The sequence below is a fragment of the Phyllopteryx taeniolatus genome, chromosome 3, assembly GCF_024500385.1.
Source record: "Phyllopteryx taeniolatus isolate TA_2022b chromosome 3, UOR_Ptae_1.2, whole genome shotgun sequence".
In the NCBI taxonomy this organism is placed as follows: domain Eukaryota; kingdom Metazoa; phylum Chordata; class Actinopteri; order Syngnathiformes; family Syngnathidae; genus Phyllopteryx; species Phyllopteryx taeniolatus.
This window is the reverse complement of record NC_084504.1, coordinates 31,171,794-31,416,968: the sequence shown is the minus strand read 5'-3', so window position 1 is coordinate 31,416,968 and position 245,175 is coordinate 31,171,794. Positions and strand designations below refer to the sequence as shown.

At 43.4% G+C, this 245,175-nt stretch overlaps 19 protein-coding genes and 2 long non-coding RNA genes across 67 annotated transcripts in view; 9 read left to right on the top strand and 12 right to left on the bottom strand.

Moving 5' to 3' along the window:
• Positions 1-3,253: 3,253 nt before the first annotated feature.
• On the bottom strand, positions 3,254-4,916 carry nono (non-POU domain containing, octamer-binding). Its single transcript, XM_061768646.1, has one exon. The coding sequence runs from the start codon at positions 4,776-4,778 to the stop codon at positions 3,507-3,509; it is 1,272 nt and encodes a 423-aa protein (XP_061624630.1). The 5' UTR covers positions 4,779-4,916; the 3' UTR covers positions 3,254-3,506.
• Positions 4,917-5,196: 280 nt separating this feature from the next.
• pold2 (polymerase (DNA directed), delta 2, regulatory subunit) lies at positions 5,197-14,087 on the top strand. Of its 3 annotated transcripts, XM_061768644.1 has the most exons (11): positions 5,197-5,532; positions 5,694-5,923; positions 6,869-6,990; positions 7,339-7,462; positions 7,541-7,655; positions 8,394-8,592; positions 10,474-10,554; positions 10,707-10,864; positions 12,876-13,003; positions 13,096-13,197; positions 13,434-14,087. In XM_061768644.1, the coding sequence occupies exons 2-11, from the start codon at positions 5,701-5,703 to the stop codon at positions 13,592-13,594; spliced, it is 1,413 nt and encodes a 470-aa protein (XP_061624628.1). In that variant the 5' UTR covers positions 5,197-5,532; positions 5,694-5,700; the 3' UTR covers positions 13,595-14,087. The 3 variants fall into 3 exon arrangements, with proteins under 3 accessions (XP_061624628.1, XP_061624627.1, XP_061624629.1); XM_061768643.1 differs by having other exon boundaries at positions 5,197-5,923; XM_061768645.1 differs by lacking the exon at positions 10,474-10,554 and having other exon boundaries at positions 5,197-5,923.
• Positions 13,667-26,851, bottom strand: aebp1b (AE binding protein 1b). The gene is made up of 23 exons (XM_061768647.1): positions 26,171-26,851; positions 23,877-24,059; positions 23,731-23,796; positions 22,472-23,104; positions 22,252-22,326; positions 21,685-21,750; positions 21,381-21,464; positions 20,587-20,658; positions 20,401-20,510; positions 19,850-19,989; positions 19,677-19,761; positions 19,440-19,584; positions 19,261-19,349; positions 18,474-18,597; positions 18,090-18,286; positions 17,798-17,974; positions 16,970-17,130; positions 16,751-16,898; positions 16,326-16,683; positions 16,110-16,249; positions 15,113-15,212; positions 14,866-15,032; positions 13,667-14,766 (listed from the first exon to the last, which is right to left on the bottom strand). Exons 1-23 carry the CDS (start codon positions 26,373-26,375, stop codon positions 14,386-14,388), a joined length of 3,906 nt encoding a protein of 1,301 aa, XP_061624631.1. The 5' UTR covers positions 26,376-26,851; the 3' UTR covers positions 13,667-14,385.
• Positions 26,852-32,023: 5,172 nt separating this feature from the next.
• On the bottom strand, positions 32,024-42,680 carry elmod3 (ELMO/CED-12 domain containing 3). 3 transcript variants are annotated; one of them, XR_009787880.1, is made up of 15 exons: positions 42,546-42,680; positions 40,260-40,966; positions 39,719-39,790; positions 39,545-39,622; positions 38,691-38,763; positions 38,406-38,468; positions 38,178-38,266; positions 37,675-37,798; positions 37,470-37,592; positions 37,240-37,370; positions 36,615-36,691; positions 36,381-36,508; positions 34,597-35,320; positions 34,434-34,518; positions 32,024-33,793 (listed from the first exon to the last, which is right to left on the bottom strand). XR_009787880.1 is itself a non-coding variant. In XM_061768642.1 (14 exons), exons 2-13 carry the CDS (start codon positions 40,293-40,295, stop codon positions 35,082-35,084), a joined length of 1,233 nt encoding a protein of 410 aa, XP_061624626.1. In that variant the 5' UTR covers positions 40,296-40,966; positions 42,546-42,680; the 3' UTR covers positions 32,024-33,793; positions 35,072-35,081. The 3 variants fall into 3 exon arrangements, 1 of the variants encoding a protein (XP_061624626.1); XR_009787879.1 differs by having other exon boundaries at positions 34,434-35,320; XM_061768642.1 differs by lacking the exon at positions 34,434-34,518 and having other exon boundaries at positions 35,072-35,320.
• A 472-nt stretch (positions 42,681-43,152) lies between these two features.
• Positions 43,153-51,919, bottom strand: star (steroidogenic acute regulatory protein). Of its 3 annotated transcripts, none has more exons than XM_061768638.1 (8): positions 51,294-51,919; positions 46,086-46,507; positions 45,867-45,963; positions 45,581-45,711; positions 44,894-45,052; positions 44,624-44,808; positions 44,457-44,550; positions 43,153-44,354 (listed from the first exon to the last, which is right to left on the bottom strand). In XM_061768638.1, the coding sequence occupies exons 4-8, from the start codon at positions 45,668-45,670 to the stop codon at positions 44,235-44,237; spliced, it is 648 nt and encodes a 215-aa protein (XP_061624622.1). In that variant the 5' UTR covers positions 45,671-45,711; positions 45,867-45,963; positions 46,086-46,507; positions 51,294-51,919; the 3' UTR covers positions 43,153-44,234. The 3 variants fall into 3 exon arrangements, with proteins under 3 accessions (XP_061624622.1, XP_061624620.1, XP_061624621.1); XM_061768636.1 differs by having other exon boundaries at positions 45,867-45,920; XM_061768637.1 differs by lacking the exon at positions 51,294-51,919 and having other exon boundaries at positions 45,867-45,920; positions 46,086-47,478.
• Positions 51,920-52,064: 145 nt separating this feature from the next.
• On the bottom strand, positions 52,065-81,086 carry grk5l (G protein-coupled receptor kinase 5 like). 6 transcript variants are annotated; one of them, XM_061768625.1, is made up of 16 exons: positions 79,866-81,086; positions 62,678-62,773; positions 62,440-62,552; positions 58,478-58,555; positions 58,271-58,368; positions 58,061-58,153; positions 56,596-56,659; positions 55,977-56,117; positions 55,699-55,889; positions 55,259-55,296; positions 54,802-54,891; positions 54,517-54,725; positions 54,292-54,429; positions 53,748-53,885; positions 53,446-53,622; positions 52,065-53,347 (listed from the first exon to the last, which is right to left on the bottom strand). In XM_061768625.1, exons 1-16 carry the CDS (start codon positions 79,957-79,959, stop codon positions 53,264-53,266), a joined length of 1,842 nt encoding a protein of 613 aa, XP_061624609.1. In that variant the 5' UTR covers positions 79,960-81,086; the 3' UTR covers positions 52,065-53,263. The 6 variants fall into 6 exon arrangements, with proteins under 6 accessions (XP_061624609.1, XP_061624610.1, XP_061624612.1 ...); XM_061768626.1 differs by having other exon boundaries at positions 53,450-53,622; XM_061768628.1 differs by having other exon boundaries at positions 53,446-53,577.
• A 149-nt stretch (positions 81,087-81,235) lies between these two features.
• lsm1 (LSM1, U6 small nuclear RNA associated) lies at positions 81,236-82,804 on the bottom strand. The gene is made up of 4 exons (XM_061768641.1): positions 82,643-82,804; positions 82,448-82,516; positions 82,244-82,359; positions 81,236-81,779 (listed from the first exon to the last, which is right to left on the bottom strand). Exons 1-4 carry the CDS (start codon positions 82,686-82,688, stop codon positions 81,609-81,611), a joined length of 402 nt encoding a protein of 133 aa, XP_061624625.1. The 5' UTR covers positions 82,689-82,804; the 3' UTR covers positions 81,236-81,608.
• A 390-nt stretch (positions 82,805-83,194) lies between these two features.
• On the top strand, positions 83,195-89,272 carry bag4 (BCL2 associated athanogene 4). The gene is made up of 5 exons (XM_061768635.1): positions 83,195-83,474; positions 83,936-84,055; positions 84,883-85,110; positions 85,268-85,537; positions 87,580-89,272. Exons 1-5 carry the CDS (start codon positions 83,472-83,474, stop codon positions 88,042-88,044), a joined length of 1,086 nt encoding a protein of 361 aa, XP_061624619.1. The 5' UTR covers positions 83,195-83,471; the 3' UTR covers positions 88,045-89,272.
• Positions 89,273-89,405: 133 nt separating this feature from the next.
• LOC133475584 (dual specificity protein phosphatase 26-like) lies at positions 89,406-90,946 on the top strand. Its single transcript, XM_061768639.1, has 3 exons — positions 89,406-89,822; positions 90,237-90,448; positions 90,524-90,946. Exons 1-3 carry the CDS (start codon positions 89,644-89,646, stop codon positions 90,718-90,720), a joined length of 588 nt encoding a protein of 195 aa, XP_061624623.1. The 5' UTR covers positions 89,406-89,643; the 3' UTR covers positions 90,721-90,946.
• A 2,378-nt stretch (positions 90,947-93,324) lies between these two features.
• Positions 93,325-94,260, top strand: LOC133475585 (dual specificity protein phosphatase 26-like). The gene is made up of 3 exons (XM_061768640.1): positions 93,325-93,484; positions 93,591-93,802; positions 93,878-94,260. The coding sequence occupies exons 1-3, from the start codon at positions 93,426-93,428 to the stop codon at positions 94,072-94,074; spliced, it is 468 nt and encodes a 155-aa protein (XP_061624624.1). The 5' UTR covers positions 93,325-93,425; the 3' UTR covers positions 94,075-94,260.
• Positions 94,261-94,382: 122 nt separating this feature from the next.
• On the bottom strand, positions 94,383-97,501 carry LOC133475588 (uncharacterized). 2 transcript variants are annotated; one of them, XR_009787877.1, is made up of 3 exons: positions 97,362-97,501; positions 95,179-95,270; positions 94,383-94,976 (listed from the first exon to the last, which is right to left on the bottom strand). It is a non-coding gene; the product is annotated as an uncharacterized LOC133475588 (long non-coding RNA). The 2 variants fall into 2 exon arrangements; XR_009787878.1 differs by having other exon boundaries at positions 95,179-95,331; positions 97,362-97,492.
• On the top strand, positions 97,116-100,003 carry LOC133475581 (serine protease inhibitor A3M-like). 3 transcript variants are annotated; one of them, XM_061768632.1, is made up of 6 exons: positions 97,116-97,237; positions 98,266-98,866; positions 98,979-99,049; positions 99,135-99,328; positions 99,415-99,562; positions 99,654-100,003. In XM_061768632.1, exons 2-6 carry the CDS (start codon positions 98,275-98,277, stop codon positions 99,846-99,848), a joined length of 1,200 nt encoding a protein of 399 aa, XP_061624616.1. In that variant the 5' UTR covers positions 97,116-97,237; positions 98,266-98,274; the 3' UTR covers positions 99,849-100,003. The 3 variants fall into 3 exon arrangements, with proteins under 3 accessions (XP_061624616.1, XP_061624615.1, XP_061624617.1); XM_061768631.1 differs by lacking the exon at positions 97,116-97,237 and adding an exon at positions 97,637-97,777; XM_061768633.1 differs by lacking the exon at positions 97,116-97,237 and adding an exon at positions 97,833-97,855.
• A 665-nt stretch (positions 100,004-100,668) lies between these two features.
• carnmt1 (carnosine N-methyltransferase 1) lies at positions 100,669-105,479 on the top strand. The gene is made up of 9 exons (XM_061768622.1): positions 100,669-100,875; positions 101,289-101,484; positions 101,709-101,875; positions 102,106-102,246; positions 102,334-102,512; positions 103,183-103,296; positions 103,633-103,736; positions 103,828-104,018; positions 105,216-105,479. Exons 1-9 carry the CDS (start codon positions 100,739-100,741, stop codon positions 105,229-105,231), a joined length of 1,245 nt encoding a protein of 414 aa, XP_061624606.1. The 5' UTR covers positions 100,669-100,738; the 3' UTR covers positions 105,232-105,479.
• A 791-nt stretch (positions 105,480-106,270) lies between these two features.
• wu:fa19b12 (uncharacterized protein LOC560551 homolog) lies at positions 106,271-107,943 on the top strand. Its single transcript, XM_061768623.1, has 2 exons — positions 106,271-106,759; positions 106,966-107,943. The coding sequence occupies exons 1-2, from the start codon at positions 106,385-106,387 to the stop codon at positions 107,122-107,124; spliced, it is 534 nt and encodes a 177-aa protein (XP_061624607.1). The 5' UTR covers positions 106,271-106,384; the 3' UTR covers positions 107,125-107,943.
• Positions 107,944-108,067: 124 nt separating this feature from the next.
• trpm6 (transient receptor potential cation channel, subfamily M, member 6) lies at positions 108,068-125,459 on the top strand. Of its 20 annotated transcripts, XM_061768604.1 has the most exons (41): positions 108,068-108,338; positions 109,717-109,796; positions 110,282-110,320; positions 110,558-110,747; positions 110,980-111,193; positions 111,484-111,608; positions 111,689-111,860; positions 112,598-112,772; positions 112,892-113,015; positions 113,100-113,172; positions 113,358-113,458; positions 113,860-113,994; positions 114,577-114,630; positions 114,731-114,865; positions 114,953-115,057; positions 115,415-115,686; positions 115,873-116,101; positions 116,412-116,564; positions 116,637-116,792; positions 116,929-117,057; positions 117,181-117,432; positions 117,518-117,692; positions 117,956-118,070; positions 118,175-118,371; positions 118,488-118,620; positions 119,058-119,466; positions 119,579-120,245; positions 120,491-120,585; positions 120,724-120,826; positions 120,985-121,028; positions 121,128-121,192; positions 121,297-121,322; positions 121,399-121,446; positions 121,618-121,683; positions 121,792-122,090; positions 122,323-122,405; positions 122,485-122,690; positions 123,107-123,158; positions 123,276-123,388; positions 123,928-123,988; positions 124,065-125,459. In XM_061768604.1, exons 1-41 carry the CDS (start codon positions 108,336-108,338, stop codon positions 124,141-124,143), a joined length of 5,952 nt encoding a protein of 1,983 aa, XP_061624588.1. In that variant the 5' UTR covers positions 108,068-108,335; the 3' UTR covers positions 124,144-125,459. The 20 variants fall into 20 exon arrangements, 16 of the variants coding, with proteins under 16 accessions (XP_061624588.1, XP_061624593.1, XP_061624592.1 ...); XM_061768609.1 differs by lacking the exon at positions 109,717-109,796; XM_061768608.1 differs by lacking the exon at positions 113,860-113,994.
• Positions 124,501-148,954, bottom strand: rorb (RAR-related orphan receptor B). Of its 2 annotated transcripts, none has more exons than XM_061768621.1 (10): positions 148,620-148,954; positions 134,983-135,068; positions 134,733-134,874; positions 133,883-134,314; positions 133,436-133,557; positions 133,034-133,166; positions 132,190-132,297; positions 131,897-132,007; positions 130,983-131,095; positions 124,501-128,907 (listed from the first exon to the last, which is right to left on the bottom strand). In XM_061768621.1, the coding sequence occupies exons 1-10, from the start codon at positions 148,624-148,626 to the stop codon at positions 128,743-128,745; spliced, it is 1,419 nt and encodes a 472-aa protein (XP_061624605.1). In that variant the 5' UTR covers positions 148,627-148,954; the 3' UTR covers positions 124,501-128,742. The 2 variants fall into 2 exon arrangements, with proteins under 2 accessions (XP_061624605.1, XP_061624604.1); XM_061768620.1 differs by lacking the exon at positions 148,620-148,954 and adding an exon at positions 135,695-136,040.
• Positions 133,448-151,511, top strand: LOC133475579 (uncharacterized). 2 transcript variants are annotated; one of them, XR_009787875.1, is made up of 5 exons: positions 133,448-133,571; positions 134,699-134,915; positions 135,354-135,488; positions 136,775-136,956; positions 139,323-139,432. It is a non-coding gene; the product is annotated as an uncharacterized LOC133475579 (long non-coding RNA). The 2 variants fall into 2 exon arrangements; XR_009787876.1 differs by lacking the exons at positions 136,775-136,956; positions 139,323-139,432 and adding an exon at positions 151,388-151,511 and having other exon boundaries at positions 133,449-133,571.
• A 46,970-nt stretch (positions 151,512-198,481) lies between these two features.
• On the bottom strand, positions 198,482-216,416 carry mfsd3 (major facilitator superfamily domain containing 3). 3 transcript variants are annotated; one of them, XM_061768601.1, is made up of 7 exons: positions 216,089-216,416; positions 214,936-215,709; positions 206,641-206,788; positions 204,208-204,308; positions 202,797-202,952; positions 202,547-202,656; positions 198,482-200,717 (listed from the first exon to the last, which is right to left on the bottom strand). In XM_061768601.1, the coding sequence occupies exons 2-7, from the start codon at positions 215,633-215,635 to the stop codon at positions 200,511-200,513; spliced, it is 1,422 nt and encodes a 473-aa protein (XP_061624585.1). In that variant the 5' UTR covers positions 215,636-215,709; positions 216,089-216,416; the 3' UTR covers positions 198,482-200,510. The 3 variants fall into 3 exon arrangements, with proteins under 3 accessions (XP_061624585.1, XP_061624586.1, XP_061624587.1); XM_061768602.1 differs by having other exon boundaries at positions 216,199-216,416; XM_061768603.1 differs by lacking the exon at positions 202,797-202,952 and having other exon boundaries at positions 216,089-216,411.
• A 616-nt stretch (positions 216,417-217,032) lies between these two features.
• Positions 217,033-221,959, bottom strand: anxa1a (annexin A1a). Of its 2 annotated transcripts, XM_061768600.1 has the most exons (12): positions 221,829-221,959; positions 221,224-221,308; positions 220,502-220,592; positions 220,055-220,149; positions 219,511-219,624; positions 219,189-219,279; positions 218,842-218,921; positions 218,068-218,212; positions 217,905-218,000; positions 217,767-217,825; positions 217,573-217,695; positions 217,033-217,459 (listed from the first exon to the last, which is right to left on the bottom strand). In XM_061768600.1, exons 2-12 carry the CDS (start codon positions 221,281-221,283, stop codon positions 217,400-217,402), a joined length of 1,014 nt encoding a protein of 337 aa, XP_061624584.1. In that variant the 5' UTR covers positions 221,284-221,308; positions 221,829-221,959; the 3' UTR covers positions 217,033-217,399. The 2 variants fall into 2 exon arrangements, with proteins under 2 accessions (XP_061624584.1, XP_061624582.1); XM_061768598.1 differs by lacking the exon at positions 221,224-221,308 and having other exon boundaries at positions 221,829-221,921.
• A 6,260-nt stretch (positions 221,960-228,219) lies between these two features.
• Positions 228,220-235,995, bottom strand: tmc2b (transmembrane channel-like 2b). The gene is made up of 20 exons (XM_061768584.1): positions 235,856-235,995; positions 235,720-235,761; positions 234,876-235,254; positions 234,205-234,360; positions 233,874-233,964; positions 233,707-233,788; positions 233,515-233,621; positions 233,324-233,422; positions 232,676-232,818; positions 232,418-232,565; positions 232,013-232,207; positions 231,732-231,911; positions 230,854-231,012; positions 230,632-230,760; positions 230,170-230,237; positions 229,854-230,093; positions 229,649-229,774; positions 229,240-229,318; positions 229,034-229,148; positions 228,220-228,924 (listed from the first exon to the last, which is right to left on the bottom strand). Exons 1-20 carry the CDS (start codon positions 235,899-235,901, stop codon positions 228,701-228,703), a joined length of 2,808 nt encoding a protein of 935 aa, XP_061624568.1. The 5' UTR covers positions 235,902-235,995; the 3' UTR covers positions 228,220-228,700.
• tmc1 (transmembrane channel-like 1) overlaps positions 235,886-245,175 on the bottom strand; it is a 19,914-nt gene continuing 10,624 nt past the window's right edge. For 2 of the 9 annotated variants that reach the window (XM_061768590.1, XM_061768591.1), the window contains 18 exons: positions 243,788-244,193; positions 243,549-243,719; positions 243,399-243,489; positions 242,615-242,696; positions 242,414-242,520; positions 242,233-242,331; positions 242,019-242,161; positions 241,806-241,950; positions 241,523-241,717; positions 240,841-241,020; positions 240,638-240,769; positions 240,347-240,475; positions 240,156-240,223; positions 239,430-239,669; positions 239,224-239,349; positions 238,868-238,946; positions 238,267-238,378; positions 237,811-238,138 (listed from right to left, as the gene is read on the bottom strand). In XM_061768590.1, the coding sequence (XP_061624574.1) occupies positions 237,918-238,138; positions 238,267-238,378; positions 238,868-238,946; positions 239,224-239,349; positions 239,430-239,669; positions 240,156-240,223; positions 240,347-240,475; positions 240,638-240,769; positions 240,841-241,020; positions 241,523-241,717; positions 241,806-241,950; positions 242,019-242,161; positions 242,233-242,331; positions 242,414-242,520; positions 242,615-242,696; positions 243,399-243,489; positions 243,549-243,719; positions 243,788-244,193 (2,726 nt within the window). In that variant the 3' untranslated portion in view covers positions 237,811-237,917. The other 7 variants (XM_061768586.1, XM_061768588.1, XM_061768587.1 and 4 more) reach the window with 7 other exon arrangements.

The window sequence follows — 245,175 nt, the reverse complement described above, 5'->3', positions numbered from 1 at the left end:
CACACAGGCGCGGCCGGATTTAACCCGCAACCTCAGAAATGTGAGGCAGATGTGCTAAGCAGACGTCACCGTGCCGCCCTGTCTGAAAATGATTCATTAATTACAAAAATAGTCTGTGTATCCACCTGTTGCCATACATACAACAGAATTAGTCATGGCTTCCTGCGAGTCCACTATAAGCAAGACCAGGAGAAGCTCATCCATGCTTTGATCTCAAGTAGACTTGGCTATTGTAATGGTCTTCTGACTGGACTCCCTAAAAAGAGCATTAAACAGCTGCAGCTCATTCAGAATGCTGTGGTTCGGGTTCTGACCAGAACAAAGAGGTCAGAGCATATTACTCCAATTCTAAAGTCTTTACACTGGCTTCCAGTCAGCTTTAGAATAGATTTTAAAGTTCTGCTACTGGTCTATAAATCACTAAATGGTTTAGGTCCTGAATACATGAAAGAAATGCTAATGGGTTAGGGTTCTGAGATCGACAGACTCGGGTCAAATAGTGTAGCACAGAGTCCAAAGCAAACATGGTGAAGCGGCCTTTAGCTATTATGCTGCACACAAATGGAATAAGTGAGAATGTTTTTTAGTCCAGGTTAAAAACTCTTCGTTTTTTTTCTCATGCTTTTTAGAGCATTTGCACTTTTCAATGATATTTCTTGCACTGTACACTGTTTAAATTGTTAATTATTTTTTTCTCTTTGTTTTAAATGTTTATACGCAGTTTTGTTTTTAAATGCTTTTAATCATGTAAAGCACATTGAGTTACCTTGTGTATGAAATGCGCTATTTAAATCAATTTGCTTTGCTTATAACAGAATTGATCAGGCCCAGATTTCACTCGGACTACGTCATTATTTTAGTGTTCATACTTTTTGAGACATTTTTGTCTGGTGGTGTGCCTTGAGATTTTTCTGATGTAAAATAGGTGCCTTGGCTCAATAAAAGTGAGGAAACTGCTTGAGACCATCTTTCGTGATTCCGACGGGTGCAGCATTTTGTTGTTCACAACGCAATATCGACGCCGCGCTGGACGAAAGTGACGGTAGCGAGCAGCCGTGGCAAGGCAGAATTCTAACTCCCTCGGTCAAAACCTCCACGCAAAGATTAAATGTGTAATTGATATTGTTATCGCATGTCAAGGTCAAAGCTGTGATAAAAGTGACAAGCCGAGCTGCGCCGTCGCATGCGTGTGAAGAGCAAAGGTGCTCAACCTTTTGGAAGGATGATAAAAATTGATGGCAGAAAAAGACAAGAAGTAATGGGCCAGATAAGGACTTCTTTGCTTACCCATTCACCCTACACAATGTACACCTTCGCAGCAAAAGATTCAAGTTCTTTATATTACTTTGAGGTGATGATAACGTGACGAAGTGTCCCAAGTGCGAGGGCCTAATTCATCATTTGTACATCTTCTTCTTCTATTCCTTTGGGCTTGTCCCGTTAAGGGTCGACACAGCGCGTCATCATTTTCCCATGAGAGCCTATCTCCTGCATCCTCCTCTCGAACACCAACTTCCCTCACGGCATCCATCAACCTTCTCTTTGGTCTTCTACCAGCTCTCTTGCCTGGCAGCTCCATCCTCATAACACCCTCAATTTCAACTTTCAGCCTCATCACTCGATCTGATACTCTTTTCACCTCCAAGACATTCTTAGCTAGCCAACTCTTCTTTTAAAATAACCCCGACTCCATTTCTCTTCCCATCTACACCAGGGTCAAATAATTTCAACCCTGCCCCTGAACTTCTAGCCTTGCTGCCTTTCCACCTGGTCTCCTGGACACACAATATATCAACCTTTCTCCTAATCATCATGTCAACCAAGTCTCGGATAACACCTTTTTTTTTCTTTTCTTTTTTTAACGATTCATTAATCATTCTTTACATTAAGCTCCAGGCTGGACTTGGATACAGAAAGGTGGAGGGCCACGTCCTCAGCAAGGTTTTTTCCCTATCACCTGCTGATCTGTCTGAGAAGATACAGTGAAGATAGATAAGAGGCGAGGGCTCTCAACAGTCTGCAATTGGCATCATTCGACTTTAGCCGGCTCGAGCTCGTCGCGCACGTCGTACATGCGAAGATATGCAAATCTCACTTGATTTGAGCACGACTCCCCCGCTTTGAGTTCCATCATTTGTGGGTCCCGGCTGGACAATTTGAGCTTCACGTGACATGAGAGATGCACATCAGTCATCTGACTGAGCGCAGCATCAGCCAAAATATCAACAGGCTTCACCTTTGACCTTATGATGTGTGAAAAGCTCATTTTTGCTGTTTTTTTCCCCCCAGATATATGCTTTATGACTGGAAGGTGATTATATACGGCCTCTACCCAAAAGCTTTTTTTTTTTTTCTACAAATAGAACGTTTGAGAATAAATGAACACACCCCGTAGGTTATTTGCAGGCTCAAAATGAATAGATGGAGAACACTTCAACAGATTTGCTAAAAAACAAACAAAAAAACGAGAATTTTCTTTCAGAATCAATATTTTCGATGGTATGACACTACAACATTATATATTGCCACACATGTGGAGGTTCGATTGCAAATGACCTTTGTCAACGAGCGTATGCAAAAATGTTTTCAACGGCTCCATTTAACATTGCAATTTGCAAAGCACACGCCAATGGAAAAACAACAAAAAAACTACAGGTTAAGTGTAATGTTTATGAAAATGGTCTTGTGGTCACGGAGAAATGTATAAAAAGCTTAAGATAAAAAAAACAAAAACAAGGGGGGGGCAAGCTCATTTAGGACGAGCACTGCGGGGTTTGTCTGCCTAAATAGCTCATAGCAGGAAATTAAATTGGAATGACTCGTATATGCCGCAGACTGTGAAACACCTTGGGAAATACAGTCAAGGATTTCCTGCAACAATCATTTGTGATAACAAGTTGACACATTCTGATTCGTGATACCTTTACTCAATAACGTGACCCTCGCAGAGTGAACAGAAACCAATAGCGGAAGAAAATTCCCCGTCGATGGTCTCATTTCGTGGCTGAAACTGCCCTCAAAAGATGACTTAAGTACATCTATAACACACATTGGTGGTTTTGTTGACATATTGTTCCGGCGCCATTTTGTGACTCATCACAGGACTTGGCAATGATTAATGAGTTCCTCCTCAATTACAGCGATAGTCAGGACTGCATTGCTAATCTCGTTCGCTGCAGGACTGCATTGACTTATTTGGCAAAGGGTAATGGTCTTTTGAAAAGAAACAAGACAAAAAGCCTGGAGTCTCACAGATGTTTTTGCAGAATTTATTAAAGAAAACAACACATTTCAGACAAACATCTTTTAGTATCCATATGAAAAAGTGAGAAGTAAAACACATGGCTCAATGGAGAAGTTTGGAGTAATGACTTCTTTAACGATGCTAATTCAACAGAAGAAGATAAGGAAAAATGAAGACACGTGCCACTTTTTCAAGAACAAAGGTAACGCTCGCTCTCCGTGAACTCCGAAAACCAATCCGGCCGAGTACGCAAATGTAGCATTTAAAATCTGCGCTGCTTGTTTGGTACGTAGTCCCCGGGTCCGGGGAGGCCCCTGGGGAAGCCGCCCTGGCCTCCCGGCAAGCCGGCGCCGCCCGGGCCCGCCATGAGAGCGGCGTTGTCGGCCGCCATGCCGGAGGAGGCCAAGTGCATCCTCATGTCTTGCTCCCTGCTCTCGGGCTGGAAGCCGCCCCTGAAGCCCTCCTGCTGGCGCTTCATCATCTCCTCGTTACGCATGCGCATCTCCTCCTCCCTCCGCCGGCGTTCCTCCTCTTGCCGGAGCTCGGCCTGCTTGCGCTTCTGCACCTCCTGGCTGTGGAGCTCCTCCATCCTGCGCAGCTCCTCCTGCCGCCTCAGCAGGTCTTGCCTCATCAGCATCACCTGATGCTCGTGACGGGCCGCCTCCATCTCGGCCTCCAGCTTCTCCTGGGCCTCCTTCATGTTGCGGTCCACCATCTCGTACTGCTGCTTCTCCATCTCCATGAGGGCCTTCCAGCGCATGGCGTACTCGTACTCGAAGGAGCCCGGCTGAGCGAAGCGCGGCGGCTGCTCGCGCTCTTTGTGGTACTGCTGGTTTTTGGTGATGAGCTTTTCCGACAGCCCCTCCTCGTCGTCCAGCTGCTCCATGGGCTCCACGATGATGGGGCGAGGGAAGGCGGTGAGCAGATAGGCGCCGTCGTTGCATTTGTCCAGAGCCTTTCTGGCCGCCGGCTTGGAGGTGAATTCCACGATCCCCTTCCCGGTGGGCCTCCCTCGGTCGTCCACGATGATGACGGCTCGCTCGATCTGCCCGAACACGGAGAAGGCCTCCTCCAGCAGCTCGTTGGACACAAACTCCGGCAGATTCTTGATCGCCAGAGCGGCGCCGTGAGTTGCGAAGCGAACGCGGATGGGTCTACCTCTGAACGGGGTATCGTCGAGCTCGGCTCTGGCGATCTCGGCGATGATTCTGGTCTCCAGGCGGATGAAGCCGAAGCCTCTGTCCTTGTTGACAAAAATCTCGGTGGCCTTGCCGTATTTTGCGAACAGCTTTTCAATGTCGTCCTCCATGACTCCGGTAGGCAGGTTTCCTACGAAGAGCCTGCTGCGCTGGGTGAAGGTTTTCTCACCGGGCTTCCTGAAGCTTTGCAAGTCCAGCGTTAAGGCCTCGTTCGGGCGGCTAGTAGAGTCGCTCGGCTCCTCGCCGTTCGTATTGCCTCCATGTTTCTTCTGGTCTCCCTGGCCAGATTGACGGTTGGGACCGTGGTTCTGGTGAGGACCCCTGTTTCCTTGCATTGTTTTGTTATATATACAAAAAAAAAAAAAAAAAAAAAAAAAAACCCGTGCAAGGCGAGTCAGTAAATCGCCCCGAATCTCTTTGCAGAGAGCGGTGTACAAAGACAAGCGCAAGCAAAAATGGCGAGCCTGCGTGATGCGGGGCGACCCTATTGTGACGTCAGAAAAAAGGCGACGAAAATATTTGAATCAATGACGTAAAAATTGCGGCTGAGGGAAAAAAAACAACAACGACAATTTTATTTGGGGGAAAGACTAATTTACCTTTAGACCATGCTTCCGTCAAACCATCATGTTGTTTGTTCCGTTTGTAGCATTCGCAGTCTTCCTAAAATGTGTTGTGTAGAGGGGTTTTTTTCTCGATCAGTACAGTTTCTCGCGAGAATACACAACAGCCCGGAAAGACGTCACAGCAGAGATATTCTATAAACGAAGATGAAATAGTCGCGTTTTATTGTCGTATTACGACAAAAAAAAAAAGAAAGAAAAAAAAGAACACCATTGAAAATATTTTTTTTTTGCGCTGCAATTTGAAGTAGTGTAGAAATGAACCGAATCGTACCGAGGTGTGTTACGCTTTCCAGTAGCAGACATTACAACGTCATCAGTTAGCCGTCAGTAGTTCATCTGCACGCTTTGAAAACATCTCTGGTAGAGCGGGCATTTCGCGGGAAGACAAGTCGTAGCAATAACAAACGTTGCACCGAATTCAAGACATTTGCTTTTAGAGTCCCATTATAATAAGACGACCAAGGTAAGCGCTTCAGCTTCCAACGTTATACACGTTTTCAAAACAACACATGACGTTCGGAAGCGGCCACTTGCTAACTTCATTGCCTTGCTAGCAATCTCAACGGGCGTCATGCTTATGAACGACATGGCCACTTCACTCGAACTTTTGGAATGCGTCAATAGGGCCAGCATGTTCTCCGATCTGAGCGCGCCGAGAGACGGCTCCTCTCTTCTGCGCCGCCCGGCCGAGGACGCGGCGCCCGTGTTTGAGAGGGCTTCCCCGGCCTACACTCCCTGCTCGGAGCGCTTCGGAGTCGGCGAGCGGAGTTTCAATCGTCAGTATGCTCATATTTATGCAGCGCGACTCATGCAGATGAGACCTCTACTCACGGAGAAAGCCCAACAGAAGTGGGGTACGTGTTCTATGCGGGAATGCAGCGTGTCCCAACCTTTATCGAGACAAAGCATTTATTTGACATTCATCTCACGGTATACACCAAACAATAGTGTCACAAAAACTGAATCAGAATCATCGTTATTTGCCAAGTATGTCCAAAAAACACACAAGGAATTTGTCCCCGGTTATGTAACTTCTGGCATCTAGTTGAAAGGTGTTTAATAGTTAGTCCTGTGGCTAACGGAAATAGACGACCTAAGGCCTGGTACACACAAGGAGTTTTTTTTCAAATCTTACAAGATTGTTTCTCTGTGACAGACCCCACACAGGAAACTCAAATATCAGACATATAACAGTTTTGGTGGTATTGTGTGTCGTGTGCTCTGATCATCTCAACACAGAGCACCGCACACATACAGATTCTGCTCAACCAACAAGTCACCGAGGCAGAACTCTCATCTCTCACAAAATCCAAGACGAGCAGTCACTTCCTGTCATGCGCCGATATTTGCTGAGTGTTTCCCATGATAGACGGAGGCGGGAGTGTTGTACAATGGCAATGTTGTCAGAAAAGACTTGCTTTTGGAAAATGTTTTCATTGTTCCTCCGACAGGCTGCTTCTGTGATCGCCTGCGTTCCATTTCGTGTCAGAATTTACCACGTCGTGACTCGAGAAGTAGCCGACTTTCCTCACACACGTGAAGATTTTTGGTCGTAAATATATTAAGTATTTCAATTTGTTGGCCCGACGCGTTTCGGACCCATTCAGGCGTCTTTTGTCGGGACGGAGCATAATCGAGACCAAAAGAAAAACAGCCCGGTTGTCTTTTTGTCTGTACCGGGCCTAAGATACTGTACGTCACTTGTAGTAAATAATGTTTGGATAATCTCTCACTGCACATTGGTTGGGAATCGCAGCATGCAGGACAATTGCTCTAATAAGGATCCATTTTTTGTGTAGGGTCCGATGTGCTTGTCCGGACACTGTGTGATCTTCAGACCGGGGAGCAGTGTTGCATTGTGGGAACTCTGTTCAAGCGTATGGACTTGCAGCCATCCATTCTAAAAGAGATCAGTCAGGAGGTTTGCATTACGTCAGATCCACAACATCTGGAAAGAATTCGTAGCGCTTCACTTTTTTCCACAGTTTTCATTTTACAGCCAAATTTTCTGTGTAATCATTTAGTCAGCGAGGTGGCCAAGGATTCAGTAAAACTTTGTCATGTGGTCATTATGCCGTGTTGTGTGTAATATTTTTGAGGACAAATGAAATGATTCCATTTTTGAATAAGGCTGTAACATAAAATGTAGAAAAATTGAAGTGCTGTGAATACTTTCAGGGTGCACTGTATAAACCGGTTGCGGGTGTAACGAGCTTCTGGCCAGTGTTGTGTGTCATGACTTGTTTTTCGCCATCTGGTTGCCCCCCAGCACAACCTGCTGCCCCAGCCTCCACGCGTCAAGTACATCAGCGACAATGATGAGCTGATTCTGGAGGATGAGCTGCAGAGGATCAAACTGGAAGGCAAAATTGACAGGGATAGGTGTGTCACAGGTGAGAGGGGTTTTCCATTGTGCTGTTTGTCACACAAATGGACTGGGAGCCTCATTCATTGACTGCTATTTTCTACAGGTAGTGTTATTGCTGTATATGGAGCTGAGAGGAATGATGGGAAGTTCACAGTGGAGGACCTCTGCACAGCTGATCTCCCCGCACAGACCGTAAGACCTGCACTCAACGCTGACAGGTAAACGCACACAAAACTCTTCATACATATTCAGCCATCTGCACGCAGAGCAACGTGAGTAGACACCTGAAAAATTCAGTCGCGTTGAGCGGTGTGCGTGGTTCTGGATCATTGTATTATTGCGACACACATCCAATTTTGAGCTATGACTGTTGGACAGATGGCCTCCAGTTCTACTGCAAAATATCTTGATGATGAATTGTGAATTCATTTTTCCATTGATGATGGTTAGCAGTCCAGGCCCTGAGGTAGCAAAGCCTCTCGAATATCTCCAGGTGCATCCTGGAGATATTTGCAAAGGATGTGTGATCACCATCTTGAAATGTTTGTTGACAAGATTGAAAAATGCCCCTTTTATCATCATGAAAACATATGTAGGGCTTTAGCCACAGTTTGTCCTTTCTTCTCACCCGTTTCCTGTCTTTGTATTCCTCGGCCATGGAGAAATTTAGCCACAGTGTCCTAGGCAATCTGCATTTTGCTTGACAATCGCCTGATGTTCTTTGTTGATTAATGAAATTTCAGTGACCCTTTAAAACACTGCTCCCGATAAGAATGTCAGAGTTTTTTTTTTTTTTTTTTGTCGCAACTCATTTGCAGGTGTGCCACGGTCAGTCGGCAACTGTAATTTGTTTGCATTTGTCCAGTTCCGTCGGGGTCCGTCATTTCGTTTGGTGTGCGGCTGGCGTCAGATGATCCCGTTTTGTAATGTCTATTGTTGTTTTCTTTCTTGTGCAGATTTGTTCTGCTCGTCTCAGGGCTGGGTCTCGGTAGCAGTCAAGCAGACAGCATGCTGGGCCTACAGCTGCTGGTCGACATGGTAACGGGTCAACTCGGCGACCAGGGGGAGCAGAGCGGAGCGGCGACGATTTCGAGGGTCTTGATGGTGGGAAACCTCCTAAGCCAAAGCACGCACGACAAGGACGTCTCGAGCAAGGTGAGCCACACGTGGGTCACGGCTGCACGTCGTGTAGACCGCATGTGGTGATGCATAGACTAGGATGGCAGCTGGGGTTGCCTCATAAGATGATAAGGGATCAGCAGTTGAATAGAGAGCACTTCACTGTGAGATGTCCATAAGCAAACAAAAAAGAAAGCAATCAACAATTAAAGGGGAGTTAATATTCTAAAAAAAAACCAACACTTTTGGTCGTTTTTGTTAAAGCAGTCTGTCAGTATACATCTTGGACAACCTCAATTCCAATGAAGTTAGGACGTTGTGTTAAACATTCCATTCTTGCTCGATGTACAGCTTCAGCTGTTCAACAGTCCGGGGTCTCCCTTGTCGTAGTTTACGCTTCATAATGCGCCACACATTTTCAATGGGAGACAGGTCTGGACTGCAGGCAGGCCAGTCTAGTACCCGCACTCTTTTACTCCGAAGCCACGCTGTTGTAACACATGCAGAATGTGGTTTGGCATTGTCTTGTTGAAATAAGCAGGGGCGTCCTTGAAAAAGATGTTACTTGGATGGCAGCATGTGTTTCTCCAAAACCTGTATGTACCTTTGAATGGTGCCTTCACAGATGTGTAAGTTACCCATGCCATTGGCACTAACAGAGCCCCATACCATCACAGATGCTGGCTTTTGAACTTTGTGTCCATAACAATCCGGATGGTTCTTTTCCTCTTTGGCCCAGAGGACACAGTGTCCACAATTTCCCCCCAAAATTTGAAATGCGGACTCGTCGGACCACAGAACACTTTTCCACTTTGCATCGGTCCATCTTAGATGAGCTCTGGTCCAGAGCGTTTCTGGGTGTTGTTGATAAATGGCTTTCGCTTTGCATAGTAGAGTTTCAAGTTGCACTTACGGATGTTGCGGCGAACTGTATTTACTGACGTGTTCCTGAGCCCATGTGGTGATATCCTTTACACCTCGATGTCGGTTTTTGATGCAGTGAGGGATCGAAGGTCACAGGCATTCAATGTTGGTTTTCGGCCTTGCCACTTCCATGCAGTGAGTTCTCCAGATTCTCTGAACCTTTTGATGATATTATGGACCGTAGACAATGAAATCTCTCAATTCCTTGCAATTGTACGTTGAGGAATATTACCCTTAAACTGTTTGACTATTTTCTCACGCACTTGTTCACAAAGAGGTGAACCTCGCCCCATCTTTGCTTGTGAATGACTGAGCAATTCAGGGAAGCTCCTTTTCTACCCAATCATGGCACCCACCTGTTCCCAATGAGCCTGCTCACCTGTGGGATGTTCCAAACAGGTGAGCATTCCTCAACTTTTTGGCCACCCGTCCCAGCTTTTTTGGAACGTGTTGCAGCCACAAAATTCTAAGTTGATTATTTGCTAAAAACAATCAAGTTTATCAGTTTGATCGTTAAATATCTTGTCTTTGCAGTGTATTCAATTAAATACAGGTTGAACGTGATTTGCAAATCATTGTATTCTGTTTTCATTTATGTTTAACACAACGTCCCAACTTCATTGGAATTGGGGTTGTAACTCGACAGTAGTATAGTTCGATAAAAGCTTTATGATGGTGGAAGAGTTTTACTTCCAGCAGTCCATCCCAACTGATATTTGTAATGGGGAAAATGAATGCCCATTATAAATAAATGCAAGGTTTAGGACAAGAATGTAACAGGTCCACTGTGATATATGACCTTTGACCTCTGGCAACACCTTTGTCCTGTAAGTGGTGGTGATTTTTCACACAAATCATTAAATGTTAAATAATGAAAAAGATATCTATGTCCGCGTTAAAATGTATCGATTTCCTCGGTAATAGGTAACAGTGTCAACAACAGTAAAAGTCAAATAATTGCTGCTTGAAATGTAACTTTGGGTTGGTGTCTAGGCCAAGTACCTGACCAAAAAGACTCAGGCTGGCAGCGTGGAGGCCATTCGCTTGTTGGACGAGCTGCTGCTCCAGCTGGTGGTGAGCCCGCGTGCGCCCCCTGACCTCACCGCTCTCTTTTACTTCCAGTTGCTTGTGGTGCACTCTGACCGCTGTGAAATGTTACTCATAACTTTCAGAGGGAGTTGATTGTTTGTCACCAAAGTTTGCAAACATACGTCCTCCCCTGCTAGGCCTCGGTCCCAGTGGATGTGATGCCTGGCCAGTATGACCCCACCAACTACACGCTGCCTCAGCAGCCTCTGCACCGCTGTATGTTCCCTTTGTCCTCGGTCTACCCCACACTGCAACTGGCGTCTAACCCGTATCAGGCCACTGTGGACGGAGTGAGGTGAGGAACAACAACAACAACAACACACACACACACCTTATTAATGTGACCAAACAACAAATCAAAAGTAAAAAATGAATAAGTCAAATAACTCACCATCTGTGGATGTATTCCAATTTCATCTGAGTTCTGGCTTTCAAATGTGGCTAATCTTCCTTGTTTGAGCGCCATCAAGACTTGGCTGATGTTGGCAAGCTGCATGGTCTTTTCGGGGAGTCGATGAAACTCACGATGGACTCTTTTGTCACGTCCAAGAAATTTGGCCAGCTGGTCCATCTCGGTGTCTGTGATGTCGAGCACAGTCTACAAGATGACTGCGTGCTCCCGCCACCTGGTGGATGTAAAGTGAAAACGGGAGACTTTCGACAACAATTTGTTAATAAGCGCACAGCATTTTTGGGCTTCGGGGAATCAGAACTGGCCGACTGCGTTTCCGTCGACGATAATCCTTGATGCGCCTGCGCGGTTTTTTCCTCCATTTCCGATAGCTCGATCAGTGGTGTCTCTTGCTCAAAATGCAGATAAGGGCATCGTTTAAAGAGAATCATCTGGCTGACACACAACTTTGCCAGATCCATGTAGGTAGCTGTGTTGGTATTTTGTGAAAATGTTCATTAAAAGGCATAAGAGTGGCCACGTTCCATCGAGACTCCCCGATGCTCCTCAGTCCTGCAGCCGACAGCAAGTCAGTCCACTTTTCCTCATGGACTTCTTGGAACTTGGTGGCTTTATTACAAGGTCTTCATTGGCTGTGATTAAATTCTGTGTTTGTATGTTTGCTTGCTTCAACCAGGGCATGCCCAAGTTTGTTGGCTTGTGTTGGAATAATGAACTTGCTTGCCTCACTGTCATACCCGCATGTCGCCTTCACAGCTTCAGGCATCTCCATGTTCGTTTGTGGATCTATGAGGTCTTCCATTTTTTTTCCCCTCACATTTGAAATGAGCATCCCCATTTCTCTCATCTTGGTTCACACATACCGCTGTTTCTTTGGCCGAGGTTCTGCCTTTGTTTAACAAGCGCTGACCAATATCAATAATGACGTTGTCTTTTTTTTTTTTTTTTTTTTTTACACAATATTTGCGATTCATTGCACCGTTGACGCCACGAAATTACCTACTCACGTGGAAAGACATTGTGTGTGTACACAGTGACTGCACCCAGTTCTTTTCTGGCTTGTGAGAGACTGATAAAAGATGAAGGTCACAAGACCTTCCTTTAAAAAAATAAAAAATAATAAAATTTAAAAAAAAAAAAGCCTTGACAGTAGGGCACAGTTACTTCCCTGCACTTTTTTTTTTTTAGGAGTTTGCTTAAATGGAACTAGTTCGCCCTTTCCTGACTCCATGACGGCAGCGTTGTAAGCAAAATTTCCCCCTGTTGCGAATGTGATCGAGCTGCTTTTTTTTTTTTTGTCCCTCTCCTTTGACCACTTTGGAAAGCTTAGGGCTTTGACGCGGTCCGATTTAGCTTGATGTGCACGTTCTCGGTGTCGAGCCAGCTTTGCATAAAGCGAAGAGCAATACAAGCAATAATGTCTTTTGCTGTACTTTCTTTTTCTGCATCTTTTAAGGTATGCACTGTCGTACTGAATTAGAATACGATTGCAGGAATAATAATGGGTGCTGACCTCTCATATTACTATTTACTCTTTCCAAAAGTTTGTGTATCCTTAGCTGGCACAGTGAGCGTACCTCTGCTCAGCGTCTTTGAAGTGGTCCAGGTCTTTCTTAATCAACACTGATAATAAATCACATTTGAAAGGGCGTGATCGATTACCTTATGCGGGCAGAGCGCACATTTCATAAGGCTTGTTCAGAATAGTTCCTAAATAAATTTAAAACAGTTTCCTGGTTTTTGGTCCCCATACAGTAAGAAGTCCCCATGACATGATGATGGAAACAGATCTATATCCCCAAAATGTGAAGAATACACACACAAACACTCATGTGTAAATGTCTGGATGGACATTCGTCTCAAAGTTTCGTTTGTTTTGTTTTCTTCCATTCAGGTTCCTGGGCACCTCAGGCCAGAATGTCAGTGATATCGAGCGGTACAGCAGCATGAACGGTCATCTCGAGATTCTGGAAGAAACGCTGCGATTGCGCCACCTCGCTCCGACAGCCCCGGATACCCTTGGTGCGTCAGGCTCTTTGTTGTTTGTAGAATCGTCTAGATGATCAGTTCCAAGCCATTCATACAATATCTGTGGATTTTCTTTTTTTTTGCAGGTTGTTATCCATTTTACATGAAAGATCCGTTCATCTTGGAAGAGTGCCCGCATGTTTACTTCAGCGGGAACGCCCCAGCGTTTGAGTCAAAGCGCCTTACAGGTCCGTCTGTGTGTGTACACGTGCTCATTTGCTTAACGAGAAGAATTTAACTACAGTATGTAATATACAGTCGACCCTCGCAATTAAGGTACTGTAATGAACTCGCTTTTGGGCAAGGAAAGGCATGCTGGGAGATGGAACGGATTAATGGCATTTGAATACATTTTGATTGGGATTAAGCTTTGCATTCTGCTCGAAATGTGGTATGTGACTCACTCGTCCTTTCACTTCACCAGGTGCTGATGGCCAGGAAATCCTTTTGGTCACCGTGCCAAAGTTCCACAGCACCCAAACGGCATGTCTTGTCAACTTGCGCACTCTCGATTGCGAGCCAATCAGCTTCTCGGCCTTTTCTGCGGGCGACGACGACGAGAGCGAGATGAACATCAGCCACTGAGGGGAGCGTAGTCCCGTCACAGTACTCGAGTATTGTGAGGTTTGCCTGAATTATATCTGCCTTCTTTTCAAGTTGGTCTGTGAAAGCCTTTATTGATTTGAAACAACTTCCACATGAGATCTGCCGGCCATCTTAAACTTTCAGTGACATACTGTAAAATGTATATTTCATGGAGAACGACAGTGTCAATAATTACATCTTGAATTAAAAAAAAAAAAAAAAAAGTTGCTTTTAATGTGCATCTGCAATTAAAAAAAAAAATTCACGTATAAAAAGACTGAATATTGTGTCAGAAAGACGCAGCATGAACACACGGAAAAGATGATTAATTTTCTAGTGTTATACAATATACAATTGTTAAAGATTTAAAGTTGAAGATGTGAACATTGTTTATTCAAAAGCCCTGTTACCACCAAGCAGTACAGTTTGTGTCAGTTGCAGTTCCTTTGTAAATATTTGTTAAGGGTACCGAAAATAAATTATCCACACAATACCATTTGGTGTGGTGCATTATGGTAGTGGTTGGGAGCCGCTACATACATTTAACCATCGCTTTTTTTTTTTTTTTTTTAAATGCGCCATTGTTTTTCTAGTTTATGGTTATGAATTGACTGACGATTGCACTGTGCTGCTGTGATGTCACACTATTAACGTAACTTGACAGTATTTCCTTTCTGCCGTATGATTTACCCGCAGTCAAGTACACTGAACTGTACGGCTAAGTTGAGTGAAAGATTTCTGGATTGTTGTAGCTCAGAGAACATCACGGGTACGAACGCGGTGCGTTTTCTTTAATAGTCATCAATCTTGTACTCGTAATTGTAGTCCAGGATGGAGTCTGTGAAGCCACCAGGAGTGGATGATTGTCCCTCTTCTATTAGCCATGAGTCGTACCAGGATGTGGTGATCTCCGGCGTTGTGGGAATTGTGGTGGTCGTCGGTGGTAGCGTAGTGGTCGTCGTCGATTTCAAGCGCATTAACTTCTGCTGTCGCAGACGGCGAATGCGAGCTATTTTCAGTCTCCTCAACCGTTCCTTGCTTAGTTGGGCGTTTTGTGTGATCCCACTGTTGCCGTTAACCACACGGCCATTGCTGGTGACAATTGGGGGCTGGACAATCGTGTTGCCATGGCTGACCAGCCGGATTGGCTTGTTGCCATGAAGAGCCAAAATCTGTGGGCAAATGACAGAAGAATGAATGCCTCTTCATTTAATGCCCAAGCACGACTCTTACAGTACTTTTGTTGTCACGTGACGGCTTCATTGACGTACTTGTTTAATGCGGTCCCAGTTGGATTTGGCCAAGTTGAAGCTGCAGGTGGTCGCCCCTGCCTGGTAACCCACCACACAAAGTTTGGTCAAGGAGGCGAAGCCGTCAGCTTTGGCCGTTACGCGGTACTCGCCAGGGTTTAGTAGGCGCCAGTAGTCTCCGGTTGAAGCTACGGGGAGTTAGAGGGGACAAATGTCAGCTTTAAGTACAAATTCCACCTTCACGTGCAACTTGCGCATTTGAGCTGACTTGTGGCGACGTCGTGGTTTATCCCCTCGACAGACACGGTGGCGTTTGCAAGCGGGTTGCCCTGCTCATCCTTCACAATGCCTCGAATGCCACGGTGAACCTACGCACAAAAACTATTGAATTAGTCACACAAGGGTACACACACAATTAGTCACACTTTTTTTTTTTCAGGGCAACCTACAAAAACTAACTACACATTTTCACACCTCTTGATCAGTCAATCAATCAATTAAAGCGTTTTCCCTGAAACTTAATTATGCAGCTTACCAAGATATCACCACCAAACACCTTTAAGGAGGGTGATTGTGAGCAAGGATAGGTAGCACGTTTTCGTCCATTTTCACTTCCTGTAAGTGTTTTCCAGTTACAGGCCGTGCATTTGGTAAGGATTTACCCAACTTAATCCACCCATCATGTCGCAATTATAGTAATCAGCAATACTATACAAAGACGCAACAGCACACAACTATTTATCCAATCACATGCCAAAAACACAAGAAATTTAAATAAAACATACTACAGATGCTGTTTATTAAATGTATTTGTATGTTTGAAACGCTACAGATGTGTTTTGCGAGTCGAATTTTGCGTTCTCTGACCAACTAAAGGATGGAAAAAGTGCTTACGTTATTGTGAGCAAGCTAGCTGGCTCCCAAAGAATACTATGATATGATGAAATCTGTCCTATGGCTAATGTAGTGTAAGTTACGTTGGCCAGCACTGCTGATTCGGAAGGGCCTGTGCAGATCACATTGACATGGCAACACATAGAGGCTGAAATCTGGACAAAAGATGTAACATCCACATACGCAAACTGGAGGCAGTGCAGCCAAGAGAAACATTCCAAAATTGAGAGAATGAACGGTTGGGAATAAATTCATACAAATACATTAGGTTGTAAATGTGGGTCAGTGGTTCTGATAGCGTTTGGCCTGATGTGTACTTTTGAGAGTTCATGACTTCCAGGTAGTTTGTTGTCAGTGCGTGTGGGTCCAACCTGCTCCATGAAGATGAGCATGGCCTCTCGGTTCTTCTGCCACTCTCGCCGCAGCTCGCTCTCATGAGGGAACTTGTCACAGCCCAGGAAAATGGATAGCTCCAAGCAATTGGTGTGCAGGTAGCTAAAGTCATTCATGCCTGGGGAAAGAGACACAATTAAAGCTAACATCGTGTGTGCTCTCAGCGGCAAATGAACCTACTGGTCTCGACTTACTCCCGGTGATTGGCTTCCACTTGGCTCGGTTGATGATGCCGTGGGCTCCCGCAGTGACGTCCCCGTGACAGGACCCGTGGTAGTTGTGCGTCATGGTCAGATGTGTGGACGCGTAGGATACAGCTAACCACCTGAAGAGCGATTCGTCTGCAATCTCTCGGACCTCTTCCTCGGGTTCACCGTAATGGTAGCCGCCGCTTCTCTCCCTGTCGTCGTCTTCCTCTCTGTTGTCGTAACCCTGGTGGTAGCTGGGATCATAGCCGTGGTCGTGGCCTTGGCCTTGGCCGTGGTCGTAGCCTTGGCCGTGGTCGTAGCCTTGGCCGTGGTCGTAGCCTTGGCCGTGGTCGTAGCCGTGTCCCGTGGTCGTAGCCGTGTCCCTGGTCGTAGCCGTGTCCCTGGTCGTAGCCGTGTCCCTGGTCGTAGCCGTGTCCCTGGTCGTAGCCGTGACCCTGTTCGTAGCCGTGCCCCCTCCGCCCCTCACGGTCTAGATAGCCTCTGTCCCTCCACTCGTGATCCGGCTCAACCCGGTATCCGTGTCCCCACTCCGTCACATCGTAGCCCTCTTCTTCATACCTGTGTGAAAGTATTTTAGTGAGGAGGATGCACAAAAAAATGATGCACAGTCAAGAGGCGTGAGGTCATACTGTCTCTTCTTGCGGCTGTGGGGCTTGTCCTCAGCAGGCTTGTTGGCACGTACATTGTCGTATGGGTAGGCCACAAATGACTCGCCACCCTGAAAGTTTGCGCCCAACACAAACGGGTGGCTTTCCATCCAAGAGATGATGGCCCTGGTTTCTACTGCAATCTGAGATGAAACAGGAGGATCAGGTCCACACGAGTGAAGTGGAAGCCTCCATATACATTACAGCGGTGGGCGGTTCATCTGGTACGTGGGCCTTCAAAGGGGACTTGCCTGAATGAAGTCACCTATTAATAGTCAACTTTATTTCCCATTTCTAGAAAGCAATATAACAGCACACACTGCACGTCATCTGGAGCAGTTCAAAAGCAATCAAATGATCCCAAAAATGTAATTTCATCTTACCCACCAGTGACAGCAAAATTGCTGACGTCAATGAGGGCCAGCTTGCTGGCTTTGTGAGAAGGAATTTCAAGTCTGATCGCTTAAAGACACAGTCCCATTGCTAATACTGCTTAAATTACTCAATCCAGCGCTACTGATTCAGATTAGATTGACACGGCAACACATTGAGACCAAAAAAAAATAAATAATAATAATAATAATCTTAACATCCGCATATCGTGCTGGAAGCAGTGCAGCCAAGAGAAACACAACGAAAAGAAGAGCATAAACTGTTGGGAATATACATATAATATCTCTGAGCAAATATTAAAATTTAGACTGTGAATCAGGTCAGTACTTGTGATATTTTGCACTCGACTCTTGCTGGACCTGACGGACCAACCACTCGACACATTACTTCCATCTCGAAGAAAACCGTGACACTTACAGAGCTGTTTTGCAAGAAGTGGTCAGGTACGGCAACGTGGTGGTTGGGGAATAGTTTGGGCACCATGCCCCTTTCTTCTGCATCCCACAGGATGCTGCCTAGATCTGGAAAGTTCTGGAAAATGTCAAATCCATCGTTGGTAAAGTGGCCGGTGGTCCATCCACTCAGCTCTGAGCCCTTGAACGGGGAGAAAGCAACAGGACACAGGCAACCAAGTTAGCCATCATTCACCACCATCCCTACGCATTTTTAGTTCCGTTTTTTTTTTTTTTTTTTTTTAATATAAACTTACTGCTTGAAAGGCTTCTTCATGTCCATCAGGGTTGAGCGATGGCACCAAGTGGATGCGTATTCCATCCACCAGCTGCTGAGCTCGGGGGTTTCGGTCCCCGTATTCCTTGCACAGGTACTGCATGAGAAGCAGGATCATTTCCCGGCCCACCGCCTCGTTACCGTGGAGACCGCCTGTGTAGCGTAATTCCGGCTCACCTGCACAAAAGGCCAAAGAGGACGGTTGTCGTCTGTCAACGATAAGCCAATGACACAATCTGGTGTTGGTCAGTACAAACAAGAAAGAAAACGGGCGCCTTCCTTTTGACCTGCTGAATCGATTCTATTCAAACTGCTGGTTTTAACTTTAGAGAGTAAAATGCTGTTTTCTCCCAGCCTCGCTCACCTATTTCATGCTCCGTGGGGTTGCCAGAAATCACCATGGCCATGATGTCCAGTCCCTTGGAGCTGCGGCCGAGGCTGTAGACGCTGGTGATTTTGGGACACTCTTCATGCACTGACTTCATAAGCTGGACAACAGATTGAAAGTCAGGCTCAGCGTCACGATTGCTTGTTTTTACGGTCTTCCGTTTGAACGCACATGCGGCTCATTCAACCATCCGTAGGGATTTCTACACGGCTCGTCCCGTTCATCCAGCACCCCCCCCCCCCCAGCGGATTTTGGGGCCAAAGGTGGACTACATCCTCAGGATCAGGTGATCAGTTGCAGGAAAGTCTGCTATGTGACCCAAGACACTACCAATGGGTCATTTGCAGCTCGTTAGAAAACTGCACTGTATTCAATTTGAACTTTCTTGAGTTTGGAAGATCAAGTTGCCCTCTGGTGCCTGAGAGCTAGATCTCTTGATATATCAAGTTGCATGAGATTTGAAGGGGACATTACGGAACGTTGGCTTTTGAACAGCTTGTGTACAGATTGTTGGGTCTCTGGAGGTGGGGTATTCTTGTTTGGTCGATGTTACTGTCGCATGCGCACGGATAAGAAGACTTAATTGAGAGTTGTTAGTGTATGAGGTGCTGCTTGTTGGGATAGGCTCCAGCGCTCCCGCGACCCTTGTGAGGAGAAGCGGCTCAGAAAATGGATGGATTCTTCACAGACTGGGAACTGTTTGACTTCGAGGGGAAAATTCATCGCATGTCTTCAAGTTACTTTGATTTGACAGGATACTCACTGCCACCATTTCTGAGTAGCTGTGATGCTTGAACTTCAGATAATCTACTGGAGTCACTTCATTTTGCCTGTACTGGACAACATCTGGATCTGTGTGAGGGGGAGAGATTGGAATAAATAAATACAATGTAGTGTATGCGCGTGCTTGTGTTTGTACGCATGATTGTGTGTTACACTCACCAGGCAACGGGCAGCCCAGAATCTCCAGTCTCATACACAGTGTGCCGTTCCAGCTTTGTGGGATGATTCGGATGTAGCGGGCCACTGCCGGCTCCGCCAGCTGGTTCAAGACCGGAGTGTCTTTATCACTATTTGCAAAAAACAGCTGGACAGAAAAAAAGGAAATGGGACTAAATAAGAAGACGAGTACTGACTGGTAGGGTTTGGGGAGCGCCACACCCTTTTACGTGAGCTCACCCAGTCAGCGTATCCATCATGGATGGTTGTCCACTCCCTGCTGTCATTGCTGAAAGCCAGGAAGTATGACGTCACAAAGTCGCTCCTGCAATGACACAAGGGACGTCCGCGTATTCGAGGAGGCGCAATGGGCCAGAACGGGAAGTGTTTTCACATGTGTGCTTCTGTCTCACTCATTCTGCGAGTCTCGACCCTGAGTTAGGACTCCCGTGAACTCGGTCTCCCTGCGAGCGTCAATTTCAAACCAGTGGACTCTGTCCTCTGAGTTAGCGCACCATGCTCCGCCTCGGGGGTTGTCTTCGTCGTCCGAGCCCTGGAAGCCAGCGAGACAAGGGCCAAGTTGCTACAAAGTCTTTGCTGAGTTATTGATGGGTTCTTTCTTATTTCGTCACACAAAACAGGGATTCCACCAGCTGTCGTGCTTTTGCTATCATTTTGACCTGCAAGTTTTCTCTTTCTCATCATTTTCATCTCATGACATTGTGTTGGTATACCTAATGTAATGCCTCCTGTCTTTATGGTAGTCAAAAAGGGGAAAACATTTCAAATGGACACCGCAGCTCCCCCTCAGTTGGTCCGCTACAAAACGGAGCCTCGTGGAGTCTGCAGTTATTTTGCAGTGTGTGTCTGCTAGCTAGTGTTTTTTTTTTTTTTTTTTTTTCCCAGACATGAGTGGAAGTTAAAATGATGCCTGTGCTGCGTGTTCACCCTGACTGATGTGTACCTGCATGTTGAGGCGTGCCCTCTGAGGTGCAAAATCATACTGAGACATCGAGGAGGCGGATAGCTGATCGGGCTCGATCCTGTGGGACTCCATCCCCAGGGGAGGACATTCTGGCCATGCGGAATGTGGGGGAAAAAAAGAAAGCTCACACCATCGTTTCCAGACTGCGGACGCCATTTGACTTACTTTTTGGCTCTTTGTAGACACGTGGTCTGTTCCTGGCACGCTCCTCGGCCTCCTTCAGTTTCTGTGCTCTCTCTAGCAGAGGTCAGAAAAACAAAAAACACGTCTTCAAAAAAAAAAAATCAATTCCAAAGCTTTGGTCACAGATGGCTCCTCTCTTACTCAACCAAGAACTCATCAGGGGAATCATCACTGTTTTAGCGCAGTCGCCTGCTTAGGCCAAAAGTCCTCGTGAGGAGAAGAGAGCAGTACAAAAAAAAACAAACACAGACTCCCAAGTAAGTGTGCTCTGGTCAAACGTACACCTTTACTCATTTTGTTAAGTTTCTTACAATTAGAATTCTATTATGCACTGGGAATTGCAGGTTTTTGTAGCTCTTTTCATTTCGTAAATCAAACGTGACGCTATCTGTTAGAGTGTAAGAATGTATTTAGAGCTCACGTTCCATTCTGCTGGCCCAATATCTAAATTCATTTAACATGCTTTTATCACTAAATGAGCAATAGTTCGGCAATGCCGGCCCACCAAACTCGATCCAATCCACTCAAGTCATGTGGCAAAGAATTGAAGAGAACCTGTGGTGTTAAAAACAAAAGTCCAAATCACATCTGTGTTCCCTTATGAGCGTAATGTGATGCAATGGGAGGGAACATGTTGTTATCTGCTATTACTTTTGCACTTGGGTCACAGGCCGTGTTCACTCTGGCGAGCACAGGATCGTGTGTCATGTCGTCTGGCGTCTTGCTGATAAATAAGCAAAAAAAAAAAGAACAAAGTTCCTAGCTCGCTGTCCTACCTCTCTGTTCCCTCTCCCTTTCTTTTTGTGCTCGCTCTCTTTCCTTCTCCATCCATTTGTCATCGGTTTCGCCTTCCTTTTTCCCTGCGAACATTCAAAAAGGGGAGATAATTGGACTTGAGAACCATTGACGCTTTTTGCTTGTTCCATTAGGAGTCACGACGCGTCGGAAAAGGTCACACCATTTCAAGCCAGAGTTATTTGGAAAGTTACTGTCCAGACGGTGCTAAACATTTGGTCATGGAAAGAGCGGTTGTGTGTGTGTGTGTGTGTGTGTGTGTGCGTGTGCGTGTGTGGCACATACTCATCCCGTATTCGTCGTAGTCATCGTACCAAGTGTCCTCATAGGGTGGCGTGTTTGTCGTCTCTTCTACATGCAAAAGATAAACAAATGTTGTTGTTTTCACATTGCATGGGATGACTTATTTTGCGTGTTTTTTTTTTTTTTGTTTTTTTTTAAGAATGTCTCAAGCCCTCAACCGCAACAACTGTTCGCTATCTGGATGAACGCAGAACATTTGATACATCTCATTTGATACATAACTCTTATGTTTAATTTGACAGGAACGATAACCAAATTCCGATCAGACCTCAGGCTTGAAAACAAAAAACACCAGCATGGAAAGTTTGGTCTGTGGCGTGCGCACACCCCCCCCCCCAACCCCAAGCCCCCCTCTTGTCTGAAAAGTAGGACAGACTGACTTTAATGTTATTCCCATGTGCTGAATTAGTCATTATTTCTCACAAGCTCTTTTTCCTTGCAACACAGATGGAGGCGACACGGAATCTAGAGGGCCTCCTCCTCGAGTGCCCGTCACGTCGTCGGCGTGTGCCGCTCTCACCTCGGGCGTGTTTGAGTGGCGGCGGTTACCTGTGAGAGTTTCTACTTTTATTTCGGGGCTGACTTCCTCGCCATCCGGGACTGGAAGTTTCTCTGGCACCGCAACTGCAGCAGCAAAAGTTCCAATCAGGAATCAATCAATGAAAACAAAAAAAAAAGCTGCCCAATGACAAAGCTGTTTTTTCCCCCCCCCCCCAAGTTTCATTCTTTGGAAGTAAGAAAACGAGAAGAAGGAAAGCAACAGACTTACATGCGGTATCCCAGTAATCACCGTCATCTGTCTCGGTCTTCTCATCAAGCTTTGGGCCAGCGGGTGTCGGGTCCAGCTCTTTCCAGTGGACTTCATAGTCATCGGTCTCTGTTGGAGACGGATCTTTTTCGTCTGGTTTCCAGTAGTCTTCGTCTGTGTCTGTGACTGGAGTATATGGGTCTTTCTCTTCTGGTTCCCAGTATTCTTCTTCAGCGTCCGTCACTGGGGGTGAGGGATCTTTTTCCTCTGGTTTCCAGTATTCTTCTTCAGCGTCCGTTATTGGAGTGTATGGGTCTTTCTCTTCTGGTTCCCAGTATTCTTCTTCAGGGGCTGTCACTGGAGGTGATGGGTCTTCCTCTTCTGGTTTCCAGTACTTCTCATCGGTGTCCGTCACTGGAGGTGATGGGTCTTTTTCTTCTGCTTTCCAGTGTTCATCTTCGGTTTCCGTCACTGGGGGTTTTGGGTCTTTCTTCACTGGATCCCACTCAAAATCACCCTCTGCCACCGGAGCGAGTGGGTCTTCCTCCTCCGGCTTCCAGTCGTCGTACGGAAGATCTGTGACCGCCGACGCTGGACTGGCTGGAGTGGGATCGGCCTCCCAGTAGTCGTCATCGGGCTTCCAGTAGTCATCGTCTGACAGGGAAACACACAGAGCAGCGACGTTCTCATCTTAGCGATACCTTCGTTTCCTGTAACTTTTGTTTTCGACAATTCCGCTGGATTTGATTCATTTCAGCGGGTAAAATTCCGACTCAAAAGCAAATCGATTTTGGGCTGGGCTACTGTGTATACATACTTGTGACTTTTCATATTTTCTAGCGCAAAATTTGTACAATATTGTACAAATAAGGGCCACGGTGGTTTGTGTCGTTGGAGCAGTAGCCTCAAATGTACGGACGGTCTCTGTCGTCGTGACACTTGACCTTCAAAGCTTGAGCACACACTGCACCTTTCTGCTCCCGGAGAGGTGCAAATTGTTATCTTGGAGTCCTATAATTAACCCTACACTTAGAAATAGACTTCTTCAAATCTTCAATACCTCTACAGCTGAGATTCGAAACCAACAGAATGTTCAGTTGCATGATATAAGTAATTCCTTTTCTTTGAAGTCAACATTGTAGCTTTTTTTTACTTTTGGCTAGCAATGATATTCGTTGAACTTCTCACATCCTTTTTGTGCGTCTGCCTCCACAGAAGGAGTCCATTTCAAGTAAGGATAATGTTGGAGCGCGCCACTGCCGGTGAAATGAGCAACTTACCGATGTCGGGGTAGGCGTAGTCTGTGTAATAGGGGTCAGATAGTATGGCCGGATCGGTCGGGATAGCTGAAGGCAGCGCAGAGACGCAAAGTCAGCAACTTTGCCATTGACGCACTTCAAAGTGCAAACTTGGCTCGCAGCGTCACCTGTTGTGGTGGGTGGAAGAGTTGTCGTCGTCGTCGTCGTCCTTTGCCTGTCCTTCTTCCTCCCCTTCTTGTCACTTTTGGGTTTCTTGGTGGCATTGGGGTCTTTAGGCTCTTTGTTCTTTTTCTTGTCCTTTTTCTTCTTTTTGCCCTCCTGTGGCGCTCTCTTCGCTCGGCCTAAATTACCTGCACGCATAAAAATCTTAGAGACTTAAAAATGATCTGTTATTGCCAAACAATGAATGTATGAGTTTTATTGAAGCACTTTTTTTTTTGTTTTTTTTTCCCCCCTTTATTTCTATCCCTGAGCAAATTACTTCAGCATTCAATAATTACATTTTTTTTCATTGTCAAAACACTTTTGTGACGGGGACTGCTGCTTTTAACATTGGAAATAATCTCGCGGCACACGCCCCAAAAAATGTCGCAAAAAGTGGATACTTTGGTTGTTTGCCATCTAATGGAAGAACACGGAATTGTTCTGCATGTCACTAAACGTCGTTGGCATAGAGAGAGACGAACAAAGACGCGTTATTTGTGATAGGTCAATCATTTTCCAAACAATTAAGTGAAATTGGATAACGCACGATGCGCTCTTATTTACTGCAAATAATGTATCGTGTTCATCTAATTATGGCATCAACATAAAGTGGATATAAAAAGTGTACACACCCCGGATCAAATGCCAGTTTTGTGACCATGATTATATCATTAAAAAAAACTTTTTCTACTATAAATGTGGCCGCCAACGACTCATTTTCTTTTCCTTTTTGAGAGGGGAAAGTACAAATAAAAAAACTGAAATAACATGTTTAGAATAAGTTTGAATTTGATTGTGCAACCACCACATTATTTCAGTTTAGTTTTACTAACCTTTCTTGAAAGGATTTAAAAAAAAAAAAAAAAAATCTTTCTAACTGCGTTGTACAGGATGTAGTTCCCATTGATGGTAGAAAAAGTTTTGAAGTTATTTATCTTGTTCTAATTTTTCTTTTTTTTTTGTATCACAAAAACCCTGCCATTCAAACAGGGGTGTGTAAACTTTTTCTATCCACTACCTATCTAGTGACAGCCAGGACAATTCAATTCACGAGCTCATCAGTATTTCAGAATCTATTTATGTCATTTTTGTGACATTTTTCGAATATACCGGGCGATTGCAAAGTAACTCCCTGTTTTTAAGTACTTGTAATTTATTAATTTAACAAGAAATGAACATGAGAAGAAAGTGTATTGCATGGAGTTTGATTTCAAACGTGATATGGGCGCCAGCAGTTTCTCAAGCCACCTGGGAACCACATGAACATAACTTTTCGTATTCGCCCTTCAAGTTCTTCCAAACTTGCTACTTTAATCATGGAGCATACATACACCATTTTTTTTTTTTTTTTCAATTCCTCCTGCGTATATATACACACACACACACACACACAGTGTGTGCATGTGGCGGAACGAAGGTCGTGAAAACGTGGTCTAGCCTGCTAAACTAATTGAGAGCTCAGCAGAGGTTCATCAGTATTTCCGTCAGGGGCTGCGTGCTGTTCTCAGACGCTTCCATGGAAAAACTCTCTGTAGTTTCCATGAGCCACGCCGTCTCAATCACACAAATCCCTCCGCTTTTACAATAACAACCTCAGCGACATCTCGCCCTGCGCTGAAAGGTACGGACGGCCATTAGTGGGAGGCATTCACGGCCGCTCCTTGGGACTGATGTGTATTACATGTGTGGCTCGTCTCTTCTGCTACTCATGCACGCTGAGTGTTTAAACACTCGAGGTTGAAGCAGCAGACGCCTCGGAATTCGTCGCTCTTAGTCGTCGTCGCTGTGTGTGTGTTATTCATATTCACGAAACGAAGATCATTGTTGAAAACTGCCGAATGGTGATGAACTCTGTGGCATTTTTGAATGACAACATAACACACTCTCATTTTCATCTGGTTTCACTTTCGCTGTGCAATATGACAAACGTAATAATTCAATCAGTGGAACTGCTCAGGATACTTACACAGATATTAATCCAGGTAAGGTCAAACTTTTGAATTGCCACTTGTTGCTAGGCAGAAATTCTAGGGTTCACTTTTCAAGGAATGGAAAAAAAAAATGGTCATATGCCAGCCACGCCCACAAAATGTGTTTGCTAAGAAAAACTGGAGGAAAGTCACTGACGCACACCACAAAATGACAAAGCAATTTGGAAATGAAGAAATAATGGAAACCAATGCCATCTGCTGGATGCGGTAAGGGCACAGTCCTCACTGCCCCGAATGCAGAGTCATCACTTTTCCTCGTCACTGACCTGCTTCCGCTGTGGCCTCGCCGTTGATGCCCTCCACTTGGTCTGCCTTGCTTCCAGGCTCATCCCGGAGCGAAACCCCTTCTGGCTCGTCTCCTTCCCTCCGCGACCAGGACACGATCCCCCCGGCGCTCTCCCCGCGTTTGGGGATCAGCAGGCAGCAGAGAGCCAGCAGAGCCGCAGACACGAGCGCAGTCTGGCTTCTCATGCCTGCAGCTCTTCCGCTTGCAGAATCCTTTGAATTGGCTTTGGAGCTCCTTTTATCAAAAGCTTTCCAACCAGACGCTTTATCCAGCAGAACTTTTCAATTTGAGCCCTCTCTTCCTGTGTGGAGTCCCGGAGTCGACCAGAGTCAGACCGGAGTGGGATGGGGGTAGGGATCGAGGGGAGGGAAGGGGGTGGCTTCAACAGAGACACCGGAGAGATAGGCAGCAAAGCAGACGTTCAGTCAAATGAAAGGCTTCTGTTTCTAACGGCCCTGCAGCGCCGGTCGGCTAAAAAACAAACAAACGCGAGAGGCCACCGGATCGCTGTCACCTGTCGGACGAGTCACAACAGGTGCAGGCCGCACACGGGAGTGATTTGCGAGGGAGGATGAGGGAGGGCGGCTAAACCGCACGCTGCTGCGTTTTGCACAGAAAGAAGCAGGACGAGCTCTTCTCGTTGCCCGCCGCGACGCATTGGAGCGCTGGCACCCTGCAGAGACGAGTGACTCCCGGGTCAGTGAATTCCACCGGAGGAAGGGGCGGGGGGGGGGGGGAGAGAAACATTAGTGGGTCCATAGGGATTGTGCGTGTGTTTCACAAAACCATAAAGTGCCAAACATCCGGGTCAATGAAAACAGTCACAACGGACATCTGCCCTCTGCCTTCTCCTTTCTGCCGAGAGGCCACGTCGAGCGTTGGCGGTGGCCAAAACGGGAACGGAACATTTGAAAAGGTCTTGCTTTCTTTGCCCGCATTCTCCAGCTCATCGCCCTGCTCAAATTCTGGCGTCTGCCATATCCCCCCCCCCCCCCCGCAATAGTTGAGACTTGGCTGAGCTCCTGTTCTTCCGCACCAAATTCATCCAACCAAACCTTTATGGACCTCGCTTTGCGTCACCGATCGGTTAGGATGTCTGTGCCAAAACGTTCACCTCGACTCTAGGAAAACCTTTTTTGGAATTGAGATCTACTCCTACTTCTTCTTCTACTACTACTACTTGATACACATGTCGGAAATAACACATTGGCTCAAATTATTTGGAGCTATCGTCGTCGTTGCGCCCGCTACCTTGTCTCCGCGAATCTCATGGTCACGTGCTACAATACTGACTTTTGAACTATATATATTTTGGGATATTTATTTTTAAACATTGTCATTTCCAAATTTACACCAATGCAAATCCCCTACTTTGAAACACCTTCCCTAGTTTTGAAACCCTAACCCTTTTTTGAAACCCTACTTTGAAACCCTTACCTTGTTTTAAAACCCTACTTTGAAACTCTTAACCCCGTTCTGAAACCCTAACCCTATTTATTTTTTTAAACATTGTCATTTCCAAATTTACACCAATGCAATTAAAAAATGTAAAAAAAATAAATAAAAAATTAGATGCAGCTCACTGGTACATGAAGCTTTTTTTTTTTTTTTTTTTTGTATTTATTTTTTTGTAAAATAGCAACACAAAAATGAGACACGTCCAACTGGTGAGCTATTTTTAGAACAGGCCCTCCAGCTACTCATGTGGTACTAAAACCTAAAAACTCAAGTTACAAAGACAAGAGATTAGTTATAAGATTTAGGGACCATGTTCTTACATATGCTCTGTGACAAGAAAAGTGGAAAAAAAAAAAACTAGATGTGTCAGCCAATGAGTGTTCTCTCCGAAGGTATTTCTTAAAAATACAGCTGAGCTTGATTAAACAACTGCGACACGAACACAGCCAAATGCAGGAAAAGAATCGGTTTCTACTATGCAGGGTTGCTATGACAGCGGAACAAAAGAGAAATGAAGTATTTTGGGGTTATGACTCTGGCTGAGAAGAATGTTGCAGATAGTACGTGCTACAGGAAGGTCGAGCCGAGGCTTTTCAAACGGACAGATTACACACACACTCACTTTTTTCCCACTTAAGCCATTCGTATGGCTGATAGTAAAGTAACAAGGCACAATTAAACACATCATTTATATTGCTTAAGAGAGGAAGGCCTTATGTAAATATTGCGCAATTTAACTTAACTAGATTCAATCTGCGTCAAATGTGAGTAAGTTTAAAATAAATATTATAGTAAACTCTTTAGTAAAGACATTCAAAACGTTCTGTCCATTGTGATTTGATCTCCCTCAGCTCCAATTCGGTTGTTCCGCCAAACTGTAGCAACCCTCTTGTGTAAGTCGATACTTGACTTTTCAGAATGTGCAAAGAGCGTGTAGCCGAGCTAAACGATATGAGTGATAATCAAAGCAGCTGCAGCCGGGCGATGGGAGGAAAACGACCGCGTTTCACGTCGCAAAAAGGGGCTGTAAGTGTTTACGCTGCTCCAATTACACCTGTCGTTACCTGGAGAGCATGCACGCATCAAACAATGTATGTTCATTTAAAGACCATAATTAGAATATTGTAATTCATCCTTTTTTTTATTTATTTTTTTTTATTCCTGGGCTGTATGAAGATCTGAATAGAATGTGAATAGCTCCACCAATATCCAGATGTTCCAGTTACGGGGTCAAGTTTACGATGCTGTTAAGAATCATTTTTCTGCGCTTGCTCTCCCCCGAAAAACAAATGCGGACACAAATCTACCAAAAGTGGCGCGAGCAAAACACCGCATGAGTTGTGATGTCCGTTTGCTGCGTTCAGGGCGGCGGATCTTAAGTGCTGCGGGGGCCTGCTTGCCTTGAGTGGCGTGTCAGGAAACAATGACATCAGGGGGCAGAGGGGGAGGAGGAAGAGGAGGATGAGGAGGGAGGACGGAGGAGGGGAGGAAAAAAAAGAAGAAGCTGCAATCCAGCAGGCTCACTAGGTGCGAATGGAAACAGGTTTACAAATCCCCCAGCCCGTAATATTCTGCTCATTCCCTCTCGAGAAAAAGATTCACTCCAGCATTCATACTCGTCATTGGATTGTTCGATTTGATTCAGCTCCTTTGCAAAACTTGAGTCTGCCGTGCATCTGAAATCGCATAGAGTATGTACCCGAGGTTGGAAATCATAGACGCGCGAGTGCAGAAATCAGAGCGAACAAATAACAGTTTATGGATCTGACTTTGACTCAGATGAGTGATAAACGCCTGCCATCTTTTTTTTCCCCCTTCCGTGCAATAAGTGTGCGTGCGCGCGCATTGATTCAGCACAGATGTAGAAGCGCGCAGCACCAAGATTCCTCGGGAGGCACACCAACTTCGTGACCCAGCACCAAAATACCCCCCCCCCCCCCCCCCTTTGCCTTAGATTGCAAAACATGTATTGTTGGAATTGAACAGTCGTGACCAAAAGTTTGGTTTCACTCATTTCGCTGCTGTGTTTGAATTACTTTGAACCACGTGTGTGGGGGAAATGATCACATTGCTATGAAAATGAACATGAAAATGGATAAACAGATCGAGACCCAAACTGAATCGCAAAGATGAATACTGAAGGAGAAAATCAAGTTAATGACCAAATTGGAGTCCCAAACAGCATTTAAGTGTTGTAATGAATCACTGCCTTGCTCGCCTGCTCGCCTGCTCGGCTGCTTGCAGAATTGCACTGCTTTTGAATTTGCACAACCCATTTGAGTGGCGCTTGTATGAAATAGTGCACTCTGCTGGTGAAACCAGTGAACGCGGAGGAATTGAACAGATTACGTTCCAGTTTGGGATGCGCGTCACATTGCATGGGAATGGAAGTGCAGGAGCGTCATCTCCTCTTCGCGTCTTTGTCGTCTGACCTTTGGGAAGAAGAAAGTGTTCCGAGAATTGTTCAAGGATCGGGATGGACTTTTCCTTCCTTCCCAACTTGCTCACTTTCTCGATAAATGTGCATCGGTCACAACTGTTGGAACACAAAGAGGTCCTACACGTTTCAGATTTCAAAATTCATTCATGGTTTTGAAACCCCAACCCCGTTTTTAAACCGTACTTTGAATCCCTGACCTTGATTTGAAATCCGACTTTGAAACCCTCGGCCCGTTTTTAAACCCTACTTTGAAACCCTAATGCTGTTTTTAAACCCTACTTTGAAACCCGAACCGTCTTTCGAAACCCTAATTTGAACCCCTACTTAGAAACCCTAACCCTGTTTTGAAACCCTACTGTGTAACCCTAAACCCCTTTTAAAACCCTACTTTGGAACCCTAACCCCGTTTTTAACCCCTACTTTGAAACCCTTCCCTAGTTTTCAAACCCTACTTTGAAACCGTAACCCCATTTTTAAACCCTACTTTGAAATCCTAACCTTGTTTTAAAACCCCATTTTGAAACCGTACTTTGAAACTCTAAACCCTGTTTTGAAACCCTACTTTGGAATCCTTACCTGGTTTTGAAACCCTACCCCGTATTTAAACCTTCCTTTGAAACCCTAACCCCGTGTTGAAACCCTCACCTGGTTATCACAACTTATTTTGAAACCCTAACGCTCTTTTGAAACCTGACTTAGAAACCCTAATCCTTTTTTAAACCCTACTTTGAAACCCAAACTCCATTTTGAAACTGTACTTTGAAACTCTAAACCCTACTTTGAAACCCTAACCCTGTTTTGAAACCCTAACCCCGTTTTTAAAACCTACTTTGAAACACTAACCCTGTTTTAAAACCCTACTTTGGAACCCTAACCTCGTTTTAAAACCCTACTTTGGAACCCTAACCTCGTTTTAAAACCCTACTTTGGGACCCTAACCTTGTTTGCAAACCCAACTTTGAAACCCTCACCCCATTTTTCAAACCCTACTTTGAAACCCTAACCTTGTTTTGAAACCTCAATCCCATTTTCAAACCAGAAAACTCTCTTGAAACTCTTATTTGTAAATCCTACCCTGTGAATTCCACTTCTATTGTGAATGTTATTTCTATGTGCCAGTGGATGCCAGCTCTTAGGCCTGCATCGTTCTCTCTGTCGTCTTTGCGGCCTGGACGACGGCATCAAATCGTCGCAGGGTTTCATTCCAACATCACCGGCGAAGTGTTGACTTCGTATTTGTCCGTTTTTGTGTCTCGGCATCTTACTCGCCTATCTGGTCGTTTTCCTCCTCCTGGTCTGCAAGTTGATTTCAATTGTACGGAGTTTTCTCTGTGTCGCTTCTGTGTCTTCATTTTTTCCTCAGCGGCATCTCATCAAAGGTGTTGGAACCCACAAATGAAAAAAATGATTAAATCACACATTATTTGTTGTAAAGCTGCTCATTTCTGTCTTCAGAGTACGTCACGTTTACCAATCAGAAAATCTGACCGTTGTCAGGTTGTTGTGTTTGCTCGTACAACGCTGCGCATTCATTTGCAACCATTAATGATGTTTTGACAGGAACTACTTGAGATGTTCGCCAGAATCGAGTATTCATCAAGACCTCTTGGTATAAAACTGTGTGCTCTCTCACGCAAACATTGTAGCTCTGCTTCCAAGTACCTTAAAAAGAAAAAAATGTAGAGAATTTATTATTATTATTATTTTTTTTTAGAAATCTTAGAAAGTCTTAGAAACTAAGACGAATATTTTTGAATAAAATAGTTTCCATTTCCCTTTCTTTTGGAGGAACCCTGGTAACATTTATTTGTATGCCGAGTTCTGAGAAAATTAGATTTCTTGAGGGGGTCATTTTCCCCACAAAACATTGTTGTTAAAATGAAAGTGCAACTGAAATGAAATATGTTCAAAAAGTACACAGGATGCCAACAGACCTTCGTTTTAAACAGCATTTATTTAGCTTTCTCCAGACAATACATTTAATGTACAACCACACAAACTGTATTCTGAAATAACTCTCAGTATAAAATAGGGCGTCTACAATCAAGGTACAGTCATAAAATGCTCTGAGGGACATGACAAAGACAGCGAAAGCAAAAAACAAAAAACAAAAACAAAACAAAAAAAAAACCTTCAAAGAGTAGACAGCGTGGCGTGGCGTGGCGTCGAGAGATGCGATTGCGTTCGCCGAGCCGCCGCAGGATAGCGAGCAGAACTTCAGACTTCATCTGACATCCTGACAAAACCCGTTTGTTTCTCTTTTCTCTCTTGGTAAAAGTCATGCAACTGAGGAGAATTCTAAAGCAAAAATATATTGCGAGGACAATAATAATCCACGGTCACCGAATGCCACAAGAAAACCAGCGCGTTCCAACATGGCCGATAGAAACCAATTCAAAGCTTAGTAGTAGAAAGTGCTTTTAATTTGCCGAGGTGAATGGGCCAATGTAGTGACGACACGTCTCTTTAAATAGTACGCACATAAGATGGACCCGCTTCGGTTATAGGTGGCCATTAGTATGTCGTGCTTGAGCGGTTTAATATTCTGCACATTACATAACGAGTCCAGTTGGTGAAAGAGAAGGTCAAAGTACAAGCAAACATAGAAAGATGTACTGAGAGACCAAACAATTATCAGGAAAGAGAGAAAGGAGAGATTTGTCTTAAGTCTTGAGGTAAGCAATGTGTTTTAGTATAATGCCCTACAGACAATCATACATCTTACAATCATTAATTCTCTATGTACAAACTTCCTGATTTACATACACTGTACTGCTCCTCAGCTTCAAAAAGAAGAAAACCAAGCGCGGGATCAGTGTGGTGCAATGTTTGGCGCGAGGTGGGGGGGGGGAGCGGCAAGGGGACACGACTTGATGAGGTGGCCGCAAATGAACATTATGGCTCCCGAAGGTGGCTCTTTTGCATACGTCACACACACAGTCGGATCTACAACGATGTAAAGTTGCTCGCCAGTCAGTCGCACGGCGCCTGCAAACAACTGGCCAAATTGTGTCGTCTCATTTGTGCGGCGAGGACGAACGGCGACGGCTTGGGGAGCAATAACGCGACAAGGTCAGCAGATCAGACCCGCCCGAGGTCGGCTGGCCGTCTACTACCTCGCAAGAACGCAGGTCTACTTGGCACTGAGGCTAAAAGCAGAAAAGACAGGGAGAGCACATGACCTTCCGTGATTCTGTGACGAAGGCACCGTTTTTGCTGTTACCTTCTCAGAAGACAAAGTTGAGCTCATTTACATGTCAAGCCCATCTCCACAAGCTTCGCTGCCTAACGAGTGTCTACCGAGGGAAAACGAAACAATGTGCTATGGTAGTAAAGGTCCACGCACGCATCGACACTAGAGACCAACGTCAACGTGACATCAACGAGCTTCACGAAGGAGGAGGAGGAGGCTATAGGATGCTACAGTACTAGTGCTACCTGAACATGCTACAGATTGAGACTACAAAAACGGGAGACAGTTTCGCACAAGCAGAAAGCACGAACCAGCTTTGCCCAGGAGCCTTAACCCATTCTTGGCCAGCCACGTTTTTTGTTTCTACTTTTTCTAATTTGTCTTTTGTTCTCGTTCCTTCGTAGTACCATCTTCAAATGACAAAAGTACCATGTTTGCAGCTGGATGGATCAAGTACGTAGTAAAGCTGGCTTATTGTGTGCAGAGGAAAGCACCCCATCCGTCGGCAGTTCCTGTCAAACGAGACACACAATCGCACTTTGAATCTTAGTGACGACATTCCGATTAACCTTAAGAACCCGACCGTAAAGAAGAGCTAAACCAGACCACTCAAACTGCCGGTGAAACTGACAGCGGAAAAAAAGGTCATCACTTTTTTTTTTTTTTTATTATTATTATTTTTTTTTGGAAATGTCTTCACTAAGACGTGTTTCCACTCTCGCAGGGAAAGAAAAGTCACACAAAGATGTTCACTTGCACAAACACACAAACCCTGAAGTTCGGAACGATGTCTATCGTCACACTTTTGATTATCATTGAGTGCGAGCTGGAATTGCATACTGTACCATACGGAGGGGATGCACCCGTCAACGTCAGCTCAATCATTTCACCACACTCAAACACACACAAATTTACCATACAAAACAAATACAATCACATGCTTACTAACGGAATGTCCACAAAGCTTATATTAGACCTTCAGCTTAAGCCTTATCAAACTTTAATGATGAAAGGCTGAGAATGTATGTTCTGTTAAATCTTTCTTAAGGTTATCTTCTTTTATATAAAAAAAAAAAAAAAAAAAAACATTTTCAACTGAAGCAACTAAAATATACATTTTATTTTTGGTCAATCATATATATTTATACATACCAAACGAATGGACCTTTGTCTAACACCAGGAGTGTCACTGCAGTCGGACTCCCATTCTACATTTTTGAGTTTGATCTTCAACCTACTGACAAGAGGATGTAAAGCGGTCAAAAGCTGCAGGCAAGCTACCATGAAGCCTGCTCCCTGCCCAAAGGTTACTTACTGCATGTGACCTGATCAGGGTGTGGTGCTGCTGGTTATGACCCCCGCATTGATAAACGGTCTGATCCGCTGCATTACAGTTGGGTAGTCGAACAAGAGTGAGCCTCGTGCCACCTCTGATGCCAACATAAGCAGGCCGAGAGGGACAAACTCGACACGGGTGGAGTTGTGACCACAATATATATGTATATATATATATATTTTTTTAAATTTGATTTCACTACTAAATTTGAAGAAAAGTGCAAACGTTCACTTTCTTGTTTTGTGACATCCTGTAAGAGCTCCATTTGTTTGACTGTTCTGTGTTCAAATAAATAATTCAAACAATATAGCTCTGACCAACCACACAAAAAAAAAATCTTAGCAAAGTGCAGCACCCCAACATCAGAGGATGGGGGGGGGGGGGGGGGGGGGGGGGGGACATATTGGATAGATTCAGATAGCAGGCTATAGTGTGTTCTTCATCAGACACGCACACATGCACGCTTAGATGAGTCTGGCGTCACCCTCTGTGTCAGATGGTAGCTCGCACACCCCCGTGAAGTGCAGCTCCTTCGCCTTGCTCCCCGCTCTGGCCGCTCGTTCTTCCTGGCTGGGCGAAGGCTGCTGAGCCGGCGGCTCTGGCGACGTCCCGCGGGGGACTCCGCCTGCCCGTCTCTCTTTCAGGAAGACCTCTAGTCGGCGAAGCATCTGCTTTGGGTTCTTTTTAGCGAACAGCTCCACTTCTGAAGGGTTAGGAAGCACACAGTGAGTATATCTGTAGTCTGAGGCCAGGTCTTACTACAAGGATGCTGTTTTTGTTTGTTTGTTTTTTTAAGATATACATTTTATGTGGAGTCAATGAAAAATGTTGAGGTGTGCATGTCGTGCCACTAGCTGGCAATGTAATGTAATACAAAATTAAACACTGCAGGATCTCAGCAAGCACCAGTGAGCAAAAGCTGCTTTGCTTGAAAACTCAAATTCAGGTCAATATCGCGATAATGTTCCTTTGGTGTCCGCATCAGAATCGTCATGGAAATGTAGCAGAATCATGAAACTCTGAGGTCACAAGGTGGAGTTTCCTCGGCATTTTTTGAGCCATTTTCGGAAGCCGTTTTTACTTTTCTTTCCGTAACAAGGAACAACGCAACGACAATGGCGACCGTGGAACAGTGTCTGCTAGAACAAACGGACCTAGATGACCAGATGATACGAGACGGCGGCGGCGTAGAACCGAGGGGCGCGCCGAGTACGTCATCACAGCATGTGACTAAAACGGACCAATCGCGAGAGATGATCTCCGCGGTGCAGCAACAATTTTTGGCGTGGGCGCGGCTAGCTACGCAGACGGGTCGCGCGGGACAATTCGTCGGTCACGTGATGCGGGCGTCGTCGGCCGCGCGAGTATAAAGAGGCCTTTATTCTCATACTTTGCTGTTAGCATGTGCATTGTCTCCTTGCAGTTAATGTATATAAATGTCATAATGCTTAATTCATACAATGAATATGAAGTTCAATAGAAAATCTCAAGACTTAATGGGGGTGAAATGGAGAAAGTGCCTTAATGTGATATTGACTCGTATTAAAAAAGTTGCTGCTGTCTAGACCAGTGTTTGCTCAGCAACCTGTGAGGCAAGGCAACTGTTTTACATTAGCAAATGTAAAACAGCTCACCAAACAAAAGCGTCACAAAAGAAATATAGGTGATCTTGTCTGAATATAATCACAAATCATCACTCTCATTTGCCCCTTTCACATAGCTATAAACAGTAAGTATTTACCGGTAGTTATCTTCATCTTTACCTTTAATCACAAAGCCAGAGTCAGCGATGGTTTTCTGTTGGGTCTTCCACACTTGGTATAGGTGCAGGTATGTGGCCACGTAAAACTCATTCAACACGCCGACCACTTGCTGCCGACGATTGCACTCCCTAGTGAGGCCAAAAGGCGGAGAAGAGGCGTTTGCATGACTCACGCATTGTGCATGGATGCGATGGGAGGAAAAAAAGAAAAAAAATCAGATACAAAAAAACTGACTTGGACAAAGCCTCCTCTCTGAGCACCTGGAGAGCGATGCGGGTCATGTTGATTGACATCACACTGAAAGGAAAGTTCTGAGAAATACACAGTCACAACATTACAATACATAGCACACAGGTAAAACTGAATGAGATCCATTAAAACAGCTGTATCAAATAATACCCAACTAGAAATGCATGGTCTTAAATGACCACAAAGTATCCCACCCACAGATGTTCGAAACATTCGAAAAATGATTTAATCCAATTTAGACAGCAGTTAATTGAAAATTAGTTGGGGTTTTTTTCACACCTTTTGGCAAACGTGTTATACATTTGTCAAAATAAAATGTAATATACTGTCATTTTCAACCCATCTCAAGTATGGTAATAAACACAAAGTGTAAGGATGCGAATGCCCAAAACAGAATTGCGACCTGTTTTTCACTAGAGACACCAAAAATCCATAATCAACCATAAATGCACAAAAAAAAAAAAAAAAAAAATGCAGATTTTTGAGAGCCACAGAGTATTAGGACACCTTTAAGTACGTTAATACCTCTTTAACAGTGTCCATCACAACATACAGTAGCTCGAAAACAACGTATACGCATTGGGAGTATCTTGCTATGCGCTAATGATACCTGTGTAGGGTGTTGGGATAACTTGTAGATGTCTCGAGCCAACGGCAGAGTCTCTGGGTCCATCACAAAGTACAAAGTGTGCATGAGTCCCAGGAAACCAGTGCCACGCAGGTCCGTGGCTGGGTCCGCACCTAAAATGCAAAATAGAATTGACCTTAAATAAAAGTCTCTTTGAAAAGCCGCTTCAGGTATTGGATGTTAGATGAAATGCAGTGTTGGGAGTATTTTACCCTGAAAGCCAATGTTTTCCCAGTGTGTCCCATAACGAGGACAGTCCAGCCTGCAGCCAATCAGCCTTTTATAAATGGTCTGGAGAACACGCATGTGGACCGGCTGGCTGTTGTCCACGTGGCCTATAGAAAATATATTCATAAGCCAGCATTTAAACAACCCCACGGATGATTGCACAAGCAGGCACGGCGAACACATGCTGACATTGCGCGATGGCAAAGACGAGATCCCGCTCCTCCGTGAGTTCCCTGTGCAGTCGGGGGGGCCCAAAAAGGAAGTGTGTGACCGCAGCCAGACCTGTCCTGCGAATCGTCGGCTGGATGTTCTTCTGTAAATGATCGCGGAGACAAAACACAACCAAGATCACAAACAAGATTATACTCTCTTCCAATTTGATGTACTATATATAATCTAGATACTCAAACTTTGTACTCGCTCTCTTTTTTTAAGCTCTATTCTTTCCACCTGTCCCCACGCCAACCTCCTTCTGTCCAACTGCAGTTTCCAATAAACATCCATCACGATATCAATAACCACACAAGGAGTTTCCCAAACTCTCCTGTTGTTCATAAAAATCTGTTCTGGCATAAAAAGGCATACAGATCCTCCATTCCATCCTCATTCTCTTCATACGTTAACAATGAGATGGAGACAGAATATATATATATATATATATATTAAAAAAATAAAAAATATGAACTGCTTACAAGCAAGTCCCCGAGATCTGTAGTCTGAAAGTACTGAAGGGCTTCATTGAAAGAGATGAGCGGTGATGGGTTTGAGTCTTCCGTCAGAGCTGGGAGATTTAATAAAAAAAAAAAAAAGAAAGAAAGAAAGAAAAAAAGAAGAAACTCTAATTTGGCTCAGCACACTCCTGACAACAATGACCAACGATGTGTTGATGCAAATTGGTGAAATTGCTTGACAACTCTGACCTGGTTGGATGCTCTCCAAAGCTTCCCATTCCCGTCTGGCCTTTTCCAACTCCACATTTTCTTCTGTGGAGACACAGGTAAGAAAATACTGTCACTCACTGGATAGTCAAATTCACATTTATGCTCGCTATCTGGAGTACTGCACATCGTTCAGATAGCCTAAGCACCAAGCTGACAACCTGTATCCCAGAGGGACGCGCCATCCGCACAGCAGCCCGCTGTCTTGGATACGTTACCACATTCCAGTGGGAAAAGGATGCGAGACCAAAAGCGAGTTTGTGTTACCTGCAGGTTTAGTCTGGTCCCCTCCTGCTGCTGCCAGAGTCTGCAGGAGACCATTCTGCTTCAGCGTGGAAATCTGGACACAAGTTTAACACAATCACTTTATTTTGTCATTTACTGAAGCTGAACAAAATATTTTGTTTAATCTAATTTGGATCAGCGCCAAACTGTATAGAACTACTTGCTACATAATATCGAACTTTAGCAATGATTACTTGATCACAAACTGAGAAATTAAAGAAAAAAATTAAAACAAAATACAAAAGGTGTGTTCCTAAATCCTTATTAAAATATTTAGTTCATCCTGTGAATTTAAAGTCACACACGTCATACAATTTGGACTTCAAGCAGTTAATAGTCGTCGTTCCCACAGAGAGAATCGACGCCTGTGAGTAATGTTGTATGTCGTTTGTAAAAGTCTTGCTAGTCAGTGTGTGTTGACGTCTCAGTTGTCAGTTTATAATTATAATTAGTAACAGCTATGCAAATTTCTGCCTGTCTATGGTTTCGGCAATATATGTTAGCATTAAGCTAGCAGCCTTTCGTTGGATGAAATTATATGGCTTGGTTGAACACTTTTGTGGTTAAAGATATGTTAAATGATCTTGTTTTGTGTGTCAGTTTTAGAGAACTCGAACTCAAGCGTGACAAATAAAAAGCTTGAAGCGTCGCCTCTTATTTGGAGAACTGTGTGAGTGAGTCTTTTCCACACCCACAAATCAGTATTACTTGCATTGTACTGCGAGCACAATTTATTATTATTTTTTTATATAAATTAAAAAATAAATAAATAAATAAAACAAAAGCATCATCATCATTGATGGGGAAAAAATAAACTCCTTAGCGGAGATAATTACCGGCAGGGACGTGAGCGGGGCACAACCATTGGTGGTGTGGTCTTTGACATTATGACTGATAATCAATCCATTCATAACCTGGAAAGTAAAAGTTTCAGCAATTTTCAAGGAAGCAGGAAGTGTTGAATCGAAGGGAGTGAATACAAGGGGAAGGAATTATTTAACAGTACTCACAGGCTTTTGGTTGGAGTGTCCGTTGGTGGTCTCCTCTGATGATTTACATTCAGGAGACAAACCATTTTGGCCCTGAGAGAGGAGGCCGTCACATGGAGCAGATGGTTATGTGATGGACACACAATAAAAATACAGAAAAACCAAAGTTACGTTGAACTCATTGAGATGAGAAAGTGATTCGTCTGATCAAAAAATAACGGCCACAAGAAAAAGAAGGACCCTTACGGAGAGGAACCAAGCTGAAGATAAGAGAAGTGCTCTGTCAGCTGCCGCCATGGTAACACGGCAAGCGAGCCAGAGCAGAGATTACAGCGAAAGCAGTGGAGCGAGCTGTTGACCTTAGGTCTTAAATTAAACATGTGTGGGTGAACTGCTAAAAACAAACGAGCTCTTAATTGTTTTAACAGTGCGGTGCAGGAAGAGAAGAACGCCTCCATATAAACGGCTACATGAGAAAGCGCTAAGACAGACACAACAGCCTCGACTTTGTATTAATAGTCCAAATAAAATGATGAGATATCTGCAAGGCCAACTGTATTACCTCAAGGTGTAAAGTGACATCAATGTCTTCTTCCATTGCATATGAGTGTGTTGGCTGGCAAGGGTCTTCCCGATTGTGGCCTCTAAAGGCTTCTGAAATCCTGGACTGAGATGGGCTGACAAGCTGCTACAAGGACTACCATGGTTTCTTGGGCGCACGTGTGTAGTGACTGAGAGTATTTATGCTTCATATAGATGAAAATGTCCACGGTCACAAGTTAGACTTCACCAAGCTGGTAACAGACATCCAGGTAGTGCACATCTCTGGTTTCCCCTTGGAACAGCAATGACTGTTGGTTTTAGTGGCAGCCTCCTCCTATATTCTCCTAACCTTGAGTGTGCACACGGAGAGGAATGTGCAGATATCAGTCTAGCGCCCAGAGGAAATGGCACATTTCCCGGAGCCCTCCCTCCTTCCTCCCCTCCACAGATCTGCTTGGCCAGTTGCTTTGCTCCTCATCGCCATCAGAGGTGCCCAGAAGCTGGATAATGACATCGCTTGTCAGGCTTGAGCTCTCCTCATAGCAGACACTTCATTACGTTGGCTCTCAACACAAATCCAATGAGCACTCCAAGATAGCAGCACACTTTAATTGGCTGTGTTATCTTTAGCCACAAGTGAAACAATATGAAGGGCAGGTGTCCAGATGCGGATCATGGGTGGTCTTCTTTTTGGCAACAATCTTTTTTTTCATATGCATTCAAAATCTGCAATGTAAAGGAAAACAAAAATCAATCACAAAGCTCTCTTTGAAATACATAAAGCTTCAGAAACAAAGCATACTAAGGGTAAAATAAAAACAAAAACTGACAAGCATGCACCCTGGAAAATTAAATGAAAACATAATTAATCACATCCCCAATACATGTTGCGGCACAGCTAAGTGTTCACTGAGGACTTGGGGCAACGGGAAAAAAAATATCACTTTACCACTCTGCGCCCGCCACTTCAATGCTGCAAATTGACAAAACCAATTTTTCAAGGGGCCTCTGTCACTCACAGGTGCTTCTCCTCCTGTGGGCACGCCTGCCCAAGTGCTCACCAACAGAAAAAAAAGCATACAGACGCTACTTACCCAAACAAATCTGCTCTAGTTAGAAGATATTAATGAACAGTTTCAATGGTGTCAAATCAATTTCAGTGTTTATTATTGTTGTACGTGCTGTTTTTTTGTTACATTTTTTACTTGCTGTCTTTCTGAAATTGCTGAGCATATTTGTAAAGGCCACATCTTATTAGAGCAGGGGTGGGCAAAGTGTGGCCCACACATTTATTTACATTGTCATATTTTTTTTGCATTATTTTTTTTAAATCGTTCAAATTCATTTATGTATTCATCTATCTCATTAAATAATGTGTTATTGCAATACAAAATAGTAAATAATTTATATGTACAATAATATTTAATTAAATACTTGGTTTATTACAATTAATTATCAACAAATTAATAAGAAAAAAAAAACTGTTTTTTTTACCTCATCTACGAATGTCCTGCCCCATCTGTCCATTTAAAAAATCAAATCTGCTGCATTGAATAGCATATATTTATTATTTAGTAATGTGACCAGTGAGCGTCTCAAAATATGTATACCTGTGTGGCATCAATGGCGCATTATGGGAACGCACAAAGCAAACAAATGATGCAGACATGTAAAACGGTATATTTTAATGTACTTAAATTTCAGGTACGTTGAATTTCCAGTACAACTGTAATACTGAACACAGTACTTCCAGCACAACTGCTAAAGTAAAGCTTACAATGGAGAATATAGGGCAAAGCAACAGTCTGTTTGACAGTAAAACATTTAAATTGACAAAGCAAATGGAATGCGTTGTTTTTTGTTTGTTTGTTTGTTTGAATCCTAAATTGACAGTTGTAACGTCGACCCAGTACAGTTGCTGTCAGCTAGCTAGCGACCAGCAAGCTAGCAACCCCGCAGGCACGGCGGCTTCATCTCAAGCACCGAAACGCAACCAATCGCAATGCTTGGCAAAAGAGCACTCCGGTTTGGCAGTGCACGGCAGAGGGGAAGCGCGACATGGGACATTGTGTGCGGTCGAGCGCCTGAACGCGCACAAGTCAATCGCAAGCTAAGCCAGCTGTCAGGCTAACGAACGGGCGAAATGGAGCTCTGTTCAACTGTCACCGGGATGGAGTCTGCCGAGTCCAAATCGGAAATGCACGTAAATCGCATTTTGTCATGGAGTCACTTGAAACAACACCACGAATTAACTCCACGCACTGCTGCCTGAGCGTATTATGTGAAAAGAAGAATTTCAAAGTACCTCAGTTTCTGATTGTTTCTTCCTCCAATCTCAGCTTCCCTTCCCCCGTCCGGCGGCCACGCTAGCGCAATGCATCATGGGAATTGTCGTTTCCTGTCGCCAGCTGGATTCATTACGTCATTGTTCTCTGGATCAGAGGAAATGATGGCGTGTTTTTTAGCACACACGCTTCACGACACACATCACAGTTACGTTATTGTCATTTATCGTGCCCCCTGGCTGTTTGTCAAAATGATGCAAATATGAACGTTACCATATATCTATTCTGTCTAATAAATAAAAGGTACTTTAATTACAGAAATTGCATATACCATATAGAAAAGCAGAAATATTTTTCAAATTTAACAAAAGCTCAATGGAATTGTTTCAAGGAATGTTAAATTTATTAGCATAGCATATCAACTGTAACCAATTCATTTAAATTATTGCAAAATTACAAAAGGCCTTTAAACAAAGTGAAACATCTGAACAGATCCTGATATTTCCAGGATAAAATGAGTCAAATTTGGGTGACAAAAGATAAGAATAATAATTGTAAATATATGTACATATAAAGCAGATTAAAAAATCCAGTGCAAATAGTAAAATAAGACTCAGCACCGCTCAATGATGATAAACATGTCAAGCTTTATTTGTAGTTGCTGTACTTCCAAATGCCAAATAATAGCGCAAAAATGGAGCAATACTATCCAGCATTTTCAACTCTGCTTTCTATTCACAGGAGACCAATGGGGATTTTCGCGTCTTCAATTAAGCTCACCTGGAATGTGGGGGGAAGCCAGACCACGCAGAGAAAACCAACGCAAGCACGGGGAGCACATGCAAATTCCACACATGATGGCCAGAGCCGAGATTTGAATCCCAAACCTCCAAACTATGAGGCAGTTGCGCTAACCACTAGGGCAGAACTATTTGAATGGGAGGATGCTCACATTGATGGCTTCGCTGGTGCTGTAGCCTGCAACTTTAGTCAGTTTGCGCTACAGTGAAGAAAAGTCTCTCCTCAGTGAAGACATTTTGGATGAATTGGCTCCATACAAAAAGCGGAAAGGTTACTTACACAAGCGCCCACGAACCGATTTCCTTTCAGAGATAAAATCCATTGTTACTTGTGAGGAAATGTGCTGCTGGCATCTGCGCGAGCGTAAGACGGACTTAATGCCTGTGCTCTGTGGCAAGCTATCACGGATCTGGAAGACACTTGGATCCGTCCTCTTCCACACGAAGAATGCTGGTATGTATGTCTGACTGTGCTTGGCTATGTTCCCCACAATGCTGATGACCACATTAGCTCTACTGTAGTCAGGCAAGACTACGAACTGTTCTTGTAGCATTTGTTTGAGTTGTAGTGCATCAGGAGAAAATCAGAGTATCACCTTGGTGCCTTTTGACAACAATCATAAATAGGAATAGCATAGAAATCGTTTATTCACATGGCAGCTCATTTAATGCAACGGCACAAAATCAATAAATAAAGTACTGCAATAAAATGCGCATTTTCACAGTACAGCGATGGACGATACCCATGCCTATTAAGAGGTGTAAGATTGCTCCGATTTCCTGATTTAAGTCAAGCAATATATTCGTCTAATTTCCCTAATAATTGTTTCTTTCTTTTTCTTCGCTGATCATAGCGTGTTTGTGATGTTTGATGGCGCATGAGTTTGAAAGCACGGGAGCCATGTTGTGTCAGCACGTGTGAGCCATCTCCACGGAAACCTGACTGGCCATCCTTTGCCTGAGGTGGTTGGCGAAGTCCACCTGTGTCTGGGAAAGCACTTTGTTGATGATGGTCTTTGGGATCCAGCCCTGCGCGCAACAAAGATAAAGCCAGAGTTAGGTGTTGAATACTCTCACTGGAATGGAATCCATCGCTATGGAAAACGAAGAGCAGAGAAGACTCGAGTGTACCTTTAAATCTATATTTAGTAACCAGGTGAACTTGGTCTTATTCGGGTCTTCATTGCTGGGCTTCAGAACTATACAGGTGGGCCCATTCTCTGCCCTGTCAAACATAGTTAGCACTTTTAACGTTGCCTAATCGTGGGGATCATTTATTCATCGGAGTCGTCCCTCACCGGACCACGCCCCTCTGCTCGGGCATCTTCGGGTGCTGAGTGGCCGTTCCGGCCAGGAAGCAGGCGGAGCCGCGGCGCTTGGCGCAGCGGACGCTGACAAAGTCCCGAGGCCCCACTACATTGCCAGGTGTGTCTCCTGAGACCTCATGGGTCACCATTGTGTCCTTGCCGATCTTTTGAAGAATCTGTAGGTTGTGACATTTGAGCAAACTCTCTTTGCCTGTCAGGAGCAGCAAACTAAGTCATTGCATGCACATGATGCTGCCGCACCTTGACTTGCTTCACGTTCGGGTTCCACTCCCCCATCTGCTCCATGTTTCCCACCAGCTCTCCATAAAGACTGTCTGGATGTTGGTCCAACAGCACTTCTAGCCGGAACACCTTTCCGATGCTAGGCAACATCTTACTCAGGACTTTGTCACCATTTGCCTGAGGAACATTACAAACATGACTCCTCCTTCTATTCAGCCTCGCCAGGCTGACTCCACCCGAGGCTGGTGGTCAGTCAGTCTGACCGTTGGGCATTGAGTGATCCCACACCTGCTGCACAAAAGTCAGCTATATGAACAACTACAACACCACGAGCTGGTCCAATGGTGTAATTTCTTTTTAAAAAACAACAACATTGTAATGATGATGATGAAAAAGTTGGAATTCAATACACTGAAAGATATTTTAGGTATTGTAAAGGAATATCAGTATTGTAATTGAGATGAGAAAAAAAACATTTTGACAAAGTCAAGTCTACAATTGTTTTGTGGTATTTAATGAGAGTTTTACTGTCACACCCCTCAATATAAAGTGGCAGCATGCTGTGAGTACTTCCCGTGATCACTGAAGAAAAACCCAAAAAAAAACAGTGATGACAATTAAAAAGTAAAAAAAAAAAAATAATAAAAAAAAAAAAAGATGAAATCAACCCTCATCCTGCTGAGTGGTTGTTGTGATGGTACTTACGGCGACCGTTTCGACAATCCAGCCCTCCCGCTCGCTGAGTATTCCGATAGCTCGCTGCAGTGCATCTTCACCTTGTTTCACATAGGACATTTCCTCCTCACTGTATCCATTCTCCTCCCTAATTGGACAACCTTCCAGCGAACAGGTGGGGAAAATATTTCAAATTTGAGGTTAACATTTTGAATTTTTTGACCTCAAAAACTTACCTGTGGAGCCTCTCAACCCAAATACAGTATATTAGGTTTCTCCTAGGTTCGCATTCGAGTGATAAACATGAATAACTCACCGAGGAGGGAACTTCGTCTCCGGACTTGGCTGATCCAGTTACTGGGGCCCGGACCTGCAAGTCGGTCCAGCTCATGGTGAATAGCCACAATTGCATTCTTTCTTAAACATTAGTGATGGAGACAAAAGGCACAAAATTACAACAATCTACCAGATTTTGCACAATAAATAGACCACAAGCCATTTGAAGCACTACTGCAAGAGTCGTGATTGCACTCACCTCTCATGTTCCTCATATGGCGGTAGGAGATGCCAGCACACAGTTTGAAAGTTGCCGGCAGCATTTTGTTTTTACAGGAATACTTTGCTTGAAGAGAACAAAAACTTGATCGCGGTATTAAGAAACAGTTTGGATGTCAGTGCTGTCGCGTTGACTTTGAATTCTGGCTGTGGATGTCTGAGCGGGCCTGTGTATATATACACGATGTGCCCACAAGGCCACGTTGCTATCTCCACGTAGATAAACACACATCACCTTCCTCTTCCGAGGACCATGTCGCCAAGGTTGCTTCATGTACACGACAAGCTTTTCTCTGACTTTCACATGTTGTCAGATAACGTCCAGTGCCTGAAGCCCACTGTATTGCTCCGAGAGGTCAGTGGGAGAGTGACTCGAAAGATCCATCCCTTCATGGTCTGAAACTGTTCAAACATTTGGGTTTAAAAAAAATAAAATAAAAAAGAAGTCCCTGCTTGGTTTGGCTCCTTTCTAGCTAACCTTCATTATAACTGATATGTTGCCACAGGCGCATGTGGGCTGCATGACATTTGTAATTGATGGTGGGCCATCAACCCTGATGTTCTGTTTGGGTGGTCTGGAGACTCTGCGTTATCTAACATCTGATTGCCTTGAAAAAGTGTATGGACAAAAGTCTTGGGACACACCTCGAAATGATTTAAATAACCAATAAATCAGAAGTGAGGCCACACTCATTTGTTTGGAGTGGAACAGTGAGGAACAGTGAGGCCAATTCATGTATTTTTTTTTTTTAATGTAGAGAGATGTAAAGACCAAAAGATAAATATGTACTGAAACATGTGACTAACAGGTATGTTTTGTATTGGAATGAGACATTGTGGGGCTGCTCGGAAAGGCCCTGAGACAAATATGAGTGACATCAGCAACAACCACCAAAGCGCTAGAGTGAATGTTGTGAGCATGAACAGAAACACTACAAGATGCCAACGACTCAGTAGCGAGAAGAACGGGAAGGCCAGCCTGGAATTCGCCGAACGTGGACTAATGCCTGATAGGACCAATATTCACCTTCGGCAAAGCAATGGAAAGGCTAAAACTTCCATCCATCCATTTTCTGAGCCGCTTCTCCTCACTAGGGTCGCGGGCGTGCTGGAGCCTATCCCAGCTGTCATCGGGCAGGAGGCGGGGTACACCCTGAACTGGTTGCCAGCCAATCGCAGGGCACATAGAAACTAACAACCATTCGCACTCACAGTCATGCCTACGGGCAATTTAGAGTCTCCAATTAATGCATGTTTTTGGGATGTGGGAGGAAACCGGAGTGCCCGGAGAAAACCCATGCAGGCACGGGGAGAACATGCAAACTCCACACAGGCGGGGACGGGGATTGAACCCCGCACCTCAGAACTGTGAGGCTAACGCTCTAACCAGTCGGCCACCGTGCCGCAGGCTAAAACTTTGAGAAAAAAAAAAAAAAAAAAAAAATAATCAGCATATGATCCCAAACATAGAAGCTCATCTATAAAACACAGTAGAGGTAATAAATGTCAAGGCTTGGGCTTGTATGCGACCAAATATGCGTTGATGATGTAACGTGACGGCAGCAGCTAAAAGAATTCAGCAGTCAACAGAAACATTTTGTATCCAACCGAAAGAAAGATGAAACACAGCAGTTGGTAGAGCTGTGATTGTGCAGCAAGGTAATGACCCCCCCCCCCAAAAAAAAACAAAAAAAAACAAAAACAACAACAACAAAAATGCCAAAGTAACAAAGAAATTTATCATGGGCAAGAAGAGACCAAGTCATTCTCCAGATTCAAATCCTATGGCGCAACAGCTGGGGACCGGTACCCATCTGTGGGATATTTTTTTTCTTGGTCACGGGCCAGACAGTGAGATTGAACAAAAAATATTTTATTGATCATCAAACTGGAAGAAGTAATATCTTTAAAAGGTCTTTGGAGAGCTTCTTTGGAAAGGGCAAAAGGGCAAATGATGAGACAGAATAGGAGCCGACAACATGGGAGCGGCTCGTTGAAGAGAAACAAGCGCAGGGATCCCACTAATAACAACAACTACAACCCCAATTCCAATGAAATTGGGACGTTGTGTTAAACATAAATAAAAATAGAATACAATGAAATCATCTTCAACCTCTATTTAATTGAATAAGCTAAAAAGACAAGATATTTAATGTTCAAACTGATCAACTTGATTGTTTTTAGCAAATAATCATGAACTTGGAATTTTATGGCTGTAACACGTTCCAATAAAGCTGGGACAGGTGGCAAAAAAAGAGTGAGAAAGTTGGGGAATGCTCATCAAACACCTGTTTGGTACATCCCACAGGTGAACAGGCTAATCGGGAACAGGTGGGTGCCATGATTGGTTAGAAAAGGAGCTTCCCTGAATCGCTCAGTCATTCACAAGCAAAGATGGGGCGAGGTTCACCTCTTTGTGAACAAGTGCGTGAGAAAATAGTCCAACAGTTTAAGGACAATGTTCCTCAACGGACAATTGCAAGGAATTTAGGGATTTCATCATCTACGGTCCATAATATCATCAAAAGGTTCAGAGAATCTGGAGAAATCACTGCATGTAATTGGCTAGGCTGAAAACCAACTTTGAATGCCCGTGACCATCGATCCCTCGGGTGGCACTGCATCAAAAACCGACATCAATGTGTAAAGGATAATACCACATGGGCTCAGGAACACGTCAGAAAACCAATGTCAGTAAATACAGTTCGGCGCTACATCAGTAAGTGCAAACTCTACAATGCAAAGCGAAAGCCATTTATCAACAACACCCAGAAACGCCGCCGGCTTCTCTGGGCCCGAGCTCATCTAAGATGGACCGATGCAAAGTGGAAAAGTGTTCTGTGGTCCAACGAGTCCGCATTTCAAATTGTTTTTGGAAATTGTGGACGTCGTGTCCTCTGGGCCAAAGAGGAAAAGAACCATCCGGACTGTTATGGACGCAAAGTTCAAAAGCCAGCATCTGTGATGGTATGGGGCTGTGTTAGTGCCAATGGCATGGGTAACATACACATCTGTGAAGGCACTATTCATGCTGAAAGGTACATACAGGTTTTGGAGAAACATATGCTGCCATCCAAGCAATGTCTTTTTCATGGACGCCCCTGCTCATTTCAGCAAGACAATGCCAAACCACATTCTGCACGTGTTACAACAGCGTGGCGTCGTAGTAAAAGAGTGCGGGTACTAGACTGGCCTGCCTGCAGACCAGACCTGTCTCCCATTGAAAATGTGTGGCGCATTATGAGGCGTAAAATACGACAACGAAGACCCCGGACTGTTGAACAGCTGAAGCTGTACATCAAGTGAGAATGGGAAAGAATTCCACCTACAAAGCTTCAACAATCAGTGTCCTCAGTTCCCAAACGTTTATTGAATGTTGCTAAAAGAAAAGGTGATGTAACACAGTGGTAAACATGGAATGTGTTGCAGCCATCAAATTCTAAGTTCATGATTATTTGCTAAAAACAATGTTTATTAGTTTAAACATTAAATATCTTGTCTTTGTAGAGTATTCAATTAAATATAGGTTGAACATGATTTGCAAATCATTGTATTCTGTTTTTATTTATGTTTAACACAACGTCCCAACTTCATTGGAATTGGGGTTGTACGTTCAGCGTAATCTTTTTGCTATATTTAGATGTTATTTATTTCTTTGTCGGTCTTTAAAAATATTTTTTTGCACGTGAAACCGGTCAATGGTGCAAAAAGGTCGGACCGCTGCTGTAGCGCAGACATTTGACCGAAAGAGAGACTGAATGGGGTAACAGCTGAAAGAGGCTGCGGTGAAAGAAGAATGCAAAAGTGTGGATGCAATTAATGCAAGCACAGGAAGCACAAGTCTTAGTCACTTTAAACTGTTTTAAGTCTGTGTTCCAATACCTTTTGCTCACTTAAAAAAGATTTTTTTTTCCCTTACAAACAATGTCATCTTCTTCGCTGCGCCTGGAAAATAAAAGTAATACAAATCTGAATGGGTTTTGCAGTAGGCCGGCATAGGAATCCTCGTCAACTAGCCAGGCCATCTTAAAAATGTTGAGTCGCTTGTCTTGTCACTTCACGTCAGCAACATCATCTTTACGATTGCGCTTTGGCCTCCACATCACTGAGACTGAATCCCACTGTGGAAAAAAGGATGTCCTACGGCACTCTGTGTTTTGTCAAGCACCTCACATGTTTTGACAACCTTGTTCAGCCCTCCAAGCAAACGCAAAACTATCTAACAGTAATATTGCCTCAACGCTCCGCTTGTCAAGCTAACACTCAAGTGTCAACATTGCATGGAAAGTGGTCAAAAGTCAAGTCATCTGATGAGTGTACTATGATGTGCGTAATAAAACAGGAATCTAGTACAAAATCCCGTTGAAATACTGGAATCCCCATGACCTGAAACTTGGCGTCCCTCCAACTGGATTGTAGGGATTACCCATCAGTCTCCGTGGCCTTGCGCAGGCTGAGCTGAAAACTCTTTTCCAAAGACATTATTCAGTCAAAATGCTCGACTCATAAATGGAGTACGTGCACCGAGTCTGTGACGTACTTCCAAACTCGCTAGTGATTGGTAAACTCATCATCATAAGGCAGGAATATCTGGAACACACTAGTTTACACTAAAAATCAAAGCCATTAAAATGAACAGATATTGTATCATAACAAACAGTACAACTAATGTACAAGGCCAAGAACAACAAGCTACCATCAAGAATCCTCGCATCCGTCACATTTGTATTCGTGGTTTCAGAATTACCATTTAGATTTAAAACATTAAAGACCCAGTGAAGCCATTTTCGCCCTTTAAATACATTAAATGTGTTTGATGGTAAGTGGATTTGAACCCCGGTCCCCAGAACTGTGAGGCAGATGTGCTAACCAGTCCGTAACCGTGCCAGCCTGTAATGATTTGTTATATCACAAAAATCTGGCATTTGAACAGGGGTGTGTTGACTTTTTATATCTGGTATAAGTGTATAGGTATTTTTCGGGAAATACCTTGGTTGAAATACTGTAAGGAGGTGAACATATTTTGACCTCTAAACTTTCTAATGCACCTGTCCAAGTAATGTTTCAGTCCAACTGCTGAACGACTTTTAAAATCATGAATGACTAATATATGTCCTGGTTTAATTGGAATTGGTCCTCTGAATCATGCTGTTCCCATTTTGACATCACGAGGTCAGTTGATCAGTACCTCAAATTGCTCGCCTTCATACAGGACGTTCCGAGCGCCGCGGTGTCACTGGCAGGTTGCAACAGACATACGGCGAGACTGGGAGAGTCACAGAAAGGCGCAGAAGTGGACGCCCTTGGAAATCGTCAAGGATAAAACACCTGTCGAGAATTTTTAAGAGCACGCATCGAATGAAGAGACGAGCATACTGCGGCGTACTCAAACTAAAGCACAAAGTTTATTGGGACTTGAAAGACACCGTTGGGTTCCGCTTTCACATGCATCCAGCGCACCTCCAACTGCGACGGCCTCTCGTCTCGTGCATTTTTGTGTTGATGCGCACGGCAGACGGTCAGAGGACTCACAAGTGCTGATGTCTACGTGGGGATCGTCTGGGTGCTCGCGCAAGCAAGGAGGCACTTCAGTCTGATTCGGACTTTTTGGGAGTTGGGCAGACTTGCGAGACGGGTGAATGAAATTAGTCAACAGATCTTCCCGAAATAGCAAAAGAACGTTATTAAAAACAGGAAGACGCGGTGATGCTCGTCCTTTTTAATTGGCTGTGCTGCTGCAGGAAGGCCACTTGAGCTTTGTGTTATATTTCGGTTTCTTCCGGCGTCTTCCTCTTCCAGGCATAAATGAAGTGGACCAGATCAATAAAATGAGGATAAGAGCAACCGTTCATAGTTCACATCGTCATTGAGTCTCAGAAATATAACAAGATGCAGAGCCTTTAGACAAGATGAGGCATTTTCATCACGGAAAGGAGAAAAAGACAAAAACCGGTACATGTAATAGTGAGGCAGTAATATTATTGAAATGTAAAAGGCATGAAGGAAACAAGAACACTTAACATTTCAGATGCTGTAACTAAACTGTAGAAAAGACGCATTGCACGGAATTACCAATGCAATCATGTGCCTTCAGAGGTAAAACATTTTCATTTTGGTGAAAACAAACAAACAAAAAAAAAAACAGCATGACATTTTTGTAAAATGTGCAACTTCTAAGTCAGGCTGAGTGCATGTGTTCCTCTCCGTTTCACCGGGACTGTGCAGAAAAATCCCTCAACAAAACAAAATATTTCTGCTCCTGTGCAGTATAGTCATTATTCTTTATAATGTCACATAATGTCAACTATAAAGTGACACTGTAAACTGAGGGAGATGCCTGTGTGGTATACATTAACATCAGTGGAATGAGGTATGCAGAAGCAAAAGGGATACAGCTGTCCATACGTACGCTTGTCCATGCAACCGCGATTCTCACACCGCTGTTTACACAACGCGTCTGTATGCAAGCCGTATGATATGCCTGCAGGCTCACATATGAAGAATGCGTGTATTATACTAATCAAACAGCCCACAAACTGATCTCACATGATTCTAAAAGACAACTTCAGACCACTAAATCAACATCACACAGCTGATCCGTCATCTTTGGCCTGAGCGGACACGAGGCGATGCCTATTACGAGCCGAGGTCGCGGACTGTTCTGAATGTTAAGGAGTGCTGCGAGGTAAGACAGGTGGGAAATACACAGAAGGTAATATCAGTGATATACAGATGGTGACACTATAAATAGATGGATAGCTATTGGTACAGGCCCGGAAGTAAAAGACTATTTCTGGAAAAAGAAACATCACCAAGGACCCACTTTTCTATTCCTTGTAGTGGGTCTTCGTAATACAATGGATCCCCCTGAAAAAGAATATTAGCTTAGTTTCTCTCGTTTTAACTCTTTCAGCAACACAAGTGGCGCTGCGCCGTAGTCCAACGATCCTGAGGGTACGAGGGTTTGTCCAAATATTTCAAAATGTCTCTGACCATCTCACTAAAAAAAAAAAATGGCCCGGTCAACCTCCTTTATGGGCTGACCCGTGAGACTTTAGACAGGCTGTCTCAGGACCCAGCTCTGAACTAATTAGCAGCGGGTAAACCCTCAGAGCTTCTTCCCTTTGTGTGGATGGCTCCCATGCTGTCACTGCACCACTAGGGGGCAGAGTTGGACATTGAGTCCACAGAGTTCACGCTGGAAGACTGCACACGGCTGTGGGAAATAGACACCTCTGGGTGCTGAAAAAAAAACAAAACAAAAAAAAAAAGCCAAGAAAGGTTTTGCGTTAGAATTGCAATTTGTGTCACCAAACGCACGAACGATTGTGTCTACGTACGTGCCTCCTGAAGATCCTGTCCAGCAGGCTGCGTCTGGGAGGCTCCGGAGGTTGACTCCAGTCAAGGTCCGGAGGTCTCATCCCTTGAGGGGCGAACACATTCAGATCTCTGAAACACTCCGTTTCTATCATCTGGAGAAGAGAGGAGACCTTTGGCCTTTTACAAACATTGCAGTGCTCCATTGTTGATGGAACGAGTCAGTCAAAGCAGGCAGAGCAAAAGACAAAATAAATTCAACTTTACTGAAAGAATTCAAATACGTACTGCACAGTTGTTGTTTTTTGTTGTTGTTTTTGGTTACCTCATTCTGCCATGGGATGGAAACACTGCCTGTAGCAAATTTGGAGTAGAAGTCGTTGTCAGTTTGGTCCAAATTGACTCCCTTGACTGTGGAGAACTGCTCGATGTCCAACACATCCTTACAGTAGACTGCCCGAGGCTGCAAAAGCGTGAGAGGAAATGCATTTTTTTGTTTTCTTTTGTTTGTTTTCCTGAGCTCAAAAAGAATCTTGAAAATTACAACTTGTTCTTAATGTACATACACTCACCAGACACAACATTAGGTACACATTCATTAAATCTGCTTTCAATAATAATAATAATACCGTTTGCAGAGTAATATAGAGTGAACAGTTTTTTTGTGAGGATCGATGAAAATCCGCAAAATAGAGAGAACCTATAAAAATCCATCCTTTTATCCCTCTGACACTAATTTTTTTTTAAAAAGCATTTAAACTTTGTTAAAAGCTCGCTTTAAAAAAAAAAAAAAAAAAAAAAAAACAGATCAGCCGAGACACGAACGATGAAGTGCGTTACAGCACCAGGAACACCGTATCACTACTCACGTCAGGCACAAAAGGAGGCTCCACTATTCCAGCTTCCAGCCTCTTGAAGTTGATGTTTTTGAAGAAGGCGTGGGCCTTGACGCCTGCCGCTCTGTCCCCCTGGCAGCCCAGCCTCTGCTTCGGGTCTTTGGTGAGCAGCTAGGTGAGTATGAAGGAGCGAAGAATCGCTACATTATTTCCCGTCCATCCAGTCCGCATGGAAACCTCTTTGAGTAAAGCCCTCACCCTTCTGCAGATTTCCTTGGTGTCCTCCGTAAACTTGTCGTTGTACTCTTCCTCTTCCCCCTGCACCCTCCTCTCCACCTCCTCCCGCTTCACTCGCTCTTTGCGGGCACGGAAGGGCGATCGCCCTACGGTCATCTCGTACACGAGGCAGCCCAGCCCCCACCAATCAGGACTCATCCCGTACTTTTCATTGTTGATGACTTCCGGAGCTAAACGGGAACAAAGAGGTGGTCAGATGAGCGACTTGCACGTGCGACCAGAGATGTCGGTCAGCTTGAGACTTACCCATGTAGCCCACTGTGCCCACTCTTCCTCTGATCATCTCCCCTGCAGGCACTTTAATGGCAAGGCCCAGGTCAGAAATACGGATGTGTCCTGAAGTACAACAAAAGCAAAGCTAATGCTCTAATTATACAACTGACACGGTCGCAGCAACACAAAACAAAACAAAACAAAACAAAACAAAACGACAGCACTGTCCAAAAGTCTTACATCATCATTGGAGATTGTGATAATTCTTTCTCTCCTGATATCAGAATACAAACATCCATCTTTTGTTCTGTGCCACGTGTCCTCATTAAGGTCGCAGGTGAGCTGACTTTGGACGAGGCTGGAGAGCGGCTAAACCGACCCCAGACTGGTTGCCAATCAATCACAGGAAACGCAGACAAACGAGCGGAATACAAAAACTAAAATCAACTACACCGAACACTCGAAACTGAAATCTGAGCTTAAAACCCACCGTTGTCATCAAGTAGGATGTTCTCTGGTTTCAAATCTCTGCAAAAAAACAAAAAACATTTGACTTCAATGAAACATCTTCTGCTCATTTCAACCCGTTCGAGTTGTGATCAGCAGTTTACATACAAGTATAGTCATCACAGGCATGAATGCCAATTATTATTATTTTTCTTATGATTATTTGAACTTGATTGTAATTCTTTTTCCACGGCGGAATGATTATGCAAGTATGGAAGCATGTTTTGGATTTTCTAATCCGAACATGGTCAAAAATGAACCTACGGGATAAAACACAGTATCTGCAGACGTAGACCTACTTATATTTGGTTAAATGTCTTTCAGCAAGTTTCATTAGGACCAGCTGCTTCTGGCTTAAATTGTAGATGGATATTTCTGATAAACTTCTGAACACAACATCAAATGCATTCTTTAGATTGATACCTGTAGACAATGGATTCCCTATGAAGATGCTTGAGACCGCAACAGATCTGAGCAGCATAGAACTGGACCCTGTCTTTGTCAAAGCCTGGCGTGCCCATGTTGTAGATGTGAAACTTTAGGTCACCACCATTCATGATGGTCAGCACCAGACAGAGAGCGTCTTTGGTCTCGTACGCATACGCCAAACTCACCTGGAGACCAGGGAACGTGTTCAGTGGGTTGAAAGTTGGTGCACAGGAGCCAAAGCAGACAGCACTGGCTTTGGAACGTTTACTCACAACAAATCTACTGTTAACTTTCTCCAAGATCTGCTTCTCGTTGAGGGCCATCGACTCTCCTTTCCTCTTCTTTATCCTCTTCTTCTCCAGCTTCTTGCAGGCATACATCTTTCCTGTAGCTCGAACTTGACAGGCGCACACCTGAGTGAGACAAACCAAAAGTACATCGCACAACATGATTCACATTGCAATCCATAAACAATAAATGCATCATCAGCTTATTTTATGTACTGAGACACACCTACGAACTAAATTTGGGCTCGTTTTTCCCGGAATCTCACCAAGACATCTTGAGCAATTCTATGCTTTCAACTTTGTAGGAAGAGTGTTGTGGAAAGCCTAGCAAGGTCCATTAAAGTTTGGAGTGGAACGATCCATCAGTACTCTCAAACATTCTTTGGGATTTCTACAGCAAAGACTGCCAGGCAGGCCTTCTCGTCCCGCATCAGTGACATCCGACCTCGCATTCATTTCCCACAAATCTTCCGGAAAGTATCTCCAGAATAGTTGAAGTTTGTATATTTTGGATTTTGGATTTTTTTTTTTTTTTTTTTTTTTTACCTTTGTGGAGTCTCATTAGTGTTGCCCGTACAGCGTATGACCAACCGGTTTCTCTCACCTCTCCAAATCCTCCCTTCCCCAGCACTCGGTACTGTCTAAACGTGTCTTTCGTGATTGGTTGCCTGACAAAACACAGACACAGGAAAACCCATTAATACATGCTCATATAGCGTATTATTGATTGGGGCAGAGATATGATCTGCACAACTCAATTCCATCCTGAGTCTGTTTCCTATGCACGGGGTGGGGCCTCTCGCGTGCAATTTGACTTCCCAGACAACGGATATGATCAAGGATGCTCTGAGAGCCTGCTGTTTACTCGGAGCTGCATCTGATACGCTGCTCGCTCTGCATCAGAGATGTTCCTGCCAAGAGTGATCAACTCCTATTAGGAGCTTCCACAAGTCAGCTGTTGCCTTGCAAAACCTGCTTGTCGCATCTGGCACTTTCCTCTTTACAGGTAGCCACATGTTGTGGCCCTGTTCTCTTTTTGGATGTCCATCTGTTTATTAGTTAGCAGGCCAATTCCTGATTTAGGGAGAAAGATGTCCAGATGTCCAATTTGATTCTGTGGGGTGGATTGTACCATTGACTCTGTGGTGACTCAAACAGACTTCGAATTCTAGATCCACACCAAACTCGGTATTCTATTTTTGTGAGCTCCTACTAACCGTATTTGAGCAACTATTTCGTTTTGCCTTGTTAGAATGACTGGAAAGTAGAGAATAGGTTTTCTTCTGAGAAAAAGCACGTGTTGCGTTCTTGCCACTCCAAACCGAAGTGATTCTGACGCTCAATCAACAGTCTGCTGTGTGTTTCGCTTTGGGTACTATTCCACTGCACCCAGAAGGAGGCTGCCAAAAACTGTTACACATCATGTTGGTCCGCTTCATAACATCGGACTATTCAAGCAAACTGGAACTGGGGCTGAATTGTTCTGTATGCTTGTTTTTATTTTATTTTATTCATTGAAGCTGTTGCGTTTTGATGCGGAATAGAGGAACGGTTTGAGGCTAACTTAAGTAGCTCCCACTTCACTTTCAAAACAATTTGACAGTTGAGCAAATGGATAAAGACACACAACATCATGAATAATAGACTGACATAAGAGAACAATTCGGAGTGGATAGTGTGGGGAAAAAAAACAAAAAACTATTACACTAAGGAGACAGGTGGGAATTTGAATTGTTTTGTTTTATGGAGAACAAATCTAAAACGAATGGAATCGGTGCACAGTGGACCTCATTCGCAATTTCACAAATTTGCAGATTTTTGGGGCAACCTATCCCGCTATGTGTGGGGGGGGAAAGAAAAAAAAATCACCTATTCACAATGATCTGTAATATGGAAAAATAAGTCTGAAAATGACGGTATTTGTGAAATTCTGCATGATATTTTATTGTATTGTCGCCTCGCTTTAAATGAGACAACTAATGGTTACTGTTGGCCATAACCAGAGCAAAAACAAACAAATAAACAAAATAAACAACAGCATAAAACTAGCTGTCCGCTTAACCACTGACCTCTCCAGGATCTTCCACTGCAGGAAGCGGTCAAAGTACATGCTGTTCTCAAAATCTGCGAACGGCGCCCCGCTCAGGTAGTCGTGGACGGCTCTGCGTCCAAACACAACGGGTAAAATAAATACAACAAATAAGCCGGTTCTCGATACGCTGCACATGTAGAACGGTCAGGTGAGTCCAACGGGGAGGCAAGATGGAGAGGTGACTCACTTGCGGCAGTTGCTGAAGATCTCCTTACACGGACTGAGCTCGAGGTTCTCTCGGCACTGATCTGCGAAGACCTCTGCGATGTCCACACGCTCAGCTGACTACGTCAACGACATGCATAGAAAATACTTGTCATCACTCCTCCAACAGGACAATATTAGTCTCCACATTTATTGTGTACATGAAAAAAAATAGGGGAAATGAACTGACTTGTTTGGAAAGAAAGGTCTTGATAATCTGGTCCCCTCTGCTTTTTCTTTTTTCATCAGGCGTCACCTCGTAATCCTCCTGCACGAGCAAATAATTCGCATCATCGTCAACATCCAGAGGATGCGTTCTATCGTGCCGCAAGTTGTGAACAAGTCGGTTGCGTGGAAAATGTATATATTCATTAAATGAGGCAGCCTATCCCAGACTATCCCAAAGGCCTCTAAAAAAAACCTAAAATCCCAAAAGGCTTATTCATCCATTTTCTCTACTGCTTATCCTCAGCAGATGAGGCCAATGTCAGGGCACGTACAACCGAACAACCATTCGCGCTCACATTCACACTTACGGACAATTTAGTCTTCGTTCAACCTATCGTGCATGCTTTTGAAATGCGGAGGGGAAGCCGGGGTACCCGGAGAAAACCCACGCAAACACCACACAGGAATGTCGGAGCCCGGATTCAAACCCTCGACGACAGAGCTGTGGTAATTGTTATTTTTGAAGTTATTTTTTTGTTATGAGTTGGTAGAGGTTGGCACGGTGGGGCACGTTGCTCGAGCGTCTGCAAATCACAGATTCTGAGTTTGAATCTCTGCTCAGGCTTTTCTGCGTGTAGAAATAAAATGGACGGATGGCAGAAGCTCAGTTTGATCTGAACTTTTGTTAGGGACTCGGCTTCGGGACGTAAGGGTTGCAAGTCCAAGATCCGCTGTGAAAAAGCTAAGGACCCCCAAAACAACTGGGATGAGTTGCTACTGAGATACAGGTTCCAAAATGCCCTGGAGCAAGGCACCAAATCCCAAATTGCTCAGAGCACCAACACCATTCAAGTCCCATCTGGTTTGAAATATTTGTAAACTAGATTCTGTATGTTAATCTAACTTAAGTCCCCCCAAATCATTTCTTTGCAAAACGAGTGGAAGAAGAAATACACATTGTTCTTGAAAGGCTAACACAATGTCCTCGAGTGTCTCTTTTGGTCTCTTAACTCAACATTAACTGACACAGATGATTGGAGAAAGCATGTATTATTTATATTTAAGAAGCTGGAATAAGAGGGCTGTTTCCTCTCTGAAACGGATTATTCAAATAGCAATGCATTTGCAGCGACTGTTTTTCTCAATGTCTTCATGTCTCAAAAGTATTCTCTGTCAATTGATTGTCTGTTGTCGTACTCGAGCGGCTCCGACTCCCGGAGAAGCCCTCGTTGCATGGTGCAGTGCAATTCTACACGACCGCAAACTTGACAACGCCACACAAAACCACAATAAAGAGTATTGTTGTTGTTGAGAAACAAGCGCAGCGCTCCCACTAATTATAACGATTCAATTAACTGGAATCGTGTAAGGGTGAATTTATAGATTTTTAGCATTTGTTTTTATGACATTTTACAGTCGGACCGTCAACATATGTATATATGTCAATGTGAAACTGGTATGTGGTGGAGAAAAGGTTCAGACCGCTGATCAAAGACGCATTCGGTATTAAGCGCAGTATTCGGATGAAATGACTTTTATTGGATGTAATGAATGCAACCGCACTTTAAGTGCAGCCGGAGCGTTCCACACGTCCCGACTGGCTGTCTATACACCCTGCATCCACTACCTAAAGATTTTCAAATATAAAATGTGCTTTATCTTTTCAATGATTGATTTTCAATGACATTCACAAGTTTATAGAAAATTAACCAAGATTTCTATGCAGCCTACCATGTCAGTAAATCATGCCTTTTTGGTGATTCTGTGTTCATTTAAAGCTTACGCGCAGTGGGTGTGTCAGAAAGCTGGACGGGATATGAAAGGTGTGCAAGTCTAGGCACTTAAAAAAAAAAAAAAAAAAAAAAAACTAACGCACAAACAGGAAAATATGGCCCTAAATGCGTGTGTGCTGCTGTCACTCTCACCGCAACATATGGCCCAGTTGGCTTTGTGTCATTACATATGCTGTCATTCACGCAGACACGCACGTCTGCTAAAGGCTCCACATAGTGAGCCTCTCAGAGGCATGAAAAGCACTCTGACGCATTTCAGAGTGAGCACTTCTAACTTTCCACGAGGAAAAAGCAACAAGGCACCCAGTCCGCGCGCTGGCCCGACACCGTCTTTCAGTGGCTTTTTCCCCCCAACAAGGCCCTGTGTTGCCTGGCAACCACACAGAAAACACGGCAGGATTCCTCGAGGTCCTGGAGTGTCACACCAACGTCACCATCTTTCCACTATAAAGCACACGCACGCACACACACGTATACATACAGCGCATACGCACATAAGCCTGGAGATTTAGGCTTTAAAAAGCAGCAGCGTCACTGACACTTCGGAACACGGCACAAAGGACATACTACTCGTATACACTGTCCCCGGCCGAATTATTAGGTACATCTGTCCGCGAGATGAACAACATACGACACGATGACTAAAATGAAGGCACGTTTGTCGTAAAACGTTTATTGCATCATTTTCAATTAATACATTGTTAAATGAGTATGCTCAAGGCATACAACTTCATTCACTTGAGCAAATTGCACCTCCACCTGACCTCAACGTCACTCTAAAATGTAATCATTTACATTGTAAGAGCTCACCAAATGGTAAAGACGCCCCGTTAACCTTTTGGAAGCAAGGGGGGGGGGGGGGGATCCAGCACGCGTGCGCGCCCTTTCTCGTGGAACCCCTGAGCACAGTCCTTCCTCAGCCGCGCAAACTGGAAAAAGCTCGCTCGCTCGCTTCCAAATGGCCAAGCGCACTCTGTTTCACGGCGTTCCATATAACCACGTTTCACGTGTCGAACAAATTTTCCTCCTCAGATAAGAGCAACAAAGTGATTTTACTGAAGAAATACAAAGGGTGGTGATTAAGCTACATTAAAGCCTCCTGACTGCACCGGTGTGGCCTTGTTCATTGACTTGAGGCCAAGCACCTGCATGGTTATAATCGCTCAGGTCCGCTTCATTGTGAGGAGAGTGGGAATGTGCAGAATTAACTACCTGTGGGATGACTGCATTTACAGTGGGTTCCCCCACTTTTACGGCGGTTTGACAGTGACAGAAGGAGGGGGGGGGGGGGGGGGGGGGGGATTTGTGTGCCTGTGCGGGCGGTGTAATGGGGGCAGATGCTGGAATTGGACAGTGGTGTGAGAAACCATGCTGCCTTTTTTGGAGTACAGTACAGTGTTTTTTTCCCAGCTCTTTTGCAGTAATTGAAGTCTTCAACACCAAAAACTAGTTTGTGGTCGTACCGATGCAAGGGGCGTTGCGTTATCGCTCTTCTGGTTGTCAGGCAACCTCACCATGACGACATGACTCCAAGAAGTTGCCGCATCACAAAAAGGGAAAGTCTGGCATGGCAACAAAAGTGATGCCATTGGTCGCCGTGTTTCCACTCTCAACTTACGCAACGGCTGGGTTTAACTTTTTTTAAAAAAAAATTATTCTACACGCTAAAAGTCTTAAAGGTCCCCTTCCATTTGATGGCAGGGGATATTTATACTTACTGAAGATTCGCTTCAGTTGTGCCACATTGATATGCTCCTCCCACTTCGGGGGTCGTAGGCACCCTCGTGTCCGGGCGAAGGTTTGCTGTGAAGCGGCCACAGCCAGCACGACAAGTCACCCCTGCTGATTCCTTTGGTTTTTTCTTTCTCTCTTCCTAATTTTTAACACCCGTTTTCCTGCCCCTGCACCCCACGAACCCTTGCGGCCGGCGACGAGCGGTCACGGCGGCCACCGCAACGCCCGTCTCCCGTTACGATCATCGCGAAACACAAAGTTGAAAGGATGTGGATGAAAATAAAAAGAGATGGCTGATATTTTGAGCTTGTCATTCCCTCTCTTTCATTGGACTTGGAACCCGTTCAGATGATCATCGCTGGCGACAATGAATCAAGCGTCACTATTTCATCCACCACTCTTACATCATATGTGTGTGCGTGTGTCTGTGTGTGTGTGTGTGTGTGCGTGCGCCTACCATTGCATCCAGTAGTTGAATGCAGCGTTGCAGTTTTGGTCTGGTCTCGCAGTAAACTCGGAAGAGCTGCCTTCCGATAGGCTGTTTCTCACAGATGCTGACATAGTCCTTCTCTACAAAGACAGAGAAACACAATACTTTAAAACACTGCCAGACACACTTTTGTCCCACTCAAGCCAGCGAGCACGCGTGCGCACACACACACACACACACACACACACACACACACAAACCATACCAATGCTGTTGCCCAGCTCAGTGCACTGACTTATGTGGGGAAAACGAAGGATCGCCTTCCATTTTTTGCTCCTCCCTTTCCGCTTGCCTCCTCCACCTGTGGCGAGAGCAAAACGAGTAGTAGTAGTAAGTGGAGAAAAACTAAACTCCAAATTGACGATGACCTCTACAGACAAAGTCTTTGTCATTTTAACCAAGAGTTAGTCAGGGCTAGACAGCGAAACCTTCCTGAAATCATCAGTAAGAACTTCAACAATACTCGCACTCTGTTTGCTGTGGTTGACAAGCTTGCAACCCCCCCGGAATCAGATAGATCCAGAACACCTAACAGCAGATAAATGCAATGAATTTGCTTGTTGTTTTAGTGGGGAAAAAATACAATCCGTCAGGTTAAATATTTGCACAAATCAGCAAAATGCTAAAATGATACTACATCTGAAGCCACCCAGGAAAAACTCTGTTACCATGTCGGAATTTGATCCAATTGACCAAAAAAAAAAAACTGTCGAGAAAACGGTTCAGCAGCTGAAACCATCAACGAGTTGTCTTGACTCAATACCATCTGACTTTTTCGAAGCTATTACGAAGTCTGTGCTAGCTGATTTGCAGCAAATAATCAATTGCTCACTTCAGTCAGGCGAGTTTCCTAAAGCTCTTAAAGTAGCTGCCGTTAAGCCTCTGCTAAAAACAAAAAATAGATCGCTGGACGCTTCCATGTTAGCAAGCTATAGACCCATCTCAAATCTCCCTTTCATAGCCAAGATTGTTAAGAAAGTTATTTTTAATCAACTCAGCAATTTATTTAACTTAAATGGACTTTTTGACAAATGTCAATCAAAGGTCTGAATTCGTCACAGTACAGAATCTGCTCTTATCAAAGTGCTAAATGATATAAGGTTGAATACTGACTCGAGAAAGGTGTCAATTCTGGTCTTGTTGGACCTCAGTGCAGCTTTTGATACGGTAGATCATAATATACTGCTGAACAGGTTGGAAACGTGCGTAGGACTAAATGGAACAGTCCTTATATGGTTCAGGTCCGACCTGGAGGAAAGGAGTTATTTTGTAACCATTGGAAGTGTTCAATCTCATCGAAGGGCAATGACCTATGGGGTCCCTCGAGGGTCAGTTCTTGGACCCCTCCTGTTCAGCCTGTATATGCTACCCTTGGGTCAAGTTCTTCAGAACTTTAATTTTGCTGTCATAGCTATGCAGATGACACACAGTTCTATCTAGCAGTGTCTCCAGATGACTACAGTTCATCAGTTGAGGTATTGTGTCACTGTCTAAAACGTAAATAACTGGATGAGCCAAAATTTTCTTCAATGAACCCACAACAAAACTGAGAGAATTGTTTTGGGCAATAAAGAAAAGAGAATTGCTGTTAGTAAATACCTGGAGTCACTCTCTTTAAAAACCAAAGACCAAGTCCGAAACCTTGATGTTCTGATAGATTTCGACCTGACTTTCAACAGTCATGTCAAATCAATTACTAAAACTGCCTTCTACCATCTGAAGAACATATCCAGAGTGTGTCAAGCAGACGAGAAGTAGCTCATCAATGCTTTTATTTTTTATTAGACTTGACTATTGTAATGGTCTTCCTACTGGACTCCCTAAAAAGGGCATTAAACAGCTGCAGCTCATTCAGAATGCTGCAGCTCGGGTTCTGACCGGAACAAAGAGGTCAGAGCATATTACTCCAATTCTAAAGTCTTTAAACTGGCTTCCAGTCAGCTTTAGAATAGATGTAAAATTTTTGCTACTGGTCTATAAATCTGCGGCACGGTGGACGACTGGTTAGAGCGTCTGCCTCACAGTTCTGAGGACCGGGGTTCAATCCCCGGCTCCGCCTGTGTGGAGTTTGCATGTTCTCCCCGTGCCTGCGTGGGTTTTCTCCGGGCACTCCGCTTTCCTCCCACATGGTAGGTTAATTGAAGTCTCTAAATTGAATGTGAGTGCCAATGGTTGTTTGTTTATGTGTGCCCTGCGATTAGCTGGCAACCAGTTCAGGGTGTACCCCGCCTCCTGCCCGATGATAGCTGGGATAGGCTCCAGCACGCCCGCAACCCTTGTGAGGATAAGCGGCTCAGAAAACGGATGGATGGATGGTCTATAAATCACTAAATGGTTTAAGTCCTGAATACATGAAAGAAATGCTAATAGGATATATATACCCAGTAGGGCTCTGAGATCAACAGACTCGGGTCAAATAGTGGAGCACAGAGTCCAAAGCAAACATGGTGAAGCAGCATTTAGCCATTATGCTGCACACAAATGGAATAAGTTGCCAAATGAAGTGACGTCAGCCCCAAGTGTGCATGCTTTTAAGTCCAAGTTAAAAACTTGCTTTTTAGCGCATTTCCACTTTTCTTGACCTGTACGCTGTTTTAATTGTATTTTTTTTCTCTTTGTTTTAAATGTTTATAAGCTGTTCCCCCCCCCCCCCCCCCTTTGTTTTTAAATGCTTTTAATCGTGTAAAACACATTAAGTTACCGTCTCTATGAAATGCGCTATATAAATACATTTGCTTTGCTTTACTTTGCTTCTTAGTGGAGTGCAAACGAAGGCCTGCTGGCTGCCAGGAAAGGACGACAGTGAGCGAGAGACGGGGTGGGGTTGTTGCAGGCTCTCCATTGAATGAAATCATAGTCTCAGCTCGTATATATAATTTATTGATTACGTTGTACTTCCTCTCTCAGTCTCTCGGCTCGCTGACGACTTTTTTCTCAGCAGCTTTTCTGAGTGGAAGAGTGTGTGTGTGTGTGTGTGTGTCCCCACACAGATAGAAGCCTATTCTGACCCCCTTACTTCCCATCAGAGGCCATTACATGACTAAGAGACTGGATTCCACTGCTGTGAATAATCAAGCATCAGCTTCCTTCTGCATCACGAACTTAAATGATTTCCATCCACGTCGATTTAATCTTTAAAGACAACTTAGTCATTCATTACTGCAATATTTGTGATCAATCCGTGGATTAATCATGCCCTCACTTAACAGTTGTTCTTTTTTTTTTTCCTGCATTAACCTCATTCCCAGAAGGGATATAAGTACAATCATGACTACTTCTTATCAATTACAGCTGCTACGTCCAGTTTCTTGTTTGCCTTTTGATTGATACGTTGTCTCCCGAAGAAGCCGAGAATTCCTTCAACTGCGAAGCGCAGTGGAAAACGACTGCGAGCGGCTCGGCCGCAATATTGCGAGCATGAGAACAGGAAAAGCAATGACAAGCAAACATCTTTAAGTAATAAGGCTGGAATGTGAGCGGCACCACGTCATGCTGGAGCCTCCGAGGGAAAGCTTCAGCACTTTTGTCTACGCATTACCGCCTCATCCTCCCCTCCTCTGCTGTTCCACTTCATCAGTAATTCCTCTGTTACCTCCACCGAGGTGGTCATGTTTTCATTAGGTTCCTTTGTGTTGTTTGTGTGCAACTTCCCGTCTATAGATCTTGATAAATCCATCAATTTCTTGTTATACTGCTTGTCCTCGTTACACTGAAAACATGGTCGGTCTAAATAGAAGGAATATATATTTCTTTTGAGAGGATTCAGACTAGAAACAAGTGAAATTATTTCCCACGCAGTCAGAGAATTACAGATTTTTTTGAAATAAAAAAAATATGCTGGCTGTCCAGACGAGAGAAACACTGTACCTTAAAATAAGTGGAAAAATACTGATACCAAATAAACTCAAACCCAGCTCTGAATTCTTTTTTTGTCTTGTTTTTTTTTTTTTTTTTTTACTGAATATGAGGGAAAATATCTTAAAACAAGTCCAACTTAAGCTAAGAAAATATAGCGTCCATATGGTGTACTTTCACAACACAAAAATATTTTGAATACATGAGACAGTACTGTATTTCATTTTAGAAGAGGTGCTCTTTGAGGAGGAGTGTGAATTAGTAAAATGATTAGTTGATTTGCCACACATGATGACAATGAAGACGATGATTGTAGTTAGAGCAGACAAACAGTTTCACTTTCACAATTTCACTTTGATGACCAAAATTTGGAAACGCAGTTTTAATACAGCACGTGTCCAAGTAGAAATGTCGACGACGCAGCTTCATCGCATTCGAGAAGAGGTCATGTGTCCCCAGACAAACACCAAGCTTGCATGTATTAATAACTGAAATGAAAATATCCCCTAAGAGAATCATTAACTCGCAGCACCTGCTACTCATCAACATTGTTTCATGCGCCATCAGCTATAAGCAGCCACACTCACTGATTTAAGCTCCTGGAAAACAGTTAATAAAGGAAGTTATGTTCCACATCTGTGTGCCATACTGCGTTCCTGTGTGGTCAGATAATTTGATTTCCTTCAGTGAAACTGTGACGTCTGTGCAGTGAGAGTTAATCCCCACTGCTGCCACCGATCGACAACCCCAATTCCAATGACGTTAGGACGTTGTGTTAAACATAAATGAAATCGGAAACCATTCATTCGCAAATCATGTTTGACCTATATTTAATTGAATACACGACAAAGACAATATATTTAATGTTCAAACTGAAAAACTTTATTGTTTTTAGCAAATAATCATGAACTTAGAATTTGATGGCTGCAACACGTTCCAAAAAAGCTGGGACAGGCTCATGTTTACCACTGTGTTACATCAACTTTTCTTTTAACAACATTCAATAAACGTTTGGGAACTGAGGACACTCATTGTTGAAGCTTTGTAGGTGGAATTCTTTCCCCTTCTCGCTTGATGTACAGCTTCAGCTGTTCAACAGTCCGGGGTCTCCGTTGTCGTATTTTACGCTTCATAATGCGCCTCACATTTTCAATTGGAGACAGGTCTGGACTGCAGGCAGACCAGTCTAGTACCCGCACTCTTTTACTCCGAAGCCACGTTGTTGTAACACGTGCAGAATGTGGTTTGGCATAGTCTTGATGAAATAAGCAGGGAGGGCGTCCATCAAAAAGATGTCGCTTGGATGGCAGCATATGTTTCTCCAAAACCTGTATGTACCTTTCAGCATGAATGGTGCCTTCACAGATGTGTAAGTTACCCATGCCATTGGCACTAACACAGCCCCATACCATCACAGATGCTGGCTTTTGAACTTTGCGTCCATAACAGTCCGGATGGTTCTTTTCCTCTTTGGCCCCGAGGACAGGACTTCCACAATTTCCAAAAACTATTTGAAATGCGGACTCGTCGGACCACTGAACACTTTTCCACTTTGCATCGGTCCATCTTAGATGAGCTCGGGCCCAGAGAAGCCGGCGGCGTTTCTGGGTGTTGTTGATAAATGGCTTTTGCTTTGCATAGTCGAGTTTCAAGTTGCACTTACGGATGTAGCGCCGAACTGTATTTACTGACATTGGTTTTCTGAAGTGTTCCTGAGTCCCTGTGGTGATATCCTTTACACATTGATGTCGGTTTTTGATGCAAAGAGGTGAACCTCGCCCCATCAGTACTCGTCACTTTAAACCGCATACACTCCTTGAAGTCTCAGTGCCCTTTGCACAATGGTCATTGCACCGGACTATTGCGTTATTAGCCATTCGAACTGAGGACTCTGCATCTTTTTGCACAATTGTTGTTTGTTGTTGTTTTTTGTCAATGTCTTTATGTCTCCAAAGTGTTCTGTAAATTGACTGTCTGTTGTACTAGAGCGGCTCCAACTACCGGAGACAAATTCCTTGTGTGTTTTGGACATACTTGGCAAATAAAGATGATTCTGATTCTGATTCTGATTCTGATCTTTGCTTGTGAATGACTGAGCAATTCAGGGAAGCTCCTTTTCTAACCAATCATGGCACCCACCTGCTCCCAATGAGCCTGTTCACCTGTGGGATGTTCCAAACAGGTGTTTGATGAGCATTCCTCAACTTTCTCACTCTTTTTTGCCACCTGTCCCAGCTTTTTTGGAACGTGTTGCAGTCATAAAATTCCAAGTTCATGATTATTTGCTAAAAACAATCGAGTTGATCAGTTTGAACATTAAATATCTTGTCTTTCTAGTGTATTCAATTTAATATAGGTTGAACATGATTTGCAAATCATTGTATTCTCTTTTTATTTATGTTTAACACAATGTCCCGACTTCATTGGAATTGGGGTTGTAAAAATCAAGCTACTGGAGACCGTTTTGGGAATGGCTCTAAAACAAATGACTTCCTGTGGATGGTCACCATTATCTGAAATAATTGTAGTAAACATGGGTAACCCACACTGCCCTTCAACTTTTACACAATGGCGTTTTGGGGTCTATCCAAGTTGAAAAAAATCCGATCTCTGGTTTCAAAAAAGGAATTTATTTCCATTTTTTTTTGCACTCCTCAATGCCTCGCTTCATTGTGACCCGAAACTTGTAAACTTGAGGATGTTCCTTTTTTGGGTGTCAAATCAAGATTGCATGTCAGCATTGGGGCCTAATTAAGAGAAGATCGCCATGGATCAGTTGTTGTCTGGTCTTTTGGCTTTTGACCTCAGATGATGAAGTGACAAAATACTGCGAATGTTTCTCAACTAAGCCGGTTATTTATAATTGTCATGTCACTTAGTGAACTGCAGAGACAACTGTGCCACACACTGTTGTTTTTAAAACAACAATTTCCCAATTCCCATATACACACAAATAAGCGTGAATGATTAAAACTTATGTAACAGATTATTCTATCTGTGCGTGTTATGGTTTGCTATGAATGGAAAGAGTTCAAATTCCCCTTAACATTGTTTGTTGTGTTAATCTGATATACATCTGCTCCCTACAGGGGGAACTATTCAGGCAGGATGCAACAAATCAGGTCGAGAAAGCAATTTGTAAAACAATGGTTCATATCACTACATTGGGAAGGCCTTTTAAAAGTGATAAAAATGATTGAAATGCATTCATTCAATAAACTTGCTGGTATGGAAAGCCCATGTCCTCTGTGAACCATTTTCCCCTTGCTTCCAGGATTCATAGTGTATATTTATTTGTTTTATAAAACAGAGCTCATGCTCTCAGCATCCATCACTTACACAGCAGCAGAAATATACACTGCACTGAGGCTTTGCTGTGCGCAGGCCCATGTCAGTTTAATTTGTTCCATACGGCCTGTGTGGTCACTGCACTTTATTTATGTTTCCCCTTAACATCTCTGACATCATCAAGGCATGTCAAGTCGAGAAAAAAATAAGGTTCAAGAGGGAAAGGACATCCTCCTGGTGCAACACTTGGAGGTTACGGGTATCCGAAACATGTATGTGTGTGACTGTGGTGTGTTTTCTGCGTGTGCAGACAATTGTACTGTGAACTCTCTGGCGGCTTGACTTAACCAGTAGTCCTCCAGTTCCTCCAGTTCAAGACTGTCGACACACAAAAGAATCCACGCCGTTAACCAAATGTGGGGCAAGCACACACGCACACACAACATATACCTCATATACCTCATTCATCAGACACTTCATTAGGTAGGCTTGCACAATCTGATGATGTTCAAAAAGCAGAGCAAGCCCCCCCCCCCACCCAAAACAATATTGGTAGAGTGATTCCCAACCAGGGTGTGCCGTGAGAGATCTGTACCCATACGGTCTAGAAACCAAAAATCGGACAGAAAATCTAAAATCATGCATCTGTAAAGACACGTTATGGCAGAACCGCAACTCGTCCCTTCCAGTGTCCTGTTTGGGCCTCCAATCCAGATCCAGCCATATGAGCGCACAGTGTTGCCAAACTTTAAGGGGGAATTTGCAATTTAAAAAAAAAAAAAATAAATAAAATAAAATAAAAAAAAAAGTCCTTTTTTGTCATATTTGTTAAACCGGTCATTGTGACTTGACAGTGCTGTCGTACGTGATAAATATGATTTGTTCATCAATCCATCAGCCATCTCATCTTGTGCCTCGAATGTAATATATTGTATTTATTATTTTCTAAAGTTAATAAAACAAAAAAACATAAGCCTAGATTGAAGATACAGTCTTATCTTTTCAGCATACATTAGCACACGGCTCATAATGTCTGCATCAGAATGTGATGTGTGCTGTGTGTGGGTGCTGCACAGAGGTCACCAGAGAAGGTCAACCGTTCTGAGTCTTCAGCGCATCTGTACCAGCCTGATATTTTCTTCACAAAACACCTAATGAGCCAAGGCTTATTATCTAGTTCTCACACATTCTCACATCACCTCCTTTGCCTGAATTGCGAAATGTCGGTCTCACAGTTGAGTCACAGCCGGCTGGTCAGAAAGGTAGCAATACAGTGACGAAAAGCAGCATCGTGATACAAACGCCTTTGTTCTCGCAAAGTCTTCCGTTTCCTGCCCCTCCACCAAGTCCAACTGTTGGTGAGATGGAAACCTTTTGCATTAGAGCTGAAGGGCGTTGAGCAAAAAGATAAATAACAGAACCGGCCGATTTACAAATATTTAAGATTATTATATTAGGCTTTACACGATCAGGATTTTTGGGGCCGATCACTTGCTCAAAAAAATGACATTGACAATAAATAATGTATCTTTGTTCATCTATTTATGCCAGTGACGCATAGTGACAGACAGAACAATTGAATGGTCTTCTATTAGATGGCAGGAAGGACATACAGTAATTAATCTATCCACTTTTTGTGACATTTTTGTTTGTTGGTGTGCCGTGAGATTTTTCAATTGTAAAATATGTTCCTTGGCTCCATAAAGGTTGGAAATCACTGCTCTAGTCAGATCGCGTATTCTAATCAGTCAGGTCAAACGAACATTACAACATGACTGAAATAATGGGTGCTAACTTACTGTAATTAAATTACTTTATTTTTGATGAAATGACTTCACCCACACCGAAACTTTAGAGCATAATTCGTCTTGTCTGTCCCACACCGCCGATGTCTTTTTTTAAAATTTTATTTTTATTTTTTTTAAATAACTTTATTGGCCATCAGATGTATTTACCGGTCTACGTCAAAAGACACGTGACAATGCTAAAAATAAACTAGCTTTTGGATTCAAATATACTGTGCACGACGGTGACGCGGAGTAAATGTCTTTTGTGGAGCCGATCAATGACATCATTGATCGGATCGGCGAATTATGACATTAAAGCCGATCAGCCTGATAAAAATCGGTGTAAAGTCTAGTTTACATTGTCTTTAAATTGTCTTTTACCTAATGTAGCATTGTCATGAAAAAATGCATCTGGGCAAAGTGTAAAAGGTTTTCATTTGCAGGGAGAAGAGGCAATAACTGATACCAAAATGAACAATAGTTAAAAAAAAAAAAAAAAAAAAAAAGACAATCAACAGAAATCAATGCAATCCAGTACCTGCAATAAAACCCCTCCACAAGCCTCAAAGGTCTGTTAGTGAAAGAAGACATATTGGGGCTATTCCCGGGGCTTCCTGTAGTTTGCTTTAACTGTAGTTTGTGTTTGCGTGCCTCAGGAAGCGGAGGGAAACACTGCCCGGACCTGAGCGCAAGGGGAGGACTATAGGCGGAAGACGCTCTCGCCTGTTCCACAATGATGTCGTGTCGGTTGGTCCCGTTGCTCTGCAGCCTAATTGCAAAATCTGAACTTGCCACTCCCATCATGGAATTGAGCTCAATGAGCACATCTGCACTCACAGCAAACACTCTACATGCCAATTCACAATTAAAGACACATCTTATTTTCAGCAATAATAGCACAGTTGCATCCCGATAAAGAGCTGCATGTCGCACCATTCAAACCTTTGAATTCAGCGTGAAACTTGTTGCTGCATTGCAATAGAAGACATTGTGAGGATTTTCCTTCGTGTCCTTGTAATCACTGCTGCTAAAAATAGCAACCAACCCAAGGGCACGAACCAGTGAGTTAATACACACTGAGATGGTCAAACCCATCGGTGACCTCGCAGCAGTTGTTGCTGGAGTGACTTTGTGCCTGTGTATGTGTTCATAAGGGGGGGGGGGGGGACAGTTGCATGCCAGGACTGAATCCACACAAGAGCAGACGAGGCAGGGTACCTTTCCTGTCTGGGAAGAGTCAGGTGCAGCGGGCTTCCTGTTCTAATAATACAGTCGGTGTGGAATGCGGAAGGGAAAAAAGCAGAAGCGCAGTTCACGTATTAAAACATCAGTGTCAAACTCAAGACCAGGGGGCCAGACGTGGGCCGCCACATCATGTTATGTGGCCCGCCTAAGCTAATCATGTGCGTCTACTTCATGTTTCTTGCTAAAATCTGTTCCAATATTCCAAACTGTCTTCGCTTTTAATAACCTTGAGAGATTGCAAGCACTTTTTGTTACCAAACCCCTTTTTCAAATAAAAAAATAAATCAGTCAACAAAGTTGCGTATGCACACCGAACGCTTTGTGCGGGTGCTCGATTCCGGGTAACGAGTGGCCGAGTCACAGAGACAAAATTTCAACAAAAAAAAAAGGAATTGAAAATCAAATCGTATCAGAACTGACGATTCTTCGACAGGGAGCATAATCTCCATAAAGGCCACCATAATAAAACATTCCTCTCCATCGACACAACCTTAGTGTTGGCAGAATGCAATACATTTTTTTTTATAGTGTGACTTTTATGGCAGAGTATTCTATTCTGTACTCGTATGAGCAATGATTTCATTTCCTGTCATTGGGGTTGACGCTTTGTATTTACATCACAGGTGCGTAAATATGACGGGAAGTGCCAAACAACGAAGAATGGAGCCCACTTACCGTGGACAACTGAGCGCATGTGCCGCGGAACAGGGTTAACGTGACTACACTGGCCTTCTCTGGCTATCTCTTCCCTCATCTTCTCTCATGCGCACACATACATGCACTCACGCACACAGATACTAACACCAATGTGTTTGTTCCATATTTTACAGCTGTGTTGACATTCCACATGGTTTTATCCATGTTATGACAACATCTCTTTGTTGTGCTTCTGACACAAACCTGCTGTTGCTTGCTTGTCTTACCTTCAACATCGGAGTTTGTTCTATGCTTTAGACCTGCTAGTTTCTTTTTTTCTGTCAATCTATACTGCAGATAATGATCGATGGATTTACTGTACGCACATATATTATTATTATTATTTTTTTTAGCCCTTTGAAAAATATTTGGGTCGCATGTTCCGTCCGGTAAATAACCGTCAACAACTGTTACTGCAATGTAAATGGCAGTTTGGAGAAGAACTTCCACAATCTAACGCCATGGCAAAGTGCGATTGCGTGTCGTAAAGAAGCAAATGTTGCATGTGTCTGCTGACTAAGGGTGGGGGGCTTTAAAACACGCTGGCGATATTGAGTAGTCCGAGGTTAATGCACATGAAATATTCAAAGGATGGTCCGTTTAAAAATATGGCAACGATACAAACAGCAGATGCTCAAGACAGGGTGGAAAATTTCATAATAATAATATTTCATCCTTTTCATTCCGCCTATCTTTTCTACTCAAAATCATTCTTTACTCTTTTACCCGGAGTTCCATTCAGCAAGCCCTGAAGAACAGGCGTGAACTTGTTGCATCCAGAGTTACATATACTGCATGTGTGGGCAGAAGCAGCAATAACAATAGAGATGCAAGCGCCACGGAGATGAATATTTCCACTCAAGAAGAAAAAAAATAAATAATGAGTCACACTCCCACTCAAAACACAGAGCCAATGTAGAAATGTGCATCTTCGTGTCTTCTTTGCTTGGCGCCTTCACGTACTACTGCTCGTAGAACCGTCAAGTACTCTGGTCAGATTTGACTTTTAACACAGTAATATTACTGTCACTTAGCAACCCAGTACATATCTAAATATGAATGTGATTGCAATAAAACTGAGCTGTATTCTGCACACAAAAATCTCAGTCCAACTGAGTCCGTAGTATTTCTCGGGTTTCTCCCGCTGCGATACGATGAACCTTATTTTAGAGCCACCCACTTCCACCTCCACATCTCTCTGTGCGGACTCCAGTTGTCCCCCAGATCAAAGTCAACAGCGTGTCATGACAAGGTGACATCCTTTTAGACGGGAACACGGGAGGACCACACAGGTTAATGTGAGTGGCGAAAGGATGAATGAGGAAAGCGCTACTTTGCTTACTGGCCTAATGGCATGAATTCGCTCCCATGGCGGATTGAGCTGGACACAAAGGCAACATATTGTACGGATGAATTTGAGGAAAGTTGCACAGCTCTTATTTGGTTAGCACCGCCGACAGCAGCTGGCCTATCTTGCTGTGACTTGTGGCGGTATCGCAACAGCTTTCCCTCCAGCCCCCCCGATGAAGACGCTTGATTGACACTACTGTACGATTAAAGCGTGCACAAGACGTCACCGTTTGCTGTGACGTCTTTCCTCATTTCTTCTTTCGACACCTGCTGCTGCTGGTAGCCAAGTGGCGCACTCCATTTTGCACCAATTGCTCCAAGATGCAATTGATGCACAGTCCACATAATACGAAATGATCCATTCATCAATTACGGTGCCCATCTCGATACGCGGGATCCTTGGCTTGTTCCAGGCATGGTGGACGGAAACATTTTTGCTTTATTTGAAAGGGGCTAGGCTTTGCGTAACAAGAGTGCAGATTGGGCTTCACAAGTATTCATCAGTTAAGCATTTCATTTCATTCATTCCTAGTGCACATTCAGGGACGCACAGATATACTACAGGGACACAAGTAAAGAGACAACTATTCATGATTCAATCTGGGTTGGGATAGACCGCTTCGGCCCTGACCTTAAACTAGCTAATGTGACCTCGGGGCACAACCCATTTTAAGAGCTTCTATTCATTGTGGGAGAAATTCCCAAGTATTTCAGAACCAATTGTGCTCTGTTTGGCCCCATTTCGTCAAGGATGAGGATGGAGCTGGAAGTGCAAATCAAGTAAAGAAAAGCATACAAGTGTTGTTTACATTACTTAACTATATTTACAATTTAGAATGATAATAATAATCTGAGATGTGTCACTGATGGTGTAGTGGTCCACTCGCCTGACTTTGGTGCGGGCAGCGTGGGTTCGGTTCCCACTCAGTGACGTGAATGTGAGTGCGAACGGGTGTCCGTGTCTATGTTTGCCCTGCGACTGACTGGCGACCAGTTCAGGGTGTAGGCCGCCTTTCACCCGAAGTCGGCTGGGATAGGCTCCAGCGACCATCACCAGGATACGCGATGTTGAAAATGGATGGATGGAATATGAGATGTTGCCAAGGACCAATCAGAGTAACGCTGTTTTCTATATTTTAATTAGAGATAAACAATCCAATCAGAGTCAAACTTCAAATTTACATATTGAATATTAATGAGAAACCCGGCCGACTCGAATCTCAGGTGTAAAAGACCAACTAGAATAACTTCAAAAAGGACATTCTGGGCATTTCCAACCCAAATTATCTTGGAAACCTGATGAAATATTTTTTTTAAAGAAAAAAAGATTATGAAAACATAAAATAACAAATTGCTGCAAGGTGACCTTGAATTGTACACACAATGGATGGGCGGGCACTCAAAGAGTTCCAACAATTTGGATACATTTACAAATTAAAAAGTAACATTTCCATAATGTGTCGCCTTTAAGAATACACTGACTGCATAAGATGTTGTTGTTGGCCACTCATGCCAGAGTAGCATCTGCTCCATTTACACACTGACTGAGGAGTATCTGCAACATTTGCACAATCAACATTTTCCCCAGATTATCGCACTACTCGCTTGAAGTCTCGGCGCCCTTTGCACAACGGTGATTGCACCGGACTATTGCGATATTAGTCATTCGAACTGCTCTAAGTGCGAGAGGACTCTGCATCTTTTTGCACAACTGTCAAAACAAAACAAAAAAAGCTTCTGTACCGGCATTACCAGATAACGAGCAACCCTTTATTGCTCAGTCACTGTTTTTTTGTCAATGTCTTTATGTCCCAAAAGTATTCTCTGTCAATTGACTGTCTATTGTCGTACTAGAACGGCTGCAATTACCGGAGACAAATTCCTTGTGTGTTTTTTTTTTTTTTTTTTTTGGACATACTTGGCAAATAAAGATGATTCTGATAAGAGCAGGAAAACAACTAGTTGATGCGCCATTAAGTGTTTTTGCAGCGCCATGTGACCACGGAACATTTCCAAATGTTCTCATCTACGCACAGAACTTTGGAAAATCACAAAGGAACAAAAACTCTCATTTGCACTGGATCACTTTGTCGCGATATGGCCTAAACCATTTCCCATGAAGACACATATTTCTGGGAGGAAAGGAAGTGAACCTCCTTGTTGTTTTTCTCCACCAAGACTGACTATCTACTGTATTACTGAACTGGTCAGAAAGCAAACATCCAAAACAAGGAAACAGAAAGAGAACACCAGCAGGCAGCAGGAGAGTGGAATTCACTCCGTTGAGGCCCAAACGAAATACTACCGCTCTGTTAACATAATTTAGTGAGGCCATCTGGACGAAGCGCTGCAGTTTTTCCTCCCTGTACTCTCATTCATTTCAACAGCCGGTGACGTTTGCCAGTTTTGGAATCTACAACCGCTGCCGGGAGGAGTTGTGAATGGGGAGGCAATGCACACACACACACACACACACGCGCAGTCACTCCAGTGACACACTGGTGTGCGGTCACATTCAAACAAAGGAACTGACCCGAAGAAATATGCCATACAGGCCGCTATTAAATGTCAGCTACCGTTAAATAGGCATGTTCAAGCACATCACATGCTCGGCCGTGTCAGCCCTGAATACTTTTCATCGTGTTGATCAGCTGTCACTGCAGCGGTTTTCTCCGAGAACGCATGGCGTACGGACAGTGACGGCATTGTGAGAGCGTCGAGCGTGACAGTCAACTGATACACGGGTGACCGTGCAGTGAGATCGGGGTGTTTTGTTGCAAGCGCACGCACGCACTCATCATCCATAAAGTATCTTCCACGGAGAACGGAGCGTGAGCGATGGAGATCGGATGGCAGTTGCCCACTCACTTTGTTATGCAACAATCAATCTGATTAGATCGCTGATGGGCTGCATCTAACTGATGGAGCACAATGCCATTCTGGATTTTATGTAAGACAGTGGTCGTGATTGCTTTTTTTTTTTTTTTTTTTTTTTTTCCCCCCTGCTGGTGAGTGGGCCACTGGAAACAGAAGATGAGTCATATTTTCTTCATTGGGATTGACATGACACCGATCAAAAGTCCGTGATGACCATTTCTACAAAGTATTTATCTCTTTAAGAGTCAAGAAAAACACAAGGCTGGCCACTGACGGCTTAAACATCAACAGAATTGCATTTCAAAACGTCACTTACAGCGTTTACAGTATTTCTGATTTGGAGAGTGTCACGGCCAGAGAGAGTTTGCCTCTCAGCTCTGCGCCAGCGCTCACGTAAACAAACATACAATGCAGAAATACTTTGGATTTATTCTCCCACCGCTGCTGACATGCGACCTAAAAAAAAAAAGAAAAAGGGGCTTCGATGTAAAACTCGGCCATACAAGCTGGGCGCTCGGCCTCGTAAGATGAAACCAAATCCCGTTTTGAACGTTGGAAGGACACGAAGCAATAATACTTCCAACGACCTGCGGCAGGCGAGAACTCAAACGTTGGCCTCCTCTCACAGTTACAGCACACAAGCAAGCCGCATCCAACACTCTACGTACTTCAGCCACTGAAAGCTGCGTCTCATCCCTTGATGTGGGACCGTCCGCTGCCTTTCCTCTCCCACACGCAGCCGGAGACTGGAAGAGGACCAACGGAGCAGCTGGGATCTGCCACGGGTCATTAGGTGCTCTTATTAATTTGTAAAGCTCGATTCTCCCGGCCCAGTCACGCTCTGCTTCCGTAAAACAAATGTCCAGTCTGAACTGTAGGCGAAGGCATCCGTCGGATGGGGTTTCACTTTTTCAGAGTGCTGAGGAAGCTTCCCGTTTCACTTTATTATTCATTAATTCCCACAAAAACCACTCACGCACGACGCCCTTCTTTCTCCGAAGTACGTCGCCGTCACGGTGAGACGAATGGACCGCCCGAAGCGCGGACTCCACTCCTGCGTCATGGCGCAACTCCTCAGGTGCTTTTTGATCTGATTTTGGTGGACATAGTCAAAAAGGTCTTAATGACGGTTAATGTTTGAAGTGATGCAAAACTACTCCAAACTACTCGTGCAGCTAATCAAGGCAAATAAAATACAGCAGCGACATGAGATTGACTTACATTTTTATTTTTATTTTTTTAAAGATACAGGCTTTCCTGTCTTGAAGCACTAGCAAAAAAACCCGTTATGCGTGATTCAGACCCCAACCGCTCGGTGACTGCTACAAACTTCACAACACCCACTTTTTAATCCCCCAAACGAATTGACAAGTATTTCATCCATCCATTTTCTCTACCGCTTATCCTCACAATGAATTGACAATTTGAATTTTTGTAATTTAATTTTCATTGACATTGTTTGATTTTACAGTCAACACAGACCAAAGATTCCATTCTGAACATCTCGCAAACCTCACAGTGATGTTTTGGAGTAATTGCCCTTCACATGTGACTTCCGGCTCCTGTAGGCATCTATCCAGGGGTCGGCAGCAGCACCAAGTTTGCCATTCAAACAGCCTTGTGAACCGGCCAAATTTTCCATTGGCCTCTGTGGAAGTTTTGATTGGACATGATGAACTCTCGCAATAAGCGGCAGCAAACGTGTAACCGAAGCAGGAAAAAGATTCATTGCAACTTCTGCTAGACGGTTCAAATGTAATTTCAGTTATGACGACACTAAGGTGAGGTTGATGCCCCACCTTTTTTTTTTTTTTTTTTTTTTTTTTTAAATATAGAAACACCCACTGTTAAACTAATATGATGACAGCAGTTCTTCACCACTTCAAACCATCACGACAGCTGATTTCATGCATCCCTGACAGTATCAATTCAAACTTAGCATTCCCATCTTGTGCATAAAGAGACACTTTTGGCTGCAACTATTGTAGCCGACTAAATGAAGCGGGTGTACCTAATCAAGCGCCCAGTGAGTGTCGTTATAGTTGTACTGCAACAGGGTAACAATTGCAATAGCCTCCCCACTTCAACATTTCTCTGTGCATTTTTAAACCAAACTAGTTATGAAGTGCACCGGTGTGTCACGTGTCGTATCGTGCACGATATTGCGAAGGAGCGCCTTCATTTTTGCAGGTTTGCCCTTAAATATGAGCGGAAAACGCCTAATAGTGTATCGAAAATGAAGGAGGGGACGGAGTGACGGGCTTCGCGTGTCGGGCTGCTTTTTGTCAATTTCACCTCTCGAACGTGGTCCGGGGAATGCTGCACAAGGTGCGGGGAATCTTCTACCTGCAGTCACGAGCGGCTTCGTCGACCTCGTCTTTGCACACATTTCAGACAGAAAAGACCGCAAACACGCGCATCGTTGGTGCGTTCACGTACCCTCTCTGGCTTTAAGCAGGACGGTGTTGGCCACGATGTTCTCCAGCTCCATTAAAAAAATAAAAATAAAAAAATAAAAATAAAAAATCCAAATGCAGTGGTTGAGGGTAAAACAAACGTCTGCAGCGGAACCGCCGTCGTCCTTCGGGCTCGCGCGGCGTCTTCACTCGTCGTCGGCAGCCCAGCAGATTTCACTCACGGCAAAAGTCGTGTGAGAGGAGAGCGGATTTCTCGGCGCTGCTTGCAGTGCAACACGGGCACGGTGCTTGTTGTGGGAGGGCTGCATTTCATGGCTACTATCGCAAAGGCGTCCCACGCGCGATGATCCACGCTGGTGCAAAGCGACTGCCCTCGGTGGACAGCAGCGGGACACCGCCGACGGCTTGACGTTTGAGCGGCAGCGGTTGGCAGGCCGAGTGCAGCAAAGAGGACGTCAGCGCGCCCCTCTGCCCTGTTGCGACGTCACCCGAAGGGGGCGGGGCCCTAAACTGTGTCAAGCCCGCTTACGCTTCACCTTACCGGAAGTTCATACATTTTCAGAGTCGGCAAAATAAAAGCTCCGTAAAAATAGCTACCATTTCCTACATTGACGAATCTCGTATTGCACTTGGCCAGTGGTTCCCAAGCTTTATTACAAGGCACGTTTAGTCCAAAAATCGCAGCGAGTGGTACGCGCTCAGGCCCATCAACGCCTTCTCTGCTGGTCTCAACACCACCCGAAGCTCTGACCAACATTTAAAACCTAAATTCTAATATCAATTCCGAATTTTATTAATTTGTACTCTCAACAGTCTATTCTGCTTCCAGTAGTGCAAGTTGGAATTTTTTTTTTTTTTTTTTTCAGCCTCTGTGTGAGGTCATGTCACTCTAATCTGCTGAGGGCCTTCCAAACAAGTAGTGTTATTAGCTATTGGACTTTTCTTTTGGGGGGGGGGGGGGGGGGGGGGCAATTACTCTTTGACTGGGCCTGGACGTTTGTAAATGTGACACAGACAACCATCCACACTCACATTCACGCCGTCACAGAGTGGGAACTGAACCCAGACGAGTGTACCACTACACTAGTGGCTTTGCACAAAACCCGCACAACTAAAAGTGAAATAGCTGCCCCTTACTTGTGTGGAGAAATGCACAACAGCCGTAATAAAACCCACTCGTGGCCGGTGTTTCTTGCAAAAAGCAATGATATTTATATTTACACGGGAAGGGAACCAAGTGAGCCACGATTTAAAAAAAAAAAAAAAAAAAAAAAAAAAAAAAAAAAAAAAAAAAAAAAAAAAAAAAAAAAAAAAAAAAAAAAAAAAAAGATCTTCATGGAGCATAGCCATTACTTTTGTGTCACTAGCAGGCCCTTATTTCTCCAAACACTTGAGTAACACAAAGTGCTGCTGTAAAGTAATTGCCATCATAGTGATCCGTAAAGGTTTTGTCACAGCGGACCTGAAAAACCGAGACGCTGATTCAAATTAAATTTACACAGTACGCTACAGTAAAGAGGCAAAGTATAATGTTGCCTTGTGCTCATAAAATCATGCTTTCAAATTCAACTAAGATACCAGTCTGATACAAACTGAAGCGGCTCATGGGCTGTACGCCGTGTTAATATTCATCCAAGTTATCAGTTTTGGGGATGGAGAGGCCTCGGTCTTTCAGGACCTGCATCTTGACTTTCTCAGTCTCCTGCTTAACTTGCTGCTTCAAACGCTGCTCCTCCAGAATCTCCTCGATGGAGACCTGCTGCAGGACCGTATCGCACGGTTTATCCACATCCTGCAACGAGAGATTCCTTCATAAATGCACATGTTCTAGCAAGTAAAATGACCTTACACTGCGGCATGCTTGAGTATATTCTGTACAAGAGCCTGTGCATGCAAACGATACAAGTACATGAACAAACATGAACAACTTGACACGCAAACGCACTGATCAGGTACAACGCAGAGTCAAGAAGTTGACAGTTGTGTTCGCATGAATAAGGAGTTTGTTTATACGATTTTTTTTGTTTAAAAAAAAAAAAAAAAAAAAGAAAGAAACAGAATTAGGGACAGAACAGATGTGAAACAATATTGTTTCACATCTGTGCTCTCCCAAATAAACAATATACGTTGGGCACAATAGTGTATAAATATACAAACTGTATCATGATGACGTTAGAAGCCATACATACACAAATTGGGGGGGGGGCGTGCACTTAATTTGCAAATGATTGCTAAACAAATAAAATGCAGACGTACTATTTCGCCAAGCAGCACCACATTTTCTCCGCGCACAATGAAGATTCCTCTGGGAATGTCACCAAATTTCTTGCCCACGTGGATGCGCTCAACAGTCTGATGGAAAACTAAATTGGCTGACGGAAGAGAAACGAACACAGCATCATTGGTATTACATGAAAGGGGCAGTTCTCGTTTAAAGAAAGGAGTTTGGGGAACACGTACCGAACTGGTCAATGCTTCTGAGGTACCCAATTAGTGTTCTGCCATCTCGGAGGAGAACCAGATGTTTTTCTGCAAAGTACAGATAAGGCGGGACATTATACAACAACATTGACGGGGCTAATGCGTCAGACACACGACGCCCACTCAATTTGTGTTGGTTTTTGGGTCTTTCGTCGTTCCTCCTCTCTGACTTACTGTCGATCTCGTCGATGAGACTGGCCGTCCCCGGTACGTAGTTCATCTTGAGATCCTGTTTATGACCTTCTTATATGTCGCGGCGTCACGCCATGAAGCCTTGGAAAGGTTTCTTAGACGGAAGATGAGCGGAAGTGGTTTTTATAGACGCCAGATTGAACTTCCGGGTGATTTTTAACTCTTTCGGCGACGGGATCCCGTGTGGAATATTTCATAGCTACATTGCAGCATCTAGAATCAACGTCATTTCATAAATGAGAACGACGATTTTAGGTACGAAATTAGGTTTGAAAAAAAATGCAACTAAGTCGTATTTAATTTTTAAAAGGTTCTTTGCCTGTCAAAGATTGTATATGTTATTGAAACGATTACTCTTCCACTAAATTTGCTGGATTTTTACTTTGAAAATGGAATAAAACAATGACCTAATATAATCTATAAAATACTAAAACTATGTAAATATATAGCTAGTTTTCTTCTTTTTTTTTTGCCAGCGTGATTGTCTAATTTGGTCACGCTGCACACGATTTAAAATAAACATGCGAGTGTGTCATCTTTCCCCTCATTCGCGATCCTCATTAAGGGTAAACAAGCTGAAGCGAGCTCGCAGTGTCATAAGCCTTTCAGTCATTTCCTTTCCTCATCTTTAGCAAGTCAGCTGCACTTACCGGCGACAATAGAGCAAAATGGGTCGTCTTCTACAGTGAGTTTACTATACTAGATATAGCATGGAGTGCGTTTAGTTTGTACACCACCGTCTGATGAAGTGAATTCTGACTGGCCCTCGACTTACAACTTGGATAGTAACCTCGGAAACTGCCGACAGAACATGGTGAGTCACACTAAAGCACCCGGGCTGTAAAAAAAATAAAATAAAATGATGTTACATGTTTGGGCAAAGACCAGCTAGCCAGTCTAAAGCTCGTAAAGCTGCTAGCTACGCGGCTAACAGGCGAGCTGGTGTTATGTAATGGCTAGCGCTCCCTTGCTAGCTCAGCTAAGTCCACGATTGGCTTTACGTGACAACGTCGCAACATCGGTTGGTATTGCAAGTACTTACTATTCATACCGGCTCTCTGTGTACATTTTTAAAAGTTGACTTGATTTACACGATAACAGCATTTTCACGCCGACCCATTGAAAGACGATTTCAGTCGTATGGGTATCGTTTTCCTGTGACAAATATTAAGAAAGTCGTGAATCTTTAAAACCCGGTGAAATGTCTGCATCCTGGAATTGACGTATGAGAGCAAGAGGAAGTTTTTATGAGATTGTGTCGCTGTGTGTTCTCAGGACACGCCACAGTATCCCGGCTACCCATCACACTACTGGTACCCTCAGTCTCATTCCACGGGACACTATGCAAATACCAATCCCTCTGGATCTGATGGCCAGCCACAGTACAATCCTCAGGTACGTTTTGTGATTGGACATAACTTGTTTTAGAAGGTGTAGAATTGCAACGGTATGGTCGCATTTTATTGTCAGTCCTCAATATACATGGAACATAAAGAATCAGAATCCTCTTTATTTGCCGAGTATGTCAAAAACACACAAGGAATTTGTCTCCGGTAGTCGGAGCCGCTCTAGTAGGACAACAGACAGTCAATTGACAGAGAACTCTTTTGAGACATAAAGACATTCGGAAAAACAGTCACTGAGCAATAAAGGGTTGCTCGTTATCTGGTAATGCCACAGTTGCAAGAGTGTTGCCTATCAAGACGCAAAAACAAGCGCCGACAGTCGAACAGCGCTGGCGTTGCCCTCACCAGAAACGGTGCTGCCGACATTACCGCTGTAAACAATCCACCACTGGTCCACGCGAGAGACAATAAGCACCAAATGTCAAAACAAGAGGAAAAGTAACGAACAAACAGCGGAGCTCTTGAAGACTGATGTCTACATCATAGCAGCATTGTAAAAGAATGTGTAATTACATTGTCTTACCATAAGCTGTCTTCCAAATTGATTTATCTGTGAAAAATCAACAATTCAAAATGAGTGTGTTTTTTTGATTTTTATTTTATTTTTTTTAAGTTGAGCTAATGTACATCACCTGTATAGTTAAATGTTTTATGATGGAAAGTTGCAACAGAGTGACCCTACAATGGATTATTTCTATATCCATTATTTTCTCTTGGAATATTTGTTTTGAAAGCCCAACATTTCAGAGGCCCAGAAGAAATGATAGGTTACATTGGACCTTTCACATGATAGGAATTCTACATCTGCCTTTTTAGGTAATTCCTGGAGGTTATCCAAATGGCCATGGCGTCTACAGCCCGCCGGCACACAGTCAATATTCAACGAGTGGTTTCCATCCATCCAACCCTTTCTACTGTGCTGACGCTCAGAGAGCGCCTCCAGCTTCTTACTCTAATCAGAGCTGTCCAGCGGAGCAAAGCAGTGGGGCAGCTGGACAGCCACACTCTCAAAACCATCACTATCCCGGTATACACTGTCAAGGGGTAAGGACATTTAAAGATTAAAAAACTCATGTCAAGCAGCCTTTAGTATCACCACAGTAAACACAGGACTCACACCACGGGTATTTGTGTCAATCCTTCTCCTTCAAATTCTTTTATTGTTTGTGCAAAATCACTTTGTGTCGTCTCTTGTTGTCAGGGTCCTGGATATCCTCCGGGGCCGTATTCTCACTACAGTGAAGGTGCTCATTCAATGCCTCCAAACACGCTGTATCCCACTGGCCAGTCTCTGCACCCCAACCCCCAGGCTGACACTTGGGCACACCCTGGGACATATGCACCCTCACAGCAGCAGTGGCAGCCAGGCCAACGGCTTGCTCTAAACCATTACGGAAATCCTGTACGTCCGCTACACCCTCCAGCATGGCCAGGGACTGGAACCGGTGCACCACCACCTTACCAGCCGAAGGTAACTATCAAGCAAGCGGAAGATCATCTGTATTATTAAGGCCGCCGCACACCGAGCGACGCGGCCGAACCCGACTGAACTGTCGCGCAGTGTGCGTGGTTTGGCAACTGTTTTCATGAATGGCCGATCAGTCGGCCACGGGTTTTGCCGCGATTCCAAATTTGAATTGTCGTCGCAGCTTACAGCTAGTACAATGAGTAAAAGCTTTCACTCACGTGAAAATGACATTTCAGGCTTTAAGCGAGCGAGACACCAAACGGCAGGCTGCCCTCAAACCATATAAATACAGTATATAAAGCATCCATTATTGTTTAACTTCAATACTTAAAGGTCTTGTATTTTGCCAAACCCACTTGTTCTAGTATTTGGGATGTAATGTTCTCTCTTTGGTGCCTGAGTAAACATGTGAAATATGAATTAAAATTATCCATGCATTCCTGAGTTGCAGACGTTCTTCTGCCGAGAGGCCTGAAATCAGCTCACTGTAATTTCTCGGGCTTGTCTATGTCACTAGCGAAGATCTCCGCCTATCTTTCACACGTGTGCTCTCACAAGTGGGTCTTCTACACAGAGGCAACCTATCAGAGGAAAGGGGGGCGGTCTTAGCCAAATATGGACAAAGCGGATACAAAACTGGGTCAAGCAGAAGGAGCAGTCAGAGGGGCCTTTTCTCGACACTCGCATGACAAAACCACGCCAAGTCCATGTTAGAGAGTCACTCTATGGTGGTCTAAATAGCCAAAATATGGGACATCCAACAATATTTATAATTTATAATGTGCCTGTGGATAAAAAAGTGAAGCTTGTGGCTAAAATGTGCGCCCGCGGTATGTTGTTCAAATGAATGAGTGCGCGAGACGCTGTTAAAATATCCACACACACTCTTTTATTCTCACCCACGTCAACTCTTTTTAGCAACCCGCTATTTTTTTTTTAACTATTAATCGATCTTTCTGTGGTTTAATGAATGCGATGAAGTACAATCTACTGTACGTACGGCATCAAACGCCTATACAGGCTCGCTGTTCGGGGTTTCCGGATGTCCAATCGCCCAATGTGTGGAGGTCAGTCGCAATTCTCATCTTTATGTGATGGGCCGGTCCAATCGGGTTCGATAGCATCGCGCAGCGTGCGGCAGGCCTTACTTATCAGTGGTGTAAAACATTTTTTCAAAAGTCATGGCTTGTAACTTGAGGTGAATAGTGAAATGTAAGCTGGCAAGAATTTTATAATTTTTTTCCCCCCCACTCTGTTATTGCAAATGAACATGAGAATTTAGATCTAAGCTGACCCCGATTCATGTGAAGTGGGACGCTGAGTCTTTCAACTGAGGTACATATTAAACCTTGTATGCAGTTCTTGAAGAGGTTGACAGTAAAGCAATTCAAATTTTATATTTATTGTGCACTCACTCTAATCTGGTTCTTTTGACTAGGGTGAGTGCTCAAGGCCGTCTTATCACCCAACGTGCACGTGCACACACACATGCTCAGATAGTTAAAAGCGGTGGGCCTAAGCACAGCACAATTGCACACAAGCACTCACACTGTGTATGTTCCTACTGGTTGTTATCAGTGATTATTGCATTATACGGTAGATTGGAAGCAGAACGACTCGAAATAAGACACAAAGTCAGTTGTTGTGTCATGAAGTGATGCCACTTGTGAATGTGCTTCAGTGCAGACGAGTTCAAGGCGGCGGCAGTGTGGGACCGGGAAGGGAGGTTTAATTTATTCCTCAGCATTGTATGATACAACTGAGTCAGTGAGGGCGCCATAAAATAAGCCTATTTTGACAAATTAAGGAGTAGAAATTACAAGTTTTTGTTTTCAAATGTAGGGAGTTAAAAGTTAAAAAAAAAAAAAACTCAAAAGTACAGATACCTTAAAAAGATGAGCATATTTGTACTTAGTTGTTTCCTTCTGACCACTGTGGATTATTTATAGCTACTCAGAAGGTTTTAAATCTAATTTCAGGTCAAAAGCAGGAATACGCTTTCATTAAGGAAATGTAAAATAGTGTTCTGTTTTGTGTGACTCCAGGACCAACAGCACCAGCGCACCCCACAAGTGGGACCAATGCCCAGGCTGACCACATCCCCAAATCACACCAATGGGAAACCCACAGAAATTAGTTCACCTCCCCAAATCTACAACAAAGCTGGGCGAATTGATCAAAACCACTCACAAGGTGAGCCCCCACCCTCTGCACCCACCCACTCTCCAGCCGCAGGCAACGCTGGAGCTCAGCCCGTGAGCAACAACGCCAGTTTAGCTCGGGTCCAACAAATCATGGCTCGAGTGCTACTTCTTCAGGAAGATGTCGATGAGTTTGTAGGGAAAAAAACGGACAAGAGTTATCGATGCCTGGAGGAACTTCTTACCAAAGAGCTGCTTGAGCTGGATTCTGTGGAGACTAGGGGACTTGAAAATGTCCGTCAAGCGCGAAAGGAGGCTGTCCAGAGGATCCAGGCCATTCTGGACCAGCTGGAGAAGAAAGCGTTCTAAAGTGGGTCATTAACCAGTTTGTTGGTTCCTTAGGCGGCTTCCTCCAGGTCTTCTTTGAACCATAAAGTCCAAACACGTTTTCAAAAATGAATTTTCAGAAATGGCTGTTGGTCTGTGTGAGTGGTGCCAATACAGTGGATCAACAAACAGTTTTTTGTACATATCATAAAGAAACTTTCAAATCAGTCAATGACTGAATTTTGATTTGCGTTATGCAGCAGAAGCGGTCCCGGACCGAAAGGCGCCCTGTGCGACGGCCGTCGATTGCGCCCCCTCGGCTGATTGGAGGGGGGGTGGGTGGGGTTGGCGGGGGGGAGTGCTGCCACCCCCCCGCAGAATGCAGCTCCCCATATCGCCCGCATCAGAAACCGTCCCTGTTATGCAGAATTATGAAAGGAAGAGACAGATTTTTATTGCCATTTCCAAGCTGTTGCTAATTTCCAACGCGTGCTTCAGAATCAAGTAATCATCCTGCTGTCTCTGCTTGTGTGTCAGTTTAAAAATGTTCCTCTGCTCCTCACAACATGCACATTGCCTTAACTGCCCACAGTTGCATGATCACGAAGTCATCGATACCCGTCATGGAGGCGATCACGGTACTGTCATTCAGTGTTTCGTTTCCATTGTGCTCTCTGCCTTGCATGCACTTTTACAACCTCTATCACCTCATAATTGGACCACGAACGAGGAAATGAGTAAAAAGTTCTGAAAAAGTACTGTCGATTCTTTGTTTTTGGCTATTGCTGTGATTTCCAACCTGCATTATTTTTTTTTGATTCAACTTGTTAAAACTTGATCCTCCAAGCAATGAAAGTGTATTTTTCCCCAAATATCCATTCAAATTGTGAAGAACCCGTTTTAATTTGTTATACATCAGTGCTAGTGACAGCACCGAAGTCAAATTCTGTTATTCAGAATGTCACACAATCCTTCCAAGTAGTGCAAGATAGATATTTCTCCCTGAAACATTACTGATGTGGTGATTATTACCGAGTGCCATATATCAGGGGATGTTTAACATATTTAGAAAAAAGTAAAAGCATTGCATGGAAAATTAATCATGTTTTCTGTATTCATTTTCTTGTGCTGTTACACGGAGCCCAACTGTAAAATGGCAGGTGTAATGCATGTTTCCAACACAAGATGGAAATATTTGGCTGATTAAAAAAAAAAAAAAAAAATGTCACAGTTGAGAATTCTCAGATATAATAAAATATTATATTTTTAACTGGTGAAATCTGTCATTCTTACTCAGTGATGTAATGAATTTCCATAGAAGATTTAAAATGGTATGTGATTTGTGTTTTGCAAAAAAAAAAAAGGGGGGGGGGGATATGTTGCTGTATTTGTGTAAACTGTTGCTTGGCACCTACACTGCCAGCGAGCACTCTGGTCTTTAAATAGACTGCTATTTCCATGCAAAAGCACAGCAGTAGAACCCCAAGCGATGGGGGGGGACGGTCTCGCAACACTTTGGACATCCTTCAGTTAGTTTAGCTTACCTCCGTTAAAGCTGTGCTGACTGCACACTTGCATAGAAGATTCAAACACTTACAATTTTGCCTGAGAGGACCGCTTGAATCCAACACTGGAAAAGCGATGTCGTTTACATCCAAGCTTCCTGCATCCTGGAATGACAGAACTCCTACCAGGAAGGTTGAACTTGACCTTAACTCACCCGGTTTAGCAGTGTTTGAGTTGGAAAGACTCTTGTTTACTGGCAAAGTCATCGTCAGCCATGCAGACGAAGTGTGGCCAAGGCTCTACATTGGTGATCAGTAAGTAGCTGGATGGCATTTTTGAATGCTGAAAATGAAGACTAGCCGGTCTGAGTTGAATTGCAATACAATTGCACCAATACATTTACTTGAAATGAGCTGTATTTAATATTGTGAATGTTCTCGAGTTGAATAGAGTCTACACATTGCAAAATATAATTCATATTTAAGTCCACAACAAGTAATTCTAAGCCGCTCAAGTTACATGGTGACAGCTGTGCTCAGTGAGTTTCCATCAATGACTTGGGTATGACGTCTGCTACACATTTCCTCTCAGTCCAAATTAAAATGTCCTCACGAGTTCTTCAGTAAGTAGTCTGATATGCTTTGCAGTTCTACACTGCTAGCCTTTGCAACGATTAACATACTTGGTAATAATGCTGTCAACACAGTAAAGTGTTGTGTTTTCCACAGGCACAGTGCAGAGAACAGGAATGATTTATCCAGACATGGAATCACTCATATCCTGAATGCAGCTCACAGTAAACGTCAAGAATGTCCTGACATCTACCAGGAAATGCATATCTCCTATATGGGCATTGAGGCAAATGACTCATGTAACTTTGACATGAGTGTGAACTTCCAGGCAGCTGCGGACTTTATTCACATGGCTCTTAGGAGGGGAGGTGAGAATGGGAAAGAAAACTGTTAAAATGAGCAACTAATAGACAACTTTTATTTTTTCGCTTGTATTTCTCCAGGTCAAGTTCTAGTGCATTGTCATGTAGGAGTGAGCCGTTCTGCCACTCTGGTCCTGGCGTACTTGATGCTGAAGCAGAGGCTCACCCTCGTGGAGGCGATATGTGCTGTGAAAGAGAACAGGGGGGTCATACCGAACAGAGGTTTCCTCCGACAACTTATCCGTCTGGATAGGCAACTTTTTGGCACACATAACTGAAGTCAGAAACGGGGGTGCTGCCGTGGATCTAGTTACCCAAGACAAAAAGTCACTTTCGACCTCCCACTTCAATGCTGCAAATTGAAAATATTATTTTCTAGGGCCCCTTTCAATCAATGGTATTTAGAATCATTTCATTCATCATCACTTTTCTTCAACACTTCTATGTTTGCATCATGCACCGTCTTTTTAAAATGTTTTAATAAAGCACGTACTTCACATTGCACCAAGATTTCTCAGCCATTTTATTACAATAAGCTTAGCGTGAAAAGTACAATTTCGAGATGCAACATGTATCTGGATTTCAGATTTACAAACCCCAATTCTGATGAAGTTGGGAAGTTGTGTAAAACGTCAATAAAATCAGAATACAATGAATTTGCAAATCCTTTTCAACTCATATTGAATTGAACACACTACAAAGACAATGTATTTAATGCTCAAGCTGAAGAACAGTTTTTATTTTTTTGCAAATATTCACTCATTTTAAATTTGATGCCTACAACACGTTCCAAAAAAGCTGGGAGAGGGGCAAGAAAAGACTGGGAAAGTTGAGGAACGCTAAAAAAACAACAACAAAAAAACACCTGTTTAGAACATCCTACAGGTGAACAGGTTCATTGGAAACAAGTGAATGTCATTATTGAGTAGAAAAGGAGCACCCCCGAAAGGCTCAGTTGTTCACAAGCAAAGATGAGGTGAGGCGTGCTGGCGCCTATTTCAGCTGACTCCAGGTGAGAGGTGGGGTACATGCTGAACTGGTAGCCAGTCAATCACAGGAATTTTATCATCTACGGTCCTTCATTTCATCAAAAGATTCAGAGAATCTGGAGAAATCTCTGCATGTAAGCGGCAAGGCCAAAAACATTGAGTGCCCGTGATCTTTGATCCCTCAGGTGGCACTGCATTAAAAAAAACGCATTATTGTGTCAAGGATATCGCCTGCACGTGGGCTCCGGAACACTTGAGAAAACCATTGTTAGGTAACACAGTTCGCCGCTACATCTACAAATGCAAGTTAAAACTCTACCATGCAAAGCGAAAGCCATATACTGTATCAACAACACCCAGAAACACCGTCGGTTTCTCTGTGTCCGAGCTCACCTGAGATGTACTGACTCAAAATGGAACAGTGTACTGTGGTCTGACGAGTCCTCCTTTCAGATTTTGGGGGTAAATCATTGGCGTCGTGTCATCTGTGCCAAAGAGAAAAGGACCATCTGGATTGTTATCAGCGCAAAGTTCAAAAGCCAGCATCTGTGATGGAATGGGGACATGTTAGTGCCCATCGCATGGATAACTTGCACATTTGTGAAGGCACCATTAATGCTGAAATGCACATACAGGTTTTGGAGCAACATATGCTGCCATCCAAGCAATGTCTTTTTCAGGGACGTCCCTGCTTATTTAGGCAAGACAATGCCAAGCCACATTCTGCATGTGCTACAACAACGTGGCTTCGTTGTTGGACAGCAAACATTACATGGAGACATAGTGGTCAAACACGCTGCAAATATTTGCTGTGTAAATATAATAAATATATACAGTACTTGGTTTGAGAGGATTCAAAATGGAAATAAGTGAAATAATCTGCCAGTGGAGTAAGAGAATTACACTTTAAAAGAATAGAGAATGCCACATTCGTCAAATTTTGACAGGTTGTACCAACCCAAGTGAGGATCAGCGGTACGGAACATGGAAATGTACCCCTTAAGATATTCACGGCCATTATCGGGTTATGCCGTATCACGTGACGTAATTAATGATCTCTCGTGAGGTCACTAGAATTGAGGTTAAACTTGAGACTGTCACGTTCTACAATATCAAGGTACCATTGACTGCAATTTTTTTTTTTTTGCAAAAAGCTATTACACTCCTCCCCTCATCACATGTTTACAGCCTTTGTCTATTCATCATTGTACACTCAAATTGCAGTTTGGACATGAGGCCAATAACCTGTGACACTTTTTACAAGAGGTCATATTAATTATAACTCATGACACTCCGTGATTCCGAATAAGCCACATCATAAATGTACCCTGACTTGTCATCACATGTTTACTACCTTTGTCTAGTCATCATTGTACACCCAAATTCCCGTTTGGACATGATGTCCATAACCTATGACACTTTCAGAGTCTCATGAGAGGCCTGGTGATACTTTAATACTTGACAAGGAGTCATTATTATTGCTCGTCATACATCATAACCTTTTGAAGTACTAATGATTTCTTGTGACACCTCATGAGAGATCATTAATTACATCACGTGATACAAGAGTGGATACATGAATACATCATGGAGAAAGTCGGGTCATCCCACTGCTTACAGGCCGCCACAATAATGCTCAATAATGTCAGAAATTCATACGTCCTTATTGACAAAAACATATTATCTTCTATGATCTTAATTACAGCATTGGGCATACCAACACAACATTGAAATGCAACGTGCAGAGAATTACTATTATTACATTTTTGAATGCTGAAAATGAAGACTAGCCGGTCTGAGTTGAATTGCAATACAATTGCACCAATACATTTACTTGAAATGAGCTGTATTTAATATTGTGAATGTTCTCGAGTTGAATAGAGTCTACACATTCCAAAATATAATTCATATTTAAGTCCACAACAAGTAATTCTAAGCTGCTCAAGTTACATGGTGACAGCTGTGCTCAGTGAGTTTCCATCAATGACTTGGGTATGACGTCTGCTACACATTTCCTCTCAGTCCAAATTAAAATGTCCTCACGAGTTCTTCAGTAAGTAGTCTGATATACTTTGCAGTTCTACACTGCTAGCCTTTGCAACGATTAACATACTTGGTAATAATGCTGTCAACACAGTAAAGTGTTGTGTTTTCCACAGGCACAGTGCAGAGAACAGGAATGATTTATCCAGACATGGAATCACTCATATCCTGAATGCAGCTCACAGTAAACGTCAAGAATGTCCTGACATCTACCAGGGAATGCATATCTCCTATATGGGCATTGAGGCAAATGACTCATGTAACTTTGACATGAGTGTGAACTTCCAGGCAGCTGCGGACTTTATTCACATGGCTCTTAGGAGGGGAGGTGAGAATGGGAAAGAAAACTGTTAAAATGAGCAACTAATAGACAACTTTTATTTTTTCGCTTGTATTTCTCCAGGTCAAGTTCTAGTGCATTGTCATGTAGGAGTGAGCCGTTCTGCCACTCTGGTCCTGGCGTACTTGATGCTGAAGCAGAGGCTCACCCTCGTGGAGGCGATATGTGCTGTGAAAGAGAACAGGGGGGTCATACCGAACAGAGGTTTCCTCCGACAACTTATCCGTCTGGATAGGCAACTTTTTGGCACACATAACTGAAGTCAGAAACGGGGGTGCTGCCGTGGATCTAGTTACCCAAGACAAAAAGTCACTTTCGACCTCCCACTTCAATGCTGCAAATTGAAAATATTATTTTCTAGGGCCCCTTTCAATCAATGGTATTTAGAATCATTTCATTCATCATCACTTTTCTTCAACACTTCTATGTTTGCATCATGCACCGTCTTTTTACATTTTTTTAATAAAGCACGTACTTCACATTGCACCAAGATTTCTCAGCCATTTTATTACAATAAGCTTAGCGTGAAAAGTACAATTTCGAGATGCAACATGTATCTGGATTTCAGATTTACAAACCCCAATTCTGATGAAGTTGGGAAGTTGTGTAAAACGTCAATAAAATCAGAATACAATGAATTTGCAAATCCTTTTCAACTCATATTGAATTGAACACACTACAAAGACAATGTATTTAATGCTCAAGCTGAAGAACAGTTTTTATTTTTTTGCAAATATTCACTCATTTAAAATTTGATGCCTACAACACGTTCCAAAAAAGCTGGGAGAGGGGCAAGAAAAGACTGGGAAAGTTGAGGAACGCTAAAAAAACGACAACAAAAAAACACCTGTTTAGAACATCCTACAGGTGAACAGGTTCATTGGAAACAAGTGAATGTCATTATTGAGTAGAAAAGGAGCACCCCCGAAAGGCTCAGTTGTTCACAAGCAAAGATGAGGTGAGGCGTGCTGGCGCCTATTTCAGCTGACTCCAGGTGAGAGGTGGGGTACATGCTGAACTGGTAGCCAGTCAATCACAGGAATTTTATCATCTACGGTCCTTCATTTCATCAAAAGATTCAGAGAATCTGGAGAAATCTCTGCATGTAAGCGGCAAGGCCAAAAACATTGAGTGCCCGTGATCTTTGATCCCTCAGGTGGCACTGCATTAAAAAAAACGCATTATTGTGTCAAGGATATCGCCTGCACGTGGGCTCCGGAACACTTGAGAAAACCATTGTTAGGTAACACAGTTCGCCGCTACATCTACAAATCCAAGTTAAAACTCTACCATGCAAAGCGAAAGCCATATACTGTATCAACAACACCCAGAAACACCGTCGGTTTCTCTGTGTCCGAGCTCACCTGAGATGTACTGACTCAAAATGGAACAGTGTACTGTGGTCTGACGAGTCCTCCTTTCAGATTTTGGAGGTAAATCATTGGCGTCGTGTCATCTGTGCCAAAGAGAAAAGGACCATCTGGATTGTTATCAGCGCAAAGTTCAAAAGCCAGCATCTGTGATGGAATGGGGACATGTTAGTGCCCATCGCATGGATAACTTGCACATTTGTGAAGGCACCATTAATGCTGAAATGCACATACAGGTTTTGGAGCAACATATGCTGCCATCCAAGCAATGTCTTTTTCAGGGACGTCCCTGCTTATTTAGGCAAGACAATGCCAAGCCACATTCTGCATGTGCTACAACAACGTGGCTTCGTTGTTGGACAGCAAACATTACATGGAGACATAGTGGTCAAACACGCTGCAAATATTTGCTGTGTAAATATAATAAATATATACAGTACTTGGTTTGAGAGGATTCAAAATGGAAATAAGTGAAATAATCTGCCAGTGGAGTAAGAGAATTACACTTTAGAAGAATAGAGAATGCCACATTCGTCAAATTTTGACAGGTTGTACCAACCCTAGTGAGGATCAGCGGTACAGAACATGGAAATGTACCCCTTAAGATATTCACGGCCATTATCGGGTTATGCCGTATCACGTGACGTAATTAATGATCTCTCGTGAGGTCACTAGAATTGAGGTTAAACTTGAGACTGTCACGTTCTACAATATCAAGGTACCATTGACTGCAATTTTTTTTTTTTTGCAAAAAGCTATTACACTCCTCCCCTCATCACATGTTTACAGCCTTTGTCTATTCCTAATTGTACACTCAAATTGCAGTTTGGACATGAGGCCAATAACCTGTGACACTTTTTACAAGAGGTCATATTAATTATAACTCATGACACTCCGTGATTCCGAATAAGCCACATCATAAATGTACCCTGACTTGTCATCACATGTTTACTACCTTTGTCTAGTCATCATTGTACACCCAAATTCCCGTTTGGACATGATGTCCATAACCTATGACACTTTCAGAGTCTCATGAGAGACCTGGTGATACTTTAATACTTGACAAGGAGTCATTATTATTGCTCGTCATACATCATAACCTTTTGAAGTACTAATGATTTCTTGTGACACCTCATGAGAGATCATTAATTACATCACGTGATACAAGAGTGGATACATGAATACATCATGGAGAAAGTCGGGTCATCCCACTGCTTACAGGCCGCCACAATAATGCTCAATAATGTCAGAAATTCATACGTCCTTATTGACAAAAACATATTATCTTCTATGATCTTAATTACAGCATTGGGCATACCAACACAACATTGAAATGCAACGTGCAGAGAATTACTGTTAAATCTTTTGCAGGTCTTAGTACACACTCGCTATCTGCACTGTGCAATCTCATGTGTTGTCACAGTTGGACAGCAAACATTACCGGGAGACAGTGGTTAAGCACATAGAAGAGTACACTCATCCAAAGTTCAGTTGTTTGACTCTTTGCTGGGATAGAAAATGAAGGTAATGTAACGGTGATACAACCTATTAATGAATCCAAATAAAAGTAATGCGACAAATCATTTTACTCTTCAGTTTAGTATCAGATTCAATCAAAATGAACAAAAAAAAAATCCTGAATCATACTTTTTGCATTCGAATGAAAACGAGTCAAAGTACATATTTCATTCTGCAATGCTTTTGTGTACTTCTGCCGCCATCTTGACCTACAGCAAATCCCTTCTGCGCATGCGCGCATTATGGCGTCACCGAGATCGCCATAAAGTTTGTTTGGAAAAAAAACAAAACAATAAAAACTGAGCTCTCGCTTTTAGCCTGCTCTCCAATGAGCTGCATGGATACCACAGCGGCAGATTTAAGAGAGAAACGGAGAACGTTGATCCAACACAGCATGAAGCTACAGCGGCTAGCTAGCTAGCAAGCTAAGTAGCCAACAGGCTAGCTGGAAAGGAGGAAGCATGGTGCGGACCGTGAAGATTTACGGCACCGACGACGACCACAAAACAGACCTGCGATTCTCCCTCTGGCCAAGGTATGGCGAGGGATCATCGTTAAAGTAAGCCATTTTGAACTAAAAATATTTTTTTCTCTGTTTGGAGATGCCGCAGCTAAAGTGCGTCGGTCATAAGTCAAAACGTGCCAGCGTACTATCTTACCGGTTCAATAGATAGTTTGCAAATCATCAAATTGGACTTGCCATTTGTTGGACTATTAATTTAGAATCGTACAAGTAGTAATAATTAAAATGATCACCACTGTCAATAAGAACAGCGATTGGAGATTTAGGGGGCGAGTCCTAGCAAAAAAAAATAAAAAAGCAATTGAAAAAATAAATAAGCACTAAAAAATATCAAGATTCCAAGGCCACAATCAAGGTGAAAGTACTTTGCATGATCATCTCCATTCTGATGCCATTGCTCTCTGACAAAATGGGAGGAGACAGAAAAAATCGATTCAGCGGAAAGTGGGGTCATCCCACTCACTCAAGGCATATAAAGAAGGCCGTCCTCACTGTCCAGCTAGTGCTTGGTGTGGCTGTGGTTTTTGAGGCTTGAGAAGCAGTCAGCGATTGGTAAGTTATTCAAGATCTGAATCCTGTGCCTCAATCATTGTACAGGAGGTGAGCTGCAGTCTGGAGGAGGGAGTGGAGGTACATGGCAGAGGTCACGCTGGTGATTCACAGTGCAGAATTAGACCGATTTTACAAAGAGAAACCCCCCCCCAAAAAACCCTCTACTATTTTCTTAATTAACTTGATAACAGCAGTTGTGTAAGTTTGTTCCTAAACCATGTTAAACCCTTATAAAATTACTGAAAAGGTAAACGTACGTAATTGGGCGTAAAATGGCTTGAGGATTAAGGTGGTATTCCTCAAAGGTACGGGGAAGTTAGGAACCAGTATTTAGTCCTTCATTAGTGTGCAATTTGACTTGACGGAATAATCTACACTCCCCTGACAATGTATACTTTGATTGTTGAACTTTGACACGTGCAAAGAATTTTTGGTCTAAAGTCGTGTAATCACAAGATCAATGTTGCACTTTTGAACCTTTGTTGTAGTCCACAACGATGCATGCGGCCCTGGGTGTCTGGATCTTATCAGCGGTGGTCTGTGTGGGACGAGGCCACCACCATGTAGATCACACTGATGACAGCCTGTCACAGGTCACCTCTGGGAACAAAGAGTTTGCCTTCCAGCTGTACAGGAAGCTGGCGGCTCAAGCTGACAACCAGGACAAGAACATCTTTTACTCTCCGAGTAGTGTGTCCGTCGCCTTGGCTGCTTTGTCTGTCGGAGCCCGCGGGGACACCCACCAACAGCTGTTTAGTGGTCTAGGTTATAACACCCCCCAAATTACACAGAATGATGTAAATCAGGTCTTTAGCAAGCTCCTCAAAAGGCGAGACAATTCATCGGACATCAGTGAAGGGACTGCTTTGTTCCTGGATAACACCTTCGAGCCAAAACCTGAGTTTGTGAAGGATTTAAAAGAATCCTTTTACACACAGGTGTCAAATGTTAACTTTAAGCAAACATCGGAAAGTACTAATACCATCAATAAATATGTATCGGATAAGACCAATGGCATGATCGAGAAGTTTGTGGACAGCCTGGATCCGAACACAATCATGTACCTCGTCAGCCACATCTACTTCAAAGGTACATAATGATGGGAAAAAAATTCTGAAGATTCTCTTGTTTCCAAGATCAGACATGAAAATGTTGTTCTCGCTAACTTTTTTTTTTTTTTTTTTTCATTCCTACCACACAGGAAAGTGGGACATTCCTTTTGAAACCAAGCTCACAAAAGAGGACATGTTCACTGTTAATGAGAACACCAAGGTTGAAAGCTACCACTTGCAAATAAAATTAGAATACTCATGGAAAAAGAAGGGTGTCTGCAATTTCATTTTGAATTGTTTTCCAGGTTCCTGTCCAGATGATGAACAAGGAGGATAGTTTTGATGTCTATCATGACCTGGAAATTAACACAACCGCCCTGCGCCTTCCCTTCAACAGCTCTTATTCCATGCTCCTGCTGTTGCCTGAAAACATGGCAGAGCTAGAAAAGGCAATTTGTCCACAGCATCTTGCTAAATGGGCAAATTGGATGAAAGTCAGGTTGGTTAGTTTTCATCTTTCGTGGGGATTGCTCCTGGTGTGATCATTTTAATCACCGTATGTTTGCCAATCTTTTTTTCTTTTAGAGAGTATGACATATTTCTTCCAAAGTTCTCTATTAAGACTGACAACTCTCTGGAGGAAGTACTGATTCAAATGGGAATGACTCACATGTTTGATGGTCGAGCAGATTTGAGTGGCATTTCAGAGGGGAAGAAGCTGGTGGTCTCCAGTGTAAGGATGTGCTACCTTTTTTTGTTTGTTTGTAATGTTAAAACTCTTTATTCCATTCACGTTCTATCTCACGCTGCCTCTTTAACTTCAGGTTGTGCACCAAGCTGCCCTTGACATTGACGAATCCGGAGTCACTGCGGCAGCTTCCACAGGCATTGGCTTCACCCTGATGTCCTTCCGCAATATCCCTGTGCTGAAGTTCAATCGTCCATTCATGCTTCTCATCACTGAAAACGGCACAGATGACATTCTCTTTATGGGCAGGATAATTAATCCGAACAACTGATGGACAACAGTCGGTGTATCATCATCATCTCCATCATAATGAAGTCATCCTGTGGTCTTAGTGATTGAATTCTTTTCCTGTCAAATAAAAGCTAAGGAGAACAAAATATGGACTCGGAACATGTCAACTCATTAAATGATGAAATTTGTGCATTATTTTCTTCCTTATTTTTAAGCCTTCAAAGCTTTGTCTTAAAAATGGCTTGGTCCCTTTGACAGTGCATCTTACTGGCTCAACAAATACAGTATGCAGCTTTTTTTTTTTGGTTTCCTGAATAGTAGTGGTTTTGGAGATGTGACAATTCCGCCTGACGGCAGTGCAATATGTTATGTCTCAGCCAGGAAACGTATTAAAAAGTATTGTACAGAAGGATTTCCAACTAGGGTGCCGTGAGAGCTTATCGTGGGCGACTTGGCGTGCAAAGTTATCCAATTTCACTTTCTCAAAAGGATTATGTAATTGCAAATATATCTTTCTTCATCAATCTATGCCAATAACGTAGAGGGACAGATAGAGCAAATGCTAAAATGCTCTTCCATGAGATGTCAGAAGGTACACATAAACCTGTTGATCCGTTTGTTGCCAGTCATACAAGAGGCTAAATCACGGCTTGCAAGTAAAATCACCTTTGTGATCAATTGAACAGGGCCAGGTTTCAGACAGAGGAAGTAAATTTGTGAGTAAATTGAGACGATATCATTATTATTCAGTATTTATACTTTTTTATCAGGTGGCGTATCATGAATTTCTGACGTAATGTAGGTGTTGCAATTTCAATATTTAAGTGTAGATGGCGGAACGACGTCTAGGGGCTGTGATGTGCTACCATTGAAACCAACGAAGAAGAGGTTCAGCCGGTCCTATTCGATGCGCGCAAGTTCGAGACAAACATGGCGGAAACAAAAGAGCAGGCACCGCTAATAGGAGAATATTTGCCCAAAGAAAGAAAAACGTTCACCCCCGAGGAAGAGGCCAGGCTAGAAAGGCAACATTTTTGGAGAATAATCGACGCCTTTAGATTTTACAGGTGTTGTTATATCTTGAAAATAAAAAACGGTTGCGAAAAACTGTCGACTTACAGTATTAAACGCAGAACTCTTTCAGAGCAAGTGTTAATTGCTCTTCATTCACTTTTCCACTTATTTACGAATTCGTCTGTTTTGTAATTGCTCAATTTGTTTTAGGATAGCTCTTCTACTGCTCATAATGTTCGCCTTTACTAACAAGAGAAGGTTGTGAGCCATCCTTATCCTGAGAGGAATTATAACGTTTTCGACATTTGGATGGCTCGATATTGCGTTTTTCGATGTTTCACAAATACTTGGCTGTGCAAATAACCCTAAAGTTCTACTCATCATCAGAGCAGTAAAGTTTGTGTGACCCCCTCCGCCCACCCACAGAAGTTTGTGACCTTTTTATTGTCTTTATTTATTTCTTTAGGGGCCATGTGCAAGAGCATGTCAGTCGAGCCGAGCGTCACTTTCTGAGTCTCCCTGAGCGCCACCAGAATTTGCTGCCGTCTGTACTTCCACACCTGGTCCACATCCGTCAGTGCGCAGACCACAACCATGAAGTCCTGCAGGCCATCGTCGAGCACAGCATTCACATGTTTGAGAACATTGAGTATGGGGAGAGGGTGAGTACTCACCATTATGCTGCTTTTGTACTGTGTGGGTTCTCTGTTTACTCTGGCTTCCTTCTTCTGTCCAAAATGATGTATGTTAAATTAGCCTATATACTTTACAGGCCTGAATGGTTGTCTGTATGTATGTGCGTTTGTCACATGACCCTAAATAACATAAGCTGTATAGAAATGAGATGGATAGGTATCGTATAAATGTGTCTTTATTTCCTATTCAGGAGGATCCGAGAAAAGTGCGCTCCTCCTCGACATTTGACATGGACAAGCTCAAGTCCACCATTAAGCAGTTTGTCAGAGACTGGAGCGAGGCGGGTCAGGGTGAGCGGGACTCCTGCTATCAGCCCATCATCCGGGAGATCCAAAGGCACTTCCCAAGTGACCAATAGTAGGAAGTACATTTATGCTCTCACAAACCAATGCAAGGATACACACCACACATTCAAGCAGACATGCAGAAGGATCCTTACTTTGCTCAGATGTCTATTGCACAAAGCTTAAATGTGTGTTGATATGACAACACAATATCAGTTGCTATACTACAGTATCTTTATCATAATTCTGGTCTTGTAAACTAGTAAGTGTTTTCCATGTGATATATGTGTTTTATTATGTCAGTGATGTGTCTAAGGTCAGCGTGCTGGTCCCGGGGGCTGGACTCGGTCGTCTAGCTTGGGAAATTGCTCGTCTCGGTTATATTTGCCAGGGCAACGAATGGAGCTTCTTCATGCTTTTCTCTTCCAACTTTGTTCTTAATAGGTACATGGTGCACAGACATCAATTCCTCCATTGGTACTTGATATGTTGACTACTTGTAACATTTTTTTTTGTTTCTGTTGCACCCAGGTGTGAAAAGGTGAATTGTCTGACACTGTACCCCTGGATTCACCAGTTTAGCAACAATAAGAAGTCTTCCGATCAGACGCGGTCTATCAGATTTCCTGATGTCAATCCTCAGAGTTTACCACAAGATTCAGACTTCTCCATGGTAGCAGGAGACTTCCTCGAAGTCTACTCTGATGCAGGTCAGTAAATTAAAACCTTATTGGGGGGGGGGGGGGGGGGGGGGTACACTAGCCGTTGACCGGTGCACAAGTCTCATTGGCAGTTATGGAAATTGTTGATTGCAGTGGTTGCTCCAAAATGTAAAACAAAATATAAAGTTAAGCGTACTGTCATTTTGGTTCAGACCAGTTATATTTGTTTAAAAAAAATATTTTTGTTGGACCACAATTAAAACAACAACAATGCCTGAATTGAATTAGTTCATTTCCATTATAAAAATATATATTTATTTTGCCAGTTTTCTTTCTGTCCTTGGGGCTACCAACAATTTTGCTTGCATATATAAGTCATGGTAAGCCATAAATGTTTAATAGAAGCCAAGTGAACTTGTTCTTGGCAAATAACACAACTATTAAGTTTTCTGCCCAAACTTCTTATAGTGAACCAAATAAGAGAAATTTTTACTTGTATGACAAGAAAACATGCGTAGTTTATTTCTGTTTGTGTGCAATGGGAGCAAACGCATTCTGCTTTTATATTTTTGCCGGGTCGTTTCTGTACCGTTTTTAGTGATTAAATTAATTTATAAAAGACCAATATGAATGTAGAAAGCAACAATTTGTATTTCATACCATCAACTTTGTACCAAACCGGACATTATGTATTTGATAAATGGCACGTTTGTGTTAGATTCTTGGGACTGTGTGGCTACTTGCTTCTTTATCGACACGGCTCATAACGTCATACAGTATGTTGAGACCATCTGGAAGATTCTTAAGCCTGGAGGAGTGTGGATCAATCTAGGTGAGTCCTCATCACAGTAAACAATAATAATAATAATAACGGAAAAAGGTTTGTTATATCGTTTCATATAGTTGCATTTGTGTACATAGATTCACATTTTTTTCTTTTATTCCGTTTTTTGGTTCAGTGTTCAGGCCTAAAACTGTTCATTCCGAAGACAAGGATTATGTATTTGTTTTGTGTCCATAAAATAGAATCGTGTGTCTCCATTTGATTTTACCAAGATGTGGTAGTCAGGATATCATTTTTTTTTTCTTCTGCAAGTAAGTATTTCAGAGCAGTTGAGGCTGAATGTTATGCTCTTCGAGTAATTCTATAGATCATTTTCCCCCTCAGGTCCGCTGTTGTACCATTTTGAGAACATGGCCAATGAGCTCTCAGTTGAACTCAGCTACGAAGACATCAGGGCAGCAATGGTGAAATTAGGCTTCCACATAGTGGTAAACCAAATAATTTATATGTATCCCTTCACTTTGTGTTTGTGTACTGAAAAATACTTGCTGAATTAAAACGGCATCTGTTGTCCTACAGTTGGAGAACGAGTCTCTACATACCACCTACACGGAGAACGAGCGCTCCATGTTAAAATACATTTACGACTGCGTCCTCTTTGTGGCACGGAAACCTCAAAATTTGTACTCTAACTGTCAAAAAGAGAATGACCAACAGAGTTCACCGCCCGCTGCCAAATCGCCACGACAAGACAACTCGGAGTGTCGTACGTGAGTGGAATTTTTTTTAACCAAGGACCTTAAACTTCAATTCATATGAACAAATGGATCACCAACAATGGATGGCAACTGAACAAAAAAACAAGAACACAGCTGTCTTTTGTGTTACATTCCGTTTGTAAGCCACCAAAATGGGATCTACTTTGGAGGGAGGCACACTAAGAATTAACTGAGTATAATCGCAAATGTTTAAGGGTCATTTCAAATTTAAGGCAAACAGTGTTGTTGTTATCATGACAGTGACCAGGACTGAAGGTACAGTACAATAAGAAGCAGTTTCTCATACAAGTGTGCCACCTTGTGGTAAAAATTAGGTTTAGAAACAGGTTTCTGCTTAATGCAGATCATTGTTCTAATGTTATTAATCACTTGGAATAACTTTGCAGAAAGTAGTGGATATAAAAGGTCTTTACAGCCCTGTTCAAATGTCAGGTTTTGTGAAATGACAAAATGAGACCAAGCGAAATCCTTTCACAACGTTTTCCTCCATTAATGTGATCTAAAACCTGTGCAACAAAATGTTAACACATCCACATTCCCATTTATAAGAGGCTGTGCACACTTGTGCAACCACCTCTTTTGACGTCCTTTCTCGAAAAGATTTCTTTTTTTTTTTCAATTGTGTTGTACAGGTTAAAGGTGGAATTTTTTTTTGAAATGATTTATCTTGGTCTCATTCTTCCCTACATCACAAAAACGTGGCATGTACAGGGTTATGTAGACTTATATATATATATATATATATATATACACACACCGTATCACTGCAGTATGATGTTATTAACATAATTACTATCAAAATTTATGGAGGAAGTAAAAAAAAAAAAAAGGCCAAAGGTGTAAAACAAAACGGAATTTTAAGATGTGCTGTTAAAAATGGTCAAAACTAAAATGCTGAAGTGGCTCTGAGAGGTAAACTATGCAGAGCTTTCTTGTGTGTTCACGATCTTGGTGAACCTAAATACTGTCGTCGCCATCCCTTGATAACGACATCACTGCTGATTAATGCTACCAGAGAATGTATGTGTGATTAGGAAAATACAACGCAGAGTTCTGAGGTTCAGGTGTCAAATCTGGCCTCTAGCCTTCCTGCGCTAATATAAACTGAAGACTCTAAATTGTCCGTCGTCGTAAACGTGAGTGTTAATGGATGTTTGTGTTTGTGCCCTGCGATTCGCTGGCGAGCAGTCCAGGTTCGTTGTAGTTGTCAAGTCAACTGGGATTGCCTCCAGTTCACCCACGTCCCCAACCAGGGCAGGTGCCATAGAAAACGGGTGGATATTTGCTACATTTCGAATGCAACGGAACAATAGTGGCCTCTTTGCATGGATCGTTGATGAAAATGTTGTCAAAGCTTGCTGCAGCTTTGCCAGAATTTGTGTGCGTGTGTGGGTGGGTGTGTGTGTGTGTGTGTTTTGTACTTGAATAAAGCAAACAATGTTTTATATACAATTGACCTTGAATTCTTATGTTTGGACAATTAGTCTAATTCACTTTTGACTTGTGCAGTAGTGAAATGATTTTCAACACACTTTCCAGAGCCTACATAAGACATTATGTACCTTGCATTGTAACTGAATTTATGTTTGCATTTATTTATGCAAGCATGTTTGCATGGTAAGACAGATGGCGAGCGTTTCAGCACCTTGCTCAAGGGCACGTCAGCCAGCATGTTGAATAATGCATTCACAGCTGTGCACATTTTGTTAAATGTAAATACTGTTTAAGATTTCTACATTCTTTTTCTATTTTATAAATTATCATAATTGTCATAAACATAAGATTGCTACTTAATAGTTTATTATATTAATTCTGGTATTTTTTTCTTTCAATTACTCCTGAATAATGAGCCACACCGTGTCGCTATTATGTGGAATCCGAATGCAAACCGTCTAAATAAGTGATTTCCAACCTCTGTGGAGCCAAGGCCCGTTTTACAATTGGAACATCTCACGGCACACTAACAAACAAAAATGTCACAAAAAGTGGATGCATGAATTACTGTATGTGCTTCCTGCCATCTAATAGAATAGCATGAATTTGTTCTGTCTGTCACTATGCCTCACTGGCAGAAATTGATTAACAAAGATTCATTATTTTTTGTAAATAATTTTTACATAAAATTTTAGAATTTCCCACGGCACACTGGTTGAGAATCAATAGTCGAAAGATCTTCATACCGTTCCAATATGGCGGCTGTCTTTTGCCCTGTTGGGCGGAGCCAAACAGTAGTACTATGCTTTGATTGGTTGGCTACAACTACGCGGAAACAGGCCACTTCCGGAGTTTAAGCGTTCTTTGACTTTGGTTGGTAAGTAACTATTGTTAGCTTTTGCGCATTTATAATTTCCCCTTTCATGGCGAAGAGACACACCGACGACACTTTATTTTCCCAGTCACCAGCGAAGAGAAAATTCCGCTGTCTGTGTCGTGTCGTTGACTTGCAGCTTGAAAGCATGGCGGCTTACGGGGGCGTGAGCCCGTCGCGCACGCTAGCTTTGTTGAGCGGTCGTTGCAGAAAAAGGCCACGTAGCTTGGAAGACTCGGATGTACCCCAAGAAGCAGCGCCTCGGTGCCTCAAGAAGACAAACCCGGACGCGCACGACGGGAGTGCGTCACATGCGCAGACGTGCGGACTTAATCGTGAAGATCTCAGCTCCTCCACGTCCAGAAAACGACGCCGACAAGAGTCCGTTCAATTGGAGACCGCCACTGCTCATCTTAACGATAAAGTAAGTCAACTAACGCTATAAAATGAATATACTGTACAGTAAATCCGATTTGCTGGCACTGGATGGAGAGAGTTTGTACTACCGCTAGGTGTCGCCCTTTGCCCATTGTTTGGCGCATCTGCCAACCTTCAGTTGTATGCCTGCGGAATTGTAGAAATCTCAACGTTTAACTTTCTCGTGAGCCTCATTTGCTTCATCTTTTTCAGACAGACGCCGACTCTGAAGATTGCACTTTCAACTCTTTTCAGTACTGGAGGGCCCCTTTGCCTCAACTCGACCTTTCGCTGCTGGAAGAAACCACTGAACATTGCCAAATAAAACACAATTCAAGTGTCGGAAACGCTTTGGATGCAATGGAGACCTGAAAAGAAAGCACAAAAGCCAAGGTTGTTGGAAATAACATGTAACATTGTCCGTGTAAAGTTCTTGTTTTGAAACGTGAAGAGAGCAGGCGACACTTCCCCCAAACGTTGTTTTTATGGAAAGCCGTTTGAGCATTTATTCGATATCGTTGTCGTCCAGTTTTTTTACACTACCGCCTTCCACCGTATGACAATTCTGCACACGAGTAGGACAACTACATTTCATTGGTGATGCAGAACAGATGTAGAGTTGACACTGTGCTACAGAATTTTACAATGTCAATATATTGTTTAAGAAAAATAAGAATTCTGAAGAGACTACAGCTAAGTCAACCCAAATAGTCCAATTGTAATTAACTGCACTGGTTAAAAATGAAAGACTTGGATGAATGAGGACATAGTTTAAATAAGCAATGACACTGGTACCACAAGCATGCGTTTTTCAACTATTGCACAGTTTTGCTTCACTATCTGTAGCAACATAGTTGTCCTACTAGTATGTCAAATTTGTTGTAGTAGTCTACTAGTACGTTGTATTAAGCTGTATCCTGTTTTCATCATGTAGTGGTTGCTGTGGGAGAAATGAGAATGAGTGCACCTGTTAAGCTTTATACATGCATCATCTGGCAATGGACGTTATTTTTTTATTTATTTTTATTTTTTTCTCTCCTCTCTTACCAGCCAAACACATTTTTGCCAACACCTGTTTTGATTGATAATAAAGTTGGTAACTATGAAATGTGTTGAAGTTGGTTAAAGTTGCACTGGTTCTTGGAGAAAACAGTATTTGTAATTCCGCATGAGTTAAAAAGTTGTTTTATTTTTATTTTTTTGTTGTTGTCATTAATTTGATTGTTTCCGCGTCACCGTGTCGAACTTTTGTTAAGGATTAATAAGGCTCTTATCGACTGAAGCCCTCCCAACTAAGTAGAATGGGAGGCAAGTGTTGTGTCCGCTGAAAGGTGCGTTTACGGACTGCGAACTGATGGAATTGTGTGAAGCCGCACGTACTACACGATCCCAATGAAAACGGGCAGGATTGTTTGCCACAGTTTCCAATGCACGGAAAAGGTGCTCAAAGGCTTTGAAGGCGGAGACGGCTAACTTTTCAAGCCTTTCAAAGATAGTTCAGTTCTTACCCTTTGGACTTGTAATGGCTGAATTGAACGGCTATCAATATTGAAGGCGTACTTAGTCTCAAACTTCTTCCGGCCATGGTGAGTTGTTAAGTAGTCCTCTTAACTCTTCAGTGCGACACATCCACCGCGCAGAGCTTTAGATTTGATAGTTTTAACATTTGGATGCTGTTATTTAGACTTTTACCTCTCACAAGCTCATGTAAACAAAATCAAATCCTGTCTTGAAAATGTGGTCTGCTCGCGAGTTGTAACGTCAGTCACAACCTGACCACGCGGATTATTACGCGAATTAACTCAACGTGGACAATCGACTTGTAGTTCGTTAAATCAAACATTCGTGTTAGGGCAACAACACAAACTATTGTTGATGCAGCAGAGCCCTTTTGTGTCCTGAATGATTTGAAAGTGTTTTTCTTTAATTCGTTAATTTTGTATTTATTGGACAAAATTGGAGGTAACATTCCTTTGCTCATTTGTCACATTTACTGTAAAAAGACAATTTAAAGTTTGCAGTGTGTCTCAGGGAGGGCACCGTATTGCAAGTATGCACATCTCAGGAAAGGGATGCAATGTGTGCACGTTTCCTTCCGACAATACTTGATGTCAGGCCATTGTTCAATGTTGCTTGAAATAGTGCTCACTCAGGGGACGGAAAGACCTCGAGAAACTGAAACTGGGAGCGGTATGAAGAAAATACCGCAGTCAAGCTGCATCTAACTGTTGGACATTGAACACGGACTCACCCAAAATAGAAACGCTACGCTTTTGTTTTTGCTCCCATTTGTCATGAGCTTAATTGAAAGATCTAAAACTTTTTTTTTTTCTCCCCCTGCAGTATATGCACATAAGGCCCTTTTCTCTCCACTATTTTTCAAAACTGTAAACTGTGTAAATCTGTGTTAGTGAGCACTTAGCCTCTGGAGCTTGGCCGCAGGTGAGGCCGCTTAAAGCCCCTCGTTCTCTGGTGTGATTCGACTGACCAAGCGGAGGGGAAAGCAGGGAGCAAGAGGAAGAGATTTGTGCTTGGCAAAAAACTGCAGTATCCCTCTTACTCTCTTGACATACTTTGAGAAGTAAGTCACCTACTTTCCCCCCCCCCCCCTAAGGATACGTTAACCATATTGAGTGCATATCGGATATACTGTCTCTATTATCCAAAGTTGAAGCTATTAAAGAGTCAATGCAAACAAACCCCTTTGTATTATTTCATTCCATCACTCAATGAGAATTGGTGAGGGATCGGCTCGATGAGCCCTATCGACAATGGAATCGCGATGGCTAAATTCGAATGAATTCCCGTCCCAAATCAAGATGTTAACTAGACAGCAGGATTATTGCACAGGTTTGCTTTAGGCTGCCCACAATAAAAAGCCACGGTAAGGCTCAAGATTTGGATTAGCGACAGTACGTTTATGAGCATTACTGTGAGCTGTATTTGTGATATTTCATATTCCAGTCACTTAAGTCGTGGATTGAGGAAACCTTCTCCAGGAGAGAATGTGTGAAGTTTATCCTCTCCTCCCGAGATCTTCACAGGTACAAACGCATTTCCTTCAGGGTCAATATTTTCCTAACCTACCAACCTACAAGTCACAACAATCTTACACTAAAGAGCCTAAATGCAAGATTTAACAATTGTCAGTTGATGTAAAACACAACAACTGGTATCGGCTGTGGTTTTTTGAATATTGTCACCTTCCTAAAATAATAGCCCAATATTGTTTTTCAGAATAGACAAAATACTGAATATAGTATAGCTACTAATAGTTTCCTTTCAGTGATAGCATTGCATGATGGGTTCAACTGAGGATGTAGGCAGTGGTGGCCGGCATTTATGGGGAGATCATTTTGGGCAAAAACAGCAAAAAAGAAATGTCGAACAATGGCTTGGTCATTATTTTAGGAAGGTGCAATCCGACTTTTCTGAGAGGAGAAGGATTGATTTTGGCCCACAGCCTTCTTTTCAGGAGCGGGAACCATGTGGTGTCTTTGATAATAATGTAATTTCCCACTTTTTACAGATGCTTTCCAGTAAATCAAGTATGTCAAAACCTGATCAGGTATGATTGAAGAATAATTGCATGCGTATATTGTAATTACATCTTGCAGCCACTTATAATTCAATATCTCCGGTTCTAGTGAATTTCCAGTGTTTTTGGCTTTACAACCTAATGTCAGTTTCTCCATTTTACTTTAGTTTTTGCTCCCCTTCCATTTATTCCGTCTAATGGCAAATTCTTTAAATTGAACACTGCCATCATTCACCCTCCTTTTTAATTCAAATATTATTTGTCTAGGTGCTGTTGTGGTCGTCTAATGGTGGAACACCTTCAGCAAGAGGCACCTGCCCCCACGGTCATCTTTCCAGTTCCTGAACAGGATGTGGCGGAGGACTGGTCCTTGGAGCTACACACTACAGCCAGTCCCACCGACGCCTACGGGACCATAGACTTTCAGGACAGTGCGACACGCGCGTGTCGGGCCAAGGTCAGTGATTACAGGGTGCAGTCCGTCGGTCCTGGACCCATAAGGGGTTCCCCGTTAGCATTCAAGGTGTGGCAGCAGAGTGAGCACCAGAGAGGTTTTTCATCGTAGCTTCAACAAGATGATTGTCATGTTGCCAACCAGGAACATGAAATGGAATCGAGAATCTGAAACGTTGGTGAAGATGGCAAACAAGTAGCTTGGTGTGTCATATTTCCATATGCTTCCGTAATAGTTTGTGCGTTTGGCTGTGGACTCAAAGCCGGAGGCGCTGCTCCAGCTGATGCTGAAGGAGTGGCAGATGGAGAGACCCAAGCTCCTACTTACCGTCCATGGAGGATCTGAGAACTTCACCCTTCCTCCCAAAGTCAAACAAGCTTTCAGTAAAGGCCTGATCACTGCGGCCCGCAGTACAGGCGCATGGATACTTACTGACGGTATTAATACTGGTAAGTGTTGTTTTGACGGAATGGTCCACATTCCCAACAGGTGTTGCCTCTTTTCATGTCAACATCATGGCCATTTCTTGGTTTGGTAGCCTGCAAGATTTTGTTTTAGTGTAATGAAATACAGAATTATGTAATACAAGTACATTTATATTTGTGTAAATATGTAATTTCCTTCAATTTTCTTACAATGGACCTTGTTTAGCTGTGCATATAGGCTCAGTTAAATTTCATATACTGTACATTCCGTATGTGTTTGCTGTTCAGTCAGCTGTTCTTGCAATCTTCTCTAGGTGTTTCCAAGTATGTGGGCGAGGCAGTGAAAACATTTGGGGGCCACAACCTGAGGAAGAGGAACACAATTGGGATCACACCTTGGGGAGTGATCGACAACAACGCAGACCTCATAGGAAGAGATGTGCGCATTCAAATGAAGTTCTTTCCTATCATTTTAACGATATGGGACACATCCTTCTAACTCTGCTCTTCATTATTCAGGTCTTCAAGCCTTACCAGCCACTGGGGAATCCTTTGCGCAAGAGGGCCTATCTTAACGGTTTCCACTCCCACTTTCTTCTGGTGGATGATGGAACGCTCGGAAAATACGGTTGCCAAGAAGGCCTCAGGAAGAAGTTGCAAAAACACATTCAACTGCTGAAGATCCACCCGCGTGAGTCAGTGTGTTTTTCACAACAAAGAGGAAGGGGGGAACACAAACGAGGCGTGATAATACAGTCTTTCCTGTTTGTTTGCCCAAAGCAGTAAAATTATCAATGGTTGTGAAAGGAGCCAAAATAACAGATGAATGTTGTAGCACGGGAGCATGGTGGACGAGTGGTTAGCACATCTGCCTCACGGTTCTCAGGTTGGGGGCTTGAATTTGGCCTCTGTGGAGTTTGCATGTTCTCCCTGTGCTTGTGTGGGGTTTCTCCGCACACTCAGGTTTCCTCCCACATTCCCCAAATTAGCATTTTACTGTAGGTTTAAATTGAAGACTAAATTGTCCGTAGGTGTGAACGTGAGGGGTTGTTTGTCTGTATGTGCACTGTGATCGGCTGGTAACCAGTTCAGGGTGGACCCTGACTCTTGCCCTCTTGTCGATTGCATTAAGCGGAATCTGCACTCTGGGTATTGGATGGGAAGAACGCAGAACACGCAATTTCTAAAATGTAAGAACGCAAAATAATCAGCTTTGTCTTTCTTGTAATAAAGAGGGAACAGTATGAAATGAAAAACAAAAACAAGCGGACATCTTCAATCGTTGTACTCTGCTGAGTGTGATTTGTTCTACTTCTTGGTTGAATTCATTGGCAAGACGTAGTGTATTGCCCCCCCCCCCCCCTCCTCAACCCCCCCAACACAAGCACATTAGGAAGGCAACAGCATTTGACTACGTGCACTCCACAGGACTGAAGCAAAGAGTGCCGATGGTGTGTGTGGTGGTGGAAGGAGGCCCTGCCATTGTGTCCACAGTGCTGGACTACGTCAGCAATGACCCCCCCGTACCGGTGTTTGTGTTTGAGGGATCTGGAAGGGCTGCCGACCTGTTTGCCTTTTTACATAAGCACACTGATATTGACAGGTAGACGTACACTTATCCTTCAATATGTAGTGGAAAAACTCGAGTTTAGTTGTCAAAATAGTTTGCTAGTGTTTGTCTTTGGGATTTGTCAAAGGCACAATATTTCTCATGTGTTTTAGGCAATTAGATGCAGACATTAAACTGGACTTCCTCGCAAGGATTGGGGACGTGTTCGGAGTCGATCGAAAGGAAGCGTCTCGCCTTTGCGCTCTCCTCCTGGAGTGTATGGATCACAGACAATCTGTAGGTGAAAGAACAATTCTTTTCGATTTGTTATGATCAGTCACATGTCTGGAACGCACCATGCTATTACACATTGCGTTTCAGATTACCATCTTTGATTCAGAGTCAGAAGAGCAGATGGCCCCGGATGCCGCCATTTTGACCACCATTCTCAAGGGTACTTACCCTCACTTGCTTAATTTTAACTGACATTTGGACACATCAGGGAAGGAGTGCCGTCTGGTAAATGGAATAGGCATCATTCATGTATTTTATTTATTTCCCCCAGACGTTAAATAAGCTGCAAAAGATCCGTGTCAATGAAGTGTCTCAACGTCTTCTAATCATCTGTGTGGTGAACAGGCACAAAGGCCAGTGCTGCAGAGCAGCTGAGTATGACTCTCGCCTGGGACAGAGCTGACATTGCTCAGAAAAACGTTCTGGTCTTTGGACAACATTGGCAGGTAACGCAAAGCCTCGACTTACACTGCAGGTCTTCATGTCATGTTTTTGCTGTCTATTTACATCTATGTTCAATGTTTTGCTTTATTGTACAGTACGTATTGGTGTCCCTCAGGGTGAAAATTCAACTCATGCTCTAATGTATACTTTGTGTCGCACACCACACATCGAAATGACTCGTACACTCCAGTACAGAAAATACGTGAAGCAATCTGACATTATACCAAACATTACTTTTACTTTACATTTAATTTGACATTGAATCTGACCTGAGTCTCTGCAGTCGGCTCGAAGTCAGCTAAACTTAGCAGTGCGCGACACCATCAGTCACCGTTTCCGGAATGCTTCACATATACAGTACATAGTCATTGCTGCTGTTTCTTGTGAAATCCTCTATTTTTAGGTGGGTTCATTGGAACAGGCCATGCTGGATGCTTTGGTGATGGACCGTGTCAGTTTTGTCAAACTGCTGATTGACAACGGCATGACAATGAGTCACTTCCTCACCGTGGATCGCTTGGTGGAACTTTATAACATGGTTATTATATAATATTAACTCATCTCCACGTGTTGAATGCTCTCAGTTGCATTGTTTTCTTATTGCATTCTTCTTGTTTTCTTTGGGTTTTTATTTTTTCCTCTTTCCTTTGAATGTGGTCTACACTTCCTACACAAACAGAGGAAATCCACTTCATTTTTTTTTTTTTTTTGCATCTTTTGAAGCGCAGATTGCAAACAGTGGTTGTGACTGAAATCACAGCAACAGCAGACCCAGGCCCAAGAGATTCTTTGTGGTTTTTGCATTCAGTGCAATTGTTTCAGATGCTGTTAAGATCAGAGGACTGTTTGTCATGTGTATATTTGATTCCCCTCCCCTTTCACTCGCCTTCATCTTTGGTGTATTAAAATATGTTCATTTATTTATAATCCCAGTATAACAAGTCACCCTAAGAAACAAACTAGAGGCAGCGCTATTGCTGAATACACAGTATGTGGACTTCTTTGACTGCCACATCATTAAAAAGTAAAAATGATAATTCTGTTCTCATCCCATATACTGAAGTACTTGTACGTGTTATTAGTTATTATTATTGCTAATGATGTAATTTTTGCTTTTCAGCCTCAGGGGCAGACTGACCATTTTCTTCATCACCTTGTTGAGGATGTGAAACAGGTAAGTTTTAAAAGTAATGAAAACATGTTTGGCAAGTTGTTATTGGACTTAGTGTGATGTGCAATAATGTGTGTGTGTGTGTGTGTGTGTGTGTGTGTAGACATCTTTAGCTCTCGGTTACCGACTGTCTCTCATTGACATGGGCTTGGTCATTGAGTACCTCATTGGAGGAGCATACTGCAGCACCTATACACGCAAACATTTCAGAACTGCCTATAACGGACTGCAGGAAAAGGTGAACAACATTAGTTATTACATTCACCCTTGATTCATTCGAGTTGCGTTCTCCCGTTTATTGTTTGCGTGTGTGTGGTGATTACAGAAAGGGAGATGTGTCAGTACACCTTCCTTGTCCAAACAAAAAATGGGAACGATACCAAATTCCCAAAGGAATTTCTTTCGAACTGCTCAGCCTTACAAACGCAAGGTGGGTGGCGGGTTCTTTCCATCTTGAAGCTGAGTGTCAAATCAGGCACGCTCATCTGGAAGAGATGCATCACATATCGAAGCGCACGCAAGGAGAAATGCAGTTATTGCACAAGATGTAGAATTTACTGTCTTGAATTCCCGTGTGACCCTTGGCGTGATTATATCATGCAATTTCACAGATTGGCAGTCAGCCAATTCTTTTTTGTTATTTTTATTTTTTGTCATCTCATTAAATAACTACGATTTTGCCTTGTTCATTTGAAGTAGCCCGCACATTCATTTTCTGATCATTTTATGGTCCTGTTTTTTTCCTGCTCCATGCCGATTGGTATTCTGTCCTTATTTTTCAATCTAGGACCAGAATGTGCCACACGGTACCAGTGAAAACGCTGTATTGAGTGGCGGTCTTTGCGAAGCGCCACTCGTCTTTTCTTTCAACTTTAACGACGTCTTCGTGTGGGCCGTGCTTCAGCAACGCCAGCAGATGGCTCTGTTCCTGTGGCAGCATGGTGAAGAGGCTCTTGCCCGGGCCACAGTGGCCTGCAAGCTTTACCGCTCCATGGCCTTCAAGGCACGACAAAGCAGCATGGATGACCACATGGCAGAACGCTTCAAAGCATATTCGCTGTGAGTGTGAATGAGGGCCAAGGTTGGGATTTCAAATCTGGCCTATGGCCTTCCTCTGTGGAGTTTGCAAGTTCTCCCTATGCCTGCCGCCTGTGGCTTTTATTTTTCGTTGCAGTGCTGGTTTTGTGTTGTTTCTCCTTCCTTGAAATTAAGGCGCCAGTGTTTTTATTCTGTGTTGTGTCTTAGTGAATTTGGTCAGCTGGCAGTGAATGTCTTGGACTGCGCTTTTCGTCAGAATGAGAAGATGGCAATGAAGCTGCTCACTTCTGAGATGGCGGCGTGGAGCCACTTCACCAGCCTGCAAATAGCAGTTTCTTCGTGTCACAGACCCTTGGTTTCGCACTCTTGTACGCAGACCCTCCTCACCGATCTCTGGACTGGCCCACTCAACATGAGCAAAAACTCATATCTAAAGGTAATGTCGTGAGCACAGACGGATATGTTTTTTGTTTTTTATTTCATAGAACAAACACTTAGATGTATCTAAGGTTAAACACTCTTGAGACACTCATGGACAGAAATTTTAGCTCAAAACAAACAGGCAGGGACAACAAAATAGTAACATTTAATATCAGTTGCTTGGTGTCTGAACTAGTGCAGACCTGGAAAAAAACAAACACTACTTTATTGAAATGTCAATTGAAATTGATGTATAATTTTAAAGGCTGGGTGTTGAGACTTGATACTGTTATGCATATGTTTTAGACTTCATTGCATTCTTTCAGATCATTTTGAGCCTTCTTCTGCCTCCTGCCATTCTGCTCCTGGACTTCAAAAGTAAAGCCGAAATGTGTCACGTTCCCCAGTCTCATGAGGCAATTCTCTTTGGACGCGACACTCTTAAGTCAGGAGCAGCTCATGACGAAACTGATCACGTGGTACGCACTGTGGGCAGCAAACTTGAACTGGACTCCTCCATCACTGTACCATTTTGAAATTTCCACTCACAGGCTAACCAGGATGCAGAGCATGGACTTCCATCCCAGGAGCGATATCTTGGTTCTCGGTCTGGAATCCTTTTCCCAATCACTTTGCATGGTGTGTCCTGGATCACAAGACTCTATGAGTTCTACACAGCTCCTGTTGTTAAGTTCTGGTTCCATACAGTAGGTGACATGCATGCTTTCAGGAATAATCAAATTGTTGCACTTTTGTTTTTACTGTTCAAATGGAAATGCCTTCTATAGCTTTTTTTTTTTTTCTTGAATCCCCGTCATCTTCCTGTGACGGTGTCCACTGTAGATGTCATACCTCGCATTCCTAATGGTCTTCTCCTACACCATCTTAGTCAAGATGGATGATCAACCCGGTGTCCAGGAGTGGTTGGTCATTTTATATATTTTGACTACAGCGGTGGAGAAAACCAGAGAGGTGAGAAAAACAATCATTGGGACTTTTGGGATAAAAGTGGAATTGTAACGAAGTAGAAAATAATGGTATGTGATGAAATACTTTGATTACTATTAACGATCATTTATGTAAACCCCTTATCAGGTTCTAATGTCAGAACCGAGAAAGCTGAGCCAGAAGCTGAAGATTTGGTTCTCGGAGTACTGGAACTTGTCCGACTTCATTGCCATCGTTCTCTTCCTGTTTGGTTTTGTGATGCGTTGGCATGCTGACCCATTCCGGACAGCCGGACGGATCGCTTACTGTCTAGATATTATATTTTGGTTTGTCAGGGTGATGGATCTGCTGGCTGTCAACCAACACGCCGGTCCCTACCTTACAATGATCACCAAAATGGTTAGTGGGGCACGTGCATTACTTCTGCACGTTTAAAAAATATACTGTGTCATGACTTGTGTCTTTTGTCTCTGTTTGCATCCAGACCTCGAACATGTTCTTTATCGTGGTCATGATGGCAATTGTACTGCTCAGTTTTGGGGTATCCAGGAAGGCCATCCTGTCACCAGACGAGGACCCGTCATGGAGTTTAACACGTGACGTCGTGTTCCAGCCTTACTGGATGATCTATGGAGAGGTCTACGCATCAGAGATAGATGGTTAGTGGTTTAAATAAGGACTCGACTTAATTACCTCGTGATTAAAATAACGTGTACGTTATGTAACACTTTATACTGAACATTTTAGTTGAGGCTCTGTTTAAACGGACATATCCTTAAAAAAAACATGATTTGATGTGAAACTTTTATTTGGACCGCTAGCTCGTGTTATAATATTTATCCAGTCTATTTATCTGTCTAGTCACATGTTATCATGTATACTCATCCGTCATTGAATGGAATGCGTTTGTTTGTATTAACAGCGTGTGATGACGGTCGTCCATGTGCTCCTGCTTCTTTTCTCACGGCATTCCTTCAAGCTGTCTATATGTTCTTCCAGTACATCATCATGGTCAACATTCTCATTGCTTTTTTTAAGTAAGTACCTCGGCACAAAGGTTTGTCCGGCCTCAAGTTTGAGACTTTTTTTATTGATTTATTTTTATTTTTTTAAACCTGTTGGTTGTCTTTTTCATTATCAGCAACATCTACTTCGATATGGCATCAACATCCAATAAGTTGTGGAAGTACAACCGCTATCGCTACATAATGACCTATCAGGACAGACCGTGGCTGCCTCCACCCCTGATTCTTCTCAGTCACATGGCCTTTGGTGTGAGAGCCATTTACAAGCAACTTCATGGAAATGCTGAGGGAGATGAAAGAAGCTCTGGACTTAGTGAGTCATTGTACTAGTTTTCCCATGTATTTGATCATAGATTAGGAAGGGTGTGGTACTACAATCTGTTTTCCGGTTCGACATGCTTTTTTTTTTTTTTTTTTTTTTTTTGCCAGAGCTCTACTTAGACCACGACGACCGCAAGAAGCTCCATGAATTTGAGGAGAAATGTGTACAGGCCTACCTCTATGAGAAGAATAAAGATCTCCACAGCAGTCAGAAGAACAGGATCCGCGTCACGGCTGACAGGTTCGATTGCTACTACTGGATTGACGTAACACAAATAAATCATGGCTTGCGCCATATTGATTTGGACATTGTGCAATTTGTGTAATATTCTAAATGTTACCGCTATTAGTGATCAGGTGTCAAACTCAAAAGCCTGGGGGCCAGATCAAGCCCTCCGCATCATTTTGTGTGGCCCACGACACCCTTGACTTCTGTTCAGAACTAACTTTGTTTTTTTTCCCAGATGGAGCCAAAACAAACAATATCAAATGCCATTACTAGTGTTTTTCTTCCTGTTGCACTTGTTCAAAACTTTCCTTTGGGCGCCAGCCAGTCGCAAGGCATAGAGCACTACAAGATTATTATTATGTTTTTAAATTTAGAAAGATATCAATGTACTGCATATGTCACATCAGGGCAAGAAATTCATTTTGACAATAGTGTATGTTTTCAAATAGAGCAGAGGAGATGTGCACGATGGTGGGCGAAGTCTCCGAGAAGGTCAGCATCATTCAGGACAGCCTTACCGAGGTGGACTCGCAGCTGGGTCAACTTCAGGACCTCTCGGCGCTGGCTGTGGACACACTGACCCTGCTCTCGGCCTCTGACAACCTACATCAAGAGGAGGCTCGCCTGGCTCAGTCCCGACCGATCCAAACATCTCAACACGTCCTCCCTCACAGCTGGACTCTGCACCACAGAGGCGGCGCCGACTATGATGTGGCCAATATGAGACGACTGATGTGCAAGCCTTGTAAAAGTACTCCATCGTCGTTGATCCAAGGCTGCCCTCTTAGACAAGCGCCGCAGGAGTCCCACCGGGGTGGCAGCGGGATAGAAGGACAGATGGAGGAGGGCGAAGAAGAGGTATGCTCTCATCTTACAATCTTCCTGCAGTAGCAAACGTTGTTGTTGTTTTTTTTAATGCAGTGCAGTCAATCAATACATAATATGTTGAACTGACTTTTTTTTTGCATAGGGATCACAGTTGCCTGAAACACGCCATCCTCGTGAGTTGTGTGTGGGCGTTTCTCAAACTGCACCGCTCGCTACAGTTTTGCACCTTCATGGAGTTGGAAGGCATCTGAGTGCTTTCAGTGATCAGACACCTTATGAGTCACGTGGACCATCCCGCTGTGGGTCTCTGCCTTCTCTCAAGTTTACTGACAGAGGACTAGAGTCACCACATGTTAAACTGTGGAGCTGTGACCTACACTGTGAGGAAATTGACATGGAAGAGGAGGAAGAAGAAGGCAATGGAAATGATGACAAAAAAGAACAGAACGAGCCAGCGCATGAACAGCTCTCCAATTTGGAAGTATCGAGACCTACTAGCAATGTTGACCTTTCTGAGCCTGAAAACATCTCAGAGGATTTTGAAAATTCGGCCTTCCGCCAACTAGATACCCAATTTATTTGCCAAAACAGACCTTTTGCAAAATCTCCAAGGTCAGCCTATCGGTCCAGAGACTACCCTCATGGCTACTGCAGATCGCTGTCATCCAGTGTGGAGAATATGACTTTCTCTGGGGCATCCCCGATTCCACGGGGGGGATCGTTTCCCTACCTTAACGAAGCACTGAACAAGCAAGGCGCTAAAAGAAGTTTCAGAGACGACACATCGTTGCAATGTAGCAGGAGCAGAGGTACTATTGTCATTTGTAATATTGGAACGTGGAACCGATGTTTAGAAACAACAGTGGTAATACACGACATTTGACAGTCAGATCGGACATGTCTCGTTAAATTAGGAATTTGAATAATAGCGAGAGAACACGATTATGCCTAACTCGGGACATTTCGTTAGGTATTTGAATGAACTTAAGTTTCGGTTTGAAAACATCTGGTTGAATTTTTTTGGTCTGAGTGTTTCAAATGTTTGATTGCGCAGAGTGGTCCAAGTCATCTGACTTCACGCAAGTCTTGAACAGCGAAAGAAGCCCAAATAGGAAGACTGTCAAAATACAAGAAAGCAGCTCAGAGAATGTAAGAATTGGTTTCCAAATATTCTGCTGTTTAATGATTGATGATATATTTTGGTTTGTCTTCCTAATGCCTATACAATTCCCAAATATATAATTGCCGCGATTTCTTATGTTGTCAGTTTGGTTTTTATTTGACTAGGGAACCATGCACACATTTTGGTCTGACGCTTGCTGGAAAAGATGGCGACGGTCGAAAGGAGAACCTGCATGTTTGTCAGCTTCGACAAGCCTCCGCCAACTTAGTAAGGACCGCTTGGCCTTTTTAAATGAAGTGGATACATAATGTTAGCTTTCAGCCAGCAAGTCCTGGATATGGTTATTTTACATTTGTCATTGTTTTATAACATTATTATATACATTTTTTCCATTTTGTTTTTTTTTATTTTGATTTTTTTTTTAGATTTTGAGCCCCTGGATTTGCAGAAGCAAGTTTTTTCTCATCAGGTACTTTAAATCTGTGCAGTTGCGCAAATATACGTTATGTTGTACTAGAAGAAGAAATCACGCAAATATGTAATTGTAACCTTTTCCTGTGGCATTCAGGATGTTTTGAGCCCCACTCACTCAGCATGCAACAGCCGGGCGAGATCAGTGAGCCGCAGATCTTCGTAAGTCTGCTGTGTGTCTGCCTGGCCGTCCGTCCACTTTTGGCTTGCACAATGTGCGCGGATGAGTGGATCAACCACACTAAATTTTTGTATGTCTACTCCAGGTCGCAGAATGGTATTAATGCTGAAGGTATTCCCGAAATAGATTTGTGTGTGTGTGTAAAATAGTTGTACAGTACAAAATGATTGTCCTGTCATTGTTTCAGGTAGTTCCTCATTCCAGTCCTCAGATATGTTGTGTCCACATTATTCAGGTATTTATAAAATGAAAATGTAATTTATATATACTGAGTATATAAATAACAAATAAGTGACCAAATGTATGTGTATATAGAATATTATATATGTGTATTTTGACACATCCTATCGTATTATGGAATAGTTAAGGCCTTGCTAAGTTGTGTGTGTTTGTGTGTATGTCACAGCCATGGAAAGAAACAATCTGATGAGACTGGCTCACACCATCCCTTTTACTCCTGTTTCCATTCTAGGTACCTTTTTGATGCACATCCACAGCAAATGATTTCTAGTTCCCCGCTGTCATTTTACATTGCAAAACATAAATTAGAAAATGTTTTTTGTTCTCTCATTCTCGGTAGGCGGTGAAGAGGTGAGCATTTACTGTTTGGAGGAAGTTCGGTCAGAGGCCAACCGTGAGTCCAGCACAGTCTCTTCGTGGTCTTCGCGAGGCCTGTCCGCAATGCTTCAGCCGCTCCCGAGTGAAGAGGGATCGCTGGATGGGGGTCTGCGGCAGGGCTGCAGGGTGCTCTGCACCTGGGCCGAACGGGATGCGCTCATACCTGGGATGGTGTACATTGTCAAAGCCTTCAGACCGGAGGTGCTGTCTGCCTGGCAGAAGTACTTTCACGGCAGCACAGCGCTGCAGCTATGTTTGAGGGTGAGTCCACCAAAAAAAAATGGCTGAAAACGAGAGAATAGATCCAAAGACATCCACTTGGAGGTTTACGGCTGATATCACTAAAAAGTGCTCTCTGGTCTGTTGAAAGTGGCAGGAAATACTACTTTCAGCTTGCAATTAGTGATAGTTTGTTTTCTCATAGAAGAAAGCCAAGCTTCCATTTTCCATTGCCATTTTAATGCCACATTTTGTGTGTCCGCTGTATTTGAAGGAGATCCAGCAGCAGAGGGCAGCACACAGGATGATGCAAGTTTTTAACCAGATCAAACCTGCCAGCATTAAACACTCCCCAAAGTATGTGTGTTAGAGTGATTTCTCTTGCACGTTCACACACCATTGAGTCTGCGCTCATTTGCCATGCCCACCGTGCCAGATTTCTGGACGTATCATTGGTCCTTTGGCATTCGAATGGCCAGTGGCTGACAATCGAAAGGAACATGTCTGGCAACTTCCGAAAGTACAACAACAACACAGGAGAGGAGACCACACCTTCCTGTCCACTGGAAGAGCTACTCCTAGCGTTCTCCCACTGGACCTATGAGTACTCGTGCCGAGAACTGCTGGTGCTTGACGTACAAGGTCGGTCTCGCTAACCCGGACGTGTTTTCACAGAATTTACTGTAGAATTGATAGCACCATATACAGTAACGTATACACACTACTTCCCAAAATAACCGAAAAGGCACTATAGTCATTACAGATGAACTTAATTTGACCTTCTCTAAATTAAGGAATGTACATCCAACTGTTCACTGTGTAAGTACTTTCTCCATAACTTGCTGTTCTCCACCAAGGAGCTCAACGACCAATACATGGACATCCTTGGAACTGTATTGGTTCACCTGTTGTGAATGTTGCCGTTAAGCTCCTTGCTAGAGAGCAGCAAGTTGTTCGAAAAGTGCTGAAAGTCCATTTAGGCTCATTTAGAATTTTCACCTGAAAGCCAATACCCCTAACCTTTTGCGAGTCGTGTATATCCCATTTTCTAACGACAGGAGTAGGCGAGGAGCTGACGGATCCAACAGTCGTTATGGCAGAAATGCACAGGTATTACGCCAACTTCAACAGTAGAACATAGCCCGAGTTCTGCAGACGCTGTCTAAAATAGGTATTCCTTCCAAAAAGATTTGTCATTTTTGATGCTGTCTCTGTTCCGAGCCACAGTGGCGCCGTGAGCGAGATGCTGTTTGGTCCTGACAACCTAGGAGATTCTGCCATCAATGCTTTCCTGCTAAAACACTCCTGCGGCGCTTGCTGCCACACATTGGGCCTCACAGGTTAGAAATGTACACAGTCATTAAGCAATTGGATTTGAAATCAGAGCGGAAGACGACGTGCCATAAAATATGCGTGCATGTTGTGCATGTATTAATGCACTGTCACCTCGGTGTTGTCACTCAGGAGGCCAAAGTTGGCTCTGAGATAAATCCGCAGCAACTTCAAATGAAGACCACACATACTGTATCAACAGCCAGCTAATTAAGCCGCGAGCGTTCGTTTATTTCTATAACAACGGTAGTGTTCGAGGCGGGGTGGCTGGGGGTGGCTTTTGCTTTGTGCGTTTGCGCTGCATAGCCTTTGATTACGTATTAATCATGTCTTTGTGCTGGCAATGCGCTGCTGAGACATTAGCTTTGATTAGCTATTAATTAATGTCTCTGGGTAGACACGATACCAGCATCTAGAGGATAACTTGCTTGGAAAGGAACTGTGCTCAAAAACAAACAAGTGCAGCAAACAAACATACAGCCACAGTTGTTTTGCTATTTCAAAGGTACGTTGTGCTTCCTCTTCCTCCTCTTATGTCCTCTCCAAGATTTCTATAACAAATCAAAACAAATTATTCATGATGGAAGCATGGAGTTCCTCAAAGCCCTGTCAGTATTCTCTTTCTTGTGCTAATGACTACGATACTGCAGCGACATGTCGCTTACTGATGTTTCTCTTGTTCAGCTTTAAGGCGGCATCTGGACACGTGCAAGAGCAGCAGTTGGGCAGAGCCCACGCCGGGGGCGGCAGAACGAGAAGATGAGGAAAAGAAAGCCTCATTTTACCTTTGACCCATGAAGTAGGCAAAAAAAAAAGGACACTCATACACACAGACAACTCTGACAAAAATATTGGGCCTTAAACATATACTGACTTACAGTAAAATAAGCAAGTTAGAATTAGTGATTGAGACACACATACAGTATGTATCCATTTCAAGTATCATACATGTCATATAGATGCTAATATATTCTTTTTGTTCACCAAAAAAAACCCAACTAATTATGAGCAAGGTGGAATTGCTTGGGAAAGATGATCAGTACATGCTGCTTTTGTAAATCATTTGTTCAGGTATACATAATATTGTTGTGCGTGTGCGAGACAGAAAAATGAGGCAGAATTTCACCCATAAAATTTATTGTATTTTTTTTTTTCTTCCCACAACAAAATGTCTACAAAAGCGATAAAATATAGAATTTAACAAAAATCACTTCAGACCTTCACATTATATGTACACATATCAAAGGAGGACTCAGTAAAGGGCCCTGCATAGCTCTGAACTTCAAGCCATTCTATTCCGTAACACGTGGGTGTCTGCGACGCAATTAAATGCAAATTTATACATGCACACGCATTCTGATTTGAAAAAGAAAGTGTTTGCACGGAGGAGCTCATGGATTGATAGACGGAGCTCAGAGTCCTGCAGAGTCCTATATGACCAAATGAAGAAAGCGTCAAATTTCAAAATGGTTTGCCAGTGTAACCAAATGCACAATTTCCTTGAGTTTCCCCTTTTTATGATTGCTATCTCGAGTCAACTCAAGAAAATAAAGCATCTGCAGCCCACTTTCAGTCATTCCTCTTCTCACAAGCTATGGCACTTTGAAAACAAAAGAAAAGATTCGGTTTTTTTTTCCTGTTTTTTTGAATATATAGAATTTTGAATGTTGTTATTTTTTGAATTTTGTTTTGTTAGTCCTGTGTAAAAGAGGTTCCGTCAGCCCAAATACCCTTTTTTTAGGTATTGGTCACAGATTGCTACATTTTCTTTTATTTGCTTCTTGCTTGCACTCAAAGACATTCTAAACAATAAGTTAACAATTTTCAACACTACTTGAATTGCACGCATAAGGAATGCATTGAGAAAGCTTACAAAGCATCGGTAGACAAAACATTGTCTCATTCTCACAGTATCTGTCTCTCTCTCCCACACACACGCGCACACACACACACACATACACTTCGGTTCTTTTCAAGAAAGGTAGGAGGGTTTATGGATGTAGTGTGTTGGACAAGGTCCAGGAAATGTATTTAAAAAAAAAACCAAGTGTATTAAAACGTCCGTGCAGTTTGTCAGAGCCATCGTGTGGAATGTCGACTGTTTTATTGTGCGCTTTTAAATGTGTTTGTCTGTGTTGATGGAGTGCTAAAGGCGTATTGAGTTCAGTCCCTCACACTGAACAAACGACTCCATAACATTCAGAAAAGTTGACCCTCTCCCCCACAGCACGGGTACTGTATAAGAGTCTCTGATCCGGTTCTATAAGGCCAGTACAGAAAGGGCCGTTCACTGACTGGTGATAGCAACTCACACATTCAAATGTTTATAGAAAAAGAAGAAAAACCAAAAAGCGTTTTCACCCAGTTGATCAGTATCTCTTAAATTCCTTGTGTATAAATAATAATATTTTATTTAAAAGACCATCAGATTGTTGGGAAATCACTTCGAACTGAGTTCATTCTGGATCCCGTCTTAAATCCCTCCCAGAACCCCACAATATGGTGAGAAAACACAAATATGCCCCAAATGTTTCATTGCGATGAAACGTCATGCAAATAGAACAGAACAACAATAGGCTAATAGTAATAGAAGAATAGTAGACATAATAAGAACAATAATAATAGTAAATAGTAATAAAATAAAAAATAATCTTACAATGCAAACATGACAGTAGTAAATGCCTCCAGTTCTTATTGCTACAGTGTCTTAGTTACAGTGTTTCTGTTACCACTCATTCTTGCCAGCACATCTCTCACGACCCCATCCCACCTCTCTGATTCACAGTCTAACAAGGGAAAATAAGAATGGCTCACAAAAGACTCCGGAGTCAGAGTTGGAATTCACTGTCCAGCGTTGTTGTGACGTTGCATGATTCACAGTTGACCAGTGAACTTCCCACTTGGTCCCAAAAGCAGCAAAAAAAAAATAAGCAGTAAACATGAGCATACGCAAGTGATGACAAGAGCACATTGATATGGAGCTAATATCTCTCCTTGTGCTATACGTCACAATGCTTATCACGTCATCTGGGCATGAACGACATTTGGACAGTGAATTCATGCCCCGTACACAGACGCACACTAATCAAAGCCTTGTCTGGGCAGATTCCATTGCTAGCATACGCTGCAAAAAAAGTACTTCTATTATAATGCAAAACATTTGTTTGTCAATTTGCAAAAAATATGAAACCCTCTTCTAATGCAAAGTCAGAAAAGAGTTGCTCCCTGAGAGATGCTATGTAGTGCATCAAGCCTTGTTTACGAGCAAGTGATTGTCTTGTATGGCGTCGCCGGCCTCTCATCTGGGTTGTGGGGTGAGAGGTTGAATGAATTAAATCCACGTACGAGTTGATCTAATTTGACAAGTAACTATTTCCACGCATACGACAAGCATTGCATTTGGCCACTGTGCAAGGAACATTGGTATTCGGATGCCGGCAACACATCCTCATGGAAATACGTGTAGTTGATCTCAAACTGAAGTGCTTGGGCCAATTTTACAAATATTAGTCTCCATTTTTAAAATGTTTTTTTTTTTTTTTTTTTTAAATTGATTTATTTTTTTTAAAAAGAATAAAGCAACATTATTATTTTGTTGTTTGTATCCAGGGAAAAAAATTCGTCATACCTCATACAGTTAAGAGAATAATGCATGCGGAGCATCTAGTGGCTCAAAGCAGAACTGCGCAAACGCCAAGTCCTCGTTTTCATGCAAGGCTCCTAATCAAAGATGAAATGTTGAGCTCACGCAGCTTCGTGTTACTCAGTGGCCAAATTGTAATCGGAACAACATTAAGGCAGAACAATTCCAACAAAAGAGATCATTTATAAGTGCTAATGAATGTCATGGCTAACAAAAAGCAAACAAGGTGATTGTCTATCACATTTTTCTGTATAAATTGTCATTTAAGAACTGATCATTGGTATTTAGGGTGAGTTTTGTTCACGTCTGGCAACCAGCGATCTGTGTCTAGCCTAACCACAGCTCATATTGTGTCTTGCTAAAAACACTAAAAACAGAGTCTGGGATGGAATTTACTACCATCTAATATAGTGCATTTGAGTTAAAATTGCTACCCTGTTCCGAACAACAGAAAATGGGAAAGGGGATCTTCAAGATTTAAAAAAAAAAAAAGGCAGTGTAAAAGTTATTGCTCTCTGGGTTCCTTCATATTCACAGCCCGGAGTGGTCCAGGATGTCCAGGGAGGCGATGTGCAAATAGTGACGGGATAATAATTCAGGTCTTTGAAGATTGCAACGTTACCTTCTATTGAGATTAAGTTTCTTTTCTCATTTCGCTCTCCAGTGGTGAAAATTCCCACCACTCTGAAGTCAAGTTCCTTTCATACAAGGAATATATGGGGCACAGTTTGGGGAATTTTCTCGACTAAGAAGTTGGACTTTCTGATTGGTTGTTTCTCTATGATTGTTCAAAAGCAATCCATCTTTTTCAGATTTAGTTATTGCAGCAACAATATAAAATATCCCCGTATATATCTTCACCTCGAAAAGTAGCTAGTTTTTTTTGTTTTGTTTGTTAATCCTTCATATGTTCTTCTTTACATCTCTACATGTTTGCATCAGAAGGGTGCTATTCCTTCTATACATATGAACAAAATCCAGACAAGGCTTCTATATATATAAACAAACAAAAACTGACTCCCAGTTTTACCCAATATTCCTTTACAAGTCTTAACTTTACAAATTCTGTACACAAGAAACTATCAGTTAAAATAAAAACACTTACAGTGTAGACAAGGAATAATTAGCCACTGTCGACTGTTGTATATTTAAATTAGGACTAACTTATTTTAACAGAAGTAATACTGGAATCTGCTCTGTACTAGGAGAATATCTACAATAGCTTCTCTAATTCCACTGTTCCCTCCCCCATTCGGCATTTTAAAACTATTTCTTCATCTCAGAATAAAACCAACAATGTTTTTTTTCCCCCCGCCCTCCTTTTTCAAATTCAAAATAAATTTGACGTACCCATATTTTAAGACTGACACCATAAATTGTTCCTAGATTTTTAAAGTCTGTACATTTCTGGTCAGGAGACAAGAAGAAGTCCCCGCTAAGGTTGTGGCTCGGGGGCGCGTTTCATTTCTATATACATTCTTCAGACTGTATCGGTGAATAGGATGGGATAAGTGCTGGACATTCCAAGTATTGTTGGCGGTAACTGTACGTTTCTGGTAGGTGACCCCTCACCTCCACAGCCTCAAATGAAACAAGGGGAGCTGTGAAATATGATGAGGGCATAGTAGATATTGCCAATGTTGTCTTGTCAGTCACAGTGGTCCTTTTATGCTCTCGTTCCTCCACTGACATTATTTGTTGCAATGGTGCAATAGGCAGTCACTTGGGCATGGACATGGCGGAGTTCGGGTCGGGATTGAAGAGTTCTTTATAGAGAGGAGGGAAGAGAACGTTGACTGTCTCTGGATGAAGCTGCTGGAAGGCTTGGAGCTCCTCCGTGTGGAGCGTACACAGAGCAGACAATGTTGGGATACGACTGATCAGCTGACAGAGAAGAGGGACAAAAGAAAGATTTTCATTTAGTTAAACACACTATACAGTGAAGCTAATTGGACCAGAGCTGGGTAGTAACGTGCTACATTTACTCAAGTGACATTTTGGATGAACAGAGTAATTTGAATGCGCCATACTTTGTACTTTTACTTGTGTATTAATGTTAAGAAAAATCAATACTTTTACTCCATTACAATGATCGGCATGCCGCTCTCTACTTTTATTTATCACAAGGCAGTCACATGACTGCACGGAAAGCCTTCACGGGCCAATCAAAAGGGCTCATTTTGGGGGGGGAAACCCCCAGGCGCGCGAGTATTTATTTTACAGACTCCGAAAAACAAAAACTTTATGATGGCGTTCAGCCCACTTCTAACTTAAGAAAACACCTTTCGGCAAGTTTCGTATGTTTCTATTGTTGTTTTTGGCAGCGCATTAGCCCTATTTTATGGTCATAAATCCCTGTAAAACATGCTTCTTAGGGATGCCATGCTGTAATCTTAATGTCTCTCTCTCGGTCTCTCTCTCTCTCTCTCAATCTCTTGCACGCACGGATGCATACACACACACAATGAATAAGTCTGTTCAGCAAACAGCTTTTTTATTCAGTCAATAAAATAATAAGTGAATAAAGCAAATAATGTTTCAGTAGGGCCCAATGCATGTGTTGTTGGTTTCTGGGCACTTAAAAAGTGAAATGGTGCAGGTGTGTGCGGACTCCCATATATTATTAATTTTGATTTTATTTGACATTGACATTCATTTTTTGTTTTTTTTAAATCAGAAGTTCCTCACCAGGCACTTGATTTTTTTTCACTGAGTACTTTCCTACTCTTACCTAAGTCAATATTTGGCGGGCTTTTACTTGAGTCATATCATTCTAAAGTAACAGTACTCATACTTGAGTACAATATTTGGCTACTCTACCCACCTCTGAATAGGACGCACACCCAACGGGAGACTGAGATCACACTGGCTGTTCAAATCTCATTTGACATAAAGGCAAGCATGCATCACACTGACCTTTGCCTGAAACATGACAGCAACTAAGATAGACAAATGCGCATTTTAGTCCAAATGTTGAAATGCTGCTTTTACGGCCCGCCAACAAATGAAACAAATGAATGCGTCACTTAGATGCGGTGATTATAATGTCGTTATGTACGTCGTCTCCTTTCACTGTATTCAATACTGAATTGAAAATCCTAAACACAGCTGCAACAAATGAAACCGATGTGAACGTACTACAATTCCAATCGTGCCTCCGGTTTGTGACAGTTATTTTAACACTCAAATTAATAGATTTTTGAATGCATTCACTAATTAGGAAGAAAATATTTTGTTACATTTTATTTCCAAAATGAGTTAACGGGATCTGGAGGTCAACGTTTAGGTGTATGCACTGTATGTTTAAAGGTTCATGCAGACCCAACGTTAACTGCCATACACGGTATTGACGCATACATCTGGCCTCTGTTTTTAACATACTTTTACATATACAGTATGCGGGTTACTGTGATCTTCAGATCCTGTGGGCGGAGGTCGTACAGGTCAGTCTGCTCTTTTCGCTACGGGAACAATTGATACGCAGATTAATCAATGTTTAAGTCAGGAACGTCTCACACACGCCCACCACTGAGAGAGTTAAATTGTGGAAATAAATGCATTAAGCTCAATCACTATACATTAAAAGTCTTCATATTGCCCATGTTGTGTAACTGAATATACTTTTTTCCTAGCTAAATCAAACTCAACAGTGTAGACCTACATTCACATTTTGTCATTTGGTCCGTGATCTATTGGTGTGTGCGTGTGCGTGCGTGTGCGTGTGTGGACTGGCTGGCTATATCTGGGGCAAATGCTAATTAAATTAGGTTGCTTTCTCCTTACAGCATAGTTGGGGCCAAATACTAAACTATCCTTCAAATATCTCAGTACTACTCTCTGCTTTCAAAGTGTGGACATGAGCAGTTGAAAGGCAAAAGCGTTTTGCTCATTCTCCTCAAATCACCTGCTGTGTGAAGGTGTTGCGGGATGACGATTGTGACTACGAAGGTTTGGCCTACCTTCGCCAGTGCATCCTCGTCCATGTGGTTCTTCTGCATAATGTGCTGCAGGGCAAAGTAAATCTTCTCCTGGAGTTTTTGGACTTTGCGGGGCTCCATCAACCACGGACGATCTGAAAAGGAAAGAGAGTTGTTTGTTTTTCATACGCAATGTACAGCGGTTCCACAAAAACGCTCCCTGATTTCATGACGTTATGACATCACAACCAATAAAAATATGCTGCTGAAGCTGGAGTCCATAGATTCCCTATCAATGATATTTTACTTTACTTTCTGTCTTGCAGCCGTTAATACACTTTCTTTGAGGGATGAACTGTTATTGGTCAGAATTACCCAGCGATGTTAATCAATTGGATGCGACCATGTGTTTTTTTTTGTTTGTTTGTATTTTAGCAAGCTGGTGCACTGCTAGACTGGCATCTTGTTGTTAGGAGATTTCTCACAGACTGCCAAACACATTGATGGATAAGATGATTAGATGTTCTGCAAGTGGCCTTCAACGTCAACAGACCTAACTGCATGTGACTTCTTTCTTTATAAAGCTAATTTATGTACACCCCATGTATTTCCGGCAACCCTGGATGAGCTTAAAATAAAAATAAAAAAGAATAATGATAATAGTACCACTGAATCAGTACGTATCATCACTGTATATGCAGCAGTGAGTGGGCGGAGTTACACTATTCCATCGATGTTTGCAGAGTAACCAGAGGGGGGCACAGCGAGTGTTTGTACTGCTCGCCTATACCACATGAAACCTTCTGAAATCATGGATCTCTAGCTACTAAGTGTGAAAAATATCAGAATTAAATTACATCTAAAATCAGGGAGCGTTTTTGTGGGCACCCTCTATATTTGTGTTCTGCACTTGAATGCTTCTTTGATTCTAATACAATTAGGGGGTGTCGACTGACCTGTGGAAATGAGGACAGCTGCCGAGAAGAGAGCGATCTCCTCCTCCGTCAGCTGCAGTGAGCACAAACTCTTGGCAAAGTCAAACACCGCGCTCACTAAGTCATCACAACCTTGAAGGAAAACACAAAGACGAGGACAGAGGAGAGGAATAAAGTCATTACTCTTTTTCTAGTCCGTAATGCTCAGAGGAACATAACTATTTTAACATGACAAATGATCCATGTATTTTTCCTTCAATTGGCCCTGACTGTCAATCACACCTAAGAGAATTGTACAGCGAAACACGTCTTACCCAGAGCTTTGAACATCTGCATGCCTCCATACTTCCCCTCAAAGAGCACAGTGTTGTTGAGAGGGTTGAAGGCCCTGCACATCCTCACCAGGACGACCTCTAAACAACCTGAAAGAGCCAGGAGCAGACCTGAATGTCTCCTTGCTGCATATTGTACAGGCTGAGTAAAGGCTTTTTCACAGCGCACTTGGCAACACGCAAGTCGCCGTCAACTGTCCCCTTCGTTGTGTATGTGCCGAGGGGGGCGGGACCACGTGGCGCGGCAAGTGCAGAGGGCGACTGACGTGAATAGAAAAATATTCTATTCTGGAGCGACGTCGTGGTGACATCAGAAAGCACCTCCAATAGGAGAAGGCCTGGCCGAGTAATTGGTGGAGCTGTCCCGTAAATGGCATGGGGGGAAATGGAGAAAACCATAATAAATGCGGTGTCCCAAACTTTGGGACAATAGAAATATGATATACCGAGATGTGTCTGTAGGAGGCTTTCAAAATGCTCCCTGTCTTCCTGAACTACACCTCGACGCGTTCTTCATGGAACTATAACTCACGAATGAGCTTATTAACTCCGAGATCCTGATGTGAAATTAATATGGGATGCACACATTCCTTTTTTTATTTTTTTATTTATTATTATTTTTTTTTTCTTAAGCTGCTTCTTAAAATAAGCAAAGCCAGGTCTTTCTTTATGTTATGTTACGCTACGTCAGAACCTCCAAATCTGGGAATGGTCGGCATCGGTTGCACCGGGATGCCGTTGTCCTTGCGCGCTGCCCCGCGGACCTTTCCCGCTGAGCAAGTGCGGCGTGAAAAGTCTTTGAAAAGGGCAATAGAAGACGACTCACCTGATTTGAGCAGGAGAATTTGGTCATTTTGACACAGCTCCATAAACCCTGAGATGCGCTTGGCGAACTCTACCACATACTGGATCGCATGTGTGATCTGAATGGCGCACTGCTGCCACAACACGTCCCGAGGCTGAAGCACGGCACATTTGTTACTTGGATCGAGACAGGTAGTGTATGTCCCTTTTATTCATGCCATTACATACTTGTGATTTAAAATCAGTACATACTCCTATTGCATGCCATTCATTGTTCATGAAGAAGATGAAATAAGTGAGGTTTCATTCAAGTGTACAATGCATGTCATTATGGCAGAAAACTACACAGGAAATTCTAAAGTCCAAATTGAGCACATCCAACATAGGGATGGTGTCAAAATCAAAATCAAAACAAAAAGCTCACCTTGCCCTGATACATTTTGACCTCCTCGTAGGAGTGCGTCTGCCAGGCCAACTGCTGCAGCTCCTCTGAGGTGTACTGACATGTTTCCAGATGAGACTTGATGATATTCTGAGCAATGCGGTCTGGCGGAAAGGAGGTAAGTCAATTCAGTATCTGCTTAACACTCAGTAAAGTCATCCATTTGCTCAATTACATATACATTGGATACAGAGGTGTCCGTGTGGCACGTGTGTTTACACTTGTTCTGTATGCATGTATGTATTAGTAGTTAGTAGGTTGCTATAGTATATAAGCGATTAGAGCCTTTGTGAATGTGTCAGCAATTTGCTATGTTGTCATCCGTTCTGCTCCAAGATTATCATTCTGACGCACATTCTCCCTGCAGGACTGGATTGTCGAAATTTCAAATGATGGCTATGTGCTCTCTAGCGATGACGTAATCGTTACCTAGTTCTCCCATGCTGACGTTGTTGTGTCCCAGTTGACTGTCCTGGTAGCCTCCGTAGCTGAACAGGTTGGGTACCGGCGTCAGGTCGTACACCGGCTCCTGTTTAATGTGCTTCATGCCTGACATGTCCAAACCCGACTGGTCTGGAGACGGCTGGGTGGAATCCATCCCATAGTAGCCCCCTGGAAGTCCGGCGCCATTGCTGTGGGCACCCTTGGGCAGGTCGATGACATGACCGTTGGCATAAGTGCCCCCAATCTCATGGTTGAGGGTTGACAGTCCATTGGTTAGGCTAGATGAGTAGACACGTGCCAAAGCTTCTGCTTCTCCGGTCTGTTGCTGCCGCTGCTCCTGTAGTCGTGCTTGGTGCTTTTGGACCTCTGCATACAGACTGTCACGTTGTTTCTTGGACATGCGGCCAAACTTAACCGCTAACAACATCAAAAAAGAGTGAGAGAGAGAGAGAGAGAGAGAGAGAGAGAGATTTTTCAATGAACAATATCAAAACAACAACGCTTGTTATAGTGAATATTCATATTTTGTCCTTGCATTTTGGACTTTGTCTGTGGGAATGTTTATGTGGTCCAAGGTCACTCATGTTGGCCTGGTTCGCAATATCCCTGGTTCTATTTCATCCCTATTGGTGGGATTGAGTCAGGTTCTTCCTTACTAAACTCTCTCAGCCACCCACCCAATGGGGCACAGTCATGCCGGTGCAGCAAAAGGTTGTTCCCCAAAATTGGAAATATAGAATTGTCCAAAATAGGTAAATTACTACTTGAGCATTTACATGTCAATGTTCATTTCACGTACAGGATCCAAGTCCGGTGTAGATGAAAATGGCCTCACCATCTCTGGACATTCCTAGGGCGAGACACTTCTGAAGGCGGCAGTGTTGGCACCGGTTGCGGTTTGTTCTGTCGATGAGGCAGTTCCTCTGGCGGGGGCAGGAGTAGGACGCATTGTTCTGCTGACTCCTTCTGAAGAATCCCTGATTACACGTCAACACAATGCATGAAGACTGACTCACAGGTATCTGAACAAAACAGACAAACGACTTTTGTGATGTTGTGTTGTCTCCCACTTGATGAAGTCTTACCTTACATCCCTCACATGTGATGACTCCGTAGTGGATCCCAGATGATTTGTCTCCGCAGATTTTGCATGGTATAACTTCGATTTGGGCTGCAAGCAGAGCAAGGCGTACAAAGACAGATTTTAAAATGTTAGCTGAAGTAAAGCTTAACATGGTCACTTCAGCGAACATATTTTTAGAACCTCAGTCGATGGTCTTATTGGAGAGTAAAAAAAAAGAAAATGCACGTAACCTAGTTGGCTGTAAGAGCGCAGTGAAGTGGCAGTGCGTGCGTCTGTGTGTGTGTGTGTGTGTGTACTACACAATGTCTGAGAGTTATGAAAACACCTTCACAAGGGCAGTGTGACATGTAGACCTTCTGTATGTCTTTGCAGGAGTTTCTCTTAATGACTGCGACATGGCAGACCGCACGCACGCTCCCAAGCACACACTCAAACACCTCGGCGACAACGCTGCACTAATTGTGGCTCTCATCTCTCGTCTCCCACTTAAAGGAAACACCCCTGCAGGTTAGTAATGTTGCCCATAATTAAAAAAGACAAAAAAATGTTCCATCACTGCTGACCACTTTTCACTCCAACGATCAAAATTTCTACCACTTTTTCACATTTAAGCCTTTCTTTCCTTAATCATTCACCCACATACCTATTTTAACTATACTTGACGTCCTTTTAAAATCAAAATGTATTACGTTTCCTTTTAAAATGTTACTCACTGTGTATAGGCAGCTCCATGTACAGCCAAAACCAAAGGCCACAGTATTTCACTGGAACACACAAGCGCACCTGTTGCTCGTGTATCTGAGCCTATCATCCATCGTCTATGGAAAGCGAAAGCTGCACTTCCTGTTAAGTGATAGGTAGCTGTATGCAGTGACAGGCAGGTCTGTCTGCTGAGATTGCACACTCTCTAAAGAGATTATGCGGCCGATCTAATCCTAAATTATTTCCCAACAAGCTGGTGGTGCTGAACACTGTCCTAAACGCTGCTAAGATATCCACTCACCGTCGTTCAGTTCAACGGAAATTCGGCAAATTTTGTTTGATTTGCTGGAAATGCATCAATAACCCAAATGGATCCACGTGCCATGTGCATGGGTTAAACTCAATTTTGCTCAAAATGCTCACGGTGCACTGCAAATGACAAGAAATAATACTTCTCTGATGGTGTTGGTAGCAACTTACTGGGTAGTTTTGAAACAGCTCTTACTCTGAACTCTTACTACGTTGTGAAGGTGAAGTCCAGTGAAAAGGCTAGTAAGTCAGTCAGTCCATACTGTTTATACAGCATGTTTCATTTGATAGGTGTTCACAAATTAATATAGCCTTACGCAGGAATGAGTGTGCAGTGTGTGTAATTGGATAATCCTATATGCGGATCACTGGGGACAGTTCCGTCTGTCTAAGCGAGTGAGTAGTTAGTTACAGACTGCTCTCAACACTACACTGTACACTCGCACCTCGAGTGGTTTTACCGCTCCAACCCGCGGGTGTGCGGATGAGTGATGCCGTCGTTTTGCATCGATGCGGTGCACAACAATAGTTGACCCGAATCACCGTTTGCTAACTTTCGGATCCGCTGTGTAAATCAATGTCATTATTTTTCACAATAATGAACATGGTGAAATGGTGTGTGGTAAAGAGTGTTATTGATTAAAAAAAAAAAAAAAATAAATTGTGTGTTGGTAAAGTGGTTGTAAAATGTACGAGTCAAACAACAGATGATTTTGTCGCTTTGCACCCGATAGTCTGTGGGTGAACCAATGACGGAGGGCTGAAGCTTTTTTCCCCTCCAGTAAATCTAGCAGCGCTCATGCTGTGAGTTGTGGCGCAGCTCAAGGCCTGACCCATTTCCACCCATTCCCGCCCAACTGTCTTCAAAATGGCTCAGAGCACGGCACCAGACTGGGACGACGCGGACGACACGTGCGTGGGGGAAGTCGATGAACGAGGCCCGTGAGGCACTTCTAAGAAACGGGTCAGTTTGCGTCTGGGACCGTACAGATTCACCGTACAGACCGTACAATAAACGTCTCATCTATGTTGTACATTCATTCCTGCTGTTTCCATTTGCTGCTGTGATGTGGACGTATGCACGGCTTTCTGTTGCTTTCCTGCAAAGGTTTGCGTCTACCATAGATGAGCAAGTGTCGACAGCCCTCCTCCAGTGATTACAGTATACATACATGTATATTCACTGTACGTCTTCTTCGCCCGTGGGAGCTTGTACTCCTCTTTGTACTACACAATTATGCCCAAAGGAGCACGGACGTGTGGGCATGAGTATTGTTTCAGCGAGCGTTTGTGTTGCAGTGAGTTTTTCCACAAATAAAGTGGAAGTGCGTGTGTGGCGCGTGTGCGTGTGGGTGTGCGCATTGTCGGCCGTGTGCGTGCGATGCGCGCCTTGCCAGCGGGGACTGTCAGGTAGGATATAGAGATACGGTCATGACAGCATTGCTGTTGCCAGGGTGACCACCCACTCGCTGCACTCGTCTGGCTGTCACAGCGATGATGTGCTAAGCCGTCACACTCTTAAAGGAAGTGATGTCATCGAGTGTCCTGTTTGTCTCTTTCTATCGCAGCTGTTGAGGATTTGGGAATTGTTCAAGCAAAGGACTCCCACTTCTTCTCCAAAACAATATTTGCTTTCTGCTTATTGTTATACTTCAAGTGCGCTGGTGGATGATAGCAGAATTGAGGTTGTTATTGCTTTGACAAGTTACACTGGTTTGTACACAGGCACCAATTTAGTGAATTTCTACAAAGTATCACTTGAAGGCAAAAAGTCCAAGCTCTCTTTCCAGACATGTATGATGCAAAAAAAGTATGTTTTTCTCCCTGTACGAGGGTGATTGCGTATTTTTGGTGAGCTGCATGATATAAAAACTATTCTGCCTGTTATCCGTGTAGATTCTCAGACATTCCTGGTCACGGTAAGCCGCAAAGGTTGAATCGATGCAATTGGACTCTGTTCTTGTTTGTTGCAGACGTTTCACTTTTAAAGCAAAAGGCTTCTTCAGTTCTAAATTTTAGATTGCGCAGTCTCCCTATAGTTCTACTGCCTATTTCCGCCAAACTTCATGACTGGGTTGGTGGCACGGGCCAGGCAAGACTCCATGTCATTTTGTTGCGGTACAATATCTGATATAGAGGTGGATGCAGGAATGTTTTGTGATAACTCAGAAGTAACTGTGTGACTTGCTCCTGGTGAGCTCTCCTCGCCGGCGTGGGTGGAGAAGACGCCTGAGCTGAGTGACTGACTACTCTGAGTGTGAGTGTTTATCCCGAGGTTGTTACGTAAGAGCAGGACTGCAATGCTGGCGATTCCTCAGCTAAGAGGAGGATCAGTCGCAAGCTCACGAGAGAAAAAGAAAGACCACTTTCCAAATAACAAGGCCAGATAGTTGTGCTGTTAACTCTGCACGTGTGTGCGTGTGTAACTGATTGTGGCCATGAGGACTATATTACACCAGCACGTGCGTGATCATAATTGATTTTTAATGAAGTGAGGTTCTCCTGTGTATTTCCTGGGCTGCCCCTCTTTAAATAGAGTGCTAATTATCTCCGGTGCGCTACCAGGAACGGGGGGAAAAAAAAAAAGCAGCATGTTGCCGCCGCTATCATTACAATATTTCATCTTATAACACACAAACACACTCATTAGTGGTTATGAACTATGTGACATGACTCGAGTTTCCAGATTCATCATGCAACAGCAAATGCAGTCCACTAGGTGTTGCTGTACATTTTAAGCTTGTGTGTGTGTGTGTGTGTGTGTGTTGTTGGGAAGAGGCAGACTGGACATGCATGTTTCATTTCTTCAGCCTGCGGGATGGCCCCAAAACAAGAAAAACAGCCAGAGCAACACAAAGACACAATCGAGAATTGCTGCTGTCGTGTCCCGTGTAATGGAACACTCGCTAGATCTCACTTTCCATCCTAACTTTTTTGCCAGCGTGAGACACTTCAGTAAGGCAAACAAAACTCCCGAGCTCCCAGGGGTTGATTCGTTGAGGATGACTGCGGGTGGTGTTTCCACAATATTAAAAATATGAATTGTTTCTTTCCAAGTTAACGAGGTATCTTGAGGGAGACTGAAGGAAACCGACACTTTCTGCTTCCCTCCCCCGAAGCGGCTTGTTAAATGTGAACGCGAAGTCTGGTGCCGGCCTTAGATGTCTTACACACTCTGAATTATGTTATCACTATTCGCCATCCCTTCCACTTCAGTCTGTTTGACATTGCCGCACGTCTCTGAGTGTTCCTCCACGCTTGTAAGTGGCTGTGTGACTTGGAAATCATCTCAGTTTCTGTATTTCATGATCTATTTCCATCTCACGGCAGAACTCGTCTCATAAAGCCGAGAGAGGAACGAGCTTTTTCTTCCCGTCCGCTGATGATGAAAAACACTGCAAAAACTTCTGCTGCTGTGATTGCTGAGTGAATTAAGTCACACGTCTGGGAATATCGCATAAGAATGCTGCTCGGGTTATCTCCCCTGTGTCTCCTCTCATGTTTGCACATCTTACTGTCCCATTAAAATCAAGCAAATGCTCCTCTGCCTCTGGATTCAAATGGACTTGAGCAGCACGTCGTCTTACTTGCATCTAAAACTCCGTGAAGAGCCGCGGACTACGTGCTCTTCTTAACCAACTCATTTTCAGTCACTTTCATACGGCTCGTGTTCTTTGCCTCCTTCTGACTCAGACGTCTGCGTTTTTCTGTCACGGCATCCGAACGCTGTGAATTTGTGATATACTGTGTAGGAATTTTTAAAATTCTAGTTCCTCTGCTGAACCTGAGAACTCCTCGATACTCACTTTTAATTTCATTCTCAGAAAGTGACAAACTCCGTGAGTAATGTTTTGACAAAAGTACTACACTGACCTTACATACAACGCCCCCTTCATTCCTATACATCCCACCCAGATCGAACCGAGCGGACCCCCGCGGGGGACAGGGACCGAGCCGGGGCGCAATTAGCAAACTTCTGCGCATAATTGACGCCCCCTGGAAGTTTAGACCACAAATGCACCACAAACTATAAAAATAAGTGCTTAAAAAAACCGACTTTCCTCCTCAACCTCTGCATCCAGCTAGCTGCTAACTCGCTAGCCTGCTGCTAGCGCTGATATCTTGAAAAGAGGGATTTTATAAGCGTAAACATCAGTTGTTGGGTGGAAGTCGCATTCAGATGATGAATGGACATTAAATTCCATTAGGTAAAGTGATGACGTGTTTCTTGAGCAAATTAGCTTGGCACTGTGTTCAAGGTGGCTTGACATCCGACTGCGCTAGCGCTCGTTGCGCGACCTCATAGATGAACACGAGGCTATACCCGACGCTACAGGATATTTTAACAACCGTCACTTCAGAACTGTTCTCGCAAAGTACATACATGCATACCGTAAATAGTATTTTGCTGTGAAAAAAAGACATTCTGACTTTTTGATCACATCATAGAAAATCACAAGTGGGCGGGTTTTTCTGCTGATAAACGTCGGTTAGGTTCTGGAGAAGACAAAAAAAATCAGCGTGAGGGCGAGTTTACGATTGCCGAACCGCAAATGTGTGCACTTAAGTCATATTCCCACCAAGTGAAATCCAATTACAGTTGAATTCAAATTCAAAGGTGCCATTCAGTTCAGCTTGTCACGGTGCACTTTGGAACACAACGCTGATCAGGTTTGGTGTCCCGCCACAGGTTATGTAGGCGGAATCGTAATATCGGCATCTGCTATGTAAACAGTGTGACATGAAACCAGTGACACAGAGCGTAACTTTCAATGAAGAGGAACGCAACACACTGGCTGTCTAATCCCCCCCCCCCAAAAAAAACATTTGCCGTGCATGAGAAGAGTTCAATTTGATGTCACCCGATCACTGGACTGCAATGTGTCTCGCTCCACCCTTTAAGTACCGTACCACAGGGGTCGATACCCCAGCAGAAGTGGACCCAAAAGCAGTCTGCAGTTATGTTAGTACCCTTCACAACTGGCCTATTTCCTTTATTTAGTCATCTAAACTCATGACGGATGCGTGTTGCCATGCTAACGCAAGGCTTGAAACCAGTCGTGTGTGTGTGTGTGTGTGTGTGTGTTACAATAATAATCATAATGCCACACAGCAGCAATGCCCCCCCGCCCGCACCGCCTGGGGTCCCCCCCCCCCCCCGCCGCCAAACATGTCTTTGTCACACTGTTGCAGCATCTACAGTAATTGGACACATTTACGAGACCCCACGCCCCCCCCCCCCCCCACTCCCTCCCACCACGTATTTGCCTAGAGACCATCCAGCATCTGCTCGCGCTTTAACACAAACTCTTTCATTTTTAATGAACTCTCAACATTTAAAAATTTTGAACAGGAATGAGGAATTCACCTTTTATTTTTTATTTTTATTAATTTTTTTTTTTTATTTAAGCCAGATCACTCGGCTTCTTCAGGAAATATTAACCAGAATTCAATCTCAAAAAAAAAAATTTCTGTTCAGGATTGTAAATAACTATAATTTGACATCTCAGTTAAGAAATAATAATGAACATTACTATTTTTTTCAGTTCATTGTCAAACAGTGAATTTAAAAATTCACGGTTCAAAATATTATTTCAGTGAAAGATTTTGCTGGTGGATGAATCGTTACAGAACCTAAAATGTAGCAGAAAACTTCCATTGGGTGGTTGTCTGTGTGTTAAGCGCTTTACATGCATATTGCTTGTCACAACGCCCGAAAAAATCCGTCGTCATCGAACCGAGCCCAACTGTCTTCAAGCACAAATGTACAAACAGTAGAGAACCCCCCCCCACACACACACACACACACCACCCTCCCCATGCTGTGTGTCAGAGGGCATGAGCTTGTCCAGCTTGCCATGCAGCCGCGAAGCACTCTGGGTAATTGCTCAGATAGCAGGTCTGGGATCAGCTGCAGTTTGTTCAAAGACTATTGTGCTGCAGTGTGATTGGACACCACAGAGAGGGAACAGAAGGGGGCCACTGGCTGTTATCCAGTGCATCGATTCTCACACTCACTCACTCACACACACACACACACACACACAATTTGCAACACATTCAAATATGCTTGAATGCATCAACGACTGTGAACTGCTTTTGAAAAAGCAGACATTACAGTACGACATTCTATGCTTAACCCCTTCCCCTCCCAAGACACGCACAGTCTCCCACCCAATGCGGCATGTGTCCTCAGATGGATAAGGGGAGAAGGAGGCGTGGGAAAAAATCCACAGGGTAAACCCAACCCCTGCCCACACACACACACACACACACACACACACACACACACACACGCACGCACCGAGTCTGCCCATCTGCCTCTCATGGTCACTGTACATAATCACACACAGGCGAACACTCGTGCCCTTCGGTGACCCGTAGGACCCTGACAGCCTTTGACCTTTCCTTAAGCACCGAGCGAACGCATCAGAGTGGAACGAGTGTGAGAGGTCTGCATCTGGCCATTACAGTCCCGAAGTCAGCCATGAGAATGTACACACACGGAGACAGACGGACAACACACGCACACACATGGCTCGAAGCTCTGTCTTTTACCGCTCGCCGTCATGACTCGGCCCTCGCGTCAGCGCAAGCGCATGTGCGCGCACTAAGCTGAGCCGCAACGCCGACGGGAGTGCTCGTGTGCAAATTTTCCTTGGATTGAGGCAACGAACGCGCAGGAGAAAATGTTTACACACACCGAGTGAGGTCCTTCCCTCCTGCGGTGGGAAAATAATGTTTGTTGGCGTTGGCCATGTCCTCATCCTCCTTCAACGCTCCTCCTATGGTGTTTCTCTTGAGTCTAATTGTAGATGACAGTGTGTGTATGTGTGATTGTGTGTCTGCCTTTGAAGGGGGAAGGGAGAGAAAAAGGTGGCTATCCCAGCGAAGCCGAAGAGGTTAGAGAGACGAGTAGAGAAGAAGGGAGGGACATGCGTGCAAAGACAAAAAGTCTTAATTTCTTATTTAAGGTGTAAGGACCGAGCGAGCAAGCCGGTAAATGCAACTGTAGCAAAAAAACGAAATACATCATTTTGAGATGAAGAGCAGGAAGAGAGAAAGTTTACTGCATCCGTTTATGCAACACTTAATAATACCTGCACACTTTCCGCCCAACAATGCATCTGAGGTGACGCTTGCATTCATAGCAATAATAATAAATAACAATCACTTTGAATAATCGAGCACTTTTCAAGGTACCCGAGAATGTTTACTAATGTTTACCATCTATCTCTTACAGCCATTGTTGTCAAATCGTGGTTTCACTCTCATTATGTTCATGACGACAATATACTTTTCATTTAATCGAAACTTGAGCGTCATTATGCGGTGTTTGCTGATTGGCCGCAGGGAGAATTCCCGCGATTCTACTTGCCTTACAGTGACGCTTGTGTATCCCCTTTCAAACGCCATACTTGTTATTTCTTGACAAAAACAACTTGAATCGACTAGAACAGATTGTTAGTTTTGTCTTTCATTGCGCTCGGGTGAACTTATCTTGCGTGAAACTAGCGGTCGGCTCCAATGGAGACATCACAAGCAATCGAAACGCGCTTAGCAAAATAGCACACAATAAAGTTGCACACAGCCCACATAACCCTTAAGTGATTCCGCCAAGGTATTTGTCGTACTTTGGTTGAACTCTTGATTTATTTATTTTTTTCACACTTAAGTGTGACTGTGAAAGCCATCTTTTCCCCCCCCCCCCCCCGCCCACTAACTGAATCTTTTTACACTTGACTGCCTGAAGTTCGGATTCTTCCACGGCGGCTGCGTGTGGTTTTGTATTCCTGCGAGCGAAGCCAGAGTGAACACGAGCATATGAATGAGAGGAGCCGATGCGAGCGTTCGAATGCACGCGTGTGCGTTTCTGTTGAAGTGCAGGAGCCTGCGATATGTGGGCGCGCGCGCGCGCGCGTGCGACTGTGTGTCCTCTCAGGGATGGCCGCTAATAGCTCGCCTCGGGCAACAATTTAACTCAGCCTAACAAGGTTCTCCCCAAAGTGGCCCCAGGGGCATCTCTCGCAGAGGCAAAATTGATCACAAAGACTCGCACACAGCCTGCTTCTGCTCTTCACCTGCTTTCTCTCCATCTCTCTCTCTCTCTCCATCTCTCTCTCTCTCTCTCTCTCTCTCTCTAGTGGCATGATTTAACAGAATACATTACCAACGTTAAATTGAAGTCGAGTGAGTAAAAGGAGCGGCGGTCTCGGTTTCATCATTTCATTCCCTTTGCCAAGGAAGGATAAGAGACCTCGTGTCAATCGCCGGCAACTGTGTGTCCTTAGCAGTGGTTGTTCACACTCTCTGACACACACACACACACACACACACACTTGCGCTAAGTGAGGTTGTTCAAGGGAGAGAGAGAGAGAGAGAGAAGGGGATAAAGAGAAGGAAAGATAGTCCTAATAAGAATCTCTTCAATGGGATTACGAGCACTAAAACAGGCTAATCTTTGTCATTAAGAAAAGATGCGCTTGGCTAAGTCCCAGGCTTATTGTTGCAACGTGTAAGTGTCGCACCTGCCAGCGCAACACCTTCACACTCTTAGATTACACGGAGCGACTCATTGCATCTGCTCGCCACTTGTAACTTGAGGGAGTTCACTCGCTTTTTTTTTTTTCATACGGGAAGCCGTCTTATTTCCAATGTGTAGATATGCACATTCGTAGAACAAGCGGTGGGAATGTGAACGTGACGCAAAAAAAAAAAAGGTACAGTAAATGGAGTACTGTAATCTGATTTTGAGTTAGATAAGCGGCGGTTTCCGAGTGTGGACTTTGGACGCCGCCGTTATGGGCGCAGGCGTTCGTCACCGCTGAGGGCAAATACGGTTTGCAAATGTGATCTGATCACATGATCTCGCATCAGTACGTGTGTGTATGTCTACCATTTCGACTGAAGGTCCATTTGGCGCATCCGAATGAACTGCATAGCCTCCACTTTAGGCACACTTTTGGGAGACACACTCGCATGCGGGCTTACTTTATTATATAACCCTTAAATCTTTTAATTGCTCTCCTTTCTTATCTCAGTCTCATTCTCCTTCCCTTCTTTTCTCTTTTATCGGCTGATTTTAAATGCCCGCGTTAACATTTGTTCACTTCAAATCAGCTCTCCATCTACAAGTGCGGAAAATGAAATCATTTCACACATAATCTGGTCGAAATGAAGAACAAAACAATAATTGCTGAAACCCCACCACTTAGCATTCTTCTTTTCGATGCTCTAGAGTTTGATTTGCTGGCCACGTTTGCATTCGTACTCTATTTGCGGTCTCGAAACTTTGCTCTCTGTAGCTGCTTTGACACAACTAGTAATGAAAAACACTAATACCATTTGGTGTTCAGCTGGTCTGCATTTGTTGGTTCCCCCCCCCCCCCCCCCCCCCCCCCCCCCCGCTCCAAATCTTTTCTTCCAGCAACACGTTTGTGATTAAGGAGCGCCTCCAACAAACTTCCCTCCAAATCTGAGAAAAATGTGAATATTGAATATTTGTGTAGCTCTACAGAGACAAACTCCCTTCCTGGATCAGTAAAATTGGCATAAGAGGACTTATGACTTGCAGGCAGATTTAGAGTTTAGGAGTGGTTTGGGTTTGAAAATCCCCCCTGGCGTAGATAAAGTGGCTACACAAACTCGAGTGTACCATATAGCCCACGCTTTGTGTATATTTAGATTGAAAGGGGGGGGGGGGGGGGGGGGGACCGAGGAGAAAAGGGGGGCACGGTTCGCCTCATATCCCCGAGATAGCGACAGCGGAGTAAAAACCAACATGGAAGTCTATGCCGAGCACATGCTAAACAAACATGAGCTATGATAGCGGCTCAGCGGGCCCACAGGACTGCCGTCGGGCAACAGACACACACGCAGCGCGCTCGGGAGGGGTAGGCTGCGGTATCGCTTCCGCTTGTATCTTGCCAGTGGGATACGAGTCCCGCGTGCGTGTTGCGACAGCGGCCGAGCCCGAGCTCAGTCAGTCGGGGCTGCGTTGAGGGATTAGCGATGCGGCCTGCACGGGCTCGGGGTAATCTCTCCTCTCGTCTTACATAACACTCGCCATTAGTCAGCACAAACACACAATAAACAACACGATCGACGCTAACCGAGTCCGACAACAGACTATTGCGTCTTCTGCGGCATGAAATCAAGCAGTCGCAGTGGTAATCGGTGATTTGGTGTTTTCGAACGTGAAACTACTCGTTCGGCCCGAATTAGGATGCTTCCGCTGCTGCTCCGACACCATTTGGGTCGTCAGTGTACAGCTCGAGTTGTAGGGGAAATGGGAACATGTTGCTTACATTATGGTTTCCAGCGACGTCATCCGAGTGACGCGCCATAGATTTATCTGAGCTGACCGCTTCCGTTGGCTTCGGTGAAAAATCCATCTCGGGGCGCTTCGGAATCGGACAGATCGATGCACGAGCCTCCACGGCAAAACAGGCTGGGACTAATTCGCATTGGCACGAGGCCGTCATGCGTAGTGTCCGACTGTGTGTGTGTTAAGTGATGCTATCGGTGTGTCTGATGGCCTGGGAACAGATACACAAATATAAATGGCTTGTGTACAATACGTACAGCATCAGCACACCTCACAGGTGTGTTGTTGTGACACCTTTGACCTCAGCCTGTCCCCAACTTGCGTCGTGTTCCCTTCTTTCCCGCTGAGAAGGCGTGTGGGAGATTGTGATTGAGGCATATCACTGACGCAAACTGCACTTCGACCTTCCCTCTCCCGCCCAAAGATTCCCGCTGCTTCGGCTACCGCGTGCTGAACTCTCCGACCTATCGTGCAATCGAGGCGGCTCACCCGTCTGACGCTGCGCGAATGCATTTTTTTTTTTTTTTTTACATGGCTTCATTTACTTGTAACTTCATATTGAAGGTCAAGCATCACGTTGAATGCAAATGTTCCTTTCTAAACCATCTTGCAAAGCCACATTGCCACATTTTCTGAAATGCGGAAAAGGCCCAGGTGATATTTTTCTGTCCTGGCCTGGCATCACAGTCAGTCGGAACTTCCGAAGTCGCGGCTACTGTTAAATGATCATTACCGCGGCACGGGAGGGGGCTGTATTTTTGTATAACCTTGCGCTTGTGAGCACATTTCCATGTAAGGACAGCTGAGACGCACACACAGGTTGAGAGCGGGGGGCGCGCTGCCCACACTGATTTAATCCTATCTGACAAAACCCTTTCGGGCGTGCAGAGCGAGAGAGGAAGATGGAGAGAGATAGAGATGGAGAAAGAGGGGTGAGAGAGACGCTTCAGGGGCCTCCTCTGCTAACCGTGGCTGCAAAGTGAAAGCTGGAGCTTTCCGGAGAAAACCCCCCCACCCGCCTCCCCCTCGAAGCCACCCCTCACCCCCTCCCATGCACACGAGTGGTCGCAAGGCCAAAATGCAAGGTGCACGACAGAACCCACAGTTTGCCCGTTTTTTTCTTTCTCTTTTTCTGGCTCGAGGTCGGTGATGACCCGAAGCAACGGCAGAAAATCTAAACACAGAAAACATGACAGCAAACAGATGATGCAGACTCTCGATGCAGTTCTTGGGGATTAGTTCGAATTGAATATTCCGATGATGTTTGGAATGGAATGCATTATTGCCGCTGTTATTTCTTGTTTATTTTTAAATGACATGGTTTTGATTTTAGTGTAATGCCACATCAAGTAATATGCAGATATGATCGCAAACTAATGATTGGTAAATAGATCAACTATATTAAGAAGATAAACCATATATTGTGTGTATACGTCACCATCCACTTTATGTGACTCTTTTTACATAATTACTTTACATAATTCAATGTCAGCATTTTTAAAATTCAAATAATGAATTCATTCACCGATTACACCAACAACAATCGGATCGAATGATGATTATGCATATCTCCGCAAAGTTTCGTTTATAATTGGCCTAAGAGACAAAATTCAGCGACATATGTTCCAAACGTTGCATGATGCAATTTGGCCTAAATTGCCCGTTAAGAGTAAGTATGAGTGAATCCGCAAATGGATGTGAACAAATATGTAAATATGCATACACAATATACAACACTGTTTTATATATAGTCTAATATGAGAAACAAATGGGCGAGTGAGAACGTACGCAGGCCTGTGCGCGCGTGCGTGCGTGCGTGTGTGTGCGCGCGCGCGCGAGAGAGAGAGAGAGAGAGCGAGAGCTGACAACATGACATCGAGGTTGAACTTGAACATGCCGGACGCCCCGCGGATGGGAAATGGGTTAGTGGAGCGCCGCACAAGTGGCCCCGACATCCGAGGCGCTTTTTGGCGCGGCCCCGAATCAGCAAGAAACCCTTCGCTGTTTCCTGCGCGTAACCCCGACCGGCGGCCATGCGGGCGAGCTGACGTGGATCTGACCGAAGTGATGAATCGGGCGCCACTTTTCATTTCCAATCGCGCGACGCGTGGACTTGTTCGCCTGCTCCTTTGAATCAACTTCTGCACGCTCGCTTCATGGTGAATCGCGGCGAAAATTGACTTGACAGTTGTTGTTGTTTTTTTTTTTTTTTCTTCTTCTTTTTTTAAATCTCCCCCAATAAACTTTGAGCGTCCAACATGACAGGGCGCGCGCGCGTGCGTGGAGCCGGTTGCTCTTACCTCGCATGGTGTTGCTGTTCCGCCTCACTTCCCACAGCAGCAGTCATGAAGAAACAAACACAAACGCTCAAATAAAAAGGGGGGCGTCTCGGTGGGCAAGATCCTCGGTTAAAAATAACAACAACAACAACAACAAGAACAACAACTAAAAGAGCGTCGACGAGCGCTGGCTGGCCTGATCGGAGGCGGCCCGTGCGCTAAAAGCATCCCAGAGCGAGGCGCGGGGAGGCGGACGGAGGTCGTTCGGCGTGTCGCTGTGCGCTCGCTTGCGTGACATTTGCGCTGCCGCCGGGATGGGAGGCTTCCACTCTTTTCTGCCGGCTGGGGGAGGGAGGGAGAGCGCGCTGGCGCGGAGAGGCTTTGCCCGCCAGCTCCCATTGGACGCGAGCACTTTACGCTCCTCCCGCTCGCTCGCTCGCGCGCGCGCGCGCACAGGCTGAGCGCACTAATACGTCGCCCTCCACATTTAATCGGCACAGTACTGCACACACTGTTGGTTGTTTTCAAACATGCACACACCCAAAAACATGTCAACCCTTTATCGTGGTCAGATTTTCTCACTCCTGGACTGAAAGAGATTCGTGTCGATTTGGCTCATCAGATATTATCACAAAAAAATACCAACTGATTTCAGCCACATGTACATACTGTACATACAAAGCAATCATCCATTTTTTGTACCGCTTCTCTTCACGCGGGTCGCGGGCGTGCTGGAGCCCACCCCAGCCGTCGCCCCGAACCGGTCGTCAGCCAATCGCAGGGCACATACAAACAAACAACCATTCGCGCTCACATTCACACCTACGGGCAATTTAGAGTCTTCAATCAACCTAGCCTGTGTGAAAACTCCACACAGGCGGGGCCGGGATTTGAACCCCCGCCCTCAGAACTGCGAGGCAGATGTGCTAACCAGTCGCCCACCTACAAAACAATCACATTAAATAAAATGATTCTAAGCACAGTTGGCTACTGGATAACTGCACGATGCAAATTATTTCATTTCAAATAGATTGAGAGTCAATTATAACTACCAATCCATCTCTGGTCAGTTTTAGAGCTCCAACATTTAGATGAATGCATCAAACAACATCTCTTTATAGTACATGACATTCACTTTTGAGTGGATAAACGTGAATTTAAAATATGCTGATTTGTTTCATTATCATATTATTGCGCTGCGTCAAGTGCGCAGTTAAAAAACAAAAATAAAATAATCCACTCCGAGCTCAATCAGGTAAGCAAAACCGTAGACACGCCCCTCAGTATGATACCTCAACTGACAATCGCGTTGAACTGGCAATTACAGCTGTTTTGCAACCCAAAAGCCCTTTATATCGCTGCTGATTGCCAACTTGAATTGCAATCGATACACCGTCGCAGGCCATTTAAGACACCGAGAACGGAACGGTGACGGTGCTGATCTCGTGTACGTGCAAGCTAATGATCTTATGTCACAGAAAGAAGAGCAGCTCTGATTTCACGACCCGTCTCCGGTGTCCTTAGGGATGACCAATTGTGACCGTCAGGAAGTTATACTCGGTACCTTGGAGACCAATGATTATCCCAGTGGTGTGCGTTAGTGGAAAGTGAATTTCTGACATTTTGCGTTCATTTGTTGTTATTTGTGAATTTGCAAAGTAACTGTTTCCATAGTTTTTTTCCCCTGATGATGTGGAATAGATGACAGGAGCCCAATATGAGCGAGGTTCTGTCACCTCTGGAGCCCACACTGACTCCTGGTGACTTCCAAGTTCTGGAAGTTTGAAGTACATGAGAAAAGTTGAAAGGTGAAGGCGCACAAACGTGCGTGTTGTCCCGTCTGTGCCGAAAAGATCTCGTGCCGCCACGGCGGGTTAGCGTCACGCCCGGCGCTCAACATCTGCCGTTGGAGCGGTCGTCTGCGAGCGAACGCCACGGATGCTTCCGTCAGTCAGTGCGAGGTCGCGGCGAGGCAGGTGTGGGATGGAGCCACTTTCAGCCCCGGTCTCTTAGCCTCTTTAGTTGCGGCCCACGGAGAGAGAGACACACGACCATAGAGAGAGAGAAACTGCCCCGAGCGCATCTCCACTGACCTACATTTTATCTGTCGCTTTTTTTCCACTCCTCCTTTTTTCATCCCTTATTTCCCCCATACCAACAGCTCCGTACTTGTGATGTAATGACCAAAGCAAGCGTGATAAAATCCCAGACTGGTCGGGATGAGAGGAAAGACAGTGAAGGACAGAAAGGGGGAGGGGCATATACTTAGCTCTTTAAAATAAATGAATCCCATTTTGTCATGTGATTTAAAAAAAAAAAAAAGATGTCCTCATATGATCTGTGTGCAGTGTGGACTTTATTAATGAATTGGTGAGTCCAGTAAAAGGGATTACCCTCTATTGGAAACTCTTCTTCCAGAACAAGAAGAAATAGCCGATCATTTCCTGTAAACACGTCCAAGATTGTAGATTGTGCGTTGAAAGTGAACAAGGAGGCAGGACTCGATGAGATCTGGAGTGTCCATATGGCGGTAAGAAGGAGGAAGGGAGCAGGAGAAGCAGACCGGGCCATGCCTGAGGGCCCGACTTGGACGAGGAGAAAACCGCATTCTGCGCAGAGATGCAATCTCAGGCCCTCTGCATGTTCCTCAGCCTGCTTCTTCTTTTCCTTTTTTTCTTTTTTTTCCTTCTTCTTCTATGAACTCATCTGTCCTCATCAGTCCCCAGCCTCTATCTGTGTTCCTAGAATTGCAGAATTATTCATCGGTTTTGCTTACTTTCTTCACACAGCTTGATGGTTCACAAATGTGGGCCAAACCCAACCCCTGGCTTTTGCTTTGCTGCTTTCGGAACCGGATTAACGCACAGGTTCAAGGACCGGGCTCCAGGTATGCAGCAGGGCCCCTGTTCAAAATGAAAAAAGGTAATGTCATTCAATTCATCTCAATGGCCCACAAAATTGTTTAAAATGAAAAGTAAGCGATTCAATAAAAAGGTCTGGCTTCTTAAGGCAATTCATATTTTGCACATTGCACATCTGCAGACTGCACGCTGACCGCAATTGCGCATGCGGTTCCTTTCGCAGCACACGTCGGGGTTCACGTCTGTACGCGTTCCACACGTGCGCATTGGTCCAGGCCCGCGAGACCGAAAAGAAATTTGGCAGCCCGGCCTGTGCCAAGATGGCCGTACCGACGCGACGAGCGCGTGTCACGCGACGTCCGCCCGGTGCATTTGACAATTTGGTGACTTAAAGTTGGTCTAAACTTACGCCTGCTCGGACCACGTCTAACTTTCGCTGCAGCTAATCTGACGCGATTTTGGTGAATTTGATTGGGTCACAGATTCGAATGTATTCTGAAGTTCACGTGGACGTGTGTGGTAGATGACAGACGTAGTTCCTTCTGAAACATGTGAACAGCGGACATCGAAACCTCTGAAAGCCATTTAGTGATTGCATCATTATCATCATTATCGTATTTTTAAAAATCAGCCCGTGTACTGGCTGACATGCATTTGTGGGGGTCAGGGGTCGTGGGGGTGGAAACGAACGATTGTTGGAGGGGATATAATTCGATGAGATCTGCGGACGTACCTAAGTTGCCAGCCATTTTGATTTCAATTCTTATTCTGTCTTTAATAAGGGTGTACCTCTAACGTTCAGTGCTCCAGTCGAGCACAGGTGGCTGAGTCCTCTTCCGCATATAGAGCCATCTCCACGCGAGACTGTTTGCGCTGCTTTTAAAGGGGATGAAAGAAGCTGCTTTGATTTGACAGGCTTGACCTCGGCTGTGGTTACGCCCACACTAGCGCAGAATCAGATGTCCCATTTGAAATGCCTTGGGAGAGAGTGAGAACAGAACAGGCCCAAAGGGATACTTTTAAAAAGTGGGTTTAAACAAGTTCAATGTGTTTAAAGCATGTGAAAAGTATAAAACTACAAAAAAAAATATATATATATGACCCTCACTGCACTAGAAAATCCATTACAAGAGTTTAGTTAAAGGACCTATGGTGTCCAGATGGTCTATATTTCACGAACAAGTTCTCTTTATGTATTTTTTGCTCAATAAAAAGGAAATTCTTAGATAAGTAATTGCCCTGGGAACGCCCCTTTTACATGCCAAAATCAGTATGCCGCCATGTCTTGGTGCTACGTCAGTGGCAGAACTGGAGATCAAATTCGCTGCGTAGCCGGCCGGTGTGGACACAGGAATGTACTATATTTGAAGGTATTTACTCATATTTTATATGTCGTCACTTTCGGGCAGAATTCTGCCGCCTTGAAAATGAGAATTTTTCAGGAATTTAAAACAAAACAAAAACAAAAACAACATCTTACTTGAGTTTATCTTCTATTGTGATCGCATACCGCTGTACACATACATCAGCACAACAGAACCCAATTGCTAACTTAAAATGCTAAAAATCGCTACTTTATTACGGTGTCATTGATTAAAATGGTTGCACCATGGCGCCGGGCGCCAGCCGTGCCCGTGGCATTCTGCCACCGCCATACGACGCCACCACCGTACAAAAAGTCTTTGAAAGCAAACGCCTGTGTGAAGTCATCTTGCCAAACTCTTTTTCAAAGGTAAGCGATGCAATCAATACAACATTGAGACGACAAAACTTGCGTATACAGGCGGAAATTAATCTGCTCGCACTTACATCATGCTCTGCCTTCCTTCTGCAACAAAGCATTACAGGATTCAATTTGAATAAAACAAGCCTACTCAAATGTATCTAACCTCACTATTTTTACTCACCATTGTCTAAAAAAAACCCAAAAAAAACTTATGCCACAGACCACAAATGAGTTCATAAGGAAATGTGCTCGTCGTGCGTTGCTGATGTCAGCAGGCTTTGCATACGTTTTTGACCTAAATGTGGGCGGGCCAAAATCTGTCTGAAAATCAAATATGTCATCAGAAAACAAGCCTAAAATTACTCCCGGGTCTATTTTGGGGAGAATCTTTCCTGCAGACATGATTTTTAAGTCTCGAACTATGGAATAAAGGCCAATGTTGACAGCAACAGAGATGTCCTTGTATAACCTTTATTTCTGGCTCCAAAAGCGTTGCTTTAGTTTATTTATTTAGTACTGTATATCCATTTTATTCACTTACATCATGGGTACAAGAATTGAATATCCGACCATTTGGATGGATGATGTACTGTGTGTATACTGATGACTGAACTGCCTCAAAATTATGACTACTGGCACAATATAATGATATCCAATATAAAAGCTGTATTTCTCATTGTGCCTTTTACAAAGGTGATATTGCTGACTTTTGATTGACATTGTCAGAGAGGTATTCATTTTAACAACATTATTGTTATAGTTTGCAGTAGTGTAGAACGATACTACATCATCATGAGATCAGGTTACCTCAATTAGTTACATCAAGTCAAAACTATTAGTATGATGAAGTACATTTAAGCAATATAAATGTATACCTCTCTGCTTGTGTCAATCCAACCAAAGATTATTTTGTTTCTTTGCAGACTTTCATACAGCTCTTGTATTGGCTACTGTGTAAAGTGCTCATAATATTGTTACGACTCATTGTACGCATGAGATGAGGTTATATATATATATATATATATATTTTTTTTTTTAACTCATTCATACCAATCAGTACTGCCCTTGAATCGACCACCAGGAAGTTAACTTAAATATAATTAGATAAGTTTCCTCTTGAAAATAAGAAATTAGGCCACAGGTCTCCGAGGAGTCGTCGTCTCCAATCTGACATGTTCTGCTCAGCCTCTCGTTCTCCCACTGAAACAAGCAGGTGATTTTCTCTGCAAAGATACTGTAAAAACACATTCAGGAGTGGCGGAGTGACAGCACGTTACAGTTTGAGTTTGATTCCCGTGTTTGCGCAAATCTGCTCGAGTGCCTTTCGTACACGCGGATACATGAGCCTCTGCGGTAACTCGGTGATTTAAACACGAGGCTGTTTCGCAGGTGTCGAATCCAAAGGTCTCATATAGTGTGACATTGACGCGTCGACTTGTGAAGTGAGAGCTCAAGGATGGGGAATGAGAGCCAACATAGAGAGAGACGGGAGGCAGAGATTGAAAATACACTTGAGAAATTTGCCAAGAGATACCACAAGTGACATAGGCAATTTCTGTGGAAAAATTACTTCATCATTATTTCAATCCCGAGAAGAATTGAAAGGAAAGCCCTGAAGGAGGAAGGCCAAGTCACCTTGAAAGGCATTAGAGGAAATGCTCACACACACACACACACACACACACTCAACAGAGATTCAATTTCATGCATTAATACGAAATCGAAAACTGATAAGGATCAGTCTTCCGCTAATGAAGTTCAAGTACTTCATTTCCCTGTTTATTTATTTATGTATTTATTTATTTTTGCTGTGACGTGTACAGTAATGCCACCAGTGAATCACAGTACACTGCGGCGCAAAGTCTACAGGTCATCGATAGCTTTGTCGTCTCGACGACCTTTTTTGGCAGCGGTTATGTTATTATTACGTAATACAACGGCAAACGTTCGGTCTACTGCAAGCGTGGCGTGGATGCGGCTGCTTTCCCCACCATTTATTGCCGTTTCGCCGTTTACGTCACTCGGGTCATTTTAGAACAGGTCAAACAAAGATTTTTGCACAGTTGTGCATGATCGCGCAGTCTCTGCTGCTCACCGAATTAAAGCCTTCAAAAATGTTTCATGTTTTTACCTCCAAGTGCCAATCGTCAGATTTTAATTGGATTTCTCAATTCCTCTGCTTTTTTCCACACTTTGCTATTAGAAAATGAAATCTCGTTTTCCTTTGAGTCAGTCATTTCCCTCTTCTTGTTCCTCTTAATGTACAGTATACAGTATATTTTTTCGTCAGTAGGCAGGCATGTCGAAAAATGTGTCTTTTGCCCAAGGCACTTTCTGAAAATAATTTAGTCTTCGTTGATTTCTTAGCGAGAGCTTAATAAACGTTGGCGTGGGGAGGAATGGATGGGAGGAAATTGCAAACTGTGTGCGGCTTTCATGTTCTGGGCTGCTTGATAGTTATTTTGATTTTCTGATGTGGTTCCTAATTTTATAAACTCACAGAGAGTACAGCAATGGCTTTGCACATCACTGTCTCGATTTATTTATTGAATGGCGGACAGTCCTTATTGAAGACGACCGGTGTGTCTGCGTGTGCGCGTGCGTGTGCGCGTGCCTGTGTGTGACACTAGTGTTGTCCTCATTTCTTTGTGGTATAATTAAATGCCTTTATAAATTCCACACACATTGTGGGTTTGGGTTATTACATTTTGGACTCTAAAATGTTCTCAACACATTTTAGTCAGTGAATTTGAGATCTGTTTCTATTTAATTCTCTTCCGGGATCACGAGGTTGATGCACAATAATCCGCCCTCATCAAGTCAAACAGATGTATCTTTTATAACTTCACAGCCCTCTGACACACAACCCTTGACCTTTAACCTCTGTCTATCGGTAGGTGTTGATTTTGGGGGGAGGGCTGGAGGCGGGGCTTTTCTAGAAGACCAATAACGGAGCCCAGGAGGACGCCACCCAGAGATCCTCTTACTGTCTGCCGCACAGGAGCAGCACTAAACACTATAATCTGAAAGGAGGGCTGGTGGGGTGGAGATGATTTTGTGTGTGTGTGTGTGTGTGTGTGCAATGATGATGATGATGCTGGTGGTGTGGGGGTGGGTCTGGACGGCGTGTTTTGAACCCCTCCCTCATCTCCATCCCCTCTGGTTAATCTGGAGTCTAGCATGTGGATTAGCGCAGCACCACTGTTTGCCACAACGCTACGTTTCCTGCCGTCGCCTATAAGATTACGTCTTTAAGCAGTTTACGTTCACAGCTCAGTGAGAATATTGCAGTTAGCGCGTTGGCTAATGACATGTACGCAATCAGGCCGCACGCTTCATTATCGTCCTTCCCGTTCGCGTGCTTTTTTGGCACGGAGGTGGAGTGGCATGACAGGTGTTCGATTGTTTTTGATTCTTCCTCTTGGACTTGATGCCCCTCGGTCCACCGGCACCGCTTACCCCGCGCCCCCCACAAGCACACACCGTCTCATCACGCTAATGCGATCATCACCTTCAGCGTCGGATGGATGATTTGACATCTCTCTTTGTTTGGGCTGAGGTAAAATGAGTCTGTTAGTCTGTTAATCCAGCAGGATTAAGAAACAACAACAATCCTCCATGGAGTGTGTGAGATGTTCTGCTTTGTGTGAGTGGGAGAGTGAGTGTGTGCAGGTGAATCTTTGAATTTTGACTTCAACTCTTCCTCGGCTCATATATAAGTGTATGCACACCAACTATTTACGACATGTTAGCGCCACGATGACACGTGGAGGGTGCGAATGCTGATGATGAAGAGAAGAATGGATGATGGCGGCGTGTTAAAGGGTAGAAGAGTGTTGGGATTAGTTGATATTTCCCTGGCATTACGTACGCTTTGGCGAACATCTACTTAAGTCCTGCCTTATGCGCCGCTGTCTGGAACACACACACAAAAAGCCCTCTGTCCCATTCACACACACAAAGACTATTAGTACAGTCCAGCTCATCCTCTCAATGCGCAGAAGAAAGGAGAGAAAAACATGTTAAGTCTTTGTCCTCTTCTGTCTGGGCTCATTCATTCTCCCGTTCATGGGAGGAAGAGTAATAGAGTGAAGAGAAAGGGGTGGGGGGGGGGGGGGGGAATTGGAAAGACATAGATGATGATTTGTTCGTTGAGGTTGTGGTCAAGTTGCTTCAGAGTAACTCCGCTGGATGCGGGTAAACCTTAACAAAAGGCATCCAGTAAATTGTAGTGAAATTAGAGTCAATAAGCTCATTTTTTTGGGGGTAGATTACGAAACGGCTAGACATGTCATCAATATCATTTGTGTGCGCGTTCATTTTGTATTATTAACAATAAGTGCTCCAACACTCACTTTAAAAAACAACTTTTGTAACTTTTTCCCCAAAGTAAATTACTATTATAGTATTGGAAAACTGATGAATGGACTTCGGATTTCTCAGTATAATATACTTTTCTTTCAATGCATTCAGTAATTATTCTGATAATTATGACTATCGCTGACTGGCTGTGGGAGGTGTTTGGATGGCCTCATCATCGAAACCAAAAATGATTTCAAATATTGTTTGAAATCAAAACACAATCCACTCTTGGATGCTGCTGAATTCAAATGTTCCAATCGGCAATCATGTGAAGTTGTGGTATTGACAGGTGTGAAACGAGAGGGAGGCAGTTTACTTCACGCAAAAGAAAAGAAGGTTACCACCACTGTATGTATATCAGACTCCAAAGTAAAACAATACACGGTGCATTGAATGGATCGCCACTGGACTGTTCCGGTTGTCTTTCGCTTGCCATCTGAGTGCAGGCGTCATCAGTTGATGCAACAAGGCGAAACGTCTTCTTGGTCCACCGGAAGGGTCCGCTTGCGATCGGTTCGATGCCCTGAGAAGGAAATGACCCGGATGCGTGAGAATATTCACAGGCAATGAATGACGTAGTCGCCATTAAAACACAGCGATGGAGTCTCACAGTATGCGACGCATAAACGGAAAGAGTTTATTGCGTTTCAGTTTGGAATTTGTCGAAAATGTTTACAGGGATTCACGTACGGAGCAGCCGAGTTGAAAGGTTCATGAATTGTTAATTGATGACTGTTCTCCTTACTGGGGGGGGGGGGGGGGGGGGGGGAATCATCTTTAAAGAATGTGAAATATGAACAACAAAGAATATCATAATGAGGTCTGGGTAATCAGAACGCGTCGGGATGTCGGTTCTCAGCGCAGGCCTGCGATACCGCCGCGATAACGGGACGCGTCTGCTATCTGCCACCTGGGATGCTTTTTCAGCGCTCTCTCCTGAGTTTCCTTTCCTCTCCGTACTGTACTTAGCCATCACTCTCTTCACTTTGCTTCACTGGCTGCCACTTTCAATATCCCCTCCCATCCCTTCCCCCTTTTAACTCATTCTGAATTATCCATAGCTGCGTGGCTTTCCCTCAACACGCTCCCCCGTCCCCCGTCTGCACGTTTACTCCCTCCGTCTCCTGCTCTATCGCTTCCCCATCTCTCAATTTATTCCGGTGCTCCGTGGCAGCCTTTCGCTCTCTGCACTCTCATCTCTCGTGTCTTCCTCCCATCTTTCTCTCCGTTGCCTCGCTCGTGCCCTCTCTCCCTGTTTGCCTGTGTCTCTCGCTTAGTGTAACTGTAGGATATAGGTCAGCAGGACGGCTTGGCTGACTCGTGTCTAGACTCAGCCTCAGTCTTGGGGGCATGCAGTCACACAGTGGAGCACATTGACCAACGCAGTCAGCGCACCACGCAGGAGCTCCATTGACTTCCTGGCAGTGTGTGTGTGTGTGTGTGTGTGTGTGCGGGCGCTCGGAGGCACACGCACACTTAGGCTGAGGGGCAAAGTTCTTCTAAGGAGGCTTTGCTGCACGCAGGCGGGCATTACCAAAGACATTAACACCATCTGGGAAGGGAAACAGTGGTAGAAATGTCAGTGCAAATGTCATTTAGTCGCTAGTTGATATTTCAACGTGGACAAAGATGACCGGAGGCGCCGCTTAGGATTTCAGAATTTCTGACATAGACAAATGCAAATTCAACATTTTCGTGCATCATTGTTTGAGTTGCATTTGTTTTAAGTGTGGAGAAGGTGAAATGAAAATTCGATAGGGCGTGCGTGCGGCTGCCTTGAGTTGAAACCACGGTAACTGCTGTAATAAATAAAGAAAGAAAGAAATTACATTTGAAGAAAGGGAGGCGAGGGTGGGGGGGGGGGGGGGGGTGGGGGTGTCGGCAGCTGTATGGCAGTGGGTGCTGCAGGGTGCGACGTGCCGTGGGGAAGGGTACACGGGATGACGGTGTGTGCGTGTGTGTGTGTTAGGCCAATGATTCATTCAAGTGAGTGCGTTATGTCCCGCCCCTCTCTCTCGGGCTGCGGTCCAGATGTGATCCCCCTCTTTCTCCCTGGAAACTGACTCAGTGCCCCCACGCAGGCTGCAAGTCCACTGTCTCCCTGTAATTCATAAGGCTATTGCTTTAGCACAAAAATGATATCCATCAGTCTGAAACAGTGACGGATGTGGCACAATCGTCAATTGCTTGATATTGACTTCATTTATTTGTCATGATCTGCCTGGTAACAGTGGCGTTCCTACTTTTTGGCGTTCCTGCTGAAATATTGAGAGTTGTGCTCTGTGTTTGTTGTGAGCAGTTTCAGAGAAAGGTCGATTCTCTCGTCTTGTTTTGTGGTTTTTCTCCTTTTTTGTGTGAAGACAGAGCCAATCTGTCATTTGGCTGCAGCATGTTACCTTACTCAAATTCTATAAATCATCTTATTCCTGCTGTCTGCACCGCGACCTTTGTTGCTGTTTCTTTTCACCCCCTTCTAATTTTACTGTCCTTCGCTCTCGTTTGCTCATCAGTCAATAATGTGGTCTTTCTTCACAATGACCTTTTACACCTGGATCACATCCAGCTGACGCGGTTACACTAATTTCATCCATTTTGATCCGATAGTGACGTGCTTATCGATTTTCCAAGCTTATCATATCACCCAGCAGCGTACCCATACAGCATTGTGTCACATGACGTAAACACGTGTATGCCCGGCCAGGCATACACACATGCATGAATGGCTGTGCATTTACCACACACAATCGTACAGTACATCATGCACACGCACACGTGGTTACATCATCTTTAAAACATCTTTTTTTTTTTTTTTTTTTGCCCGAGTAGCTTTTGGTGTCAAAACCCAATGTGTTTGTGTTCTGTCTGAGAGGCGGCTGACATGCCGGCAATCTCATTCCAAGGCACGTTATTAGGCGGATACTCGACGTGGCGAAGACGACACAACAACGTTGCCTCGGCACGCACTCACAGCGATCGTGGAGCTGAAGGACGGCGTGTTCGGTGGAGTCAATCGCGCACGTCCGCTCTCGGTAAAAGAACAAACGACTTGACTTTCACACTTGGATTTGTGTTTTTGGAATTCATAACAAACAATGAATGTCTTTTGAACGTTGTGTATCGTCAACATTTTGGGACCTTCCGGTGTCTTAACGGTGTCGCATTTTTCCAAAAGTTATCGATGATTTAAAATTTTAAACATTCCTAATAAAGACACTCCTTGTTGACAGAGCAGATGGTGGTGGCCCGTTGAAATGCATTTCTCTTTATGATGGTAAAAACAAAAAGTGCATAACGGTAAAAATGTAAACAGCTTCATAAAAACGTTTGTTGCACAATTGACATGTTGCCCTTTAAACGGTGTGGTTACAAGTGCGTAAATTCTCACTACTCATTAAACCCATTACACTCTTAATTACGGTAAAGACATGCAAAAGTTATTTAAAAAACCTCACAAATTCTTACATATTCATATCTCAGAAATAACACCTTTTATTTGACTGTCTGCTGCTGTGTGAATGCAAAATGGCTGCCTCACCGTGACACTTCAGCTCACAGATCCCTCTGGTGCATTGCAACAACATAATGAGGCTCTATCCAGTGGAATTAACGGTAAAGACAGAGTGTAATTGAACAAGAAAAAAGGGGAGCTCTGAAGACACTAAGATGCATTTGTCTCAGTTTGCACGGCAAAGAAATATTAATATGAATATTATTCATATTAAATATTCCGCCTACGGGGAAAAATCCTATATATCCCAAAATGTCATTAGCATCTTCAGAAAACAAGATCATGAAACTAAGGGGAAAGACATTTTGGCGTTCAAAGTTTGAAAAATGTGACTTCCAAATATTGATTTTCCTTAGAAACAATGCTGACCTTTTGAATGATGACAACTGCCAACAATGCAAATAGGCCACGTCTGTGAAATGAATCGATTTTTCAAAAGGAACCGTGCATGTATGCATGCATGCATGTACAGTACGCTCATTGCAAGATGCAATGCACTGACGTAACGGCACAGGTCACCGTCCCCTTGCCGATCACTTTTCCATCGCTGCGTCGTCGTCCTCTCGCGTCGCTCCAGGCGCGGATGTCATTTCCCGCCATGCCTCGCTCAAGCGACGCACGGGACGAGATGTCAGCGTGGTCGATCGTGGATGTTTTACTGACTGGCTAGGTTATATCATCTTTACATTGTATTCATGCTAACGCTGTTGTTCTCTTTGAAAGTTGCCTTATTCGTTTCCAAAACCCAACTTCCCACACTTTTCTCTTCAATTTAGCTCATTAATCGTCTCAATGTTGTGACGCGATCTGCGTTCATAAGCAACAGTACTCCATATGAAACAGCCACGATGTCATTTTCATATTTTGAACTTGTGCCAGCGGGCAAAGTTCACGGGAAAGCCGCAGCTGCAGACGATCAATGGTGGTCAATTTGCAAGCCCACCGTGGCCATTATCCATCCCCACCATTGACGCAAGACTCGCTCCTCTCATCTGTGCGCCCACTCTAATTATTCATCTGTTAAGAATATTTCCAAAGTTGAAATGTGTTCGAAGCGTGTGGTGTAAACCAATTTCGAATAGTTTTTCATTCTACGTGGCAGAATTGCCACTTAGGGTGGGCGGGTCGGGAACATAGTGTATCACCTGCGACAAACAGGGGTTCCCTGGGCAGTTACCATTGCTTTCAGTCCATCCATCTTGCTCCCACAATCACGGTCGTATGAGACATTAACAGCAAACTCGGGAGCATCTATATTTCATGTCGCATTTTGCAAACATGGCATGAATAAATGATACCGCAAAAGTGGGCATAACCTCTGCATCGGCATATGACGGCGCCGTGGCCTATTTCTTTTGCTTTTTCTCAATGGCGAGTGCGTGCGGGTGTGTATTCTCACCCTTGCATGTGTATTTGGTCGCGCCCGCGTGGGGCATGTGTACCGCGCGCGAGCGGGGTTAGGCGTGTACTCTTGACGGATTAATGAAAGCTCGGCTGTGCCCCCGGTGTGAAAAAAGAGCAACACTGTTCTATTCGCCAGCTCACCATCACCTCTGTCCCCGACCATTATTACCTCCATAAAGACTCTCTTATATAATCTGTTCGACCATTAATGGAAAATAACACTCCTCTCCAACAAAGAGCAGCCATATAATTACCAACGTGAATGGCACTGCTGCTCCTTATTCTTCCCCAGCGAGAGACCCACGAGAGTGCCGCGGAGGGACAGAAAGGAGGGCAAGAATTGAGAAAATTGATAAGCATTTAGTGAAAGAGGATGTTTGAACCATATGAAGGGAGCGGGGTTAATAAGAACACACAAGCTGGGGGTAATGGAGTATGGATCACAGATAATTCCGCCGAGGAAAAGTGCATTTGGGCAATCCATATTTTCACCCAAATGGAATACAGCACCACCGACGATTAGGAAGTCTTCATAATATTATTCTTTTCTGCATCATGAAAAGAAATGGTCTGCGGAGGGACTTAGCAATGAAAATGAACCCTTTGGGTCACAGTGTTTATTAACGCACACTCTCCCAGTTTTGTAATTCATACATTATTTGCAGTTTTGCGGTCAGCTGACCAAGGGACGAGACACGTTTTGTTCCAAACGATAATGCGTGTGCAGTTTTCCATCAAATAATCATTCATTCTTTCATGAGGTTCTATAAGCTGGAAAAACATCCGTGATGTATCATATAGTCAATTATTCGAAACAATTAAACAATAGTAGTGAAACACTGATAAAGACATGAAAGAAATGTGTTGTATATCTGTAATTGTATAGAAATGATATATATATATATATATATATATATATATATATACAGCACAATTTAGTATATAGTATATTTAGTATATGACCGTTGCAAATTTGTCGTCCAGCTGCTGAACGAAGCAATCTCATCCAACGCTAGTCGTGGACCAAGACAGCATTCAAAATGTAGCATTCTTCTCGTTCTTGCTTGTTGCTCTTCAATTTCAAGTTCAGATGCAATTAGGTGACGGTCGCTCCTAGTGTGGCGAGGGCAACGGGTTTCTGGCCACTGATGAGCGTGAGATGATCTCCAGGGCAGATAGCTGAAAGAGAATCCAAAAACACGTCGAGGGCGCACACGAAGTGCTTGTCTGTGACATTTTCTGCGGAGCGTGTATGCGTGAGCAAACACGCCAATGGCAAAGGCACAGCCATTCAGACATATTGCTCACATCCGGGACAAGACGGACTGACGACAATTTGACTCACAGTGGGGGGGGGGGGCAGGTGCGTTTCTACGTGCGTGTACGTTAGTGTGTGTGCACGTGCGGTATGTGCAGGCATTTACATAATATCCCTCCATGCCCCCCCCCCCACACACACACACACACACCCCCCAAGCCTGTCCGCTTGTGTTTATTCATTGCCATGCATCCCAATGCTTATTATGCTGAACAGCAGCCGTGCATGGCTGCATTATGACTCATTTGTGTGTTACGAATCCCCTCCTGAACACATCTAACCTTCAAGCTTCAACTTGTGGGTGAGTTCGTGTGTTAGTCATCACATGACCCGGGTTGCTGACCCCCGTTGTGTGTGAGTGAGTGTGCGTATACAGTACCTATATGCCCACTCGCAAAATTTGTTGTCCTCTCCTCGCTCTAAACTTGTGTTTACTTCCTGCACCATTAGGAGAGTCACCGAAAAAGAATATGAGATGTCGGCTGACATTAAGCAAAGAAACAAAGGAAGTTATCTCAATTGGGATACTGCTCTGTGTATATTACATTAACATCAATATTGCATTTGATTAACGTCAACAAAATATTTCACTTCCCTCTTTTGGACCTTTTGTCCTCGCATTTCTTCATAACTTATTTGGATGAAGAAACGTGGGTGATTAAAAATTCAAATGTCATTTCTTGAATAATTGATCACGGTGTGGCATATGTTAAATACGCGTTGAAAGCATGCATTAGATTTGTTTTGTATACAAATGAGCTGCGGGCATTCGCCCTTGGGGGGGGGGGGGGGGGGGGGGGAGATCGCAGCCTGCGAGAATTGGCATATACCGACAGTTGTATTATTTAGATTGCATCGATGCTATTCTTTTGTAGCATCTGTTTGTAGCATGCGTATTCAAGTTGAAATACTGCAAGGTTAACTTTCGCACTGAGATGCCTATGTAAGAAAAAAAAGAAGAAAAAAAAAACACGTTGGTGTAAATTGTGTATGACATTTGAAATATTTAACAACTTGTACTGGTTTGAATCCCAGTTGTAATTTGGGATCTTTCGTCGCCGTTTGTATGTTCATTGAATTTATTCCAGGTGAATGTCAGGTAAGATGATGTCAAATCATAAAAGTGTAACCGGTCTGAATGGGATGGACATGCAGCTAAAAGAGGACGCATGGCTAAAATGAGTTTGGAATTGATTGACTCTATCGCAGCTTAAAAATGGCATCAGTGGCATGAAATGCGGCATGTGGAGCATATACAGTGCACAGCTGAGGCTTTATCGCTTTAATCACAAATGTTGCCAATGTCATATGTGGCGATCTGAACTCCTGCCAACATTTTGTGCCATCTGTGCCTACTTCAGCAGGACTGACGGATGGCAAACGGCAGAGACATTATGAACCTTGTCAAGATGTTCATCAGGAGCAACAAAGTGTTGAATTTGGAGTGAAAGTGTAAGAAATAAGAATTGCCGTGACGTTTGAAAGTGTGTGTGTTGGCATGGAGGGTGGGGGGTTTTGCGCACTAACACGGATCATGATCATCATGTTGGCAGGATCTGAAAGATTACACACATCAATAGTTGATGAATCTCCAGAGTTGTGCTCAATTCCCTCTTCTATAAATTACTAAATAAGGGCATTTACATCACAGCGCCGCTGCAAACTTTTTCCCCCTTCCCCACTCTTTTTTTTCTTTCTTTTCATCTTTTCTCATTTCAACTTGGACGCAGCCCATTTGACCCTCGTGAACTCCTGAGCGATAAGAGAGACGAACAGAGGGAAAATTGCAGAAAACATCGCCTTTAATTTGGGAGACAAGATAGACGGGAAGCGCGCCTGAACGCAAAAGGAGACGCAGCAGACGCAAACGCCTAAAAGTCTGACATCATTAATTGATGTGGCCTGCCGATTCACATGAATTATGCAACTTTTATATTCAAGAAAATGACAAACAACCCATTGGGAGGGAATGGAAAGGAATCATTATCTGTAGACTTGAACCTTTGTACAATGCACCAAATTTTTAATTATGAATGACACATAAACAAATAACACATTAATAAGGAACACTGTACAAGCCACAGGAGTTGCGCAAACTTTGTAACTTTCTGTGTGCACTGAGATGATGATGATAATGATGTGATAGTGACATTCAATTTTTATTTTGTGTCCGGATCAGGTCATGAACCCCGACCTCCCGCGACCTCCCTGCCCCCCCGAGCCAGACAAATGAGCTGCGGGTTCTTTCTTCTGATATGAGAATTATGACGAAACAGAGGACACGGTGTCACCAAAATTGTTTTCACTCGGCTCCTTTTAGAATTCAACATCCGGTCAATTATCGCGTGACGATAACGTGAAGAAGTAAAGATGAGTGTTACCGTTCTGGGTGTGTACTATACGTGTGTGCGTACGTGTCGCCATAGCGGGCAGCAGTTTGAGGGCGTCATTTAATTAACCCTGCTGATGGAAGAAAACTGCATCTGTTGCACCACTCAATTCTCAAGTCATCTATCGAGCAAAGTGTAAAAGCCTTTAACTCATGTTCAAAAAGATGAGGAACTTTTGTCCGATATGTAGAGTATTTTTGATCTTTCAGCAAATGCTATCTGAACATGCTCGCGCGCGTACGCAATCACACAAACGCGCGCGAGCGAGCGAGCATCATGAGATCCATGAGAGCAGGACAGTGAAAATGTCAGACGAGGTTAGAGCGGCTGAAGCCGAAGTGAGTGGCGGGCGGGAGGACACCCTGCGGTGACCGCACAGCTTTGCCCTTCGAGGGCTCCGACTGGAAATGAGCGACAACTGCAACTGTGTGCGTAGACCTTCAACACAGCATAGCATATGTTTCGCGTATAAAATACAAGACAAAAAGGGGAAGCGAATGCTTCTTGTCTGGAATCTGTGTTGGCCGCTCGAGTGTGAGTGCGAACGTTTGTCCGTTTGCCCCCGCGATTGACTGGCGATCACCTCGGGCGCGGTCCGCCTCTTGCCCCACGTCGGCGGCGAAAGGCTGCGGTCAGAAAATGGATGGTTGAAAAGAGGCCCGGAATATACACTTTTGCTTTGCGGCACGGTGATCATGAATTCACCCATTCCTCTGCTTTGATTGACTGGTAAAATCACAATTGAACGTATACGGTGGACCCCCGCTATTGGCGGACCGCGACTACGTGAAAATCTGCAGATAATTGATGCGATAATTATAATTGCATTGATTTGATTTTTTGTTTTTTCTTCTGACAAGTAAGAATGTTTCAAAATGAGATGCTTGAGGTGCATCACCTTCTGCATTTCATTTGAGTGTTTTAAGGTTGTATGATGTCGATAGTCGAATGCTGTGATAGGCTCCAGTTTGACCCTGGACTTGGTTATTTCTACTGTAAATTTCCATAAATTCCTACGGTTTCGAAATCTGAACAAATCAGAGGTCAAGCGGCATCCTGGATTCGATGAGGTTTGACTGAGAGGTTCCACTGTGTCGGTCTTCCAGGGTTCAGTCAGCATGGCAGAGCAGGAGGGGCGAGTCCAGCTTTTGTCTCTGTGGAGAACAGCATTTGTGTGCTTCCTAATTGCTGTGAGCCAAAGAGACTCGGGGAGCCAATCAAAACGGTCAATCTCAAAAGATGAGCCAAAACTAATTTGTTAGCAATATTCTTTCCTGCTCCGACTCTCTCTCGCCGCGTCCTCTCGGTCTCCCGGTGCTAGTCAAAGGTTCATTTCGGTGCTGCCGTGGTCATGACCTCACTACTCCTCTGGAGCTTCACGCCGAGTTCATCTCTCGTGCCGCTCTGGTCACGACCCGTCGCTGAGAAGTCGCATGAGGAGAGCAGAAAGTCAGCAAGAACAACACTTTCTGGATAGGAAATTCTCTCTTTCTTAATGGGACTTCAACGGCTTCCTTGTAAAGCGCGTGTGTGTGTGTGTGTGCGCGCGTGCGTGCGTGTGTGTGACATTTCCTCAAGCTGCGTTTTGAATTTATTTATCCTCCAAGAAAGGGGAGCCCTGACAGAAAGCAGGGAGTTATAGTGTAGGGGCCATGATGGGGACAAGGTAAAGGTATCATTTGGGTGCCGTGCGATCATTGACGTGGATGCACGCAATGTCATGCACGCACGCACACGCCCAGCTGAACAAGCCGAGAATGAAACCTAAAGCTAATGTGTGTTCTCTCTGGCTGCAGCTGCTCCGCTCTCACACCCCTCAGGTGTTGTACACACACGCACGCACGCACGCACGCGCTCGCAAAACACAGAAATGTATAAATGAATTGGTCCTCAAGATTGCAGCGAGGACTGCTTCATCACAAAGTTGTACACATGATATTGTGCAGGTCTGAGTGCTCATTTTCTATATCTGATTTTGTGGACTGCCGATTTAAATGTATTTTGAAGTCACCCATTTCAACTCCTGGACTTAAGAAAAAGTGTAAAAAAAAAAAGTGTTTTTTGTTTTTTTATACTGTGAATTAGATCAAATTCTTGTTTTGATAACTTCTGCACACAAAATAGTTTCCCTCTTTTGCTCATTTACATATTCCTCATACTAAGAACAAAAAAATATCAACTTGTTGTTTAAGCGTCTCGCGTTTGCTCGACTTTTACGCGACCAAAATAAAAAGTTCTCATAGCTTTGCTGAGGTTGTGAAAATATGCAAAATTTTGCCAACGATGGCAACTGAGAAAATCAGCTGACTTTTTTTTATTTTTTTTATATATTTTTTTTTCCCCCTCTCCATATATGACAAATGATTCTGGTAGTAGTCCAATGTGGGACTGCTCTCACATTCACCGTCTGTCCACTCAAATCAGGAAGTGGATAATTGCGATTGGAATTGTATTGATGTCAGTGATAGTGATTTATATATATATATATATATATATATATATATATATATAAACTGCAAGTAGAGCATTTGATTTGACAGTGATAGTGTAATGAGAAAAAAAAGTCAGATGAAGCATGTTTTAAATGATCACTTGAAAGTGCCAATCTATTTTAATCTATTGTCACCTTGGGAGAGCAGTGCTCCCTTTTTTTTTGTGTGTGTGTGGACTAATTGGATTTCAAGATTTATCTTGAAAAAGTCTAATTAGGTATTATCACATGGGGCGATCCAATGTGAGCTGCACACGCTTCGTGTGTGCGCGCGTGTGTGTCCCTCCACGCAGGTAACATTCCACAACAGCGGCATCCTCGTCGTCTCTCTCTCTCTCTCTCTCTCTCTCTCGTGTCGCCACTTTTGTTTTTGTTTTTTCCAACGTAGAGGAGGACTTGACCACTTTGTCACGTTCAACTAACCCCGGCGCTTTGAAAAGATTACAAACCATTTAAAGACCTTTTTTCCACCTCATCACTGTCACTTGATCGCTTCTCTCTCAGCCCCGAGGGAGAGTCTCTATTGTTAGGTGGTCGAGGGTCCTCACAGGGGTCGCCGGAGGTCAAACAGACATGGCTGACCTACGTTCAGGTCAGAGGCCCTGGAAATCAGCAAATAGTAGACTTTAGCGTACGAGGAGAGTTTTTGAGGAGGAAGCAATCGATTTATGTCACATTCTTTTGCGTGCTTATATTCTGTATTCCGTTTCAAGCTCCGGACTGGTAAAAGTTGCTGATTCAACTCTAACAAAAGCAAAGACTGAAAAATACAGATAATTACAAAAAAATTACAAAGTCCAATCTATAGTTACTGTCAATTATATGTAATACTCATTTTGATAACTTGGCACAGTGAAAAAAAACATTTCACACAAAAATAGTTTCTCTCTTTTATTAACTTACATTGTGCTCCTAAAATACACCTTACTGAGATGTTTTTTTCGTATTAAACATATAACAAATTTTTGTGTGTGTGTTTCTTAAGCTTGCACAAAACATTTTTGCCATGAATCATTCTTGTATCTGAAAGCTTCAATACAATTCTCTCCAATGAAGCCATGGATGGGGAATAGCTCGCTTCTCCGAATCGGTCGCTATTGTCGTTAATGCTCCCTTTGTTACATTCCTCCATGTTGCCTTTAAAAAGATAAACATGCTCAGTTTTGATGGACCCGACCACAGATTCATTCAGCAAGGTTTTTTTTAAATTGTTGTTGTAGTTGGCGGTAAGTATAAAACGATATTGCATGATACTGACAGATATTTGAAATATATTGTTTACCGTATTTAGCCAAATGAGACATCAAATCCATATGTAAAGCAAAATATTGGGAGCATTGCTAACTCGCAACATGACGTAATGCAATCGACACCATTTGAAACTACTGTACAGTTGTAATAGTAATAATTAACATCAACGACACTCTGTAACTCCAACTGGCCATAATCAGTCTGAAAACAGATGGGCACATACTGGAACCCGTTTACATCCCATTCACACTTACGGGCAAGTTTGAGTCTTCTATTAACCCAGCGTGCATATTTTGGGAATGAAGGAGAAGCTAGAAAACCCGCGCAAGCATGGGCAGAACCTGCAAACTCCACACAGCAAGGCCGGATTTAAACTCGAACCCTTCCGACTGTGAGGCAGGCGGGCTTACCGCGTGGACCACTGTGCCACCAAGCCTTGAATTATTTCATAATTCACATTTACAGAATAGGCCTTATCTCCGTGTAACATATTAGTCATGGATTTGTTCCTTTGTGGGTGTTTGGATGTCAAATAAAAAGTAAATGATGCCATTTGTTGTCACTGTCATTTTGTTTGTATTTTGATGTCAAGCAACTGCTGACGGTATGTTTGAAGTTCAAAGTTCGCAAGCCAATGCAGCATTCTAGTGTTTGCGAGGAGATCCTTGAGCGTTATCCATGAAAGGCGACAATCAAGCTGCCGCGCCTGAAGTGGAGAACGCGCGTACGCGGCTCCCTGCAGAACGGCTCTTTAAATGAGATTAGTCTTGACAAGTGAACTTCAGCTGGTAATAAAAAAAAACCTTTTTATCCGCAAAGCAAACATTCGAGACGCCCACCCGAATGAATACCTAACTCCCGAATTAGCATAAGAATAGCTCAGCTGAGTACACTCCTAATGCTTAAACTAACAGAGCGGGACACACAAACGCATGTGCTTGCACACACACACACACACACACACGGCAGGCACGCTAATGAGTCGTTTCACTGTTTGAGAATGTTGCCCAGTTAGGGTGGCGTCCGCGGTGGCAGCGTCACCGTGACGATGAGCAGGAGGAATGTTGAGAAGCAGACAATATTTGTTCTGCAGCGTCCATCCAACACTCCCACAAGGTGTCCCGACGCCCCCGCCTCCGCCCCCGCCCCCACCACACACCCTCCAATAAACACAAACAGAAATGTCACAAAACATGAAATTCTTTTGGAACAATCAACAACTTTCAAAGGTTCTGACTTCAGTGAACTTTACACTTTACTCATCCTCACCTCTCGAACCCGTGAGACTCATCCAACAAATTGCCCGCCGCCCGGGGGCCTGGGGGCCTCAGGACCCCACGCAAGACTCTCAGGCCATCCAGCGCCAGACCCTCCCTTTTGCCTCCACTGCTCCTCGTCTGTGCACGCAGCACCCCCTCGCCCCCGCAGGACCCCGGCGGACCCCGCGGAGCCACACGGTGACCGGAGCTGCGGCGGGGTGCAGAAAGCAGGCCGTTGGTTCCCAGGACCGCTGAGCGCTTGTCATGTAAATGAAGAAGTCACAACCAATTAGAGTAATTGCAGCGCGTCACCTCGTCTTCGCCGCGGCGGCTGAGCTGGGGGTGGTTGGGGGCGGGGGAGGGGGGTGCGTTCGCAACCGAGGGGGCTGAGGAAGCGAAGTAAGGGACGGCAACACCGAGGGGGAAAAAAAAACAGAAGATGGGAAAATGGAAGAGGGAGACGCTTGTCTATTCAGTTCAAATCAGACTCGAGTAGGAAATACATGTTGTTTTGTTCTTTTATGGTCGTTACGTGCTCTTTGATTTTTCATGCATTCCACCAACAAAATGCAATTGTCACTGCGGTCACCTTACTTTTTTTCATTAGGCGCAATTTATGGATTACACTTCTAATAGAATTACATATGCTGTATTTTTCCCCATTAGGTGACAGTAATAGTGAGTCAGTGAAAATACTGTGTCCGTGCGTGTGTGTGTGTGCGCGTGTGTGCATGTGTGTGCATGTGTTTGTGGAGAGAGGATGAGTGAGTGTCTCACAGCAGGTGGTAGGGGCTAATGGAACCCCCTCTGGCTTATCAAGAGTAGTGGGTGATGGTGCAAATGTGTGTGCATGCGTGCGTGCGTGTGTGTGTGTGTGTGTGCGTGCGTGCGCGCACATGATGTGTGTATTTGAAAAAGAGAAATGGCCGGCTTCTATTAGTGTTTGGGTCCGGCTAGTCTTGAATTGAAAAATGTGACAATATCTTCTCGTCACGAAACCACAGACTCGAGGAGGAACAGTGAGAAAGAGAATGGAGATTGGCGCCTGAGGCTTCAATCTCCATCTATGTGGTCAGTGGAATGCAATGCGTCCCCTTCATCCATCCATCCATCCATCCATCCATCATCTCTCCATGCATCCATTCATCCAATCAGCCATCTCTCCACGCTGTCTTTAGGATTTAGCATGAAGGCCTGCGGCATCCTATACAGCTTACACAAACACAGCATGGGCATTTACAGCAAGGAGTGTGCGTGTGTGTGCATGTGTGTACCCCCGTGTGTGTGTGTGTGTGAGAGAGAGAGAGAGAGAGAGAGAGACAGACAGAGAGAGTGAGTGAGAGGGAGGCAGCGTGTTTTAATGTGTATGCCTGAATAAAAGCCACTTGTAATGTTCTGCAGTATCCCAAGAGGTCTAGACAGCTCAGCTAAGAGAACACGGCTTTTAAATCCCGCCCCCACCCGCACCCGCTCCCTCGTCTGCCTCGAAGAAGAACCAGCACTTCCCTCCATAACACATACTGTACTTACAGTCGTTGCCCGTGTACGGAAACACATTTGAACAAGCAGGCCTCGGTAGATGTACAGTCGACGCACACTGAATCAAAAATCCCCAAAAGTCCATCGCATCATAATGCGACGAGCAACCGCTTATGTCTTGACTGGTTGGAACACATGCTGCTGCTGCTGCGAGAGGAACCCCAATGTGACAATAAATGCAATCTACGACTTGTGTGTACATCTGTTATTATGTCATTTGCCGATTTTCGTAAGAGCGGGGTTTCGAAATAGCAGCTGCTGTATATTCATTGAATCTATTCAACACATGTATTTTCGATTTACATGAGTGCAGACTCGCATTTCAACATCTGAACAATTGTTTAAAGGTCCCGAGCTATCAAAATCTAATATTTTCTCCTCTTTTATGCATAACATCGTTCAAAATGAGTCCGTGACCTGGTTTAAGTTTGACGTCTATGCGGTTTATTGACTGAATGCAAAATGCCATAAAGCTTGCAAAACGACCCGATCAGATTTCCGTGTGTTTGTGACGTAGATCTTTACTAATTATTCAAGTACCCGCCCACGTTGTGTAACTTAACTCAGCTGAACGGCAACGGGGTGTTTCCGGGTTTTTAGCAAGCAAATATATGTTGTGTTTTACAACAATACTTCACTATATTTATAATTTATCATGAAACTGTGGATGAAATAGCAAACATGTGCTTGTCACGTGCCGGTTATCTTCAAGTGAATGGTCGCGGATGACGAGCCTAAGATCAAAATATCCCCCTTTTTTGTAATTTTCAGATCACGTTCCCTTTTTTGCGGGCCGACAATCCGACGCTGGACGAATTTTGCTTCACGTTAGCAAAAGACATCGAAGGACGCAATGTCGCGATGAACGCTTGGCCGCCACAAGCCACAAGATGCTACGATATCGCCAAGGACCCATCCGAGAAAGGCTGTGTTACATATTTCGATCAAGAATAACAACACTCCAATCAGAGCAAAGCTTATTTACATAGCAAATATTCATGAAAAATCTCAATTGCCAGGTGTAAAAGACCAACTAGAATAGCTTTGAAAATGGGCATCCTGGGCATTTTCAAATTATCTCGCAAACCCCATGAAAGGACATCAAAGATTACAAAAAAAAAAGAAAACAATGGATGGCATTGTTAGCTGTTCCTTACAGCTAAGCGACTGCTAGCTCAAAAACTAACTAGTAAGTCATTGAACAACAAGTACAGGGAGCTTGCCTTTTCTGCAATTAATCGCATGGTTTTGTGTTGCGCTGTAATTTGCAACATGTCGTGCAACACACACGTTCATGCCATATTTTCATGCTTGCGGATAATATCACGGTCCTTCCATGCGTGCGTGCGCGCGTGTCAGGGGCCTCTCCCAAGGAGGAGCGACCGTTCAAGATGCTTCCATTTTGGTACTCAAACATGCACAGACATGCACACACGTGTAGTCTGCTGTACGTACAAAAAAGAAATCTTACATTTAGAAATGGAAAGAAACTGCTGCATCGCAAATAAAACCAAAATGATATATTGTAAGGAACGCCAGCTCATTCTGTCTTAAGGCCCAGGAAGCCACAGCAGTGGTTGGTGGATATATTTCTCCGCTTATGAATTATGAAAACAGTTAGCTCTTTTGTTTATGAATTATTTCTGATCGTCCCCCCTCCGCAGAATCGTCGCTGGAACAAATGCATTTATGCGGTAACCAATCACATGATTACCTTTTTATTTGCAAACACGCTTGTTTTATCCAGCGCAGGCAGTCTGGGGTCGAGCGCCAAACAAAACAGCTAATTTCGGAAACATGCTTTTCATTAGGAGGAAACAAATGTTTATTTTACCAGCACTTTGTGGGAAGTTATGAATAAATATGGTGTTTGTCTCTGAGGTGAATAAAACAACAATCCAGAAGCACAACAGACGAGCTGGAGATGCGGCAGAAATGTTGACTGGTGGTTTGGTCCTCGGTGGAGTTCTAGTCACGGCTCAATGTAAAAAGATGTCTTCCGTCTGGATCGGAAATGAAATTCACAAGTGAAAAGAGACCTCGGCGAGAAATGCATGATGGGACGCCGGGGGTGAAACCAGACAGGAGAGGAAAAAAGCAAAACAAAAACACTGAGGTCATGAATATGGAATTTGTGTTTCTTGTCATTTAAATATTCATGACGTGACGATTAGGATGTCATAACGAACGGCATTATCAGCCGCAGCAGCCAAAGACGGGAAAACTCAGGCTTGATTGATCTCATCAGGACATCATCAAAAATGGATAACTCCAATCACGGGATAACGCGCGCGCGCACACACACACACACACACACACACACACACTTTACAGCTGAGCATTCTTATACAATTATGACACGATCTGCAATTTCAACCTGCAGTTAACTTATCTGCTTTAGATGCAGCATCACACTGCGATTTACCTTCTTTAGTTCCTCGAAAAGAAAAGAGTCATTCAGACAAAAAGGATCATTCTAATCTATAAAAAAAAAAAAAAAAAAAGTGGTCAGGGCTCCAAATTAAAAGAGCGAACAAATTAAGACACAAATGAGATAAATCAACGCTAAGTGTTGAGATGATGCGATTAAACACTTTACAACTTCAATAAATGTGTTTCAGTCCATTCTTGTTTACGTCGGTGAACTAGTAGCTGAGAGGATCCGTTTTTAGTGCAGTGAATAGAAAACTAGTCGTTGGAGAGTTTGCTTCCTTACTACTGTCGAGGTGCCCTTGAGCAAGGCACTGACGCCACACTTTCCGTGTGTGATCTGGTTCTATGGTTTGTGTGCAACAAATACTGTCAGTTGAGTTTAAAACGAGAATAAGAAATAAAAAGTGACGAAAAAAACAATCGGACACCCCTTTGGTGAATGAGCTCCAAGTGTGTGTGTGCAAAAGTTTGCACACCCTCTCATAACTGGGGTTCTGGCTGTGTTTGGATTCAACCAATCACAGCGCACACCATTTAAAATACCTTAGAATTGGGGCCTTAGTCAATGTGAACAGAATTATGAACAGTTTTGAGAAGCTTCAGGGAGGGGAAAAATGCAAACATATATGTAGACGCCGGAGACCCATTTACGGGTCTAAAAACTGCCATGTTAGTGTGAAGACTTTCTGCAAGATGTTGGATTGTGTCTGTGTGAAGACTTTCTGCGAATGTTTGTGGGGCATCGAATGAGAGGGCCTGGCTCTCAACATTCAGGAGGAACTAAGGATTCTGGTCCCAACACTTGACTCTTCATCAATTCATTAATTGTGTCTCTAGTTTTCTGCATCTAGCGGGGCTTCCAATTAAATACATTCTAGTATTGTTCTCATTATTCAGAAACCAGTTTCCTGTGCAGCAAATGCGTGTTGTTACGGTTGCTCCGTTTTGACATCCACAAGTTTCCCTTAAGATCATATAAATTGGTTATTGTAGTTTTTGTGTACTCCTGCTAATTAACAAATCAACCAGCAAACATATTGTTTAATTAATAGCTCTCTTAAAATAGAGGATTTTTAAAAATCTTTGTCATGATGTGCTTTTGCAGACATACGGTACATAATCAACTTTCCTGGGCGTACATTTAAAAAAATAAATACAAATCATATCATGTCATGTCTGCATCGGTTTTCGTTTTGAGAACCACAATCGAATGCGTCCCGAGTGGCACAAAGAGTTTGTTTGGAGCCCTCTAATGCGAGGACAAGCTGTGTGAAGAAACAAAATGTCACCGGGCGGTCTGCGCTCCCCTCGCAGCCATCTCCACACTCGGGGCACACTTAGCATTTAAAGCCTTCACCACCCTGCCCTGAAAAAGGCGTGCTAACATTTAGCGGTGGGGGGAAGAGAGGCTACGGATGCACAGACGTGCCTCCGCCAGGCGGGCGGGCAAGCAGCCGGCAGGTTCCTCGGGCGCTCTAGTGGAGCCGTGGGGAGGTTTTGAATTCCTCCGCCCTTATGGTTCATTTGTCCTCCAGATCCCCCGTGCGAGGCTCACCAGTGGCCAGTCATGTGTCTCACTGCTGCTGAATTATTAAAAAGGGATCTAGAAAGGAGGAAGGAGCTGGAAGGAAAGAGGAAAGGGAGAGAGGGAGGTGAGAGGATGACGACGAGGTGTGGAGATCTGAAGGAGAGGTGAGGTGAGGAAGATGGGGGTGGGGGGGGGGGGGGGGTTCATAAAAGAAGGCGAGAAGAGCTGAGGGACGGGATGGGAACAAGAAATGGAGGCCAAGTGAGAGATGGCAAAGTGGAGCGTGAAAAGGTTGTACGATAGCGTCTTGGATATTCCAATTATTTCAAGCTCTGACTGTCGCCGTGAAGGTGCCCTGCTCTTGTTGGTGCAACACCAAACCAAAAGGGGGAAATAGCATTCTCAAAATGCTGCTTCGTTGTCATTGGGCAACCTGACGAAAAAATGAACAAACTACAAGTGCAAACCAACTAAAGGCCAGCTATGGCCTGTCAATAATATCTGTACAGGTATGGGAAAAAATGAATACATTCAATAATAGTTGAATCCTCGGGCGCCGAACGGTGAGTTTGCGGGTTCCACTGTATAGAGTGTGGTCCTTGAGATGCAACTTTCATTTGTTGCCTGACCACGTTCGATACGCAAAACACTCGTATCTCAAATCATCTTTCCCCACTGAAATGAACACAAGTGATATTAATCCGTTCCAGCCACCAAATAACACCGTAATATTATACTCTATTTAAACTAACTAATGACATTTTTAAATTGAATGAAAGACTTCAACCATTTTTGACAATTTGTTTGGCGTCAGTTCAATGGACATTGTGCTGCTCCTTCTGGTGTGCAAGCCTTGGCCACCTGGGGGCATTAGAATAAACGAGGATACATGGAGATGGTCCTCATTAAGTTGCAGTGATATTAGTCATTTTTCAGATGCTTCTCCATTTGTGTTCAAATATCCAAAGCTTAATGAGTTACCACACCACATCCCCAATGCTATCCGTTAGCCCGTCGATGTCAGTTTCAATTGTTCGTTAGCATTGAGCTAAACAGACATGTTGTGCGAAGCTGAAGCTAAGTGGTTGTTTTAAATGCACGTGTATTTTTTGTGACGTTTGACAGTAGACATCAACAGAGATAGATAGATAGATAGATAGATAGATAGATAGATAGATAGATAGATAGATAGATAGATAGATAGATAGATAGATAGATAGATAGATAGATAGATAGATAGATAGATAGATAGATAGATAGATAGATAGATAGATAGATAGATAGATGGAAAAAGTGACACCACTCACTGAGAATATGTAGCACATACACATACAGGTGCCATTTGGGTTGAGCACAAACGCGTGTTGTATATTGTGCACTGGGACATGTTTGTGTGCAATTAAGTCAGATTATCACCAGCTGACATGTTAATACAAGACAGATGAAGGAGGGTGATGATTAGTCTGGAAACGTGTATTTGCGTGGGGGTGGCTATCGTCCCGGGGAGAAGCCCAATAGATGGACCCCAAACAACGCGCACGCACACACACACACACACACTCACACTGTGTGTGAGTGTGTGTGTGTGTGTGCATGTGGGGGTTGCAGCGTATTAGACAGTAATGAAATAATCATTTGTGTTGCTCTGGTTTATCCTTCCCCTCCTTCTCCGACTTCTCATGCGGCGATGGCGGCCACAACACCTGTCACAACTCATCGCCCTCACACACACACGCACTTTTATTAATATGTGTTCATACTGTATATAAGACAAAGTGTGTTGTACGTGTGCCTCCAGTTGAAAATGTCGATAAAACACGTGAGCAGGGTGCAACGACTTCTTAGATTTTGAAAGGCAAAGAGGTTGTCAAAACAATTCAAGTCCATCCTTTGGTCTTTGTCATCTGACCTTTCACCTTCCCGTCCTTCTCGTGCAACTCACGTGAAATGTAGCCGCTGCTTCATGTAAACCAGGAAAAGTTACATACGAATGTTGCAATTAGTTTTTGACATTGTCAGTAAATTCACTCATCTTCGCGTTTCTCTGGATTCTCATCAAATTTAAGGGCTCATCCTTGGCCCAAGCCAAGATTCAAAAAAATTAAATCAAAAAATCACTCAAGCAGGATTTGTGACTAACTAAAACTGAAAAACTAATCAACCAAATGTAAAAAACATCAAATTATGAAAACATACATATAATACAAATGTAAACTTTGCACTTGAAAGAAGTAAACAAATCATCTATGCCATCAACGTAACCAGCAACAGAATTTAAGAATGATTACTGTATACAGTACAGAGAAAATTCTAATTCATTCTAAATTTGATGAACTTCATGCAGGGACGAAACCAGGATTTGAACTTCGGTGAAATCCCAATATGAAACCCTAAACCTGTTTTGAAACCCTACTTTGAAACCCTAACCCTGTTTTAAAACCCTCATTTGAAAACCTAATCCTGTTTTGAAACCCTCATTTGAAATCCTTCCCCTGTTTTAAAACCCTAATTTGAAACCCTAACCCTGTATTGAAACCCTACTTTGAAACCCTGCTCCTGAATTGAAACCATAGTTTGAAACCCAAACCTTGTTTTGAAACCTTAATTTGAAACCCTAATCCGGTTTTGAAACCCTCATTTGAAACCCAAAACCTGTTTTGAAACCCTGCTTTGAAACATTAATCCTGATTTGAAAACCTAATTTGAAACCCAAACCCCGTTTTGAAACCCTAACCCTGTTTTAAAACCCTCATTTGAAAACCTAACCCCATTTTGAAACCCTAATTTGAAATCCTAACCCTGTTTGAAAATTCTAATTCAAAACCCGAATCCTGCATTCCAACCCTAATTTGAAACCTTAACCCTGTTTTGAAACCCTAATTTGAAACCCTAATCCTGTTTTGAAACCTTAATTGGAAACCCAAACCCCGTTTTGAAACCCTCATTTGAAAACCTAACCCCGTTTTGAAACCCTAATTTGAAATCCTAACCCTTCTTGAAAATCCTAATTTGAAACCCTAATCCTGTATTACAACCCTAACTTGAAACCTTAGCCCTGTTTTGAAACTCTACTTTGAAACCCTAGACCTTGTTTTGAAACCCTACTTTGAAACCCTAATCACCTTTTGAAGCACTAATTGGAAAACCCTAACTTTTTTTTTTAATTCAGTACATGAATTTGAAACCCTAACTCTGTTTTTCAAACCGTAATTTGAAACCCTAACCCTGTTTTTAAACCATAATTTGAAACCCTAACCCTGTTTTTAAACCCTAATCCTAGTTTTAAACCCCCAATTTGAATCCCAAACCCCATTTTGAAACCTTAATTTGAAACCCTAACCCTGTTTTAAAACCCTAATTTGAAAACGTAACCCCTTTTTGAAACCCTAATTTGAAACCTTAACCCTGTTTTGAAACCCTAATTTGAAACCCTAACTTTTTTTTTTTTTTTTTTTAAATCCAGTACATTCATTGTTTTGTTTTCATACACAGTCAATTATTGTTTTTTTTTAACAGTTCAATCATATTTAACTTTTGAGTAGGCCTACAATAAATGTTCATTTCATCTTTAACTCTTTGTTTTATATTTTTTATGTGCAATATGTTGCTATTCGAACCTTGCATAATGTCAAAGTTAAAGTATTTAGACCGTTCTCTCTCTTTTGATGGACACTATGTAACTGTTTTTAATGTTGTAATTTTAATGTTGGCCATCACAGCGGAGAGGTAAGAATTTTGCAAGGAAAAAAATGGTGTAAAAAATGTAACGATGCCAACCTTGACGGTCGAGTATCGTATATTACGTATAATCCTAACCATACGGCCACTGAGACAGCAAAATAAAGAATAACAACGCTGCTGCGGTTTCAGCGGCTTGATCATCGATTGGTATTCCCGAGTGCAGCCTCCCAGTGAGCCCGGTATGTCTGAGTTCGCTCGCGTGGCCGTTTGTTAATGACCGTGGACAAAGCGTGCGTTGCTGTGCGGCGGGAGGCAAACACGACTCCGATGAACATCTGCTGGTAATTACTCATTGATTTTGTCTCCTGCTTTTTACGGTGCTGATAATGCTGCTGGAAACAATCATTTTCCTGTCATGTGTTGACATTTGACAAGGATAACGAACCTCAGCAAATATGTCCGCTGTCCTGTGTACCCCGCCTCTTGCCCGAAATCAGCTGTTGTAGGCCGTAATTGAATATAATGTATCCGTAAGACTGAATTTCTTGGCGTGTGGGCATTGTTGATCCTCAGTCACGCTGCCGAAGGCTTTTCGTATGTGCTGTATACTCAGTGAATGTCTTCCTGTTTCACTTCGGATTGAAGTTTGAGGTCGCTTGACACATACATCCCTCAGATTAGTCTCATGCAAGAGAACTTCTACTGTTCCACACATCACACTGCAGGACAAAGGGATTTTATTTTTCTGTTGACTTAGAATTGCTGCCTTGACCTTTTCTAGGCCAGTTTGGACAGTTCGCTGAAAACCTTGTGGTGTCGTTTGGCTACGTCAAGCAGGATGGAATTTTCAAATGCAAAATAAAGAAGCAAAAGAACAGAAAGACACAAAAAGTGGAAAATGTTAACTGCGACCGCATCTGCAGAAACAGAAAAGCCAGGATGTGATTAATGGAAAGAATAGGATTCTTCATCTATGTAACATAATGAAAAGGAAATATTCATATTAGGGGAAAACAAACTATTGAAAAGCTGCTCATTAAAGCTCATAAATAAATGCAAATCATCTTAATTAGTTCGAGGACCTTGGGTGCCTCTGAGCTTCTCTCTTCTGCTTCTCTGTTGTTTGTTTTCTTGCCGTTTTTTGTTGTTGTTTTTGTGTTCCTTTACCCCCTCTGTCTCCTCCTCCGCTCCATCTCTGCCACCCCCAACCCTTCTGCTTTGGTAGTTGGCTGTTCGGTCTGCTGTTTCTTTCATCCCCTAAAGTAGACCGGGCTCTCCCCTCTCCAGACGCCCGACGCTGGAGAGGGTGAGTAGAAGGTTTGGGAGGAGTGCGCACGGTCGGGGGGGGGGGTGGGATACTGGGGGTTCTGGTGCCACAGCGCTTGTCCTGACTCATGCGGCCGCAAACAAATAAAGTTATTCTGAGAGTGCTTTGGGGAGTCATTCAGTGTGCCACTCATCGAGTTGGGGCTGGGCCTTGGGGCTTTATTAGGCACACCTTGCTACATTGACACATGCTCTTGTAAAAAGCTGTAGATTAGACCCTTGTGTTGTCACTGGTCTACTAGTTTATTAGATTAGGGACACCTAATTGGTCTCTGGTCTATCTGTGGTACCTTTACAGATCTCTAATGGGGTCTTTTAGTGGGCACGAATGTTGAGCGGTCCGCATAATTGGTCCTGAGGTGCCGCGCTCACAAGGCGTCTCACATGCTCAATTTGCAATTTACTGGGAGATCGCACACGCAGTCACACCTACGAGGTCCAGCAGTTCGCTCAGTGGGGAGAAAGACGCGAAACACACCAGACATGTTTTCATCGGCTGGGAAATGACAAGTCAGACTAAACCCCCATTTAAGGCCTTGTTGATGATGAAAATAGTATCAGTGGCCGACAGTCATCCGTGCGAGACGGTACAACGCTACCCCGTGAATCCACTCCTCTTTCCGTCCACGACCGGGAGTTCTGCCACTTCAAGATTGCCTGTTCCTGTGGCTGTTTGACCTCTTTCCGAACGTGAGCTCTGCTACTTTGTTTCCCGGTCCCTGTGGCGGTCGGGGATTCTGCTGCGCGGTCAACAAAGTGTCAGTTTCCCCATTTCTGCTCTCTGTGAATCGTAGATTAAGAAAACAATGCAATTTGAGCATTTCTGACCTCTATCTGTGGATTAAGTCGCATTGCGTCACTTTGTTCCAAGATGGTTTCCCAATCTTCAAAGCCTGACCCGCTCACCTGTGAAGTTAATTGCTCTGTATCCTGGCATTGAAGTGAACCGCCACAAGTGATCAAGTCTTGATTAAAATCCTTTTCAACTATTCTGGTGGTTTGGTGTGCTGCACTTGGGTCCTCTATCCCTCTTGCCCAAAGTCAAAAATCATTGATTTCAAAAGCTCAATCTTCCCCAAACTGTGTTTAACCGTAAATGAAATCATAAAAGATGCACCCCAAGATTAGTGTACACCTTTTACTTGTTGCCAAAGTGAAATGTTTCACATAAAATAGAACAAAATCAATTGTGAAATACCTGTTGCACAGTGGGCGAGCACGACAGTCTGGGTTCCGGGGTTCGGGGTTCAAATCTCGGTTCCGACCCTCCCGTGTGGCGTTTACATGTACTCCCCGTGCTTTCGGGGCTTTTCACCGGCTTCCTCCAAAATTCCCAAAAAGATTCAGATAAATGAACTCGTTAGTGAAAGTATTCCAGACCTGAGTTCTTGGATGGCAAGCAGAGGTGGCGAGAGACCTACGCAAGTCAAAGTGTTATGCAACAGAAAGGCAGGGTGTGACCCCGGTGTCGCTTACGCTGACCTACATGTTCCATCCAGGCCACTGACACACATACCCTCAGTGACACAGATAACATTTTTTTCACACACTTAAAGGGAGTGCAGGTTTTAAAAATGCATGGAAGGCGTAGAAACGTCGCGGTCACGTGTGTACACTACATATCGATTCCCGAAGTTCTCTTTTGAGTTTATGGACTGAATCGATGACTATTTGAGTGTTGATGCTAGTCACCAAGTAGCCATCTTTTTTCTTTTTTTTTTTCCACATTATGATTTTTTCAATGTTACAAAACACCCAGAGGGGTCTAATGAGATAAAATGACCAATAAGTCAAATATATTAACAGTGCTCCTTAGTTACAGCCCTCATAGACAGACCATCCTCTTCTCTACTGGTGCCACGTTGTTATCCCCGCTCCAATCAATTATTCAATATTTGCCTGAATAAATGAACATGAAAAATAATCCAAGAATGGTACAGAGGCCTGTAGTTAATTGAAATTAAAGGAAAAAGTTTGAGCCTTCCTTTTTTTGTTGTTGTTGTTGTTGTGCTTCTTTTCTCTCGCACTCTTGCCTTTTATACTTTCTTGCATTGTACCATTGGACTTTTTCCTCTTTCATGTCAGTTCATTACATTTAATTTATTAATGTCCAATATTTAATGTGCCAAAAATGTCAGATTCAAACAGATGAAAATGGGGCATTTTCTCCTGATACGGGGGATGCTCAAGCTGTTTGCTGCTTCTTGTTGTGACTCTGGGGGCCTGATGAGGGGCGGGAGGGGAAGAAAGAGAGCGAGAGCGTGGCGGAGGGAGGGACAAGCGCGAGAAGGAGTGAACTCTTCAGTCAGACCTGAAGTTTAGCTTTAACCGAGCATCACGCTCCCAAACCACAATGCTTGTCGGTGCCAAAAGGCACAACTTTACACAAACTAACCTCAAAACAAAGCGGCAGTTGGCGGGAGAGACACACGCAACTCGAGAGACGCAAACAAACCTCGCAACCTTACTGTAGCTCCAAAAGCAAACAACTTTCCGCACATTCAACTCGACTTTTTTAACAGCCAGAGGTTCAACTCTTGTGTCGTGCAGGAATCTATATTTAATAGACAAAGTGATGTCTTACGGCCACTTTAAATATGAAATGATTTGTTTTATAGGAGAAAAGCAACAAGAAGACAAAGCCACACAGTGCAGTGGCAACTATTGATCTCCACGTAGCGTGTCCTTGAGGTCTGTCCCGCTGTCACTCTGTGATCGATGGCTCATTGACCCACTGGGATGACGCACACACACACCACCGTGCACACACATTGGCACGGAAGCGAATGAAGTGAGCAAGAGTGATTGATGTGTCGAGCAAGTGGGGGGGCGAGCGATCAAATGAGTATGACTACATTTTTTTCATTTGGATGTATTTGTTTATTTGATTAGGACAACACACATTAATCAACACATCAGCAAAAAAAAGCATTCACGGAAGTATACACAGTAGCTACATTTCATCCGTTGTCCTAATGTGGATATCATTAAAACATATACAGGGGAAAAAAAAGACAATATGGACAGAACATTATATATTTTAGAAGAATATTATAAAAAGAAATATTACATCAAGGCGGCACGGTGGATGACTGGTTAGCACATCTGCCTCACAGTTCTAAAGACCCCGGTTCAAATCCCGGCCCCGCCTTTGTGGAGTTTGCATGTTCTCCCCGCGCCTGGGTGAGTTTCCTCCAGGTACTCCGGTTTCCTCCCACATCCCAAAAACATGCGTGCTAGGTTGATTGAAGACTAAATTGCCTGTAGGTGTGAATGTGAGTGCGAATGGTTGCTTGTTTCTATGTGCCCTACGATTGGCCGGCCACCGGTTCAGGGTGTACCCGCCTCTCGCCCGAAGATCGCTGGGATAGGCTCCAGCGCGCCCGCGACCCGTGAGTGAGTGAGTGAGAGAGACAGTGTAGAATGAGCAAATGAATGAATGAGAGCTTGTGAATGGCCAGGAGAGTATAAGTCAGAATCAGAATCATCTTTATTTTGCCAAGTATGTCCAAAAAACACACAAGGAATTAGTCTCCGGTAGTCGGAGGCGCTCTAGTACGACAACAGACAGTCAATTGACAGAGAACACTTTTGAGACATAAAGTTATTGACCAAAAAAAAAAAAAACAGTCACTGAGCAATAAAGGGTTAATAGTTGTCTGGTCATGCCGGTACAATTTTTATTTTTTTGACAATTGTGCAAAAAGATGCAGAGTCCTCTAGCACTTAGAGGTTGGGCAAAGTAAAACAATTAGACAGTGGATGAGTGACAAACAAACAGAGTGACCAAGTGAGTGAGTGAGTGAGTGAGTGAGTGAGTGAGTGAGTGAGTGAGTGAGTGTATTGTGAGGAACAGTCATATTGATCATGAGTGACTTCCAAAGTGGAGGACACAATAGACACACACACACAAGTAGGAGCACACACAAACATACAACATCCATCCATCCATTTTCTTTACCGCTTCTCCTCACGCGGGTCGTCCCAGCTGTCTTCGGGCGGGAGGCGGGGTACACCCTGAACCGGTTGCAAGCCAATCGCAGGGCACATAGAAACAAACAACCATTCGCACTCACATTCACCCCTACGGGCAATTTGGAGTCTTCAATCAACCTACCACGCATGTTTTTGGGATGTGGGAGGAAACCTGGTGTGCTTGGACAAAACCCACCCAGGCACGGGGAGAATATGCAAACACAGGCGGGGCCGGGATTTGAACCCCAGTCCCCAGAACCGTGAGGCAGATGTGCTAACCAGTCGTCCACCGTACCAAACTTACAACAGTAGATGCAAATTTAGTGTTGCTATAGTAACCACAGGGGAGCACAAAGTGTTCAAGAAGCGGTTTCTTGAAGCATTTGCCAATTCGGTTAATTATGTCTTTGTGCCGATGAATAGGCCCCTCGTCTTTTTCCCTGTCGCCCCCTCTGCCGTCCCGACTCGGGCCTGAGCAAGGCCAGCTGACACACACACACACACACACATAAACGCAGAAACACACAGTTTAGGTGGGGGCTGGTTCCTGGAGAACTGGGAGCGGGCGGCTGGAAGTAGGAAGATAGAAGATAATGAGCCAGTGGCTGTCAGGAATGGTTAGGCGTCTGCGCATGGAGGGGCGGGGCTAGTGGAGGGGTGGAGGCCTTCATATGAGGGGCCGTTAGGGACATTATTCAGGATTAGCTCTCACACTTACTATTCAAATGCTTTCACACACACACAAACTACTGAAAGGCTCTCATCAGGACTACTCAAACACTCTCATACACACGAGTCTTGCGCTCATTATCAGGACTCAAATGCTCTCATTGATACTACTCAAATGCTCTCATTTACACAACTCAAATGCTCTCATTGACACTACTCAAATGCTCTCATACACACGCGACTTGCTCTCATCAACACTACTCAAATGCTCTCATACACACGCGACTTGCTCTCATCAACACTACTCAAATGCGTTCACGCGAGCACGTCAATCACGTTCTTGCACACATCACTGGCATTCATGAGTTCATGTCAATCATGCTCACACGTGAATAGTGTAAATCTTTTATTAGGTAGATCAATTCAAAAAGTGAAATTATAGAGATGAAATGCACACTGCACACACTCAGTGAAATATTTCATATTTAAAATATGTATTATTTTGATGATTGTAGCACATAGCAAATAAAAAAATTCCCCATATTGAGAAACTAAAATATAACAAAATAGTCAATTAATTCAAGAAATAAAGTGATTTTTAATGTAGAAATGAGGCTGGAATTTGCCCTCTGAAAAGTACTTCAGTGTTATCACTTTATGAGTACTGAAGAAAAACTTTTCAACTATATTCTAATTTATTGAGATGTACCTATATTTTAAAAAGTCATAAAATATTTGACTCTGACTGTGTGTAGTCTGGAGTGCATATCTATGGCACGAGTTTCACAACGACAATTAAATTCCTTCATTGCCTTTGGACACCTCATTAGGTACACCGGCGCATGGGGGCTTAAACGCGACTATCCGGCCATCCTGCCTGCAACGAACCGTACACGTTTCAGATTGTAACGCAGCGGTGTTGAAACTCTGGCTTGAGTCCAGGAGTAAACACACGCCCACTGCGCTTTAGCCCGAAAGGCACATTTATTCGGCAGCATCCGCAACCGAATAATGGCGTCTCGCTCTTGATAGACGAGCCAGCCTAGCCCTACGTCATACACGACACGGCTTCGTGATGTGTGCGAGAATGTGATTGATGTGCTCGCGTGAACGCCTTTGAGTAGTGTTGATGAGAGCATTTGAAAGTGTAAATGAGAGCATTTGACTAGTGTAAATGAGAGCATTTGAGTAGTGTAAATGAGAGCATTTGAGTAGTGTAAATGAGAGCATTTGAGTAGTGTCAATGAGAACATTTGAGTAGTGTAAATGAGAGCATTTGAGTGGTGTCAATGAGAACATTTGAGTAGTGTTAATGAGAGCAAGACTCGTGTATGAGAGTGTTTGAGTAGTCCTTATGGGAGCCTTTCAGTAGTTTGTGTGTGTGTGTGAAAGCATTTGAATAGTAAGTGTGAGAGCTAATCCTGAATAATGTCCCTAACGGCCCCTTACACCGTCACACAATCGCACTGATGGACAAATGCATGCACGGAGTTAAGAAATGAATTGGTCGAGCACTATTTGCCGAATCGCTCAACGGCTTCACAGCGCTTCTCACTGTTTCATAGCCAGGATGACGTATTTGCTTCCTCTTTTGACTCCGGTACTCGGACTAATTGAATGATTTGACAATGACAAGATAAGACTGGAATATGTGAAATCGCAAAACGTGCAATGCTCGTATCACACAACCTGCATGTTTGTAATGGAAGTCTTCGGCGTGTGTTGAGAAGGTGCGCGCTTTAGTTCCAGTCAGCGAGTCCTGCTGTCCACTACATATGCTTGCTGTGTTTCTCTGCGTCTATTACATGAATGTGCAAATCAGGTCTCATACATTGACAACCATCTGTCAATGGAAACACACAAACCAAAACAATTGTGCTCGGCCTTCTAAAACATTTGAAGCTCTGCAATAAGCTCGATCAATAGTGTTTTGATCGAGACGAGGAACTCGGGAGCAAGAGCAGCTGAATGTTTCCGTTTGTCACCTTTGCACCAGATGCCGCAAAGAAAAGTGATAACATACAGTGGAAAAATGTTAAGTACAACACCTTTTATTTTTATTTTTTCTTCTCTTCACAAACATTCCAATAGATTTGGAACGTTTTGTTTTATTGCAAGGAACTCTGAAAAAAATGTTTATGTTATGTATAAGTAAGGTAAGTTATAAAAAAGATAAACGAAACACTGGAACCATTAAACAAAAACGTCAACTTTTTTTTATCTGACCCAGAAGTAAAGAAAGTGCTCCAACAAAATAATAGTTTAAAAGGCTCCTCTATTTCTATATTTTTTTTATTTAATGTAATTTACCAGTAAGTATTTTGTTGACTTTCCAGGAAAGGATTTTCTGTTGCTTACTAAAGGCCCTATTCTTCCATTCTAGTCTGAGAATGTGTGCAACCACCAAAAAGGTGGATGCATTGAAGTCCAAGGCTGGCTGTAAATCATGGAGCATGGAGTTTTCCCACTTTAAACATGAGAATACCTTCTGCAGTGGCTGTGTCGTCGCCAGTGGGACGTGCGCGACTGTGTATATTCAGCATGGGTGAGAGTCTCTGAGTGTCAGCAAGCGTTATGGGCCAGGTGCGTCCTGCACTGTCAGCACGAGTGAGCCGTTGCCAGGCCCTGTCGCTGCGCCGCCGCTGGGCCATCTTTTCTGACTTAATGCTGCCGCACACCGAGCGACACGGCTAAACCCGACTGAACTGTCGCGCAGTGTGCGGGGTTCTGCAGTTGTTTTCATGAATGGTCAATTAGTCGGCCACTGGTTTTGCCACAATTCCAAATTTGAATTGACGGCGCAAGCCGTCGCAATGTCAGAGATTACAGCCAATCAAAATGCATGTAAACTTTCACTCACACTAAAAATACATTCACCGGTACGGGTTTTAAGCAAGACAGAACGGCCGCTGCATCACCTCCAAGCCATACAAATACAGTTTATAAAGCATTAGATGTTGTGTTTTAAAACAATATCTGACTTTATCTATAATGTATAATTAGTCTGCAGATGAAAAAACAAAGCTTGAGGCCAAAATGTACGCGAGCTGTACGTACAGGTAAATTCAAACGAGTAGGAGCCAGTGAGTCTCTTTTAAAATATCCACACTTTCTTTTATTTTTGCCCACGTACTCTTTCGGTAGCAAACTTCTTCTTCCTTCACTATTACTTGATCTTTTTATGGTTTAATAAATGTGTACTGTACAGCATCAAAAGCCTATACAGGCTCGCGGTTCAGTGTGCGGTGGTGAATTGCCAAGAGTCATTTTTACGCGATGGTCTGGTCCAATCGGGTTCGACCGCATCACGTTGTGTACGGCAGACCTTTGGCTACGCACGTAGTACTGAATATTAATATATGTTCAACTTGTTTGAAGGATTGTTTTCTGTTCATTTGCACAATAGATCATTATGAAGGTATCTGTTTCACGAAGCAACTCTCTCGCATCTGCATGCTACGTACGCTGATGTATTGTACTTTCATTTGGTTCACCAAAAATATATATACATCGGTTGTTCGAGTAATTAATGTGAGCAGTGAGATAGTAAAAGCTCCCAATCAAGAATGTTTGTCCACAGCAGGTCGGACCTCAGAGCAGAATAGCGCATTGTTGAAATGCAGGCACAGATGTTATTAATTATCAAGGCCTCGCAGTCATTTACTGCCCTCGCTATCCTCAGCAGCCTTTCTCTTTTAGTAATTACAATTTGAACTCGTTTGTGGTCCCCCTGTCTCATTAACAATCGGTACGTTTTCCTGTTTGTGCGTCCATATGCCTTTCATTGACATTTCCTGATGATGCCCTTCAGCCACTTTCTCGATTTCTCTTGTTCTTGTCTGTGCTAGTTCCAGTGATGTGCGCAACATGATTCACTGATGAATGTGTCAAAGTTGTAGCCTATTTTCCGACTTCATCATTTTTTTTTTTTTTTTTTTTTTGGCAGCAGACGCTGGATAGAAAAAGACTGCCCTTCTGCTTAAAATTCATGGCCGCCGCCCGACTGCCCTTGAAGATGTCAGTCAGTCCCCATCCTGCTTGACGGTAGCCTTATGGGGGAACTTTCCAGATGACCCTGACCTTTGACCTCTTGCTGTGGAAGAAAAAGTCTTCTTTCACAATAAAGGGTTTGTTTGCCAGGAGGCACGATGAAAAGCAGCGGCGCGAAAGTCGAATGACATAACACAAATGATGACGATAAAAGAGGGATGACGACGAGACCCCTTGGAGATCGGCGCGATTGAAGTCCTCCCCGGCGAACCGGCACAGGCCAGAACAGCGAGACGGAGGAAAGAGATGCCATGAGAGGACGGGGAAGGAAGTTGATGTCAGAGGAGTCGGCTGTCAGGGAGACTCTGCTAATGATGTACAGATGGCCCGTGAGCCTCCCCTCCCCACACCAGTAATCTAATGAGGAGACGTGGATTACCGTTGACTCAGATTAATTTTTAACATGGCGGAGGACACGGCGGTGACAGCCATGATTATTATCATTATCATAATCATTCCCACTTCGTCTGCCACTCACGGAGTGCGTGTTGTCACGTGGGCCTTGTAAATACTGTACAGCAGCTCGCGAGAGGTTTTCAGCGAGCTCGTTCATTAGCATGGAGTCTAGACATGTTTTTGTTTTTCATAAACAATATGTGTTGACCCTCGGTCAGGATGGGGCAACATCTCAACAAGTAAGAGCACCAGAAAACATGAAAAGCCCATTGTCTGATTTTGCCTCTCCAAACAAAATTTCATGTTGTTAAGAATGCAAGGATAACGGAAGGAGAGGCAGACAGGAAACTTGGACGCTGAAGTTTCTGTTGGGAAATGAACGCAACATAAACTCAAGTGACTTGAATAGTGTGCATAATTTGGTGTTGCGTTGACATTTCCAGATGCTTTCATGTGATGTAAAAATGATGCATTATGAGCACGCATTCACCCGACGTGATTCATTCTTTATCTGATACCTGTTGGCAGGTCAGACTGCAGCCAAATGTTCTCATGTGGTGGCTGAAAATCAGACGAGCATCAAAGTGCAAAACGCAAAAATGCACGGGCGAAAGGGAACATTTTGCCGGCGTGAGGTGTGCGTGCGTGTGCGCGTGCGTGCGTGCACGACGCTGGGGGTTAGGCAGAGTCAGACAGTGTCTAATCCCCACATCCCTCTTTCTCTTCAAACAACAATAACAGAGACCAGATAAAACAGTCTCGCTCATTGTTGCTTCAGACAATGAGAAAAAGTGTTGTTGATCGTTTGCAGCTGACACTGAGCATGCTCCTCATTTATCACTCTAATAATGGTGGAAGTACGCGCCCACAACACACACTTGTCATCGTCACTGCTGCTTCTACAGCCTCAAAATCAGTGGAAATTATCTAATGAATACTTTATGGAATGATTCTATCTCAAAGTTTGTTAAAGATTCTGGAACTGAAGCTACTTTTTTTTTTTTTATTATTATCATCATGACTTCACACCATCTTCATTTCCCAGCACCAGCATGTCAAGGTGTCATATTAAAGTACTGTACAGTTAAACATTGTGAGTGTAACCAAATCACAACACGTTCACATTCCCTGCAGACCGATTCCGAGCCCACGAAGGCGCTGGGTGGCGAGGAAGAGCTGTCACTTTGCTCGCGTCTGTCGACGTTGAGAGGCGAGAGCGCGCGTGTGCGCGTATTTGTGCATGTGTGCAGTGGGTTCTCCTAATAGGCAGGTCCCCCAAAAGCGCGTCGATTACCCCAATTAAACAGAGTTCTCATCACCATCTCGGGAACCCGCCTCGCCTGTCTGAAAGAGTTGATGAATAGGAGGTGACACACATATACACACACACACACACACACACACACACACTCGCATGCCCCATCTCTAAAACCTTCCTACCTCTTTGCTTATTTGATTTGTTATTTTTTTCTGAATGTAAAAATAAATCTGCCCGGTCAGCAAGTGTAAATTAAATGACTTAAAGATGAGCATTAATTGACATGTTGGGTTTGTAGCAATGAATTTGTTCTACAAAGACATAATGAACACATCATTATGAAATAAAGACAGTATAAAGATGAACATAATATTAAAAAAATTATTCGCATTTAACCGAATGATTCAGCATATGCTGTTTTTCTTCATTGTCCTAGATAATATTACAATTTACATTTAATGAAAATATTGTTATTGTAAACGGCTGCTTATAGCCATAGCATCTTACGAGTGAATCAATGTTAGTTTTGCAGTGTGGCATGAGGCATTGTCTTGCATGATAATTATTCTACTGTGGAAGACATTGTTCTTTTTAAACCGTGGCAGTAAATAGTCGGTTCGAAACTCCGCTTATTTTGCGCAGGTCATTTTGACAGCTCCAGGCACCGTAAAGGGGCCAACTTTCCCACTCCGCATTATTTCAGCCACTTCCTTGCTGACTTTGTTGTTGGGACGCGGTGGCCAGCCACCAAGCATCCGGAACTCAATCCGTCGGGACCATCCAAAGTAGCACGGCATTCATCGGTGAATAAAACTATTTGAAAATGTGTCTTCACATATTTCTGAAGCCACTGCAAATATGCAATTCCTTATGAGACTAGGTTGGAGTAGCTGAAATACAGTTTGAAACGCATGACTGCAAGCCTTTGGAGGATCCTGCATCGGGAGGTTCTTGGGACTGCAGCATCCCACACTGGATTGTGTTGGACCTTTAAAGTTCCATTTATACATTCACTGCGATTGGCTGGCAACCAGTTCAGGGTGTACCCCTCCTTCTGCCCGATGATAGCTGGGATAGGCTCCAGCGCTCCCGCGACCCTTGTGACGATAAGCGGCTCAGATAACGGATGGATGGATGTATACATTCACACACCGAGACACGTTGGTAGCGTCAAATCTGAGTGCTATCGTCTCATTCTGCTGTTTAGCTGTCACAACCTCAGAGTTTGGGCCTGCGATTTGGGAGAAACGCCCACATTGGGCAGATCCTATTTAGACAGATTCCAAAATCCATGTCCAGCTGTCAGCGTGAGTCAACGGCAACTCTCTGATTGTCCCACCAGATACACGATTGCAGTGCTTTCCCAGTCCAGCTTGTTATCCTGCCCACAATACCCACTGTGACACTGTGCGTTGATGCCTGTTCTCCTGTCACCTTTACTTTCACTGTATTTCCTTTAACATTGTAATTTGCTGCTTGCAGCAACAAGGGGCTGCTGTCAGAGTTAGCATTAGATAAGCTTAAGCAGTGCACAACAAACGCTGGTGGGGATGAGTTGGCTTTTCGCTCGAGAGTTGCTCTGTAAGCTTTTTTTTTTTTTTTTTTGCCCCCTCAAACACTGTAAAGATGAACCAACGATGCGGCTTTCAAGGTTCTGGCTGTGATTTTTCTTGTTCTAAGTGATCTCCACTTACAAGAGCGATAGCACATTATTTACTGCAGAGCACACTGTAGGCAGGGTTATTCCCCAAATACAGTCAACATTTAGCGCAAAACAACATAGCAGGAAAATATTTGGGACTTGTTTGCTATTTGTTATTTTAAGCTATACATAAAAACATTATTGGGTTCAACAGCTCTGGAAGTGCATAAACGTCATAGTGTGTCTGCTTGTATAGCTCTAAGCACTGCAGAATGCATGAATTCATATCTCCTCATGTAGTGTGCAGTTTCTGTGTTCACGTGAACGTGCGTGTGTGCGCATGAGTTTGTGTCCCGGGGCTAAATCGCCGACGATGTCAAACAGCACAGTAACGGTTTTATCTGCTTGGTCTTCCAGTGCAAAACATCGCGTTACTGTGATACACGATAGCTACACAACATACATGTTTGTGGTTAGCAAGCTGGAATGTGCGCGCAAACCTTTGCAAATTTGTAGTTACATGTCAGCTGACTTCAAAATAATTTAGACACATGGTACACTACTAGACATACATAGATGGCATAAATTAGACGGGAGTTTGTGGCAACATGGTCAATTAGCATCTTGCACTCTTCTGGTAAGACATTCTACCAGATGTCGGAGTGTGTCGGTGGGGTTTTTTGTCCAATCATCCAGACTTCCAAACATCTGTCAGGTTCAGAGCCGATCAATTTCGTGTCAGAAATGATATTTTTTGAAAAGGGGACTGGAATTGGCAACGCACGCAACGCCCCCTTATGATGTCACTAATCCAGACTTTTCCTCGTCTTCGAAACCACAACCTTCTCAACCGTCAAATACCACGAAATCGAATCCATCAAATACCATCACGACTGGCGTCTTCCTTTGAACTGCAGGAACTATCCCACCGGGTCGTGACGACAAGCGCTAACCACCGGCTAGCTCACGAGCTAACAAGTTGCCGGAGTCTTTTCAGAGATGACACAGTGGACGGGAGGATATACCACGTGTCTGTGAATAATACATACATATATATATATCCATCCATCCACCCATCTTTCATTCCGCTTATCCTCACTAGGGTCGCGGGCGTGCTGGAGCCCATCCCAGCAATCTTCGGGCGAGAGGCTGGGTACACCCTGAACTGGTTGCCAGCCAATTGCAGGGCACATATCAACAAACAACCATTGCCAAAGGGCAAAAAATGGTGAATAAATTCAGTGCTACCTTATTCTCAGTCTTCGCACAAATTTTCACCAATTATATTCAAACTTGTATAATGTATTTAGGAAAAAAACACCTCACTTTACAGTGTCTTTAAATAACAACCGGCAGCATCAAAATTAGAATAATACGCATTAAACTGAAATGTTTGATCAATTAAAGCTCGATAGATGGATAGGAGAATGGATAGCTGAAGTGACCTAAAAAGGCTCCATCACCAGGAGGCATGGAGTCAGCCACATAGATAGACAGAACTTTAAACAGCACCACATAAAGCGTCGTCCACAACTAGTCCAGACGGGTTGTCTGCATGTGAGGGCGGAGGAGAGATGAGATGGAAGAATGGAGGGCACCAGAAAATAGAACGAGAAGATGTGGGGTGCGCACAGGAGAACGAGGCTTCGCCTGTCTTGGCCTTAATGGTCCAAATGAGGCTGGGAGGGGGCGTGATGGGGCAGTGGGACTTCGAGGGTGTGGCAATCTAGAAATGATAGAGTCTGAGGCCAAAGACAGAGGCAGACCAGGGAGGGCTCCGTGAGTCGGGCTCAACACCATATGAGCTGGCAGCTTGTCACATTCCAGGCCGTCACTGAGGAACTTGATAGCGGAGACTGTTTGACCACAGAGCAGCTTCCATCACTTCAAATACACAAACAAAACTTGAAATGATCTTCAAAGTTTGTTTTAGTCCTTCCTGAAAGCTGTATGAGGGCATTCTCAGCGTTTATACGACACTCTAAGGTTACTGCAATATCTAGTAAATATATTTTAATATATGTTGCGGTTCATAAGAAGAATAAGAAATACGACAACAGGTCATTTGTTACGTATATTTTTATTTGAATTTAATCTAAGCAACATTTAGTCTTTTTTTTTTTTTTTCTTTCATTCACCATAAAAGCTATCAGGCTAACAAGATTTAGTCCATCGAACCAAGGTGAAACGTTCTGAAACCAAATAACAAAAATATATTTAATAGTGTGCACTTCATGCGCTGTGGCTGACAATCTGAACAGGAAGCCGGCGTGTTTCCATGGTGGAAGGACGCAGAGATTCCTACAATATTTCGGAACATTTTGTTGGAAAATACTTTCTTTCCTTCATGTTGATGCAGCTGTGTTCATGTCCTGCACATCTCAGTCCCTCATTGGAATATTCATGCCAATTAAAAGGCGGTGTCTAAAAATAGGCAACTATGATGACGTTAGTAGGGATCCTGTATGAAAATGTGATGTGCATTATTAATGATACGAGGACAGAACATACAACTTATCCCTAATTCAGTGGGGAGGAGTTACCCACATCTTTGCAAATTCATTAAACGTCATCACAGAATTTTCAGGAAAAAAAAAAAAATATATATATATATATATATATATATATATATATATATCACACCTACGGGCAATTTAGAGTCTTCAATTAACCTACCATGCATGTTTTTGGGATGTGGGAGGAAACCGGAGTGCCCGGAGAAAACCCACGAAAATATATATATATATATATATTAGCTTCCTAGCTTGTTGTGTGCTCTCTGAGTTCCTTCATCAGTCTAATCTATAGGATCGCCTCAAGGCCAACTGACCGAATCTCTCTGCTCATTCCCACAGTGGCGAACAGATCATGTGATCTCCACAAAGGTGTGCGTTGTGGCCAGGTCAGAATGCCGTCCTGCTTGCAATGGAAAGCACAGCAGCGCTCCTCAGGATAAAGTTACATCTTGGCAGAGACCAAAGTCAACCCTGACATCTCCTCCATTGGCGTCGGTCACTAAATTCTTTTCTTTTTTTTTTCCTTCTCTTACATTAATCCCCGTTAGGTAAAACAGGGTCTCATTTTAATTTACTTAGTGTTAAAATCTGTAACATTCAGACAGCATATGAGTCTATCCATCCCAACTAAACAAGAATTCACAGATCAATGATCAATCAACATGCTTGCACCAGTCACATTTATCATATTTCTTTCATCTTCCCGTGATGAACGTTGGGAATGCGGAGAAGGAAAACGAAGGCAAAGCTGAGAGTAGTTGAGCTTGGGAGTGAGGATGGAGAACGAGGTGTCCACGTCTGGCATTCTGCAAATCAGCAATAAAGTAAACACCAATGGAGGAAACACAGTGGAACCTGATGCTGCTGATGGCTCCTCCACCTGCTCACTCAGGTTTCCCAGAAGGCCATTCTGCCAGCCAAGTCACAAAAGGCGTGCAAAAAGCAAACACCTCTCTCCCCCTCAGGAGCAGAGGGACAAAAGAGAGGGGAAAAAGCGATACAACACCTTTGTTTGCTCACATTCAAACATGTTGCATTTTCTGCCTCCCTCCCATCCCGTCTTCTCGATTCTTTCTCCTCTTTTCGCCACAGGTAAGTTGGAGTGTTGTCAAATAACTTCATCCAATCTTGGGAGATCATAAAATAAGCCCCTTGCTTGTCTTCAATTGTCTCAGTGTCATTGTGGTGGATCTTCTGATGTTGAGATCCAAGTGTCACCCTTGGCAGCGATTGAATATCACAACGTTCCTACAGCCAAGCGTTCTGTTTGATTGCCAGTGTAGGAAACTGAAGAGCCGTTGACATAAAATAATACCTGACCACATCTGACTGACATGATAACAAATGGACAATGCCTTGTGCAATGACATTTCAACAAAGGTTTTCACCGAGAGAGTGTTGGGTCAACATTAGATAGACATCAATAGCAACTGTCACAATGGGGATTATCCCCCAGTTAGTTGCGTTTAACATGTGAGAGCACATGTACGTCAACTCCATCGGTGGCAACTATGGTGGGGGGGGGGGTGGCCTTGAGACGTGCATCTTCTCCACGGGGGATATCTACCAATCTGCCAACCTCAGTGGGAGGTCACACTCTCATCAGCATTAGTATCCCACCCTCTTCCCTCGTCTGCACAGGAATTCACAATAGAGACGAGAAAAAAAAAATATTTGGCCAAAGTGGACACACCACAATTCCCTTCACGGAAACTACAGTGAATGCAACTTTAGGTGGATTTTGTTGTTTTGATTGTACAATGCCCACAAGCTTTCTTCCACCGTGCAAAATGTATCACTCAACCTCATCCTTATACTAATAAAATAATACAGAAATTATACATCATTTTAATGCCACAAAACACATAATAACTGAGAACGCAAAATACGAGCCCGTCATTGCAGAGGCCTTGCTCTCGGGGCCTCCTGCATCACCTATCCCGCTCTACAAACACAACTCCAGAATAATGAGGCTTGGTGAGAAAGCCTAAAGTGGAGGTGCATTGAGGGGCCGCGTAAGCCGGCCTAATCCCCCTTCATAGCATTTGTTGTGTCATTAGAGCTGCATGGGACGTGGATACTGTCACACAGGACCTATTCAGTCTTGTAGCCCTCACTCAGCCACACTGCAGAGAGACTATAGTCTTGTGTCTACGAGTGGCTACGAGCATCGCTGGATGTTCAAAGCAAGTCTTCACCCTGTAAAACCGCCCAGGGACCCCTCCCCCCAGGGTAGAAGATGCGATTGAAAACAGGCAAATATCAGAAGAGAAACAGAAACACACAAAACACTGCAAAACTGCAATTCATCCAGCAGCTTTATTTTTAGTGCAAATCTCATGGTAGCTGAGATACGAGATGTGCTTTGCTACAAGTGTTGTAGTCCGAGGATGATAATTGAAGTACACCCGTAATTAGTGTTTCAAGCGTGGCATCGACAAAGGCGTATTAGGGCCACAATGAAAAGAAAGTACATCGAAAAAGTAAAGTATGAGATTGATGAGAAGTCAGAGTTACAGTAATAAAAGTTGTTGTACGATACTTGAAAAAAGTCGGAATTTCCACGTAAACAAACTAAGGGCAGCAGCCGCTGTCTTGCCCCAACAGCATCTAAGAACAATTAATAAACCTCTACCGCACTTGTTTTTGGAGTGTGGGAGGAAACCCACGCAGGCACGGGCCAAACCCCCACCCTCAAAACTCTCTTGCGGATGCGCTAACCACTCATTCACGTGCGGCCCATAATATTAGTTAATATTTGTTAAAAACACTTCAGGTTTATGAGCGAACAAATGAGGCGATTTCCGTTTGTGTAGTTCGATAAAACACAAACGTTTGTACGCTCATTTCAAATCAAACTGCTTATAGAGTAGATGTGCCAAAGCAATGAGTATTTTGCTGGTTGTGATACAAAATGCAATACGTTTCCGCTACGGTAAACCATGTTTTCCCTTAATATTCTAATAATATTTTTTACTTGTAATATTTCCTCTTGTAATTGTGCCAATGTCTATGTATACTATTTCTTTTCAGCGTGGCCCTAATACTCATTTGTAGATGTCAATTCGATTTATACTTGTAGAAGCATGTGGCTGTTTTAATCAATGCTGGCTATAGCTAAGACTAACTTTCCTATAATACATTCAATTGCATTTGTTTTCGAAACTACTGAGGAAAACACTTCATATTTTAAGTTCGAACAGGATTACTTGTATACAGTACCATAGTTACAGTATATGTGATAGGACATACAGCATATTACAGTGCACTCATATTTCTTTAAATTAAACACAGACAAATAGAAATAATGTATGTGTTATTAGTCTTTCAAGTTTCAGAGAACAGGCTTATTGCGGTTTATTGTAAAGTTTGATTTCTTTCAGTCGGAAAACTGAGACAAGATGGCACCATGCAGCACGTAAGGCTGAGCTTTGCTACAGGAGGAAAACTTATGGAGCAGACAGTATACAGCACAATTTCTGAACGCTTCTAAAAGCAATGCTCCTTTTTAACATCATCTAGACAACTTATACAAAACTAATCAACTTGTTGATTTATATTGTGCGTCTGCGACTTGAGACTAAAGTACGGTAACAGGGTTCACATTTTGTGTGTCGTACCATACGTTGTTGAAACGAGGTAGTAGACTCGTGCTGCCTGCTTAAAATTGTAAACCATAACTATCATGAGAATTAAATATATTCATATAGAGTACATACATTGGGCGTCTCAGGGAGGGGTTGTGATATTGCTTTTTTTTTTGCAGTTGAAATTTGCTGGATCTCACTTGTCAGCACAGTGAGCGTAGTCGGACTACATGCCACCCCTAACACAAAACCATCACGCTCCTCACAAGCAGGTTGGCTCATGTTAAAGGTTTTATCGCACAAATTCTAAGATATTCAATGAAAACCAAACTCAAAAGTTTTTGCAGAGGAATTTCTCTCAAAATTCTAATTTCATCGTGTTTTGTTACATACCTGACATCTCCCAAAATATGCCCATATGATATTTTCTTTCTTTTAGATGTAACAGTATGAAGCTTCTATTGCGTAATTATGGTTGTTTGAATACTAGCAGCCAATCTAAAGTTATTTTAAGACTTTCCATGCTCCTAATAATGTCCACACGAACACAGGTATACAACCAATGCGCTTCTTGGGCACTCTCTGGCACTATTTTAGTCTACCTGCAAAGTAGCACTTCCCAGCCAGCAAATCCATTTGTGTGGACATTGTATGTGGACATGCATCTTTTTGACACCGGCGTGGAAATACCTGTGTACGTGTGGACTTGCCGCCTAACATCTTACAGCCCAGATCGTGATATTCATTTGGGCTGCTCTTTGAGTTGGTGCTCCCTGAGAGCACCGGTAAAAGTAGCCGTCCACACGTGCAGGGCTGTTCCAGCAGAGAGGGTGAGGAAGAACAGGAAGGCCACTTGGAAACCGAACCAATCCACCACACCCCCGGCCAAAGCGCTGAACATCAGCTTTCCCAACACTTCCAGAGTGGCCAGGAAACTGTAGTGAGTCGCCTGAAATAGGATAGCATTGGGTAAAGATGAGTGATGAAATGTATACAATGTGTAGCGATGGGCATACATGATAAGCAAAGTGAATAATCTGTTGCGAAACTGGTTGTGGGTTAACTGCGTGTAGAAGTAATTGGGACAAAATAGACTGCACTGCTTGGCTGCAACCAGCAGAGGTGCTGGTCATTCAGTCTTAAGTCATTTGCAGTCTGAGTGTAGTTTATACTGTGTGTGTGTGTGTGTATATATATATATATATACACATACACACACTTTTCAATGGCAGATGTGACATTTATTTCAAGCTGTTAGTAATATGATTATGAGACATACAGTATGACAAAAGGGAGCAACAATGGATGAAAATGCATCAAGGAAAGCGTGTGAGATCATGGCCCATGATGATGGATGGGAGACAACTAAGAAGAGGCTCTGATCCCAGCCTTGAGGCTTTCAGGTCGGAGTGCGAATGAAAGATGTTACCTAATCTCTCCCGGCTTTCCTTCCTTTTCTTCCCGAAAGCGCTGCATTTAGCAGGTCACCACAGCATGACACTTATAAATGGCAGAATGCCAATAAATAGTGAGCAGTATTTCATTAAAGACACTTGAAATCTTCCGCCACATAAGTCTACAGTAAATGGTGTATGAATATTATTTTGTTGTCATTTTTATACACTTCAGCCAAAGAAGAGCAGTTCCATCTGTCATCACTTCATCACTTCTAAAGGAGATCACACCCCGGGACGAGGCGAATGAAATGACTTCGGATGGTGAGTTTAGAGTGACCGAGCACACCAAAGAGCCTGTGTGACCACATCTAAGTGGAGTTCCTTTAGTCCGAGCAACTTGTTTCACAGATTTGGTTTATTTCTCCTGGGGATCGTTAAGAAGCACTCACACTATCAGCTTTCAGTCACTGGATAGCTCTACCTTCAATAACACTTACAAACTTTGCCGCGTACATGAGCAGCTAATGCTTATCCTCTACTGTGTGCTACAAACAAAACAAAACAAAAAACAGCATGTGTGTCATGAGAGCCTTTCAAATGATACTATGGTTCATATCATCACAACTTTGGGTCGATTCCCTTTTGGTCTAGTGGCAAAACAATCCTTAAATATTTGTCAGCAAAAAAGCCTGTGATTTTCTTTTCCCCTTTTAATTTTGCCTTTCTTCTGCACTTTACGCTTGCCGGCAATTAAAATGATAATTTGTCACCTTGAGATTGACTGAGTGAATGGCTGCGCTATAACAACGATCACCTCCAGGCAATGATGGCCCAGTTACGACGGGGACAAAAGGAGTTATGTCAAAAAGGAGAAGACGAAAGAGGAGAGGAAAAAGTCCGAATGGAAAAGAGAGCACTTAAGGACCAGAGAATGACAAAGAAAGAGAGTGAGGTGGTTTAGGGGGGGCCAAACGGAAAGGGGGAGGGGGGGGGGGGGGGGTGTCAAAGAGGAAGGACGCACTGAATAGAAAGTGGGTCTTTTTTGAAATTTTCCAGGTGGAAACAGCTGATGAGAAGTGACAGGTAGAGTGGCTGACAGTGGGCTAGATGGTGTTAGGTGAGCTGCTGTCGGGCAGGAAGTGCCCGGCTGCCTCCCTTTGGTTCTTACAACAGGAAGTCATCGAACATCCCAAAGCAATACAATTAAACTGAGATCCGGGGGGCAAAGTGCAAAAAAACAAAACAAAAAAAATCAAAGGAGACATCGAAATGTCAACAGGGAGATGACCTCACACTTACGACACTGAAGAAAAAAAAAACAAGTGTTTAAATTGTTGCGTAACAGCAGTCGGGGCTTCTCCAATAACATATGACATCTTACCTGAATGCTCTCCTCGGCCCTCTGAGTGCAATGCATCATGGTAGTGAAGGTGAGTGTGGTGATCAGACCGCCCAGGAAGTGTTGAACGCTCATACTCAAGACGGCCATACCTGAGGGAGAAAACAATTACCATGACGCAAAGAAACAAGAGAAGGATCATCTTTAGCCCGACGGTGCTTGCTACGACACCTCTCGTCGCACTCAAAGTGTGCAACCGAAAAGTATCTTCTCACTACCGACACTCGCCCACCTTCTTGTCCCAAAAACACATGTAGTGTATCCTCAGAGGAAAAACGCAGGGAGGTGTCGGTGAGAAACACAGAGGAACCACAGAGCTGATCTGTCACTGCTCCTGCGAACGCTGAATTATTCACTCGAGCTGCCAGAGTTTGTGCGCAATAAGACTCTTCAATCACACGAGACACACACACACACACACACACGCAACGCAACGATCAGACTGGAGCCGTGGAAGTAGAAGGTTATCATGTAATATTGAAAATTCTGAAACTGAATGTTTTTCCATTTGCTTTTATTTCTGGTTCCATTTTCCCTGATATTTTTGTTTTGGCTTTAAAGAGGAGGGGGCTTCACTTCAGTCTGAGAGGCCCGAAATGGGGAACAGACAACGGGCGCAGATGAATGGCGCTCATCTGATTCCCAAATGCTTCGAGACGGGGCCGTGCAACTCAATCACGTGTCATTCAAGCAATAACCGCTGAATGGCTCTCTGGAGAAAGAACACCAACATCCTTTGAATCATTTAGATGGCTTTTATTTTGCAATCATTTGGCTTTAGACTGCTTGCCCAACAGATATATTTTACATTGTGTCGCCTTAAAAGGAATTAGTAAGAACAGTAGTTTGAAATAAAAGTAGTAGTTTCAAGTAAGCACTAAAATAAACTTTGTTAAATAGACAACATAAATTCATGAACAAAATAAATGAATCTATTATGCTGTATTTTAGCTTATTCATATAAGTTTAACAAAAGAAAACTATTGTATGTCTGATGACGTTCATCTTTTTACTGCAGCCTTTTTTTTTGTGTCTTTTTTAATAAACCACACCTACTGGAGAATGACACAACATGGACGTTAAGGACCTTGATATCAGTTCACAGTCCTGGCAGCCAACCTGACTGAACTCAGGCGATGACACGATGAGCGCAAACACTTGTATTTCATCCATTTATCAAATATAAAGACGACAACACAATGCACTATTGCTGTAGTTAATGTTCAGATGTTGCCTGTGCTCATCTACGAAAGAATTAACATGTTGGTTAATGCTTGCGTCAAATGTTTCATTCCAAAATATTCAACTTTAGTTCCAATTTAGAGAATGCAGCATGAGTTTGAAATATACACTCAGCAGTTAATTCTTTAAGGGCCCAATGCTCCTGTTTGCCCTTTTTTTTTTTTTTTTTTTTTTTAAGCGCCTGGACCGAACACACTTTTGAATTACGCAGATTCTCCCGTTCAAACTACAGACACATCCGTGGCACATGGATGTCTTATTTAACATTTGAGGATTATTATTCTCATAAAGGCAGACTGTCATTTTGGATCACATCAGACTGCACGTTGTTGCTGCCGTGTGTATTCTAGAGTGGCGAAAGAAGCTGAACATTTTTTATTGCATTTCAATAAAAGTCTCACCTTTCATGAGTGCTGATGGTTCCAGCACAGTGAGTAAGGAGCTCTGGAAGACCATACTGATGGTTCGCAGGACAAAAACACGTCGCATCAGAGCACCGATGCTAAGGAGGGACAAATAAAGGATCCAGAGATCAGAAAAAAATGTTTTGCTTTTTCATGTCTCACATACACAAGGGCATGCACGTGCGTGTGCACACAAACACACGCATGCACAAGAACGTACACTCGGCTGCTTAAGTAAACAAGTCCCCAGTCACTAATTGATTCGCTGTTAGAGCAAGAAAATCATCCCCCTGTGGTTTTAGTTCATGACGTAATCAATAAGCTAACGAGAACCCCAGCATGGGGAAGATAATTAATCACTGTTAATATACACACACAAACACGCAAGCACATGAACCCACACTGTTTTTTGACACCAAGGATTAACAATGCCAATCACTCAGGGGATACCTGCCACTCAAAGAAACAGTATGTGTGCACAAAAACAATGGAAACGTAAGAGAGGAAAAAAGAACCCCTTAGGATGACCAAATCACATTTTCATGAAGAACAAGCTAAAGTGAAGACTCCAGTATGGCCTGTCTGACCTTGTTTGCGGTCTATTGATTTATTCTGTCTTGGCTTATGTTAAGACCGGACTAGCCGAGACCAAGACTCGTCCGAGACCAGAACTCACAAAGAGCAAGAGCGAGCCCGAGACAAGCTGACACCGTGACAAGACCGTGTAAATCGATTTTAAAAACCATGACAAGGTTGAACAGCGAAGACCATTGTCTTTTTAATTTCGGTTTTCTTTTAAACACTGTATGTTTGACATCCCAGCTAAATTCATGCAAAAAATAAATTATTGTATGTATTAAAAAAAATAAAGACTTAAAGAAGATCTTGGTTGCATTTAAGAAACATAACAGTCTGCAGCATTTTGTGACCCAAAGGTGCACAGTGAAGTCTCGTAATATAAAGCCAATTTGGGGCGCTATTAAAAACGCTTTCCAGAAATATTTCTCTCAGAAAGACAAAATTAGATTCTCTGGTGTTACTTCCAGTTAATGTTAGCGGACATGTCGTTGTCCCTCAGTCACAACACCGCAAAGGTTGTACTGTTGTGGTCTACTCAAGATGACCAACACCCATAATGATTTCTGTCGTCGGACTAAGACTGACCTGGGACAGGGAGCGCGATGCCAGAAAATACCAAGGAGTAGATGAAAGAGTAGTTGTAAAAGAAGAAATATGCTAACTACATTGCCGTTGCAAATTCTTGTCATTTCTACTGTGAAGAATGACTTAGAAGACACTTAAACACTCAACACAACAAGTTTTGTTTCCATTTGTGTTCGACGACAGCAGCAACGTCACTTCGCTTCATAAGAGTCATTTCGTGTCACGTCACAACCACGGAGTTGACACATAACACACACTTGCGAGTGTGAATATTGGAACAGGTTTAACATTTGCGATTGCCTGCGTCAACCTTTCTCCGAGCAGCTCGCGTCGGAAATAAAAAAATCACTCCCAATACACTCCACACCACATGGTAATCGCTCAGGAGAATCGTTCAGAGACATCTGAGAATTGGAACTTTGCTAACTTAGATCATATAGAAGGGATCATTCTCAAATTTGGCCATATCGTTGGTATGTGTGTATCCCGCTTAACATGCAAGCAAACAGAAAACGATGATGAACCGCAGCAATGAATTTCATATCTGTCACCACAGAAGTCACATTGAAAGTTTAAAAGCAGTCTGCTCTAATTTACACAACTCCTGTGATAGTCTAATTAGAAATTGTAAGATGTTTGTATCTGTAAATTCAACAGTTGTGTGTATTTGCACACGTCTTTATGCGTGTAATGGATTTGCTGCTCATGCTGTTCTCACACCACACAGCAGACACGAGGGGGGTCCCCGAGCTCTCCGACAAGGCTTTGTTTACTTAAATTACTGAACACACTGAGCCAGCACGCGTGCATACATACACACAGAGGAGCGCGTAATCGAAAATAAGGAGAAACAGGTAGCATGCACCCGAGTGAGTTGTGTATACGAAAAAACTTAGTGAGTAAGAGCAGAATGAGGCAGAGGATGATTCTGACAGGCGCTACAGGACCCCTGCACATCGCCATGACTACCACTATCGCTGTTGTATCACTATCACCGCATTACTGCTCTTGAATGCACATTTTTGTCTGCTTGGATTAGTTATTTCTCAAAAATGCAGTGCAACGATGCAACAAAGAGTGATCATATAAAATTTGATTATGAAACTGAAACCAACCTATTGAGAATAACTGAATATTGCTACAATAAATGTGTTTCCTGAGATGAAAGGCAAGATGCGCTTGTCCACTTTAGGCAAAATACAGACGAGCATTGCGGCATGCTAGCGGTGGTGCTAAGAATGACACGTTGATGCTGATGAAGGCTACCTGAACTGAGCGAGCAGTAAGCCTCCCAGTGACGAGCCACAGATGGAGAAGCCCATGGCGATGACGCCGTTCCAGAAGCCCAGCTCCCTGGCGCTCATGTGGTGATCCAGCAGAAACAAGGGAAACATGGTGACTGCACCCTGCTCGCCTGCACACAAGGTCATTTGGGGTGGGGGATGTTGAGGATGGACACATTTAAAAAGCTGATTTTTGACTCAACCGACTACCAGATAAATGCATGGCAAATGTATCACGTGCCATAGCTTTCTCACTAAAGGGGATGTTAAAAATATTGACCATTTTTTTTGAAGGCTCTGAAATCTACGTGGCCTGCCATTTGCTACACATGCAGATTGCAGTTTTTTTTTTGTTTTTTTTAAGAAAACACTGACTTGCACATAGTAGCCTACAACTAAGGAGGGAAGACGCAAAAGTGAAGCAGAAGGGAATTAAGATGATTCTGTGCTTTCAATTTTAGACAGGTTGAATAAACCTCCATTTTCGTCGCAATTGTTGAAGGCACACTTTTTAAGACCTGGTTTATTTGGTACATTTAAAATTGTTTTGATTGTTACTGATCTGAGGTGGGGGACTCAAGTCAGATGAATGGATTCGAGTCCAATTTAAATCACCAATTTCTGGACTTAATTAGCTAAAACTGAACAAGCAAATGGGCGGCACGGTGGCCGACTGGTTAGAGCGTCAGCCTCACAGTTCTGAGGTGCGGGGTTCAATCCCCGTCCCCGCCTGTGTGGAGTTTGCATGTTCTCCCCGTGCCTGCGTGGGTTTTCTCCGGGTACTCCGGTTTCCTCCCACATCCCAAAAACATGCATGAATTGGAGACTCTAAATTGCCCGTAGGCATGACTGTGAGTGCGAATGGTTGTTTGTTTCTATGTGCCCTGCGATTGGTTGGCAACCAGTTCAGGGTGTACCCCGCCTCCTGCCCGATGACAGCTGGGATAGGCTCCAGCACGCCCGCGACCCTAGTGAGGAGAAGCGGCTCAGAAAATGGATGGATGGATGGATGAACAAGCAAATGTTGCCACACTGATAGACTACTACCCAAAAAGTTTGACTGATGGAAAAAAAACAAGCCAAATGTGCCGCGGTTTAAGGGCCTTCACACTGCAGGGCATGATGCCCAATTCAGATGTTTTGTTAAATCCGATCTTTTTATGCACTGTAGTCGTTCACCTTACAAAAACAAACGAGTCTGTGACGTCACACAAGGCGAAGGCGCCATGTTAGTGTGCATGTAAATATGGCAGCAAATAGGGCCCCTCGAGTAGGTCTCGCCGTGATGCATTTGTGGCAATTTGTGCAACTGGAGCAAACATTTTCTTATATTTATCCCTTCTAAAGCATTTTCTTTTCACCATTGACTGTTTTCTTCTCCTTCGTCTGCCGTTGCTTTTTATGGCATATCCGTTTTGTCAAACAACTGTGACGTTCATCGCCTTTTGATGACGTATAAGTCGGATATCAACATATGAAAAAGGCCTGGATCGGATATGAAAACAATCGGAATTGTACTCTTCACAATGACATGAAAAAAAAAAGCCAATACATGTCACATTGGGCAAGAAAAAAAATCTGACATGAGAGAGAGAGAGAGAGAGAGAGAGAGAGAGAGAGAGAGAGAGAGAGAGAGAGAGAGAGAGAGAGAGAGCTTGAGGAAAGCCTGAGTATTTGTTAACAATAGGTGTATCAATAGTGATAACAGTAATAATATTATGGCTATTAGTGTTAATAACAGAGTAATGGACGAATAACGTTGTAATAACTTTGATTGGCATTACTTCATTTTTGCTTTACTTTATGTAGAACTAGACTAAATTTGACTTGCTGTCCCCCATTTCAGATCTAATAAGTACGTGTTTCAACATTTAAACATGTTTTAAGTACAGTAAACATGAAAATCACTTCTTTCAAGAACCATCAGTCAGCTGCAACGAGAATGTTATTCCAAGTTGTTAAATCTGAAAGACCGAACAAAGAAGCAAGAGAAGATGACTACAGAATCGCATCCAGAACATCGGCATGCGGTGCACCTTGGCCTATTCCTGGAAAGTGTCAATAATAGATGCCTGACAAGAAAAAGAATACCCTCTGTCACTATCAAACGGGGGCCTAGCACTTTTCCTAATGCACAAAAAGGAAAACACAACAAAAACACCAGAACTTCCGAGATGAAACAGACATCACACAGACCTTTCAGTCAAAATAAAAAGTTTCTGTCAGGCAGTCAGACTTTCTGTGTGGTGTTGAGTGTGGGGGTAATGTTCTGCTGAACATTACAGTAAAATATTCAGCGGTGCCGACTACACGCCATTATTATATTAATGGAGACTGACTTCAGAAAGACAGTGGGACCAAGGAGCTGCGTGAGTGACAGCTTGGCTCCCAGGTTGCTGTCAAAGACGCACAACGCAACCAACGATTCGCTCACTCAGTCAGCCAGGAGACAAACAAAAATAGAGAAAGAGGGAGAGAGACAGATGAAACAGACTGCACAGAAAGAAAAAAAAAACCTGAGACGCTCCCAATGATCGAGAGTGCAGGAACAGAATGAGAGTGTCACTGCCTTAACGGTGGCGTGACAAACCAACAAAAAGAAATGCGCAGAACGAAATCTGTGCATTTGTTGTGCTGCTAACGTGTGTCTTTCTTACACTTCTGTCACTCGTGTTTCCCTGCTGGCAGTTTACTATGTACAAATTAAAAAATATAATAATTAGCTAACAAGATGCACTTGTAGGGACGAAACACACCATGTTACTGTAGTAGGCAAAAGACGTGCATGTCTTGTGAAGTGAAACCAATGGAGACATACTGAACACAGAAATTTTAATTGCCATACATTAATCACCAAGTCAATACTTTGGGAAAAATATCACGTCATGGTTGTTATTCGAACTATTAGGTCTGTTTAATTCGAAGATGAAATAATAAACAAAAGAGAGGAATGTATCAAGTTTTGTAATATAAAGCAAATACCAGATCCTAATATGCATGATTTGAAAATCAGTAGCAGTAGTACCCGTGATGCCAGGGTTGTTTACCCATGCTCCTCTGCATGTTTGCCTGTTGTTGAGCTCAGCGCTCGGCACTTGCACAGTCCTGCATTCAAGTAATTATTTCTTTAAAAGAGGGGGGTTGGGGCGTATGCAGACAAACACCACCGTGCTTGATTATTCCCTTCTATTAATATTCGCAAAGCAACAATTGTCCATTTCAGCAGGGATTTCATTAGATGTGCAAAGATTAAACAAACAGAGCAGAGGCGAAGGAAAAGGCTTTGAAAGGGGGACAGAATCAATGAGCTGCAACAGAAAAAAAAATGAGGGGGAAAAAACAAAGAAATAAACCAAGAGAAAGTCAGTCACAATGAGAGAAATGAAAGAAATAACGGAGAAAATGATGAGTATAGGTGGGCGGGGACAAGAGAAGCTGATAGAAAATGGGCCGCATGCAGGAAATGACAATCATTGACGCGTTTATTTCCCCAAAATGTGAGTTAAATATGACTGGAGAGAAAGGAGAGCAGTCAGAGATGGAGACAGTTAGAGACAGAGGGATAGCGGGGTGGGGGTGGGGGGGGGGGGGGGGGGGGCACAACAACACAGACATTGTTACGAGGTTAGTGAAGAGGAAACAGAGGAGGATGTCAGGCTCAAAGAAACTCTACTGTTTGTGTTTACATTAGAGACAGGCGCCACAAAAAATACACTGAGAGAGACAAAACTAGTTAATATTAAGAGCGGAAGTGACACACCGAAAAAGGCACCCGCCTTTATTTTTAGGTTCATTTCGGTTTATTGAGACGCTTTGTGACATTTATCTCAGCAGTGAGATTGCTTTTTGTTTCTGCTTATTGGATCTTCATTCTTTTGACACCACTCGTCACAATTGTACTTATGTATAACTGCACTCAATCACAATGAGAGGCGTTTTCAATCCAATCCATATGTGTGTACCTAATGTTGTGACTGGTTCGTGTGTGCAGTTTTGGCACAAGGGACAGGCTAAATACCCAATTAGTTAATTGATAGTTGAGATTTTTTTGATGAATATGGTATTCGCCAAATGACAAATGACTGGCATCTTTGTGAAATGTTAATCAAAAAAAAAAATCTCTCCGGAACCCATCGTCCAATTTTCAAAATTCTCGATGCATTGTACTCAGGATGAAGTGGCCATCCCAACCAGACTTCGCATTTCGACTGACGGCGGCCATTTTGGGGGAAATCTTGTTACAATGCTAATTGTATTGCAGCGCATATAATGTTTAAATGAGTTTAAACAATTGTCAAAATAAGGATATCTATTTGGGAACACACAATGAATACTAAAAATAACAAAAACAGAACTTTATACCCATATAAATAACTACCATTGATTTTCCCTATATTTAATCAAGGAAATTTTGTCAAATACTCCTTCCCATTTTGCACTAAATTATATAAAATAAAATGGCCCCAGCAGGTAAAATAGCTATTGGGTGTCCAAATATTGTCTTAATGAAGGAATAAATGTGACTTAAAATGTAATAGAACTGTTGTGGATTGGAATGAAGCCTTTTTGTCTGCGTTCACTTCAACACCGTAGCCGTCAAAAGTGACATTTAACCTAGAAACCGCTGTGCTTGTTGAGCCTGCTCAACTAACAGACATATTTTCTTCAGCAAATATTTAGAGCGCATTACATATTATTGAGCCCCTTTTTGCCCCCTGCAGTTTATTTTGAAAGCACAAAGTCAATACTCATTCACCAGTCACCAAACCATAAAAGAACAGTTTTATAACACATAAATGATGCATACAAAAGGTGGTGCGCAGCCTGCGATTAGTTCGATTGGTGTTCATAACAGAAATGATCTGTGCAGAAATGCTCACCCTTGACCCTAATGGGGAGCTGACAGCTCAGGTCACAATTAATGATGAATAATAAATTAAAAGGAAAAACATTAAAGCATATGCGGTTATGCTCAAAAATGTACCACTATCCTCAAAATTAATTTGTAAATTAATCCATGATTGAACGCATACGTACAGCGCAGTGTCTTCACTCTAGCCTTATTTCACAACAGTAAGACTTGAAGCTTTTTGCAAAAAACACACTTGAAATCTCACAAACGCATGTGAGAAAATGCATTACGGTCCAGTTAAAAACAAGGTTTGACTTGTTGGCCATAATTCCAAAATCACAATACTGCTCATCACCAAAAGAACACCACACCTCTTGCATTGCATACCTAACACTGATTACAAAAAACAAAACAAAACAAAAAAAAAAACCTTTATTCCAAGTGGTGTGATATGAGATGATATGTGCCCATGTGTTTGTACTGCATAGCGTATATGTGTAATGCATGGGGGTTGGGTGGTAGTATAGAGAGGGATCAGGGCGGGATCAGGGTGAGATGAGGGTGAGAGGTCGGCCGGGACAGTGAGGTCAATCCTCATGTCTATGTTGTAGCTTAGACAAAAGAGCTGGCAGAGCTCCAGAGATCACTGAAGACAGTCAGTCACTCTGCTCGACAATATTAGCCCTCACTCTTCTCAGAGTTGCATAAACAAAGACAGGTTCATGGATTCTACATGCTTTAGTACCTGTGCATGCACATCACTTGCACAATATCTTGTGCTGATGAGTCTGTCGACGCACGTTTCCGCATAAAGACACGTGGAATCCCGATGTGTACAGAGGTCCTCTAGGGCTGAAAAACATGGGAAAATATGCTCTTCGCTAGTGTGTGTCAAGTATTTTGTCACACATTGTCGGACTATATTTCACAACACGAAACAAGCAACGAAAACATTGTCAACTTCTCTTAATCAAGTGAAACTATTAAGCCCACCATGATGGCGCTCAGCCGTGAGTGATGATGGCAAGTAGGCGTGACCAATTGACCTTATGTCCTTCAGGGCCCAAAGGTGGAAATGTATGCATTTACTTTGTGACCAATTGCCCAGGAAAAAGTAATCGATAACATTTGCTTGAACTTTCTATTAAACACTGCCTCTTTAAAATGCGATCGCGGGAAAAACATGGAGGAGCAGGCCTTGAAGAACAGGGTAGTGCCAACACGCAAGCATGACACCAACTCAAGGAAATTAATTGAACTGTACTTTTCTTGTGCCACAAAGAGACACTATTTTTATTCCATATGGTTAATGAAGAAAGGATGGCATGCCCCAACACAGTAGGTTTCTACATGGCCAAATGTGTTTTATTTGTATGCTCATTTTGTTCTTTTTTGTTCCCTCTCAGTGCACCATTTGGTGCTTGTTCATTAATTCATCCCTCCCATCAGTCTCCCATCCCCGCGAGTCCGTTTCCCCTCTGGAAAATATCCTCCTGTCGCCATAAGTTCCTCTCCTCCCCCACAGCCATCTTCTGGCTCACTCCCACATTTAAGTTTTTTTTTTCTTTCGAGAGTACGATTTGTTTTATTTTTCTCCTTCATGATTCACCTGGACAATTCTCAAACAAACAGCATCTCCACATCACGTCAGCGACTCGCTAACCACAGATGTTATAACAGTGACGATGAGCCTAGGTTGAGTGCCAAGAACTGCAACGGCATTCCCATTAGGGTTTTGTTGAAGACATTTTAGCTGATTCGGCAAAACCAAGCATTAAGCTGTTAAGTAAGAAATCAAGTTACCGGTGAATCAACACCCCATGCTGTGACTTTAGTATGATTAAGACTTGAGATTGTCATATCAAAAAAGATCACGGGAGCTCCCACATGCACACATCACGCCTGCAGTCACTGGCGGCCAGGAGGTTACACTTCAGAGCTGAGCTGCATTCAATGCAATCCAACTCAAAGAGTTCATTAGGAAGAGATGAGAAAAAGGGGTACAAGCTCGTATTTGTGTCTCAACAAAGACCATCGGGGGGGGGGGGGGTGAGGGGTTTGTGTTCAGACTGGGAGATCACCGGTCCCACACAAACATACGCCCACACCGCTACAACGAGAAAAAAAACGGTTTCCCGCTGGAAATTACATTGAAACACTGAAGCCTAAGCCATTACAAAGCAATGCAAAAGGGAGAAATATTTAGGGTTCAGTTACAGGAAATGCAAACAAGTGATAGGGGTGTCAATAGAACAGCAATGCAAGGTCGCAATGATGAAAACACGTAAATTAGAACCGGCTGAGTGCATCCATGAGCTCGTGAGACAGAGAGAGTGCTGCAGGGTGGGGGTTTGCTCCCTAGACAGATTAGGGGCTCCAGCCAGCCCTCATATTCTGTCTAGTAGTGTCGTCTGTTGGGGCTCATCCGATTACGGAACACTCTCTCAAAAACACACATACGACTTCAAAACAAAAGGACTATGCATTCTCACACATGTACAAGTGAATGCTATGCAAATGGCACCGACAATTACATTTCCACCACCCACATGCAAACACACGTTTGAATGATACGCTATATCCTCTCAGTTTTGAAGACACAAAGACCATCTAATCCTTCCATAATCCCCCTTTGCTACCAAACTTATAGACATAAACTCTCTCACCCACACACACTCACAGAAATGGTCATAAACGGCTTTTTATATAATTTCCCTCCAGAACTATGTTGCTGACAACAACCTCCAAGTATTTACATAAATTCAATGAAGTATGGTTTTACTTCAGGTATTGTTTAACTTTGAAAATATATTCTGTGCATTTAAATGTATATATCCCGATGTAAACTCCTGACCACTTCGGCGGCTCCTTCTAGTCAGTACTTTTAACAAATGACTACTTTTGCCTGTGATGTGACAGAACTCCCTCTTCACAGACACGCCAACGGGGACATCTAGCGGTGGGCTTGAGCCATACACGCAGACGACTTATGAAAAAAAAAAGTAATACAAAAAGACAAAATAGACTACTACACGTCATAGTTCGGCCAAAGTGCTTGAGTTAAAAAACAAAAATGTGTACTCTGACACACTTTTTTGGTGTCATGTGACATGCACATTCCATCCAAGAGGCATCGCAATAGATAATCAAGTTGCGATTGATACTAGTGTCAAACATTAATTTCAGAATGTTTAAAAATTTGACAGTAGTACTGAGCAGTTTCTAATATTTTGCATGTTATAAGACAAATATCAGAAACACATCTCAGTCTGATATAGTGTAGATCCAGATTCTACAAAAGATGCACAGGATTTGCTCTAGCGTGCCACATAAAAGGATGTTGCAGGCCACATCTGCGCCCCGGGACTTGAGTTTGACACCTGTCATCCATATGTACGCACGTGCTTGTTTCTACATCAGACTCACCCAATTTGTACGTGAGCACATAGAGGACTGTCCAAGCGGTGCCTGGGACAGCCAGCAGCTTCCTCCACACTCTCCAAGGCATCAAAGCATCAACTCCCTGTCCTCCTCTTCTGCTGCCATCTGCCTGTTGGCCCCTCGCAGGCTCATCATCCAACACAGGGGCCCCCCACACAAACAGGGCCACGCCCGCGTACACGAACGCGAGCAGCATAAACATCCAGCTCCACCCGGCCACGTCGATCACAGCCAGCAGCCCGCCTCCAGCGAACACCGAGCCGGCTTTATAGCCCACGACCTGGGCTGTGTTACCCAGCCCGAGCTCCCCGCGACCTTTCAACAGCCCCACTGCCGCTCCATCCACTGCAATATCTTGAACAGAGGCCAGGGTGTTCATGGCGAGCAGGGTTCCCGCAACTCCCCAGATGTGCATCTCTGGAGCCAAAGCAGAACTGGTGAGACATGTCAGCGCCAGTCCAGACACTGTTGCCACCAGCCAACGCCGCTTGGTGCCGATCCTGTCCACCAAAGGGGCCCAAAGCACCTTGAGGACCCATGGGAAATAGAGCATCTTGGTGAAGCCAATCCGTGTCAGGGAATGGCCAGCTCCACGCAGGTAGACAGGAAGCAGGGAAGACTGGAGGCCGTAGGGGATGCCTTGGACAAAGTACAGCAGGCCCAAGAAGACTAGTTTGTTATTCATGATCTAGCTCCGAACGTGCAGCGGTCCATTGGTCAGGTTGTTGTCGTCATCGTTTAGGAGCAGACGGAAATGACCTGAAATGGTAGGAGTCGTATGACATGCATGGTTAATGACGCTGGCATTTTCGTTGAGCCATCATACAGTCTTGAAGGTAGTGGGATGCTCAAGTCCAACTGGATTTGACCCAACACCGGCCGGTCAGCAGGAATATCACTAACATTAGCCATATATAATATAATAACCACGCGTGCCCAGCAGCGTGTGAAACATTGACGTCACGTTATGCCGTTTCCTTAAAATCTACTTTAGCGCCGGTTGGCATTTTTTTTTTTTTTTTGGCCGTTTTAATTGTGAACGCTAGCTTGCTAATTCCTTCGATGTGACATTTCCTTTGCAACGCTTAGCTGGCATGCTCCGTCAGTCAAGCCAATGGATTTACAACACACACATCACCTTTGTAATCTTATCTGGGAGTTTTTGTTGGTTAAATTGCTGAGAGTGGATCAATCTTACTACATACTGAGGACATGAAAGTTGGTTAGCCGAGCGCTAGCTAAACTCACCGCTCTGCGCTTGGGATGTTTACATTGGTGGTGGACGAGGTTGCCACGTCGGAAAGTCACAATCACCCCCTTCTGCTCATGTCAAGCGAGGACGGCAGTTGACCAAATGTGGCAACCCTGATACGAACTCAGAACTAATACATAACTGATAAGTGTGATGCCCGTAACTAATCCCTACATTAAAATGCTATAATGTACTGAGAAAACACAATGCGACATCGGTGAAATCTTCTGAAAAACTTAAAAACAGACTTTTTTTTTTTTTTTTATGAGGTCATATTTCCCTCTTCTAACTTTGTACTTATTTAACTTTTTTTTAGTTACTATTAGTATTCTTATTAGTATTAATAGCAGAATTACTATTACTATTATTACCATTATTTTTTTCAACTTTGCTTTTCTCGTGTTTTAAAGTCTACTTATATTTATCATCCTTCATCAGCCCTCTTGAGTCTAGTGGGTTCTTGCATGGCCTGGGTTTCCCAATCTGTTGTTGTTGGTGGTTTTATATGCGCATGACGAACTTATTGTGTTATTGTGTTTTATGTACGCTATACTGTCTGTCAACAGCACTGTGTAAACAAGTGTTTTTAAAGGTGCTATATGGATTATTATTATTAACAGCTGACTTTTTTTAATATAAATATACGGCAGTACTTTGGATGGTATTTGAACCATGATCTCTGAACTGTGAGACGGATGTGCTAACCAAGTCATCCACCGTGCCGTTATTTCTTATAAGTGTTATTTTTTTGGTGTGTGTGTGTGTGTGTGTGTTCTCTAGATTCCTGACTGACAGTTGATGTGAGGTTAGAAAGAAAGACAACTCACATATTTAAAAAAAAAAAAACACTTTTATTTGCAGAAGCTCCTTCGGTTGCACCGGTATACAGTATAATTGTCACATGAGGAGGATATTTTGGTTGCAGTTTTGCAATAATGGACTCTTTTCTTTCAAGCGCCTGTTCTGTCACGCTCTAACTGTCCAGACAACACATTTTTTGACTATCTCAAAAAGTGTTTTGGGTTTAGAATTCATATTTTTTCTAAACATATCTGCTGAGGCAATGCTGATTTGGCATAAATCTTTTCTCACTGCTGTTATTATTTGTTGCTATGTCACGACAGCGTTATTTTACACAGCTGGACTTGGAGGCGAGCCTTCAGTTGCATGACCTTGTCATCGTCAGGAAATGAGAAATCAGTTCTCACTCCCGCACAGAGCAAGCAGGATCTTCTCGTAGTCTCCTTTAGTGTCGTCCTGGAAAAAGAAATCAGTGTTTGAATATTGAAACTCCTGTACTGCCTTTTATGAACAACATAGTAAGTATGTTCAGATAGTGACATGTGTCGCTTTAGTCCCTGTTTTCTCACCAGAATGTCCTGGTAGAGTGTTTTGCCGTATTTCTTCTTGTACTCCGCCTTGATTGGTTTCAAGTCTTTTTCGGCACGGCTCACCATGGTACGGGTAAGGATGTTTTTGCGCGTTCCGGATCCCTGAAAGGGAAAAGTCAAGAGTGAAGATGGTGCAAACTCCTACATGTGGTAGCACTCTGTGCATACGACACCTTCATGGCCAAGTAGAGCTTCTCAGCAAAGAAAGCAGGCCTGCTCCCAGCACACTTGACTAGAATGATTTACAGTAAATTACATTCATGACAAATGTATAAAGGTAACCGTGCTTGAGCGTGAGATTGTGCCTTTACCTACTGCTGTTAGGCAATTCTCAATATCACCCTTCATCTCCAGGTCAATTGCTTTGGCCACGTCCACTTTGCTGTACTTTGAGTACCTCTGAAACACTGAAAAATAAGAGAGACACGCATTAGGAGAGCAGACACCACAGAAGAGGGCAGCGAGCTAGCTGACCTTCACGGAGATGAGCGGCGCTCCTGACAGTGAGGATTTCAATGAAAACGGAGCAGTCTTTGCCTCTCCTCCCCTCTCCGGCCTCATACAGAGACCTGGCGTCGCTGTCAATCAGCTGTTCGCACACTCCCTCTGTGCGGTTGGCCTGCCACACAGAAACATTACGCTGAGATCGGCATTCTTCAAAGCAAAGCGTCTTGTCAAAATGAACTCAAAAGGATAAGACAAGGTGTCGTAACGCTATTCTGCTGGTTTGATGTCATTGTTTTAACTGAAATGTCATTGCATTATGGTAACTTAAAGCATATTGAACAGCAGTCGTCACGTTATGCATTGTAACCACCTCTGGGAAGCTTCTTTATGTTTTGTTATGTCACTGCGCAGATCCTGTAGCGCTAGCGCAATGTTTGTTTCCAATTCTTTCCCAGTTTTGAGGCGCTTAGGATAAAGGCTATCGTTGGGTTTAGCAAAGAACTATGATTCATGCTGATTCATGATATTTTGTTTCTTTTGTTTCTGGTTTTACAGTATATCACTCGGTGGGTTCACTATTAATGTTCCCCGTCGTGAACGTTGCTGGGCAAATATTTGCATGTGAGGGATTTCGTTAAATGACTGCCTGTCATTGTGGCAGCTCCAGTGGGCGAGTGGTATGTTGCCTTAACCTATTCAGACTATTCTGCAGCTGCGAAAGAAAGGCTGAACAAAATCCGCCTCAAACATCCTGTAACAAAAGAAAGAGCGCGTGCACATGGAATCACACACATATTGTACCTTGCAGAGTGAAAGGAGTGCATTTCTGAACTCTCCGCTGGTGTCACTTCTGATGTCTTCCTCCAGGTCCTTTTTGTAATCTTAACAAACGTTTTAAACAGTCAGTCAGTGTATTTATTGGCTTTCTACTTTCTCCCATACTTTACAGTGCAACATCTTTTGCCTCCAAGTTTGAACAATGCTATAATGACCATATTCTACATATATTCCACTAAAATGACAAGGAAAAGCGATAAAGTCACTCAGAAAATGTGGGGCATCGTCATTTGTGTTAGTTTGTTGGCCGGCTACAGTGCTTCCTACTGAATGAAATTGAAGGTTGCTGCTTGACATTTGGCTACACACACCTTCCTTGTAGGCCTTCTTTATTTCCAAAATCTCCGTGTTGGTTCGAGAGGCCAAAATCTCGACCAGCGTGTCCTCGTCAGTTCCCAAACCCTAAGACACGGGATCAAATAGAAAAGGGTTGAATACAGAAGTCGTTTTTTTTTTTTTGTTTTTTTTTACGAGCAGCTTTTCCCAACACGGTTTATTATCCCGATGGGACAAGTCAGGATGAATACGTGGAAGTGGGCGGAGTTCTATAACAAAATGACCGGACTCGGTGTTGAGCTCCAAAGGGCAACAACGGCAGTTCCCGGAAGGCCGCGGGCCAATGTGCACACGCACCTTCATGGCCAGCTTCAGCTGCTGGGCATCGTATTGGGCCGGTGTTTTCAGCAGAGCCATGACCACTTCCTCCAAATCTCCCTTCAACGCCTTCTTCAGTGCTGCCTCCAGAGGCTTCCGGGAAACAACACAACCAGAAATGCTGAACAATTATAATGTTTGGAGTACTTTCCATACTTTTGTAATGCACTATATTGACTTCGGTAAAGTTTTATGTAAGCTACTTTGAATCCATTACATTGAGCTACAGTCTGCTCGCTACTTTTATTTGTGTCTATGATTTCTTGGGTAATCTTTCTTCCCCCCCCCCCCCCCCCCCATTTAAAAACAATGAATTACTTATTCACCAGTTACTTAATAGTTGAGTTTGTTTCTCCCCCTCCCCCCCACACCCCCACTGAATACTCACTCAAGTCAATTATTTGGAGGACTATTTTTGACTTTCCCTTAAGTTATGTTATTCTAATGTGACATTGCTAGAGTTGACTTTTTGTCTACTGTACCCACGTCGGTGCATAAATTGTGAACGATCACCCTTTGGTACCTTTCCGCTGGCTTGCTGGTAAGCTTCTTTAATTTGCTGCCTCTGCTCATTGCTCCTCTTCACCAGTATTTCAATGATGGTGTTCTCATCCACACCTGCACGAATGACCGTGTTCATGTGAGACAGAGCCACAATTGCTGCTATAATCTGCATCTGAGTGACATCTTTCATTTAAACTCGAAACTGTTGACCGAGCGCTCACTCATTGTGATAGCGAGAGAGCGTCTCCGGCATTTGTGTGGCCGTGAGCACGAAAAATGGTCGAACGTGAATAGACGTCGGCCCAGGCGGAAAGTCGGACGTGTTACACGTCTACCAGCAGGAGGTGCTGAGTTCTAGAAACAAAAGGGAGCCCCCTTTTTTTTCTGCAAGATGGCACAATTTGTACTGTATGACCCGACAAGTTGGCCAAGCCTTCCTCAGAGGCCCTATGAATTTGGAGATCACCTTTAGCCTTGATGGCCTGGTCCAAGACGGCCGCATCGCCGCTGGAGCTGAAGTTGGGTGCTGCCTTCACTGTGCCCTCGTTCTTTAAGACCTGAGATGCAGCACAGATTGGTGTTTAGTGGTAGTTTCTGGTAAATATTAACTTTCATCCAGCGGTGTGCACGAGGGCACATTTTCTCTCTCTCTCCCATATTCATCTTTATTCAGAAGCAAGCTCATTTTGTCAATGATGATCAAAATACATCCATATTAACCGTCATGGTAAAAGATGCCTTTTCGTTCCCACCCATGTACTGAACGAGTGTGGAACGCAACACAATGATGCCGGATAACCTTTAAGCAGGGGAATGGTGAGCAACCTTCTACTGTTTGTTGAGTTTAGATAGGGAGGGGCTCAAATTCCTCCTCTGTTGAGTCACACACTCACAAGACACAGAAATGCTCATTTTCTTAGTTTGGAGGAGTGAAAAGAATCTATAGTCACCATGATCCTTTTTGTCTTAGGCAATAATTAGCCATACTCTCTCATTTTTCAACCCCGACCCGCCCTTCTGTAGCTAAACTTTGAAACTTTCCACTCATTCGTTCTTCTTCTCGCTATCTTTTTGTGTTCCCTCCTCTTTCCTTTTCTCTAAACTCTGCCAGGAAATACTTTCCACCCGAGCATACCACAGGAAGGGAAAAAAGGGGAAGAAACACGGCGGTTGGCCTTAGCAACTTACTGACTCATCGGGCATGCCCAGATAGACTGTCTGCATCATGAACTCCCGGATGAAAGACATGGCGAGGCTGGCGGGCGGCACGACTCTGCCGAGTGAGGACACACAAGAGAGTCAATCTTTTGGGGGGGGGGGGGGGGGACATATAGGAAACAACCGTCTGTAGGATCATTTGTAAAAAATGGGAAAACTGCATTGAAAGGCAATATTTCCAAAACAATCCCAATTTAAAAAGTGCCTTCCCCACATATGTGAGCATAAGCTTTGGGTCGTGTCCAGTAGGTGGATGTTGATTATATGATGGTAGTTTTCCATGATGGCAACGTTGTGGAGGCCGCCCGGCCACACCCACGCTCACCACCAACACGGACGGAAGTTGCGGCCTCTTCGGATCGATCGCATTCTTCATGCATTATACACACACGAGCTCATGAGCTCATGAACGCGTAAGAGCACAAAAGTGGCGCCTTTCCGGCCACACCCGCACCGACGGCACAGAGGGAGAAGAGAACTTTCATGCATTTGCGGCGAGCAGAAAGCGTTTTAAATGCCCGAGAGAGAAGCAGGACAACATTCTTGAGATTGTTGATGTCAGCAACGGGACTTACCGTGTGGCTGTGAAGGAGAGAGACGTTGAGGTGGGAGTGAGCTTTGCAGGGGGCGCTAGACGAGCAGAGGGATTGCATTTATAGTCGTGGCAAACTCCACCTCGAGGCGAGCCCGGCCCATCGCTCCCCTCCCTCCTCGCCTGCCTGCAATCCTGAGCTGCAGCCAACGTGGAACAGAAGAAAACAGAACGACGTCATCTTGATGGGAGAGAAACACTCGTCTATTGTACATGTACTCTTTGTATTCAGGTACTACTTGAAACACAAACAAAGTAAATGTGCTTATACTATATTTTACTCTGTATATACTTTTCTGGAGATATCATTAAAAATTTTGATATACAGTACTATAGAAAAAAAAAATACATGTAGTAGTAGTAGATGGTAGTAAACGGTGTAGTATGGAAAGCCGTTTGTCCGATATCCGTGCTGGACTAAAACGGTCTTTATCCTCTATCTGGTAAAACAATTCCGCGCAATCGGCGATTCATCGGAATGTAATCGTGGTTTGGATTTTGGCTTGTCACGATCATAAAAAAAAAGAATAATAAAATAAAATAAAAGGCATCGCACCACACAGCTCCCCAGAGGCCGAGGCGCGTGCAGCAGAAACAGCAAATACAGTCAGAACTTAAAAATAAAAAAGATAAAAAAGATAAAAAGACAAACGCTTTCCTCCCCCCAGACTCTCTGACATTAAATCAGACTAAAATGTTCATGTTTTAGGATTACCATCATTATTTCTATTTGCAAAATAACAGAATATTGAGAGTATTTCTTTTCATAAATTAAAAAAATATATATATATATATATATATAATAGACAATAGAGTCACCCCAGGCATGCAAAGGTTTTTCGCCATGACTGTATTTATTTTTATTTATTGTTTTTTATCTGTATTTTTGAATATATTATTATTTTACTTGTTACTAATTTATTTTTTGGTTTTACTAAATTATATTACTACTAGTAGAACGACTGTCTTACTAATAAAAAACAATTCTAATACTAGGGCTACTTTTCTCTTACTAGTAGGCCTACGAGAAAACCTTGCCAGTAAACCTTTGTGCTGCACTGGTAGCACTACTAGCCCAAACTAGTAGGCATGTGTCATGCACTAGTAGCTTCCTGACGCTCCCCAGATGTCGATGATGTCCCAACAGGCCAGATTAGCTCATCACTGATGACTGTGCTTAACACACAGTGATGACTGTGTCCTTTCAGAGTCATCACGATGTTGACTGACAAACATTACACACCCTGATGTGCAGAGGGGGACAATAAGCACTTGCCAACTAGTAAAAATGGTCTTACTCCGCACATCAAAAAAATACAACTTGACCATCAGTCACACACGTACATCATTAACTGGATTGAAATGTTTAAAAAAATGGTGTTTTTATTATGCCGTTATATTATCATGTATGATAACAATGCCTGCGAGTGAGGTGGCGCTGCTAGCATACTCACGGGTAACCTGATGACTATTTGGGGCGTCCTCTTACGAGCACAATTTGTGCTGCTACAGAGTGAAACTCCATCTTGGGGGGGGGGGGGGGGGTTTAATATTTAAAGACTGTGGAGAGTTTGGTTCCCCGCTCGGAGAACCCGATCAAATCTTGCTCGTTCTCATGGTCGGCACACAAGTTCTCAAAGTGAAGCACACGAAAGGAACTGCTCGGATCTGCTCGTAGGGACAGGTAACCGTTTCATTTCCCATCTGCATGACTATTCACAAGTATAGTAGTTTCTGGGATTTATTTACAAATGGAATGTGTCGACATTCCGCGTCATAGTAGAGATTTTAGATAAACTGTCACGAGAATGACATATGTCTTCTGTGAGATGAGATTTATGCATCGCACACGGGCAGCAGGAAAGTCCTTTTAGTAACGAGGAAACAATATTACGCTGATATTGTATTGGCAGTTTGACTCTTTAGAATTGCTGCTGATTAACAATTCAACGACGTGAAAGCTTTGTGACCTGGAATTCAACAAATATATAAATATACAGCACTGTGCAAATAGCCACCATTAGCTTTGTTTTCTGATTCACCCTTTTATTGTAAACATTCAATAATACCATTTATATAGAGTACTAGACGATGACGAGTATCATTGCGGCATTGCTGCTATAACAAATCTAATGGAGGCCGGAGACTTTTGCACATATAGAATATATGTAAAAAAAAAAACATATAATAATTGTATGAATATTTTGTACAGCTCAGTAGCTTGAGTTCCTGTACACGCGCACCATCAGTTTTGCCTTCAAAATGTACGTCAACTCTTCTGGAGCTGACACCGGGTCCATCACGTTGACCTTTCTGGGAAAGAAACTTGGACGCCATCACTCTGTGGCCCCTGCAGGAAAGAAATGTGAGTATAAAACTAGCAACAAAATGGAAGCATGTGAGCACAAACTAAAGAAATGGTTGTATGATGGTCATTAAATTGTGTGAATTTCTACACAGCATTAAAAAAAAGAACTATAAAGCTACTCTAAAGCCTTTGGGAACTCTTCTTTTGTGCAAAATCATTTCATACTCAGGTAGGCTAGAAATAATCATTGACTGTGCCCAAGTAAATCCTAAAACCTCCATTTAAACCAACCTCATGACTTGGTCTGTCTGTATTCCATGTTCATCTAAATTAACATCATTGAAATTTCCATCACATTTCCTAAGCTGCCTGGGAGGGAAACAACCCATCCACCTGCCCAGAGGATCCCACAGTGTCCCCAAAACCTGGACTGCTCCCGGTGACGACACACGACCCGGATCTACCGGGAAGCGTGCCACGGGTTCTGGATAAGAGGTCGTATCACGAAGACCACAGAAGGAACAACACCGCGGGTCAGATATGCATATCATCACTTTAATTCAACTCCCCAGCCCAGAAAGAATGGCTATCATATGAGTATTTATGAAAACCGTACGCTATATGAAACTCTTAATGTCTCCTCCTTTGAAAGGTGTTTCTGGAAAGACGACGCGCCCGCTTTCCTGATTGGGGAAACAGTGAGGAGGGGGACCAAAGGAAAAGTTACAAAGAAAGATGAAATCGACTGAGAAGGCCATTTAATGCCAACAATCAATATAGTAGATGAGAAAATATTTTGGGTTACTTACAAAAGAGTAAAGTATTGATGTCTCCTCCCTATTCAATTTGCAATAGGAATGACACAGTAGTGATGATTACATCAGAATCAGAATCATCTTTATTTGCCAAGTATGTCCAAAAAACACACAAGGAGTTTGTCTCCGGTAGTTGGAGCCGCTCTAGTACGACAACAGGCAGTCAATTGACAGAGAACACTTTGGAGACAGAAAGACATTGACAAAAAAACAGTCACTGAGCAATAAAGGGTTGCTAGTTATCTGGTAATGCAGGTAAAAAAAAAAATTTGACAATCGTGCAAAAAGAAGTACAAGTACTTAGAGCAGTTCGAATGACTAATCTCGCAATAGTCCGGTGCAATGACCATAGTGCAAAGGGCGCCGAGACTTCAAGGAGTGCATGCAGTTTAAAGTGACTAGTAGCGCGTAATCTGGGACAATGTTGATTGTGCAAATGTTGCAGATAATCCTCAATCAGTGTGCAAATGGGGCAGATGCTACTCTGGCATGAGTGGCCAATATTGGTCAACAACAGATATGCAAATAGTGCAGCGCATGCTAAGTTTTCACAGATTTTACGACTATATTGACGTATTCGACTGGAATTATGAATAACTTTTCACTTGCCTGGGTTCACTTCGCACTCAATGACGGTGTGAACGTGAGCGTTAATTGTTGTCTGTCAATGTGTGTGGCCGTTGTTGTTTTTTTGTTTTTAATTCATTTCTTTTCTTTTATTATTACTATTTTTTATTTTTTTCCTTTTTCCATTTTTTTTTGATGTGACCTTTGATTGACTGTCGACATGTCGAGGGCAGAGTCTGCCTTCGCCTGAAATTAGCTGGGAGGCTCCAGCACGCAGCGACCCCCGAACAGGATGCGCACGAACAAGTAATAACTCCCTCACTTACGATGAATGCAGTTGCAACACTGGAATGATGTATCACAATGTTGTGTCATTTCACAGCTTGAGAAATACAAGAAGATAATGTGTGCAATGTAGTCTTGTTCTCAAGTCAGCTGATTATATTTTATATATATATATATATATATTGAGTGGTTTTGATTTGGCTGACTCAAACAGCAAAGAGGTCCCAACATATCACTCTATAACTACCACTAATATCGGTAATGAGACTGTTTCTTTAACCCGAGTCGCGTCCGACCATTTCCCTCCGAGGGCCACATTAAAAATTCACATGAGTTAACATTAAATGAGTTAATCAAGCAATTATATATTGTTTATATATTATAGTTATGTGGGGGGAAAACAACTCTATGTCACAGCTTTCAATTAAAGGCGATTAGGCAATAGTTTAGGATTTTTCAAGATTTCTGGGGTGGCCGTCGGCCCCGCACCCCACTAGAATAGATCCACCCCTGCACTCAACAGCAGCCCAATCCCATCTGCATGTTCACAATCAAAACATGAGCAGTCTGTGGTAGGCTGACTGTTTTTAATATGTGTGGGGGGAAAAAATGGGCCTTGACGTAGCGCAGAAAGTGGAGGAAACATTGTTACATTGTGTTTTTGTTGACGATTTCTATAATTGTGACGTGATAGAGTTGAGTACGTCTCCGCTAAAGGCCGAGGTATATGCACGGCGTGCTACTGATTACGATGACAATATGACTATTTGACATTTCTTCAAGAGTCACTAAACTGTTGTACAAATGAGCACGTAAGAGGCCACTTTATTTGAAAAATAATAAATGAATTCATGTTTACCGGCTGACCTGTGTTGATTGTTGACTCGCAGGGAACGCAAACAACGGGGAGTTGTGTTCTCGCTCATACTCACGCGGCCACACTGACGCTGCTGGTGTGGTCCTGTGTGGCATCTGATCAGGGTTCTGATTTCATGTATGTGTAGTACGAACACCACATAGTGCAGAGGACAGGGACACAACGTAAGAAGAAGAATCAGAAGTAGACAGGGGCGCATGGGTAGACGAGTGTGAATTGTGTACGTGCACAAACGGATCGAAATGCAAAGCTTAATGGGACGGGTTGCTCAGAGGATCAAGTATCATTACCGGAACTCTTAAAGGAATCCTGCACATCTACCAAGAGAAGATCAGAGCGAGAGGAAGAGTGCTTTGCTGACTAATCTTCTCTTCTATTATGGAATCATTTGGGTAAGAGTATTTTCTCTTGTAATATGTCAGTTGTTTGATTTAAAAAGAAGAAATGAAACCCTCAGATTTATGGGTGACTGCAGCGCATCATCAGTCAGATCAGTTCACATTCTGTACGTAGCCAATGGTGGTGAAAACAGTGATTCACATTTGTTTGTGTTTTCCCAGCTTCTGCTGCCCGCAAGGTTGCACGGTTGAGAACATTGAAACAGCTTCAAGGACAGCGGTGGAAGAGGAGGAGGAAGAGGAGGAGGAGGAGGAGGAGGAAGAGGAGGAGGAGGTGCTTGTGCTTCAGTCTTGCGCAAACTCCAGCATCCTCCTGTGGCCTAGTGCCTGTATAGCAACAAGTTTTTTAAGTTTTAGTTTAGATAGCTGTTAAAAAAAATCGATTTACTTTGCACAACCGTTTTGGATTTTTGGAAAGTTATTTTTTTTTTTAAACTGGCTCATCAGGTGAGTCATAAATGGAGTGACACCATAGCAATTCTAGGACCCGTTGTTATTTGGAGCATTGACGTGGCGACAAAGTGGGATTTTTTATTTTAATTTTTTTTTAGGGGTGAAATTGGGACGTTGTGTAAAACGTAAATAAAAACAAGAGTACAATGATTTGCAAATTAGCCCGTATAAGCAATGGGACTGCTTCTTTAACCAATCAGATTTCAGATTGGCCAGTGAAGTGGACCTCAAATACGTCTGCCTTTTTCCGTCCCCTGATTGGTCGGTCAGACCAAAACTTGCTCCAGCCAACTTCAACTAGCATAACACGTTCGCAGCGATCTGCCCACATGCGGTAGTAATGCATTGAATCATCACAAATAGACGCAGACAACCATTCGCACCGTCGTTTTGGCCTGTACTCTTAGAAACGAATCAGCACCTTTTGCTTTGACTTAGCCTCACAGTCGACTACCAAACACATCACCGAGGCAACGCCTCTTGCCCATGCCAAAAATCTGAACCTTCTGTGTGAGCTCCTTGTTCAGAAGTCCCGATGAAGCCAGGAAACGCTCGGGGCCAAAAACATCTGGGTCGCCCACAAAATCACTGAAAGGCAAAAGTCGGCCACCGTGCCGCCCTGTGTAAAATCTATCTAGTATATATTGGAGGAATCAACAAGCACAAAGAAACGCCACAAAGACATACTTTAATAGATGCCATATAAAAATAGAAATACATTTAAATACTATTTACACATATTTCCAAATGAAATCAGTACATATGCCAACATATTTGGACCAGTTAACCCTATTTTGACTTTAGTAGTAAAAACAAGGGATATCTGCAAAGGTTAAATCAAGGCAACTGGACTGTTCTTGTTTGTTGAAGAAGTTTCATCTTCAATCCAAAAGGCTTCTTCAGTTCTAAAAGTTTGTAAAAGGAGAATCTAAAAGAAGCCTCTTGGATTCAAAGTGAAACGTCTTCAACAAACAAGAAGAGTCCAATTGCCTTGATGGAACGTTTGCAGGTTAGCATGACCTGGGTGACTAGGAATCTACACAGACACGAGAAATATCGGTTTGTTGCTGTGTAGATAGAATTTGTGGACTTGAAATTTGACATGGTCGTAATCAGTGTGTTAGGTCTTTCAGTAGACCTGGATTTTGACCTCTATTGCCTTGGAGGCCTGCCTCGACCTCTGCCCCTGCCTAGTCCAGGTTGAGGCCCTCGGGCATTTCCAGGAGGTCGACCTCTTGGTCCAGGGGCCCGTGTCACCGCACCCCTGGGATTGGAAGCAGCCAATGAGACATCTTTCTGCAGGTTAACTCCTTTCCCATTGGCTGCTGCACCGGGCTTCATTTTGGGAGACTTGCTGCCCTTCTCGATGACAACTTCTGAAAAGATGAATGAAGAGCACAACGAGGGAATAGGAGGCGAATGCAGTTGAACGATATTTAAGTGTGCGTTGTCTGTGCGTGGGCGTGCACGTGTGTGCGTGTATACCAGGTGGAGGCGGAAGTGGTATCAAAGATTTGTCCGGCAGCAAGTCTTCCAGGTCTTTCATGACTTGGTTAGTGCTGTCCTTGTTGTTCCTGCGATTCTTCTCCTCATCCCGAGCCTTACGGGTTGACCAAATTGTTGAGAGTCATTTGTTTGTTTCGGCTGGAAATAAACAACCTAGACGTGTGAAGAGAATGCTAAATACTCGCCATTTGCATCTTCTTTTTAAGATCTGCGTTTGCTTGTTGGTATCCCTTTGACACTGCATTCAGATAATATATGGCCAGGCTATTGCATGGAGGCACATTTTTTTTAAAATTAGCCATCACATGGAGAATAAGAACATTGAAACAGTGAAATCCAAAATAAGATGTATCAAAAGGCCGTCACACTTTTCCATCACACTGACAGCTCTTTCTAAGACGGCGGCATAGCTTCCTTATTTACGCAGCTCTTATTAGACGGTGCATGTGTAACTAAGGGTCTTGTGAACGTACGCCTGCGTTAATTAATCTTTTGTATCTGGTAGTTTTTGTGTAATCCTGCAGATTGATAAAGAAAACAAAAACCACAAATTGTGAAACATGGCTGCTGATGGTACATTCCATTTGTACTTACACCATAAGAAGTACAGCTGGCGTGATGAGTCCAGGGTTGGTGGCGTACGTGAATATGTTCCCAATGAAGGAAGGAAGATCCTGTTCTATAGTCTCCATGACGACATCATACATCTTCTCTTGGCCACTGCAAGTCAAATAAAACATATTTGCAGTTTTGTCGTTATTTTCTCCAGTACTTTCATAAATATCCCCCACTTACTGACCTGAATGGCCCACAGTCAAAGGACGGCGACAGAGTCATGATGGTGTAGACCACTGGCAGCAGGCTGAGGAAGAGCACAAGCAGCAGCAGACCCATGTAGAAGTTGTTGGAGCGCGAGGCCTTGAAGACTCGCTCGTGAGGAACATTACAGGCCATCACAGCCCAACGCTGGTAGTACATCGAACACAGCAGACGCAATACGTTCAGACCCACCAGCCCTGGAGCATAAAAGGCTCCCATCCTGGGAGAACAAGCAGGCTTAGTCAAGAAAATCTTCATGCCGTCGTGTTATCTGAGGGAATGGGCCTAAAAATCACCATATCATTCCTTGATTGAAGATGAGGCCCAGCACATTTCCGCTGATGTCAAACTCTCCATATGAGGGCTGAAGTCAACACAATGTCGTTAGAACCTCAAATGAATTTTACATTTCGACGACCTAAACATGACTCTTTTCCCTGTGCATCTGCAATCGCGCGCCTCGCTTCCAGTAATTAAGTTGGAAGTGCAGCGCGGTGTTTCTCTCACTGCTCGGGATCATCTGTCTCGACACGACCACAACGGGAGGTATCAGGTTAGCTTGATGCAATAAACACTGTGTCGTACTCGCACAAGCTTCAATAATACACTACACCATTAGTATAAACATAAAGACAACCCTTTCTGCTGCATATGTGCAAGAAGCAAAGTGATAAAGAACAATTTGGGGCTTTGATGAATCTTTGGGAATACAGAAACAGATTACACGTCATATGCTGCCACATATCGTGAGCACTCACAAATCCGGCCTCCAGGTCCCAGCACCAACAGTAGTTGAGGAAGCGGACAATGACAGCTCGCAGGAAGTCCCCGATCAGGATGGTCAAGTAGTTGACTTGCATGTCGGACACTATCAGCTTCACAAATTCCTGCGGAGCAAAACAAAGCCACGAGAACGTGACGGAAACAAAAGGTCGTCGGCGTGAGCTCGACGGGAGGACGGAGCCGCGGCTATTACTGACTATGCCGACCGCGGTCTCCCAGCAGGGGCCCCTGATGACATCGGCCGGGTGGACGTCAGGAGGAGGCACATCTGTGGTGTTGAAGTAGCTGCTGTAGTTGCTGCGGTACTCGTTCAATGCCCATTCACTGGCGTTCTTGATCGCCTTCTCCCTCTCTAACTGAACAATAGAAGGAACAAGCATGTAATGGAAGCGCATGCATAAAGGACATAAAAGCGGCCGTTCAAATAATCGTCTTTTTTTGGGGACCTAAAAGAAGAGATAACGAAGGGGAAAAGCTTAACAATTCCCTCTGTAACATGGCGTGGGTTAATCGACTCTAAATGAGTGTGGCAGGTCGCGGCTATATTTGCGATGAACTGGGAACCCCTTACCCCTGAACCCAATGAGGACAAGCGGCAAATATATTATTGTTATAATTGTTATTCTGTAACATCACTCACCGAAAAGCAGATGTGATTTGCTTCGCTCCTTTTTTTGTTTTTTTTCCCCGGGAAAATACTAATTCAGCATACAATCACAACCCTAATGTGTTTGGCCTTGAAGAAATGAATCGACCTGTACTCTAATAATTTTCTCGTCAACTCTTTTGCTCATTTTTTTCCTCCGCCATTTAACCGGACAGTCTCTCGGTAGGAAGAGCCTGTTATTGTGTTGTTGTTGTTTTTTTCTAAAAACTAATTATTTTTGACATTTTCAATGTTGAAATGTTTTGCAGTTTTTGCTCCACACAGCAAATTCTCTTTAAACTGCTCCGTAAATACCGTCGGCTATATATTGTTTCGACATACCTTTCATGCCTGACAGAAAATCAGTGAGAGAATCATGGACGGTCGGTAAACGAATGTGCTGCTCGTCGCACGCTACAATTGCCTTACTTTTGCAGTGACCTCATCAAAAAGGGCAAAAAGGAAGGTGTAAAGGTTTCCCAAGAAGAGTGCAAAGATGCGTCCCAGTTGCCACTTGAGTGCAATTCGAGGGTGATAGTCCTCCAGTTCAGCGATAGTTTCAAAAAGAGGAGGACACACCAAGCCCAGCAAAGACATCACCAACTCCACCTGATGGATGTTTGACAGAAGGGGCGATACCAACAAACAACATTGTTCATCACGTCTCAACACATCGGGACGCCTACAAAAAAGGTTCGGCGTCAACCTGCCTCATTCTTTTCAAACCAGGAGAGCTCGTCATTATCCATGTCAGCAAATTCCTGGGAGCGCTTCACCACAAAGTAAATAAGGTAACCACTGCCTCCGAGGCTGCACAGGATCAGAGCGTTGGCAAGGACCCTCAGGAAGCGACGAAGGTGGATGTTCTCGTCCTTCTGGTTCTCCTGTTCATCGACAATGGATTCCTGCAGGATACGTTCAAGCCAGTTTACGACAGATCCTTTTGGACGTTGAAATGAATTATAGGCACAATCGTTTTGATGTTAATGTATAAACTGGTTAGTTCCCACTATCAGTGCTATTTCCTCTACTTTGGCAATGGTATTTCAAAAAGCTAAACATTCTCTGATCTAACTTGAGTTGTGATTTGACACCATTCGTCATTGTGCTCTCACCTTGAAGCTGGTGGTAATGGACGCATACTTATTGTCTGCTGTCTCTGGGTTTCCAATCAGGTAGTCCCAGCTGGTGAACATCTTCCAGGCGAAGGTGAACTCGCCCTCTTCGGCACCGTCGCCTCCTTCATTGGAGTTTCGGGCCATCCTGAAAACGAGAAAAAAGTCAAAGTCTATTCAAATAACTGCAGCACTCCAAAAGGGCGTGCGCGTGTGTGCGTGTGTGAATGTGTGCGCGGGTGTGCGCGTGTTCCCCACGTTCTAATGACAACCATCAAGCTGTATCCAAAGATGCCGACGCCAACCAGCAAGTAAGACAACGGAAGTCTGAATTGCAGCACGCCAATGGTTCGCTGGTGGTCATAGTATCCATAGAATAAAAAAGAATATTTGCAGTAACCCTGTTGGGGACACACATAAGGAGAAATGAAACAAGGAGAAATGTGTGAACAAAGGTACCTTTACAGATACAGTACACAAATGAATATATGGTGCTCCTTTTGCAGCTACTACAGCTTCCACTTTGTGACAATCTTTGTCCATTCATTCACCAAAAAAACCAAAAAAACATTTGTGAGATCAGAGATGAGAGATTTTGGAACTGGGAGAGGGTCTGGCTCACAATCTCAATTTGATGGGGTTGAGGTCGGGACAAGTTGTTCTCAACCAAGCATAGATTTAGGGACTTTGCTTTGTGCGCTGACCTCCACCAAATAATTCCCACCTAGATGACAGCACAGAATTGTCTACAAGGCCCAACCAAGTCCTGATTCGTTAATTGGGCGCTTAAGAGGTGTGTGCCAAAAACGCACACAATGAATAACGTTGTCATTTTTAGGAATGTATTTGTTGACCACGTCTAAAAGTGGGACGATGAGAGCAGATCAATTGGACTCAGATCCTCACACCAAAATCGAAGAGGACCGAGAAGTCCATGGCTTTCGCCTGCTCCTCTCGGGGTACAGTTTTCCTGGGAATGGAGCCGTATGGAAGACCCGTGAGAATCTGATAAGACGTGATGAAAGGCTGTCAGACACAAGGAAATAGACACCATCCAAAATATCAACTCGAATAGAATTGAAATACAGTAGGTGCACCTCGGGCAGGACCACCAAACCAAACATGAACCCAAACAGGACCAGGTTCAGTCCATACATCCACCTCAAAAATATGAAGTAGGACGCCACAGAGGACCCAAAGTGACCTGCGGGCAGAATGCTTGACTCGTGAATGCAGCCAAACGTAGCCGCAATGCATCGTTTCAAAGAGAAGGTCATAATGGGACCAACTTTCGACTTCCTTGATCTTCTTCTCCCAGGGTACACAGGCCGTTTTGAAGTTGTCAAAGTCGCGTTTGAACTTGATGAATTTCTAGGGAGCAATGTCGAAACGATGATATCGCCAGACCTCAAAGCAGCAATTGTTGTATCGTCGCCGTTTAAACGGAGCAGATTACCTTCGTCATCATGACTTTGAATGCGTACAGTTTCTTCCCCTTTCCTTTCCCGAGAGCTCCTTCAAACCTTTCAAGGAATTCTTGTGCCTCCCTACGGGACAAGCGAAACATTTCAATCATTGGAATTTTGGGCAAAAGGTTCATGGAGGAAAATAAACAGTTAAAGCAGCAAACGAGCTTTAATGTGCGCAGTCGTCGTCACATGTACAGGACATAAAGTGATGGTAGGCCTTAGGGGAAGCACCGAAAAAAAGTCTTTGCGTGGAACGAATACTTGTTTCCAAAAGTTGGATTCACGTGAGGACGGGAGTTAAAACGAGGCATTCTTTACTTGAGCAAAACGAGCCTCTTCTTCATACGCCAAGGTTTATTCCTTAATGTGGCAATCAGTTTCTTCTTCTCCTCCACGTCTTCCTTCAGGGCTGCCATCTCTCCTTCAGACAGAGATTCTTCGTCAGAGTCGGAGGAGGAGGAGGAGGAGGAAGAGCTGATGAAGGGAGAAAGCAGTCATTGGTTTTCCGCAGCGGAAATGACAAATGTAACATCGCAGACACTTGCCGGATCGTTGCAGCACTCGGGAAAAGTGCCGCTTCGATTAAGAAATGTAAAAGATCATTTTTGCTGCTTTTCTCCGTTTTTTGTTGCTCTTTTTCCCCATTTTCCCTTTTTTTGAATTAGATCAGATACATTCGGTAGAAGTGCGCATAACCGTTTGTGTATAATACAAACTGGTATTTACTATTCTTGAACGTATCATAATTCACGACAATTTGGATCCAAAGGAAAACGCTTGAGCTTTCATAAGGCCGCATGATGACATTTTGTAAGCGATTCTCTTTTTGACTGTTCAATTTAAAATAAAATAAAGCTTGCGCTATTCATTGAAAACAGCAAATCTACGACGACAACGATATGTTTGTATCCTGACAGAAAAAGTGATTTTTAATTGTTTTTTTGTCGGCAGGTACTGCAGGTGAGAGAAGCTCTCAGAGAATACTGCACCTGCTCAACTTGCCCCTCTTCTTTTTGTCCTTCTCACCCCCTTTATCATTTCCCTTCTTCTCTTGCTCCTCTTTGTCCTTTTTCGCTGCCTTTTTCTTCCTCTCGCGGTCCTCTTCACGCTCATCCTCGCTGTCATCCCTCGCTGCTTTCTTCCTGGAAGCTTTGGAGCGTTTGCTTTTCACACTTCTGTCATCATCATCATCATCATCATCATTATTATCATCATCTTCATCGCTGTCCCGGCACTGAGCTTTCTTCTTTCTTCCTCTCTTCCTCGGCGCCTCGTCCTCTTCTTCCTCGTCTTCCTCTTCATTACTGTACCGCTTGGCTTTACGCTGAGGTTTGGCTCTTCTGTTTTTAATTCTTCGCCTGGCCTCTTCTATAAAAAAAAAAAAATGAAAAAAAAGTGAAATGCATTGTCGGTAACTCAAGTTTGGAGGGACATCAGGTAAGTGCAACAAAATGTTTTCAAATACGTCGACTGATTGAAGCATAATGAAGGGGACAAACGCTTTTGTGTACAGTTTTTCTCAATCGCTCAAACAGATTTCTTGAAACTTCCACCCCTTTTCTCAAATCCTAAGGATTCACCTCAAAACCAACTACTGTATCCTCCTCATGTGTTCAAAACCGAACACTGTGTTCAGATCTTACACACAACTCGTAGAAATATATTCCCCACAGAGAATTCGTTAAACGCTGCAGAAACTCATTTGGGACACCGCGTTATAATATTTTTGTAACCTTTTTAACCACACAATGAGGCAAAATGAGTATTCTTATCATTGTAAAGGCAGAATTTGTCTTGTATTGGACGTGGAAATGAAAAGCAAAACGGACTCACCCTCACTTCCACCGTCGACGACAGCATCCACCTCCATGCCAACTGGAACAAAGAAAAAGAATCAATGAGCTCTAATGACAGTTGAGCCTTCCAACATGGGAAGTGTTATAATCAATCCCCCCCAAAACATTCTCACCATCTTCAAGATCAATAGTTTCATCGTTTCTCTTCTTGGGGGCCATCTTGTGTCATTCATTGATTGCGTCTTTGTCCTATTTAGTTATTCCTCTTCGACTGTTTCCGACTGTCTCCTCGCCATCCATGAGCGAGCCCGAGTCACCTGCGAAGGTCAAATAAGCACACGCCTACACACACAAACGTGCCACGGTTCGGACCGCTCCTTGACAACCATGGACGACGCAAAGGCCGTCAGATGACGGGCACTAACCGTGATTTGATGCAACCTAAACTCTTCCATTCAAAGTTCTAGATAAAGGAGAGTCGGTGGCATACTTCGTACGTGAATGCGTTTTGTTTGGATGGAGCGCCTGCAAACTTGAGGAGTAAATGTTGCAGTGACATAAAAGTGACACAAAACAACCGTGATCCGAGCGTGCGGTCAAATGTCAGCTGGCTCTTTGTGAATAATGCAGTGAAACAAGAGACGCCGAGCTGCCCTTCACCTTAACCCCGATAAGCAAGCAAGCTGTCGTCCGGAAACTCCTCCTTCGGCTGCACCTGATCTGCGCCGTCCGACAGTCCTCTCAGTCTGCACACGTGCTATCTGCACTACTGTACTCATGTCTTCCTCCCACATTCGCGGAACTAAATTGCTATTCTAGACACGGCCGGCGATTCCCGCGTGGATCCCATCTCTCTCCCCAAGTCAGCTGGGAGATGCTCCAGCTCACCCGAGGTGACCCTAGCGGTGACTGCCTAATATGTTTTCATGAGTGTGTGTCTTTTTGTGTACTTATAATAACGTTTTTTTATATATATATATATATATATATCTTGCTCCTTTTATTCATTCAGTTTTTACTTCCTGGTTTGTATCTATTTTGGGTTATTCATTTGATTGAGTTTTGTTTCCCGTCAGCTAAATTCTCAACTCTGCATTTCCTCAAGACCGTACAGAAAGTCCAAAAGTTAGAGCCAATTCACAAACTTTGGTCTCCACAGCAGATCTTAGCCGATAGTACAATCTCAGAAGTCCAATGTCTTACTTTTCCCTTCATTAATATCAGGGAATATGAGATGCATGTCGTTGCACAGAGAAAGTTAAGATACCCGATAGTATGCCGCCGTGCGGCTCAGTTTTCTTGGCACAAAAATGCCAGCAAATCATCGTGATCTCAAATAACTGCAGACGGAATATTTGAATTGATCATGAGCATCCACGGATCATGATCTGATCAGTACTGTAAATTCATGTCTCTGGTATTTTATACAATATTTCTTTGTATTTACCCAAATGAATTCAGTATTTTTCATTGACATTGCACAAGGTGCTCTTTAGGGATTAGTACATCATACGGGACGCGTTGACTCGTAAAAGGTCAGCCGAGGGATTGTTGAGCGACAGGACCACAGGATATTTGATCCGACAGTGCACGGTTATCAGATGATCTTTGTAACGAGATGAAGCTCGGCTCAGGAGGCCACGACCGACGGATTTACAATTAAGGTTTTGGAATTGAATTGGCACGATGGCAAGTCAAAGGATGCCGGTGCAAGAAAAGGCTGCATTAGTCGGATAAAAGAGATTATAGCCCGTAATGAGAATTACCTTTACAATAAATGTACAATTATCTGATTTTAAAAGCTCCTGATAATATACAACTGTCTCTAATTTTATAACATTCTGGAAAAGCATATACAAATTTGCATGTTACAAACGCTGATATTTTTCATGATGACTAATTTAGAATCCGATGTGGTTGTTGGACAAATAAACAATGCTGCTGGTAGAATAGGTCAACGGTTGAAGAGTTTCGCGATAGGATTAAAGCATGGCAAAAAAAAAAAAAGATAAGCAATCACAGACAAATAATACATATACTGTCTGCAGTAAAGGAATTGTTACACGTATACAGAATTATGTCAATCTTAATAAACAATATACTCTCCTAACCTCTTGGACTATTAGAGTTAAAGTACAACATTTTATTATTTGAATCTGATTTCAGGAGAACGCCGTAAATGTGAAAATGTGAGCAAAAATACATTTAGTACTGACATTGGTGTCACACAATTTTTCAGTACAGTGCTTTTGGTTTGTTTGTTTGTTTGTTTGTTTGTCTCTGCAGCCCTGGCACCTTGTTCATCTTCTGAGCACCGTGCTGTGTGAAACCAGCCCCACTGTTGCTATGGCGACGACTCCCGGACGCTGGATGTACTCGCTCTCTGACAGCAGGAGAATTGTGTCCGTTCTTGCCATGATGTGGTTTCTGACATCTACCAGGGTTTTCCTTCCCATCTGTAGCGGAGGAATCCTTATTAGACTATCAAATATTGAATTGCAGCCACCTGTCATGGATTGAAAATGAAAAAAAACTTCCAGTCTTTGTTTTATGGGCTTAAGCATTTTCTTGTGCTGTATCTCACTTTCATGGTCTTGCAGCAAAGCTTGATGGTTCTTCTGTTCTTCTGCAGCTTTTCTGGCCTCTTCCAAATCCAATGCAGCTTGCTTGTTCTTTCGCTTGTTGTCTTCATTTTGCTTGAAGCAGAAATGCAAAAATCCAAATAAAAACCATTAGCTTCATACCGTCTACAACTGGATATTCAATGTGAAATACAATATAATACAATTAATGAATGAAGGACTAAATCGCTGTGGTCCGGATTCAACCCGCGACATGCATTTGTATACGGGTTATCATTTTGCTGCTATCTGCTGGATAACTGCGACAAGTACAACTAACTACCTTGCATCTACGACAGTATTTCTGCAAATGTGTACTGAAACAAACACTTCAGCAAACACTTAAACAAAAAATGACCCGAGAGGAATTTCCCCATTACAGTCTGAAACTCAATGTCAGTGTCCAATAGTGCATGTTCAAGTCAGTGGTTGCAGCTTGTTTTTGTTGTGGGATTTGGAATGCAATAAATGCATTTTTGCACACATGCAAACCACTATCAAAAATCCTGCTGGACAAAAAAAAAAAAAAAAAATGATGAATAAAAAAAAAAATTACTAATTTACCATCTGTAGTTTTTTCTTCAGTTCAACATTTGCTTCCTTGTGGCTTTTAGATGTGGATTGCAGGTAATAAATGGCCAGCCTATAAGGAAAAGTGATGGATTACTTCGGTCACTGGTGAATGCATTTACTGTGCGGCCAATGCCTTTCTGCCTGCAAAAATCAATATTGCAATATTATTAGCCCGTAATGTATCTGGCTGATGATGCTGCATTAAGAGCGACTGGAGTTACATCTACTCAACCAGCTTAGCTATTATGATTTTAAAATACACACACACATATATATATATATATATATAAGCAAAGCACTGCGTGCGTGTACTTGTATGAAGAAGACTTTTTATCAGTTTTACTCACACCATTAACAACATGAAGGGTAGCACCAGTCCAGGATTTGAGGCGTAGCCGAACACTTTTCCAAACCAGGCTGGGAAGTCTAACTCTAGCGTCTCGTGGATTACATCGAACATACGACTCTTGCCACTACGAAGAATGAAGAATGAAGAATGAGAACATGAATGAACCACCCAGGACCGGCGTTTAAAACAGGATGCATTCATTACCTGAATGGTCCACAATCAAAAGACGGCGGGATGGTGACAATGGTGTACATTGCAGGTAGCGTGGACAGGAAGAGGATGACCAGTAGCATGGCCATGTAGAAGTTGTTAGAGCGAGAGGCTTTGAAGACTCTTTCCTGCGGCACGTTACAGCACATGACGGCCCAGCACTGAAGGTACATGGACACGTGCAGTCGGAGGAGATTGAGGGCCGGCAGGCAGGGCGCGTAGAAGGCCCCCATCCTAAAAGAAAGCAGCGGGTACGCTGGTTGTGAAGCGGTTACTAAATATTAAAAAGTAATATAGGTAGGATAGAGCAGGATTCATTATGCCCCCACCAATGAGTTTGTGTGCGCCCCGGCAGTGTAGCCTTTGTTTGTGTCAAACGTTGTTTTTAATCTATCTGCAAATATATTCAAGTCAATAACAGTCAAACAAAGATGAAAAGAATTTGTTTTAAAAGGAGAAACAGTGTGGCTCATTTGCATATGAGATCATCAAAATGGTGTTCAAGTACGGTAAACGCGCAGCTGACGGCGATGCCAAGTGAGCTGACTGCTTTCAAACTTACCGAGCATGATAGCATAGTAGAAGAATGCGGTAGGCCTACTGCACTGTACCTGTATTTCAATTTTGCACTCAATGGTCTTTCAATGTGAACTTTTGGAGTTCACCTGTTCACTTACAGTTCTGTGAAAGAAAAAAAACAAAACTCTGTCAGTCCCCTACCATATCATTCCTTGGTTGAAGATCAAGCCAAGGACATTCCCACTGACGTCAAACGTAGAGTATGACGGCTTTCAGGAAGTGCAGATGGGGGGGGGGGGGGGGGGGGGGAGATGAATAAAACAGTCTTGTGAGTCAAATTCTCACAGCATCTGCAGACATGTCAGTGAGGCAGGCAGAAAATCCAGACTTACAAATCCGACCTCCAAGTCCCAGCACCAGCAGTAGTTGAGAAAACGAACAAGCACGGCTCTCAGAAAATCACCGACGAGCAGAGTGGCGTAGGTTGTCACGGTGTCCGATATGATGAGCCGCACAAACTCCTGCAAAAGACCACGCTTCTCTCATGTGTCGTAGTACACTAAAAAAGGTTTCTTCACAGCCAAAAGGAAAATGTCGCCTCGGACGCGGTCAGAATTGGTGGATCAAAAGCATCATCCGAGTTCAAAGGGATTATTATTATTGTGCACCTTAGACTGACTAACCTGCCCCACCATGGTCTCCCAGCAGGGCCCACGGGGAACATCAGCGGGATGAACAGCGGCTGGCGCAGTACTATTTTCTGACTGCGTTTCCCAGCGTGTGATGTTAAACTTGACTATTTTTTCCTCTTCCCGCTGAAACACACATGCACCTATGAGTTCACAGGTTCTTAAAGTTCCTGGCATGTACACGCGCCGATCCTCACTTTGAGGTTGATCTCGTCCATGAGGGCAATGATGAAGGTGTAGAGGTTTCCCAAGAAGAGGGCAAAGATGCGCCCCAGCTGCCACTGCAGGGCGACTCGAGGGTGGTAGTTCTCCAGGGTGCTAATCACGTCAAACAGCATGGGGCAAAACATGCCCAGTAAGGACATGACCATATTTACCTTTAGAGGGAAAAAAATAAAATGTAATAAAATAAAACACAGTTTGTTACAACCAACGATGCCCTCTGGAGGTGAACATCTGCAGTACTGAATCAAACAAATGTTCCACATACGTTGCAGACTAAAGGCACCTAACTGAAGGGCAATTCTTTTTGGTATTATTCTTACTGCTTTGATTTTCTAGAATACTTCATTGATGCTGGAGGGAAAACCATTTCAAAAAAAAAAGTGCAATACCTGCATCAGAAATTCTGGCTTTACTCGAATATTATTTCTCAGTTTTGACTGATACTGTAAAATGGTATTAGTGAAGCAACATGGTTATTATTGTGATGTGGTAGCTTGGGTCTGCACTCCATTCCTAATTTATAGCATCACTCACGCGCTAAAACATTCCGATATTGTTAATGGATTAGATATTACTATTGTGAACGTGTAGCTAATGCGGTCATTTAAATCGTGTTACAATCCTTCATTCTCTGTGAAACGCGTTCATTTGTACCTCGTTCCTTTCCCACCAGGAATGGCTTTCCAGTCCATCCAGGGCAAACTTTTGAGAGCGCCGCACGACAAAGTAAATGAGGTATCCACTTCCGGCGAGGCAGCACAAGACCAGGAAGTTGGCCAGCACGCGCAGGAAGCGGGTCAGATGGACGTTGTCGTCCTTACGGCTCTCTTGCTCTTCCAGGATGGCTTCCTGGTGCGGCGGCAGGAGGGATATTGACGCCGTGTTCATCTCGCGTGACAATTCCATTCATGTAAATGTCAACAGCGACACATCTGACCTTAAAGCTGGTGGTGATGGAGGCAAATTTATTATCCGCAGTTTCGGAGTTCCCTATCAGGAAGTCCCAACTTGTGAACATTTTCCCGCTGAAATGAAAGCTGTTGTCATCTCCGACCCCGGTCTCGTTTGAATTACGGGCCATCCTTTCATTGGAGATAACAGAATCAGTACATCGAATAGTATACTGTATGCACCGTAGGAATAAACTCACGTTCGAATGACCACCGTGTAGCTGTAGGCCACTGTTCCTACGCCAACCAGGAAATAAGACAGAGGCATACGAAAGTTGAGCCAGCCAATGGCGCGCTGGTCATTGTAGTAACCATAGAAGAGGACAGAGTACTGCGCGTAACCCTGCACATGCATGTTTCAATCCATATGAGCAACTATAAAAGGGAAATATTGTGACTCAAAGGTGAACTGACCCCGAAGTCCCACAAGACGGCAAAGTCCATGGCGCTGCCTTGCTCGGCCCTCGGGACCGTCTTTCTCGAGATGCTGCCGTAGGGCCGCCCCATTAGCGCCTGATTGACAAAAAAAATAGAGTCAACGGCCACTTGGAAAAGACACCCGAGCGCACACGGGGAAACGCTCAAAGCAACAAACCTCTGGCATCATGACCAGGCCAAAGGTCAGCCCAAACAAGATCATGTTGATGCCATACATCCACCTCAGGAAGATGAAGTAAGAGGCAACAGAAGAACCAAAGTGACCTGTGACGTGCAGAGCGTGTCGGCGACCGCACGCCAATGTTCACTTCGAGGCCGCTAATGCGCTGCAAACAACATTTGGGACTTGAAAACTTACTTTCGATCTCTTTGATTTTCATCTCCCACGGGATGCAGGCAGTTTTGAAGTTTTCAAAGTCCCGTTGAAACTTCATCCATTCCTAAAGGGGAGAGGAAAAAAAATCCAATCAAACACTAAAGCAGGTCCAAGGCATCTGTAAATTTGGATCGTCACTAAATTTTGCAACTTCAATAAGTAGTTGGGGTAGTTATATTTATGATTTTTTTTTTTTTTTACTATAAATAGTTCTAAAAACAAACAATCAGCAATGAAAAGATAACCTCCGTATACTGCATTGTATTTTACACTCTTTGTACATTTCTTACAAACAGATGAAGATCTCATCAGACACAAAACTTGTGTTGTATTCCAAAGGATACCTTTACAAAGATGTTCAGTTTTGTCAGCGATCGATTAATTGAACGTTGTGTTTGTTCATTGTCAAAATAGAATGAGCTCTCAGTATAACGCAGTGCATTGCTTTGGGTTGAATGTGTTGCAAATAAATGTGAGAAGTGAAAAGTGTTCTTGTAAAGACGCAACTTTTGATGCAGCTCTTCTATTGGCTCTCCATAGATCGCGCAAGTGTGCTCGCAAAGCGGTGAACTTTACGTGACAGACACGTTCCGCATTCCGCTGAGGAACTATAAAAATACTCATTTTGAAACAAACTGGATGTTTTTCGTGATAGTTTTTGAGAATGCACTTGAAATGTTGGCTATAGGTGTATTTATCAAGTATCCTATACTAACATAGCAATAAACAACTGTTTTGTTTAGTAGACAATGTGCCCAGCTCTTACTTTGTTCATCATGACCTTGTATGCGTAGAACTTGCGACCTTTGCCTTCGCCCAAAGCCCCCTCATAGTTCTCGACGAACTCCTGAGACTCCCTGGAAGTACGACGCTGATCAGATGACGTACAGGCGGTCGGTTGACCCGTGTCTCTTACCGCAAAGTCGAGAGCTTGTTTTTCATGGCCCACGGTTTTCCCCGGAGACTGCGGATCAAAGCCTTCCTGTCGTCCACTTGCTCTTTTAGCTCCTGCAGCTCCTCTGCCGTCAGAGACTCCGGCCTCAACTCTTCCTCATCGTCGTCTTCCTCACTTGTCTCCTGCTCTGAACTAAGACGTATAAATGCTTCTAAGTATTTCTTTGTTTGTTTTCACCCAAGGGAGGGGAAATGATTTACCTTGTTCCGATGGGTTTCTTGTGCCCTTTCATCTTCTCCTCACGTTTACAAATATCTTTTCTCTCTTCTTTTTTGGCGCTTTCCTGTTTCCTTTTCCCCGGGACATTTTCATCCTTATTCTCTCTCACCTCCTCCATCTTTTCTCTTATTTTCTTCTTTTGAAGGTTCTTCTTCCTTGCTGTCTTTTCTTCGTCTTCCTCCTCAATCCCCTTTGTGGTTTTATTTTCATCACTCTTTCCTCTCCTCCCCTTTTCTCGTTCCTTCCTCTCCGATCTCTCCACCAACTCCTCTTCAGTCTCTCCTGCATGCTTTTTCTTCTTTCTCCCTCTTTCAGCATCCTGCTTCTTTTTGTCTACGTTCTTTCGCTCGCGCTCCTCCGGCATTGTGCAAATACGATCGTCATCACCTGCAGCATAAGTAGATGTATGTTAACGTTGCATTTGGAGCATGTTCGCTATTGATGGAAAAAAAACCTGCAAAATCTGTTTTCGACATTCACACCTTGATGTTTACTGATTTTGCTTTCTTCATCTGACTTGAGTCTCGTGAATTGTTGTTCAGTTGTAAATCCAAGTTGATCGCATATAGAGATACTGTATTATGAGGTTTGGACTTACTGTCATGGTCAGTAGCGATCGGTTTGTCCCGAGGCATCTTCCTCTCGTGGTCCTCGACCTCCGAGTGGCCCGAGGTCCAGAGAGCTCAGTGAACATGTGAGATGGAAACGAAGCTGTAGGGTTTCTTGAACCTGTATGAAGTGTATGAACACACTGCCGGGACGGCAAATCGTGTGTGCGTGAAGCGGCGACAGGTCCACGATGAGCACCTCGCGTGAACGGTTGACTTTTTCCCCCCGCCACCCGTTGACCCGAAACACGCACAATGACATGCTGGAAACCTTAGAGCCACGTAATTTCACTGCCAATCAATTATTCAAAAGAGTTATGAGTGACTGCCTTTATGCAGTGTGATATGTGTGTGCAACCAATTTGACGTAAAAACAAGTCACTTAAGGAGCTCGGCCTGTGTCTGTAAATGTGTAGCCTATGTAGATTTGTTGGTTTTTTTTACTTATAGTAGCAACTTTTTTGCTTAACTACAAGCCAAACATCGTTATTTGAGTTGCTTCATTCCTCATTATTATAATGATTAATTTTCACTATATTAAATATAAGAGGCACCCAAAATATTTAAGCTACCTCTCACTTCACAAAAAATACCAAAAGAAAAAAAAAAGACTTTTGGGTGGTGTTAAATGGATGAATATAAATATAATTCCATGATCTTTCTCCTCGTTTCGCTCACATCCTCACATCACGTCTCTGCTCCGTGAAGTCTTCGATTTCTGTAATTCGCCCCCAGGTCACCTGTGCTCACCTTTGACCTAT

Coding starts and splice junctions, on each gene's coding strand:
- nono (XM_061768646.1), bottom strand. CDS start 4,778: ATGCAAGGAAACAGGGGTCCTCACCAGAACCACGGTCCCAACCGTCAA.
- pold2 (XM_061768643.1), top strand. CDS start 5,641: ATGCTTATGAACGACATGGCCACTTCACTCGAACTTTTGGAATGCGTC. Junction 10,865..12,875: donor GCCACTGTGGACGGAGTGAG/GTGAGGAACAAC, acceptor TCTTCCATTCAG/GTTCCTGGGCACCTCAGGCC. Junction 13,198..13,433: donor TGAGTCAAAGCGCCTTACAG/GTCCGTCTGTGT, acceptor TCACTTCACCAG/GTGCTGATGGCCAGGAAATC.
- aebp1b (XM_061768647.1), bottom strand. CDS start 26,375: ATGAGAAGCCAGACTGCGCTCGTGTCTGCGGCTCTGCTGGCTCTCTGC. Junction 19,762..19,849: donor GGTCGAGACTCGCAGAATGA/GTGAGACAGAAG, acceptor GTGTCATTGCAG/GAGCGACTTTGTGACGTCAT. Junction 14,767..14,865: donor ACTGGGACCGCATTAAACAA/GTACGTCAATGA, acceptor ATTTGCCCACAG/ATTTTGGCTCTTCATGGCAA.
- elmod3 (XM_061768642.1), bottom strand. CDS start 40,295: ATGGAAGAAGACATTGATGTCACTTTACACCTTGAG. Junction 38,764..39,544: donor CCCCGCTCACGTCCCTGCCG/GTAATTATCTCC, acceptor ACTTGTGTCCAG/ATTTCCACGCTGAAGCAGAA. Junction 36,509..36,614: donor AGAGAGGAGGCTTTGTCCAA/GTCAGTTTTTTT, acceptor TGGCCTCACTAG/GGAGTGCAATCGTCGGCAGC.
- star (XM_061768636.1), bottom strand. CDS start 46,149: ATGCTGCCGGCAACTTTCAAACTGTGTGCTGGCATCTCCTACCGCCAT. Junction 45,053..45,580: donor GGATTGTCGAAACGGTCGCC/GTAAGTACCATC, acceptor AATGTTCCTCAG/GCAAATGGTGACAAAGTCCT. Junction 44,809..44,893: donor CGAACGTGAAGCAAGTCAAG/GTGCGGCAGCAT, acceptor CACAACCTACAG/ATTCTTCAAAAGATCGGCAA.
- grk5l (XM_061768625.1), bottom strand. CDS start 79,959: ATGTGTGCAAAGACGAGGTCGACGAAGCCGCTCGTGACTGCAGGTAGA. Junction 62,553..62,677: donor TGAGCTGGGCAACAGCATTG/GTATGGTTTGTG, acceptor CTGTCTTTGTAG/AGAAGGACTATGTCAGCATC. Junction 56,118..56,595: donor GGAAGGGAGGATTTGGAGAG/GTGAGAGAAACC, acceptor TGTCTCACTCAG/GTGTGCGCCTGTCAAGTTCG.
- lsm1 (XM_061768641.1), bottom strand. CDS start 82,688: ATGAACTACGTACCGGGGACGGCCAGTCTCATCGACGAGATCGACA. Junction 82,517..82,642: donor TCTCATCGACGAGATCGACA/GTAAGTCAGAGA, acceptor TGTACTTTGCAG/AAAAACATCTGGTTCTCCTC. Junction 81,780..82,243: donor TGGTGCTGCTTGGCGAAATA/GTACGTCTGCAT, acceptor CTCTCGTTGCAG/GATGTGGATAAACCGTGCGA.
- bag4 (XM_061768635.1), top strand. Junction 85,111..85,267: donor CCGGTATACACTGTCAAGGG/GTAAGGACATTT, acceptor TCTTGTTGTCAG/GGTCCTGGATATCCTCCGGG. Junction 85,538..87,579: donor CACCACCTTACCAGCCGAAG/GTAACTATCAAG, acceptor GTGTGACTCCAG/GACCAACAGCACCAGCGCAC.
- LOC133475584 (XM_061768639.1), top strand. CDS start 89,644: ATGTCGTTTACATCCAAGCTTCCTGCATCCTGGAATGACAGAACTCCT. Junction 89,823..90,236: donor AGGCTCTACATTGGTGATCA/GTAAGTAGCTGG, acceptor TGTTTTCCACAG/GCACAGTGCAGAGAACAGGA. Junction 90,449..90,523: donor CATGGCTCTTAGGAGGGGAG/GTGAGAATGGGA, acceptor GTATTTCTCCAG/GTCAAGTTCTAGTGCATTGT.
- LOC133475585 (XM_061768640.1), top strand. CDS start 93,426: ATGACGTCTGCTACACATTTCCTCTCAGTCCAAATTAAAATGTCCTCA. Junction 93,485..93,590: donor ATGTCCTCACGAGTTCTTCA/GTAAGTAGTCTG, acceptor TGTTTTCCACAG/GCACAGTGCAGAGAACAGGA. Junction 93,803..93,877: donor CATGGCTCTTAGGAGGGGAG/GTGAGAATGGGA, acceptor GTATTTCTCCAG/GTCAAGTTCTAGTGCATTGT.
- LOC133475581 (XM_061768632.1), top strand. CDS start 98,275: ATGCATGCGGCCCTGGGTGTCTGGATCTTATCAGCGGTGGTCTGTGTG. Junction 99,329..99,414: donor GCAAATTGGATGAAAGTCAG/GTTGGTTAGTTT, acceptor TTTTTCTTTTAG/AGAGTATGACATATTTCTTC. Junction 99,563..99,653: donor AGAAGCTGGTGGTCTCCAGT/GTAAGGATGTGC, acceptor CTTTAACTTCAG/GTTGTGCACCAAGCTGCCCT.
- carnmt1 (XM_061768622.1), top strand. CDS start 100,739: ATGGCGGAAACAAAAGAGCAGGCACCGCTAATAGGAGAATATTTGCCC. Junction 102,247..102,333: donor TCCAACTTTGTTCTTAATAG/GTACATGGTGCA, acceptor TGTTGCACCCAG/GTGTGAAAAGGTGAATTGTC. Junction 103,737..103,827: donor AATTAGGCTTCCACATAGTG/GTAAACCAAATA, acceptor GTTGTCCTACAG/TTGGAGAACGAGTCTCTACA.
- wu:fa19b12 (XM_061768623.1), top strand. CDS start 106,385: ATGGCGAAGAGACACACCGACGACACTTTATTTTCCCAGTCACCAGCG. Junction 106,760..106,965: donor CTGCTCATCTTAACGATAAA/GTAAGTCAACTA, acceptor CATCTTTTTCAG/ACAGACGCCGACTCTGAAGA.
- trpm6 (XM_061768604.1), top strand. Junction 120,827..120,984: donor GACAAGCCTCCGCCAACTTA/GTAAGGACCGCT, acceptor TTTTTTTTTTAG/ATTTTGAGCCCCTGGATTTG. Junction 122,091..122,322: donor CGCTGCAGCTATGTTTGAGG/GTGAGTCCACCA, acceptor CTGTATTTGAAG/GAGATCCAGCAGCAGAGGGC.
- rorb (XM_061768620.1), bottom strand. Junction 134,875..134,982: donor TCACATGTGAGGGATGTAAG/GTAAGACTTCAT, acceptor ACGTGTAATCAG/GGATTCTTCAGAAGGAGTCA. Junction 133,558..133,882: donor CGTCAGCATGGGAGAACTAG/GTAACGATTACG, acceptor CCTTTCCGCCAG/ACCGCATTGCTCAGAATATC.
- mfsd3 (XM_061768601.1), bottom strand. CDS start 215,635: ATGAATAACAAACTAGTCTTCTTGGGCCTGCTGTACTTTGTCCAAGGC. Junction 204,309..206,640: donor TTACTGCTCGCTCAGTTCAG/GTAGCCTTCATC, acceptor GTCCCTCCTTAG/CATCGGTGCTCTGATGCGAC. Junction 202,657..202,796: donor TGTGTTTTTGGGACAAGAAG/GTGGGCGAGTGT, acceptor TTTCTCCCTCAG/GTATGGCCGTCTTGAGTATG.
- anxa1a (XM_061768598.1), bottom strand. CDS start 221,906: ATGCAATCCCTCTGCTCGTCTAGCGCCCCCTGCAAAGCTCACTCCCAC. Junction 220,593..221,828: donor CTCTCCTTCACAGCCACACG/GTAAGTCCCGTT, acceptor GCTGCATCTCAG/GTCTTAAAGAACGAGGGCAC. Junction 217,826..217,904: donor GAATTGCCTAACAGCAGTAG/GTAAAGGCACAA, acceptor AAATCATTCTAG/TCAAGTGTGCTGGGAGCAGG.
- tmc2b (XM_061768584.1), bottom strand. CDS start 235,901: ATGGCCCCCAAGAAGAGAAACGATGAAACTATTGATCTTGAAGATG. Junction 233,789..233,873: donor TCAAAGTCATGATGACGAAG/GTAATCTGCTCC, acceptor ATTGCTCCCTAG/AAATTCATCAAGTTCAAACG. Junction 230,761..230,853: donor GGGAGACCGCGGTCGGCATA/GTCAGTAATAGC, acceptor TTTGCTCCGCAG/GAATTTGTGAAGCTGATAGT.